This window comes from Hordeum vulgare, chromosome 7H, assembly GCF_904849725.1.
Source record: "Hordeum vulgare subsp. vulgare chromosome 7H, MorexV3_pseudomolecules_assembly, whole genome shotgun sequence".
Classification (NCBI taxonomy): Eukaryota; Viridiplantae; Streptophyta; class Magnoliopsida; order Poales; family Poaceae; genus Hordeum; species Hordeum vulgare.
In genome coordinates this window covers 481655179-481943536 of record NC_058524.1, presented here as the reverse complement: position 1 = coordinate 481943536, position 288358 = coordinate 481655179, and the positions used below count along the sequence as shown (strand labels likewise).

The following is a 288358-nucleotide window of genomic DNA, read 5'->3' as shown; positions in this document are numbered from 1 at the left end:
GGGAGATTCACATCCCCATTGAGGTAACCTAGTGACTATTCGGAAATTCTCCGTCTTCTTTTGCGATTCGAAAAAGTTTGTCAAGGAGACTTGATCAACCTCATTGACAGATTTCTTTCGATGACCATGAGATGGATGAATGGAGGAGTCACAAACCTCTATTCCAAGCTTTCACCTTTGGTTGCTTGGAAGAAAAATGATAGATTTAGTTTAGTTTTCCTGGTTATCTGTCTTAGCGTCCCGTAGAAAAGTACCCCAAAAATAAAAGTTCTCCGAACGTCCTGAAAATCAAGCATGTTTTTTCTGGAATTTTTGAAAAATAATGAGACGAAGAGCTAGTGAGGGGGCTGCACTAGTGGGCCACAAGCGCTGGAGGCGTGGGCACCCGCTGGCCGCACCTACCAGGCTTGTGGGGCCCACGTGCACCCCCTCCACTCATTCTAGCTCCCATCTGCTTCTCCTACCTATAGAAAAAATCGTTTCGCAGCTCAAACCCGTGTTCTTGCTCTTCTTGCTGCGATTTTCGATCTCCTTGCTCAAAGCACCATTCTCCGAACTGTTTTGGGGAAATTGCTCCTTGGTATGTGACTCCTCCATTGGTCCAATTAGTTTTTGCTCTAGTACCTTATACATCGCGTATTTTTGCTGCCTTGGTGACCGTGTTCTTGAGCTTTGCATGCTAATTTTAGCTGGTCCCAAGTAGTTTTCATGCGTGATATGGCTTCTATGCACTTGTGGGAGTAGTTTCTATGAGTTTCGTTGGGCCTTATTCAATTTCCCTTAGAGTCACTAAAATTTTAGAAATTTTCAGAGATAGAAAAGGGAAAAGACGAGGAGGTTCTTAAGAGGCTCTTCAATCCGTGACCCCAAGGATGATGGAAGTGAGAAGAAGAAACCCAAGTATCCGGTCCCTCGAGTTGCAGAGGTTCGAGCGTGCAAGTGGCCAAGCGATGTGTTCTTACGCGTCGTCGGACTTTATGAGGACTTCTATTACTCGGTGGAGAACGCAGGCCTTACCGCCTTCGTTGAATATAAGTGTCCGCAATACCTCCTCTTCACTAATATCTTCGTACAAAGCTTCAACTTCTATCCAAGGGAGAATCCTCCTATGGTTGAGTTCAAATTATATGATATCCCCCAGCGCATGTCACTCTAGGATTTTTGCAATGTTTGCAGATTACCTTTTGTTGGGTATATTCATGAACCTCGTCCACGAGACTTGGAAGCTTTCATCGATACTATTGCTGTAGGAGAAGAGAGAGGAGTGTCTTGCGCTAGAGCTGCTAGCATACATTTTCCCGTGCTTCGGTACTTCACATTATTCGTGGGAAAATGTTTGATTGGCTGTGGGAAAGCTGGGTCCCTTAGCTCCCCAGATCTTGCGGTCTTGCGCGAAGCCCTTTATAATGACAAAACTTATAGCTTGGGCGCTATAGTAGCTCAACGGTTGAACACGAACCGTTCTAAAGGCGTTGTCTATGGAGGTATCTATGCTACTCGTCTTGCTAGACATTTTGAGATACCTATTAGACTAGACGAGGAAGAAGAGATTCTTCTTCCCGAGAGATATCTAGATTATGATAGCATGGTTCGCCATGACTGTCTGGATAGAGATATAAATAGAAGGATGAATGATAACCTGGTATTTAGTCAGGGTACTCATGAGACTATTACTTTTCCTGCTCCCTATTTGTTCAATCTCCATACAGGCATGTACATTATTATGCCCTTGGACATCTACGCATATTGGGGCATAGCCCAACCACAGGTGCTCGTGCCCGAGCCACCAGTCAAGTACCAGACGCCAGTTTATCAGTGGGAGCCAGAGGATCTCACACAGCAGAGGTACCGTGAGTACACTCCGGAGTACCCCAGAGCTGGTTATTTCCCTCCTTGGGAGTAGACCAACTTAGGCCAAAAGCCTAAGGTTGGGGGAGTACGTGTTTCTCACCGACTTTATATTCTTGCTTGTGCTTTCACTTTGTTAGTTGGTGTTCACACTTTGCCATTGTATCATGCATGCTAGTTTATTTTTTTTCTCGTTTTCTTTTCATGTGTTTGTCTAGTTTGAGAAAACCCAAAAAGATTTTCTTGTTCTTCTTTTGCTTGTTGGGAGCTTTCCCGTGTAAATAGTTTTCTTTTTCTTTGGGTCAAGGTAGAAGACCATGGTTACAATGTTTAGTGGCTCTCGCATGCATATCTGCTTATCTGTCAAAGATCCATATTACTTTGTCTTCTCCTTTGTGTTTGCATGCAGATTACAGCTTAGTCCAATGCACGAGCACTCTTATTATTGTTCACATCGTTCGGTCATGCAAGTGAAAGGCAATAATGACGATATATGATGAAGTGACTGAGCCTGGAAAAGCTGGTATGAACTCGATCTATTTTGTTTTTGTAAATATGACTACCTCATCGTTCCTAGTTCAGCTTTGTTGTGAGAGAAACATGTTTGCAATGACAACTTGGAGATCATAGTTTCTGATGCCATGCTTAATTAGCGAGGAGCTTATAATGGTTCGTCTTGGATGCCAACATGAATTTTGAGATGACTGCGCTGTAGTATGATAGGATGGTATCCTCCTTTGAATGATTCAAGTGCCTTGACTTGGCGCATGTTTACGCATGTAGTTGAAACAGAATCAACATAGCCTCTATGATATTCATGTTCATGGTGATTTATGTCCTACTCATGCTTGCACCCAATGATAGTTAATCTCAATGCATTTTGATGACTGTTGTCGCTCTCTAGTTGGTCGCTTCCCGGTCCTTTGCTAGCCTTTACTTGTACTAAGCGGGAATACTGCTTGTGCATCCACTTCAATAAACCCAAAGTTGTTCCATATGAGTCCACCATACCTACCTATATGCGGTATCTACCTGCCGTTCCAAGTAAATTTGCATGTGCCACTCTCTAAATCTTCAATAAATAATCTGTTTTGCATGCCCGAACCGCTCATGTGGTGACAGGGGGCTATCAGTATCTTCCATGCTAGGCGTGTTATCCGCGATATGTGTTTATTCACTATCATTCACGAGAAAGGGGCCGGTAATTGGAATGCCCAGTTCCATGATCAAATCGAAAAGTTAATTGCAAACAAAACTCCCCCTGGATTGATGTTGGTATGGACGGCACCCGAGTATTCGGCTAGTCGTGGAGTGTGATTGATCGGTGGTGGGGGAGTCAAAACTTTACTTCTTTGTTTGGGAACCGCCTATAGCATGTGTAGCGTGGAAGATGGTGAACACTCTTGGTCATTGCGTTGACAATGAAAGCATGCCACCCAAAATTATTATCTCTGTTATAAAATCTTGAGCTCTGGCACCTCTGCAAATCAATGCTTCCCTGTGCGAAGGGCCTGTCTATTTATGTTCCTGTTGGGTCATCCTCTTCTTATAAAAGAACCAATTAGAGAGAACCTCTGTCATTTTTATGCTTTGCTTTTGACTGATATTGAGTATGACTGTGACTGGATCTTCTTTGCCATGAATTACAATGTTTAGTCAGCTCTTGGTCTTTGAAGGTGCTCTGCATTTATGTTTTGCGGTCTCAGAAAGAGCTAGCGAGACACCATCTATTCGTACTTCTTCATGATTGTTTTGATTGAAGTGTTGACGTTTGAAACTTATTATTATTTGCTCGCTAGTTGATTATGCCATCGATATGAGTTTACCGTGAGACCTAGATGTCATTTGCTTATGTGGTTAGCTTGTGATCTTGCTGAAATTCTGGATATGAGTTAGACATAGTTGCAACAACAAGATCAAACAGAGTTCGTAAAAGTTTTTATTTTGTCTCTTTCAGTTTTTCAACTGAATTGCTTGAGGACAAGCAAGGTTTTAAGCTTGGGGGAGTTTCAGGTTTCAACTGGATCTTCTTTGCCATGAATTTGCATGATTTGAATGGAACTAACCCGGACTAATGTTGTTTTCACTAGAATTGCCATGATGTTGTTTTTGCACAGAAATAAAAGTTCTCGGAATGGCCTGAAAATTTACGGAGAATTTTTGTGGAATATATTAAAAATACTGGCGCAAGAATCACCAGGGGAAGTGGAGCGTGGAGCCCACAAGCCCACTAGTCACGCCCCCCTGGCCGTGCCTGGCAGGCTTGTGGGCCCCACAAAACTCCACCGCCTCCAATCTCAGCTCTATTTAGCCTCTTTCGCCCAGAAAAAAAATCAAGGAGAAGACTTCATCGCGTTTTACGATACGGAGGCGCTGCCACCTCCTGTTCTTCCTCTGGAGCGCAGATCTAGAGTCCGTTCTGGGCTCCAGAGAGGGGAGATCGTTGCCATCGTCATCATCAACCTTCCTTCATTGCCAATTCCATGATGCTCTTCACCGTTCATGAGTAATCTCATCGTAGGCTTGCTGGACGGTGATGGGTTGGATGAGATCTATCATGAAATCGAGTTAGTTTTGACGGGGATTAATCCCTAGTATCCACTATGTTCTGAGATTGATGTTGCTACTACTTTGCCATGCTTAATGCTTTTCACTCGGGCCCGAGTGCCATGATTTCAGATCTGAACCTATTATGTTGTCGCCAATATATGTGTGTTCTTGATCCTATCTTGCAAGTTGTAGTCACCTACTATGTGTTATGACCTGGCAACCCCGGAGTAACAATAGCCGGAACCACTCCCGGAGATGACCATAGTATGAGGAGTTCATGTATTCACCAAGTATTAATGCATTGGTCTGGTTCTTTATTAAAAGGAGAACCTTAATATCCCGTAGTTTCCATTAGGACCCCGCTGCCACGGGAGGGATGGACAATAGATGTCATGCAAGTTCTTTTCCCTCAGCACATATGACTACATATGGAATACATGCCTACATTACATTGACGAACTGGAGCTAGTTACATATCTCTCTATGTTATAACTGTTGCATGATGAATAGCATCTGGCATAATCATCCATTACCGATCCAATGCGTACGAGTTTTTCCTACTTGTCCTTGCTACGTTACTTTGCTGCTACTGCTGCTACTGTTACTCTGTTGCTAGTGCTGTTACTTTGCTGCTACTGGTTACCGTTGCTACTGTTGCTATCACACTACTTTGCTACTGATACTTTGCTGCAGATACTAAGTCTTTCAGGTGTGGTTGAATTGACAACTCAAGTGCTAATGCTTGAGAATATTCTTTGGCTTCCCCTTGAATCGAATCAATTAATTTGGGTTGAATACTCTACCCTCGAAAACTGTTGCAATACCCTATACTTGTGGGTTATGACATACCTACCCCCTTTTCAAGGTACTCAAATGTTCCAGAAGGTCTCTCTTATGTGGTCTTCCGGCGTAATCACTTGAATAATATTAGTTTCAAATTTAAAGGGCGTAGGTGATATGTAATGTTTAATTCTTTTCCCATTTAACACTCTCGGATTTATGCCTTCAACATTATTGATCTAGATAGCACCGAAGCGATGAAACTCTTCGATGACATAAGGTCCTTCCCATTTGGAGAGAAGCTTACATGCAAAGAATCTGAAACAAGAATTTTACAAAATAACTAGGTCTCCTACATTGAATTCCCATATTTGGATTCTTTTTTCATGACATCTTTCAACATTTTATTTAAAAAACTTGGCATTTTCATAAGCTTGTGTCCTCCATTCATCTAATGAGCTAATCAAATAACCTCTTATCACTCAAGAGGTGCAATAACTGCAAATGACATAGTTAAATTCTTTAATTGCCCGATAAGCTTTATATTCGCAGTCAAGAGGTGAATGAGGCCATTAACAATTCCATAGGATTTTTATTAACAATTCTATAAGGCCATTAAGCATCATCAAATTACTAAGATAAATTATTTCAATATCTATTAACAGTCTTTTGAAAGATTAATTTTATTTCTAGGTTACTTAATTAAACCCGACCCCTAAACTCAGGGAGATAAGGTGATGCAATTCTATCGTTAACATAATATTTAGCTAGAAGTTTATAGAATGCACCATGAATAAAATGTGAACCACCATCAGTCATTAAATATCCAGGGACTCCAAACCTTGGGAAAGTAACATCTTTAAGTATTTTTTTGCATCAGTGTTGTGATAAACACTACTAGTTGGAATAGCTTCTACCACTTAGTAACGTAATCAACATCAACGACAATATGAGTATACCCATCAGAGGAAGGAAATGGTCCCATATAATAAAAACCTCAAACATCAAATGATTTAATAGCAAGTGAATAATTCATAGGCATTTCCTGACATCTACCAATGTTACCAATTCTTTGACATTCATCACAAGAGACGATATACGCACGAGCATCTTTGAAAAGAGTAGGCCAATAAAAGCGTCACTGTATACCTTGTGTGAAGTTATGTCACAAGCGTGGTGCCCTCCGTAGGCCTCGGAATGACACTTCCATAGGATGTGTTCATATGCATGCTTAGGTACACAACACCTAATAAGAACATCTACTCCTTCTTTATAAAGATGTGGGTCATCCCAAAAGTAATGTCTTAAATCATAGAAGAACTTTTTTCTTTTGTTGATAGGTGAAACTAGGTGGTATATGTTTAGCAGCAATATAATTAGCATAATCTGCATACCAAGGAGTGATATGAGAAGCATTTGTAACAACTAGTTGCTCATCAAAAAAATTATCATCAATAGGCAGTGGGTCATCAAGAACATTTTCCATTCTAGAAAAATTATCTACTATCGGGTTTTCAACTCCCTTCCTATCAACAATATGCAAATCAAACTATTGAAGTAAAAGCACCCACCTAATCAGTCTGGGCTTAGAAGCCTTATTTTCCATAAGGTATTTAATAGGAGCCTGATCAGTGTGAATAGTAACTTTGGAATCAACAATATAAGGTGTAAGCTTATCACATGCAAACCCAACTGCAAAAAATTCCTTCTCAGTAATAGCATAATTTCTTTTGACACCTTCTAGATTTTTACTAGCATAATGGATAATATTCAATTTCTTGTCTACTCTTTGCCCTAGAACAACACCAATGACATAATCACTAGCATCACACATAATTTCAAATGGTAAATACCAATCAGGTGGTTGAACAATAGGTGCAAAAATTAAGGCTTTCTTATGTATTTCAAAGGCTTCTACACAATCCTCATCAAAAACAAATGGAATATCCTTTTGAAGAAGATTAGTTAATGGCAAAGAAATCTTCAATGAATCGCCTATACAAACCAACAGGACCAAGAAAGCTTCTTATACCTTTAACATATTTCGGACATGGCATATTCTCTATTGCATCAACTTTAGTTTTGTCCACCTCAATACCTCGTTCGGGAATTTTATGCCCAAGTAGTATACCTTCATTCACCATAAAGTGGCACTTCTCCCAAGTCAAGACAAGGTTAGTTTCTTTGCATATCTGCAAAACTCAATCAAGGTTTGCTTAAGCAGTCATAAATAGCAGTCTTGTAAATGAAAAAATCATCCATAAATACCTCAACAATCTTTTCGCATAAGTTAGAGAATATAGTATTCATACATCTTTGAAAGGTAGCAGGTGCATTGCATAAACCAAAAGGCCTACGTCTACAAGTATAGGTTCCAAAGGGGCAAGTAAAACTAGTTTTCTCCTGGTCTTCTTTTGACACGGGTATTTGAGAAAAACCAGAATATCCATCAAGGAAGCAAAAGTGTGTGTGCTTACACAATATTTCTAACATTTGATCAATAAAAGGCAACGAGAAATGATCTTTTCTAGTAACTTTGTTTAATTTCCTAAAATCAATTACCATCCTATAACTAGTTACTATTCTTTGTGGGATACGTTCAATTTTATCATTAGGAACAACGATTATACCTCCTTCCTTAGAAACACAATGAACATGACTTATGCATCTTCTATCAGCAATAGGATAAATTATACCTACCTCTAGAAGCTTTAGTATTTCAGTTCTTACCACTTCCTTCATTTTAGGTTTCAAGCGGCGTTGATGATCAACTAGAGATGTAGCATCCGGTTTATTAATCTAGTGCTGACATAGAGTGGGACTAATGCCCATAAGATCATCTAGAGTATATCCAATAGAAGCTCTGTGCTTCCTCAGGGTTTCAAGTAATCCCTTTTCTTCATGCTCTGAAAGGTTAGCACTAATAATAATATGTTATATTTTCTTTTCATCTAGATAAGCACATTTCAAAGTATCACGTAATTCTTTAGCTCAAATACGATACCTCCCTTAGGTGGGCGAGGATTTCACTAAATACTAACATGCAGATTGTGCTGAAGAATATTGTCCAGAGAATATTTTCATCTGTTTCATTTATCTCATTCTCATATGTATATCATTCTCATGGTCTAGCAGATATTGTTCTAATGGATCAGTAGGAGGTACAACAATAGAAGCAAGACCAATTATTTCATCCTTAGTAGATAATTCTTTCTCAAGTGGTTGTCTACCCAACATAGAGAAATTAAATTCATGAAACTGATCACCAAAGTTTACATTAACCTTCTCCTTAACGCAAGTAATTCAGGTTTAGCGGTATTCAAGAAAGACCTACCAAATATAATGGAACAAAAACTATCTTGTTTTGAACAAAGTACTAAGAAATCAGTGGGGTACTTTATTTTTTCCACACGATACTTCAACATCTCTAACAATCCTAAGTGGTGAAATAGTAATATCAATATCTTCAATCTCAAAGGGTTCTATATCATTCATAATTTCTTGATATAAGGTAAAAGGCATATCACTAACACTAGCACCCATGTGACACAAACCATGATAGAAATAACCCCCAATCTTAATAGAAACGATAGGCATGCCAACAACTAGTTTATTTTTATCTAACTCATCGTGCTTGTTTCTAACGGGTTTGCAATTCCAGCAGCTTCATCACAGAAGTAAATAACCTGACCGTCAATATTATCAACTAGGAGATCTTTAACTTTATCAATATTATGTTCTACATTGATTTGTTCAGAAGGTTTAGTTGTCCTAATATGGCTTTTGTTAACCACAGTTGCAGCTTTAGCATGTTCCTTAATCCTAACAGGAAAATATGGTTTCTCAATATAAGTAGTAGGCACAATTGGATCAACATGGTAAACAATTGTTTCTTCCTTAACTTTAATAGGTCCCTCTAATAATTTTTCAATAGGGGGTGAGATTTAAACCACTTATCCGTAGGGAGATCAATATGAGTAGAAAATGATTCACAGAAAGAAGCTACTATCTGACACTCAAGCCCATATTTATTGCTAAACTATGAAAAATATCAGTTTCCACAAAAGATTTAACACAATCAAACTCAAGCTTTGTACTTCAATATTTACCTTTTTCGAGTTCCCAATATTCATAGTTGTGTTCAATTCTTTCCAAAAGACCCCATTTCAATTAGAGAGTTCTCTTCATGTAGGAATAAGTGGAAGAAGAATTGAGTGTGAATTGATCATCACGAGACAGACGAGCATACAAGTTTTGTATAATCATTTCTCTTGAGAACTCAAGATTGGGACAAGTGTGCATCATTGATTTAAGTCCCCCAAACTTGATAGATGATTTCCCCTTCATGAGGCCAGAAACTGTATATATAGTTCGGGTATGATGAACTAGATTCATAGGATAAAACTTCTGATGAAATTCCAGCTTCAAGTGATTTCAGTCCCATGATCCAATATCGTCTAATAGCACATACCAAATTAATGATTTTCCTCCAAATATAAAAGTAAGACTTCTTCTTGAATTAGTCCTCAAATAAACCCACAAGCTTAAATAATCCACAAATCACATCTACATATATCAAGTGGTAATCAGGATGAGTTGTATCGTCTCCTGCATAAGGATTAGCTTGCAGTTTTTCTATTATACCCGAAGGAATCTCATAATAAATATTTTCAGAAACATCAGAAGCTTGAGGGGAAACTTTTTCCACTTCTGATCGGTGTGAAAATACCCTAAACACGCCCTTCAAAGGATTACTATCCATAATAACAAGCAACAGTAAATTTAAGCACGTACCAAAAATGTTACCTTACCAAATTCCACTCACGAGAGGTGCTTCACTCCCCGAAAACGGTGCCAGAAAAGAGTCTTAATGACCCATAGTTATAGGGGATCAATCGTAGTCCTTCCGATAAGTAAGAGTGTCGAACCCTATGAGGAGTAGAAGGAAATGATAAGCAATTTTCAACAAGGTATGCTCTCAAGTGTTGTGAGTAACAACAATAGATAGTTTTGTAGCAAGATAATTCATAACAAGTGACAAGTAACAAAAGTACCAAGGTGCATGTATATAGACCAATCCCATTTGTAGCAAAGTACACGCCAAAAAGTACTCTTATATAAAGCAAAGCAGTCCCGAGAACTGATGGGAATTTCTACTTAGTCATGTTCATCATGTTATGTTGATTCACGTTTGTTACTTTGATAATTTGATATGTGGGTGGACCGGTGCTTAGGTTCTCTTCTTACTTGAAAAATAAAGCTACTTATGATTGCCCCCTCTCGCAAGCGTCCGCAAGTACGAAGAAGAATTAAGATAAATCTAACCATAACATGAAACGTGTGGATCCAAATCAGCCCCTTATGAAATAACGCATAAACTAGGGTTTAAGCTTCTGTCACTCTAGCAACCCATCATCTACTTATTATTCCACAATGCCTTCCCTTAGGCCCAAGTATGGTGAAGTGTCATGTAGTCGATGTTCACATGACACCACTAAAGGAAGAAACAACATCCATATCGTCAAAATGTTGAAGGAATACCAACTTCACATGATTACTTATAATAGGACTTCTCCCATGTCCTCGGGAACAAAAGTAACCACTCACAAATCAGAACCATGTTCAAGATCATAGTTGTGATAATTATGAATAAGGATCTGAACATATTATGTTCGACCAAGTAACCAACTAGCATCAACTAGAATACGCAATCAACACTACAAGTAACCCACATGTACCAATCTGAGGTTTTGAGACAAAGATTGATACAAGGGATGAACTAGAGTTTGATATGAGATGCGTTGGTGTGGATGTTGATGAAGACTAATCCTCCCATGAAGGAGGAAGCGTTGGTGATGCCGATAGCTTTGAATTACCCCCCCCCCCCCCCCGAAGGGAAGTTTCCCTGGAAAAATCAGTCTACCGGAGAGAACAAGGGCCTCTGCCCAGGTTTCCGCCTCGAGATAGCGGTGCTTCGTCACGAAAGTATCTTCTTATTCTTTTTCTATGTCAAAGCCCAACTTATAGCAGTAGAGGGAGGCCGAAGCACCTAGGAGGTGGCCCCAAGCCATGAGGTCGCGTCTAGGGGGTGTGGGTGTGCCCTGTTGGCTTGGCGCCAACAGGTGGACCTCTCTAGTATATTGTTTATCCATAAATTCATATATATTACACCAAAATTCCTCATGAATTTTCAAGTCATTTGGAGTCTGGTGAATTTTCACCTTTTTTTTGGTTTTCAAGTCCGGAATTCTAGTTTGCGACAATTTCCCTCTTTGTGACGTACCTTGCAAATTTAGAGAGAAAATGCATAAGAATTGCATCCTAAAGTGTAATAATGTCCAAAATCTTATAAATACTAAGAAGAAATCATCATGAAAAATGGACATATTAGTGGGCGAGCCTCATGCCTTGTGGGCCCTCATGGCTCTGTGTGACGTAATTCCACCTCCATAATTCTCTAATATAGGGAAACCAACAGAGGACCAACCAAAGAACTTTTTCCTTTGCCACAAGTTTCTGTTCCGAGGGAGGTCTTCTGGAGACCCATTCTGATGCCTTGCCGGAGGGAGAATCGATCAGGGAGGCCATCTACATTAACCTTGTCGCCTCCATGATGATGTGTGGTAGTCCATCATGACCCACAAGTATAGGCGATCAATCGTAGTCCTTTTGATAAGTAAGAGTGTCAAACCCAACGAGGAGGAGAAGGATCTGACAAGTGGTTTTCAGCAAGGAAGTATCTACAAGCACTGAAATTATCTGTAACAAGTAGTTGTGTGGTGAGATGATTCATAGCAAGCAACAAGTAACAAAAGTAGCAACGGTGCAACAAAGTGATCCAATCCCTTTTGTAGCAAGGGACAAGCCTGGACAAAATCTTATAGGAGGAAAAACTCTTGCAAGCATCCCACTTATCATTAACCCCTCTTGCAAGCATCCACAACTACGGAAGAAGAATTAAAACAAAGTCTAACCATAGCATTAAACTAGTGGATCCAAATCAGCCCCTTACGAAGCAACGCATAAACTAGGGTTTAAGCTTCTGTCACTCTAGCAACCCCTCATCTACTTACTACTTCCCAATGCCTTCCTCTAGGCCCAAATAATGGTGAAGTGTTATGTAGTTGACATTCACATAACACCACTAGAGGAAAAACAACATACATCACATCCAAATATCGAACGAATACTAAATTCACATGACTACTATTAGCATGACTTATCCCATGTCCCGAGGAACAAAAGTAACTACTCACAAAGCATAATCATATTCATGACCAGACAGGTAGTGAGTAGCATCAAGGATCTGAACATAAACTCTTCCACCAAATAATCCAACTAGAATCAACTACAAAGAGTAATTAACACTACTAGCAACCTTACAAGTACCAATCGGAGTTGCGAGACGGAGATTGGTTACAAGTGATGAACTAGGGTTTGGAGATGAGATGGTGCTGATGAAGATGTTGATGGTGATGAGTCCCCTCCGATGAGAGGAGTGTTGGTGATGACGATGGTGACGATTTCCCCCTCCGGGAGGGAAGTTTCCCCGGTAGGATCGTCCTGCCGAAGCTCTAGATTGGTTCTACTCAAGTTCCGCCTCGTGCCGGTGACGAATCCTCGAAAAAGCCTCCTCCTGATTTTATTCCGGACGAAACCCTTCATATAGAAGAAGAAGGGGGCCAGAGGCCAGCTGGGTGCCCACAAGCCCCCTAAGAACGACCAGGGGGGTGGCCGCGCCTAGCAGGCTTGTGGCCAGATGCTGGCACCCCTGTGGCGCTTCTTCGGCCCAGTATTTTTTATAAATCCAGAAGAAATCATCGTTGATTTTTATGGCGTTTGGGTTTGCGCACAATAGGTATCTCAAACTTGCTCCAATTTCAGGCGAGAATTCCAGCTACCCGTATTCTCCCTCTTCATGTAAACCTTGCAAAATAAGAGAGAAAAGGCATAAGTATTGTACCATGAAGTGAAATAACAGCCCAAGAAGCGATAAATATCAACAGGAAAATATGATGCAAAATGGACGTATCAACTCCCCCAAGCTTAGACCTCGCTTGTCCTCAAGCGAAAGCCTAGCGCAATAAATATGTCCACATGTTTAGGGAGAGAGGTGTCGACAAAACAAGATACGAACATGCATGCATCATGATCATGATCAGAACAACAATACAAACATATAATCTCTCATGCTAAAGTGATAATTCCTTCACAAAGTAAAGCATGGATCAAGAACCTTACCGAGAAGTAACAACCGATAGCCTTTAGTCATTGAAGCAATTGCAATTTATCACAACATCAGAAAGAGTCAAACAAGAGCTTGTAAAGCAAATCCACATACTCAATCATCTTTTCATTCTCTACAATTGCTACAACTCATGTGGTACCCATGAGATCAAAGATTCAGCTGGACACAGAGAAAGATAGGTTCTTATAGTTTCGCCTCCCAACCTCTTACCTCAAGGGTAATGTCAACAATAATAATTCATGAATGCTTACCTCCAAGTTGACATATGAATATAGATCTTTCCCTAGCATATGACGTTAGCCAAGACAAAGATGAAACAAGGAATTGGTGAAGATTACCATGACTCTTTCAAGGGAAAAAAAGTAATGATACAAGATATGCCCTTCGCAGACGGAAGCAGAGGTTGTCATGCGCTTTTGAGGTTTGGATGCGTGTCCTCTTAGTGCGGAGGAACGTCACTTTATATTCCCTCCTGTGATCAAGAACTTTATTATGCAGTTTGTCGCTTTTATGTCTTCCTCATCACAGGTTCGTACAAAGCTTATTTTCCACACACTAATAGGTCATACATATTAGGGAGCAATTTTTATTGCTTGCACCGATGACAACTTACTTGAGGGATCTTATTCAATCCATAGGTAGGTATGGTGGACTCTCATGGCAAAACTGGGTTGAAGGTTTATGGATGCACAAGTAGTATCTCTACTTGGTGCGGGAGTTTTGGCTAATATGAGGTGGAAGAAATAGACACGTGCTAAGGGATCTTTAATCATATAACATTGTTCGGAACCACGCAAACACAATTCCTTATGTTGTCTTCCTTGTCCAACATCTACTTCTAGGCATGCAATAGTTTAGTGAGTGTTCACAATCATAGATGGTGTCAAAGATGATGTATTTATATGTGAACCTCTCCTTGCTTATCACTTCCTATTAATTGCAACAATGACCAAGGTCTACGTTCGTCTACCCTCAATAAGTTTCAATCATCATTTTTTATGTGAAGCCATCACTTCCCATAAGATCATTACATGATCTTTCATGCTTTCGATCTTTTCTCACTCTTTTGATCATGGCATGAGGCAAAGCCCTTCAAGTAAGACACTCTTTATTATATGACTCATGAGATCGAATACATCGGGGGTGACACAAAGAAAAACTCAAGACTAAAACACTAAGACTTTTAATCTACTAGAGAAAGAGAAAAACTGAAAAGGAAAACTAAAAAAAGGTAAAGGCAAAAGATGTGATGGTGATACGATACTGGGGCAACTCCCCCAAGCTTGGCACAAGCCAAGGGGATTTCCCATACCCATGTTTAGTTGTCTTCCTTTGGAGGTGATGGTGGTGGAGTTATTGCAATCTTTGATTCCAAGAGGGCCATCAATCTTTGATTTATACCTTGGAGATCTGTGATATGTTTCTCCAGCAAAACAACTTCACGAGTGAGATAAGTATTGCGAGCACGAGTTGTTTCACAAAACCTCAAGAGTTCAATGAAGGATGGAGACAGTAGGTGGAGGTAGGGTTGGAGGAAATCCACTTCTTCAACTTCTTCCTTGTTGAGCACAGCTTGCACTTCATCCCATGCCTGATTCTTCTCCTTAGTTTTGCCCTTGGATTCTTTAGGTAGCCTTTCCTTGGCCTCCATTCTTTTTAGATCAGCATTTACTTCTCCATAGGCTTGAGGGAGATTGTTCTCCCCCACAGATTCCTGGGACGACATCTTGACCTAGATCTGCGGCAGAAAATAGGCTCGAAACAAAAATAGAGGAAATCTGCGTGATATGAGGGTCATACCTTACAGGAGAATATATATTGATTTTTTCCAGACCAGAAGGAGTACTTCGCACGAAAACGGAGTCGAGGAGGCGCACGAGGTGGCTAGAAGCCCCCAGGTGGGCTAGGGGTGGGCCCGCGCCTGGCAGGCTTGTCGCCTCCTCGCACGCTTTCCGGACTACTTCCAATTTTTGTATATTTTCAAATATTCCAAAACGGAGAAAATTTCGTACTGGAAAAGTTTTGGACTCTATTTTCTTACCGAATGACATACCTCTTCGTTTTCGGAGTCTGAAACAGGCTAATAAATGTCCCTTACCTATTGTTCCGGAGTTATGGTATTGATGATATTGCTTTCAACATTCATCGGAGTACCTGAGATATAATGCTTGATTCTCTGCCCATTTACAACTCTCGGACAATTACCTCCCGTGTTGTTGATCTTGATAGAACCGGAACGATATACTTCCTCAACAACATAGGGACCTTCCCATTTAGAGAGAAGCTCGCCTGCAAAGATTCTCAAACGAGAGTTATATAGCAAGACATAATCACCTACATTGAACTCACGCTTTTGTATCCTCTTATCATGCCACCTCTTAACCTTCTCTTTGAACAACTTGGCATTCTCATATGCCTAAGTCTACCATTCATCAAGCGAGCTAATGTCAAATAACCTCTTCTCACCAGCAAGTTTGAAATCAAAGTTGAGCTCATTGATTGCCCAATAAGCTTTATGCTCTAGCTTAAGAGGTAGATGACATGCTTTACCATACACCATTTTGTACGGAGACTTGCCCATGGGATTCTTATAGGTAGTTCTATAAGCCCACAGTGCATCATCGAGCTTCTTAGACCAATTCTTTGTAGACCTGTTGACAGTCTTTTGCAGAATTAGTTTAATCTCTCTGTTGCTTAGCTCTACTCGACGACTGGACTGAGCGTGATAGGGAGACGCAATTCTATGGTTGACATCGTACTTAGGAAGCGTTTTACGGAAAGCACCATGAATGAAATGTGAACCACCGTCGGTCATTAGATATCTAGGGACTCAAAATCTAGGGAAAATAACTTCTTTAAGCATCCTGATAGAAGTGTTGTGATCAACACTACTAGTGGGGATAGCTTCTACCTACTTAGTGACGTAATCAACAATAACTAGGATGTGAGTATACCCGTTGGATTTTGGAAAAGATCCCATATAATGAAAGCCCCAGACATCAAATGGTTCGATGACAGGTGAATAGTTCATAGGCATTTCCTGACGTTTACTAATATTACCTATTCTTTGACATTCGTCACAAGACAATACAAACTTACGTGCATCCTTGAAGAGAGTGGGCCAATAGAAACCTGATTGCAATACCTTGTGTGCAGTTCTATCTCCCGCATGGTGTCCTCCGTAGTCCTCGTAGTGACACTTCTGTAGGATCTGTCCCTGTTCATGTTCAGGTACACAACGTCTAATAAGACCATCTACTCCTTCCATATAAAGGTGAGGATCATCCCAAAAGCAATGTCTCAAGTCAAAGAATAATTTCTTCTTTTGCTGGTATGTGAAACTAGGTGGTATATATTTGGCAACGATATAGTTTGCATAATCAGCATACCACGGTGCACTAGGTGAAGCATTGATGACATTCAGTTGCTCATCGAGAAAGCTATCATCAATAGGTTGTGGGTCATCAAGAATGTTCTCCAACCTAGACAAGTTATCTGCTACAGGGTTATCAGCACCCTTCCTGTCGACAACATGCAAATCAAATTCTTGTAGCAAGAGAACCCATCTGTTAAGTCTAGGTTTAGCGTCCTTCTTCTCTATGAGGTACTTAATAGCAGCGTGATCAGTGTGAATAGTGACTTTGGAATCAACTATGTAAGACCTGAACTTTTCACATGCAAACACGACTGCTAAAAATTCCTTTTCCGTAGTGGCATAGTTTCTCTGGGCACTGTCTAGAGTTTTACTAGCATAGTGAATGACATTCAACTTCTTATCAACTCTTTGCCCTAGGACAGCACCAACAGCATAATCACTAGCATCACACATGAACTCTAAAGGTAAGTTCCAATCAGGTGGTTGAACAATAGGTGCGGTTATCAAAGCCCTCTTAAGTCTTTCGAAGGCTTCCTCACAATCATCGTCCAAAACAAAAGGAATATCCTTTTGCAAGAGATTGGTAAGAGGCCTAGAAATCTTAGAGAAGTCTTTAATGAACCTTCTATAGAAACCAACATGACCAAGGAAACTTCGTATACCTTTGATATCTATGGGGTATGGCATTTTCTCGATTTCATCAACCTTAGCCTTATCGACTTCAATACCTCTTTCAGAAATTTTATGTCCTAAGACAATGCCTTCATTAACCAAAAAGTGGCACTTCTCCCATTTCAAGACAAGATTGGTATCTTTACATCTCTGCAAAGACTCAATCGAGGTTGCTGAGGCAATCATCAAAAGAAGACCCGTAAACGGAGAAGTTATTCATGAAGTCCTCAACAATGTTTTCACAAAAGTCAGAGAATATAGCCATCATACATCTTTGAAAGGTGGCAGGTGCATTACATAAGCCAAAAGGCATACGTCTATAAGCAAAGGTACCGAAAGGGCAGGTGAAAGTGGTTTTCTCCTGATCAGATTGTGCAACTAGTATTTGGGAGAAACCAGAATAACCGTCTAGAAAGCAGATGTGTGTGTGTCTAGACGGTCTTTCTAGCATTTGGTCGATAAAAGGCAGAGGGTAATGATCTTTCCTAGTGGCTTTATTCAATTTCCTCAAATCGATCACCATCCCATAGCCAGTAATAATCCTCTGTGGGATCAATTCATCCTTATCATTAGGGACAACGGTAATGCCTCCCTTCTTAGGGAGACAATGCACCGGACTCACCCAATCGCTATGAGCAACAGGATAGATGATACCCACTTCCAGGAGCTTTAGTATTTCTTTTCTTACTACTTCTTTCGTCTTAGGATTTAATCTCCTTTGATGATCAGCAACTGGTTTGAAATCAGGATCAGTTTTAATCTTGTGCTGGCATAGAGTGGGACTAATGCCCTTAAGATAATGAAGAGTATATCCGATAGCAGCACGGTGCTTTCTCGGAGTTTTTAGTAACTTCTTTTCTTCATTCTCTGAGAGGCTAGCACTAATTATGACAGGATATATCTCTTTTTCATCAAGATAAGCATACTTAAGAGTATCAGGCAACTGTTTAAGCTCGAACACAGGATCACCCTTTGGTGGGGGTGGATCCCCAAGCAGTTCAACATGCAAGTTATTCTTAAGGATAGGATATTGTTCAAAGAAAATTCTATCTATTTCATCCCTTTCATCCATATGCATATCATTTTCATGCTCAAGCAAGTATTGCTCTAAGCGATCAGTAGGAGTCACGTCAATAGAAGCTAAGGCAATAGTTTCATCCCTACTAGGCAACTCCTTTTCATGAGGTTGTCTACCAAACTTGGAGAAATTGAACACGTGTGACACACCTTCAAAGCCAACAGTGACAATTTGCTTCTCACAATCAATATGAGCATTGACAGTATTGAGAAAAGGTCTACCAAATATGATGGGACAGAAGCTATCTTGTGCAGTAGCAAGAACGAGGAAATCAGCAAGATACTTGGTTTTACCACACAAGACTTCAACATCCCTAACAATTCCCGCAGGGCAGATAGTATCTCTATTGGCAAGCTGAATAGTGACATCAATGGGTTCTATCTCAACAGGTGCAATCTCGTCTTTAATTTCATCGTATAAGGATTGAGGTATTGCACTAACACTAGCACCCACGTCATATAAACCATGATAGCAATGATCTCCTATCTTAACAGAAACAACAGGCGTGCCAACAACATGCCTATGTTTGTCTCTAGCATGAGGTTTAGAAATTCTAGCAGCATCTTCACATAAGTGAATATTATGTCCCTCAACATCGTCGGACAGAAGATCTTTGATAATAGCAATGCTAGGTTCAACTCTAATTTACTCAGGGGGTGTAGGTGTTCTAATGTAGCCCCTACGTATCATAGTTGAAGCTTTATAATGATGCTTTGTCCTAACACGGAAAGGTGGTTTCTCAATGTAAGCACTCGGAACAATAGGATCATTATAGGCAATGACTTTCTCTTCAACTAGAGTGGGTTTAACTACATTGACTTCTAAAGGAGGATGATATTTAAACCACTTCTCTTTGGGGAGATCAATATGAGCAGCAAAGGATTCACATAGTGAAGCTACTATCTCAGAGTCAAGTCCATACTTAGCGCTAAAGTCACAAAAAGTATTTGTTTCAACAAAGGATTTAACGCAATCAAACTTGAAATTCATACCTGACTCCTTACCTTCTTCAAGCTCCCAATCTTCAGAGTTGCGTTTAATTCTCTCCAATAAATTCCATTTGAAGTCAATATCTCTCTTCATAGAAGAACCGGTACAAGAAGTGTCAAGCATGGTGCGATCATCATGAGAAATCCGAGCATAAAAGTTCTGAATGATAATTTCTCTCGAGAGCTCATGATTGGGGCATGAATATAACATTGATTTAAGCCTCCCCCAAGCTTGAGCGATGCTTTCTCTGTCACGAGGAAAAAAATTATAATACATAATTTCGATCACGATGTACTAAATGCATAGGATAAAACTTTTGATGAAATTCCAATTTCAACCGATTGTAGTCCCATGATACAGTATCATCACATAGCCTATACCATGTCAACGCCTTATCCTTCAAAGATAAAGGAAAGACCTTCTTCTTGACCTCATCCTCGGGCAAACCTGCAAGCTTAAATAAACCAAAAACTTCATCTACATAGATTAGATGCAAGTCTGGATGTGATGTTCCATCTCCTGTAAAAGGATTAGCCAGCAGTTTCTCAAGCATACCCAAAGGAAATTCAAACCAAATATTTTCAGTAGATGCAGCAGGTTGAGGAGAAACTCTTTGTGCTTCCGTTCGAGATGAAGATACCCCGAACAAGCCCCTCAAAGGATTAGTATCCATAGTGACAAGTGACAATAAATTTCAGCACACTATATGAATGTTTCCTTACCAAGTTACACTTACCAAAGGCGCTTCACTCCCCGACAACGGCGCCAGAAAAGAGTCTTGATGACCCACAAGTATAGGGGATCAATCGTAGTCCTTTCGATAAGTAAGAGTGTCGAACCCAACGAGGAGCAAAATGATCTGACAAGTGGTTTTCAGCAAGGAAGTATCTGCAAGCACTGAAATTATCGGTAACAAGTAGTTGTGTGGTGAGATGATTCGTAGCAAGGAACAAGTAAAAAAAGTAGCAACGGTGCAGAAAAGTGGCCCAATCCCTTTTGTAGCAAGGGACAAGCCTGGACAAAGTCTTATAGGAGGAAAAACGCTCCCGAGGACACACGGGAATTTCTGTCATGCTAGTTTTCATCATGTTCATATGATTCACGTTCGTTACTTTGATAGTTTGATATCTGGGTGGATCGGCACTTGGGTACTGCCCTTACTTGGAAAAGAATCCCACTTATGATTAACCCCTTTCGCAAGCATCCTCAACTACGAAAGAAGAATTAACACAAAGTCTAACCATAGCATTAAACTAGTGGATCCAAATCAGCCCCTTACGAAGCAACACATAAACTAGGGTTTAAGCTTCTGTCACTCTAGCAACCCCTCATCTACTTACTACTTCCCAATGCCTTCCTCTAGGCCCAAATAATTGTGAAGTGTTATGTAGTCGACGTTCACATAACACCACTAGAGGAAAAACAACATACAACACATCAAAATATCGAACGAATACTAAATTCACATGACTACTATTAGCATGACTTATCCCATATCCTCAGGAACAAAAGTAACTACTCACAAAGCATAATCATATTCATGATTAGAGAGGTAATGAATAGCATCAAGGATCTGAACATAAACTCTTCCACCAAATAATCCAACTAGCATCAACTACAAAGAGTAATTAACACTACTAGCAACCTTAGAAGTACCAATCGGAGTCGCGAGACAAAGATTGGTTACAAGTGATGAACTAGGGTTTGGAGATGAGATGGTGCTGATGAAGATGTTGACACTGACGAGTCCCCTCCGATGAGAGGAGTGTTGGTGATGATGATGGCAACGATTTCCCCCTCCGGGAGGGAAGTTTCCCCGACAGGATCGTCCTGCCGGAGCTCTAGATTGGTTCTGCTCAAGTTCCGCCTCGTGGCGGCGGAGAATCCTCGAAAAAGCCTCCTGCTGATTTTTTTTGGATGAAACCCTTCATATAGCAGAAGAGGGGGCCAGAGGGCCAGCTGGGTGCCCACAGGCCCTTAGGCGTGGCCAGGGGGGTGGCCGCGCCTAGCAGGTTTGTGGCCACCTACTGGCACCCTTCTGGCGCTTCTTTGGACCAGTATTTTTTATAAATCCAGAAAAAAATAATCGTTGATTTTTACGGCGTTCGGAGTTGCGCAGAATAGGTATCTCAAACTTGCTCCAATTTCAGGCCAGAATTCTAGCTGGCGGCATTCTCCCTCTTCATGTAAACCTTGCAAAATAAGAGAGAAAAGGCATAAGTATTGTACCATGAAGTGAAATAACAGCCCAAGATGCGATAAATATCAACATGAAAACATGATGCAAAATGGACGTGTCAGTCCACCATAGACCTACGGATCCATTGCTAGTGCCTAGATGGCTTCTTATATCTCTTTGATCTTCAATACAAAGTTCTGTGCGATTCCCGTGGTGATCTATCCGGTGTAATCCTCTTTTGCACAATGTTTGCTGGGATCCGATGCATTATGGGTTTATGATCTGATTTTTCATGAAAATCTATTGATTCTTCTCTGAATTATTTTATGCGTGATTGCTATAGCTTCGTATTTCTATCCAATCTATCGGTTTTGTTTGCCAACTAGATTGAGTTATCTTCAGTGGAAGTGGTGCGTTGTCATGGCTTTAATTTTGCGTTGCTCAATATCGCTGATAGAAAGGGAATTGACATGTATTCTATTGCTGCGACTAAGGATAAAACAACATGGTCTAAAAATATTGCTTGTATTATTTTGTCTACATCATGTCTTCTTGCTGCAAGGATTACTCGTGTTTCGTATTTAATACTCTAGATTCATGCTGGATAGAGATTGATGACTGGAGTAATAGTATGAGATGTAGGGAGGATTCGGTCTACTTCTTTGTGGACATGATGCCTATATACATGATCATTGCCGGGACTACTTAACCATATTTACTAAAACCTTTTTTACTTTTCTGCAATTTATGTATTGTTATTTACTTTTATTTATTTCTATTATCTATCTACCAAAATTTAGTCTATGCAAGTAACGATTTCAAGGAGCCTGACAACCCTCATTCCCGCATTGGGTGCAAGTGTTTGATTTTGTGTGTGTGGATGCTGTCGAAGGGGGTTCACATGATTCTCCTATTGGTTCGATAACCTTGGTTATCACTGAGGGAAATACTTATCTCTATTGTGCTGCATCTCCCCTCCTCTTTGTGGAGAATCCCAACGTAGTATACAAGTAGAACAAGAATTTCTAGCGCCCTTGCCGGGGATACATCATCAAATTCTTGTCAGGTTCCTGATGGCCCACAAGTATAGGGGGTCAATCTTAGTCCTTTTAATAAGTAAGAGTGTCGAACCCAACGTGGAGCAGAAGGAAATGATAAGTAGTTTTCAGCAAGGAATTCTCTACAAGTGTTGTAAGTAAAAGTGATAGGTAGTCTTGTAACAAGATAATTTGTAACAAGTGACAAGTAAAAATAGTAGAAAAGTTGCAGCAAGGTAACTAAATCCTTTTTATAGCAAAGGATATGCCTGAAAGTTCTCTTATATAAAGGAAGCACTCTCGAGGACACATGGGACTTTGTGTCTAATCATGTTCATCATATTAAGTTGATTCGTGTTTGCTACTTTGATGATTTGATATTTTGGTGGACCGGTGCTAAGGTGTTGTTCTTACTTGAACTAACAACATACTTATGATTACCACCTCTCGCAAGCATCCACAACTATGAAGAATTAAGAATAATCTAACCATAGCATGAAACATGTGGATCCAAATCAGCCCCTCGTGAAGGAACTTATAAACTAGGGTTTAATATTCGGTCACTCACATAACCCATCATCTATTTTTTTACTCCATAATGACTTCCCTTAGGCCCATAGAATGGTGAAGTGTCATGTAGTCGACCTTCACATGACACCACTAATAGAAGTAACAACATCCATATCATCAAAATATCAAATGAAGACCAACTTTACATGATTACTTATAACAAGACTTCTTGCATGTTCTTAGGAACAATAACTACTACTCACACATCATCAACATGTTCAAGATCAGAGGTGTAATAATAATAATTAAGGATCTGAACATAATATCTTTCAACAAGTAATCCAACGAGCATCAACTATAAGATGTAATCAACACAACTAGTAACCCACATGTACAAATATGAGGTTTTGAGACAAAGATTGAATACACGTGATGAACTAGGGTTGGAGATGAGATGGTGCTGGTGAATATATTAATGGAGATTGCTCCTCTCACGAAGAAGGAAGCGTTGGTGATGATGATGGCTTCGATTTCCCCCTCCCGGATGGGAATTTCCCAGACAGAATCTCTCTACAAGAGAGCAAAAGGGCTTGTGCCCAGTTTTCCACCTCGAGACGGCGACGCTTCGTCCCAAAATATGACTTATGATTTTTATAGGGTAAAACACACCATACAAGAGAATATGGTTGCCAAAGGGCCAACTGGGGCCCCACAAGCCATCAGGGCGCGGCCACGGAGGCACCATGTTGGCTTGTGCCTAGCTGGTGGCCCCTCTTCGATATATTTTTGTCCCAAAAATTCTCAAATATGGGAGAAAACTTATCCATATAGTTTTAGGTCATTTGGAGCAAGTGTTTTTCTGCCTTTTTCTCGGTTTTCTTGTCGAGAATTCTAGTTTCCTGATATTTCCCTATGAGTGATGTACCTTGCATATTTGGAGAGAAAGGGCATACGAATTGTATGATAATAATGGATAATGGATAGGATCAACACATATATCAATAGTAAAAGACATGTGATACGTCTCCAACGGATCAATAATTTTTGATGGTTTCATGCTATTATCTTGTCAAACTTTGGATGTCTTGCATGCCTTTTACTCCCTGCGTCCGGAAATACTTGTCCTAGAAATGTACAAAATGGATGTATCTATAACTAAAATAAGTCTAGATACATCTATTTCTAGGACAAGTATTTCCGGACGGAGGGAGTATATATTTTTTGGGACTAACTTATTAACTCACTATCAAGTGCTAGTTCCTGTTTTTTCCATGTTTTTGACCCCTTTCAAAGGAGATTTTGAAACAGAGTCCAAACGGAAGAAAATCCCCGAAAAGATTTTTTTTGGAACGGAAGAAGATCAGAGAACTTGGGAGCCAAGGCAGGGGAGCCCCAGTGGTCCCACAAGCCCCCACCCTGCAGCTAGGGGGGCCGCGCCATCCAGGCTAGTGGGCCCCCTGGAGGTCCCCTAACCTAGGTCTTTCGCCTATATAATCCCATAAATATCAGAAAAAATCAGGAGATCATCGCAATCGCTTTTTCGCCGCCGCAAGCTTCTCTTTCCGGAAGATCCCATCTGGGGCACGTCCAGGTGCCCTGCCGGAGGGGGGATTCGGACATGGAGGGCTTCTCCATCAACACCATGACCTCTCCGATGATGCGTGAGTAGTTCAGCATAGACCTACGGGTCCATAGCTAGTAGCTAGATGGCTTCTTCTCTCTCTTGGATCTTCAATACAAAGTTCTCCATGATTTTCATGGAGATCTATCCGATGTAATCTTCTTTTGCGGTGTGTTTGTCGAGATCCAATGAATTGTGGATTTATGATCAGATTATCTATGAATCTTATTTGAGTTTCTTCTGATCTCTCTTATGCATGATTTCATATCCTTGTAATTCTCTTCAAGTTGTGGGTTTTGTTTGGCCAACTAGATCTATGATTCCTTCAATGGGAGAAGTGCTTGGTTTTGGGTTCATACCGTGCAGTGACCTCACCCAGTGACAGAAGGGGTAGCGAGGCACACATCGTGTTGTTGCCATCAAGGGTAAAAAGATGGGGTTTACATCATTGGTTTGAGATTATCCCTCTACATCATGTCATCTTGCTTAAAGCGTTACTCTATTCGTCATGAACTCAATACACTAGATGCATGCTGGATAGCGGTCGATGTGTGGAGTAATAGTAGTAGATGCAGAAAGTATCGGTCTACTTATCTCGAACGTGATGCCTATATGCATGATCATTGCCTTAGATATCGTCATGACTCTGCGCGGTTCTATCAATTGCTCGACAGTAATTTGTTCACCCACCGTGATACTTACTATTTTGAGAGCAGCCTCTAGTGAACACTATGGCCCCGAGGGTCTACTGCACACCATAATTTCAGCCTCACACTTTTTACTTCGTTGCACTTTCCGCCTTCAGATCTCACTTCGCAAACAATCTTAAAGGGATTGACAACCCCTTTCAAGCATTGGGTGCAAGCTTGTTTGTGTTTGCGCAGGTACTCTGGACTTGACGAGACCCTCCTTCTGGATCGATACCTTGGTTCTCAAACTGAGGGAAATACTTACTGCTCCTGTGCTGCATCACCCTTTCCTCTTCAAGGGAAGAACCAACGCAAGCCCAACCTCTGTCAACGTGTCAACTTCATGCGTTGTTGTCTCTGGGATAGCAGAAGAATTTCTGGCGCCGTTGCCGGGGAGGAAGATCAAGTCAAGAACTCATCCAAGTAGGTGTCGCAAACTCATCTCTTGCATTTACTTTGTTTTCCAGTTGCCTCTCGTTTTCCTCTCCCCCACTTCACCAATTTGCCTTTTTTGTTCGCCTTTTCGTTCACCCTTTTCGTTGGCCCTTTTTCTCGCCTGCTTTTTGTTTGCTTGTGTGCTTGCTTGCCTGCTAAAGCCCGAATGGCCCCACTAAGGGATTTTGATGCTCGCTTTGCGAAGTTAGAAGAGATTGAAACTAGTGTTAAAGGCTTCATGTCTACACAGTTTGAATATAATAGTTATTTTCGTAGAGAGCTGAAGGAGCAAAATTCTTTTCTAGCTTTTATGAGTAGAGAAGTTGATGATATGGCCGAAGAATTACTTGCACTGAATTCTTAGTTTGCTCGTCTTGAAAAGCTAGTGGGCCAGATTTCTGATAAGAAAGCTACTTTAGTCAATAAAATGGCTGCTAAACCCGAAACTCATGATGAGAATCACGAAGATCTTAAAGTGCTTGGTGTGACTCCCATTGATTCTTTGTTTTCTTGTGCCAAACCTAATGATTATGGGGCTGGATATGAATCCACTTTGGTTGAAAAGTGCCCCAATGATTCGGAGTCCATCTATCTTGATGCTAAAAGCATTAAAAGTGGAGTAGAAGACATTAAAACTTTGAGTAGTAATGAAATTACTACCGTGGATTTCAAGGAATTCAATTATGATAGTTGCTCCTTGATTCAATGCATTTCTTTGATGCAATCCATGTTAAACTCTCCACACGCTTATAGCCAAAACAAAGCCTTTACCGATCATATCGTCGAAGCTATGATAAAACCTCTTGAAGAGAAACTTGAATTGGAAGTCTCTATCCCTAGAAAGCTTCATGATGATTGGGAACCTACCATCAAAATCAAAATAATAAACTATGAGTGCAATGCTTTGTGTGATTTGGGTGCTAGTGTTTCCGCTATTCCAAAGTCTTTATGTGATGTTCTGGGTTTTAATGAGGTTGAAGAGTGTTCTCTTAATTTGCATCTTGCTGATTCTACTGTCAAGAAACCCATGGGAAGGATCAATGATGTTCTTATTGTTGCAAATAGGAACTATGTACCCGTGGATTTCTTTGTGCTTGACATTGATTGCAATCTTGCTTGCCCTATTATTCTTGGTAGACCTTTCCTAAGGACTATCGGTCCTATTATCAATATGAATGAAGGGAATATTAGATTTCAATTTCCTTTAAGGAAGGGCATGGAACACTTTCCTGGAAAGGAAATAAGATTGCCTTATCCATGATGAGGGCCACTTATGGTTTGAGCACCAAAGACGACGATACGTGATTCTATCGCTTCTATGCCTAGCTAAGGGCGTTAAACAATAGCACTTGTTGGGAGGCAACCCAATGAATTTATCTTTTTGTTTCTGTTTTGTTGCGTCCACACTTTCATAATTCTGTTGTGATTGTGTTTTTTGTGTTTCTTTTTGTGTTTGAGCCAAGCAAAGCCTTTATGACTAATCTTGCTGGAAAAAGACAGAAACTTTTCGCTCACGAGATGATTTTTCATTTTTATTCAGAAATAGCTTTTGAGTTGATTCGTTTTGCTGCTGATTTATATGCTTTTTTCCTAGGCCATCGTAATTTTTCAGATTGTCTGAGGTACCAGAAGTATACGAAGTATACAGATTGCTACAGACTGGTCTATTTTTGACAGATTCTGTTTTTGTTGAGTTGGTTGCGTGTTTTTATGAAACTATGGTTAGTATCGGGGGGGGGGGGGGGGGGTACTAGCCATGGAAAAGTGAGAATACAGTAGCCCATCATCAATATAGATATAATTCAAGTTTGCTACAGTACCAAAAGAAGTGGTAGTTTGTTTTCTTGTACTAATGTTATCACAAGTTCCTGTTTTAGTTTTGTGTTGTGAAGTTTTCAAGTTTTGGGTGATGTTCTCATGGACAAAGAGATAAGGGGTGGAAAGATCTCAAGCTTGGGCATGCCCAAGGCATCCTGTTGACCCACAAGTATAGGGGATCAACCGTAGTTCTTTCGATAAGTAAGAGTGTCGAACCCAACGAGGAGCAGAAGGCTCTGATAAACGGATTTCACCAAGGTAATAAGTGCAAGCACTGAAAGTAGCGGTAACAAGTGATGGTGTAGTGAGGTGAAACGTAGCAAGCGAAAAGTAACAAGTCACAAGTAGTAGCAATGGTGCAGCAAGTGGCCCAATCCCTTTTGTAGCAAGGGACAAGCCTGAACAAAGTCTTATAGAAGGAAAAACGCCCCCGAGGACACAAGGGAATTTCTGTCATGCTAGTTTTATCATGTTCATATGATTCACGTTCGTTACTTTGATAGTTTGATATGTGGGTGGACCGGCGCTTGGGTACTGCCCTTACTTGGACAAGAATCCCACTTATGATTAACCTCTCTAGCAAGCATCCGCAACTACAAAAGAAGAATTAAGACAACGTCTAACCATAGCATTAAACTAGTGGATCCAAATCAGCCCCTTACGAAGCAACGCGTAGATTGGGGTTTAAGCTTCTGTCACTCCAGCAACCCATCATCTACTTACTACTCCCCAATGCCTTCCTCCAGGCCCAAATATGGTGAAGTGTTATGTAGTCGACGTTCACATAACACCACTAGAGGAAAAAGAACATACAACATATCAAAATACCGAACGAATATCAAATTCACATGACTATTATCAGCATGACTTATCCCATGTCCTCAGCAACAAAAGTAACTACTCACAAAGCATAATCATAATCAAGATCAGAGGTGTAATGAATAGCATCAAGGATATGAACATAAACTCTTCCACCAAGTAATCCAACTAGCATCAATTACAAAGAGTAATCAACACTACTAGTAACCTTACAAGTACCAATAGGAGTTGTGAGACGGAATTTGGTTACAGGAGATGAACTAGGGATTGGAGAGGAGATGGTGCTGATGAAGATGCCTCCCCTCCGATGAGAGGAGTGTTGGTGATGACGATGGCGACGATTTCCCCCTCCGGGAGGGAAGTTTCCCCGGCAAGATCGTCCTGTCGGAGCTCTAGATTGGATCTGCTCAAGTTCCACCTCGTGGCGGTGGCGAAACCACGAAAAAGCTCTGGAATGATTTTTTTTCTGGACCAAAACCCTTCATATAGCAAAAGAGGGGGGCTAGTGGGCCGTCAGGGAGCCCACAAGACCCCACTCCGCCACCAGTGGGTGGCGGTGGCAGGGCTTGTGGCGCCCTGGCAGCCCCCCTCCGGTAGTTCTTTTGCCCAGTATTTTTTAGATAATCCCAAAAAAATCCTTGTAACTTTTCAGGGCATTTGGAGATGTGCAGAATAGTGGACTAAGATTTGCTCCTTTTCCAGTCCAGAATTCCAGTTGCCTAAATTCTCCCTCTTCAAATAAATCTTGCAAAATAAGAGAAAAAAGGCATAAATATGGTACCACAAAGTAATATAATAGCCCATAAAGCAATAAATATCAACATGAAAGCATGATGCAAAATGGACGTATCAACTCCCCCAAGCTTAGACCTCGCTTGTCCTCAAGCGAAAACCAAGTTCCGTCAACATGTCCACATGTTTAGGGATGAAGGTGTCGATAAAACATAATACGGACATGAGGGCATCATGATCACACATAGAATAGTCATACATCATAAAGATTCTTACGGGAAAGTAAAAATTCCTTCACAAAGCAAAGCATGAAGCAAAAACCATACCGAGAAGTAACCAACAATAATCCATAGTCATTGAAGCAATTGCAATTTATCACAACATCAGAAAGAGTCAAATAAGAGCTTGTAAGGCAAACCCACATACTCAATCATCTGTTTTGTTTTCCACAATTGTTACAACTCACGTGGTAATCATGGTGTCGAAGTTTCAGCTGGACACAGAGGAAGATAGGGGCTTATTGTTTTGCCTCCCAATGGTTTACCTCAAGGGTAAAGTCAACAACAATAAAGCATAAGTACTCAACTCCAAGTTGATATATGAATATAGATCTTTCCCAAGCATGTGACGGTAGCCAACACTAAGGCAAAAATAGGGAATTGGTGAAGGTCACCATGACTCTTACAAGGGCAAAAAGTAAAGGTACAAGATAGGCCATTCGCAGAGGGAAGCAGAGGTTGTCGTGCGCTTTTGAGGTTTGAATGCGTGTCCTCTTAGTGCGGAGGAATGTCACTTTATATTGCCTCCTCTGATAGAGAACTTTATTATGCAGTCTGTCGCTTTTATGTCTTCCTCATCACAGGTTCGTAAAAAGATTATTTTCCACACACTAATAGATCATACATATTAGAGAGCAATTTTTATTGCTTGCACCGATGACAACTTACTTGAAGGATCTTATTCAATCCAATGGTAGGTATGGTGGACTCTCATGGCAAAACTGGGTTGGAGGTTTATGGATGCACAAGTAGTATCTCTACTTGGTGCGGGAGTTTTGGCTAATATGAGGTGGAAGCAATCGTCAAATTCTAAGGGATCTCTAATCATATAACATTGTTTGGAACCAAGCAAACACAATTCATTATGTTGTCTTCCTTGTCCAACATCTACTCCTAAGCATGTAATAGTTTGGTGAGTGCTCACAATTGTAAAAAGTGTCTAAGATGATATATTTATATGTGAACCTCTCTTTCCTAATTACTTCTTATTAATTGCAACAATGACTGAGGTCTGTGTTGATTTATTCTCAACAAGTTTCAATCATCATACGTGTCATAAGTGAAGTTATCACTTTCCATAAGATCGTCTCATGATCTTTCATGCAATCATTCTATTCATACGTTTTATCATGGCACAAAGCAAAGCTCTTGACTAAGATACTCTTTATTATATAGCTCGTAAGCTCGAATACATCGGGGGAGAGACAAAAGCAAAAGACTCAAACTAAAACCTAAAGACTTATTCCTCTAAGAGAAGAAATAAAAACTGAAAAGGAGAGAACTAAAACAAAGGTAAAAGAAAAAGATATAAAGGTGATACGATACCAGGGTAGCTCCCCCAAGCTTGGCAGAAGCTAAGGGGATTGCCCATACCAATGCTTAGTTGTCTTCCTTCGGTGGTGATGGTGGTGGAGTTGTTGAAGTAGTATGATCCTCCGTCTTCCAAGGCATAGGTGCTCCATCATGGCAGGATGAACGAGTCGCCGTAGTCCTCAAATATGCAGCCAACCTTATTGATTTAAATCTGTACTTATACTCAAAGTTTTGGTTCTGCAGGTCATAGATCTGGCCCTAAAGTTGATCAACCCTGTCATAGAGCCTGGAGAGGTGTTTCCCAATACCAATGGCATCCATCTTGTGATTGCTAGTGAACTCCGTGATCATCATGTGGTTGGCGTTGAGTCCACGCTCCACCATCCCTAGGCACTTGAAGATTTGTTGCTCCATTGCTTCGAGCCTCGTCTCCACCCTTCCGGTCTTCTTAGGCCCCTCAACATCACGGATGTGCAACATCCCCTCGCTCATCTTGATAGATTGAGGGTGTTTCAGCACTTCTGTGAGGTAGGGATTGATGACCTTCTCGAAGATCTTGTCCTTAGGAGCGTTTGGGGAAGTCATGATGATCTAGATCTGCCACAGAAACAGGCTCGAAACAAAACAGAGGAAGAATGCGCGATACGGAGATCAAAACCTTCGGGCGAGTATATATTGATTTTATCTGGACCAGAAGGAGTTCTCCGCAAGAAAACGGAGCCCGGGAGGCACACGAGGTGCCCACAAGCTTGCCCTCCGCCACCAGGGGGGTAGGGGCGGTGGCAGGGCTTGTGGCCGCCTCGTGCGCTCTCCGGACTGCCTTTTATTTTTATAATTTTCCAAAAATTCCAAAACGGAGGAAATTTCCTATTGGGAAAGCGTCGGAGTCCAATTTCTTACCAAAGTAGACACCTCTTCGTTTTCAGGGTTTGAAACAGGATGATAAACATCCCTTATATACTCCTCTGGAGTTATGACATTGATGATATTGGTCTCAACATTTATGGGAGTACCAGAGATGTAATGCTTGATTCTTTGCCCATTTACCACTCTAGGAAAATTTCCTTCCGTGTTATTGATTTTGATGGCATCGGAACGATATACTTCCTCGATAACATAGGGACCATCCCATTTAGAGAGAAGCTTGCGTGCAAAGAATCTCAAAGGAGAATTGTATAGTAGGACATAATCACCTACATTGAACTCTCGTTTCTGTATTCGTTTATCATATGCCATCTCTTAACCTTTTCCTTGAACAACTTGGCATTCTCATATGCGTGGGCCCTCTATTCATCTTACGAGCTGATATCAAACAACCGCTTCTCACCGGCAAGTTTGAAATCGAAGTTGAGCTCTTTGATTGCCCAATAAGCTTTGTGTTCCAGCTTAAGAGGTAAATGACAGGCCTTACCGTAAACCATTTTATACGGCGACATGCCCATGGGATTCTTATAAGCAGTCCTATAAGCCCATAGTGCATCGTCAAGTTTGCTAGACCAATTCTTTTGAGATCTATTGATTGTCTTTTGTAGGATCAATTTGATCTCCCTATTACTCAACTCCACTTGACCACTAGACTGAGGATGATAACGAGATGCAACTCTATGGTTGACATCATACTTAGCGAGCATCTTGCGGAAAACACCATGAATGAAGTGTGAACCGCCATCAGTCATCAGATATCTAGGGACTCCAAATCTTGGGAAAATGAATTCATTAAGCATCTTAATAGAGGTGTGGTGATCAACATTTTTAGTGGGGATAGCTTCTACCCACTTAGTGACGTAATCCATAACAACTAAGATGTGAGCGTACCCATTGGAACTCGGGAGGGGTCCCATATAATCAAAGCCCCAGACAAAAAATGGTTCAATGACAAGTGAATAGTTCAAAGGCATTTCCTGACGCTTACTGATATTCCCTATTCTTTGGCATTCGTCACAAGACAAGACAAACTTACGGGCATCCTTGAAGAGAGTGGGCCAATAGAAACCTGATTGCAATACCTTATGGGCAGTTCTATCTCCAGCATGGTGTCCTCCGTAGGCTTCGGAATGACACTTCTGCAAGATCTGTCCCTGTTCATCTTCAGGTACACAACGTCTAATAACACCATCTAGTCCTTCCTTATAAGGTGAGGATCATCCCAAAAGTAGTGTCTCAAATCAAAGAAGAATTTCTTCTTTTGCTGATAGGTGAAACTGGGTGGTATGTATTTGGCTACGATATAATTTGCATAATCAGCATACCACGGTGCACTATGTGAAGTGCGGATGACATTAATTGCTCATAAGGAAAGCTGTCATCAATAGGTAGTGGGTCATCAAGGACATTCTCTCGCCTAGACAAGTTATCTGCTACAGGGTTATCAGAACCCTTTCGGTCAACGACGTGCAAATCATATTCCTGTAGCAGGAGAACCCATCTGATCAGCCTAGGCTTAGCGTCCTTCTTCTCCATGAGTTACTTAATGGCAGCATGATCAGAGTGAATAGTGAATTTGGAGTCAACTATATAAGATCTGAACTTTTCACATGCAAACACAACTGCTAAAAACTCCTTTTCCGTAGTGGCATAGCTTCTTTGGGCACTGTCTAGAGTTTTACTAGCGTAGTGAATGACATTCAATTTCTTGTCAACTCTTTGTCCTAAAATAGCAGCAACAGCATAATCACTAGCATCGCACATGATTTCAAAGGGCAAGTTCCAGTCAGGTCGTTGAACAATAGGTGCGGTTATCAAAGCCTTCTTAAGTATTTCGAAGGCTTCCTCACAATCCTCATCAAAAACAAAAGGAACATCCTTCTGCAAGAGGTTGGTAAGAGGCCTCGAAATCTTAGAGAAGTCTTTAATGAACCTTTTATAGAAACCAGCATGACCTAGGAAACTTCGTATACCTCTGATATCTGTGGGGCAAGGCATTTTCTCAATTGCATCAACCTTAGCCTTATCAACTTCAATGCCTCTTTCAGAGATTTTGTATCCTAAGACGATACCTTCATTAACCATAAAGTGGCACTTCTCCCAATTCAAGATGAGGTTGGTATCTTCGCATCTCTGTAGGACTCGATCAATGTTGCTGAGGCAATCATCAAAGGAAGACCCATAAACGGAGAAGTCATCCATGAAAACCTCGACAATCTTTTCACAAAACTCGGAGAATATAGCCATCAGACATCTTTGAAAGGTGGCAAATGCATTGCATAGGCCAAAAGGCATACGTCTATAAGCAAAGGTATCGAAGGGGCAGGTGAAAGTGGTTTTCTCCCGATTAGATTGTGCAACAGGTATTTTGCGAGAAGCCTGAATAACCGTCTAGAAAGCAGAAGTGTGTGTGTTTTGATAGCCTTTCTAGCATTTGGTCGATAAACGACAAAGGATAATGATCTTTCCTGGTTTCCTTGTTCAGTTTCCGGAAGTCTATCACCATTCTATAGTCGGTAATAATCCTTTGTGGGATTAGTTCATGCATCCTTATCATTAGGAACGACGGTGATACCTCCCTTCTTAGGTAAGCAATCTACTGGACTTACCCAATCACTATGAGCAACAGGATAAATGATTCCTGCTTCCAGAAGCTTTAATATTTCATTTCTAACGACCTCTTTCATCTTAGGATTTAATCTCCTTTGACGATCAGGAACTGGTTTAAAGTCAGGACCGGTTTTAATCTTGTGCTGACATAGAGTAGGACTAATACCCTTAAGATAATCAAGAGTATATCCAATAGCAGCGCGGTGCTTCCTCAGAGTCCTTAGTAACTTCTTCTCTTCGTGCTCTAAGAGGAGAGCACTAATAATGACAGGATATATCTCCTTCTCATCAAGATAGGCATACTTAAGAGTATCAGGCAACTGTTTAAGCTCGAACAGAGGATCACCTTTTGGTGGGGGAGGATCCCCAAGAACTTCAACAGGCAGATTATTCTTGAGAATAGGATATTGTTCTAAGACAATTTTATCTATCTCATCTCTCTCCTCCATATGCATATCATTTTCATGCTCAAGAACATATTGCTCTAAAGGATCCGTAGGAGGTACGGCAATACATGCAAGAGCAATAATTTCATCTCTACCAGACGACTCTCTTTCATGAGGTTGTCTTCCAAACTTGGAGAAGTTAAATTCATGAGACACACCCTCGAAACTAACTGTGACAGTCTGCTTAATGCAATCAATGTGAGCATTGACAGTGTTGAGAAAGGGTCTACCGAATATGATGGGACAAAAGCTATGTTGTGCAGTACCAAGGACGAGGAAATCAGTAGGATACTTCGTCTTACCACACAGGACTTCTACGTCTCTCACAATTCCCAGAGGGCAGATAGTGTCTCTATTAGCTAGCGTAATAGTGACATCAATGGGTTCTAACTCAGCAGGTGCAATCCCATCTTTGATTTCATCATATAGAGAACGGGGTATTGCACTAACACTAGCTCCCATATCACATAAACCATAGTAACAGTGATTTCCTATCTTGACAGAAACAACAGGCAGGCCAACTACAGGTCCGTATTTGTCTTTCGCGTGAGGTTTAGCAATTCTAGCGGAGTCCTCACAGAATTTGATAACATGCCCATCTATGTCTTTGGCTAAGAGATCTTTGATAATAGCAACACTATGTTCAACTCTAATCTCCTCAGGGGGTGCAAGTGGTCTAATGTAACCCCTACGTATCACAGTTGGAGCTTTAGAATAATCCTTTATCCTAGCAGGGTATGGTGGTTTCTCAGTGTAAGCACAAGGAACAACAGGATCACTAAAAGCAATGACTTTATCCTCAACTAGATTGGTTTTGGCGATGTTGCTTTCTATAGGAGGATGATATCTAAACCACCTCTCTTTGGGAAGATCAACATGAGCAGCAAAAGATTCACATAGAGAAGCTACTATCTCAGAGTCAAGTCCATACTTGGCGATAAAATCTCTAAAAGTGTTTGTCTCAACAAAAGATTTAACGCAATCAAACTGGAAATTCATACCTGACTCCTTACATTCCTCCAGCTCCCAATCTTCATAGTTGCGTTTGATTCTCTCCAATAAATTCCACTTGTGGTCAATATCCTTCTTCATAAAAGAACCGGTACAAGAAGTGTCAAGCATGGTACGATCTTCATGAGAAAGCCGAGCATAAAAGTTTTGAGTGATAATTTCTCTCGAGAGCTCATGATTGGGGCATGAATATAGCATTGATTTAAGCCTCCCCAAGCTTGAGCTATGCTTTCCCTGTCACGAGGCCAAAAGTTATAAATAAAGTTCCGATCACGATGTACTAAATGCATAGGATAGAACTTTTGATGAAATTCCAATTTCAACCGATTGTAGCCCCATGATCCAGCATCATCACATAGCCTATACCATGTCAACGCCTTATCCTTCAAAGATAAAGGAAAGACTTTCTTCTTTACCTCATCCTTGGGCAAACCTGCAAGCTTAAATAAACCACAAACTTCATCTACATAGATCAGATGCAAGTCTGGGTGTGAGGATCCATCTCCCGTGAAAGGATTAGCCAGTAGTTTCTCAAGCATAGCCGAAGGAATTTCATAAAAGATATTTTCAGTAGGTACCTCAGGTTGAGGAACAACTCCTCGTGCTTCCGTTCGTGGTGAAGATACCCCGAACAAGCTCCTCAAAGGAACAGTTTCCATAGTGACAAGTGACAATAAATTTCAGCACAATATATAAATGTTTCCTTACCAATTTCCACTTACCAAAGGCGCTTCACTCCCCGGCAACGGCGCCAGAAAAGAGTCTTGATGACCCACAAGTATAGGGGATCAATCGTAGTCCTTTCAATAAGTAAGAGTGTCGAACCCAACGAGGAGCAGAAGGCTCTGATAAACGGATTTCAGCAAGGTAATAACTGCAAGCACTAAAAGTAGCGGTAACAAGTGATGCTGTAGTGAGGTGAAACGTAGCAAGAGAAAAGTAACAAGTAACAAGTAGTAGAAATGGTGCAGCAAGTGGCCCAATCCCTTTTGTAGCAAGGGACAAGCCTGAACAAAGTCTTATAGGAGGAAAAACGCTCCCGAGGACAAACGGGAATTTCTGTCATGCTAGTTTCATCATGTTCATATGATTCGCGTTCGTTACATTGATAGTTTGATATGTGGGTGGACCGGAGCTTGGCTACTGCCCTTACTTGGACAAGCATCCCACTTATGATTAACCTCTCTCGCAAGCATCCACAACTACAAAAGAAGAATTAAGACAATGTCTAACCATAGCATTAAACTAGTGGATCCAAATCAGCCCCTTACGAAGCAACGCGTAGAGTGGGGTTTAAGCTTTTGTCACACCAGCAACCCATCATCTACTTACTACTCCCCAATGCCTTCCTCTAGTCCCAAATATGGTGAAGTGTTATGTAGTCTACGTTCACATAACACCACTAGAGGAAAAACAACATACAGCATATCAAAATACCGAACGAATATCAAATTCACATGACTATTATCAGCATGACTTATCCCATGTCCTCAGGAACAAAAGTAACTACTCACAAAGCATAATCATAATCATTATCAGAGGTTTAATGAATAGCATCAAGGATCTGAACATAAACTCTTCCACCAAGTAATCCAACTAGCATCAACTACAAAGAGTAATCAACACTACTAGTAACCTTACAAGTACCAATCGGAGTCGTGAGACAGAGATTGGTTACAAGAGATGAACTAGGGATTGGAGAGGAGATGGTGCTGATGAAGATGTTCATGAAGATGCCTTCCCTCCGACGAGAGGAGTGTTGGTGATGACGATGGCGACGATTTCCCCCTCCGGGAGGGAAGTTTCCCCAGCAGGATCGTCCTGCCGGAGCTCTAGATTGGATCTGCTCAAGTTCTGCCTCGTGGCGGCGGCGAAACCACGGAAAAGCTTCCGAATGATTTTTTTTCTAGACCAAAACCCTTCATATAGAAAAAGAGGGGGGCTAGTGGGCCGTCAGGGAGCCCACAAGCCCCCACTCCGCCACCAGGGGGTGGCGGTCGCAGGGCTTGTGGCGCCCTGGCAGCCCCCTCCGGTACTTCTTTTTCCCAATATTTTTTATATAACCCCAAAAAAATCCACGTAACTTTGCAGGGCATTTGGAGATGTGCAGAATAGTGGACTATGATTTGCTCCTTTTCCAGTCCAGAATTCCAGCTGCCTGAATTCTCCCTCTTAAAATAAACCTTGCAAAATAAGAGAGAAAAGGCATAAATATGGTACCACAAAGTAATATAACAGCCCATAAAGCAATAAATATCAACATGAAAGCATGATGCAAAATGGACGTATCACATCCCAAGCCAAATTCAAGGACACCAAAAAGCCTAAGCTTGGGGATACCCCGGGAAGGCATCCCCTCTTTCATCTTCAATCCATCGGTAACATTACTTGGAGCTATATTTTTATTCACCACATGATATGTGTTTTGCTTGGAGCGTCTTGTATCTTAGGAGTCTTTTCTTTTTTTTGTGTCACAATCATCCTTGCTGCACACCTTTTTGAGAGAGAGAGAGACATGCACTCATCGTGATTTTGCTAAAATGCTCATAGTGCTTCACTTATATCTTTTGAGCTAGATACTTTTGCTCTTGTGCTTCACTTATATCTTTTGAGCTAGATACTTCTACTCTTGTGCTTCACTTATATATTTAGAGCACGACGGTGCGTGATTTGTTAGTTGGCTTATGCTATGAAAGTAGTCCCAAATGTGCTAGGTACCCAAAGAGGATGCAAAAACCTCCATCTTCGTGTGCATTGAGTAGTAAGAGAAGTTTCGATTCCTCTCAATTAGTTTTGAGACGTGGATTCGGTAATATTAGGAGTTATGTTAGTAGGGTGTTGTAAATCTAGAAATACTTGTCTTGAAGTTAGTGATTCCCTAGCATGCACGTATGGTGAACCACTATGTTAGGAAGTCGGAGCATAATTGATCTATTGATTGTCATCCTTTGTGTTGAGGTCGGGATCGCGCGATGGTTTACACCTACCAACCCTTCCCCTCGGAGTATGCGTTTAGCACTTTGCTTCGATTACTAATAAAAAATTTCGCAACAGGTATGTGAATTCTTCTTGACTAATGTGAGCCCATGGTATAGATGCACTTTCACCTTCCACCATTGCTAGCCTCTCTAGTACCGCGCAATTCTCGCCGGTGCACAAACCCACCAAATTCCTTCCTCAAAACAACCACCATACCTACCTACTATGGCATTTTCATAGCCATTCCGAGATATATTGCCATGCAACTCCCACCGTTCCGTCTCATGACTTGTGCCGTCACTCTCATATTGCCATTGCAAGAGCGTAAGATAGCTAGCGAGATGTTTCAATGTCATACGCCATGCTAGATCGTTGCACATCCCGGTACACTACCGGAGGCATTTCCTATGGAGTCATCATCATTGTGATCTTTGAGCTGTGAGTAAATAAAAGTGTGATGATCATCATTATTAGGGCATTGTCCCATGTGAGGAAATAAAAAAATAGGCCAAAGAGCCCAAAAAAAATAGAGAAAAGAAAAAAAAGAAAAAAAAGAGGCCTAAGAGCGCAATTAAAAAAAGAGAGAAAAAGAGAGAAGGGACAATGCTACTATCTTTTTCCACACATGTGCTTCATGATAGCACCATGTTCTTCATGATTGAGAGCTTCTTGCTTTGTCACTACCATAAGCTAGTGGGAATCTTCATTATATAACTTGGCTTGTATATTCCAATGATGGGCTTCCTCAAAATTGCCCTAGGTCTTCGTGAGCAAGCAAGTTGGATGCACACCAACTACTTTTCCTTTTGAGCTTTCACATATTTTATAGCTCTAGTGCATCTCTTGTATGGCAATCCCTACTCATTCACATTGATATCTATTAATGGGCATCTCCATAGCCTATTGATACGCCGAGTCAATGTGACCATCTCCTCCTTCTTGTCTCACAACCACCACCACACTCTATTCCACCTATAGTGCTATATCCATGGCGCGCGCTCATGTATTGCGTGATAGTTATAAAAAGTTTGAGAAAGTAAGAGTGCGAAAAAAATTACTTGGCCAATTCCGGGGTTGTGCATGATTTACATTAGTTGTGTGAGGATGATGGAGCATAGCAAGACTATATGATTTTGTAGGGATAACTTTCTTTGGCCTTGTTATTTTGAAAGTTCATGATTACTTTGCTAGTTTGCTTGAAGTATTACTGTTCACATGTCAATAGCAAACTATTGTTTTGAATCTTACAGATCTGAACATTCATGTCACGTGAAAGAAGTTGCAAAGGACAACTATGCTAGGTAGCATTCCACATCAAAAATTCATTCTTTATCACTTCGCTACTCAAGGACGATCAGGAGTTAAGCTTGGGGATGCTTGATACGTCTCCAACGTATCTATAATTTTTTATGGTTTCATGCTATTATCTTGTCAAACTTTGGATGTCTTGCATGCCTTTTATATATTTTTTGGGACTAACTTATTAACTTAGTGACAAGTGCGAGTTCCTGTTTTTTCCATGTTTTTGACCCCTTTCACACGAGATTTTGAAACGGAGTCCAAACGGAAGATAATCCCCGAAAAGATTTTTTTTGGAACGGAAGAAGATCGGAGAACATGGGAGCCAAGGCATGGGAGCCCAATGGGGCCCACAATCCCCCACCCCGCGGCCAGGGGGGAGCCATCCAGGCTTGTGGCCCCCCTGGAGGTCCCCTGACCTAGGTCTTTCGCCTATATAATCCCATAAATTCCAGAAAAAATCAGGAGATCATCGCAATCGCTTTTCCGCCGCCGCAAGCTTCTGTCTCCGCAAGATCCCATCTGGGGCACATCCTGGTGCCCTGCCGGAGGGGGGATTCGGACACGGAGGGCTTCTCCATCAACACCATGACCTCTCCGATGATGCGTGAGTAGTTCACCATAGACCTACGGGTCCATAGCTAGTAGCTAGATGGCTTCTTCTCTCTCTTGGATCTTCAATACAAAGTTCTCCATGATCTTCATGGAGATATATCAGATGTAATTTTCTTTTGCGATGTGTTTGTCGAGATCCGATGAATTGTGGATTTATGATAAGATTATCTATGAATCTTATTTGAGTTTCTTCTGATCTCTCTTATGCATGATTTCATATCCTTGTAATTCTCTTCGAGTTGTGGGTTTTGTTTGGCCAACTAGATTTATGATTCTTGCAATGGGAGAAGTGCTTGGTTTTGGGTCATACCATGCGGTGACCTCACCCAGTGACAGAAGGGGTAGCGAGGCACGCATCGTGTTGTTGCCATCAAGGGTAAAAAGATGGGGTTTTCATCATTGGTTTGAGATTATCCCTCTACATCATGTCATCTTGCTTAAGCGTTACTCTGTTCGTCATGAACTCAATACACTAGATGCATGCTGGATAGCAGTCGATGGGTGGAGTAATAGTAGTAGATGCAGAAAATATCGGCTACTTATCTCGGCATGATGCCTATATGCATGATCATTGCCTTAGATATCGTCATGACCTTGCGCGGTTCTATCAATTGCTCGACAGTAATTTGTTCACCCACCATGATACTTGTTATTTTGAGAGAAGCCTCTAGTGAACACTATGGCCCCCAGGGTCTACTCCACACCAAATTTTAAGCCTTACACTTTTTACTTCGTTGCACTTTCCGCCTTCAGATCTCACTTTGCAAACAATCTTGAAGGGATTGACAACCCCTTTGAAGCGTTGGGTGCAAGCTTGTTTGTGTTTGCGCAGGTACTCTGGACTTGACGAGACCCTCCGTCTGGATTGATACCTTGGTTCTCAAACTGAGGGAAATACTTACTTCTCCTGTGCTGCATCACCCTTTCCTCTTCAAGGGAAGAACCAACGCAAGCCTAGCCTCTGTCAACGTGTCAACTTATGGCGCTGTTGTCTGTGGGATAGCAACATGCCCTTCACAGAGGGAAGCAGAGGTTCTCATGCACTCTTAATTTGTTGGATGTGTCAACTCTTAATGCCAAGGAATGTCACTTTATATTGCCGCTTATGATAACAAAATTTATTATGCACTCTATCGCTTTTATTTCTTTGCCATGACAAGATCGTACAAAGCTTATTTCCCTCTGCAATGAAAGATCATACATATTTGGGAGCACTTTTTATAGCTTGATGCACCGATGACAACTTACTTGAAGGATCTTACTCAATCCATAGGTAGGTATTATGGACTCTCATGGCAAAAAACTGGGTTTCAGGGTTATGGATGCACAAGTAGTATCTCTACTTAGTGCAGATTTTTTGGGCTAGCAACGGATCTAAAGCAAGCATCACATGTTGAAGAATCCTAGATCATATAACTTCTATGTGAATATGAACTACCATGATCATTACATTGTCTTCCATGTCCCATATCAACACTTGATCATTATGTAATATTTGATGAAAGCTCACAATCATAAAAGATGTCTAGGATAATGTATTTATATGTGATTCTCCTCTCCTCTATCATAATCTTGCTTATATTGCAACAATGACTAATAATATGTTTGTTTACTATTAACAAGTTTTATCAGTTACACCCTTTTTGTGTGAAGTCATTACTTCTCATGAGATGAGCATATGATCTTTATCTTTCTTTTTATTGCCATGCTACGATGATGGGTGCCCACAGGTATACCACAAAAACTCAACTTATCTTTATTATATAACCCACATACTCGATTACAAGGTTAGGTGGAACTCAAAGCAAAAATTCTAAGCAAAGAAAATCTGAAATTTATTTCTCTAAATCACGAAACAACTAGGATCGAACTAAGAGAGATAGTAATGATGGAAGTGATGGTGATACGATACAAGGACACCTCCCCAAGCTTGAAACGAGCCAAGGGTCCTCCTCGCGTGATGGTGGCGGTGTAGTAGTGGTGTCCTGAGTACTCCAAGGCATAGACACCCCGACATAGAAAGAAAATTTTGTCTTGGGAGTCCTGAAACGAGCAGCGAGGCTCATCTTCTAAAACCATAAAATTCTCGTTTTTGAATTCTCTTGCCATATATTTGATCTTGGAGGAGATCGATCTGATCTTGAAGGTTAGAGAGAATCTCCCCTTGTTCTTTGTGTCTAGGTTGTTTCCCAGATAAAATCCGTGATCATGGAGTGGTTAGCACTCAGACCACGCTCAACTATCCCTTGGCACTTGAAGTTCTCCTGTTCCCCCACTTCAAGCCTGGTCTTCTCACTTCCCTCCTTCTTGGGACCTTGAACATCCCGGATGTGAAGCACCCCCTCAAGCATCTCAATGGCGTGAGGGTGCTTCATCACCTCCAGCAGGTAGGGGTTGATGACCTTCTCAAAGAATCTGTCCTTGGAAGGGCTTGGTGAAGTTATGGCGATCTAAATGTGTCACAAAAATAGCTCGAAACTAGAATAGAGGAAAATCTCGTGATGTGGTGGTCAATACACACGGGAGTATATATAATAAATTTTCCATGTAAGAATACATGCTCGGGAAGAATTCGCACTCTCGGAGGTGCACGAGGGCCCCACAAGCCATCAGGGCGCGGACAGGGGGCTCCCTCTTGGCGTGTGCCTCCCCCGTGGGTCTCCTAGTCCCCGTTTTATTTTTATATTTTTTCTAAACTACCAAAACCAATAAAAATATATTTTTTTGTAATTTTTGGAGTCGGTTAACTTAGTGTACCATGTACCTACCCCTTTTTCAAGTTTCTAGTGTGTTCCAGAAGACTTCCTTTATGTGCTCCTTCGGTGTTATGACTTGGATGCCATTAGTTTCCTCATTAAGGGGTTTAACTGAAATATAATGCTTGATTCTTTGCGCATTCACCACGATCGAGTTTTTACCTTCGAAGTTATTAATTTTCATAGCACCAGAGCGATAAACCTCCTCGACAACATAAGATCCTTCCCATTTGGAGAGGAATTTCCCTGCAAAAAATTTAAAATGAGAATTTTACAAAGGCACTAAGTCTCCTACACTGAATTCTCATTTTTGAATTCTCTTGCCATGCCATCTTTTACCCTATTCTTTATATAACTTAGCATTTTCATAAGCTTGTATCCTCTATTCATCCAGTGTGATAATATCAAATAAGCTCTTCTCACCGGCAAGTTTAAAATCATAATTAAGTTCTTTAATTGCCCAGTAAGCTTTATGTTCTAACTCAAGAGGTAAATGACAAGCTTTTCCATAGACCATTTTATATGGGGACATCCCCATGGGATTCTTATAAGCAGTCCTATAAGCCCACAAAGCATCATCTAGTTTCTTAGACCAATTCTTTCTCGACCTATTGACAATCTTCTATAATATTAATTTTATTTCTAGATTGCTCAGTTCAACTTGACCACTAGATTGACAATGATAAGCTCATGTAATTCTATGGTTAACATCATATTTAGCTAGAAGCTTACGAAAAGCACCATGTATAAAATGTGAACCACCATCAGTCATTAAGTATCTAGGGACACCAAACCTCGGAAACATAATGTCCTTAAGCATTTTAATAGAAGTGTTATGATCAACACTACTAGTTGGAATAGCTTCTACCCACTTAGTAACGTAATCAACATCAACTAGAATATGAGTATATCCATTAGAGGAAGGACAAGGTCACATAAAGTGAAAACCCCACACATCAATGGTCCAATAGCAAGTGAATAGTTCATAGGCATTTCCTGACATTTACCAATATTACCAACTATTTGCCATTCATCATAAGAAAGGACATACTTATGAGCATCTTTAAAAAGAGTAGCTGTCGGGGATATAATCTCAGGATTTAACTCGCCATATGGGGGCGGGTCATGATGCAATGGAGCAATAGAGAGGTGGACCGCAAGAGGACTGTCTCAAGCTATCGTATGGCTCAGAGAACATACAAGGCAAGTGGCGCGAGAAGCTTTCCTAACTTGGGAAGAAAGATAAGGTAGATTTGTAGTAGGACACGAGTATTATTCAACCCAGACTCTGTTGTAAACTTGGGGCCTCAACCTATATATAAAGGAGAACCCTCAAGCCAGAGATATCAAGTAAGAAAACCCTCGAGAGCTAGGTTAGCGATTCCGCACCCTTGTAATCGAGATTCCCATCAATACAGATACAAAGAAGGACATAGGCTTTTACCTCCACTGGAGGGGCCGAACCTGGGAAAATCCGCCTCTCGTTTTCCAATGAACTCCTTCGAGTCGCCACACCACGACGATGGCCTCACCACTAAGTTCGTTCACGAGGACATATGCCGTGACAAAACCACGACAGTTGGCACCCACCATGGGGCAATCACAAGGTGGAGTTGAGTTTTCGAAGGGAGCTCTTCCAGGATTTGAGAGCTACGTAGCGGGTCAGATGACCAAAAGTAAACGCAACAATATCTACATCGATGATTCAAACTCGGGTCCTAATGCCGACTCAATCGAGTACGGGTATCGGGTTGCCTTCGGCAATATTCACATCTTCATCGGTAAGACAAACGAAATAGCGCCTGATCTGGACAACTGCGCCAACCTCGAGGAGCCGGCTCATCACAGACGGAGTAGCATCGACCAAAGCCATGTCACGGAGAAGGATGTCAAGTCACCTTACCATAACAGAGATAGGGATGCTGAAAGCCAAAGTGACAACAAGGGGAAGCATTTCGATCCCGGGTTAGCATTTGCGGCTGCTACCAACGCTCGCTCCAAAACCCAACGGCAGAACGGTCGGACTAAGGACCATCAGAGGTACAAGACACTCGATTTCGAGGCCGCGCTCAAACTTCTTTACCCTAAGCATGGCACTAAGGATAAGCCAGCCAAACATGCATGGGAGTACTATTATATCATGTCGGAATTCCAGAGGAAGGTTCTCGAGAGACACGCCAATACACTTCCGAGTTAGGATTCCCCTAGCAGGTCACATGGGGATTTCAGACAGTCAAGCAGAATTCTACCACGTCTTCACCACCAATGCTTGCAAGAGAGATTCAAAGGTTAAGAGGAGGGCTATAAACATGATCTAGCTGGCGGTTCTAGAGTACCTTCGTTGGTCCGAGCAGCAAATCACTTGGAGTCATCAGGATCATCCACCTCGGGTTGACAATCCTGGAGAGATGGCTTTAGTGGTAGCACCTCAAGTTGGCGGCTATAACCTCTCAAGGGTCCTCATGGACAGAGGAAGTAGCATCAACATACCGTATTATGACACCTTTCGGCAGATGAATCTTCCCGACAATAGTTTGGAAACTTCAACCACCGTTTTCCATAGCACCGTTCCTAGAAAGTCGACATATCTGGTCGAGCGGATCAAGCTTGATGTAGTCCTTGGGGATGAACACAATTATAGGGTTGAGCCCTTGACTTTCGAAGTCGTGAAGATACAAAGCCTTTATCACGCCCTTTTCAAAAGACTCGCTTATGCACGCATCATGGCCCACCCCCTGTTATGTTTACCTCAAGCTCAAGATGCCGAGTCCCAACGGCCCTATCACGGTGAAGGGAAATAGGATGACGACTCAAGAGTATGAAGAAGGGGACAGAACCTATGCGGAGTCAGCTTGCACCACCGAAGAGCTGATGTTTTATAGAGCTAAGGTTCACCCGGCTGATATGAGTCCCCAAGAAGCCAACTATTGAGTCCGAATAGCCTCTAAAGTTTAAGCCGGCCGAAGATACTAAGCAGGTTGACTTTGTCCGAGGCGACTCATCCAAGTAATCCACTATTGGGACCGACTTGGATCCTATATAGGAAAGCGCGCTCATCGAGTTCATCCATGAGAATCAAGACATCTTTGCATGGAAACCTTCTGACATGCGTGGAGTACCGAGGGAACTCATTGAGCAACACCTTAATATGGATCCAAAGATAAAACATGTACGCGAATACATCTGCCACTTTAACAAAGAGATACACAAGGCCATTGGGGAAGAAATATGCCGGCTCCCAGTTGCCGGGTTCATCATTGAAGTATTTCATCCTGAATGGTTGGCTAACCCGATGCTCGTTCTGAAGAAAAATGGCACCTACACATGTGTGTTTATTACACTGACCTCAACAAAGCATGCCCTAAAGAACCTTTTGCCCTCCCGCGCATCGATCAAATAATTGATTCTATGGCAGGTTGTGAGCGGTTGTGCTTTTTAGATGCATATTCAGGCTATCATCAGATTAAAATGACTGAGAATCAGGACAAAACGGCTTTCATAACCCATTTTGGTGCTTTCTGCTATGTTTCTATGCCGTTTGGGCTAAAATGCACAGGGGCGACATACCAGCGATGTGTCCTGAATTGCCTTCACCCACAGATTGAGCGCAATTTTCATGCTTATGTTGATGACATCATGGTAAAGTCTAAGAATAAAAGAAACACTTTTGGATGATCTCAAAGAAACGTTTGATAACCTACGAGTATACCAAATGAAGTTGAACCCGACTAAGTGCGTGTTTGAGGTCCGTGCTGGCAAACTACTGGGTTTCTTAGTTGTAGAAAGAGGTATTGAGGCTAATCCAGACAACATCAAGGCAGTAACTTCACTGGGTACGCCGGCTAAAATAAACCAGGTTCAACGCCTGGTGGGACGTATCGCAACATTGAGCCGATTTATAAGCCGCCTGGGGGAGAAGGCGATACCTCTATATTAGTTGCTAAGAAAAATTGACAATTTTGTTTGGACTGATGCAACCAATGAAACCTTCGAGGCGCTCAAGAAGTAGCTGGCTGAGCCACCAGTTCTAGCCGCCCCGACTCACAAAGAGTATATTCTCCTATACATTGCTGCCAATTCTATGATAGTAAGCATTGGAGTCGTCATCGAACAAAAAGAGGAAGGAAAGGAATATCCATTCCAACAGCCGGTTTATTTCGTCGGTGAGGTTTTGACCTTGTCCAAGCAACGATAACCGCACTGGCTCAAACTCGTTTTCAGGGCCTTGATGGCAAGCCTGAAATTGAAACACTACTTCGAGGATAACCATATCACGGTGGTTTGTTCAGCACCTCTTGGTGACATAATACAAAATCGAGAAGCGACTGGAAGGATTGCTAAGTGGCAATCGAACTTGGTGCACATCAGGTGAAGTATATGCCTCAGATACCTATCAAATCTCAAGCATTGGTAGATTTCATCAACGATTGGATGGAGTTGCAAATACGAGAGGAAAAGCCAAACAATACGTATTGAACCCTACACTTTGATGGGTCCAAACAGTTAGAAGAATCTTGGTCTAGGGTCGTATTAACTTCTCCACGAGGTGACAAATTCTGATATGTTCTAAAACTCATGTTTCCCGGCACCAATAACACGACTGAATACGTGCATGTTTTACATGGGGTAACGATGGCTAAGGAAATGAGCCTTAGCCGGGTATGATGTCCGGGTGACACAAATTTGGTGGCACAACAGGTTTCAGGGACCTCGGATTCCAAAGATTTCTTGATGGCGGCTTACCAACGAGCAGTTACTGAGGTGGAGAGTTACTTTCACGGATTCCAGGTTGACCATATAGATCGCCGTCTTAATGAAGCACTAGACGTCTTATCACGGCTTGGGTCTCAGCTTAAGCCGGTTCCCCTCAATGTTCTTCTAGATGTTCTTCATAATCCCTGAGTGAAATTACCATCTTAAAAGGACTTAGCAATTCCAGATACAGAGTCGCAACTAGTGGTTGTTCTTCATGCGACCCCAGAATGGACGGTGCCATATTTGACGTATCTCACTATAGGAGAGCTCCCGTCCGAGGAGGTGGAGGCTCGCCAAATAGTGTGTCGGTCTAAATCTACGACTGTCATTAAAGGCGAGTTACATCGGTGGAGCAATCCTGATGTGTTCCAGAAATCTGTCTCGCCCCAAGAGGGGCAAGAAATTGCAAGTGAAATCCACGCTGGTGATTGTGGGCATCACGTCGGCTCAAGATCTTTGGTAGCAAAGGCCTTTCTACATGTGTTTTATTGGTTGACGGTTCATGGAGATGAAGAAGATCTTGTGCGCAGATGTGACGGTTGTCAGAAATTTGCACGACAGGCTCACGTACTGGCTCAAGAATTGTGCATGATCCCAATCACGTGTCCGTTCGTGGTCTGGGGGCTCGATATGGTTGGACCATTCAAAATGTCACCAGATAAAAAGACCCACCTCCTAGTGGCGTTTGATAAGTTCACCAAGTAGGTTGAGGCGAAAGCTGTTAGTAACTGTGACGCGGAAACAACAGTAATTGTTTTGAAGAAGCTAATCTAGCGATTTGGATATCCCCACGGTATTATCATAGACAATGGTACCAATTTATCAAAAGGGGCAATGGAACAGTTCTGCCAAAAGGAACACAACCGACTTGATTTGGAAGCTGTGGCGCACCTGCAATCTAACAGGCAAGTTGAAAGGCCGAATCAAGAAATTTTGTGAGGTATTAAACCCCGGCTCATGGTCCTATTGATGCGAACTCCAGGTTGTTGGGTGGAGGAGCTTCCCTCGGTTCTTTGGAGCATTAATACAACTCCAAACAGATCCACTGGATATACGCCTTTCTTCCTGGTCTATGGTGCTTAGGAGGTGCTGCCAAGCGACATTCGGCACGACTCTCCTAGAGACGCCGCCTATGTCGATGCCGACAATGAGCAGACAAGGCAAGATTCTTTCGATGCTTTGAAGGAGGAGCGAGACTTAGCAGTAGCTAGGTCAGCCATATACCAACAAGGCCGACGTCGCTACCATTGCCGCAGGGTTAAAAGCTGGGCCTTTCAGGAGGACAACTTGGTTCTCTAGCTCATCCAAGCTCAAACAGGGATGCATAAACTCTCACCACCCTGGGAAGGACCGTTTATTGTCAGAAAAAATCTCAAAAAAGGCTCATATTACCTGATTGATTTAGGACACGGTAAGAACACCACTGAAGCAGAGACAACCCGGCCTTGGAACATTGCTCACCTACAACATTATTATACATAGAACCACCGGCTCATTATTCTTTGAAAAACTTTGATGATATTTTGAATCTAATAAAGCTCATATTCTAGCGAGAAAATTGAGTATGAGCCTTTGTTATTTACATTACATGGGGGATTATGAGACAAAATAAAATTATCATGATCAATGAGAATTAAGGCCGCTTATCTAGGGACTACCGGTCCCCGAGTTGTTTAGCAGTAATAGCATTGTCTTCCGCAATCATATGCCCGGCCTTTCTATTTATCATTGGTCACTTGGGGACTTCTAACTCATCGAGTTTAGCTTTCTTACCCTCTTGATCGGCAAAGACGCCACAAAATGGTTAAACCTGTCGGTATGCTTTGGTGAGTACGAAGAAGGTGACTCCATGTACTCTTGATTGATCAATCCATTATGAACCCTGAATTAGCAAGGTTAAAACATGGGTATGTCACGTGAGAGACGACATATTTAAAGCAAGGATAAAGCATGGGTTATCATACCTGCTTCACTGAAGCAAGCCTTGAGCTTTGGAAGTTGTTCTATTTTTATTGTGTCTCACTGAGCCGGATTTCTCTCGTTATCATTACTTAAAGTTTTCAGATATGAATATAGTCTCCGTTCAACAAATAAAAGGGGATAAAGACAAGCAATGATGACTCAATTTGAGGAGAAACTCATTCAGAGGATACAAGTTTTTCAAGCTCATATATTTGAAAGATGCACGAAGGCGAGTCAAATATATTACATGGCACTCTAGGCCCAAGTGATGAAATTCAAAGTTTTTACAAAATTTGAGCTTAAGCTTTGTCTTGGTTCATAGCTTGGGACGTCTTTGACTGATCTTCTGCTTGAGGCACCGGCTCTATTATCTGAAGATCATCCAAGTTCCAATTATAGTGGGCCAAGGCTTCGAACTTGGCTTCCTCATTGAAGATTGGCGATGGATCGACATCAGGAGAAAAGAGTCGCTTGTGAGCCTGCGGAATCAGACCAAGTGATTTAAATTGGGGCGGTTGAATTCGAGCATTTTTTGAGTCATATGTAGGATGATAACTCTTCAATGACATGTCACTTACAAGATGACTGGCTGATTTCCAGGTTGCTAAGACTCTTTGACGATAGTCGTCTTCTTCTAGGAATCCTTTCAATATTTCTGCCGGGTCAAGCTCAGATGAGTAAGCCAGAGCACGGCTTAAAGAATTGGTGGCTCCAGCACGGGCAATTGATCTTTTGAGTTCTCCAATCTGTCTTGGGATAGTGGAAACAAAATGCAAGGACATCTTTTATAAGCATGACCTGCTATTTATTCCAAGCAACAACCTTTATAGCACACGAACTCCCGGTATACACCTCCTTAGTCAGAACATACACAACTTTAAGCTTCAACAAGCAATTGTCTTGGAGATTGCATGTACAACAAGCTGCAAAGGAACAAAACACATAAGGTGCCATAATATTAGCCGTTGGCACGAAAAGAGATGAAAAGTTCCACAAGCAGTCACCAAAGATAGCATGAGTCAGCTGGTCGATATGCTTTGTAAACTTTAGAGACAATTTTTAGCTTACTTTCAGCATCGATGGAGCGTTTTTTCAACACGACTTTTTCGTTTACGAAATACACTCTCTCTACCACAAAGCCGGCCTTGATTTTCTCAGTTTGCTCCAAAGATAGACGAAGTTTCTCTTAATGTTCCGCTCGGGCGAGTTGTCCCAGTTCGAGAGCTTTGGTCAAATTTGAGATTTTTGATTAAGCATATTTCAAGTTTTCCTACAGAAAGATTGGATGACAATTATGATAACAAGTCCCAAGTAGATTTCAAACAATATGCTTGGCACTTGGGGGCTAATGCATATCAGTTTGTTTTTAGCATACATAATGAAGCAAGACCCGACTCATCTCAAGAAGGCGAGCCAACCCTTGGGGGGTACAGGTCAAAGTTCAAAATTCCAAATATATTATAAAGATCTTACGCATCTGAAGAAGGTGAGCCGACCCTTAGGGGCTACATGTCAAGTTCAAAGTTTCAAATAAATTATAAAGACCCGACTCATCTAAAGAAGATGAGCCGACCCTTGGGGCTAGAGGAGAATATGTGCATATGAGATGCATATCTTACCTCACACTTCCTTTTTATTGTGTTTACAAGGTCAATTTCCATTTGACACCTTGAAGAGAGACGCTCAAGATAACCAGCGTACAATTATTCAACATCAAGAGGCAGAAACTGAAGTATAGCTTTCCCCTTATAAGATGGGATAGTTTCTTATTTCATGGATTGTTTTGCCAATACGTCAGAAGGCCAAGGAGCAGCATAGTTTGACCCAAGAATAACCACTTCTGCATCATTATCACAAGGGACATCTTTGGAAGGAGGATTAGTGATTGCTGGGTCAGTTTCCACAACTTAAGTGGAAGCAATATTTTCTCAACCTCACGCTGAGGTAGATCAACTGGAATCTCCTGACAATGTTCACCTCGTGCCGCGCGTGCGGAAGCCGCCGTATCTAGATTCTTCGACTAAAGAGTAATAGAAGAGTTGCCAACATTTCGTGTCTTGGCCTTGGCTCTACAAAACAAGAAGGCAGAGTAAAATTTACAAAAAACTTAACAAGCAGGCATATACCACAATAAGAGGGGGAGCTTACCCATGGTTAATAACAAAAGGCGCAACTTCGTGGAGGAAGAGGCGCCATACGAGGGAGATGATTCCTGATAATCCGAGTTAGCAGGATTGAGAGGTTGTTGTAAAAGATCACCCTGTGGACGAGATAGAGTTGGACTCTGTGGCACCCTCTCTTGGAGCTTTTGAGAAGTGGATTTATCAGATATACCGGCTGAGGGGGACTCGTCTTGAAATCCTGAAGTGGTGACAGCCACTCTACTTTTCATCTTGATAGAGGTGACCTTTGGCTTAGTAGCTGGGACCTTCCTTTTCTTATTCCAAAACGAAGAAGCGTGGAAGATTTGGGTAAATTAAAATAAAAGAAAAATATACTCGAAAAATTGGAGAAGATAATGCAAAGGTAATAAGATGATGAGTTAAGATTCTTACTAGAAGCGCCAGGTTGAGAGCATTGAAAGGCTCGAAGCCAACTTGGTCACAAACTGCTTGAGTTTCCCCAAGTAATTTCTTTAGAACTTTATTTACATCATCTTCTATCAAAATTGTTGTTCTATACCTTTGAGGGTCATCCACATGACCGGAATACTTGCACATAAGAGAACTCCGGCGACTCAACAGAAGGGTCATCCAAGATACCCAACAACGGGTCAAATCTACTCCGGCGAGACCCTGATATTTGAGAGTCGCCAATTTTTGAAAGACAAAGGCAAACTTATTATGTTCTTCTTGAGAAATTTGGCCAGGAAGCTCAAAATCCATTGGAAGACGAGTTGGTTTGTAACCCGGTAGGGGAATTTTGTTTTCCGGGGCAGTACTTTTACACTAAAACCAAGTCTTGTTCCACCCTTTAGTATGGCTTGCCAAGGCAACACAAGGGAAAATGCCGTTTCTACATCTTTGAATCGAGATACCACCCAATTCCTGGCTAAGACCGTCCATGCACTCAGTGTGTCAATTCAGATAAACAAATTCTTGGAAAAGTGGAACGGTGGGTTCCATGTGCAAATATACCTCACACAAGACTTGAAGTTGTCAAAGATTTGATACAGAATTAGGTGCCAAGTCTTGTGGATGAAGTGGAGAGAATAAAGTACATCTCGAAAGAATATTGACCCAGGAGGAGAAAAGCCCCTAAAAAGACGATCCACAAAAACCACAACCTGTCCTTCACTAGGTTTCGACCTTGTCTCTCCTTGAGGAACCCGCCATCCAAGTATTTATTTGGAAGACAATAAACCTTGATCTACATACTCCTGAAGCAGTTGTTCCAAAACTTGCGAAGATACCCAATTACAAGTAGAAGTCTTTGACATGATGACATGCTTGGACATTAGTAGCAAAGTTAGAGAAGTCATCCGTGTTATAAGCAAGGATTGAACAATACAAATGGAATAAGCACTATAAGGATAAGCCGGAATCCGAAAGAGAGGGAACTTATTCATATGAGAGGTTAAGATTATATAAAAGTAAAGCTGGTGACCTTGGAGGTGCCCTACCAATGTCAAAGGGTTCCTTTACAAAATTCTATGGAATATAAGGCAAACAAGTTTCACCAAACTTCACAACGACAATAGTTCTAGAAAAGATATGGAAAAGGAAAAAATATTAAGCCTGAAACATGGTAGTGGCAGTTAGTCTGTGTCACAAAGGTCTTGAGAGAGACCAAAACATACTACTGGAAAGGAGAGGTCATCCATGCCCATAATCCTGTTTCAGTGGAAATGAAAGGTTCAAAACATGAGGAAAATAGGAGTGCTGATGAACCGAAAGGAAGAATCCTTGAGATCTTCGATGAACTCGAGGGGTAACTCAGAGAAAGGATCTACAAGGAAATAAAAGTGACATACCTCACCGATCAGTGAAGGTGTCGAAACAGACCGAATAAATCTGGGAAACAATAAGGAATCATAGCAATGCCAGGTGGTTGTTGAAACCAAAACAACAACAATGGTGCGACCAGATGTTCGAGCTAGAGTAAGAAGACGGGGTGAGATGGTAAAAGATAAAAAGAAGGGACTCTGCCCATTTTATAATACCTGAAGGGACAACTGCAAGGCGCGGGAATAGAGGAGTTGCAGTAAAAACATTGACGTGACGACACCTTGATTTTCGGGACAAGGGTGCATGCAGGACGAGTTGTGATGACAATGCAATGGAATTAACTCTAGCGAGTGACGTTAGGAAACGGACAACTAAAGTTACAAGTCGACAGTCGTAGAAATTAGGAAAAACAATAAAAGCAAAGATAGTCGACTCATTTCTTGATCAAAATAGCTTGACGTGAAAGAAGCTCAAGTCAACGTGGGGCCTAATGTCGGGGATGTAATCCCAGGATTAAACTCGCCATATGGGGGCTGTTCAAGATGCAATGGAGCAATAGGGAGGTGGGCTGCTAGAGGACAGTCTCAAGCTACCGTACGACCCAGCACCACAAGACGGCGGGTCGAGAACATGCGAGGCAAGAGACGCGAGAAGCTTTCCTAACTATTGAAGAAAGATAAGGTAGATTTGTAGTAGGACATGTGTATTATTCGACCTGGGGTCTGTTGTAAACTTGGGGCCTCTACCTATGTATAAAGGAGAACCCTCAAGCCAGAGATATCAAGTAAGAAAAACCCTCGATAGCTAGGTTAGCGATTCCACTGCCTTGTAATCGAAATTCCCATCAATAGAGATACAAAGCAGGACTTAGGTTTTTACCTCCATCGGAGGAACCGAACTCGGGTAAATCTGCCTCTCATTTTCTAATCAACTCCTCCGAGTCGCCACACCACGACGATGGCCTCACCACTAAGTCCGTTCACGAGGACATCTGCCGTGACAAAACCACGACAGTAGGCCAATAGAAACCAAATTGTAATACCTTGTGTGCAGTTTTGTCACCCGCATGGTGTCCTCCGTTGGCCTCAGAATGGAACTTCTGTAGAATTTGTTCCTGCTCATGCTCATGTATACAACGTCTAATAACACCGTCTACTTCTTCTTTATAAAGATGTGGGTCATCCCAGAAGTAATGTCTTAAATCAAATAAGAGTTTTTCTTTCTTTTATTGACAGGTGAAGATAGGCGGAATATATTTAACAACAATGTAATTGGCGTAATACGCCTACCAAGGAGTACTACATGAAGTGTTTATAAGAACAAGTTTCTCATCCGGAAAACTATCATCAATAGGTTGTGGGTCATCAAGAACATTTTCCATCCTAGACAAGTTATCCGCTACACGGTTGTCAGCTCCCTTTCTATCAACGATATGAAAATCAAACTCTTGAAGTAAGAGTATCCACCTAATAAGTCTAGGTTTAGCATCTTTCTTTTCCATAAAGTATTTAATAACAACATGATCAGTGTGAATAGTTACTTTAAAATCAACAACGTAAGGCCTAAGCTTATCACATGCAAACACAACTGCTGAAAATGCCTTTGAGCAATGTCTAGGGTCTTACTAGCATAATTAATAACATTCAATTACTTGTTTACTCTTCTCCCTAGAACAACACCAACATCATACTCACTAGTATCACACATAATTTTGAATGGTAGGTCCTTATCAGGTTGTTGGACAATATGTGCTGAAATTAGAGCTTTCTTAAGTATTTCAAAGGCTTGTACACAATCATCCTAAAAAACAAAAGGAACATATTTTTGGAAAAGATTAGTTAGTGGCCTAGAAATCTTTTGAGAAATCTTTAATGAAACAGATATAGAAACCAACATGACCAAGGAAACTTCTTATACCTTTGATACCTTTTAGGCAAGGCATTTTCCCTATCGCATCAACTTTGGCCTTATCCACCTCGATACCGCGTTCAGAAATTTTATACCCAAGCATTATACATTCATTCACCATAAAGTGGCACTTCTCCACATTCAAGACGAGATTAGTTTCTTCACATATCTACAAAACTTGATCAAGGTTGCTCAAGCAATCATCAAAGCAAGTCCTGTAAACGGAAAAATCATCCATGAAAACCTCAATAATCTTTTCACAAAAGTCACAGAATATAGCAATCATATATGTTTGAAAGGTAGGTGGTGCATTGCATAGACCAAAAGGCATACACCTATAAGCATAAGTTCCAAATGGGAAAGTAAAGGTAGTTTTCTCTTGGTCCACTTTTGACACGCGTATTTGAGAGATCTAGAGTATCCATCAAGAAAGCAAAAGTGCGCGCGATTATTTAATCTTTCTAACATTGGATCAATAAAAGGCAAGGGGTAATGATCTTTTATAGTAGCCTTATTCAATTTCCTAAAATAAATTACCATCATATAACCAGTTACTATTGTTTGTGGAATAACTTCATTTTTATCATTAGGAACAACAATTATACCACCTTACTTAGGAACACAATGAACATGAATTACCCATTGATAATCCCCAAGTGCAAGGAATCATCATAGAAATTTCCAAATATGGAAGTGGTAAGTATGGAGTTTCGAACCCACAAGGAGCTAAAGGTAATATCAATATTCTCTCAAGTCCTATCTGCCACCGATACGGCTCTACATACGCCGAATGTTTGCTTCTATCTAGTAACGAGAAATAAAATTGTGGTGTGGGTATAAAGAGGATAGTTCTGCATGATATTGGAGAACTAAAATATGAAAATAGTTGCAACACTAAATAGAGTTCGAATATATTACAGTATATTACAAATAGCAAGTGTGGAATAATGATGGTATGCTGTGCGGAATCATCTTAGGCAATTGATAACAAGATTGGTAATCATTCTTGCAATTTCATATGACGAAGATGCATGAGCTAACATACTTTCCATACTTCGATCATACGAACTTATGATTAGATCTCTAGCAAGCATCCCCAACTACTAGAGATCATTAAGGTAAACCCAACCATAGCATTAAACATCAAGCCCCCTTTCCTATATGCAAATAACTCCCTTACTTCGGTGTAAGCTTCTGTCACTCTAGCCACCCACTATAAGCGAATCATGAACATATTGCAAACCCTACAGCAAGAATTGTCTCATGTGTGCACAACACGAAGGGTACCATAGGACAACACCAACATAAAACATATACTCAAATCAATCAAGATCATCAATCAACCCAAAGGGCAACATAAATCTACTCCAGCATCATAGGATGGCAACACATAATTGTTTTATAATATGTGGCATGAAACACCACGTTCAAATAGGGGATTACAATGGGGTGCGGGAGAGTGGGCTTCCATATATAGATGAGGGAAGGTGATGGAGACGACGATGTTGATGAAGACGATCACCGTGGCGATGGTTTCTCCGACGGCATTCAGGCACCGCCGGAAAAGAGGGGGAGACTGTCTCACCCTAGGCTTCCTCTTCCATGACCTCTCCCCATATATGGAGAGATTCTCCCCTCTTGCCCTTGCCCGCCATGGCCCCCAGAGGGGGGAGAGACCCTCTGAGATTGGATCTCTCTCTCTATTTCTCTCCTGTTTTTGCTACTGTTTTCTCTCCAGACTGGTTTTTTTCGATACAGAGAGTTGCGGCGATGGAGCGGAAGTTATCCTTTTGTTTTTGGAGTTTCTAGTATATATAGGATTTTTAGTGTTGGAATGACGCCAAATGGAGCCACGTTGGCCCCACAAGACATCATGGTGTGGCCGAGGGAGGCGTCATGTTATCTTGTGGCCCATAGGTGGCTCCTCTACGATGGTTCTTTGCTCCACTATTGCTTATTTTCCCAAGAAAAAATATAAAAAAGTTTCGGGCGATTCCAAGAATTTCCATTTTCTGCGCAAAAAACAACACCACGGTAATTTTGCTAAAAAAAGGGTCAGTCCGGGTTAGTTCTAAATAGATCATATGAAGTGCATCAAAACCATATAAAAGTATTCTAAACATAGGTAAACATGACATAATACTTCATAATTTATCGATACATTGAAGACGTATCAGCATCCCCAAGCTTAATTCCTACTCGTCCTCGAGTAGGTAAATGATAAAATAAATAATTTATGAAGTGTGAATGCTAGCATAGTATATAAGTTTGATCAATGAAAATTCCAATCACTTTTTCTAGCATCATCACCAACAACCTTTTCATAAAAAATAATCATGGTTGAGTAGCAATCAGTTCACATGTCATGGTTCAAACAATGCATTCTCGTGAAACTCAACATCATATGTTCTTAGTCACCAAACTATTTCAATGCATCATCAAGTCTAAGTAAGAGCTCCACATAGTGAGTTATCATATAGTCTTCTATGCTTGCTAATACTCCAAGAATATTTTTAGAATGAATAACATCAATCGAACACAGAGAAATATAGGGGCTTAATGTTTTGCCTCCCACCATATTTATCATAAAGATAATTGCAACAATAATGAATCATGATCAAATATATTTGATTGGATATATATGATTGGATCTTTCCCCACCACATGGTGCTTGCCAACTAATAGACTCAGGTTGGAATAAGAAGTTGAGTCAACATGAAAAGTAAGTAACATGAAAGTAAAAGATCGTTCCTTCACATAGGGAAGCAGGGATTTGCAGAGCTGCCACATCTCATTGTTTTAAAACAAAGATGAATATGTAATTTTGGATGGTGTGCCTTTCTTGTCAACGTTACGACAGAGTTTTCACTATCTTCCATGCTAATCACATTATTTGCGGTTCCCAAAAAGAATTGAAATTTTACTCCCCCTCCACCATTCAATCACATTCCATGGCTAGCCGTATCAACGGGTGCCCTCCAAACAGTCAACTTTCTAGGGGGATCTCTTGTTTATTTATTTTTGTATTATGTAGGATTGGGAATCCTTTTTACCAGTCTCTCTCGTGCGATGACAAGTGAATAAACACTCATCTTGAGAATAACTCGCTTAGCATTGAAGATAATGACCGCTCCGTCCCTCCATGAGCGGTGGCACATGCAAATTTACTTGGAATGGCAGTGAAACACCATATATAGGTAGGTACGGTGGACACTAATGGAAGAAACTTGGTTCAAGGATTTGGATGCACAAGTAGTATTTCTACTTAGTATGAAGTTTCGGCTAGCAAAAGGTTCTAAACAAGCACCACATGTTGGAGGATCCATAACAATATAGCTTCTATGCAAATATACACAAACATAACCCTTACGTTGTCTTCCTTGTCCAACAAGAACTCTTTGATAAAGTTTGAAAATAATAATGGGTATTCACAATCATAAAAGATGTCCAAGATAATATATTCGTATGTGAAAGTTTTCTTTCTTATACTACTCATTCATGGATTGCTTGCATGACCAATACTATGGTTGTCAAACTTCAATAGATTTTACTTTCTAAACCAAATGTGAAACTAACACTAATCATAAAGCACATTGATGATTTCAGATTTATGATATTTCATTCATTTATAATTTACTCTTAGAGTATAAGTGAAGCACAAGATCAAACAATCAAACTATTCTCAAAAGATATAAGTGAAGTTCATAGAGCATTCTTCAATGAATATAGAGAGACCAATATCCAAGCTCAAAATATACAAGTGAAGCACATGAAGCATTAAATTACCCAACCAAGGATCATATCATACCGTTATGGTGCATAGAATAAAAGTGAATAGTAAACACACAATATGCTCCAAGAATAGGACATGTGAACGAATGAAAACTTAGGATCAACATTGACTAACCGATAGTTGTTGACGAAGAGAGGAGGGATGCGTAGCATCCCCAAGATTAGATGCTTGAAAATTCTTGCAATATTTACTTCAAGTGCCTTGGTAATACCCAAGCTTAAGCTTTTGTATCCCATTCAACCCTCTCATATCCCGGTTTCACCTAATTTTCAAAACTTTATCCACACAAAACTTGAGAAGAACTCGTGAGATAGGTTAGTACACATAAGAATAAATATACACTTCATTTACTGCCAAGACAAGTTGCGTAATAATTTTCAAACATTAGGTATTGTATACTATCTTTTCCAAAAGTTATATCTACTCATATAAGCCATGAAAACTCTAGGATAAATAGATAACAAAACTATGACAACAATCTGTCCAAACATAACAGTATGTAGTTATTTATTTAGAAAGTGTACTTTGGTATCTCCAAAAATATGAAATTTTAGGACAAGCTAAAGAATTTGTATGTCCGTACAATGTAAAAATGTCAGATACTTCCCACGTTCCAGTAAAATCTCATAATTAAAATAGTACAACAAAAGTTTCTGTTCTTATACAACACACATCACACATGCAATTCAAGCATTCTAAAGGAAATTGTTGGAACCTTATATTGAAAAACTAGATTAAAATAACATTTAACATAGAACAACAAAATAAAATGATGCTCCAAGAAAGACACATATAATGTGATGAATGAAAATATAGCTCAAAGTAAGATATACCGATAGTGTTGAAGACGAAAGAGGGGATGCCTTCAGGGGCATCCCCAAGCTTAGACGCTTGAGTATTCCTTTGTTATTACCTTGGGGGTTCCTTGGGAATCCCCAATCTTAGGTTCTTTCTAATCCTTATTCTCCATATATCGATATCTCACCCAAAACTTGAAAACTTCAATAACATAAAACTAAACAAAAACTTTGTGAGACACATTAGTATAAGCAACATAAAAAAAAACATTAGGTGCTGTTATAAGTTGATTCTTAATTTATTTTAGCATGAGGTGCTGTATTAAAACTTCTCCATGGATTATATCCCCAGATACAATCCACAATATCATCAAAAGAAGCAAAATATGCAAGCAAAAACAGAATCTGTTTACAATAGAACAATCTCGAAAGATACATTTAATTGCCGTAACTGTGTTACTCAAAACATTCTGACAATTTAGGATGGCCTGAATAAGTTTTATATAATTACTTTGTAAAAAATGCATATTAAAAATATGATCGAGTAAATTCAGAGAAATTCGGCACTGGACATCAAGTTTTTGTTTTTGCACCGTATCAATTCTACTCATCACACAAATCATCCCAAATGCTTTACTTGGCACATTATTGAAATAAAAGACACAAAACATGATTAATACAACAGTTTAATCATGTAGACACACAAAAATAGAAAGGATAAGTGTTGGGTAGTCTCCCAACAAGCTCTTTTCTTTAAAGCCTTTTAGCTAGGCATGATAATTTCAATGATGCTCACATAAGGATAGTTGATGAAACATGCAAAAGAGCATCATGAATATTATGACAAGCACATTATTTTTATGGTACAATGGTAAATACAAGTGGATAAAAAATATTATGAGAAAATTCCATGAAAAATTCTACATTGTTTCCATGAGCATGAACACAAGTGTTCAAGGTCTATCCTCACTTCTTCAATGCACAACTTTCCAATCGCTTCTCTTTTAATAGGCAAGTATATTTTTTGTGTTTTTAATTTGTCATTTTTTTGTTTGTTTCACCCACAACTAAAGTAGGAAAACAAAAAACATAAGAAAAACAAAAAAACACAATCTACTTAGTGATAGAAGCAAACAAGCATACACGAAAATATTAACCCCACGATATTGCTCCCCGACAACGGTGCCAGAAAAGAGCTTGATAATCCCCAAGTGCAAGGAATCATCATAGCACTTTCCAAATATGGAAGTGGTAGGTAAGGAGGATCGAACCCAGAAGGAGCTAAAGGTAATATCAATATTCTCTCGAGTCCTATGTGCCACTTATACGACTCTACATACACCGACCGTTTGCTTCTATCTAGTAACGAGAAATAAAACCGTGCTATGGGTGTAAAGAGGATAACTTTGCATGATATTGGAGAACTAAAATATGAAAATAGTTTCTGCACTAAATAGAGTTAGAATATATTACCGTATACTACAAATAGCGAGTGTGGAAAAATAATGGTATGGTGTGCGGAATCATTCTAGAAAATTGATAACAAGATGGGTGATCATTCTTGCAATTTTATATGAGGGAGAGGCATGAGCTAACATACTTTCCATACTTCGATCATATGAAATTATGATTGGGTTTCTAGCAAGCATCTGCAACTACTAGATATCATTAAAGTAAACCCAACCATAGCATTAAACATCAAGCGCCCTTTACTCCCATCCGCAAACAACGCCCTTACTCGGGTGTAAGCTTCTGTCCCTGTAGCCTCCCATTATAAGAGAATCATGAACATATTGCAAACCCTACAAAGAGAATTCCCTAACGTGTGTGCTGCACAAAGGGCACCATAGGATAGTGCCAAAATATAACATACACTCAGATCAATCAAGATCATCAATCAACCCATAGGACAACATAAATCTACTCAAACATTGTAACATCCCGATTCTCAGAATGTTTGAGAAAAAGTTATCCAAAAACCAGGGCGAGAAAATTTCGTTTATTTTATTGCTTGCCAAAACTTAAATTGTGTATTATGATTGACAATTTAATTTGGACTAATGCGAACCTAAATTAAAATTTGAGTTCAATTGTTTTCTTTTTACGGCTTTATTTTCTCTTCTTTGGCATATTAAAATATGCGCCTTTAAATGTTGGTTGATTATTCTTAAATTCGTTTGATCTTTATTCTAGCCTTTATCCGTTTTCTGACCTTCTCTAGAAGAATATACATTTTTTTGCTTCACTCAAAATCTGGGTCAAATTCCTTAGCACAACATCTCTTCTGTTTGTTTCTCCCATAAGTATTTATTTATTTATTTCAGTTTTTTCCAACCGGTGGGCATAGGCCATTATTCTTCCTCTTCTACTAATGCTCTCCCATCTTGGCCTTAGACTATTTCTCTCCACTTATAGCTCATCTGATATGGCCAGCCAAAAAGCTCCATCTCCACGCACGCACGTACATGAAGAGAAACAACCATTTGCAATTACACAGAAGAAACGGCTGGACCTTCTTAAGTTATCTCTCTGTACCTATTCTCTCCACTCCACCATCCAATGGTACAAAAAAAAACTGTTGCCTGTGTTTAATTTCCTCTTTCCACTTGCGTGATCTATCAGCTCCACCTCAAACGGTTCCTCTTCCTTCTCCACCCACGCATACATGCACTCACCTAAAGAGAAAACAAGGGTTCAGCTTTCTTCAAAGAAACGTACAGCCATGAAGGCAACCCCTCCTCCAGTTCTTTTAAATCTCAACCGTTTTCTAACCCGTTAGTATGTATATGTGTGTTTCGACCTCCTCTTCCATTCCCGTAGAAACCATGCGCTCTCCCTTCCCCATTCTCCCATGATTCATCCATGAAGTGCTGCTGCTCCATGGACGTCGGTGCTCGATTACGGCGACTCAAGCCACGCCTATTCGTGTCCTTGCGCCAGAAAACCATCCTCCATGCCGTGAATCCATTCAGAGAAGAAAGAACGTGTTCCATGAATCACACATGAAGAATTTCGCATGTTCGTGTACACTGTTCGTCGAGTTCATCGCTTTGTATCTTCATGCTCGGTTATTCTCTATCCAATTCCTCTTACACACCGTCTCAACATCACGGGTGTTATCTCCTAGACATCATAGTTCCTCCTAGTTTGGCCGTTGGGCGCGACGATGCTATCCATCCCATGAACCGTAGGTCATGGTCCACATTTTTGTTGTTGTTTTGTTTATCGTTTGGTTTTGATCCCAGTAGATGAAGCGCCTTGTGTGGATATAGCAAGCCCGTGGTGGAGTTAGATTATTGGTTTTATATTGTGAACAGTAGGATAGATATGAGCATAGCCGTTTTTTTAATTCAAGAGTCTTTCTAGTTAGGATAATTTTTATGATAGTATGTTATTTCATGTGTTTGTGTTATGCCTAGGAGTGCATGGTTTTTACCTTAGAATTTTAGAAATATCATGTGGTTGATCGATTTATTTGAGCGTACATTTAAATTATTAAGATTAGTCTTCTAGTTTTCATCTAGATAATTGCGTGCATCATGTAGTAGTATTATATGTCCGTGTACTAGTTCTTGTGAAATATTTTCATGTGTAGATATTGATTCAGTGTAACAGATTATCAATGTTCATACATGCTTGATCGGTGTTATTATTTTAATTGATTTGGAGAATGATTTTTAGAAAAGATTGCATGATTGGTTTCCTTATGCCATGTTTTAAATATGTATTCCTGTACATAGTTTAATCTTGCGGCATAGAAAGTTATTACTTCTTCTTATTTATCCTTCAGTGTTTTATTTACCTAGGACAGTAGCTATGCATGCTTAGTGGACTGCTATGTCATATTTGTCGTTACTCAAAGTAGAATGCATGTGTTGGTTGTATGTCTATCACATGTTATATGATTACTAATTATATTGTATGTTCATAAATATGGTTAGCCTTTGCATGGTAGATATACCTGATGATATTTTGCGGTCTCATGTATTTTTATTAAGTGGAGTTCATCCTTGTTTTGTCAACATCATGCCATGTTGTTGTGATTGTATAACTAGAATGTATTGCATGTGTGTATCAACTCACGTCTTGTATGATCCCTAGTTGTATATCTATTTATTTATTAAGTGTAGGTCATACTAGATAGAAATGCATGCCATCATATTATTCGCGTTCTATGATACATGAGCTAGTTGCTTACTTACCTACATGCTCATTACTATTTATGAACGTGCTTATCTGTATTAACTAACATGATAGGGTTGTGTGCTTATTCCATGATTTCGTGTTCTTACATGTCATGACTAGAATGTGAGATTGCATGCTAGTGCCATGCTTGATCTTCATGATAGTGGATATCAACTAAATTATCTCATAGTTACGAGTTGTATTATATTTGTAGCTTAGTGTGGTATCTGATGTGATGATCATCCATGTTTAGATGTTATATTTGTTTACCTTGCTATTGCGTTATTCTATGCTTAGACATCTTTCGTGCCTCATGATGTTTTGTGTGTTATAGTTACCTACTTAGTTCCTCCGTATAGATGTTTGACTTTGTATCATTTTAGTATTATGAGTGTTTAATACTTGTTTCATTAGTTCACCACATGATTGGATAGTTTACCTTTCGTTAGTTGACTTGTTCCTTTCTCATATGCTTACTGTGCTTAGTTTGCCATGTTATTACAAGCATGTGGGTATAATCTTGTTGTTAGTACTTAATTGGATATTTTTTATTTCATAAAGAGCATCTCCTAGTTTAATTATTTCTCATGATCACTTATATGTTTGATGCTTGTGTTATTAGTTAATGCATCTTTATCATATACTCACATGGCTTGCGTGAGATGTGCCTTATTATTAAGTTACCTAATTGGTTCTACCATAGTATTGGTTTATCTTTTGTTCTAGAAAACATTGTTTGTTATGGTTGACGTTTTGTTTTGCTTATAGTTACCACTGTAAATATTTAGATTATATCTAAATATTTATTTGTGGTTAACCTTTACATCTACCATGTTGCGTTGACATTGTGTAGTAAAAATGCATATGTTGATTCCATTCCATGTGTGTTAAACTTCATCGGGTTCATCATGTAGTAGTCCTATATAGTTAACCGAGTTCTGTTGTGGGTAGTACTAATCGAAAATATCGTAGTTTCCATTACAACGTTAGTCTTGACCAACAAACCTTCCTTTGCAGTGTCAACTTAACCGTATCACTTCGTTGAATCCTATATCTCACCTTCGCTATCATGATACCTCATTTTGGAATCTCTATCCGATACATATCTTGCTATTCATCCACTATTATTTTGTTTTGGATGTTATTAGGATTTTTTATTGCTTTGGTATTTATTGTTTCTCTTTTTCTATCGATACGATGTGTAGGGAGTGACGATGTTTGACATGGACACAAACAGGTTATTGAAGAAGAACTCAACAACGAAGGCATGCCTCCTTCTTTGATCAAACTTATCCTATGTTTTATAAATCGCATTGAGTTTTATGTTTACAATATGCATGTTTTTTTAATATTGTAGCTAGCGTGTTCTTTGACACATTACCTTGATCTGCTTGTCGCCTATCCATTTGACACCTGAGTAGAAGTATATTGTATTCCGGTAGAGTAGAAATGCTTAGCCATGCTTATTACCTATAGGTTCTATGTTGAATGACTCTTGAGTCATTGCCACTTGAAACTTATAGCTGAGCTAGCCATTTGGCCTTGGTGAACTTCTCTATCCTCTTCTACTCTGGGTGAAACTTACCATCTGAATACTGGCACGGGCGACAGCTCAATCAAGGATTGAAGGAGCGATTGGCTGCCCAAGGTGAAGGGAGCAATCAGTCATCTGTGCCGCATGAGGCCTAATAAGTCTTGGATTTGAAGATTGTGTAAACAGTACAACCACATGCTATATGGGCACTAGCTTGGTCAAGTAAGCTAGTCAGCCTTAGGTGTTGATGTTGTCATACCGCAGATGGGATAGCCGCCTTGCGAGGAGTAACCTCGGCACAGATGGGGGGACCGGTTTGAGGACGTACTCTCAGTTCCGTGCGCCAAACCCGGTGGGCATGTCACATATTTGGGGGATCTAGTCCAAAGACCTCGTCACAATCTCCCTGCCGGTATACCAAATGGTGTACTACCCAGCGGCCACTTGTGGCATCAAGACGAAATTGTCTCGTGTGGGTAAAGTGTATAACCTCTCTAGAGTGCAAAACTATTCGAATAGCCGTGTCCACGGTCATGGACGACACATGAATCTTTCTTGACATACAGGACCTGTCTTGCTTATTCCCTCTTTGCCCCAATTGTTGGAACCTATGATGAGTGTGAGTTGATCGAGGATCCTCACTTTGATGAAAGTTACTCTGGATATAAACATGTTTTCATCAAAAACTGCTTTTATCCAAATGGTATTGTTTTCAAATAAAATTAGCTTTTATGCAAATGAGCCATATAGCCTTCCTTTGAAGCCCCATGTAGCTATTAGGACCTTCTCCGACGGAGGCATGTTGAGTACGTAATGTACTCATGGCAATACTTTTGTTGACAACAGAGTTATATGAAGATGGAGGTGATGACTACGACTACTATGGCGATCCGTAGGAGTGAGGTCATGTGGACTACATCGACTGCCTGTGGCTGAGATGGAGTCTCTACGCATTGTATTTTCCGCTGTTTTATGATTAAAATAAATGTCATGAGACACTTGTCAATGTATGCCTTGTGGCAATTTGTATTAAAAATAATTTTACGTATTGTGCAATGATACCATTTCGTTGTGTTGTCAACAATGATCCTGGGGTTGACAAATATACACAGGAGGGTCTGGAATTAAATACCGGGTTCTCATAAACATCATAGGTTGGCAACGCATCATTGATTAATAATATGTGGCATGAAACACAATGTTCAAGTAGGGGATTAGAACAGGGTGCAGGAGACTAGATCGCCATAGATAGATGAGGGAAGGTGTAAGATCGAAAGTATGTCTAGAGGGGGGTGATTAGACTACTTGACAATATAATGTTTTTGCCTTTTCCCTATTTTACTTGAGAGGATGTTATGGCAATTATAACAAGTCAAGTACACCATACACATGCAGTTCTAATAGTATAGCAACGGAAAGTAAACATGCAAGTGTAAAGTAGAGGAGTAAGGTAGGGATATCAAACAGATGAGGTTGACACGGCGATTTTTGGCATGGTTCTGATAGGCAGTGCCATCGTACGTCCATGTTGGTGGAGACTTCAACCCACGGAGCGTAACAGCTGCGAGAGTCCACGGAGGGCTCCACCCACAAGGGGTCCACAAAGAAGCGGCCTTGTCTAGTCCACCATGGCTTCCTTTCACACAGGACTAGCCTCACTCACCGTAGATCTTAACGAAGTAGGCTATCTCTTTGCCCTTACAAACATCTTGGTTCAACTCCACAACACGAAGTAGGAGGCTACCAAGCGACACCTAACCAATCTACGAGGTACCACCCTCCAAAAGGTAATAGGTGTGGTAGTTCAATGAACTCCTTGCTCTTGTGCTTCTAAAGATAGTCTCCTCAACACAAATCACTCTTTCACAAAATATGCATGGGTAGGAGAGGTTGCTTTTGTGGAAAGCAGTTTGGGGAGGCTACAGATCAAGTTTCAAATGATTGGATTGTAATATCTTGGTCTCAACACATGAGTAGGTGGTTCTCTCTCAGAAAATGGATCTGGAAATGAAGTTTGTAATCTGGGTGCTTCTCTCACGAATGTGAGGTGGGTGAAGGGGTAAATATAGGCAGCAGCCAAAATCCAACCGGTACACACAAAAGTGCAAACTCGGTGACAACGAAGGGGACAACTCGGTGGTATTGACTAGTACTAAAGGTGTGAACTTTGAATCTCGGTGAGACCGATATATAGAACTCGGTGGCACCGAAGAGGTGACTAACGGTCAGATGACCAAACTCGATGGCATCGATACTCAAACTTGGAAATTCCGATTTTGTGTATCTTGGCAACAAAATGTTGGTCACACTGAACTCGGTAGCACCGATGTGGTTTCGGTTGCACCGATATGGTGGAAATGGCTAGGGTTCTGTGTGAGGTTCAAACTCGGTGGGTCCGAAGTGGAAATCTTGGTTACACCGAATTTGTGAATGTGGAACTTGACAGTGTGGGTATGTGGGAAAAATGTCTGAGTGTTTTGGTGGCTAACTTTGAGTATTTGAGCAATCAGTTCATTTTAGTACCTCACCCCCTTTTAATAGTATTGGCTTTCCTATGGACTCAAAAGTGATTTCTCACAAATATAAAATGAAGAGTCTTATAGCTTGAAGCTGGAGCCAATATTATTCCTTTCTTGCATCCAGGGGTATCTCCGCATAAACCTTAAGCCATAGAATCTTTTAAACTTTTTCTGAAATATACTTGAAGAACACATTAGTCCAATGATGCATATGTTGTGATCAATTATCAAAACCACCCTAGGGAGCAATTGTGCTTTCAATCTCCCCCTTTTTGGTAATTGATGACAACATATAGATCAAAGCTTTGACAAAAGATATAATCAATTATTAGCATCGACGCTTTGAGAAGTATTTGAAAAGCAAGAGCTCCCCCTAAATTTGTGCATTATTTAAAAATTTGCGTTTGAATGCAAATGCACAATCGATTAGGATCATGGGTTACTATTCCATGTCACATACATCTTGGTGGTGCTTAAAAGTAAAAGTAATGCACATGACACCAACAAGATAAGTGAGTGATCATCACAAGTATAGCTAAAAGATGATATAGTAGCATCACACAGGATAAAGCGTATCATCAATCACACAGACAAGATAAAGTCATCCAAAAACCAAAGTTTTTAAAACCAAATAAGAGCAAATAAATTCAAAAGCTCTCTCTCTCACGAAATCTATGATATACATTTCTTCCCCTTTGGCAACAAGTTACCAAAAAGTTCAAAAGTATAGAACTACTCATCTCTGTGGGCAGCTGATGATGGAGTCGATAGAATAGCATCGGCGAAGGCTTCTGCTAAATGTCCTAGAGCTGGAGGAGTTGATACTAAAGGAGCTTAAGCTGGAGCTGGTGCTGAAGGTGCTGAAGCTTGTGCTGAAGATGTCTATCTTGTCTCATGAACAGTTACAACAACTGATCGATGCTAGGTGCTGAACCTTGTGGTAGTGGAAGGAGGAGACTCATCCTCGTCATCATCATCATCTTCATCTTAATCTTCATCCTCTGAGAGTGGAATCTCCATAGAGTCAATTTCATGTTGAAGCTGTCTAGCAATGGTGGTCAACTCAGTTATCTTCATATCCAAGTTGTGGAATTTCGTCTCCACAACTCTCTCAAGACTCTTCCGATTTTGGATAATCTCGTGGATGTTCTTCTCCATGCCTTGAACAGTGCTCACTAGAAATGCCATTTGCTCAGCTTGAGTTGTGAGCTGTGGAACTTGAGGTGGCCTGTTTCTAGCATCTTCATCCTCTGCTACCTCTGCTGTCATTCTTGCTGCAGCTGAGTTGGGATCATTGTCATCCATCACAACCTCATTATCTTCAAATTCAGACTGAAGAGGTAGATGGGGACGATCAAGTTGATATGCATGCTTGCCTAGCTTGGCATTGATGAGCATCTGAATGTACGGTGCATATCCATAGGATCTCTTCTAATCCGCAGCAGTTGTTCGGATAGTCTCAACTATCAAGTCCATCACTTTAAATCTGGTATGGGTATCAAGTAGGTGCAGCAGGTTGATAGAATATCCTCTAATCATATTCTCATCTCCTGAGTTCGGCATGAGAGTGTATCACAATATAGTGTTTGTCGTGAGAATACCAGCTTGCAGAAAATATACTGAACCAAACTTGTGATTGGCCAAGTACTGATGTGGAATGGTCTTGTACATATTGGCCATGGAGTTGTGATTCTTCTTAGCGTCTGCATACACATCTAAATCTGTTTCTTCCTTCTTGGTGACACCAATGATTGCAGCCCATTAAACAATTGTAGCATCATACCTGTGTCCATCGGTTATCCAGACTAAAGATTCATCATAGAGATGAGCAGTCGCATAGAATTGCATTATCATCTCGTCATTCCATGGGGTCATCTCCTTCCCAACGAAATCTTCTATGCCCACTAGCCTGAAGTTCTCTTGAACATGTGGAAAGAAAATTTCATTTTCCTTGATGTATGACGAGTCGACATACCTCATATAATTGACAGTAGGACTCTTGTCATACAAGACATTCTCATAAAAATCTTGTTGTTCCTTGGTGTGAAACCTTGGATCAACAACAGTTCTTCTTCTAACCGCATCTGGATCAATAGCTCTCCACTTTCTTAGTCTAGCATCCTTCCTCTTCTTCATATTTTATGCTACATGATGAGCATCATTGTGGAGTGGAAGGTATGGTCTGAGCTTCCGGAGAACTGAAGCATTGTCATCTTCTTCCTCTTCTGCATCATGGGCACTGGATGCAGGGCCTTTTCTCTTAGCAGCTGCAGGTATATCTTTGGTGGTCTTCTTGGAAGCTACAACCTTCTTTGCTATAGTAGCAGGCTTTGGAGCAGACTTCATTGCATCACCCATCAACTTCTTTTTCTTGCGAGGAACTAAGATATCCTCAGGAGCTTCTTCCTCAACTTCCTCCGGGTCTTCAAACATAGATGTCTTTCTGCCAACAAGATGGATAGTTCTCTTCATCGGCCTCTTCACACGAGCCTTCTTTGCAGGTGCATCCTTAGCAATTGCTTTGCCCTTTTTGGCATAATCAGGTGCTCTCATATCAGCAGCACTAATAGATATCTTCCTGACAACTTTTCTTGGAGGAGCCTTAGGAGGGGCTGAAATTTCTTCTGGCAAAAAGTCTGAGTCTTCCTCATCATAAACTATGTTCCTCCTTTGCCTGGTGGCTGCATTGGGCAAGCCATGAGAACTGGGAGAATTAGGGTGTGAAGCAGTCTTCTGTGGACTAGTGCCAGAGTCTATCTCGACACTCTGCTCCCTGAAGTCATTCTAACAATCATCTGAAACTGACATACTGACACACACGCTCAACAGCAAATAACAGAACCTGTGAAGTGGATATAGGAAAGACAGAATGGATGAGCATCACAAAATTCAGATGTTTTTGAAAATTTGAAGTTTTGAAACTGAGGGTATGATCTTCTGTAGGATCTAAATCGGTGATGTCTGCTAGAACTACGTCGGTATTTCCCCAAAGAGGAAGGGATGATACAGTATAGCGACAGTAGGTATTCCCCTCAGTGATGAGACAAAGGTTATCGAACCAGTAGGAGAACCTCCTCGCACCACATAAACAACATCTGCACACAAATAACAAATACTCGCAACCCGACGTGTTAAATGGGTTGTCAATCCCTTTCGGGTACGTCGCCTCAAGATAGGCAAATAACGTGAGGTAAAAGTGGTAGATAGGATAAATAGATCGCAGAACAATTAAATTGCAGCAAGGTATTTTTGTATTTTTGGTTTAATAGATCTGAAATTAAAAGCAAAGGAAAATAGATCGCAAAGGCAAATATGATGAAAAGAGATACGGGGGCCGTAGGTTTCACTAGTGGCTGCTCTCGAGAAAAATAGCAAACGGTGGGAAAACAATTACTGTTGGGCAATTTATAGAACTTCAAATAATCATGACGATATCGAGGCAATGATCATTATATAGGCATCACGTCCAAGATTAGTAGAACGACTCCTCCCTGCATCCACTACTATTAATCCACACATCGACCGCTATCCAGGATGCATCTAGTGTATTAAGTTCATGAAAAACGGAGTAATGCAATAAGGACGATGACATGATGTAGAAAAGATCTATTTAATTATGTAGAAATAGACCCCATCTTGTTATACTTAATAGCAACGATACATATGTGTCGTTTCCCTTTCTGTCACTGGGATCAAGCATCGTAAGATCGAACCTATCACAAAGCACCTCTTCCCATTGCAAGATAAATAGATCAAGTCGGCCAAACAAAACCCAAATATCGGAGCAGAAATACGAGGCTATAATCAATCACACATATAAGAGATCAAAGAAGACTCAAATAACTTTCATGGATAAAAACATAGATCTGATCATAAACTCAAAGTTCATCGGATCGCAACAAACACACTGCAAAAAGACTTACATCAAATGGATCTCCAAGAGACCATTGTATTGATATTCAAGAGAGAGAGGAAGCCATCTAGCTACAAACTACGGACCCGTAGGTGTACAAAGAACTACTCACGTATCATCGGAGAGGCACCAATGGATACGATGAACCCCTCCATGATGGTGTCTAGATTGGATCTAGTGTTTCTGGACTCTGCGGCAGCTGGAATTGATTTTTGAGCCCCTCCTTAGGATTTCTGGAATATTGGGGTATTTATAGAGCAAAGAGGCGGTGTGGGAGGCCAACGAGGAGGTCACAACCCACCGGGGTGTGCCTGGGCCCCCAGGCATGCCCTGGTGGGTTGTGCTCCCATCGGGGCTCCCCTCAGGTGCGTTCCTGGCCCACTGGATGTCTTCTGTCCCAAAAAATCCACAAAAAGTTTCGCTATGTTTGGACTCCGTTTGGTATTGATTTCCCGCGATGTAAAAAACATGCAGAAAACATCAACTGGCACTGGGCACTATGTCATTAGGTTAGTACCAAAAAATGATATAAAATGATTGTAGAACATCCAAGAATGATAATATAACAGCATTCAACAATCAAATATTATAGATACGTTGGAGACGTATGAGCATCCCCAAGATTAATTCCTGCTCGTCCTCGAGTAGGTAAATGATAAAAACAATTTTTTTGATGTGGAATGCTGCCTAACATGTTCATCACATTCCTTTTCTTTATAGCATGGACGTTTGGACTTTTATATGGTTCAAAGCAATAGTCTACTTTTGATATGAAGACTTTAATACTCAAGCATACCAACAAGCAACCATGTCTTTCAAAATATCAACACTAAAGCAAGTTATACCTAGCCCATTATTCTCAATCATTGATCCATTCATGAAACATACTCGAATATTAGCTACACCCAATGCTCAAATACGATCATAGTGCCCCTTAGTTGGTGCTTTATGAGAGAATATGGAGACTCAAATAAAAATATTTGTGTAAGTAAAAGAAGGGCCCTGCATAGAGGGAAGTAGGAATTTGTAGAGGTGCTAGAGCTCAAAGTGAAAATTGAGAGATAAAAACATTTCGGGAGGCATACTTTTCCCACAAACGAAAACAACATCATAGGCGGTTCCCAAACAGAAAATAAAGTTTCCCTTTTTCCACCATTACTTTCACTTTCCATGGCTTGTCCGTATCCATGGGTGCCCTCCATACCAACACTTTCCAAGGAATTTATAATTTGATAACAAAAAGTAAATTCATTTTTTTTCATTTCAGGACTGGGCATCCCTAATACCTTTGTCGTACTCCCGTGCAATTACAAGTGAATAAACACTCATCACGACAATAATACATCTAGCATGGAAAATATTGGCCGCCCCTCACCGCCTCGTGAGCGGTAGAGCACACAAAAGATAAATTTATGTTGAAAATTAGAGATCGCACATGCAAATTTTCTTAGAACAACATGGAAATACCACATATAGGTAGGTATAGTGGACTCATATGGGAAAACTAGTTCAAAGGGTTTTGGATGCACAAGTAGTGATCATACTTAGTGCAAAATGAAGGCTACAAATAGATTGAGAAGCGACCAACCAAGAAACAAAAAATATTGTACCCAAGCATTAAGCATAAGTAACACCGAATAATGCACCACAAGTAGGACATAAATTTCATTACATAACTACGGACTTTCGTATTTACATAGGGAATCACAAACCTTAACATCAATATTCTTGCTAAAGAACAATTACTCATCAACATGACTCACATATCATATCGTCATATCTCAAGACCATTACTAAGAATCAAGTTTATTTTGTCCAATGATCTTCATGAAAGTTTTTATTATATCCTCCTTGTATATCTATCACTTTGGGACTATTTTCATATGTTGCTTTTGAAAAGCTCTAACAAATTTAAGTGAAGAACATGGGCATAATTTTTCTTTCTCTCAAAATAATCTAAGTAAAACAAGACAGGATTTCTTAATTTTTTTACTAACTCCCAAATAAATCTAAGTGAAACATGAGAGCATTTCTTCAAAAATAATAAAGCACACCGTGCTCAAAAAGATATAAGTGAAGTACTAGAGCAAATCCATGGCTCTAAAAATTTAAGTGAAGCATAGGAGCAAGCATAGCATAATTTTTGGCTCTCTCAAAAAGGTGTGTCTAGCAAGGATTAAAGACTTAAAACAAGAAGAAAAAAAAGTAAAGACTCATATCATACAAGACGCTCCAAGCAAAACTCATAATATGTGACGAATAAAAATATAGTTTCAAGTAAAATACCGATGGTTGTTAGAAGAAAGAGGGGATGCCACTCGGGGGCATCCCCAAGCTTAGTTGCTTGCTACTTCTTCAATATTATCTAGCGGTGCCTCGGGAATCCCCAAGCTTAGCCTTTTGCTAATCCTTATTCCCCCATCCATCGTAAGATTACCCAAAACTTGAAAACTTCAATCACACAAAACTCAACAAAATCTTCGTGAGATCCGTTAGTATAAGAAAGCAAACCACTACAATAAGTACTATTGCAAACCTATTCATATTTTATTTTTGCATTATATATACTGTATTCCAACTTTTGTATGTCAAAAAATCATCAAAGAAAACTATAGAATCATCCAAACAAGCACACAACGCAAAGAAAATAGAATTTGTCAAAAACAGAACAATTTGTAGTAATCTGACTACTTCGAATACTTATGTAACTCCAAGAATTCTGAAAATATAGGAAGACGTGAATAATTTGTTTATTAATCTTCTTAAAAATAATTAACTCAAAATATCTCTTGAGTTAAAAACTAAAAATAATTTCATGAGTGCAAAAGTTTCTATTTTTCAGCAAGATCAAATCAACTTTCACCCAAATCATCCCAAAGGCCTTGATTGGCACAAACACTAATTTAAACCACAAAAACACATCTAACCAGAGGTGTAATTGTGTATTTTATTTAAAACATAAATAAAACCAAAAATAAAAAAGATACAAGTTGGGTTGCCTCCCAAAAAGCGCTATCGTTTTATGCCCCTAGCTAGGCATAACGCATAGGATCTAAGTGTTGTTATCTTTGTTTCTAGATCCATATGATGCCCTCATGATTGATTCATATGGTGGCATAATTATTGTTCTACGGAAGTGTTCCATTCCGTTCCTTAGTGGAAATTGAAATTTAATATTTCCTTCTTTCATATCAATCACGACACCAATAGTGCGTAAAAATGGTCTACCAAGTATAATTGGACAAGATGGATTGCAATCAATATCAAGAACAATAAAATCTATGGGCACACAATTCCTATTTGCAAGAATAAGAACATCATTAATTCTTCTCATAGGCTTTTTAATAGTAGAGTCCGCCAAGTGCAAATTTAAAGAGCATTCTTCAATATTGTTAAGACCAAGCACATCACACAAAGATTTCGGAATTGTAGAAACACTAGCACCCAAGTGAAATAAAGCAAAACACTCATAATTTTTAATCTTGACTTTGATAGTAGGTTCCCACTCATCATGCTATTTTCCAGGAATTGAAACTTCAAATTCCAATTTTGCTTCAAAAGCTTTCATCATAGAATCAACAATATGTTTAGTAAAATCTTTATTTTGTTCATAAGCATGGGGTGAATTTATCATGGATTGCAACAAAGAAATACAATCAACCAAAGAGCAACTATGATAATTAAAGTGTTTGTAATCCAAAATAGTGGGCACATCACTAGTTAAAGTCTTGACCTCTTCAAACCCACTTTTATCAATTTTCTCAACAATATTTTCACCCTCCGAATCATAGGGACACCTTCTAACTAAAGTTGACTCTTCTCGAGTCCCTTTTTCATCAATCTTAATTTTACTAAACAAAGAATCAGATTAAACACCAATCATTTTAAGATCTTCATTTTTATTTTCTAACGAGATTGGTTTGGCAGCCATTTGATTCACTAAAGTAGCTTGTGCATCGGATATTTTTTCCAACAAACTTTCAGCAAAAGCATACTTAGATTGGAGATTGCAAACTTCCCTACTAATATCATCAGGTTGTTTCGTTATAGCCTGTACAAAACAGAGTGTTCCTTAAGTTCATCAGTAAAATACTTATTATGCTCAAATTGTGTAGTCATATATTCCTCAGTGCTTTTCTTGATTTCAAGCAAAATATTTGGGTAAGTAACATCATAATATTTTCTTTGAGGCATCATGACTATGCAAACAAGATTGCACATAAAAATAGATCTGACGAGAAAACAACGAAGAAAAAAGAGGCGAATAAAACGGCAAATTTTTGTGAAGTGGGGGAGAGGAAAACGAGAGGCAAATGGAAAATAATTTAAATTGCTAGGAGATGAGATTTGTGATTAGGAACCTAGTTGATGTTGAAGATCCTCCCCGACAACGGCGCCAGAAATTGGCACGTTGGCGGGAGACTATTTTGACTTGATCTTCCCCGGCAACGGCGCTAGAAATTACTTTTGATGTTTGCTAGAACTACGTCGGTATTTCCGCAAAGAGGAACGGGTGATGCAGTTTAGCAACGATAGGTATTTCCCTCAGTGATGAGACCAAGGTTATCGAACCAGTAGGAGAACTTCTTTGTTGGGGAACGTTGCATGGGAAACAAAAAAAATTCCTACGCGCACGAAGACCTATCATGGTGATGTCCATCTACGAGAGGAGATTTGGATCTACATACCCTTGTAGATCGCACAGTAGGAAGCGTTAAGAAACGCGGTTGATGTAGTGGAACGTCCTCACAAACCTCGATCCGGTGCCCTATTTAAAGTGAATGCGGTTGTCTCGGTACACTACAGATGAGTCCGGAACTTTTCTGGTGACCAAAACAAGACTTCCAATATATCAATCTTTACCTCCGGACCATTCTGAAGCTCCTCGTGACGTCCTGGATCTCATTTAGGACTCCGAACAACTTTAGGTTACCAACACCTATAACTCAACTATATCGAAACGTCACCGAACCGTAAGTCTGCAGACCCTGCGGGTTCGAGAACTATGTAGACATGACCCGAGACACTCCTCGGTCAATATCCTATAGCGGGACCTGGATGCCCATATTGGATCCTACATATTCTTCGAAGATCTTATCGGTTGAACCTCGGTGTCAAGGATTCATATAATCCCGTATGTCATTCCCTTTGTCTTCCGGTATGTTACTTGCCCAAGATTTGATAGTCAGTATCCGCATACCTATTTCAGTCTCGTTACCGGCAAGTCTCTTTACTCGTTCCGTAATACAAGATCCCGTGACTTAAACGTAGTCACATTTCTTGCAAGGCTTGTGTGTGATGTTTTATTACCGAGTGGGCCCCGAGATACCTCTCCGTCACATGGAGTGACAAATCCCAGTCTTGATCCATACTAACTCAACGGACACCTTCGGAGATACATGTAGAGCACCTTTATAGTCACCCAGTTACATTGCGACGTTTTATGCACACAAGGTATTCCTCCGGTGCTAGTGAGTTATATGATCTCATGGTCATAGGAACAAATACTTGACATGCAGAAAACAATAGCAATAAAACGACACGATCAATATGCTACGTTCATAGTTTGGGTCTTGTCCATCACATGATTCTCCTAATGATGTGATCCCGTTATCAAGTGACAACACTTGCCTATGGCTACGAAACCTTGACCATCTTTGATCAACGAACTAGTCAACTAGAGGCTCACTAGGGACACTGTGTTGTCTATGTATCAACACATGTATTTGAGTTTCCAATCAATACAATTCTAGCATGGATAATAAAAGATTATTATGAACATGGAAATATAATAGTAACTAATTTATTATTTCCTCTAGGGCATATTTCCAACACTCTTCACATCACGTAAACAACACCTGCCCACAAATAACTAATACTCGCAACCTTACGTGTTAAAGGGGGTGTCAATCCCTTTCGGGTACGGCGCCTCAAGATAGGCAAATAACGTGAGGTAAAAGTGGTAGATAGGATAAATAGATCGTGGAACAAATAAATTTCAGCAAGGTATTTTGTATTTTTGGTTTAATAGATCTGAATATAAAAGCAATGGAAAATAGATCACAAAGGCAAATATGATGAAAAGAGACACGGGGACCGTAGGTTTCACTAGTAGCTTCTCTCGAGAAAAATAACAAACGGTGGGAAAACAATTACTGTTGGGCAATTGATAGAACTTAAAATAATCATGACGATATCCAGGTAATGATCATTATATAGTCATCACGTCCAAGATTATTAGACTGACTCGTGCCTGCATCTACTACTAATACTCCACACATCGACCACTATCCAACATGCATTTAGTGTCTTAAGTTCATGGAAAAACAGAGTAATGCAATAAGAACGATGACATGATGTAGATAAGATCTATTTATGTAGAAATAGACCCCATCTTGTTATCCTTAATAGCAACAATACATACGTGTCGTTTCCCTTTGTTTCACTCGGATCAAGCACCATAAGATCAAACCCATCACAAAGAACCTCTTCCCATTGCAAGATAAAGAGATCAAGTTGGACAAACAAAACCCAAAAATTGGAGAAGAAATACGAGGCTATATTCAATCATGCATATAAGAGATCAAAGAAGACTCAAATAACTTTCATGGATAAAAACATAGATCTGATCATAAACTCAAAGTTCATCGGATCCGAACAAACACACCGCAGAAAGACTTACATCATATGGATCTCCAAGAGACCATTGTATTGATAATCAAGAGAGAGAGGAAGCCATCTAGCTACTAACTACGGACCCGTAGGTCTACAAAGAACTACCCACGCATCATCGTATAGGCACCAAGGGACATGATCAACCCCTCCGTGATGGTGTCTAGATTGGATCTAGTGTTTCTGAACTCTACGACATCTGGAATTGATTTTCGACCCCCTCCTTAGGCTTTCTGGAATATTGGGGTACTTATAGAGCAAAGAGGTGGCCCGGGAGTCCAACGAGGAGGGCACAACCCACCGGGGCGCGGCTGGGCCCCAAGGCGCGCCCTGGTGGGTTGTGCTCCCATTGGAGATCCCCTCAGGTGCGTTCCTTGCGCACTGGTTGTCTTTTCGCTGCATTTGGACTCTGTATGGTATTGATTTCTTGCGATGTAAAAACATGCAAAAAATGGCAACTAGCACTAGGCACTATGTCAATAGGTTAGTACCAAAAAATGATATAAAATGACTATAAAATGATTGTAAAACATCCAAGAATGATAATATAACAGCATGGAACAATCAAAATTTATAGATACGTTGGATATGTATTGGTCAACAGGTTTCTCGGATAATTTTCAATAGGAGGATGATATTTGAACCTTTTTTCGTTGGGAAGGTTAACATTCGTAGCAAAAGATTCGCAGAAAGTAGCTACTATCTTAGAGTCAAGGCCATATTTGTTGCTAAACTCATGAAAAGGAGAAGTTTACATGAAAGATTTAACACAATCAGAGTTAAGATTTATACCTGACTCTTTACCTTCATCGAGTTCCCAATATTCAACATTGCATTTAATATTTTCCAGAAGATCCCATCTGAATTCAATAGTCTCCTTCATATAGGAACTGACAACACAAACATCAAGTAATGTTTGATCGTCATGTGAAAGTCGAGCATTAAAATTCTGTATAATCAATTCCTTTGAGAGCTCATGGTTGGGTCAAGTGTGCATAATAAATATATGCCTCCCCCAATCTTGAGCAATGCTGAGGCCAATAATTATAAATAAAATTCTAATCATGATGAATTAGATGCGTATGATAAAACATGTGATGAAATTCCAGCTTCAAGCAATTCCAATCCCATGATCCAATATCATCCAATAGCTTATACCACATTAGTGTTTTTCCCTCGAAAGATAAAGGGAAAATTTTGCTTCTTAACTTTTTCACTGGGTAGACCTGAAAGCTTCAAAATCCACAAATCCCATCGACATATATCAAATGGTAATTAGGACGAGTTGAACCTTTATAAGGATTGGCCAACAGTTTCTCCACCATACCCGAAGGAATCTCATAGTAAATAATTTTAGTAGATTCAAAAAGTTGAGGAACAGTTTCCTCAACTTGTGTTCAAGGTGAAGATGCCCTGAACAAGCCACTCAAAGGGTGACCGTTTGTAGTGATAAGCAAGAGTAAGTTTCAGCACGTATCAAAAGTCTTTCCTTACTAATTTACACTTACCAAAGGTGCTTCACTCCCCGGTAATGGTGCCAGAAAAGAGTCTTGATGAGCCACAAGTATAGGGGATAAATAGCAGCTCTTTCAATAAGTAAGAGTGTCGAACCCAATGAGGAGCAGAAGGAAATGATAAGTAGCTTTCAACAAGGAATTCTCTATGAGTGTTGTAAGTAACAACGATAGATAGTTTTTTAGGAATATAATTTGTAGCAAGTGACAAGGAAAAATAGTAGCAAAGGTGCAGCAAGGTAGCACAATACTTTTTGTAGCAACAAACATACCTGAAAGTTCTCTTATATAAAGCAAGCGTTCCTGAGGATACACGACATTTTTTGTCTAGTCATGTTCATCGTATTAAGTTGATTCACGTTTGCTACTTTGGTGATTTGATATGTTGGTGGACTGGTGCTAAGTTGTTGATCTTACTTGAACTAACAACCTACATATGATTACCCCCTCTCACAAGCATTCACAACTATGAAAGAAGAATTAAGAATAATCTAAACATAGCATGAAACATGTGGATCCAAATCAGCCCCTCAGGAAGCAACTCATAAACTTGGGCTCAAGCTTCTGTCATTCTCTCAACCCATCATCTATTTTCTACTCCACAATGACTTCCCTTAGGCCCATAACATGGTGAAGTGTCATGTAGTCGATGTTCTCATGAGACCACTACGAGAAGTAACAACATCCATATCATCAAAAGATTGAACGAATACCAACTTTACATGATTACTTATAACAAGAGTTCTACCATGTCCTTAGGAACAACTATTACTACTCACACATCATCAAAATGTTAAAGATCAGAGGTGTAATAATAATGATTAAGGATCTGAACATAATATCTTCACCAAGTAATTGAATAAGCATCAACTACAAGACAAAATCAACACAACTAGTAACCCACAGGTACCAATCTGAGGTTTTGAGACAAAGATTGACTACACGTGATGAACTAGGTTTGGAGATGAGATGGTGCGGGTGAAGATGTTGATGAAGATTACCAATCAGAGTAAGCATTGGTGATGACGATGGCTTCGATTTCCCCTTCCCAATGGGGAATTCCCGAGGCAGAATCTCTGTGCTGGAAAACAAAAGGGCATCTGCCCAAGTTTTCGCCTTGAGACGGCGCCGCTTCGTCCCGAAAGATGAGTTATGATTTTTCTAAGGTAAAACACACCATATAGGAGAAGATGGTCACCATAGGGCCAGATGGGGCCCCACAAGCCATAAGGACGCGACCAAGGGGGTGCCTTGTAGGCTTTCGCCAAGCTGGAGACCCCACTCCCGTATATTTTGCCCCAGAAATTCTCACATATTCTAGAAAATTGCTTTGTAAAGTTTTAGGTCATTTGGAGAAAGTTGATTTTTCTGTCTTTTTCTTGGTTTCCCGATCTAGAATTATAGTTTCCCGATATTTCCCTCTGAGTGATGTACCTTGCATATTCATAGATAAAGGGTATATGAATTGTATGATAATAATGGATAATGGGCATGATCAACACAATTATCAATAGTAATTCATGATGCAGAATGAATGTATTAGTTCCTTCACACAAATTATCATTCACTTGTTCTACTTTTTATTAGATTTTATATTTCTTGCTTAAAACTATCAAAGACACAAAAATATTTACTTTTGCAAGTTTACTTGTTTTGTTTGCTTATTCACTTTCTTTGCTTGTTAGTTGCTATCATGTGTGAATTTGAAAAGGTTAGTGATGTTCCGCCACTAGTGCGGAACACTTTGATCATCAAGCTTTCCCAAATTATGATAGTACTAAAATAAGTTTTGAGGAAGTTTCTAAAGAAAAACTTGATAACCTTACGGATGATCATCCATCTAAAGAAGAACCCACTTTTATGCAAACAAGGAAATTTTGAATAGGTAGTGGTAATATTATTGGAAAAAGTGTAAGTCAAGATTATTTCACTTGTGCTGGCTTGTTACAACTGATAGGAGGATCCATTCTTGTTATAAGTACTAGTTATCTAAATGTTATTTCCTTCCTTACACTTGAATTGGAGAAACAATTTGTGCACATGCATCCCCGTATACAATTGTTGTTTCTAGAGTTATCTAATATTTATGATGCTTCTACTAAGCGCTTAGCGACAATATTCCTTGTTCATGAGTTCAGTCACATTATACAAGAATCTAGGGAAATATTTGCTTATTATAGAATCAATGCTGAGTCCCCACCTACACAAGGAATTTTGTATGACTTGGAAGAAATCCAAAAATTGAGATCAACAAATTTTGTTGCTTATGATGAGAATCTTAAAAAAAGGTTCCATACATTATTTTGGTTGATAAAATTTTAGAACACAATTATCAATTTTTATAGCAAATCTTAGATTGGATCTTGTACATTATAAAGAATTAAGAAAGTACCTTTATCAAAACTTATATAACGAAGAGTTATCTATCACTTACGAAAAGCCTAAGGAGGAACCTCCTCCTCCTCCTGAAATTGATCTCGTGGATCCTTGTGTGGTGAAATATAGTCCCTTTAATTCTTTTTATTTACCCATTTGGAAACTTGTTGCTGAACAAAGAGAATATGATTTTAGTAAAATGGACAGTTCCCAAGATTCTTGCACTTGATACTATGCATTATGCATAGCTAGGGACATAAAACAATAGCGCTTGTTGGGAGGCAACCCAATAGTTTTCTTAATTATTTTGTTTTACTTTATGTTTTGATGTGTTGACATGATTATTTCTATCGTAATGATAAAGTTTTTTATGTTTCAATTAGTGTTTGTGTCAAGTAAATCCTTTTGGATGATTTGGATGATAGTAGAATTGATCCTGTGCAAAAAGAGAAAATTTTACGTCCATTGCATATTTTTTCATATTTTACTAGAATTTTGTATATTAATATCTACACAATGTTGATATACAAATTTCCCAGGTTGTCCTAGTTTTCAGAATTTTTGGATTGATAAAAGTATGGTTTTTGTACTAATCATTACACACTGTTTTCTAGACAGATTCTTTTTTGCTTGTTTTTATGATGCTATGGATTATATCATGGGGTATAAGTCATGGAGAAGTTAGAATACAGTTACTTATGCAACAAATTAATATGATTACATTTACAACATTTCCTAAATTTATAATTTTCCTATTATACTAATGGATCTCACGAGGTTTCTGTTGAGTTTTGTGTGATGCACTTTTCAAGATTTGGGTGAGACGATGATGGACAAAGGAATAAGAAGCGGAAAGACTCTTAGCTTGGGGATGCCCAAGGCACCCCAAGGTAATATTCCATGAAGTCCCAAGCATCTAAGCTTGGGGATGCTCCACAACGCATCCCCTTTGTCATCTCCATTCTATCGGTATGTCCTTTGGAGCTATATTTTTGTTCATCACATGATATGTGTTTTGCATGGAGTGTCGTGTATAGTTTGAATTTATTATAGTTTGCCACAATCATTGTTTGTTGGTCACTCATATATGAGATAGACACATGTTCATCACAATTTTTTTTGAATACTCTATATGCTTCACTTATAAGTTTTGAGCTAGGCACTTGCTCTACTGCTTCATTTATATCTTTTTGAGTGCGGCGGTGTTCAGATTTTATAGAAAGAATGTAATCCCATGCTTCACTTAATTTTTTTTGAGATTCTAATAAATAGTAATGGTAATATTCATGGGTTATAAGACTAATCCAAAAAGGAGAAGTATTCAAGGAGGATATAATAAAAAAAATCATGTAGCTCACTAAAAATAATCGTGGGTTAACTATATTGATGTAGTAATATGAAATCACATGATTACACGATTATTTATTAGTAGAAATATCGGTATTAAATCATGTTATTACTTACTCATCTAAATATTGGTTATGGCATGGTGATGATGCATGAGCGCTCTTATACCTGATTGAAATCCTATGTGTGAGCGCTATTATATTCCCATGCAACTTCCACCGTTCCGTCACATGACTTATGTGTTCATCATCATATTGCTTTGCATGATCATGTAGTTGACATTGTATTTGTGGCACAACCACTATTCATCATTACCTACATGTTATGCTAGATCACTTCACATCCTCGTACACTACCAAAGGCATTCGTATAGAGTCATCTTATATAGTAGTTTTTCATAGCGAGTTGTAAGTAAATAAAAGTGTGATGATCATCAGTATTAGAGCACTCTACAAGTGAGGAAAGGTTGATGGAGACTGATTCCTCCACAAGTCGGGAGGAGACTCCGGAAGAAAAAAAGATATAAAAGGGAGAAAAAAGGAAAAAAATAAAAAAAAGAGCAAAAGAAAAAAAAGAAAAAAAAGAGAGAAGGGCAGTGCTACTATCTTTTTTCACACTTGTGCTTAGAGGGTTCACCATTATTTTCATATAGAAAGTGTCCCTAGTTGCCATTTTCATATGCTAGTGGGAATTTTTCATTATATAACTTGGATTGTATATTTCGATGACGGGCTTCCTCTAATGCCTGAGATCTTCATGAGAAAGCAAGTTGGATGCACACCGAGTGACCTTTTGTTGAGCTTTCATACACTTATAGGTCTAGTTCATCCGTTGCATGGAAATCCGTACTCCTCTCATTTATATGAGACTAGTTGATATCAATAGTGTGCTGCCCCGCCTAGTTGATGTGAGACTTTCTTTCCACTTGGGCTCCTTTTGATCTGTACCACCATACTTTATTCCACCTATATGCCATATTAATGGTTCACACTCATGTATTAAGTGAGGTTGAAAAAGTTGAAGCATGTTAGAAGTACAATCCAATTGCCTGACTTGACACCAAGGTGCTCAAGATTTATACTTATATGATGAGGACAGAGTCGTGCCATGCTAATATGGTAAAATGAGTAGGGAATAACATACTTTATGGATTGTATATTTTGAATATGAATGTTCATGATTCTTATGTTTAGGAATATTATTATGTTGATATCAATTAGTTCATCATTTATCAAGATCATACCTAAAAGAGATTACATGTCATGTGGAATGTCGCATCAATTGTTTTGTTTTTATCATTTACCTACTCGAGGAGCAGGAGTTAATCTTGGGTATGCTGATACGTCTCCAACAAATCGATAATATTTTAATGTTCCATGCTATTATATTATCAATCTTGGATACTTTATATGATATTATATGTTATTTTATATCAATTTTGGGAACTAACCTATTAACTAGCTCCAAGTGCCACTTGCTATTGTCTGCTTGCTTTTGGTTTTCCACGAAATCAATACCAAACAAAGTCCAAACTCTAAAATACTTTTTGATTGTTTTTGCTGGACAAAAGAGGACCTGGAAGCTTCGGAAGGAGACCAGAAGACACACGAGGATACAACAAGGCAATAGGGCGCGCCCAGGTGGGTAGGCGAGCCTTGATGCCTTCTAGGCCCCTCGTGGCTTGATACGTCTCAAAGTATCTATAATTTTTGATTGTTCCAAGCTACTATGTTATCATTTTGGAACCCTTTTATGCACTTATTTATCAATTTATATTATTTTTGAGAGCTAACCTATTGACTGATATGTCTCGACCGTATCTACAATTTTTGATTGTTCCACGCCAATATTATACATATTTTTGCCAACATTTTATATGATTTATTGGACTAAGATATTGATCCACTGTCAAGTGCCAATTCCTGTTTGTTGCATGTTTTTTGTTTCATAGAATATCCATATCAAACAAAGTCCAAACACGATAGAAATTTATGGATAATTATTTTTGGGAGGTGGAATCAACGTAAACGAAGGCCCACAGCCTTCAATACCCACTAGGGCGCGACCCATACCCCCTAGTATGCCCTACACTCTAGTGGACACACCGTGAGTTGGTTGGGGCTCTTCTTCAGGTGCAAGAAAGATAATTTATTGAAAAAAATCATGTAAGAATTTCATCCTGATCGGAGTTACGGATCTCGAGGAATTTAAGAAATGGTAAATGGTAGAAAACAGGAACGCAAAACAGAAGATAACAGTGGGAGATATCCAATCTCAGAGGTGGTCCCACCCCTCCGCCGCCATGGAGGCCATGTACTAGATGGGAAACTCTCCTCCCATCTAGGGGGAGGCCAAGGAAGAAGAATATGAAGGAGGGGGGCTCTCTCCCTCTCTCTCCCCGTGGCACCGGAGTGCCGCTCGGGCAAGAAGCGTGACATCGATCTACATAAAAAATCTTGGCGCCATCAACACCAACTCCCTCTCCTTCTATTAAGCGGCGTAACTCCTCTTTTCCACTGTAAATATCCACTTAAACATGGTGCTCAATACTACATACTATTTCCAAATGATATGTGGCTATCCTATGATGTCTTAGTAGATTCGTTTTGTCCTATGGGCTAATTGGTGAAATTTCTATGATTGGTTTAATTTTCTTTTGGATGTGTTGGTGTCCTTTGGTGCCCATCATATGAGCGTGTGTGTGGATCACACCATAGGGTTAGTTGTCTGTTGATAAGACTATGCATTGAAGGGCAAGAGTGACAAAATATTTCTTCCTAACATAGAAATTGATCCATACGGGATTGAAGGTGGACCAATATATATATATATTAATGCTATGGTTGGATTTTGCCTTAACAAACATTAGTAGTTGCGGATTCTTGCTAATAGTTCTAATCGTAAGCGCATAGAATTCGAAGTAAAGGATGACATGCTAGAAGTGGCCTCTCCCACATAAAAACTTGCTATCGGTCTAGTAACGTAGTCAATTGCCTAGGTACAAATCATTCTCTTGTGTTACAAAAAGATTGCTACTACACTACTATATTTATTATCTTGCAATTTATTTCTAGTTTGACTCTCGAAAGTACTTCTAGTTCTATTCTTGTTTTAGGTAAAGAAAACATTAACTGTGCGAAGAGTTGTATTCGTGGTTGATAGAACTTGAGGGAATATTTCTTCTACCTTTAGCTCCTCGTTGGGTTTGAAACTCTTATTTATTGAAAAGGGATACAAACGATCCCCTATACTTGTGGGTTATCAAGACCTTTTTCTAGCGCCGTTGCCGGGGTGCAATAGCATGAGGTGAATATTCTCGTGTGTGGTTCTTTGCTTTATCACTAAGTAGTTTTTATTTTGTTCCTATTTTATATCTTTAGTTATGGGTAGGAAACACAAAATATTAAAAAATAGTTGTACCTACCGAACCAATTATTGAAGAACCATCCAAAATCTATCATACTACTAAAGCTTTTTTACTTGGATCATCTTCGATCCCTATGTGCTCGTGCTGAAACCCCAACTAGTTTAGTTGGGGGGAAATAATTAGATGAGCATGCTTATTATGTGCGACACCGCTTATCTCAAAAAGACAAACTTTTATGGCATCATATTAATACTTTGCATTGCTATGCTTGCAATTTATGTGAAATACATGATTTTAATTGTTGTTCTAAAGACCCTAAGAAACACCTTCCCTACCAATGTCAGCTTAGTGATAATGGAATCTTATCTTCTTATGCTAAAGGTGTTTATAGTTATTATGATGTTGAACAAATTGTAGAATTTGTTGCTTTTAAGGGTGCTTATGAAATTGCTTCTTTGATTGAAAAGTATGATGCTACTCTTTACAAATCTGAAATTTTTGACATACTTAAATATTTCTATGAAAAGAATGCTTCTAATGCTTATGTTACACTATATTTTGAGGACTCATTTGCTGTCCAAGAAGATACTAATATTTTGTAGGAGTCTATCAAAGAAGAATTTGATGAAACTGTGAGCTCATTGGATGAAAATGATGACGAGGAAAGTTAATAACAAAAGGAGGAAGAGCGGATTAGCTACTCGTGCCCACCTTATAATGAGAGTAACTCTTCAACTCATACATTGTTTAATTTCCCTTCATTCTTATCGAAGGATGAATGCTATGGTAACTGTTATGATCCCATTGATTCTTTTGAAATATCCCTTTTTGATGAAATTGATGCTTGCTATGCTTGTGGCCAAGATTGCAATACGAATTATGCTTGTGAAGATGAATGTGTTATAGTTCCTTATGTTAAGAATGAAGTTGTTTCTATTGCACCCACACATGATAGTCCTATTATCTTTTTGAATTCTCCAACTACACTATTTCAAAGAAGTTTGCTCTTAATAAGGATTATATTTATGGGTTGTGTTTTACCATTACTCATGATGATTTTGATGGATATAGTATGCATGTGCTTGCTTCTTCTACTTGCAATTATTATGAGGGAGGAACTACATCTCCACCTCTTTATGTTTCCATCACGATAAAATTGCAAGAAACTGCTTACGGTATGTATTGGCCTTTTCTTGATGTGCGTGAATTGTTATTTTATGACATGCAAATGCATAGGAAGAGAGTTAGACTTCGTCATTGCATGATATTTGTTTTTTGTGCTCACTACTAAATTACAAATAATTGTTAATTAAAATTGCCTTTGATATACCTTGTGATCCGGGTGGATCCATTACTTGAGCACTTTATGCCTAGCTTGATGGCTTTAAAGAAATCGCTGCCAGGGAGACAACCCGGAAGTTTTAGAGAGTCATATATTTCTTTTGTGTGCTTTTATAAATTTTTAAAACAAAACATATAGAGGGTAAGCTAAAACTTTTCAAAAAGGAAAGTGAAAGTGAGAAAGACGAACACCGCTGAAGTGGATGACGTCCTTAAACTTTGTTCATGCCCACGGAAACTTTGTGAATCTCGATTATAGAAAAATTTCAACAAAAATAATTATCCCCTTGTACAAATACATTTTACTATTAGAATAATGTGCCAAGATTTTCTAGGATGATTAGATTGCTTGTTGGTATGTACGGTGCAAAAACAAAAACTTAGGTTGTAGTGTGTGAATTAACATTTTTTACTGGAACATCGAAAGTTTCTATTTTTTTACACAGTAATGCTATGCAAATAGTTTATATCTTCCTAAGTTTTCAGAACTTTTGAATTTACAGAAGTATGATCAATGTTCTTATTATTACAGAGTGTCCTATTTTTGTGAGATTCTGTTTTTGATGCATTGTTTTGCTCATTTTGATGAAACTGTCGATTGTATCAGTGGTATAAGACATGTACAAGTTATATTAGAGTAGATATAATTAAAAAACAAAATATGAATGGTTTTGCAACAATACTTAAGCTAGTAATTGTCATTATTATACTAACGGATCTCACGAGTTTTCTGTTAAGTTTTGTGTGGATGAAGTGCTCGAAGATCGAGGAGGTCTTGATAAGAGGAGAAGGAGGAGAGGCAAGATTTCAAGCTTGGTGATGACCAAGGAAACCCAAGTAAATATCCAAGGAGACTCAAGTGTATAATATTGGGTATGCCTCGGAAGGCATCCCATCTTGCTTCAACAAGTATCAATATGTTTTTGTCTTTGTTTCGTTCACGTGATATGCGTAAATCTTGGAGCGTCTTTTATGTTTAGTTTTCACATTTATTTTATGCACCATACTGGTATGAGATAGTCTATCATTGATTTATATAATGCTCATTGCACTTCACTTATATCTTTTGAGTATGGCTTTATAGAATGCGTCATGTGCTTCAACTATATCATTTGAAGTTTGGATTGCCTGTTACTCTACACATAGAAAACCATTATTTAAAGAATGCTCTTTTCTTTCACTTATATTTATTTGAGCATGGTCTTTTGTAGAAAAACTCTCATGCTTCAATCTTACCTATTTAGAGAGTCAAAAGTAATTGGTCATTTACATGGTTAGTCATAAAATCCTACATAAAATTGTAGATAATTGAGTTTGATATGTTTGATTCCCTACAATACTTTTGTGACATTAAGATAGTAACATGTGGGAGAACTAGTTTATGATTGTGGATTAGTAAGAATTTTTAGGTTAAGGTTTGTGATTCCCAAAGCATGCATAGTCTTAGGTTATGCGATGAAGTTGGAGCATAATTTATACTTGAATGAAATCCTTTGCGCTGTTATAATCGGAATCGCATGATGATTAAATCCTCCCAACCTTCTCCCTCGGGGCACACGGGTACTGCTTTGCTTCGAGAGAGCTAATAAAATCTTGCAACAAGTATGTGAGTTCTTTATGACTAATGTGAATCCATGAATTATACACACTCTTACCTTTCCGCAATTTCCTAGCCTCTACGGTACCATGCATTGCCCTTTTTCACATCGAGAGTCGGTGCAAACTTCGCAGGAGCATCCAAACCTCATGATATGATACACTCTATCACACATAGAACTTGTTATATCTTCCACAAAATAGTCACCATACTTACCTATTATGGCATTTCCATAGCGATTCCTTGATATATTGCCATACAACTTCCACCGCTTCCGTTTTGATGACTTGACCATTCATTGTCATATTGCTTTGCATGATCGTAAGATAGCTAGCATGATATTTCCATGGCTTGTCCATTTTTTGATGTCCGTGCTACTCTAGATCATTGCACATCCTCGTACACTGCGAGAGGGATTCATATAGTCATACTTTGTTCTAGGTATCGAGTCGTAATATTGAGTTGTAAGTAAATAGAAGTGTGATGACCATCATTATTCATTATCAGAGCAATGTCCAAGTAAGGAAAGGATGATGGAGACTATGATTCCCCCACAAGTCGGGATGAGACTCCGGACAAAAATAAAAAAAGAGAAAGAAAAAACGAGAAAGAAAGAAAAAAATAAAAAAAAGAGAAAAGCGATAAGGGGCATGCTAATTCCACACTTGTGCTTCAAAGTAGCACCATGTTTTTCATATGGAGAGTCTCCTATCTTGTCACTTTCATATTCTAGTGGGAATTTTTCATTATAGAGTTTTATGCACACCCACTTACTTTTCAGACTGAGCTTTCATACACTTATATCTCTTTTACTTCTCGCATTGATAACTATTGATGGGCATGTCCATAGCCCGTTGATACACCGAGTTGATGCGAGACTTTCTTCTTTAGTTATACCCCTTTGAAACGTACCACCATACTCTATTCCACCTTTATGCTATATCCATGGTTCATTCTCATGTATTGAGTGAGTAATAAAAAGCTGAAGCGCATTAAAAAGTATGATCCAATTGCTGGATTTGACACTAGGTTGATCCTGATTTATACCTTATGCTAGGAAGACCAAGCATGACACGCTATATGATTTTTTAGGGATAACATTCTTCAAGCATTATTATTTTGAAAGTACATACTTGTGTGCTAGTAAACCTAAGTATGGATGTCTTGTTGTCAACTGATAGACTATTGCCTTGAATAATCACTTGTATCATAATATTCATGCCATGATTAGACATTTGTTCAATACTATATTAGGTAAAATTCCACATGAAAAATTATCTTTTTTATCATTTACCTACTCGAGGACTACGAGGAATTAAGCTTGGGGATGCTAATACATCTCCGTCGTATCTATAATTTTTTATTGTTCCATGCCAATATTGTAAAACATTCACATATTTTTGGCAACATTTTGTATGTTTATTGGACTAACATATTGATCCAGTGCCAAGTGTCAGTTCTTATTTGTTGCATGTTTTTGTTTCGCATAATATTCATATCAAACAAAGTGGAAACACGATAATAATCAACGTAAATGGAGGCCCACATCCTCCACTACCCACCAGGGCGCGACCCATACCCCCTCGCATGCCCTGCCCTCTAGTGGCCACACCGTGAGTCGGTTGGGTCTCTTCTTCAGGTGCAAGAAATATAATTTATATAAAAAAATTGTGTAAAAATTTCAGCCCGATTGGAGTTATGGATATCCGGGAATTTAGGAAATGGTGAAGGGCCAGAAAAAGGAACGCAAAACAAAAGATAACAAAGGGAGAGATCCAATCTTGGAGGGGATCCCGCCCCTCAACCACCATGGAGGCCATGGACCAGAGGGAAAACTCTCCTCCCATCTAGGGGAGGCCAAGGAAGTAGAATAAGGAGGGGGTCTCTCTATCGGTTGTGCCGGAATGCCGCCGAGGCAAGGAGCATGACGGTGATCTACATCAACAATCTTGTCATTGTCAATACCAACTCTCTCCCCCTCTATGCAGCGTTGTAACACCTCTTTTCCCGCTGTTCTACCTAAACATGGTGCTCAACATTACATACTATTTCCCAACATGTCTATCCTATGATGTTTGAGTTGATTCGTTTTTTCCTATGGGCCAATTGGTGAAATTGCTATGATTGGTTTAATTTTCTTGTGGATATGTTGTTGTTCTTTGGTGCCCATCATATGATCGTGCGTTTGGATGACACCATAGGCTTAGTTGCATGTTGATAGGACTATGCATTGGAGGGCAAGAGTGATAGAATACTTCTTCCTAACATAGAAAATGATGCATACACGATTGAAGGGGGTGCAATATATATCTTAATGCTATGGTTGGGTTTTGCCTTAATGAACATTAGTAATTGCGGATGCTTGCTAATAGTTCCAATCATAAATGCATAGAATTCCAAGTAAGGGATGACATGCTATCAGTGGCCTCTCTGACATAAAAACTTGCTATCGGTCTAGTAACATAGTCAATTGCCTAGGGACAAATCCTTCTCTCGTGTTACAAAAAACCTTGCTACTACAATACTATATTTATTATCTTGCAATTTAGTTCTAGTTTTATTCTCGCAAAGTACTTCTATTTTTATTCTTGATTTAGGTAAAGCAAACGTTAAGTGTGCGAAAGGTTGTATTTGTGGTCGATGAGGAGCTAAAGGTATTACAAATATTCCCTCAAGTTCTATCGACCACCGATAGAACTCTACGCACACTTAATGTTTGCTTTACCTAAAACAAGAATAAAACAAGAAGTACTTAGTCACTGTAATAGATAGGTTTGCAAGTTCATAAAGAACAAGTAAATAAATGTTAGGTGTTGTTTAGTAGAAATCTTTTTGTCTAATGCAAGAAAAAGATTTCCCACATGCAATTGAATATAACATGATAGATACTTATCATGTGCAATGAGGAAGAGGCATACGCTAACACACTTTTTGTACTTGAGTCATATGCACTTATGATTGGACCTCTAGAAAGCATCCGCAACAACTAGAAATCATTAAGGTAAACCCAACTATAGCATTAAACATCCAGTCCTCTTTACTCCCATATGCGCACAACTTCCTTACTCGGGTGTAAGATTATATCACTCTCGCCACCCACTATAAGCGAATCATGAACATATTGCAAACCGTCCAGCATGTATCCTTCACGTGTGCACCTCACGGAAGGCACCTTAGGACAACACCACATCAACACAAAACTCATATATATAACATCATATCACAATTAACCCATAGGAAAAACGGATCTACTCAAACATCATAGGGTAGCCACATATCATTGGGAAATAACATGTAGTGTTAAGCACCATGTTTAAGTAGATAGTTACAAAAGGAAAAGAGTTTTTACACCGCTGCATAGAGGGGTAGAGAGTTGGTGTTGATGGCGGAAAGATTGTCGTCACGCTCCTTGCCCCGTTGGCACTCCGGAGCCACCGGGAGAGAGGGGGAGAGAGCCCCCTCCTTCTTCTTGTTCCTTGTCCTCCCACTAGATGGGAGGAGAGTTACTCTCTAGTCCAGGGCCTCCATGGCAGCGAGGGGTGGGAGCCCCTCCGAGATTAGATCTGCCTCTCTGTTCTCTTTTGTTTCGCGTTCCTGTTTTATGGCTCTTCACCGTTTCTTAAATTCTAGGAGATCTGTAACTCCGATCGGGCTGAATTTTGCACAATTTTTTTCCATAAATTATATTTCTTTCGCATGCAGTGGAGCCCCAACTGACTCACGGTGTGGACACTAGAGGGAGGGGCGCGTCAGGGGGTATGGGGTCGCGCCCTGGTTGGTAGTGGAGGCTGTGGGCCTCCTTTACGTTGATTCCACCTCCCAAAAATCACAGATATTCCAAAATAATTCTCTGTAAATTTTTATGGCGTTTAGACTTTTTTTCTGTGTATACTTTATGAAACAAAAAATGCAAGAAAAAGGAATTGTCACTTGGCACCGGATCAATATGTTAGTCCAATAAATCATATAAAATCTTGCCAAAATTTTGTGAAAGTTGTATAATATTGGCATGGACCAAGCAAAAATTATAGGTATGATGGAGAAGTATCAGCATCCCCAAGCTTAACTCCTCCTCTTCCTTGAGTAGGTAAATGATAAAAACGATAATTTTTGGTGTGGAATGCTACCTAACATAGTATTGAACAAATGTCTAATCATGGCATGAATATTAAGATACAAGTGATTCAAGACAATAGTCTACCATTTGACAAAAAGACATCCATATTCAGGTTTACTAACAAACAATCTTGTCCTTTCAAAATAACAATGCTAAATAAATCTATCCATACAAAATCATATAGCTTGTCATGCTTGGTCTTCCTAGCATAAGGTCTAAATCATGAGCACCCCGGTGTCAAATCAAGCAATTGGATCGTACTTTTTAATGCGCTTAAATTTTTTATTACTCACTCAATACATGAGCGTGAACCATGGATATAGCATAAATTTGGAATATAATATGGGGGTAGGTTTCAAAGTGGTAAAAGTGAAGAAGAAAGTCTCGCGTCAACTCGGCGTATCAATGGGCTATGGAGATGCCCATCAATAGATATCAATGCAGGGAGTAGGGATTGCCATGTAATGGATCCACTAAGAGTTATAAGTGTATCAGATCTCAATATGAAAACTAAGTGGGTGTGGATCAAACTCTATAATGAAAAATTCCCACTAGTATATGAAAATGACAACATAGGAGACTCTCCATATGAAAAACATGGTGCTACTTTGAAGCACAAGTGTGGAATTAGCATGCCTCTTCCGTCTTTTCTCTCTTTTTTTCTTTTTTATTTCTTTCTCTCTTTTTTTCTTTAATTTTTTCTTTCATTGTTTTCCTTTTGTGCTAGGCTCATTGGGCCTCCCCCATTTTTCATTTCTTGTCCAGAGTCTCATCCCGACTTGTGGGGGAATCATTCTCTCCATCATCCTTTCCTCATTGGGACAATTCTCTAATAATGATGATCAAGACACTTCTATTTACTTACAACTCAATATTACAACTCGATACCTAGAATAGAGTATGGCACTATATGAATGCCTCTGGCAGTGTACTAGGATGTGCAATGATCTAGCGTAGCACGGACATAAAAAACGGACAAGCCATGGAAATATCATGTTAGCTATCTTACGATCATGCGAACCAATAAGAAAATGAATGCTCAAGTCATCAAAAATAAAGCGGCGGAAGTTGCATGGAAATATATCTCGGAATGGCTATGGAAATTAAATAATAGGTTCCTTGAGCATGAACACAAGTGTTCAAGGTCAACCCTCACTTCTCCAATGCATAAACTTCCAGTCGCTTCTCTTTTTGAAAAAGTTTTAAGTTCCCCTCTATATTTTTAAATGGTTTTAAAAGCACTCAACATAAATAAATGACTCTTTGAAACTTCTGGGAGGTCTTTCTTTAAAACCACTAAGCTAGGTATAAAGTGCTCAAGTAATAGATCTGACCGGATCCCAAGGTATATCAAAGGTAATTTTAATTAACGATGGTTTATAATTCAGTACTGAGCACAAACTGATATATATCATGTGAAAACTAATTGTAACTATTTTCCTATGCATTGGCATGTCATAAAAGAACAATTCCTTCACACAAAGTAAAGGCCAATACATAGCATAAGTAGTTTCTAGCAATTTTATCGTATTGGAAACAGATAGAGGTGAAGATTTGGTTCCTCTCTCATAATAATTGCAAGTGGGAGCTTCAATAACATGCATATTACATCCATAACAGTCATCATGTGAAGTGTTAAAACTCAACCCATCCATATAGTCCTTAATAAGGCCAAACTTCTCCGAAATAGTGTAGTTGGGAGAATTCAAAATGATAATAGGACTATCATGTGTGGATGCAATAGCAACAAATTCATTTATTAACATAAGGATTTATAGCAAGTTCATCTTCACAAGCATATTTCATATTGGCATCTTGGACACAAGCATTGCAAGCATGAAGTTCATCAAAAAGGGATATTTCAAATGAATCCAAGGGATCATAGCAATTATCATAGAATTCATCATTCGGTATGTGCGAAGGGAAATTAAACAATGTATGCGTTGAAGAGTTACTATCATTAGAAGGTGGGCACTGGTAGAGAATCCGCTCTTTCTCCTTTTGTTCTTCGCTCTCCTCCTCATCTGTTTCATCTAATGAGCTCATTGTTTCAGCAATTTCTTCTTCCATAGATTCATGCAAAATATTAGTTTATTCCAAGGCAGAAGACATCATGTCAATAAATTCATCAATATGGGCATTTTATTTATAATTCTCTTAGCAATATTTAAGTATGGAAAAAATTTAGATTTGTAAAGAATATCATCATACTTTTCAATCAAAGAAGCAATTTCATAAGCACCCTTAAAAGAAACTAATTCTTCTATTTTTTCCACATCATAGTAATCATATAAACCATTAGCATAAGAAGCTAAGGTTTCATTATCATTAAATTCACATTGAAAGGGAACGTCTGAAGTCTCCATCTCAGAGGAACGAGTATAATCACACCACAAGCATAAATTCCAAGCATACCAACGCAACATTTTAATTTGATCCCATAAGTATTTCCCTTTTTGAGTCAAGCGATAATCACTAAAATACTCACATTGATACAACGTGTATCCTATCATCAAGTTCAATGGGGGATTCTCAGGATTATCAAAGTAGTAGTAAATGTTTTCCACATAACCATCATCGTGGGTTTCACGAGGTTCCCCATCTCCATGAGTAGCAAGTACAACTAATTTTTTTTGGTGTTTCGTGTTCCGTATCCATAACTAAAGATATAAAATAACTAATAACAGAAAATAAAAATTACTTAGTGATAAAGAAAATAAGAATACACGAGAATATTCACCCCACACTATTGCTACCAGGAAATAGAGCCAGAAAAAGGTCTTGATAATCCACAAGTATAGGGTGTCGTTTCTAGATCTTTCTGATAAATAAGAGTGTTGAACACAATGAGGAGATAAAGGTAGATCAAATATTCCCTCAAGTTCTATTGACCATCGATACAACTCTACGCACACTTAACGTTTGCTTTACCTAAAACAAGAATAAAACTAGAAGTACTTAGTAAGTGTAATATATAGGTTTGCAAGATAATAAAGAACAAGTAAATAAAAGTTAGGTGTTGTTTAGTAGAAATCTTTTTGTGTAATCAAGAAAAGATTGTCCATATGCAATTGAATATAACATGATAGATACTTATCATGTGCAATGAGGGAGATGCATATGCCAACACACTTTCTGTACTTGGACCATATGCACTTATGACTGGACCTCTAGCAAGCATCCACAACTACTAAAAATCATTAAGGTAAAGCAAACCATAGCATTAAACATCAAGTCCTCTATACCCCCATACTCCCACAACTCTCTTACTCGGGTGTAGGTTTCTGTCAATCTCACTACCCACTATAAGCGAATCATGAACATATTGCAAACCCTCTAGCGTGTATCCTTCACGCGCGCGCCTCACGGAAGGAACCTTAGGACAACACCATATCCACACACAACTCGTATCAATAATACCATATCACAATTAACCCGTAGGACAAAACAGATCTACTCAAACATCATAGGATAGTCACATATCATTGGGAAATAGTATGTACTATTGAGCACCATGTTTAAGTAGAGAGTTACGATGGGAAAAGAGGTGTTACGCCACTACATATAGGGGAGAGAGTTGGTGTTGATGATGACAAGATTGTTGATGTAGATCGTTGTCACGCTCCTTGCCCCGGCGGCACTCCGGCGCCACCGAGAGAGAGGGAAGAGATCCCTCCTCCTTATTCTTCTTCCTTGGACTCTCCCCTAGATGGGGTGAGAGTTCACCCCTCTTCTCCATGGCCTCCATGGAGACGGATGGGCGGGAGCTCCTCCTAGATTGGATCTCCCTCTTTGTTCTCTTATGTTTTGCGGTCCTGTTTTCTCGCCCTTCACCATTTCTTGAATTCCCGGTGATCCATCACTTTGATCAGCCCAAGGAAGAGCCCCAACCGACTCACGGTGTGACCACTAGAGGGCAAGGCGCGCCAGGGTTATGGGTCGCACCCTGGTGGGTAGTGGAGGCTGTGGGCCTCCATTTACGTTGACTCCACCTCCCAAAAATCACATATATTCAAAAATAATTGTTCGTAAATTTTTATTGTATTTGGATTTTGTTTGATATATATATTATCCGAAACAAAAAACATGCAACAAACAGGAACTAGCACTTGGCACTAGACCAATATGTTAGTCTAATAAATCATATAAAATGTTGCCAAAAATATGGGAAAGTTGTATAATATTAGAATGAAACAATCAAATATTATGGATACGACGAAGACATATCAGGGATCGATCACGGATGGCTTATTCATCAACCTTGTTGCCCTCATGATGATGTGTGAGTAGTTCACGAGAGACCTACGTGTCCATAGCGAGTACCTAGATGTCAATCTCTCTCTCTGACCTCCAATAAAATGATCATCGCATCTTCACTTTGATCCATACGATGTAACTCTTTTATACGGTGTGTTTGTTGGGATCTGATGAATTGTGGGTTTATATTCAGATTATTCATGATAAATATTTGAGTCTCCTCTGATATATAACATGATTATGATGTGCATGATTATGATAGCTTCATAATTATGTCTGATCTATTGAAATAGTTTGGCCAACTAGATTGATATTTATTTAGTGAGAGAGGTGCATTGTAGTAGATTCAACCTGGCAAGTTTCTACAACCCAGTGATAGAACGGTACAAGTAGCGTCTTTGTGTTGCAGCTACTAAGGGTAAACCGATGGGGTTTATTCATATTGGTCGAGTTTACTTTGTCCATCATGTCATCTTACTCCAAGCATTACTTTGTTCGTCATGAACTTAGTACGTAGAGAGGTGATATGTCTACAACGTAACTATAATTTATGAAGTATTCATGCCATGTTTACAATAATTATATATGATTTTGGTATGATTTTATTAGAACTAACCCGGACTGACGCTGTTTTCAGCAGAACTACCATGGTGTCGTTTTTTGTGTAGGAATAAAAGTTCTCGGAATGGGCTGAAAATTTATGGTGATTTTTTATGGACCAAAAGAGACCTCAGAGCACCAGAGCCGGGCAAGGAAGTGGATGAGAAATCCACAAGCCTGCTGGGCGCGACCACCTCCCTAGCTCGCGCCCCCCGGGCCTGTGACTTCCACGGGAACCTTCCAGACGTGGGACTGACGCCACAAATTCCAATAAATACCAAAAACCCCACAAAGAAACCTAGATCGAGAGTTCCACCACCACAAGCATCCAGAGCCACGAAAAACCAATCTTGGCCCTCTCCGTCACCCTACCGGAGGAGGTCACCATCACCGGAGGCCATCTTCATAATTGTTATCATCAACATGGAGGCCAAGGACTAGAGGTAGAACCTGTCCCCACCTTGGGGGAAGGCCATGGAGGAGGAGGTACAAGGGGGAGACCCTCCCCCCTCTCTCTCGGTGGTGTCAGAGTGCCACCGAGGGAACCATCGCCGTGGTGATAATCTTCATCAACATCACCATCTTCATCACCATCCTCATATTCTTTCAGCGGTCCACTCTCCCGCACCTCGCTGTAATACCCTACTTGAACATGGTGCTTTAAGCCACATATTATGATCCAGTGATGTGTTGCCATCCTATGATGTTTTGAGTAGATTACTTTTGTCCTTTGGGTTGATTGATGATCTAGATTGGTGTGACTCGTATATTTATTTTGGTGTTGTCCTATGGTACCTTCCGTGCCGTGCACACGTGAAGGATTCCCGCTGTAGGGTTTGCAATATGTCTATGATTCACTTATGGTGGGTGGCGTGAGTGACAGAAGCACGAACCCGAGTAAGTAGGTTGTTTGCGTATGGTAATAAAGAGTACTTGATATCTTATAATGCTATGGTTGGGTATTTCCTTAATTATCTTTAGTAGTTGCGGATGCTTGCTACAGTTCTAATGATAAGTGCATATGATCCATGTAGAGAAAGTATGTTAGCTTATGCCTCTCCCTCATATAAAATTACAATAATGATTACCGATCTTGTTAACATTTGCCTAGAACAATTTCGCACACCGACCCATCATTGTTCCACACTCACTATTTGTAATATATTCTAACTTTATTATAAAAACACCTATTTTTATATTCTAGTTCTCCGTTATCTTGCAAAGCTATTCTCTCCATACCCACAACGTAGTTTTATTTATCGTTTCTAGTTGGAAGCAAACGTTCGGCGTACGTAGAGTCGTATCATTGGCAGATAGGACTTGAGAGAATATTGAACTTATCTTTAGCTCCATGGGGATTCGACACTCCATACTTATCACTTCCACCTTTGGAAATTGCTACGATGATTCCTTGCACTTGGGGATTATCAAGCTCTTTTCTGGCGCCGTTGCCGGGGAGCAATAGCGTGGGGTTGGTATTCTCTTCTGTGCTTGTTTTCTTTCTTCACTAAGTAGATTTTTTCCCTTTTTTATTTCTTTAGTATTGGGTGAAACAAATAAAAAATTGAATAACGAAAAATACAAAAAGAATTACTTTCCCCTTATGTTGGGTAACGTCGCATGGGAAACAAAAAATTTCCTACGCGCACGAAGATCTATCATGGTGATGTCCATCTACGAGAGGGGATTTCTGATCTACGTACCCTTGTAGATCGCACAGCAGAAGCGTTAGTGAACGCGGTTGATGTAGTGGAACGTCCTCACGTCCCTCGATCCGCCCCGCGAACCGTCCCACGAACCGTTCCGCGATCCGTCCGACGATCTAGTGCCGAACGGACGGCACCTCCGCGATCAGCACACGTACAACTCGACGATGATCTTGGCCGTCTTGATCTAGCAAGATTGACGGAGAGGTAGATGAGTTCTATGGCAGTGTGACGGCGCTACGGAGGTTGGTGGTGATCTAATCTCAGCAGGGCTCCGCCGAAGCTCCGTAGAAACGCGATCTAGAGGTAAAACCGTGGAGGTATGTGGTCGGGCTGCCGTGGCAAAAGTTGTCTCAAATCAGCCCTAATAGCTCCATATATATAGGAGGAGGGGAGGGGAGGCTTGCCTTGAGGCTCAAGGAGCCCCAAGGGCTGCGCCTCCAAGGGAGGAGTCCTCCTCCAATCCTAGTCCAACTAGGATTGGAAGGTGGAGTCCTTCTCTCTCTTCCCACCTCCTTTTTTTATTTTCTCTTTGATTTTCTATCTATGGCGCATAGGGCCTTCTTGGGCTGTCCCACCAGCCCACCAAGGACTGGTGCGCCACCCCCAAGGCCTATGGCTTCCCCGGGGTGGGCTGCCCCCCCGGTGAACACCCGGAACCCATTCGTCATTCCCTGTACATTCCCGGTAATTCCGAAAACTTTCCGGTAATCAAATGAGGTCATCCTATATATCAATCTTCATTTTCGGACCATTCCGGAAACCCTCGTGACGTCCATGATCTCATCCGGGACTCCGAACAACATTCGGTAACCAACCATATAACTCAAATACGCATAAAACAACGTCGAACCTTAAATGTGCAGACCCTGCGGGTTCGAGAACTATGTAGACATGACCCGAGTGACTCCGCGGTCAATATCCAATAGCGGGACCTGGATGCCCATATTGGATCCCACATATTCTACGAAGATCTTATCGTTTGAACATCAGTGTCAGGGATTCATACAATCCCGTATGTCATTCCCTTTGTCCTTCGGTATGTTACTTGCCCGAGATTCAATCGTCAGTATCCGCATACCTATTTCAATCTCGTTTATCGGCAAGTCTCTTTACTCGTTCCGTAATACAAGATCCCACAACTTACACTAAGTTACATTGCTTGCAAGTCTTGTGTGTGATGTTGTATTACTGAGTGGGCCCCAAGGCACCTCTCCGTCACACGGAGTGACAAATCCCAGTCTCGATCCATACGAACTCAACGAACACCTTCGGAGATACCTATAGAGCATCTTTATAGTCACCCAGTTACGTTGCGACGTTTGATACACACAAAGCATTCCTCCGGTGTCAGTGAGTTATATGATCTCATGGTCATAGGAACAAATACTTGACACACAGAAAACAGTAGCAACAAAATGACACGATCAACATGCTATGTCTATTAGTTTGGGTCTAGTCCATCACGTGATTCTCCTAATGACGTGATCCAGTTATCAAGCAACAACACCTTGTACATAGTCAGAAGACCCTGACTATGTTTGATCAACTGGCTAGCCAACTAGAGGCTTGTTAGGGACAGTGTTTTGTCTATGTATCCACACATGTATATAAGTCTTCATTCAATACAATTATAGCATGGCTAATAAACAATTATCTTGATACAGGAATTATAATAATAACTATCTTTATTGTTGCCTCGAGGGCATAATTCCAACACCTTATGCGTAAGAAGTTTTTCAAAAAGAGAAGTGATTGGAAAGTTGTGCATTGAAGAAGTGAGGGTCGACCTTGAACACTTGTGTTCATGCTCATGGAAACAATGTATAATTTTTCTTGGAAGTTTCTAAAAAATAATTATTCCCTTGTATATATCCTTTTTATTATAAAAATAATGTGCCAATATTTGGTTTTAGGACGATTAGATAGCTTGTTTGCTTTGTGCGGTGCAAAAACAGAAACTTTGCCTATAGTGCATGAATTTTCATTTTTTACTGGAACGTCAAAAGTTTGTGAAAGTTTTACACAGTACTGCTATACAAATTTTTTAATATTTACGAAATGTTCGGAATTGTTTCAGTTACAGAAGTATGTTAAGTTTCTAGAATGCTACAGACTGTCCTGTTTTTGACAGATTCTGTTTTCTATGCATTGTTAAGTATTATTTTGGGTAATACTGGGGGGAGTTGACACATCCGTGAATCCCTAATAGAGTATAGCAAGTTTGTGCTCATGTATTCTTCTTTGCATCCAAGTAAATGAAATGAAATCAAAAGCAAAGCAAAGAAAACAAAAGCAAACCCTAGCAACTCTATATTCAAAAGCAATCCAAATTTGGTGGCAAATTAAAGAATCCAAAATGGCTATTAGAAAAGTTCATCATTTCTCATAAATATTGAAAACAAAATATCAGGGGTGAAATATATTTTCAAAATGCTTTTGGATTTTATTTTAAATTTAAAAGTTACTGAAATCAACTATATAATTGATTTCAAATATTCCAAAGTTTCCAAAAATGCTGAAACTTTTATATATGTTTGGAAATATTCCAAATAACATTTCAGCATGTTTCTAACTATTTTAGGAATAGTTTGGAGCCAAAAATAAAACAAAGGCAGAAAGGATTTTACAGAAACAGAAATGAAAAAAAATAAGAAAAAGACTTACCTGTCGCTCACCCCTGGCACAGCCCAGCTCGCCCTGTCATCATCCTCGTGCCAGCGAGAAGCAGGAGGTGGCCGCCGCTCCGTCCGGCGCGGCCACGCACCTACGTACCTGCCTGGCCGCCGCTTCACGATTGCGAGGAGGGGATAAGCCTCCCGCAGCTGTCCCCGAGCTCCTCCTCGCCTCATTCCTCCCCAAGCTCTCTCCTCTCTCGGCCACCATTAGAGCCCGAGCCGAGCTCGATCCCGCCGTCGCTCCAGCCCCTCTCCCTCTCACCTGAGCTGCGCAATAGCATCGCCTTGGTCTCCTAAAGCTCTCCAGCCAGCTTCTCGACGCCGAGAACCCCTGAGACGCCGTGACACCAATGTCTTCAACCTCGGATACTCGGAGCTCGCCGCCGTCATTCTCCCTCCTCAGACCGTCCCCGAGCCCGCTCTCGTCGCCTCTGCACTCCTTGTGAGCTCAGGGTGCTTTCCCCCTCATTTTACCTCTCGATGCCGAGCTCTAGGCCCCGACTCCACCGGAGCCCGACGAGATCCCCCGCGGGACCTCGTTGCCGGTAGCTCTCCGGTGATCGGCTGGTCATTCTGTGGCCACCAGCAGCATCAGTGCACCACGTATATGACGTAGGACCTAAGCCCTGACCCTCCTAGACTCTGGATCAATGATCCCGATGGTGCCCGAACTCCGGCAGCCGCTGAGCTCGTCGCCGGCGTCATCTCCGGCCATCTTAGCCCCCGTTCTTTGCAAAAATGGATCTGCGGTCGAGAGGCCGATCGTCTGGTGCCTTCCTCCTTGTGTTTGGTCATCAGAATAGAAAACCTGAAGCTCCCTACCGTCTCTGTGGTCGCCGGAGCTCATCGCCGGCGAGTTCCACCTTGCCGCCGGTGGACCTGAGATCCCAGAGTCAATGACATGTGGGTCCAGCCTCAGACTAATTAGGTTTAGTTAAAATAAAAATAAAAGTTATATTAAACGTTAAATAGCCACTGACATGTGGGTCCAGCTCTGTTAAATAGCTAATTAAGGTTAAACTTAATCTAAAACTGGCCAGAGTCACTGACTAGTGGGTCCCACTGGTCAGGTTTGACTTTCAACGGCCAGCTAACCTGCTGATGTCATGCTAATGCAATAAGTCCAATTCTGGTTTTAATATAATTCCAGAATAACTGTAGAACTTTGGAAATTCACAGAAATTTGATTATAACTCCAAATCAGACAAATAATACATGCAAATTGATCAGAAAAATTCAATGAACACAATGGTGCTACTTTTATGCATGAAAAACAAAGTTATGAAACAACATCAGGTCAAATCAATTAAATGATTAAGATAAATATGTCATTTCAAATAATATTTGAATTTGGATTTCAAACCAGATGCAAACTAAGGTTTCACCAACCACATTGAAACATATCACCCTTCATTTCATGTCATGTTCATGCATCATGATTGTTGCATATGATTGTTATTAATTGTATGTTGTTATTCGGTAGGCCCTGCCCCTCCGGATACTACTGGTTATCCGACTGACGGATATCACCCCTCTACTAAGCAACAAGGCAAGCAACAATTTTGATCATCCCGATAAATCCCATGTTCTCGCTCCTGCTCTTATATATTGCATTAGGTCAAAATGCTTCAAATGCCGTTATCACGTTAGTTGAACCCATTCCTTTGCATGACCTGTCTTTGTCACAGTAATTAGCTAAACCTTGCAACCTAGCATACCTGGTAGATACTTGAGCCATGATGTGTCTTATCCTGCTATGCATGCTATGCTTAGAGTTGTGTTTGGTCTGTCATCTGGGTGATGAACACGATCGTGAGAATGTGTTCAGTTAATAAGGTTGTGTGTTGAACCTGATTTGGTAAAGGTACCGGTGAAAGGCTATGTATGAGTTCATGGCGGGTTGTTTCATTGGAACCGTCCTTAGGAACTGAGTTCCGTGTATGTAATCCAAGACGAGATACTACCACATGCTGGGCCCTGAAATATGACCCCGCTCGACTTACTAATCGCCTAGTATTTGGTCCAGGAGTCGCAAGTAGTTTCTGGTGTTTATGGTCATGTGATACGTCTCAAACGTATCTATAATTTTTGATGGTTTCACGCTGTTATCTTGTCAACTTTGGATGTTTTGTTTACCTTTTATATCTTTTTTTGGGACTAACTTATTAACTCAGTGCTAAGTGCCAGTTCCTGTTTTTTCTCTGTTTTCGAATCTTTTCAGATCTGATTTTAGAACGGAGTCCAAACGGAATAAAATCCCCAAAATGATTTTTTCCAGAACGGAAGAATATCGGGCGGCTTGAGGGCCAAGCAAGTGGGCCCACAAGGAGCCCACAAGCCCTATTGCCGCGGCCAGGGGGAGGCCGCGGCAACCAAGCTTGTGGCCTCCCTGGCGCCCCCCTGTCCTAGGTCTTTGGCCTATAAATTTCCTAAAATCCAAAAGAAATCATGGCATCCACGAAAACACTTTTCCGCCGCCGCAAGCTTCCGTTTCCGCGAGATCTCATCTGGAGACCCTTCCCGGTGCCCTGCCGGAGGGGACTTTGGAGTTGGAGGGCTTCTTCATCAACATCATCGCCACTCCAATGACTCGTGAGTAGTTCACTTCAGACCTACGGGTCTGTAGTTAGTAGCTAGATGGCTTCTTCTCTCTCTTGGATCTTCAATACAAAGTTCTCCATGATCTTCATGGAGATCTATCCGATGTAATCTTCTTTGGCGGTGTGTTTGTCGAGATCCGATGAATTGTCGATTTGTGATCAGATTATCTATGATATATATTTGAGTCTTTGTTGATTTCTTATATGCATGATTTGATATCCTTGTAAGTCTCTCCGAGTCTTGGGTTTTGTTTGGCCAACTAGATCTATGATTCTTGCAATGGGAGAAGTGCTTGGTTTTCGGTTCTTATCGTGTGGTGACCTTTCCCAGTGATAGTAGGGGTAGCAAGGCACACATCGTGTAGTTGTCATCAAGGGTAATAAGATGGGCTATGTCGTAGATATGAGGCTGTCCATCTACATCATGTCATCTTTCTTAAGGCGTTACTCTGTTCTTTTGGACTTAATACACTAGATGCATGCTGCATAGCAGTCGACATGTGGAGTAATAGTAGTAGATGCAGAAAGTATCGGTCTACTTGTTTTGGACCTGATGCCTATAGATATAATCATTGCCTTAGATATCGTCACGACTTTGCGCGGTTCTATCAATTGCTCGACAGTAATTCATTCACCCACCGTCTACTTGCTTTCATGAGAGAAGCAACTAGTGAACACTACGGCCCCCGGGTCTATTCACCTATCGTTTCCAATTTTTATTTTACTTTGCTTTATTACTTTGTTGCTTTAAGTTCTCACTTGGCAAACAATCTATAAGGCATTGACAACCCCTTCATAGCGTTGGGAGCAAGCTCTTTGTGTTTGTGGAGGCACTTGTGATACTCCTTCACTGGATCAATACCTTGGTTCTCAAAACTGAGGGAAATACTTACCGCCGCTGTGCTACATCACCCTTTCCGATTCGAGGGAACACCAACGCAAGGCTCCAAGGCCACGGGGGAATCCTTTGCATATTTGCCTAGGAAGTCCCTAAAGGCGTTGCCCTAGCAGAAGGATTCCTGGTGTCGTTGCTGAGGAGAATCAAGACAAGAATAGTCTCCCGTCAGCAAGCTTGTTTTTGGCACCGTTGGAAGGTCTTTTGTTGCAGTAGCAAGAAGAATTTCTGGCGCCGTTGCCGGGGAAGGAGAGATCTATCCAAGTAGGTCTCACAATCTCATCTCTTGCATTTACTTTTTTTGCCAGTTGCCTCTCATTTTCCTCTCCCCCACTTCACATTTGTCGTTTTCACTTGCCTTTCTCCTTTGCCGTTTTCTTTTGCCTTTTTCCTTTTTGCCGTTTTCCTTTGCCGGTTTTCTTGCTTGCTTGTTTGCTTGTTTGTTTGTTGAAGTCATCATGGCTGAAAACACCAAACTTTGCGACTTCTTGAGTACCAATAATAATGATTTTATTAGTACTCCGATTGCTCCCGCCACTAGTGCGGAATCGTATGAAATCAACGCAGCTTTCCTGAATCTTGTTATGAAAGAGAAATTCTCTGGCCTTCCTAGTGAAGATGCAGCTACCCATCTCAATACCTTCATTGAGCTTTGTGATATGCAAAAGAAAAGAGATGTGGATAATGACGTGATTAACTTGAAGCTTTTTTCCTTTCTTGTTGCGAGACCGCGCAAAAAGTTGGTTTTCTTCTTTGCCTAAAAATAGTATCGATTCTTGGGATAAGTGCAAAGATGCTTACATATCCAAGTATTTTCCGCTGGCTAAGATTATCTCCTTACGTAACGATATCATGAATTTCAACCAACTTGATCATGAACACGTTGCACAATCTTGGGAGAGGATGAAGTTAATGATTAGAAATTGTCCCGCTCATGGCTTGAGTTTGTGGATGATTATACAAATCTTTTACGCTGGTTTGAATTTCGCTTCTCGCAATATCTTGGAATCCGCCTCAGGTGGAACGTTCATCGAAATCACGTTAGGAGACGCTACGAAGCACGTAGACAATATCATGACCAACTACTCTCAGTGGCACACTGAAAGGTCACCTGCTAGCAAAAAGGTACACGCTATAGAAGAAATTAACTCGCTTAGTGCTAAGATGGACGAGTTGATGAATTTGGTTGCTAGTAGAAACAATCCTTTAGATCCTAATGACATGCCACTATCATCCTTGATTGAGAGTAGGAACGCTAGTTTGGACGTTAACTTTGTTGGTAGGAACAATTTTGGCAACAACAATGCTTTTAGAGGAAACTATGTTCCTAGGCCTTTCCCTAGTAACTCCTCTAACAATTATGGCAATTCCTTCAACAACACTTATGGAAATGACAACAAATTACCCTCTGATTTAGAGAGTAATATCAAAGAGTGCATCAACTCTCAAAAGATTTTCAATGCGTCCAGAGAGGAAAAACTACTCAAAATTAACGATTTTGCTAAGAGCGTTGATAGGATGTCTTGTGATATTGATGCTTTGAAAGTTAGATGTGCTCCTCCCAAGGTCAACTTGGATGAAACTTTGAAAGCTATGCGTGTCTCCATGAATGAGAGCAAAGAAAGAACCGTCCAAATTCGCGCTAGGCATGAATGGTTTAAAAGGGTGCGTTCTAGTGATGTAAATCACGAAGATCTTAAAGTGCTTGGTGTGTCTCCTATTTAATCTTTGTTTTCGCGTGTCAAATCTATTGATGAAGGGGCTGGATATGAATCCACTTTGGTTGAAAAACGCCCCAATGATTCGGAGTCCACCTATCTTGAGGATAAAGGTGTGGAGAGTGGAGTAGAACAAATCAAAATTTTGGGTAGTAATGAAACTCCCACTTTGGATTTCAAGGAATTCAATTATGATAATTGCTCCTTGTTTGAATGCATCTCTATGATGCAATCCATTGCAAACTCTCCACATGCTTATAGCCAAAGGAAAGCCTTTACCGCGCATATCATAGACGCTATGATGAACTCTCTTGAAGAGAAGCTCGAACTAGAAGTCTCTATACCTAGAAAACTTCATGATGAGTGGGAACCTACTATCAAAATCAAGATCGAAAACTATGAGTGCAATGCTTTGTGTGATTTGGGTGCTTGTGTTTCCGCGATTCCAAAATCTTTATGTGATATTCTTGGTTTTCATGAGATTGAAGAGTGTTCTCTTAATTTGCATCTTGCGGATTCTACTGTCAAGAAACCCATGGGAAGGATCGATGATGTTCTTATTGTTGCAAATAAGAACTATGTACCCGTGGATTTCATTGTACTTGACATAGATTGCAATCCTTCATGTCCCGTTATTCTTGGTAGACCTTTCCTAAGGACTATTGGTGCTATCATCGATATGAAGGAAGGGAGTATTAGATTTCAATTTCCCTAAATAAGGGCATGGAGCACTTTCCTAGAAAGGAAATAAGATTGCCTCATGAATCTATGATGAGCGCTACTTATGGTTTGAGCACCAAAGATGACTATACGTGATCCCATCACCTTTTGCCTAGCTAAGGGCGTTAAACAATAGCGCTTGTTGGGAGGCAACCCAACGAATCTATCCTTTTTCTTTCTGTTTTGTGTTTTCCACACTTTCATAATTCTGTTATGATTGTGTTTTTTGTATTTCTTTTTGCGTTTCTGCCAAGAAAAACCATTATGATTAGTCGTGGGGATGATCGTTTGGTCATGCTGGAAAAGACAGAAACTTTCTGCTCACGAAAAGAATTTTCATTTTTTTTATGTAAGAGCTTTTGAGTTGATTCTTTTGTCTCCTGCTACGCAAATTCTTCAGACTATCGTAATTTTTCTGAATATTTTAAGTACCAGAAGTATACGAAGTATACAGATTGCTACAGACTGGTCTGCTGTTAACAGATCTGTTTTTGTTGTGTTGGTTGCTTATTTTCATGAAACTATGGATGTATCGGGGGGTATTAGCCATGGCAGATTGAAAATACAGTAACCCAACATCAACATAAGTAGAATTCTAGTTTGCTACAGTACCTAAGGAAGTGGTGGTTTGCTTTCTTATACTAATGTTATCACGAGTTTCTGTTTAAGTTTCGTGTTGTGAAGTTTTCAAGTTTTGCGTGCAGTTCCTATGGACAAAAGATAAAGAGTGGCAAGAGCTCAAGCTTGGGGATTACCAAGGCACCCCAAGATGATTCAAGGATGCCGTAAAAGCCTAAGCTTGGGGATGCCCCGGGAAGGCATCCCCTCTTTCGTCTTAAATCCATTGGTAACGTTACTTGGGGCTATATTTTTATTCACCACATGTTATGTGTTTTGCTTGGAGCATCGTGTATCGTAGGAGTCTTTTATTTTTGTTGTGTCACAATCATCCTTGCTGCACACCTAGAGAGAGAAACATGCACTCACCGTGATTTTGTCGAGCTTCACTTATATCCTTTGGTTAGACAATTCAGCTCACATGTGCTTCACTTATATCTTTTGAGCTAGTTGATTTTGCTCCATGTGATTCACTTATATATTTGTAGTTGATCTATGCTTTGAAAGTTGTCTCAAAAGGGGTAGTTATCCAAAGGGATACGAAAACTTCCACCTTCATGTGCATTGAATAGTTAGAAAAGTTAGATTCATCTCAACTAGTTTTGAGTTGTGGTTATGGTAATATTTTAGTTATATTAGTGAGGTGTTGTGGATCTAGAAATACTTGTGTTGAAGTTAGTGATTCCTGTAGCATGCACGTATGGTGAACCGCTATGTGATGAAGTCTGAGCATGATTAGTCTATTGATTGTCATCCTTTGTGTGGCGGTCGGGATCGCGCGATGGTTTATACCTACCAACCCTTCCCCTAGGAGTATGCGTTGAATGCTTTGTTTCAATTACTAATAAAACTTTTGCAACAAGTATATGAGTTCTTCATGACTAATGTTGAGTCCATGGTTTAGATGCACTTTCACCTTCCACCATCACTATCTTCTTTAGTGACGTGCAACTTTCGCCGGTGCACAAAATCCACCATTAGCCTCCCTCAAAACAGCCACCATACCTACCTACTATGGCTTTTTCAAAGTCATTCCGATATATATTGCCATGCAACTACCACCATGACTTGTGCCACCACGTCTACATTGACACTGCATGATCGTAAGATAGCTAGCATGATGTTTCCATTAATGTCCATGCCATGCTAGATCATTGTCACGGTACACTACCGAAGGCATTCCATATAGAGTCATCGTTGCTCTAAGTTTTGAGTTGTAAGTGTGATGATCATCATTGATGGACCATTGTCCCATGTGAGGAAATAAAAGAGGCCAAAGATGCCCACCAAAAAAAAGTATAGACCATTTAGGAGCTAACTAAGCTAATTATGTCATTTAGGTGGAACCCTAGCTAACTATAGGTCGTTTCCGAGCTAACTTGGGTAAAATAGGTCATTCCGGAGCAAACTATGCTTATTAAGCCATTTTGGATCTAGCTAGGCTAATTATAGGCCATTTAATACCTAAGCTAGGGCGAATAGGTCATCTTGCAGCTACGTAAGCCTTATTATGTCATTTAGGAGAGAACTTAGCTAACTATAGGTCATTTTTTATTAAATAGGTCATTTTGGAGCTACCTTAGCTAATTATGTCATTTCCTAGGATAATTAGCCAATTTAGCCTTTCTTGGATGAGTCTAAGCTACGTAGAAGAAGAGAAAGAGAAGAAGAAGTAAAAGAAGGAGGAGGAGGAGGGGGAAGAGGAGAAGGAAGAGGAGAAGAAGAAGAAAAGAAGAAGGAGAAGGAGAAGGAGGAAGAAGGAGGAAGAAGGAGAAGGAGGAGCTCCTTCTCCTTCTTCTCCTCCTTCTTCTCCTTCTTCTTATCCTCCTCCTTCTCCTTCTTCTTCTTCTTCTTCTTCTTCTTCTTCTTCTTCCTTCCTCTCATTTTTCCTCTTTCTTCTCCTCTTGTCCCCTCTTCGGGCTAAATTGGCTTAGAATGCCTTTTTGGAGCTAATTATGTCATTTCAAGGATAATTAGCTAAATATAGGTCATGTTTTATTAAATAGATCATTTAGGAGCTAACTAAGCTAATTATGTCATCTACGTGGAACCCTAGCTAACTATAGGTCGTTCCGGAGCTAACTTGGCTCAAATAGGTCATTCTGGAGCAAACTATGCTTATTAAGCCATTTTGGATCTAGCTAGGCTAATTATAGGCCATTTAATACCTAAGTTAGGGGGAATAGGTCATCTTGCAGCTACGTAAGCCTTCTCATGTCATTTAGGAGAGAACTTAGCTAACTATAGGTCATTTTTTTATTAAATAGGCCATTTTGGAGCTAACTGAGCTAATTACATCATTTCGTAGGATAATTAACCAATTTAGCCTTTCTTGGATGAGTCTAAGCTACGTAGAAGAAGAGAAAGAGAAGAAGAAGTAAAAGAAGGAGGAGCAGGAGGAGGAGAAGGAAGAGGAGAAGAAGAAGAAAAGAAGAAGGAGAAGGAGAAGGAGGAACAAGGAGGAAGAAGGAGAAGGAGGAACAAGGAGGAAGAAGGAGAAGGAGGAGCTCCTTCTCCTCCTTCTTCTCCTTCTTCTTATCCTCCTCCTTCTCCTTGTTCTTCTTCTCTTCTTCTTCTTCTTCCTTCCTTTCATTTTTCCTCTTTCTTCTCCTCTTGTCCCCTTCTTCGGGTTAAATTGGCTTAGAATGCCTTTTTGGAGCTAATTATGTCATTTCGAGGATAATTAGCTAACTATAGGTCATGTTTTATTAAATAGACCATTTATGAGCTAACTGAGCTAATTATGTCATCTAGGTGGAACCCTAGCTAACTATAGGTCGTTCCAGAGCTAACTTGGGTAAAATAGGTCATTCCGGAGCAAACTATGCTTATTAAGCCATTTTGGATCTAGTTAGGCTAATTATAGGCCATTTAATACCTTAGTTAGGGGGAATAGGTCATCTTGCAGCTACGTAAGCCTTCTCATGTCATTTAGGAGAGAACTTAGCTAACTATAGGTCATTTTTTTATTAAATAGGCCATTTTGGAGCTAACTGAGCTAATTACATCATTTCGTAGGATAATTAACCAATTTAGCCTTTCTTGGATGAGTCTAAGCTACGTAGAAGAAGAGAAAGAGAAGAAGAAGTAAAAGAAGGAGGAGCAGGAGGAGGAGAAGGAAGAGGAGAAGAAGAAGAAAAGAAGAAGGAGAAGGAGAAGGAGGAAGAAGGAGGAAGAAGGAGAAGGAGGAGCTCCTTATCCTTCTTCTCCTCCTTCTTCTCCTTCTTCTTATCCTCCTTCTTCTCTCTCTTCTTCTTCTCTTCTTCTTCTTCTTCCTTCCTTTTATTTTTCCTATTTCTTCTCCTCTTGTCCCCTTCTTCGGGCTAAATTGGCTTAGAATGCCTTTTTGGAGCTAATTATGTAATTTCGAGGATAATTAGCTAAGTATAGGTCATGTTTTATGAAATAGACCATTTAGGAGCTAACTAAGCTAATTATGTCATCTAGGTGGAACCCTAGCTAACTATAGGTCGTTCCGGAGCTAACTTGGGTAAAATAGGTCATTCCGGAGGAAACTATGCTTATTAAGATATTTTGGATCTAGCTTGGCTAATTGTAGGTCATTTAATACCTAAGTTAGGGGGAATAGGTCATCTTGCATCTACGTAGGCCTTATTATGTCATTTAGGAGAGAACTTAGCTAACTATAGGTCATTTTTTATTAAATAGGTCATTTTGGAGCTAACTAAGCTAATTATGTCATTTCGTAGGATAATTAGCCAATTTAGCCTTTCTTGGATGAGTCTAATTATGTCATTTAGAAGAAGAGGAAGAGAAGAAGAAGTAAAAGAAGGAGGAGGAGGAGGAGGAGGATAAGGATGAGGAGAAGAAGAAGAAAAGAAGAAGGAGAAGGAGAAGGAGGAAGAAGGAGCAAGAAGGAGAAGGAGAGCTCCTTCTCCTTCTTCTCCCACTACTGGAATCAGAGAATTTGCCGTCTGCCTGGTCTTTGCCGTCCGCTGGCTGATGGCAAAGAAGCTCTTTGCTGTCAGCTACCAAAAAATGGATGGCAAAGATCTGACAGATGGCAAAGAAGTGCTTTGCCATGAGTCGCTTCTTTGTCGTCCGCTAGCGGACGACAAAGATGGCCCAGGCAGACGGCAAAGAAAATCGCAGTTGTAGCCATTACATTTGCTATCGGCCGTGTCTTTGCCGTCCGCCAAAAGCCCCTTTGCCGTCTGCCTTGAAGCACGGCGGACGGCAAAGAAATCAACCCCCGGCTGCCCACTAACGGTCCAACCGCCGTGTCTTTGCCGTCCGCCTAAATCCCCTTTGCCGTCTGCCTTGGAGTACGGCGGACGGCAAAGAAATCAACCCCCGGCTGCCCTAACGCTCCAACCCCACCTCGTTGTTTAAAAAAAAAAGAAAAAACCCACCTGCTCGTCGCCCTCCTCCCGCACGCTCCCTCCCTTGCGCCCACCGGCTGTCGATTCCCAGCCCTCCCCACCGGCCGGCGCCTCCCCCACCGGCCGGCGCCTCCCCGCCCTCCACACCGGCCGGCGCCTCCCCGCCCTCCCCACCGTCGCCACCTCCTCCCCTACCGGCCGACGCCTCCCCGCCGTCCCCCACCGGCCGACGCCTCCCCGCCGTCCCCCACCGGCCGGCGCCTCCTCGCCCTCCCCACCGTTGCCACCCCCCTCCCCATCGGCTCCCCCCTGTAGGCCGAACCTCTCCCCTGATCCGGCCACGCCGTCAGGAGCACGAGCAGCCCCCCTGACGCTCCTCCTCGCCCCGGACGCCCTGGAGCCTCGTCGCCCGCACCCTCCTCCGCCGCCTAGCCGGAGCAGCCAGCAAAAACGATGAGATTATTTCCTTGTAAAAACGGTGAGATTATTCTGTATAGGAGAAAATGAAAAAAATGAGTTCGTACTGCTATTTACCATCAATTTGGTAGTAATTCTTGGACACATGACACATCATACCTACACAAAGAAAATATTCTCATGCTAATATCTATTCTCTTTGAATAAATGATACAAAATAAAGGAGGTGACACCTTCGAATATGTAGAAAGGCAGAACGTTGTTATAGAAATTATGCAAATACAAGGTTACGAATGAGTCGAAGAGATCATCTTTGTTCTTAATCACACTAAGAGCATCAACAGTCGGATCCTTCAAATCCTCCTTAAACGTATGAGTAGACCATCTAATCATTGTCCGGTCATAAAAAATCAACCAAGACGGGCCTCTCAAACCGTTCTCCAACGTCCGGGTTGACGGACACCCCCCATTTTCATTCAAATATGGGGCGGATATAGGGGATCCCGGGCACGCCCGTCACGTCGGACTGACAGCTTGGCCCCACGCGGACTCGTCGGGAAACTCGACGGTCCAACAGGCGCCTCGACCTTCAGCGCAGTGTCAACGCCGCGTGGCGCCGCTTCGGAGTCGGGGCCGGCTATTTAAGTCGTCCGACGCCCCCCAGCCTAGCACATCTGCCTCCTCCCTCTCTCCGTCACCACCCGAGCACTTCCCTCTCGGAGCCCGTCAGCCATGCCACCACGCCACTGGCATTACACGGTCCAACACTTTCTCTTCCTCCTAGAGCTGGTCCGAATCCGAAGGGTTGCGGGGCTACCTATGGAATTGGAGGTGGATTTTAAGGAGGGGGAGGAGATGGGGGAGGAACCCAAGGAAGAGACACACACGTCGGAGGAGGAGGCGGCGCCCCAGGTTACAAGGTTAAAACTCATAGGGAAAATTATTTGGCGAGTATTGGGAGCTCATCAGCGGCTGAGATTGAGAATAAAGCATGGGTACCCCGGTGGAGTATCAATGTGTCGTCGAAGCTAAAAAATTGTCTGAAGATTGTGCAAGGAGACAGTTCCAACTTCAGATATGCTACGCCATCGTCATATGTCATCCACCCCAGCTTGTTCTTTCTGTTTGGCAGAGGACAGCTGGAAACATGCATTAATCAACTGCACTACTGCCAGGTGCTTTTGGTCTTTGTCGTTTGAGGACACGGTGGAGCTCATGTGTGAAAATCTGAATTTCAATGCTAAAGCTTGGGTCTTTACAATGCATGAGAAGTTGTCACAAGAGGAGTTTGCGCGCATGATAGTAACTCTTTGGGCTATCTGGAAATCAAGGCGTAAAGCGATTCATGAAGGTATATATGAAAGCCCCATGCAAATCCATAATTTTGTCAATTCCTTCCTGAGGGATTTACAATTACTATCAATGCCAAAGCACCGGATGACTGCTATCCGCATGACCAGGCCATCTATTTGGCAACCTCCCCTGAGTGGATTCGTGAAGATCAATGCTAATGTTGCGGTCTCGAACGGAAACTACGGTTCAGTTGGAGTCACTTGCAGGAGCATGGATGGCACGTTTGAGGGTGCCTCTTCTCTTACTTTCAAGCACATTCTAGACCCACTGGTTTTGGAAGCTCTAGAAATTAGAGGAGCTTTGACGCTTGCGGAGGATTTGTATGTTCATAATATACATGTGGCGTCCGATTGCAAGACAGTTATGGACGAGATCAAGCGGGGTACATGTGCTAATCATGCAACAATAGTTCAAGAGATCATAGAGAGATATAGTTTCTTTACTTCCTGAAATTTTGTCCACGAGTTTAGGAGCTCGAATTTTGAGGCTCACAACCTCCCTAAGTTTGTGTCGTTAGCCCTCCATACCACGTCACATCTCAAAAGATTAGGGGAACATGGTTGGAGCTGGTTTATGTATAAGTAGAGGTCACATCTGAAAGCACGACACAATGGCCCTGTTTGGATGCCACCGCTAGAGCTAGTTTTAGCTAGTTGGAGCTGGAAAGTTTTATAGGTGACCTGGAAAGTTTTATAGGTAACCCCGACCCCCGACAACACTCACCTTCGACCCCCGACCCCCTACCCCGACCCCCGACGCCACTGACCCCCGATCCCCGACGCCGGACGCCACTGACCCTCGACCCTCGACCCCCGACCCCCGACAACACTCACCCTCGACCCCCGACCCCCTACCCCGACCCCCGACGCCACTGACCCCCGACCCCCGACCCCCGACCCCCGACAACACTCACCCTCGACCCCCGACCCCTACCCCGACCCCCGACGCCACTGACCCCCAACCCCCGAGCCCCGACACCTCTTCGGCCTCTTGTTGACCGAAAAGACCCCAATCCCCGACGCCAGTGACCTTCGACCCCCGATGACACTGACCCACATAGTTATGAGTTAGGTCATATAGTTATGTTAATTATAAAAACATCGTATTTGTGTTGATCGGGTGAATTTCAATGTGCAGTTGTTCGACGACCTCCACGTGCGTTGGACGAGCTCCGCCCTTGCGTTTGTTGGTGAGCACAAATGACTTCTCGTCCTACCCCCTTAATTTTCTCTGTCCCGGTCTTCGTGCCGATGAAACTTGCTAGCTATAGGTTTCTTCAATCATGAGTATGCGTGACCAGTATGCGTCTCCCATTCGAAAGGGCGACATCTATAAATATGCATTTCTTTGCATATTTATAACCGCCATCCTTTCGAATTGTCCAACATTATCCATGGACAGCCCGAGTATGTGTAGATTGGGTTTGTTTTCCCGTATGCTGTGCTCCGGATCCGATGCGGAATTTCGTCAGTGCCTCCCCTGTTGTTCTCCGGGTACACATCCTCTTTGCTTATTACCGAGACGTGTATCAAGAGAACAACGGGGAGGTGCTGTCGAAATTCTGCATCGCATCTGGAGCAGAGCGTGGGAAAACGAACCCAGTCTGCACATACTCGGGTGGGATTAGGACCTATCTTTACCTATTAGCGTGTAGGTTGCATGGACGTAATAAAACTGACAAACATGATTAGCATATGAATATAGATGATGAATTATATATTTATTTCTTGTGCCCCCATAGGTAGCTAGGCAACATGAGTGATCGTGCTTGGATGTACACTGGTCACCCTAGTCAGAAAGTCATGACCCATGAATGGTTAACAAAAACCAGGGGTTTGTGAAAGCCGCATTTGCAAATGGCCAGCATAAAACATGGTGCCCCTGTCCCAACTGCGACAACTGGAAAAAGCAGACAGAGTATGAAATGGGTAAACACCTGCAGAAGTGGGGTTTTACGCCTAATTATACGGTGTGGACTTTTCATGGTGAGTCTGACCAACGTGCCAGAGCTGAGCTGATTCGTCGTCGCACCGACGAGCATGGTACCGGGATTGAAGACGTGGTGCAAGACTTTGATGATGCTCGTGATTCGGACGATGAGATGGAGGAATCTGCAAAGGCCTTCTATGAAATGTTGGAGTCTTCAAAACGTCCTCTCCACGAGCAGACTGAGCTTTGTCAGCTGGATGCCATCGCTCAAGTAATGGCTCTGAAGGCTCAATTCAACCTAGGCAGAGAATGCTACGACGCGATGATGACGATATTTGGACGCTTTCTACCCAAAGGCCATGTACTGCCTGCAAACCTGTACCAGTCAGAGAAAATCCTCCGTGTACTTAAGATGTCCTATGAGAATATACATGCCTGTGAGAATGGATGTGCCTTATTTAGGCTTGAGTATGCGGCCTTGAACTATTGCCCCATTTGCAATTCTTCCAGGTATATTGTGGTAGACAACGACATGGGTGAGAAGAATCAGACCAAAATTCCCATTAGTGTTCTTCGATATCTGCCAATCGTACCAAGACTTCAACGTCTTATCATGGTCGAAGAGACGGCCAGACAGATGACATGGCACAAATTGGGCAAAAGAACCGAACTAGATGCGGATGGGAACAAGATGCTGGTACACACTTCAGATGGTTTTGCGTGGAGGCACTTCGATGCATTACATAAGGATAAATCGGAAGATCCAAGGCAACCTAGAGTTGCCATCAGCACAGATGGGTTCAATGTGTATGGTATGACGGCAGCACAATACAGTTGTTGGCCTGTATTTGTCATTCCACTAAATTTGCCGCCCGGAGAGATTATGAAAAGAAAGAACATTTTCCTGACGTTGATAATTCCAGGGCCCAACTATCCGGGGAAGAATATGAATGTGGACATGCAGCCGCTTAAGGATGAGTTGCAAGAAGCCTGGGATAATGGGATCAAGACCTACGACGCGGCTACCAAAACAAATTTCAAAATGCATGTGTGGTACATGTACTCGACGCATGATTATCCGGCGTTTGCGCTATTCGCTGGCTGGTGTGTGCATGGAAGGTTCCCGTGCACCACATGCAAGGCAGCTCTTCAGTTCCGTTGGCTGCAGGCTGGTCGCAAGTATTCTTGCTTCGACATGCATAGACAATTCCTGGATCCTGACCATAAGTTCAGAAAAGACAAGAAGAATTTCATCAAAGGTAGAGTTGTCAAAAACAGTGCACCAGCTGCGTTGACAGGCCAACAGACCCTTGATCAGTTAAACGCTCTCGAGCCCGATCCTTTGCGTCCAGGATACTTCCAAGGGTATAATACGGAACACGCCTGGACTCACAAGTCATGCTTATGGGATCTCCCTTACTTCAAATACCTCCTTTGCCCACACAACATTGACGTGATGCACACTGAAAAGAATATTGCGGAGGCCATTTTTGGTACATTGTTCGGCATAGAGGGGAAGTCAAAAGATAATCCTAAGGCTAGAATCGACCTGGAGGCTCTATGTGATAGACCGTTGCAAAACTTGCGACAACGGAAAGGAAAGCAAAGCATAGCGAAGCCAAAGGCATGGTTCAATCTTGAAAGGCCAGCTATGAGGGAAATGCTATTGTGGGTGAAAATACGGTTGATGTTCCCCGATGGGTATGCTGCGAATCTAAAGAGGGGAGCGAGTCTTGAGAAATTGAAAATATTTGGGCTCAAGAGTCATGATTGGCTCATATGGATTGAGCGGGTAATGCCGGTGATGTTGCGTGGCTTTATCCCTGAGGATGAATGGCTAGTACTGGCAGAGCTGAGCTATTTCTTCCGTTCTCTTTGTGCGAAAGAACTATCGCCTGGCGTGCTAGATGAAATGGAAGAGTTGGCGCCGGAGTTGGTCTGCAAATTAGAAAAGATCTTTCCACCGGGCTTCTTTAATCCAATGCAACATTTGATTTTGCATCTCCCGACCGAGGCAAGAATGGGGGGCCCATTCAAAATCGATGGTGCTAGTCAACTGAGAGGATGCAGAAGACGCTTCGAGCTAAGTGTAAAAATAAACGTAGAATTGAAGCATCGATGGCCGAGGCATTCATTACTGAGGAGGCGGCAAACTTCGTGACAGCACACTACGAAGCCAAAAATCATCATTTGCATAACCCGAAGCCTCGGTACAATGATGGCGATTGAGAAAAAGTTCGATCCAACCTCAGCCTATTCAAAGGTAAGCTCGCACCATCCGGTGCTTCGAAAGGGAAATCGTTGGATGTCGAAGAATGGCGGACCATTTCATTGTATATCTTCACCAACCTAACAGAAGTGCGGCCGTACATCGAGTAAGTTCTTGGTAATTTATTGTTCCGCAACTTCTAATTGCTTTGAACCACTCTTATTCCCGGATATTTGATATAGTCGATACGTCGCCGAATTCTCGGATGGAGCGGTCATCGAAAAGGATTTCGTCGAAGAGTATGAGCTTCTCGCAAAGCATGGAGGCGACTATCCTGGTTTCATCTCTTGGTTCAAACAAAGGGTAATTAATTACCATTAAGGGCCCATTTGACTTATTGGTCTAATTTGCGGCTAATGCATCCATTCTTTCGTATTAAACTTGTAGGCTGATGCAGAGTCTATGGACGCCGAGTTGAGACAAGTCGCTAATGGTTTTGACTATAAGGTCCGTTCATTTGACAAATACAACATCAACGGGTATCACTTTCGTACCTTTGGCAAAGAGCTATCTATGCCCGACCTAAAGACTACAAATTGTTTTGTCTCTGCTATCGGCGAAGGAGACACCGAGTATTATGGAAGGGTTGAAGCAATTTATGAACTTCTATTCTATGGTGAAAACCCACCGACCGTCATAGTCTTCAAATGTTATTGGTTTGAGCCGAGGGAGACTAGAAGGACTCATGAACATATAGGACTAGTCGAAATCAACCAAAACACCCACTTAGATGTTCCCGATGTCTATATTACGGCTCAACAGGCGACACAAGTTTTCTATCTACCGTGGGCCTGCCAAACTGATCCAAATCTCAAAGGTTGGGATGTCGTTTATGAAGTGCCACCACATTTTAGACCACCTACCCTCAATGAAGAGGATTACGAACCTCACATTAACCCAGACACATATGAAGGAGAATTCTTCCAAGAAACACGTATGTCCAAGAAACGTTTCAAGAACCGCTCTACTTCACCCCAGAACATTGAAGTAGACAGCGACAGTGAATCCGTCTTAACCCCTGAGCCCGAAGAGGAAGAGCTGGAAGAAGAAGAGGTTACTGTTGCGGATGACCTGTCACTTCTTGATCGATTACATAATGGTGGCCTTCCACATGTTCTTCTAGATAGTGATGATGATGATGCATTTATTGATGATAGTGATGATCATGATGCATTTATTGACCCCGAAGCATATATAGACGAGGACGATTGTTATTAGTTCATGTCAGGTATTCAACTATTATACTATATATAAATTTTGAGTTCATGTTAGGTATTCAATTTTTATTAGTCATGTTGGTATTTATGTTGTGCTAATTTCATTTACTGTTTGTCATGACAGGTGTTGAAAGATGGTGGGAAAGGGTCGAAAGCATGCCGCGGCTACTTCTTCGTCGGCGGGTGATGGGATGGGTACTTCCATTCCTGCCTCGCCTCTTCGGAGAGTGTTGCTCTCTACTATGCAAGGAGCGGCCCCCGTGAGAGGAGGTCGACCACCCGCGAAGCCGAGAGGCACTAAAGGTACACGTTGTATTCATGTTGGTATTTATGTTGTACTCATGTTGTATGCATATTGGTATTTATATACATTTTATTACTCATGTTGGTATTTATGTTGTACTAAAGGTACACGTGGCCGCGGGAGAGGTAGGGCTACACGGTCTCCGCCACCACCCCAAGCTGATTCACCTGAGCACAGGAGGACTTCTAGGGTGGATTCGTCTGAGGTGGAGGCTACACGGTCTCCGGTTCACGAGCCTCGGGTCGACGAGCCTCAGGTCGACGAGCCTTTGACCCACGAGACTCGTGTCCCAGAGGCTTCCTTCCAGAGGACTGCGGAGCACAGCAGGGATGAGGGTACGTCCCAAGAGACCCAGTGGGATACCTGGCCAGAGCCAACTGGCCATGCTGGTAGCGACGAGGAGCTGGGTGAGGGGGATACCGTCTACCAGCGTGGTAGTTCGGGGCTCCCGCTCGTGCCAGCGACCCCCGAGCAGAGGTGCTCGATTAGGCCAAATGGGGACAAGTAAGTTAATTTACTCTTATTTAACCTTTTGCCTTCGCGTTTTCTCAAATATCTAATGTTTTGGCTTTAGTTTGTCATACTGTAGGGGTTGGATTGTTGCCAAGGGTGTTCGCAAGCCCAACAGCGTCCTCGGTGTTCTTTGCCGTCAAAACTTCCCAGGGTTTGTTATCTTGCCCGGTCGGAAGCGAGAGGTAGGGATGACCTGGGAGCACTACTTGGGTGCCCCGGCCCCGCCGGAGGTGGAGATCGACGGTGTTTTGTGTGACACGAGGGCGGACATGGTGATCCGAAAGTTCTGGGTAATTTCTCTTTCACACAATTATAAATTAACCATAGCTATTTATTGTACTAATCGGTGTTGTCTCGTTTGCATACCTTCTACAGGTGTGAGGAGGGATACGAGGACGACGCGGCAAAAGTTATCGAAACCGAATGTCGCCGCCTACTTCAAAACTTTCGGCACGAGGCTCGGGTGCAGGCTGTTCGAGACTACTATGCCACGCGGCGTATTAGGATTGATAAGGCGAAGTGCCGTGATGCTAAGATGGAGAAGGAGCATTACATGAAGGTAATTACATATTATTAAGGCTTTGTAGTTAGTTTCCTTGATTTGGTTCTTACGCACTCAAATTTCTCTTTATTAACTTAGGTGCCCCCTAGATGGTGTGTGGATAAGATGGATTGTTGGGAGGCCTTGGTGGACCAGTGGTGCTCCGAAACGTGGGAGACCAGCCACAACAACGCCAAGGAGAGGCGTGGCAAAATGGTTGGCGTGCCACACCATCAAGGGAGCGTCAACTTAATCCAATTTGGCGAGAACTGGGCATGTGGTTTGCTTCATGCCTCATGCAATTCATTCTTAATGCTATCTTGAGCCCTTTACCAATACAATTTTCTGCTCTCTCTCTTTTAGGCGCGTCACAATAAGACGGAGGCGCCATAGATGTACGACCTGTATGCGATGGCCCATACTGCCTCGTACAAGAAGGTCAAGGCATTCTCTGAGTCTGACCTCGAGCATCCAGAAAACTTCACCAAGATCTCCTCCCACGACAAGCTCGTGAAGTACAGAGATCACGGGAAGGCGAGGAAAGGGGAGGACTTTAACCCGAGCGAGGGGCCTATTGATCCAGAGCTGGTGATGATAGCTGGCAATGGGAGGCCCCATGGCTCGATCGCCATTGGAGACGGCCTTATACGTTGTCCTAGCACTCTCCGGCAGATAAAGGCACGCCAAACGAGCTCTTGTCCGGAGATAACACGTCGTCCACGGCCAGTCGAGCTCGCCATCGAGGATAGTTTAATGGACTCAACTATCTTTCCGCATTATGTTGTGCGTTGGAACCAATATGATTACATTGCTAACAATGAGTTGTGTTGCAGGCTGCTATTCAGAAAGAGAGAGCGGCAATGCAGGCGGCTATGGCGGAAAAGGATAAGGAAATTAGGGAGCTGGAGGAGAGGACGACTGCATTGGTGGAGGCGGAGAGGGCACGGAATGAAGCGTCTACCAGGGCCATATACGAGCTCTTCGTGGTAAGTTTCTTCTTCATGTTATTTCAAATCTTGCATTTGAATGTCCGTTTCATTAATAAATAAAAAGTTTGACTTGTCGAAACCAAATGTACAGTCTATGTGCGAGAAGAATGGCCAAGTCCCTCCGCCGATGCCAGTCATTAACGTGGCGGGGACGATGAGTTTCATTTTAGTGGAGTGATCTTAAGAGTGTCCTCATGCTAACTACACATTGCAAACGATTTTTGGTGCAGAATATGTCCCGAAACGCATCGCACGACCCTTCTACAGTCGAGCCTTCTCCAGGGCAGCCTTCTCTAGGTGAAACAAGCCAGAGCCACCGTGCTTCACCCTAACTTAGGTATGTTATTTCTAGTGTTTTAATAAAAAATAGCTAGACTTCCATCTAATGACATAATTAGCTTAGTTAGCTCCAAAATAGCTAGACTTCCATCTAATGACATAATTAGCTTAGTTAGCTCCAAAATGGCCTATTTAATGAAAAATGACCTATACTTAACTAATTATCCTCGAAATGACATAATTAGCTCCAAAAAGGCATTCTTAGCCAATTTAGCCCGAAGAAGGGGACAAGAAGAGAAAAAGAGGAAAAATGAAAGGAGGGAAGAGGAAAATGAGGAGAAGAAGGAGGAGAGGGAGGAGGAGAAGAAGAAGGAGAAGAAGGAGAAGAAGGAGGAGAAGGAGAAGGAGCTCCTCCTACTCCTTCTTCTTCCTCCTTCTCCTTCTCCTTCTTCTTCTCCTTCTCCTTCTTCTTTTCTTCTTCTTCTGCTCTTCCTTCTTCTTCTCCTCCTCCTCCTCCTCCTCCTCCTTATTTTACTTCTTCTTCTCTATCTCTTCTTCTAAGTAGCTTAGACTCATCCAAGAAAGGCTAAATTGGCCAATTGTCCTACGAAATGACATAATTAGCTTAGTTAGCTCCAAAATGGCCTATTTAATAAAAAATGACCTATACTTAGCTAATTATCCTCGAAATGACATAATTAGCTCCAAAAAGGCATTCTTAGCCAATTTAGCCCGAAGAAGGGGACAAGAAGAGAAAAAGAGGAAAAATGAAAGGAAGGAAGAGGAAAAAGGAGGAGAAGAAGGAGGAGAGGGAGGAGGAGAAGAAGAAGGAGAAGAAGGAGGAGAAGGAGAAGGAGCTCCTCCTTCCCCTTCTTCTTCCTCCTTCTTCCTCCTTCTCCTTCTCCTTCTTCTTCTCCTTCTCCTTCTTCATTTCTTCTTCTTCTCCTCTTCCTTCTTCTTCTCCTCCTCCTACTTATTTTACTTCTTCTTCTCTATCTCTTCTTCTACGTAGCTTAGACTCATCCAAGAAAGGCTAAATTGGCTAATTATCCTACGAAATGACATAATTAGCTTAGTTAGCTCCAAAATGGCCCATTTAATAAAAAATGACCTATACTTAACTAATTATCCTCGAAATGACATAATTAGCTCCAAAAAGGCATTCTTAGCCAATTTAGCCCGAAGAAGGGGACAAGAAGAGAAAAAGAGGAAAATGAAAGGAAGGAAGAGGAAAAATGAGGAGAAGAAGAAGGAGGAGAGGGAGGAGGAGAAGAAGAAGGAGAAGAAGGAGAAGAAGGAGGAGAAGGAGAAGGAGCTCCTCCTACTCCTTCTTCTTCTCCTTCTTCTCCTTCTTCTTTTCTTCTTCTTCTCCTCTTCCTTCTTCTTCTCCTCCTCCTCCTCCTGCTCCTCCTTATTTTACTTCTTCTTCTCTATCTCTTCTTCTACGTAGCTTAGACTCATCCAAGAAAGGCTAAATTGGCTAATTATCCTACGAAATGACATAATTAGCTTAGTTAGCTCCAAAATGGCCTATTTAATAAAAAATGACCTATACTTAGCTAATTATCCTCGAAATGACATAATTAGCTCCAAAAAGGCATTCTTAGCCAATTTAGCCCGAAGAAGGGGACAAGAAAAGAAAAAGAGGAAAAATGAAAGGAAGGAAGAGGAAAAAGGAGGAGAAGAAGGAGGAGAGGGAGGAAGAGAAGAAGAAGGAGAAGAAGGAGGAGAAGGAGAAGGAGCTCCTCCTTCCCCTTCTTCTTCCTCCTTCTTCCTCCTTCTCCTTCTCCTTCTTCTTCTCCTTCTCCTTCTTCTTTTCTTCTTCTTCTCCTCTTCCTTCTTCTTCGCCTCCTCCTCCTCCTCCTCCTTATTTTACTTCTTCTTCTCTATCTCTTCTTCTACGTAGCTTAGACTTATCCAAGAAAGGCTAAATTGGCTAATTATCCTACGAAATGACATAATTAGCTTAGTTAGCTCCAAAATGGCCTATTTAATAAAAAATGACCTATACTTAGCTAATTATCCTCGAAATGACATAATTAGCTCCAAAAAGGCATTCTTAGCCAATTTAGCCCGAAGAAGGGGACAAGAAGAGAAAAAGAGGAAAAATGAAAGGAAGGAAGAGGAAAAAGGAGGAGAAGAAGGAGGAGAGGGAGGAGGAGAAGAAGAAGGAGAAGAAGGAGGAGAAGGAGAAGGAGCTCCTCCTTCCCCTTCTTCTTCCTCCTTCTTCCTCCTTCTCCTTCTCCTTCTTCTTCTCCTTCTCCTTCTTCATTTCTTCTTCTTCTCCTCTTCCTTCTTCTTCTCCTCCTCCTCCTTATTTTACTTCTTCTTCTCTATCTCTTCTTCTACGTAGCTTAGACTCATCCAAGAAAGGCTAAATTGGCTAATTATCCTACGAAATGACATAATTAGCTTAGTTAGCTCCAAAATGGCCCATTTAATAAAAAATGACCTATACTTAGCTAACTATCCTCGAAATGACATAATTAGCTCCAAAAAGGCATTCTTAGCCAATTTAGCCCGAAGAAGGGGACAAGAAGAGAAAAAGAGGAAAATGAAAGGAAGGAAGAGGAAAAATGAGGAGAAGAAGAAGGAGGAGAGGGAGGAGGAGAAGAAGAAGGAGAAGAAGGAGAAGAAGGAGGAGAAGGAGAAGGAGCTCCTCCTACTCCTTCTTCTTCTCCTTCTTCTCCTTCTTCTTTTCTTCTTCTTCTCCTCTTCCTTCTTCTTCTCCTCCTCCTCCTCCTCCTCCTCCTTATTTTACTTCTTCTTCTCTATCTCTTCTTCTACGTAGCTTAGACTCATCCAAGAAAGGCTAAATTGGCTAATTATCCTACGAAAAGACATAATTAGCTTAGTTAGCTCCAAAATGGCCTACTTAATAAAAAATGACCTATACTTAGCTGATTATCCTCGAAATGACATAATTAGCTCCAAAAAGGCATTCTTAGCCAATTTAGCCCGAAGAAGGGGACAAGAAGAGAAAAAGAGGAAAAATGAAAGGAAGGAAGAGGAAAAAGGAGGACAAGAAGGAGGAGAGGGAGGAAGAGAAGAAGAAGGAGAAGAAGGAGGAGAAGGAGAAGCAGCTCCTCCTTCCCCTTCTTCTTCCTCCTTCTTCCTCCTTCTCCTTCTCCTTCTTCTTTTCTTCTTCTTCTCCTCTTCCTTCTTCTCCTCCTCCTCCTCCTCCTCCTCCTCCTTATTTTACTTCTTCTTCTCTATCTCTTCTTCTACGTAGCTTAGACTTATCCAAGAAAGGCTAAATTGGCTAATTATCCTACGAAATGACATAATTAGCTTAGTTAGCTCCAAAATGGCCTATTTAATAAAAAATGACCTATACTTAGCTAATTATCCTCGAAATGACATAATTAGCTCCAAAAAGGCATTCTTAGCCAATTTAGCCCGAAGAAGGGGACAAGAAGAGAAAAAGAGGAAAAATGAAAGGAAGGAAGAGGAAAAAGGAGGAGAAGAAGGAGGAGAGGGAGGAGGAGAAGAAGAAGGAGAAGAAGGAGGAGAAGGAGAAGGAGCTCCTCCTTCCCCTTCTTCTTCCTCCTTCTTCCTCCTTCTCCTTCTCCTTCTTCTTCTCCTTCTCCTTCTTCATTTCTTCTTCTTCTCCTCTTCCTTCTTCTTCTCCTCCTCCTCCTTATTTTACTTCTTCTTCTCTATCTCTTCTTCTACGTAGCTTAGACTCATCCAAGAAAGGCTAAATTGGCTAATTATCCTACGAAATGACATAATTAGCTTAGTTAGCTCCAAAATGGCCCATTTAATAAAAAATGACCTATACTTAGCTAACTATCCTCGAAATGACATAATTAGCTCCAAAAAGGCATTCTTAGCCAATTTAGCCCGAAGAAGGGGACAAGAAGAGAAAAAGAGGAAAATGAAAGGAAGGAAGAGGAAAAATGAGGAGAAGAAGAAGGAGGAGAGGGAGGAGGAGAAGAAGAAGGAGAAGAAGGAGAAGAAGGAGGAGAAGGAGAAGGAGCTCCTCCTACTCCTTCTTCTTCTCCTTCTTCTCCTTCTTCTTTTCTTCTTCTTCTCCTCTTCCTTCTTCTTCTCCTCCTCCTCCTCCTCCTCCTCCTTATTTTACTTCTTCTTCTCTATCTCTTCTTCTACGTAGCTTAGACTCATCCAAGAAAGGCTAAATTGGCTAATTATCCTACGAAAAGACATAATTAGCTTAGTTAGCTCCAAAATGGCCTACTTAATAAAAAATGACCTATACTTAGCTGATTATCCTCGAAATGACATAATTAGCTCCAAAAAGGCATTCTTAGCCAATTTAGCCCGAAGAAGGGGACAAGAAGAGAAAAAGAGGAAAAATGAAAGGAAGGAAGAGGAAAAAGGAGGACAAGAAGGAGGAGAGGGAGGAAGAGAAGAAGAAGGAGAAGAAGGAGGAGAAGGAGAAGCAGCTCCTCCTTCCCCTTCTTCTTCCTCCTTCTTCCTCCTTCTCCTTCTCCTTCTTCTTTTCTTCTTCTTCTCCTCTTCCTTCTTCTCCTCCTCCTCCTCCTCCTCCTCCTCCTTATTTTACTTCTTCTTCTCTATCTCTTCTTCTACGTAGCTTAGACTTATCCAAGAAAGGCTAAATTGGCTAATTATCCTACGAAATGACATAATTAGCTTAGTTAGCTCCAAAATGGCCTATTTAATAAAAAATGACCTATACTTAGCTAATTATCCTCGAAATGACATAATTAGCTCCAAAAAGGCATTCTTAGCCAATTTAGCCCGAAGAAGGGGACAAGAAGAGAAAAAGAGGAAAAATGAAAGGAAGGAAGAGGAAAAAGGAGGAGAAGAAGGAGGAGAGGGAGGAGGAGAAGAAGAAGGAGAAGAAGGAGGAGAAGGAGAAGGAGCTCCTCCTTCCCCTTCTTCTTCCTCCTTCTTCCTCCTTCTCCTTCTCCTTCTTCTTCTCCTTCTCCTTCTTCATTTCTTCTTCTTCTCCTCTTCCTTCTTCTTCTCCTCCTCCTCCTTATTTTACTTCTTCTTCTCTATCTCTTCTTCTACGTAGCTTAGACTCATCCAAGAAAGGCTAAATTGGCTAATTATCCTACGAAATGACATAATTAGCTTAGTTAGCTCCAAAATGGCCCATTTAATAAAAAATGACCTATACTTAGCTAACTATCCTCGAAATGACATAATTAGCTCCAAAAAGGCATTCTTAGCCAATTTAGCCCGAAGAAGGGGACAAGAAGAGAAAAAGAGGAAAATGAAAGGAAGGAAGAGGAAAAATGAGGAGAAGAAGAAGGAGGAGAGGGAGGAGGAGAAGAAGAAGGAGAAGAAGGAGAAGAAGGAGGAGAAGGAGAAGGAGCTCCTCCTACTCCTTCTTCTTCTCCTTCTTCTCCTTCTTCTTTTCTTCTTCTTCTCCTCTTCCTTCTTCTTCTCCTCCTCCTCCTCCTCCTCCTCCTTATTTTACTTCTTCTTCTCTATCTCTTCTTCTACGTAGCTTAGACTCATCCAAGAAAGGCTAAATTGGCTAATTATCCTACGAAATGACATAATTAGCTTAGTTAGCTCCAAAATGGCCTATTTAATAAAAAATGACCTATACTTAGCTAATTATCCTCGAAATGACATAATTAGCTCCAAAAAGGCATTCTTAGCCAATTTAGCCCGAAGAAGGGGACAAGAAGAGAAAAAGACGAAAAATGAAAGGAAGGAAGAGGAAAAATGAGGAGAAGAAGAAGGAGGAGAGGGAGGAAGAGAAGAAGAAGGAGAAGAAGGAGGAGAAGGAGAAGGAGCTCCTCCTTCCCCTTCTTCTTCCTCCTTCTTCCTCCTTCTCCTTCTCCTTCTTCTTCTCCTTCTCCTTCTTCTTTTCTTCTTCTTCTCCTCTTCCTTCTTCTTCTCCTCCTCCTCCTCCTCCTCCTTATTTTACTTCTTCTTCTCTATCTCTTCTTCTACGTAGCTTAGACTTATCCAAGAAAGGCTAAATTGGCCAATTGTCCTACGAAATGACATAATTAGCTTAGTTACCTCCAAAATGGCCTATTTAATAAAAAATGACCTATACTTAGCTAATTATCCTCGAAATGACATAATTAGCTCCAAAAAGGCATTCTTAGCCAATTTAGCCCGAAGAAGGGGACAAGAAGAGAAAAAGAGGAAAAATGAAAGGAAGGAAGACGAAAAAGGAGGAGAAGAAGGAGGAGAGGGAGGAGGAGAAGAAGAAGGAGAAGAAGGAGGAGAAGGAGAAGGAGCTCCTCCTTCCCCTTCTTCTTCCTCCTTCTTCCTCCTTCTCCTTCTCCTTCTTCTTTTCTTCTTCTTCTCCTCTTCCTTCTTCTCCTCCTCCTCCTCCTCCTCCTCCTCCTTATTTTACTTCTTCTTCTCTATCTCTTCTTCTACGTAGCTTAGACTTATCCAAGAAAGGCTAAATTGGCTAATTATCCTACGAAATGACATAATTAGCTTAGTTAGCTCCAAAATGGCCTATTTAATAAAAAATGACCTATACTTAGCTAATATCCTCGAAATGACATAATTAGCTCCAAAAAGGCATTCTTAGCCAATTTAGCCCGAAGAAGGGGACAAGAAGAGAAAAAGAGGAAAATGAAAGGAAGGAAGAGGAAAAATGAGGAGAAGAAGAAGGAGGAGAGGGAGGAGGAGAAGAAGAAGGAGAAGAAGGAGAAGAAGGAGGAGAAGGAGAAGGAGCTCCTCCTACTCCTTCTTCTTCTCCTTCTTCTCCTTCTTCTTTTCTTCTTCTTCTCCTCTTCCTTCTTCTTCTTCTCCTCCTCCTCCTCCTCCTCCTTATTTTACTTCTTCTTCTCTATCTCTTCTTCTACGTAGCTTAGACTCATCCAAGAAAGGCTAAATTGGCTAATTATCCTACGAAATGACATAATTAGCTTAGTTAGCTCCAAAATGGCCTATTTAATAAAAAATGACCTATACTTAGCTAATTATCCTCGAAATGACATAATTAGCTCCAAAAAGGCATTCTTAGCCAATTTAGCCCGAAGAAGGGGACAAGAAGAGAAAAAGAGGAAAAATGAAAGGAAGGAAGAGGAAAAAGGAGGAGAAGAAGGAGGAGAGGGAGGAAGAGAAGAAGAAGGAGAAGAAGGAGGAGAAGGAGAAGGAGCTCCTCCTTCCCCTTCTTCTTCCTCCTTCTTCCTCCTTCTCCTTCTCCTTCTTCTTCTCCTTCTCCTTCTTCTTTTCTTCTTCTTCTCCTCTTCCTTCTTCTTCTCCTCCTCCTCCTCCTCCTCCTTATTTTACTTCTTCTTCTCTATCTCTTCTTCTACGTAGCTTAGACTTATCCAAGAAAGGCTAAATTGGCTAATTATCCTACGAAATGACATAATTAGCTTAGTTAGCTCCAAAATGGCCTATTTAATAAAAAATGACCTATACTTAGCTAATTATCCTCGAAATGACATAATTAGCTCCAAAAAGGCATTCTTAGCCAATTTAGCCCGAAGAAGGGGACAAGAAGAGAAAAAGAGGAAAAATGAAAGGAAGGAAGAGGAAAAAGGAGGAGAAGAAGGAGGAGAGGGAGGAGGAGAAGAAGAAGGAGAAGAAGGAGGAGAAGGAGAACGAGCTCCTCCTTCCCCTTCTTCTTCCTCCTTCTTCCTCCTTCTCCTTCTCCTTCTTCTTCTCCTTCTCCTTCTTCTTTTCTTCTTCTTCTCTTCTTCCTTCTTCTTCTCCTCCTCCTCCTCCTCCTCCTTATTTTACTTCTTATTCTCTATCTCTTCTTCTACGTAGCTTAGAGTCATCCAAGAAAGGCTAAATTGGCTAATTATCCTACGAAATGACATAATTAGCTTAGTTAGCTCCAAAATGGCCTATTTAATAAAAAATGACCTATACTTAGCTAATTATCCTCGAAATGACATAATTAGCTCCAAAAAGGCATTCTTAGCCAAATTAGCCCGAAGAAGGGGACAAGAAGAGAAAAAGAGGAAAATGAAAGGAAGGAAGAGGAAAAATGAGGAGAAGAAGGAGGAGACGGAGGAGGAGAAGAAGAAGGAGAAGAAGGAGAAGAAGGAGGAGAAGGAGGAGAAGGAGAAGGAGCTGCTCCTACTCCTTCTTCTTCCTCCTTCTCCTTCTCCTTCTTCTTTTCTTCTTCTTCTCCTCTTCCTTCTTCTTCTCCTCCTCCTCCTCCTCCTCCTCCTTATTTTACTTCTTCTTCTCTATCTCTTCTTCTAAGTAGCTTAGACTCATCCAAGAAAGGCTAAATTGGCCAATTGTCCTACGAAATGACATAATTAGCTTAGTTACCTCCAAAATGGCCTATTTAATAAAAAATGACCTATACTTAGCTAATTATCCTCGAAATGACATAATTAGCTCCAAAAAGGCATTCTTAGCCAATTTAGCCCGAAGAAGGGGACAAGAAGAGAAAAAGAGGAAAAATGAAAGGAAGGAAGACGAAAAAGGAGGAGAAGAAGGAGGAGAGGGAGGAGGAGAAGAAGAAGGAGAAGAAGGAGGAGAAGGAGAAGGAGCTCCTCCTTCCCCTTCTTCTTCCTCCTTCTTCCTCCTTCTCCTTCTCCTTCTTCTTTTCTTCTTCTTCTCCTCTTCCTTCTTCTCCTCCTCCTCCTCCTCCTCCTCCTCCTTATTTTACTTCTTCTTCTCTATCTCTTCTTCTACGTAGCTTAGACTTATCCAAGAAAGGCTAAATTGGCTAATTATCCTACGAAATGACATAATTAGCTTAGTTAGCTCCAAAATGGCCTATTTAATAAAAAATGACCTATACTTAGCTAATATCCTCGAAATGACATAATTAGCTCCAAAAAGTCATTCTTAGCCAATTTAGCCCGAAGAAGGGGACAAGAAGACAAAAAGAGGAAAATGAAAGGAAGGAAGAGGAAAAATGAGGAGAAGAAGAAGGAGGAGAGGGAGGAGGAGAAGAAGAAGGAGAAGAAGGAGGAGAAGGAGAAGGAGCTCCTCCTACTCCTTCTTCTGCTCCTTCTTCTCCTTCTTCTTTTCTTCTTCTTCTCCTCTTCCTTCTTCTTCTCCTCCTCCTCCTCCTCCTCCTTATTTTACTTCTTCTTCTCTATCTCTTCTTCTACGTAGCTTAGACTCATCCAAGAAAGGCTAAATTGGCTAATTATCCTACGAAATGACATAATTAGCTTAGTTAGCTCCAAAATGGCCTATTTAATAAAAAATGACCTATACTTAGCTAATTATCCTCGAAATGACATAATTAGCTCCAAAAAGGCATTCTTAGCCAATTTAGCCCGAAGAAGGGGACAAGAAGAGAAAAAGAGGAAAAATGAAAGGAAGGAAGAGGAAAAAGGAGGAGAAGAAGGAGGAGAGGGAGGAAGAGAAGAAGAAGGAGAAGAAGGAGGAGAAGGAGAAGGAGCTCCTCCTTCCCCTTCTTCTTCCTCCTTCTTCCTCCTTCTCCTTCTCCTTCTTCTTCTCCTTCTCCTTCTTCTTTTCTTCTTCTTCTCCTCTTCCTTCTTCTTCTCCTCCTCCTCCTCCTCCTCCTTATTTTACTTCTTCTTCTCTATCTCTTCTTCTACGTAGCTTAGACTTATCCAAGAAAGGCTAAATTGGCTAATTATCCTACGAAATGACATAATTAGCTTAGTTAGCTCCAAAATGGCCTATTTAATAAAAAATGACCTATACTTAGCTAATTATCCTCGAAATGACATAATTAGCTCCAAAAAGGCATTCTTAGCCAATTTAGCCCGAAGAAGGGGACAAGAAGAGAAAAAGAGGAAAAATGAAAGGAAGGAAGAGGAAAAAGGAGGAGAAGAAGGAGGAGAGGGAGGAGGAGAAGAAGAAGGAGAAGAAGGAGGAGAAGGAGAACGAGCTCCTCCTTCCCCTTCTTCTTCCTCCTTCTTCCTCCTTCTCCTTCTCCTTCTTCTTCTCCTTCTCCTTCTTCTTTTCTTCTTCTTCTCCTCTTCCTTCTTCTTCTCCTCCTCCTCCTCCTCCTCCTTATTTTACTTCTTCTTCTCTATCTCTTCTTCTACGTAGCTTAGACTCATCCAAGAAAGGCTAAATTGGCTAATTATCCTACGAAATGACATAATTAGCTTAGTTAGCTCCAAAATGGCCCATTTAATAAAAAATGACCTATACTTAGCTAACTATCCTCGAAATGACATAATTAGCTCCAAAAAGGCATTCTTAGCCAATTTAGCCCGAAGAAGGGGACAAGAAGAGAAAAAGAGGAAAATGAAAGGAAGGAAGAGGAAAAATGAGGAGAAGAAGAAGGAGGAGAGGGAGGAGGAGAAGAAGAAGGAGAAGAAGGAGAAGAAGGAGGAGAAGGAGAAGGAGCTCCTCCTACTCCTTCTTCTTCTCCTTCTTCTCCTTCTTCTTTTCTTCTTCTTCTCCTCTTCCTTCTTCTTCTCCTCCTCCTCCTCCTCCTCCTCCTTATTTTACTTCTTCTTCTCTATCTCTTCTTCTACGTAGCTTAGACTCATCCAAGAAAGGCTAAATTGGCTAATTATCCTACGAAATGACATAATTAGCTTAGTTAGCTCCAAAATGGCCTATTTAATAAAAAATGACCTATACTTAGCTAATTATCCTCGAAATGACATAATTAGCTCCAAAAAGGCATTCTTAGCCAATTTAGCCCGAAGAAGGGGACAAGAAGAGAAAAAGACGAAAAATGAAAGGAAGGAAGAGGAAAAATGAGGAGAAGAAGAAGGAGGAGAGGGAGGAAGAGAAGAAGAAGGAGAAGAAGGAGGAGAAGGAGAAGGAGCTCCTCCTTCCCCTTCTTCTTCCTCCTTCTTCCTCCTTCTCCTTCTCCTTCTTCTTCTCCTTCTCCTTCTTCTTTTCTTCTTCTTCTCCTCTTCCTTCTTCTTCTCCTCCTCCTCCTCCTCCTCCTTATTTTACTTCTTCTTCTCTATCTCTTCTTCTACGTAGCTTAGACTTATCCAAGAAAGGCTAAATTGGCCAATTGTCCTACGAAATGACATAATTAGCTTAGTTACCTCCAAAATGGCCTATTTAATAAAAAATGACCTATACTTAGCTAATTATCCTCGAAATGACATAATTAGCTCCAAAAAGGCATTCTTAGCCAATTTAGCCCGAAGAAGGGGACAAGAAGAGAAAAAGAGGAAAAATGAAAGGAAGGAAGACGAAAAAGGAGGAGAAGAAGGAGGAGAGGGAGGAGGAGAAGAAGAAGGAGAAGAAGGAGGAGAAGGAGAAGGAGCTCCTCCTTCCCCTTCTTCTTCCTCCTTCTTCCTCCTTCTCCTTCTCCTTCTTCTTTTCTTCTTCTTCTCCTCTTCCTTCTTCTCCTCCTCCTCCTCCTCCTCCTCCTCCTTATTTTACTTCTTCTTCTCTATCTCTTCTTCTACGTAGCTTAGACTTATCCAAGAAAGGCTAAATTGGCTAATTATCCTACGAAATGACATAATTAGCTTAGTTAGCTCCAAAATGGCCTATTTAATAAAAAATGACCTATACTTAGCTAATATCCTCGAAATGACATAATTAGCTCCAAAAAGGCATTCTTAGCCAATTTAGCCCGAAGAAGGGGACAAGAAGAGAAAAAGAGGAAAATGAAAGGAAGGAAGAGGAAAAATGAGGAGAAGAAGAAGGAGGAGAGGGAGGAGGAGAAGAAGAAGGAGAAGAAGGAGAAGAAGGAGGAGAAGGAGAAGGAGCTCCTCCTACTCCTTCTTCTTCTCCTTCTTCTCCTTCTTCTTTTCTTCTTCTTCTCCTCTTCCTTCTTCTTCTTCTCCTCCTCCTCCTCCTCCTCCTTATTTTACTTCTTCTTCTCTATCTCTTCTTCTACGTAGCTTAGACTCATCCAAGAAAGGCTAAATTGGCTAATTATCCTACGAAATGACATAATTAGCTTAGTTAGCTCCAAAATGGCCTATTTAATAAAAAATGACCTATACTTAGCTAATTATCCTCGAAATGACATAATTAGCTCCAAAAAGGCATTCTTAGCCAATTTAGCCCGAAGAAGGGGACAAGAAGAGAAAAAGAGGAAAAATGAAAGGAAGGAAGAGGAAAAAGGAGGAGAAGAAGGAGGAGAGGGAGGAAGAGAAGAAGAAGGAGAAGAAGGAGGAGAAGGAGAAGGAGCTCCTCCTTCCCCTTCTTCTTCCTCCTTCTTCCTCCTTCTCCTTCTCCTTCTTCTTCTCCTTCTCCTTCTTCTTTTCTTCTTCTTCTCCTCTTCCTTCTTCTTCTCCTCCTCCTCCTCCTCCTCCTTATTTTACTTCTTCTTCTCTATCTCTTCTTCTACGTAGCTTAGACTTATCCAAGAAAGGCTAAATTGGCTAATTATCCTACGAAATGACATAATTAGCTTAGTTAGCTCCAAAATGGCCTATTTAATAAAAAATGACCTATACTTAGCTAATTATCCTCGAAATGACATAATTAGCTCCAAAAAGGCATTCTTAGCCAATTTAGCCCGAAGAAGGGGACAAGAAGAGAAAAAGAGGAAAAATGAAAGGAAGGAAGAGGAAAAAGGAGGAGAAGAAGGAGGAGAGGGAGGAGGAGAAGAAGAAGGAGAAGAAGGAGGAGAAGGAGAACGAGCTCCTCCTTCCCCTTCTTCTTCCTCCTTCTTCCTCCTTCTCCTTCTCCTTCTTCTTCTCCTTCTCCTTCTTCTTTTCTTCTTCTTCTCTTCTTCCTTCTTCTTCTCCTCCTCCTCCTCCTCCTCCTTATTTTACTTCTTATTCTCTATCTCTTCTTCTACGTAGCTTAGAGTCATCCAAGAAAGGCTAAATTGGCTAATTATCCTACGAAATGACATAATTAGCTTAGTTAGCTCCAAAATGGCCTATTTAATAAAAAATGACCTATACTTAGCTAATTATCCTCGAAATGACATAATTAGCTCCAAAAAGGCATTCTTAGCCAAATTAGCCCGAAGAAGGGGACAAGAAGAGAAAAAGAGGAAAATGAAAGGAAGGAAGAGGAAAAATGAGGAGAAGAAGGAGGAGACGGAGGAGGAGAAGAAGAAGGAGAAGAAGGAGAAGAAGGAGGAGAAGGAGGAGAAGGAGAAGGAGCTGCTCCTACTCCTTCTTCTTCCTCCTTCTCCTTCTCCTTCTTCTTTTCTTCTTCTTCTCCTCTTCCTTCTTCTTCTCCTCCTCCTCCTCCTCCTCCTCCTTATTTTACTTCTTCTTCTCTATCTCTTCTTCTAAGTAGCTTAGACTCATCCAAGAAAGGCTAAATTGGCCAATTGTCCTACGAAATGACATAATTAGCTTAGTTACCTCCAAAATGGCCTATTTAATAAAAAATGACCTATACTTAGCTAATTATCCTCGAAATGACATAATTAGCTCCAAAAAGGCATTCTTAGCCAATTTAGCCCGAAGAAGGGGACAAGAAGAGAAAAAGAGGAAAAATGAAAGGAAGGAAGACGAAAAAGGAGGAGAAGAAGGAGGAGAGGGAGGAGGAGAAGAAGAAGGAGAAGAAGGAGGAGAAGGAGAAGGAGCTCCTCCTTCCCCTTCTTCTTCCTCCTTCTTCCTCCTTCTCCTTCTCCTTCTTCTTTTCTTCTTCTTCTCCTCTTCCTTCTTCTCCTCCTCCTCCTCCTCCTCCTCCTCCTTATTTTACTTCTTCTTCTCTATCTCTTCTTCTACGTAGCTTAGACTTATCCAAGAAAGGCTAAATTGGCTAATTATCCTACGAAATGACATAATTAGCTTAGTTAGCTCCAAAATGGCCTATTTAATAAAAAATGACCTATACTTAGCTAATATCCTCGAAATGACATAATTAGCTCCAAAAAGTCATTCTTAGCCAATTTAGCCCGAAGAAGGGGACAAGAAGACAAAAAGAGGAAAATGAAAGGAAGGAAGAGGAAAAATGAGGAGAAGAAGAAGGAGGAGAGGGAGGAGGAGAAGAAGAAGGAGAAGAAGGAGGAGAAGGAGAAGGAGCTCCTCCTACTCCTTCTTCTGCTCCTTCTTCTCCTTCTTCTTTTCTTCTTCTTCTCCTCTTCCTTCTTCTTCTCCTCCTCCTCCTCCTCCTCCTTATTTTACTTCTTCTTCTCTATCTCTTCTTCTACGTAGCTTAGACTCATCCAAGAAAGGCTAAATTGGCTAATTATCCTACGAAATGACATAATTAGCTTAGTTAGCTCCAAAATGGCCTATTTAATAAAAAATGACCTATACTTAGCTAATTATCCTCGAAATGACATAATTAGCTCCAAAAAGGCATTCTTAGCCAATTTAGCCCGAAGAAGGGGACAAGAAGAGAAAAAGAGGAAAAATGAAAGGAAGGAAGAGGAAAAAGGAGGAGAAGAAGGAGGAGAGGGAGGAAGAGAAGAAGAAGGAGAAGAAGGAGGAGAAGGAGAAGGAGCTCCTCCTTCCCCTTCTTCTTCCTCCTTCTTCCTCCTTCTCCTTCTCCTTCTTCTTCTCCTTCTCCTTCTTCTTTTCTTCTTCTTCTCCTCTTCCTTCTTCTTCTCCTCCTCCTCCTCCTCCTCCTTATTTTACTTCTTCTTCTCTATCTCTTCTTCTACGTAGCTTAGACTTATCCAAGAAAGGCTAAATTGGCTAATTATCCTACGAAATGACATAATTAGCTTAGTTAGCTCCAAAATGGCCTATTTAATAAAAAATGACCTATACTTAGCTAATTATCCTCGAAATGACATAATTAGCTCCAAAAAGGCATTCTTAGCCAATTTAGCCCGAAGAAGGGGACAAGAAGAGAAAAAGAGGAAAAATGAAAGGAAGGAAGAGGAAAAAGGAGGAGAAGAAGGAGGAGAGGGAGGAGGAGAAGAAGAAGGAGAAGAAGGAGGAGAAGGAGAACGAGCTCCTCCTTCCCCTTCTTCTTCCTCCTTCTTCCTCCTTCTCCTTCTCCTTCTTCTTCTCCTTCTCCTTCTTCTTTTCTTCTTCTTCTCCTCTTCCTTCTTCTTCTCCTCCTCCTCCTCCTCCTCCTTATTTTACTTCTTCTTCTCTATCTCTTCTTCTACGTAGCTTAGACTCATCCAAGAAAGGCTAAATTGGCTAATTATCCTACGAAATGACATAATTAGCTTAGTTAGCTCCAAAATGGCCTATTTAATAAAAAATGACCTATACTTAGCTAATATCCTCGAAATGACATAATTAGCTCCAAAAAGGCATTCTTAGACAATTTAGCCCGAAGAAGGGGACAAGAAGAGAAAAAGAGGAAAATGAAAGGAAGGAAGAGGAAAAATGAGGAGAAGAAGAAGGAGGAGAGGGAGGAGGAGAAGAAGAAGGAGAAGAAGGAGAAGAAGGAGGAGAAGGAGAAGGAGCTCCTCCTACTCCTTCTTCTTCTCCTTCTTCTCCTTCTTCTTTTCTTCTTCTTCTCCTCTTCCTTCTTCTTCTCCTCCTCCTCCTCCTCCTCCTCATTATTTTACTTCTTCTTCTCTATCTCTTCTTCTACGTAGCTTAGACTCATCCAAGAAAGGCTAAATTGGCTAATTATCCTACGAAATGACATAATTAGCTTAGTTAGCTCCAAAATGGCCTATTTAATAAAAAATGACCTATACTTAGCTAATTATCCTCGAAATGACATAATTAGCTCCAAAAAGGCATTCTTAGCCAATTTAGCCCGAAGAAGGGGACAAGAAGAGAAAAAGAGGAAAAATGAAAGGAAGGAAGAGGAAAAAGGAGGAGAAGAAGGAGGAGAGGGAGGAAGAGAAGAAGAAGGAGAAGAAGGAGGAGAAGGAGAAGGAGCTCCTCCTTCCCCTTCTTCTTCCTCCTTCTTCCTCCTTCTCCTTCTCCTTCTTCTTCTCCTTCTCCTTCTTCCTTTCTTCTTCTTCTCCTCTTCCTTCTTCTTCTCCTCCTCCTCCTCCTCCTCCTTATTTTACTTCTTCTTCTCTATCTCTTCTTCTACGTAGCTTAGACTTATCCAAGAAAGGCTAAATTGGCTAATTATCCTACGAAATGACATAATTAGCTTAGTTAGCTCCAAAATGGCCTATTTAATAAAAAATGACCTATACTTAGCTAATTATCCTCGAAATGACATAATTAGCTCCAAAAAGGCATTCTTAGCCAATTTAGCCCGAAGAAGGGGACAAGAAGAGAAAAAGAGGAAAAATGAAAGGAAGGAAGAGGAAAAAGGAGGAGAAGAAGGAGGAGAGGGAGGAGGAGAAGAAGAAGGAGAAGAAGGAGGAGAAGGAGAACGAGCTCCTCCTTCCCCTTCTTCTTCCTCCTTCTTCCTCCTTCTCCTTCTCCTTCTTCTTCTCCTTCTCCTTCTTCTTTTCTTCTTCTTCTCCTCTTCCTTCTTCTTCTCCTCCTCCTCCTCCTCCTCCTTATTTTACTTCTTCTTCTCTATCTCTTCTTCTACGTAGCTTAGACTCATCCAAGAAAGGCTAAATTGGCTAATTATCCTACGAAATGACATAATTAGCTTAGTTAGCTCCAAAATGGCCTATTTAATAAAAAATGACCTATACTTAGCTAATTATCCTCGAAATGACATAATTAGCTCCAAAAAGGCATTCTTAGCCAAATTAGCCCGAAGAAGGGGACAAGAAGAGAAAAAGAGGAAAATGAAAGGAAGGAAGAGGAAAAATGAGGAGAAGAAGGAGGAGACGGAGGAGGAGAAGAAGAAGGAGAAGAAGGAGAAGAAGGAGGAGAAGGAGGAGAAGGAGAAGGAGCTCCTCCTACTCCTTCTTCTTCCTCCTCCTCCTTCTCCTTCTTCTTTTCTTCTTCTTCTCCTCTTCATTCTTCTTCTCCTCCTCCTCCTCCTCCTCCTCCTTATTTTACTTCTTCTTCTCTATCTCTTCTTCTAAGTAGCTTAGACTCATCCAAGAAAGGATAAATTGGCCAATTGTCCTACGAAATGACATAATTAGCTTAGTTAGCTCCAAAATGGCCTATTTAATAAAAACTGACCTATACTTAGCTAATTATCCTCGAAATGACATAATTAGCTCCAAAAAGGCATTCTTAGCCAATTTAGCCCGAAGAAGGGGACAAGAAGAGAAAAAGAGGAAAAATGAAAGGAAGGAAGACGAAAAAGGAGGAGAAGAAGGAGGAGAGGGAGGAGGAGAAGAAGAAGGAGAAGAAGGAGGAGAAGGAGAAGGAGCTCCTCCTTCCCCTTCTTCTTCCTCCTTCCTCCTTCTCCTTCTCCTTCTTCTTTTCTTCTTCTTCTCCTCTTCCTTCTTCTCCTCCTCCTCCTCCTCCTCCTCCTCCTTATTTTACTTCTTCTTCTCTATCTCTTCTTCTACGTAGCTTAGACTTATCCAAGAAAGGCTAAATTGGCTAATTATCCTACGAAATGACATAATTAGCTTAGTTAGCTCCAAAATGGCCTATTTAATAAAAAATGACCTATACTTAGCTAATTATCCTCGAAATGACATAATTAGCTCCAAAAAGGCATTCTTAGCCAATTTAGCCCGAAGAAGGGGACAAGAAGAGAAAAAGAGGAAAATGAAAGAAAGGAAGAGGAAAAAGGAGAAGAAGAAGGAGGAGAGGGAGGAGGAGAAGAAGAAGGGTACAAAAGGATAAGAAGAAGAAGGAGAAGAAGGAGAAGAATTAGGAGAAGAGCTCCTTCTCCTTCTTCTTCTCCTTCTTCTCCTTCTTCTTCTCCTTCTTCTCCTTCTTCTTCTCCTCTTCCTTCTCCTTCTCCTCCTCCTCCTCCTCCTCCTTTTTTCTTCTTCTTCTCCTCTTCGTTCTCCTTCTCCTCCTCCTCCTCCTTCTTTTACTTCTTCTTCTCTTTCTCTTCTCCTATAGTTAGCTAGGGTTCCACCTAAATGACATAATTAGCTTAGTTAGCTCCTAAATGGTCTATACTTAGCTAATTTCTCTCTGAAATAACCTATATATACACTACTTCATCTAGTATTATTTTTCTAACTTTCTTATTTGTCATTTTGCAGATTACCTTCACTTCACGGGAAGCTTGGTTGATGGAATGCTTGAAGATGATTTCTTGTACCATGGGTTGTATTGAAACTATTGTAGTATAGGAATATATTAAACTTTGTATGCACGTGGATGAAACTGGTGTAATATATGGTTTGGTACGGATGTAACTTCCATAATATGTATGCACTATGGATGAGAGTTATTTTAATATGGTTATGAGTACGGAAAGAAATTTATTTATGTCAAATATATATATATATATATATCCTGATTATTGTTAAAAATGCTGGATATAACAAAAAATAAATAAAAAAGGGGCTGGTTCCCCTCTTTGCCGTCTGCCCCCACATGGCAAAGGGGGGGAGGCAGACGGCAAAGAGAGAATCTGCCCCCTTTCTCTCCCCTCTTTGCCGTCAGCCCCCACATGGCAAAGGGGGGGAGGCAGACGACAAAGAGAGAATCTGCCCCTATCTCCCCTCTTTGCCGTGTGCCCCCACATGGCAAAGGGGGGGAGGCAGACGGCAAAGAGAGAATCTGCCCCCCTCTCTCCCCTCTTTGCCGTGTGCCCCCACATGGCAAAGGGGGGGAGGCAGACGGCAAAGAGAGAATTTGTCCCCCTCTCTCCCCTCTTTGCCGTCTGCCCCCACATGGCAAAGGGGGGAGGCAAACGGCAAAGAGAGAATCTGCCCCCTCTCTCTCCCCTCTTTGCCGTCTGCCCCCACATGGCAAAGGGGGGAGGCAGACGGCAAAGAGAGGAGGCCTGCCGTTAACACTTAACGGGGACGTTGCAATATATGCCGTCCCACTTATTTTGCCGTCTGCCCCCTCATGGCAAAGATTCTTTGCCGTCCGCTTTGTTAAAGCAGACGGCAAAGAGCCTCTTCACCGGAGTTTTTTTACCATCTACTTTGCCATGAGGGGGCAGACGACAAAGCCTTTGCCGTCCGTGGTTGCCCCCTTTGCCGTCCGCCTTGGCAGACGGCAAATTTCTGAATTTCAGTAGTGTCCTCCTTCTTCTACTTCTTCTTATCCTCCTCCTTCTCCTTCTTCTTCTTCTCCTCTTCTTCTTCTTCCTTCCTTTCATTTTTCCTCTTTCTTCTCCTCTTGTCCCCTTCTTCGGGCTAAATTGGCTTAGAATGCCTTTTTGGCGCTAATTATGTCATTTCGAGGATAATTAGCTAAGTATAGGTCATGTTTTATTAAATAGACCATTTAGGAGCTAACTAAGCTAATTATGTCATCTAGGTGGAACCCTAGCTAACTATACGTCGTTTCGGAGCTAACTTGGGTAAAATAGGTCATTCCATAGATAACTATGCTTATTAAGCCATTTTGGATCTAGCTAGGCTAATTATAGGCCATTTAATACCTAAGTTAGGGGGAATAGGTCATCTTCCAGCTACGTAAGCCTTATTACATCATTTAGGAGAGAACTTAGCTAACTAAAGGTCATTTTTTATTAAATAGGTCATTTTGGAGCTAACTAAGCTAATTATGTCATTTCGTAGGATAATTAGCCAATTTAGCCTTTCTTGGATGAGTCTAAGCTACGCAGAAGAAGAGAAAGAGAAGAAGAAGTAAAAGAAGGAGGAGGAGGAGAAGGAAGAGGAGAAGAAGAAGAAAAGAAGAAGGAGAAGGAGAAGGAGGAAGGCGGAACAAGGAGAAGGAGGAGCTCCTTCTCCTTCTTCTCCTCCTTCTTGTCCTTCTTCTTATCCTCCTCCTTCTCCTTCTTGTTCTTCTCTTCTTGTTCTTCTTCCTTCCATTCATTTGTCCTCTTTCTTCTCCTCTTGTCCCCTTCTTCGGGCTAAATTAGCTTAGAATGCCTTTTTGGAGGTAATTAGGTCATTTCGAGGATAATTAGCTAAGTATAGGTCATGTTTTATTAAATAGACCGTTTAGGAGCTAACTAAGCTAATTATGTCATCTAGGTGGAACCCTAGCTAACTATACGTCGTTCCGGAGCTAACTTGGGTAAAATAGGTCATTCCGGAGCAAACTATGCTTATTAAGCCATTTTGGATCTAGCTAGGCTAATTATAGGCCACTTAATACCTAAGTTAGGGGGAATAGGTCATCTTGCAGCTACGTAAGCCTTATTATGTCATTTAGGAGAGAACTTAGCTAACTAAAGGTCATTTTTTATTAAATAGGTCATTTTGGAGCTAACTAAGGTAATTATGTCATTTCGTAGGATAATTAGCCAATTTAGCCTTTCTTGGATGAGTCTAAGCTACGTAGAAGAAGAGAAAGAGAAGAAGAAGTAAAAGAAGGAGGAGGAGGAGGAGGAGGAGAAGGAAGAGGAGAAGAAGAAGAAAAGAAGAAGGAGAAGGAGAAGGAGGAAAAAGGAGGAAGAAGGAGAAGGAGGAGCTCCTTCTCCTTCTTCTCCTCCTTCTTCTCCTTCTTCTTATCCTCATCCTTCTCCTTCTTCTTCTTCTCTTCTTCTTCTTCTTCGTTCCTTTCATTTTTCCTCTTTCTTCTCCTCTTGTCCCCTTCTTCGGGCTAAATTAGCTTAGAATGCCTTTTTGGAGGTAATTAGGTCATTTCGAGGATAATTAGCTAAGTATAGGTCATGTTTTATTAAATAGACCGTTTAGGAGCTAACTAAGCTAATTATGTCATCTAGGTGGAACCCTAGCTAACTATACGTCGTTCCGGAGCTAACTTGGGTAAAATAGGTCATTCCGGAGCAAACTATGCTTATTAAGCCATTTTGGATCTAGCTAGGCTAATTATAGGCCATTTAATACCTAAGTTAGGGGGAATAGGTCATCTTGCAGCTACGTAAGCCTTATTATGTCATTTAGGAGAGAACTTAGCTAACTAAAGGTCATTTTTTATTAAATAGGTCATTTTGGAGCTAACTAAGGTAATTATGTCATTTCGTAGGATAATTAGCCAATTTAGCCTTTCTTGGATGAGTCTAAGCTACGTAGAAGAAGAGAAAGAGAAGAAGAAGTAAAAGAAGGAGGAGGAGGAGGAGGAGGATAAGGAAGAGGAGAAGAAGAAGAAAAGAAGAAGGAGAAGGAGAAGGAGGAAAAAGGAGGAAGAAGGAGAAGGAGGAGCTCCTTCTCCTTCTTCTCCTCCTTCTTCTCCTTCTTCTTATCCTCATCCTTCTCCTTCTTCTTCTTCTCTTCTTCTTCTTCTTCGTTCCTTTCATTTTTCCTCTTTCTTCTCCTCTTGTCCCCTTCTTCGGGCTAAATTGGCTTAGAATGCCTTTTTGGAGCTAATTATGTCATTTCGAGGATAATTAGCTAAGTATAGGTCATGTTTTATTAAATAGAACATTTAGGAGCTAACTAAGCTAATTATGTCATCTAGGTGGAACCCTAGCTAACTATACGTCGTTTCGGAGCTAAATTGGGTAAAATAGGTCATTCCGGAGCAAACTATGCTTATTAAGCCATTTTGGATCTAGCTAGGCTAATTATAGGCCATTTAATACCTAAGTTAGGGGGAATAGGTCATCTTGTAGCTACGTAAGCCTTATTATGTCATTTAGGAGAGAACTTAGCTAACTATAGGTCATTTTTTTATTAAATAGGCCATTTTGGAGCTAACTAAGCTAATTATGTCATTTCGTAGGATAATTAGCCAATTTAGCCTTTCTTGGATGAGTCTAAGCTACGTAGAAGAAGAGAAAGAGAAGAAGAAGTAAAAGCAGGAGGAGGAGGAGGAAGAGGATGACAAGGAGAAGGAAGAGGAGAAGAAGAAGAAAAGAAGAAGGAGAAGGAGAAGGAGGAAGAAGGAGGAAGAAGGAGAAGGAGGAGCTCCTTCTCCTTCTTCTCCTCCTTCTTCTCCTTCTTCTTATCCTCCTCCTTCTCCTGCTTCTTCTTCTCTTCTTCTTCTTCTTCCTTCCTTTCATTTTTCCTCTTTCTTCTCCTCTTGTCCCCTTCTTCGGGCTAAATTGGCTTAGAATGCCTTTTTGGAGCTAATTATGTCATTTCGAGGATAATTAGCTAAGTATAGGTCATGTTTTATTAAATAGACCATTTAGGATCTAACTAAGCTAATTATGTCATCTAGGTGGAACCCTAGCTAACTATAGGTCGTTTCGGAGCTAACTTGGGTAAAATCGGTCATTCCGGAGCAAACTATGCTTATTAAGCCATTTTGGATCTAGCTAGGCTAATTATATGCCATTTAATACCTAAGTTAGGGGGAATAGGTCATCTTGCAGCTACGTAAGCCTTATTATGTCATTTAGGAGAGAACTTAGCTAACTATAGGTAATTTCTTATTAAATAGGTCATTTTGGAGCTAACTAAGCTAATTATGTCATTTCGTAGGATAATTAGCCAATTTAGCCTTTCTTGGAGCTAACTAAGCTAATTATGTCATTTAGATGGAAGTCTAGCTATTTTTATTAAAGCACTAGAAATAGCGGTGAAGCACGGTGGCTCTGGCTTGTTTCACTTGGAGAAGGCTGTCCTGGAGAAGGCTCGACTGTAGAAGGGTCGTGCGATGCGTTTCGGGAGATATTCTGCACCAAACATCGTTTGCAATGTGTAGTTAGCATGAGGAAACTCTTAAGATCACTGCACTAAAATGAAACTCACCGTCCCCGCCACGTTAATGACCTCCATCAGCGGAGGGACTTGGCCGCTCTTCTCGCACATAGACTGTACATTTGGTTTCGACAAGTCCAACTTTTTATTTATTAATGAAACGGACATTCAAATGCAAGATTTGAAATAACATGAAGAAGAAACTTACCACGAAGAGCTCGTGTATGGCCCTGGTAGACGCATCATTCCGTGCCCTCTCCGCCTCCACCAATGCAGCTGTCCTCTCCTCCAGCTCCCTAATTTCCTTATCCTTCTCCGCCATAGCCGCCTGCATTGCCTCTCTCTCTTTCTGAACAGCAGCCTGCAACACAACTCATTGTTAGCAATGTAATCATATTGGTTCCAACGCACAACATAATGCAGAATGATAGTTGAGCCCATTAAACTAACATCGAAGGCGAGCTCGACTGGCCGTGGACGATGTGTTATCTCCGGACAAGAGCTCGTTTGGCATGCCTTTATCTGCCGAAGAGTGCTAGGACAACGTATAAGGCCATCTCCAATGGCAATCGAGCCATGTGGCCTCCCATTGCCAGCTATCATCACCAGCTCTGGATCAATAGGCCCCTCGCTCGGGTTAAAGTCCTCCCCTTTCCTCGCCTTCCCGTGATCTCTGTACTTCACGAGCTTGTCGTGGGAGGAGATCTTGGTGAAGTTTTCTGGATGCTCGAGGTCAGACTCAGAGAATGCCTTGACCTTCTTGTACGAGGCAGTATGGGCCATTGCATACAAGTCGTACATCTGTGGCGCCTCCGTCTTATTGTGAAGCGCCTAAAAGAGAGAGAGAGGAAAATTGTATTAGTAAAGGGCTCAAGATAGCATTAAGAATGAATTGCATGAGGCATGAAGCAAACCACATACCCAGTTCTCGCCAAATTGGATTGAGTTGACGCTCCCTTGATGGTGTGTCACGCCAACCATTTTGCCACGCCTCTCCTTGGCGTTGTTGTGGCTGGCCTCCCACGTTTCGGAGCACCACTGATGCACCAAGGCCTCACAACAATCCATCTTATCCACACACCATCTCGGGGGCACCTAAGTTAATAAAGAGAAATTTGAGCGTGTAAGAACCAAATCAAGGAAACTAACTACAAAGCCTTAATAATATGTAATTACCTTCATGTAATGCTCCTTCTCCATCTTAGCATCATGGCACTTCGCCTTGTCAATCCTAATACGCCGCGTGGCATAGTAGTCTCGAACAGCCTACACCAGAGCCTCGTGCCGAAAGTTTTGAAGTAGGCGGCGACATTCGGTTTCGATAACTTTTGCCGCGTCCTCCTCGTATCCCTCCTCACACCTGTAGTAGGTCTGCAAACGAGACAACACCGATTAGTACAATAAATAGCTATGGTTGATTTATAATTGTGTGAAGGAGAAATTACCCAAAACTTTCAGCTCACCATGTCCGCCCTCGTGTCGCACAAAACACCGTCGATCTCCACCTTCGGCGGGGCCGGAGCACCCAAGTAGTGCTCCCAGGTCATTCCTACCTCTCGCTCCCGACCGGGCAACGTAACAAACCCTGGGAAGTTTTTACGGCAAAGAACACCAAGGACGCTGTTGGGCTTGCAGACACCCTTGGCAACAATCCAACCCCTACAGTATGACAAATTAAAGCCAAAACATTATATATTTGAGAAAACGCGAAGGCAAAAGGTTAAATAAGAGTAAATTAACTTACTTGTCCCCATTTGGCCTAATCGACCACCTCTGCTCGGGGGTCGCTGGCACGAGCGGGAGCCACGAACTACCACGCTGGTAGACGGTAGCCCCCTCACCCAGCTCCTCGTCGCTACCAGCATCCCACTGGGTCTCTTGGGACATACCCTCATCCCTGCTTTTATCCGGAGTCGCTTGGAAGGAAGCCTCTGGGACACGAGTCTCGTGGGTCGAAGGCTCGTCGACCTGAGGCTCGTCGACCCGAGGCTCGTGAACCGGAGACCGTGTAGCCTCCACCTCAGACGAATCCATCCTAGAAGTCCTGTGCTCAGGTGAATCAGCTTGGGGTGGTGGCGGAGACCGTGTAGCCGCCACCTCAGAAGGCGTGGCAGCCACCGCGCTACCTCTCCCGTGGCCACGTGTACCTTTAGTACAACACAAATACCAACATGAGTAATAAAATGTATATAAATACCAATATGCATACAACATGAGTACAACATAAATACCAACATGAATACAACGTGTACCTTTAGTGCCTCTCGGATTCGCGGGGGGTCGACCTCCTCTCACGGGGGGCGCTCCTTGCATAGTAGAGAGCAACACTCTCCGAAGAGGCGAGGCAGGAATGGAAGTACCCATCCCATCACCCGCCGACGAAGAAGGAGCCGCGGAGTGCTTTTGACCCTTTCCCACCATCTTTCAACACCTGTCATGACAAAGAGTAAATGAAATTAGTACAACATAAATACCAACAGGAGTAATAAAATGTATATAATTTAAGTGTACCATCGTCATAAATACCAACATGACTAATAAAAATTGAACACCTAACATGAACTCAAAATTTATATATAGTATAATAGTTGAATACCTGACATGAACTAATAACAATCGTGCTCGTCTATATATGCTTCGGGGTCAATAAATGCATCATGATCATCACTATCATCAATAAATGCATCATCATCATCACTATCACGAAGAACATGTGGGAGGCCACCATTATGTAATCGGTCAAGAAGTGACAGGTCATCCGCAGCAGTAACCTCTTCTTCTTCCAGCTCTTCCAGTTCGGGCTCAGGGGTTAAGACGGATTCAATGTCGCTGTCTACTTCAATGTTCTGGGGTGAAGTAGAGCAGTTCTTGAAACGTTTCTTGGACATACGTGTTTCTTGGAAGAATTCTCCTTCATATGTGTCTGGGTTAATGTGAGGTTTGTAATCCTCTTCATTGAGGGTAGGTGGTCTAAAATGTGGTGGCACTTCATAAACGACATCCCAACCTTTGAGATTTGGATCAGTTTGGCAAGCCCACGGTAGATAGAAAACTTGTGTCGCCTGTTGAGCCGTAATATAGACATCGGGAGCATCTAAGTGGGTGTTTTGGTTGATTTCGACTAGTCCTATATGTTCATGACTCCTTCAAGTCTCCCTCGGCTCAAACCAATAACATTTGAAGACTACGACGGTCGGTGGGTTTTCACCATAGAATAGAAATTCATAAATTGCTTCAACTCTTCCATAATACTCGGTGTCTCCTTCGCCGATAGCAGAGACAGAACAATTTGTAGTATTTAGGTCGGGCATAGATAGCTCTTTGCCAAAGGTACGAAAGTGATACCCGTTGATGTTGTATTTGTCAAATGAACGAACCTTATAGTGAAAACCATTAGCGACTTGTCTCAACTCGGCGTCCATAGACTCTGCATCAGCCTACAAGTTTATACGAAAGAATGGATGCATTAGCCACAAATTAGACAAAGAAATCAAATGGGCCCTTAATGGTAATTAATTACCCTTTGTTTGAACCAAGAGATGAAACCGGGATAGTCGCCTCCATGCTTTGCGAGAGGCTCATACTCTTCGACAGAATCATTTTCGATGACCGCTCCATCCGAGAATTCGGCGACGTATCGACTATATCAAATATCCGGGAATAAGAGTAGTTCAAAGCAATTAGAAGTTGCGGAACTATAAATTATTGAGAACTTATTCGATGTACGGCCGCACTTCTGCTAGGTTGGTGAAGATATACAATGAAATGGTCCGCCATTCTTCGACATCCAACGATTTCCCTTTCGAAGCACCGGATGGTGCGAGCTTACCTTTGAATAGGCTGAGGTTGGATCGAACTTTTTTTCGATCGCCATCATTGTATTGAGGCTTCGGGTTATGCAAATGATGATTTTTGGCTTCGTAGTGTGCTGTCACGAAGTTTGCCGCCTCCTCAGTAAAGAATGCCTCGGCCATCGATGCTTGAATTCTACGTTTATTTTTACACTTAGCTCGAAGCGTCTTCTGCATCCTCTCAGTTGAGTAGCACAATCGATTTTAAACAGGCCCCCCATTCTTGCCTCGGTCGGGAGATGCAAAATCAAATGTTGCATTGGATTAAAGAAGCCCGGTGGAAAGATCTTTTCTAATTTGTAGATCAACTCCGACGCCAACTCTTCCATTTCATCTAGCACGCCAAGCGATAGTTCTTTCGCACAAAGAGAACGGAAGAAATAGCTCAGCTCTGCCAGTACCAGCCATTCATCCTCAGGGATAAAGCCACACAACATCACCGGAATTACCCGCTCAATCCATATGTGCCAATCATGACTCTTGAGCCCAAATACTCTCAATTTCTCAAGACTCGTTCCCTCTTTAGATTCGCAGCATACCAATCGGGGAACATCAACCGCATTTTCACCCACAATAGCATTTCCCTCGTAGCTGGCCTTTCAAGATTGAACCATGCCTTTGGCTTCGCTATGCTTTGATTTCCTTTCCGTTGTCGCAAGTTTTGCAACGGTCTATCACATAGATCCTCCAGGTCGATTCTAGCCTTAGGATTATCTTTTGACTTCCCCTCTATGCCGAACAATGTACCAAAAATGGCCTCCGCGATATTCTTTTCAGTGTGCATCACGTCAATGTTGTGTGGGCAAAGGAGGTCTTTGAAGTAAGGAAGATCCCATAAGCATGACTTGTGAGTCCAGGCATGTTCCGTATTATACCCTTTGAAGTATCCTGGACGCAAAGGATCAGGCTCGAGAGCGTTTAACTCATCAAGGGTCTGTTGGCCTGTCAAAGCAGCTGGTGCAGTGTTTTTGACAACTCTACCTTTGATGAAATTCTTCTTGTCTTTTCTGAACTTATGTCAGGATCCAGGAATTGTCTATGCATGTCTAAGCAAGAATACTTGCGACCAGCCTGCAGCCAATGGAACTGAAGAGCTGCCTTGCATGTGGTGCACGGGAACCTTCCATGCACACACCAACTAGCGAATAGCACAAACGCCGGATAATCATGTGTCGAGTACATGTACCACACATGCATTTTGAAATTTGTTTTGGTAGCCGCGTCATAGGTCTTGATCCCATTATCCCAGGCTTCTTGCAACTCATCCTTAACCGGCTGCATGTACACATTCATATTCTTCCCCGGATAGTTGGGCCCTGGAATTATCAACGTCAGGAAAAAGTTATTTCTTTTCATAATCTCACCGGGTGGCAAATTTAGTGGAATGAAAAATACAAGCCAACAACTGTATTGTGTTGCCGTCATACCATACACATTGAACCCATCCGTGCTGATGGCAACTCTAGGTTGCCTTGGATCTTCCGATTTATCCTTATGTAATGCATCGAAGTGCCTCCACGCAAAACCATCTGAAGTGTGTACCAGCATCTTGGTCCCATCCGCATCTAGTTCGGTTCTTTTGCCCAATTTGTGCCATGTCATCTGTCTGGCCATCTCTTCGACCATGAAAATACATTGAAGTCTTGGTACGATTGGCAGATACCGAAGAACACTAATGAGGACTTTGGTCTGATTCTTCTCACCCATGCTGTTGTCTACCACAATATACCTGGAAGAATTGCAAATGGGGAAATAGTTCAAGGCCGCATACTCAAGCCTAAATAAGGAACATCCATTCTCACAGGCATGTATCTTCTCATAGGGCATCTTAAGTACACGGAGGATTTTCTTTGACTTGTACAGGTTTGCAGGCAGTACATGGCCTTTGGGTAGAAAGCGTCCAAATATCGTCATCATCGCGTCGTAGCATTCTCTGCCTAGGTTGAATTGAGCCTTAAGATCCATTACTTGCGCGATGGCATCCAGCTGACAAAGCTCAGTCTGCTCGTGGAGAGGATGTTTTGAAGAATCCAACATTTCATAGAAGGCCTTTGCAGATTCCTCCATCTCATCGTCCGAATCCCGAGCATCATCAAAGTCTTGCACCATGTCTTCAATCCCGGTACCATGCTCGTCAATGCAACGACGAATCACCTCAGCTCTGGCACGTTGGTCAGACTCACCATGAAAAGTCCACACCGTATAATTAGGCGTAAAACCCCACTTCTGCAGGTGTTTACCCATTTCAAACTCTGTCTGGTTTTTCCAGTTGTCGCAGTTGGGACAGGGGCACCATGTTTTTTGCTGGCCATTTGCAAATGCGGCTCTCACAAACCCCTGGTTTTTGTTAACCATTCATGGGTCATGTCTTTCTGACTAGGGTGACCAGTGTACATCCAAGCACGATCACTCATGTTGCCTAGCTACCTATGGAGGCACAAGAAATAAATATATAATTCATCATCTATATTCATATGCTAATCATGTTTGTCAGTTTTATTACGTCCATGCAACCTACACGCTAATAGGTAAAGATAGGTCCTAATCCCACCCGAGTATGTGCAGACTGGGTTCGTTTTCCCACGCTTTGCTCCAGATGCGACGCAGAATTTTGGCAGCACCTCCCCGCTGTTCTCCTGATACACGTCTCGGCAATAAGCTTAGAGGATGTGTACACGGAGAACAACAGGGTAGGCACTGACGAAATTCCGCATCGGATCCGGAGCACAGCATACGGGAAAACAAACCCAATCTACACATACTCGGGCTGTCCATGGATAATGTTGGACAATTTGAAAGGATGGCTGTTGTAAATATGCAAATAAATGCATATTTATAGATGTCGCCCTTTCGAACGGGAGACGCATACTGGTCACGCATACTCATGATTGAAGAAACCTATAGCTAGCAAGTTTCATCGGCACGAAGACCGGGACAAAGCAAATTAAGGGGGTAGGAGGAGAAGTCATTTGTGCAAACCAACAAACGCAAGGGGGGAGCTCGTCCAACGCACGTGGAGGTCGTCGAACAACTGCACATTGAAATTCACACAATCAACACAAATACGATGTTTTTATAATTAACATAATCGGAAAATATGTGACCTAACTCATAATTTAAAAAACTATAACCTCATGGGCCTCTCGAAGGCTGAAAAGCACCTTCTCGTTCGAAAGAAGGCAGAAGAGGTGTTGGGGGTCGGGGCTTAGTGGCGTCGGGAGTCAGTGCCATCGAGGGTCGGTGGTGTCGGGTGTCGGTGGCATCGGGGGTCGGGGGGTTAGTGGCGTCGGTTGTGGGGGTCAGTGGCGTCGGGGGTCGAGGGTCAGTGACGTCGGGTGTCAGTGGCGTCGGGGGTCGGGGGTTGGTGGCGTCGAGCGTCGTGGGTCGGGAGTCGTGGGCCGAGGGTCTGGGTCGGGGGTCAGTGACGTTGGGGGTCGAGAGTTAGTGGCGTCGGGGGTTAGTGGCGTTGGGGGTTGGGGGTCGGGGGTCAGTGGCGTCGGGGGTCGATGGTCGGGGGTCAGTGGCGTCGGGCGTCAGGGGTCGAGGGTCCAGGGTCAGTTTCGGGGTGCAGGGGTTGCCTTTTCCTCTTCTTTCTTCTTCTCCTCTCTCCTCGTTTTCTTCTTCTTCTTCTTTTCTTCTTCTTCTTCTTCTTCTTCTTCTTCTTCTTTTTTCTCCTCGTCCTCCCCTCCTCTTTTTCTCCTCCTATTCTTTTTCTTCTTCTTCTTCTTCTTCTTCTTCTTCTTCTTATTTCTCCTCCTCTTCCTCCTCCTCCTCCTCCTCCTCTTCTCCTTCTTCTTCTTCTTCTTCTTCTTCTTCTTCTTCTTCTTCTTTTTTTTTTCTCCTCCTCCTCCTCCTCTTCTGCTTCTTCTTCTTCTTCTTCTCCTTCTTCTTTTCATTCTTCTTCTAATTATTTTCTTCTTTTCCTTTTTTCTTTTTCATTTTTTTCCTTCTGCTTTTCCTCTTTTTTTCTTCTAACCTAACTAACTATCCTAATTAGCCTAATAATCTAACCAAATAAACTAACTAAATTACCCTATATATAATAGAAAACTAACCTAATAAACTAACTAAAGTAATTAACTTTTTTAAAAAGAAAACGACGAAGAACTCACCGCGGTGGACGACGGCAGGGTGCGGCAGCGGCGGCGGTGGACGACGGCAGGGGGGCAGGGGGCACGCGGCAGGGGGCTCGCCGCGGGAAGAGTCTCGCTGCAGGGGTGGGTCGCCGCGGGGGTGGGCTCTCGCGGGGAGGGGCTCGCCGCGGGGGGGGGGGGGGGGGGCTCGCCGCGAGGGGGGGCTCGCCACGGGGGGGGGGGGGCTCTCGCGGGGAGGGGGCGCCGTGGAGAGAGACAGAGCGAGACAGTGGCTAGGGGGAGAGAGAGACAGTGAGGAGGAGGGGGTTAACGGGCGTTATAGGGCGGCCCCTTTGCCGTTTGACCCCAGATGGCAAAGGGCACCATGGCTGATGGCAAAGGCTCCTGGATTTTGGACATGGCAGGCATGGGACCCACCCGTCCTCTTTGCCGTCTGCCCTGGGTCTCTTTGTCGTCCGCTGGCAGACGGCAAAGGGCCGACACATGGCAAATAGTATTTTTTCCATGTGTCATTCCTTTGCCGTCTGCCTTGTGTCAACTGATGGCAAAGAGGTTCTTTGCCGTCAGCCAACAGACGGCAAAGAACTGGCTGACGGCAAAGAACTGGATTCCAGTAGTGACATGAGCGTGAGCCATGGTTTTAGCACTATAAGTGGTGTGGAGTATGGTGGAGGGTGCAAGAAGAACAAGGAGAAGATGGTTACATTAACTAGGCATATCAATGACCTGTGGAGATGCTCATCAATAGATATCAATGTGAATGAGTAGGGATTGCCATACAAATGATGCACTAGAGCTAAGAGTATGTGAAAGCTCTTAAAGAAAACTAGTGGGTGTGCATCCAACTTGCTTGCTCACGAAGACCTAAGGAAAATTTGAGGAAGCCTATCATTGGAATATACAAGCCAAGTTATATAATGAAAATTTCCCACTAGCTATATGGTGGTGACAAAACGAGAGACTCTCAATCATGAAGATCATGGTGCTTAATATGCACAAGTGTGGAAAAGTGGTAGCATTGTCCCTTCTGTCTTTTTCTCTCATTTTTTTGGATGGGCTCTTTGGCAAAAGCTTCAGAAACTGCTAGAGAGAAGCGATGACCTGTTGAATGATGAAATGAATCTTACCCAAATCCTCACTGGAGGTATGAAAAGTCTTTAGTCTAGATTTGATAATCTTCAAGATCGTCATGGCACACTCTTGGCTGATCATGAGAAACTTTCCTATGAATATATTCAACGGAAACTTTATCTTGAGAAGTTGAGGATGTCTCATGCTGATCTTCGAATGGAAAATGATACATTACTTGCTGAACAGATCAGTGCCGCTCAGGTTGAATTCATTCCACCATATCTTAAATGCATCGAAAGTCAAACTATGAATTCTTCACCACAATCATCAAATGCTTCTATTTCTACAAATTCTTCAACTGCTCATGTGGTATCAAATTCCTCACTTGAGGAAACCACAAATGTTACTAACGAAAATGCAGGGCTAAAGGAATTGTATGTGACACGCATGTACAAAAGTCTCAAAGGGCATCAAACCCTTTGCGATGTGCTCAAAAAGCAGATATTGAACAGGAACCCGAGGAAAGAAGGAATTGCTTTTGAAAGGAAACTGAATGTTGATGCATCATACTAGAAACCTGAGTAGTATCCCAAATCCTCATGGGTTGCTGCTAAAGGACCTCATGTTGATCCATCCAATCTAACAGGCTTTGCATGTAAATTATCCTATTCCTCAGATGAGTCATTTGACTCCAACTATATATTTTTCAAAAATCAATCTGGTGAAGTATTTGCTTGATATGTTGGAACTAACTGCGGGAATGGACCACCCTTGAGGAAAATCTTGGTCCCCAAAAGCTATTTGGAAAATCTTCAGGTGAACGTCCTCATGACACCACCCGTGAAGAAACTGAACCCCGGAACAAATTCCTCAGGTGGACCAAAGTCTTCATGAGGATCAAAATTCTCAACTGGTCAAAACTATGCTCGTACTCATGCTAATGCTTCTAATATGCAGGGAAATTACAAGGAATATGAATATGAGCATTACTCCTCAAATCATTATGTTCATAAATCCTCAAAGAACTTCTCTGCGTATTCATTTGACTACTCTAACCCCCTACTATGAAGAGAAGTGCATTAGCTTCAATGCCCCATTTCTCGTATGGTGCTCGCACGATGATGAACTCTTTACCACCCCTTCAGATGTGGGTGATGAAGAAATTGAACTAATCACTTCTGCATGTCAGGTCTCCAGATGAAAATCATCATGTGAAGAATTTGCTGGAGACCCGAGGAAATTGCTTGATTGGACGCAAGCTAATATTGATGAAATGATAACATTTCACACGTCCTAAAATTTACTATTTATGATGAAATTCCTATCTGATGAAATTGATATCATATTCTTCAAGTCTGAAATATATGAGATGGTAAGTTGTACTAATTCATCTGCAGGATGACAAACCCAAGAGTACTGAGTGGGTTCTTGATAGTGCTTGCACACACCACATGACTGGTGACAAAAGCTTGCTGATGAATATGCCACTGACTCCATTACCACTGAAGAAAATTACTTATGCTGACAAAGGTAAAAGTAAGGTATTGGGACTTGGCAAAGTGGCTATTTCCAAGGACACGCACATGGAAAAGTGATGCTTGTCGGATCCCTTGGGTTTAACCTCATGTCAGTCTCAATGCTTTGTGATCTTGATATGGTTGTTATCTTTGGAAAATATAGATGTGTAGTCATCATGGAATCTAACAGATCGAAAGTCTTCGAAGGTGTAAGGAGAGGAGATTTGTACATTGTTGATCTTTTCACACGTCCTCAACCAACCACATGCTTATTAGCAAAACCTCAGAAGGCTGGCAATGGCATCAAATACTTGGTCACGCAGGTATGAGGAATTTGCACACGCTAGCGAAGAAAAGCATGTCATTGGCATCGAATCAGTCAAATTCCTCAAGGACCACCTCTGCGGTGCTTGTGAGTCTGAAAAAAATGACCAGATCCAAACACCCCTCGAAGACCATCATGACTACTACTCGACCGTTTGAATTGCTTCACATGGATCTATTTGGACCTACTCAGTATGCCACTCTAACAAATGCATCATCTTTATACGACTTTGTCATAGTTGATGATTATTCTAGATATACTTGGGTGCATATCATTCTGTATAAAACTGAAGTGCAGGAAGTCTTCAAACGATTTTCCTCAAGGGCCTCGACGAACTTCGACATCAAGATCAAACACATCGGGAGTGATAATGGGATAGAATTCAAAAACACTGGTCTTGATGATTATCTTTATGAACTTGGTATTACTCACGAATTGTCTGCTCCTTATACTCCTCAATAGAATGGTGTCGTCGAAAGAAAGAACAGGACTCTGGTTGAGATGGCACGAACCATGCTTGAAGAATATGAGACTCCTCGTCGTTTCTGGCCTGAAGCAATCAACACTGCTTGCCATATCATCAACAGGGTATATCTTCACAAATTCCTCAACAAAACTTCATATGAACTCCTCACTGACAAGAAAAATGTAAGTTATTTCAAAGTCTTCGGTGCAAAATGTTGGATTAGAGATCCTCACCATAGCTCAAAATTTGCACCTAAAGCACATGAGGGTTTTATGCTCGGTTACGGAAAGCACTCGCACACCTACAGAGTCTTCAACAACTATCACAACAAGGTTGTTGAAACTGTAGATGTGCGGTTCGATGAAACTAATGGCTCGCAAAGAGAGCAATTGCCTCCTAAACCAGATAAATTATCTCCTGAAGAAGCAATCAAGTTCAAAGCTACTGAAGACATTGTTCCTACTGAGGAAATTGCTGAAGAAATCATTCCCAGCACTGATGAAAATCAAGAATATGCTTGTGAGGAAATTGCTCCAGAACAAATTCCTCTGCCCAGACGAAATCCTCAACCACCTCATCCGAGGATTGCAAATGAAGTAGAACTTGACAAAATCCTCGATGATATCAACGCGCGAGGTCCTCTCACTCGCTCAAAAGCTTCACACTTAGTTACATTTTGTGGGCATTCTTCTTTTATGTCTATCACAGAACCTTCAAAAGTTGATGAGGCCTTCATGGAACCTGAGTGGATTCAAGCCATGCAAGATGAACTTCTCCAATTCAAGCTAAATGACGTGTGGGAAGTCGTCAAATGACCAGATCCTCGAAAGCACAATATCATCGGCACCAAGTGGATTTTCCGAAACAAGCAAGATGAGGATGGTCAAGTGGTGAGGAATAAGGCCTGACTTGTAGCCCAAAGCTACACATAGGTTGAAGGAATTGATTTCGATGCAACTATTGCACCTATTGCTAGACTTGAAGCTATTCGAATAATACTTGCTTATGCTAATCATCGTAACATTACTTTATATCAAATGGATGTGAAAAGGGCATTCCTCAATGGTAAGCTTGAGGAAGAAGTATATGTTGCTCAGCCCCCAGGTTTTGAGGATCCGAAGAATCCAGACAAAGTCTTCAGACTCAAAAAGGCACTCTATGGCCTCAAGCAAGCCCCTCGGGCGTGGTATGATACATTGAAGGAATTCCTCATGAAGAAAGGCTTCAAACCTGGTTCACTCGATCCAACTCTTTTCACAAAATCCTATGACAATGAACTATTTGTGTGCCAAATATATGTCGATGACATCATATTTGGGCGTACTGACAAACGTTACAGTGAGGAATTTTCTTATATGATGAGTGAAGAATATCAGATGTCTATGGTGGGGGAGCTGAAATTCTTCTTAGGTCTTCAAATTCATCAACAACGCAATGGCATCTTCATATCACAGGAGAAATACCTCAAGGATGTTCTGAGGAAATTCGACATGCATGAATGCAAAGGCGCCAAGACTCCCATGCCAACCAATGGCCACCTCTACACTGACGAAAATGGTAAAGATTTTGATCAACATGTATATCGCTCGATGATTGGCTCTTTATTGTATCTATGTGCATCTAGGCCGGATATAATGCTTAGTGTTTGCATGTGTGCTCATTTTCAAGCAAAACCGAAGGAATCACACCATAAGGCTATGAAGCATATTCTTCGATACTTACCTCACACACCAACACTAGGATTATGGTACCCCAAGGGCTCAAATCTTCATCTCGTGGGATATTCTGATTCTGACTATGCTGATGACCGTGTGGATCGCAAGTCAACTTCTGGTACTTGTCATTTCCTCGGCAGATCATTTGTTTGCTGGTCCTCAAAGAAGCAGAACTATGTTTCTCTATCCACTACCGAAGCTGAGTACATTGCTGCTAGATCCTGCTGTGCTCAATTACTATGGATGAAGCAAACCCTCAAGGACTACGACATCAACATGAAGAATGTGCCTCTCTACTATGACAATGAGAGTGCAATCAAGATTGCATACAATCCAGTACAACACTCCAAGACTAAGCACATCTAGATGCACCATCATTTTCTCCAGGACCATTTCCTCAAGGGCAATATCATCATCGACCATGTGAAGACTGACGATCAACTAGCAGATATTTTCACTAAGCCCTTGGATGAGAAAAGGTTTTGCAAGTTGAGGTGTGAACTAAATATCTTAGAGCCTTCAAATGTTTTGTGAAAACATGCACACATCCTAAAACTTATGGAAAATTGATGACTTAGATGTGCAACACACGAAGAATCGGTTTTCTTCAATCAATGAAGAATATCACTCTTAGTGTGAGGAAATCAATGAAGAATTTGGTTCTCACGGCCCTACGATAATTGTACGCGGCGCTTGAAATCATCATTCTTATAGGGTGGGTCACGCCACCACCCAACTTTGAAAACCTTCAAGCTGCTTTTTCTTCAAAGTTGAAATTCATCAACCTGACGATTTGTCACAAAATCCTCAAGTTTTTCAAAATCTTCAAAACACTTGATGATTTTCATTTGCCTGGATATATATAGACTGAGATTTTCAAAGTCCTCAACAGCATTCACTTATAGCTATTTATTCAATTTGATATTTCATCTAAGTGAATGTGATCGGACCCTACTCCCTACTATGCTATACTCAACCCACTCTATTCAATTCTTCATATGCGTTCTACTTGAAACTTTGTTCAAAATCCTCACTGTGTCCTTGTCAGCTCAGGATTTTGCAATGAAATCCTCAAGTCTTCAAAAATGAATTTTGTGACGTTACACAATGTTGGGGAACGTCGCATGGGAAACAAAAAAAATTCTTACACGCACGAAGACCTATCATGGTGATGATCATCTAGGAGAGGGAGATTGGATCTACGTACCCTCGTAGATCGCTAAGCGGAAGCGTATATAACGCGGTTGATGTAGTGGAACGTTTCCGCGATTTAGATGGCTGTAGTCGTAATATCTCATCACGATCTGCCCCGCTGTAGCGACCCGACTCAAGACGAGTCAAGCCTGTGGTGTTTCCGTACCAACCCAAGATCATGCTGGTACACACACAGTACATAATGTCTATATTCAAGAGTTCAATCACACAGCTTTATTACTCGAAATCGCACAAAAAGTACTTTATTACAATAAAGGATTACAATAAAGTGGTTGAAGGCCATCTCATGAGATATCTAATGAAGACTAGCGGAAGCATCAGGTAGACGAGTCCAACCGACTCCAAGGGCATGTCGCTGAGCGTAGAACGTAGCCTCACTCCTGGTCGTAAAAGTACTCTGCAACATGATACGTTGCAGCCGTGTAGGTCAGCATATTGAATATGCCGGCAAGTCATCAAAGAGAGGAGTAAAATAATAATCAACTATCTCTACATGCATATTTGGCCGGTGGGGCTAAGTTTTGCATAAAGCCAGTTTTATCCTACAACAAAAGGGGTCGGAAGCAAAATATTACTACATTGTTTGTTGTTAACGAGATGGTTCCGCCAACCAATTCTCGTACCCAAAAAGTTGTTAACACCCACATTATTATTAAGTTGTGTCGAGAGTTCAGGGGAAATTCAATGCCTTCGGCTCAAGTTGTCCATGACCGTGGACACGGCTAATCGATTAGGTTGGGCACTCTGCAAAGTTTTGCACACGTTCCCCACAAGATTTGATCGCCTCCGGGTTTGTCCTCGCACTTCAGGGTGTTTGAAGACCGGATGATCAAAACATGGTCTTTCAACGGGTCCCTCTGAATCCCTGTCGGTGCCCATCCATTCCTACCGTTCGTCTACATCTGCTAGCACCGCCTGTCCAGAGTCGCCGCGTTGTCCAACCAAGCTAGAGCCCATAATAACTTGTGGCTGTGCAGGTAAGCCTTGAGTCTTGAAGTCTCCGTCCGTCTCTTCGAGCCTGGGTGAAGCTTTCCGCAGGATGACATGGCCTCTCCAGCATCCCGGGCATCCACTGGGTTCTCCAGGGAGCCGATCAACCGTCCTTCACCCAGAGTTGCATTGCGTCCGAGGTCTTGAAAATCTTGTCTTAGCCGGTCTTGATTATTATATCAACCTCGCATCACTCGTGGTATACACTCAACCGATAACCCGTCTACTCAAGCATAGCATTAAGAAATTGTCGTCCCGGGGCCAAGTATCGGGGTTGTTGTGTGTCTCCCACATGATACTACAACTTATTCTAAAGTTTCCAAGTACCTAGGCAGCATGCAATATTGGGCAAAGAAAGGTGATCTACCATGCATCGAAAACATAGGTAAAATAACATGATCAAAATGACTTGCCTTGATGATAGTTGTCTTGCTCGAGCGCTTCTAAGTAACACGCTTTGCACTCCGGATGATCTACCGGTGCAAACACAAAACACACCATAAGCACTTCAACCATGCAACAAGTACAAATAACATCACATGCAAGGAATTGCTAAAGTCTAAGCAAGGGAGTTCAACACGTGCCGGTAGGGCAGAAACTTGTTTCTGTTGAAAACACCAGTAAAAATACTTTAAATTTTTTGAAACTTCTACCACAGTAAGAGTTTATCACTAGGAAGCAGTAGCAAGAAGAATCAACTCAAAATCATTCTTCAAACTCCTGGAATAAGCAAAATAAGGTTTAAACTAAATCTGCTCTAACTTATATTTGAAAATTTCAAACATAGACAAATTTTATGTTTTCAAAAACTACAGGAAATTTGGCAGCTACTGGAGAAAGAATCAATGTCATTGGACTTCGGGATAAAACGTTGTGGCCAAAACAAAATTGAAACTTTCTGTTTTTGTAAACAGGCAGAAAAAACTGAAGATAACTAGTACTAAAAAGAGGGGTATACGTGGCAAGCTACTGTTGGCTGGGAGGGGTGTTTGCTGCAGCGTTTTTAGAAAACGGCCTCTAACAAAAGCTACTGGCTAAAACATAAGTGAAAAATAAAACCGTTGGTTTTCTAAACTAAACCGAAGAGGTACTAGAGATCTAATCTACACCCTACAGCTAAGATCCAACGGCTAAGAAGAAAACAAAAGAAAGACAGAGAGGGGGGGGCTACCTTGCTGGCTGGCAGTAGCTCCGACGAGGTCACGTCGCCGGCGAGGGGGGAGGGGGCTCCGGGGCGGTGGAGAGTAGGGCGGCGGCGGCGGGGCAGTCCTCCTCCTCGGGGAGGCGCTCGGGGGGAGAGGGGGCTTGGGGGGCGCTCTAGGAGGCGGGCCGAAGGTGGGCAGCCTTGCTGCTCCGGCGAGCGGCGGCAGCGGTGCTTCGCGCGGCGGCTCGGCGTGGAAAAGGTGGGAACGGGGTCGGCGAGGCGCTGGGGTTTATATAGGCTAGGAGGAGGGTGGAAGAAGGAAGGAGTAGAGGTGGCAGTGGGGAAGAAATCCCGTGTTTCCTGGGGAGGGCTCGGCTCGGGCACGGGTAAGGTAGGAGAGGGAGGTAGGAGAAGGAAGGTGACCGCTGGCGGGAGAGGCTCGGGCGGTGGGGCCCTTGGGCAGAGAGAGGGGGCGGGGATGGAAGGCTCGGTCGGCCGGCCCGTAGGGGATTTGTTCCCCTGGCGGTGGGGATCGGCCCACGGCCTAAACTGCGCTGGGGCGTCGGCGGTTACCAAAAGAAAATCTTTCCTAATACTAATTTTTTTCCGAATCAGAAAATAAAAACGAATAAAAGGAAAGTAAATCAAAATATTAATATAGGGTATTATATACCAAAAAAATCAGAAAAATATTCTCTTCCCGAATAACATTTTTCCAAAGCAAAAATAAAAACTTTAAAAAATGTTTTTTTTCTTCAGAAATTCCCAATTTGCTTTATTTCTTTTTGCAATTATTTTTGCAAAAGAACTTTGGGTTTTCTTGGCTCAAATATTTCAGAAGTTTGCCCGCACGGTGGAGGGTCATTTTCCTCCTCTCTCTCTCTTGCGTGCAAGAGAGTATTTTTCTCCGGGCTTTTCTCGCGCGAAAAAGAAAGAAATGCAAATCAAAAAGACGAAAGAAAATCACGAGCTAAATTTTATTTCAATCAACATGCATAGATGCTTAGCTAAGCGACGTTGAAGTCCCGGCTCTAAGCCATACAAGACTGCACATTGAACTACTGAGTAGTCCTCCTTACGTGTTAACCAAGCGTTCTTAACATCTTGGTTTGCCGTAGCGGGTCGTTCATCTCCTAGCGCAGCATCAAGCACTACAAGAAATATGCTCATACATGATGTTTTTAAGACGTCGTTGATGAATTCGTCATAAATCTATGACGATTTCATCCGAGATTGTCGTAAATCGTTTGAGTGGATCAAATCTACATATAAATTACGACGATGTGAGTCAAAAACATCGTAACCGCATAAGATGAGATCGTCATAACTTTTACGACGATTATAAAAATGTCGTAACATGTTCTAACTATGTTGACATGTTACTCGTGGGTCCATTCTATCCCACCTCATCCATGTATTAAACTGTTTTTATATCATTTTTCTGTTGGACTATTTTTTTCATCTTACTTTTATATTGGACTGATATTTTATCCTTCATGCTTGCTAATGGGTTGGTTTATGGTTTGTCATAATATTTTATATTATACATAATATATGGTCTAATATTTTTTAAATGAGTTATTACATTTTTATAACAAAGATTTGGTAGGTTCTTTATAAAAAACCTATTATCTCGCACTTTAAAAATAAAAAATTGTTTTTTGTGTAAACAAAATGTAAAATCTCTTTGACAACGTTGTTTGTCATACCAACATACACACATGTGGACAATATTGGGTCATTATAACAAACTATAAGAGGATAAAATATTAGAAAAACAAAAAAACAAAAAAATATATAAACTTAATTCTAATTGGTGGAATCTGCTATGGCATGGATGATAACGTGTCAAACATTCATCCATCCGTCCATCCAACCCACCGGCATCAAACCCCAGGCTTCGCTCCTCACGTACCAGCACCACCTCCTTTGCTCTGTGACTCTGTCTTCCTCCTCCCCTGAATCCCAGATCCACCCAACCAGCCGGCGGCGGCCAACCCCCACCGATGACCTACCAGCCTTCGACCTCTGCCCCACTCCCGGCACACCCAACCCTCTCCTCTCCCCAGCCGCCGAGTCCAACCTCCACATCTCTAACCCGCACCCGAAACCCTAGCTCGTGCACATGGCGACGAGGCCAGCCCGCCGCCGCCACCAACGAGGAGGAGGAGCGAGATGCCCGACCTGCCGTGCGACAGGGACGTGGTGTGCATGTGTGCCGTGCGGCGGCGCCCCCGGAGGTGGAGCTGCTGCGGTGCGCGACCTGCGCGACGCCTTGGCGCTCCCCGTGCCTCTCGAAGCCCCCCGCGCTCACCAATGCGGCCGGCTGGGCCTGCCCCGACTGCGGCGGCGAGGGCGCGTCCCACTCGTCCGCCCCGGCGCCTGCCCCCACCGCGGCCCCCGGGGGCGCCGGTGGCGGGAGCGGCCTCCTCGCCACCATCCGTGAGATCGAGGCCGACGCCACCCTCTCCGAGCAGGACAAGGTGCGGCGCCGCCAGGAGCTGCTCGACGGGAAGAGCGCCGCCGCCGGCGGTGGGGACGACGGCGACAACGAGGAACAGGACGAAGACGACGAGGACAGCGCGCTCGAGATCGGCGGCAAGAACTTCTGCTGCGTCTTCTGCATGAAGCTCCCCGAGCGCCCCGTCACCGTGAGCACTGCTCAATACCCCATCCACTCCCGTGTTCTCCGCCGTCAGTTTTGATCAAATTAATAAATGCCCATGACTAAATCCATCCTCGCTCTGCTGCTGCTTGTATAATCACAGGCTTGCGCTGGTTGAATCCTGCATCATGTGGTTGGTATTGCTGGCCAGTCCGAACATGGTGCTCAGTCAGTAGCGCTCTCAGGTGGTTACATAGACGATGAGGACCATGGGGAGTTGTTCCTGTATACTGGAAGGTATGATGCTGCATACTTGGAAGTTTCTTGTATATCCACTTGCTATCTTTGTACAATTGTGTCTGATCCTACATATGAGCACTTAATCATATAAGTAATTTGTAGTGGCAGTGGAGGAAGAGATCTAAGTGGGAACAAGCGAACAAACAAGGAGCAATCTTCTGATCAGAAATTCGATAAGATGAATGCTAATCTACGTCTTAGTTGCCAGAAGGGCTACCCTGTCACTCAGTTCTTGGGGGCGCGGGGCGGCAACAGCGTGCAGTTCACCGAGTTCATCCAGAACAACCTCCACCTCTACCAGTTCCGCAACAACATGCCGCTCAGCACGGCCGCCACCGCCAAGTTCACCCGCGGCAAGCTCGCCACCGCCCTCCGCAAGGTGCCGATCCAGCCCCGATTTCCCTTCTACTCACTAGCGTTGTCCCGTGGATTGTCCATGGGTAGTGTCCCAGTGAGGGGCTAGGATTTGCTATCCCCACTTTATCATAGGCGATAGCTCTGTCTTACACCGGTTCCGTCTCCTTAGGGTTTGTAAATTCTGTTGTAGGCCTGTTGTTCTGCTGGGTATGTGATTGGGGATTGCTGGCGACTTAAATGGGGTCTTATGCCTTACTAGTGTGTAGCCTTGTAGGTTTTCTTATTCGTATTTACAGTTTGTTGATGAATGTATTGTGTAGCCTTGTAGGTTTTCTTATTCGTATTTACAGTTTGTTGATGAATGTTGTCTGTTATTTGTTTGTCAAACATTTTTTGGATAAGTTCGATGTCTGTTCAGGGCCGGGCAACAATTTGGGGCCCAGAATTTCTAATTAACGTTGCATAACTTTGCTGAAAAATCCAGCCCATCAGTAGGACATCAGAACATGCGTAGCACACACACGAGGCACTGGGTGTTGTCTCCCACAAAGAAACTGTACGCACACGTTCTGCTAAAAGAAAATATCTGAATGCACGAGAGGCGTTTGCTCATGAGGCGCTCGCTGCCCAGGATGAACGCGAGGCGCTCTCATTGTCGATCCTGCAGGCAACAGGTGCCAGTTCGATTCGTCTCCCCTTGTGTATCTTGTCATTCTGCCAAGCGCTAGCAGCTCCTCTCCGCCGATCAGCCCTTGGATAGCCGCTACTCTCCGTTTATCAACCAATCGCTTAGGGCATCGACAGTTCGTCTCCTCTTGATCGGAAGGTGACTACGTGGTCTACCTAATCGTTAAACGGGTGGTGCATCTCCTAGCGCAGCATCAAGAAGGACATAATCCTTCTTCCCAGCTTGTAGGATCAACTTAATATTATGAGCCTAGTCCACAAAGTTGCTTCCATCATCTTTCAACTTAGCTTTCTCTAGGAACGTATTAAAACTCAGGGTGACTGTCACGTGAGCCATGATCTACAACACAAATATATTCAAAGTAGACTTAGACTATGTTCAAGATAATTAGAGTTTAACTTAATCAAATTACTTTCTAAACTCCCACTCAAAAAGTACATCTCTCTAGTCATTTGAGTGGTTCATGACCCACTTACACTAGCTCAAGTCCGATCATCATGTGAGTTGAGTATAGTTTCAGTGGTAAGCATCCCTATGCTAATCAGATCAACTATATGACTCATGATCGACCTTTCGGTCTCATGTGTTCCGAGGCCATGTCTGCACATGCTAGGCTCTACAAGCTTAACCCGAGTGTTCTGCGTGTGGAACTGTTTTGCACCCGTTGTATGTGAACGTTGAGTCTATCACACCCGATCATCATGTGGTGTCTCGAAACGACGAACTGTAGCAATGGTGCACTGTCGGGGAGAACACAATTTCGTCTTGAAATTTTAGTGAGAGATCACCTCATAATGCTACCGTCGTTCTAAGCAAAATAAGGTGCATAAAAGGATTAACATCACATGCAATTCATAAGTGACATGATATGGCCATCATCCCGTGCTCCTTGATCTCCATCACCAAAGCACCGGCACGATCTTCTTGTCACCGGCGCCAAACCATGATCTCCATCAACGTGTCGCCATCGGGGTTGTCGTGCTACTCATGCTATTACTACTGAAGCTACATCCTAGCAAAATAGTAAACGCATCTGCAAGCACAAACGTTAGTTTAAAGACAACCCTATGGATCCTGCCGGTTGCCGTACCATCGACGTGCAAGTCGATATTATCTATTACAACATGATCATCTCATACATCCAATATATCACATCACATCGTTGGCCATATCACATCACAAGCATACCCTGCAAAAACAAGTTAGACGTCCTCTAATTTGTTGTTGCATGTTTTACGTGGTGACCATGGGTATCTAGTAGGATCGCATCTTACTTACGCAAACACCACAACGGAGATATATGAATTGCTATTTAACCTTATCCAAGGACCTCCTCGGTCAAATCTGATTCAACTAAAGTTGGAGAAACCGACACTTGCCAGTCATCTTGGAGCAACAGAGTTACTCGTAGCGATGAAACCAGTCTCTCGTAAGCGTACGAGTAATGTCGGTCGAAGCCGCTTCAATCCAACAATACCGCGGAATAAAGAAAAGACTAAGGAGGGCAGCAAGATGTACATCACCGCCCACAAAAACTTTTGTGTTCTACTTGAGATTACATCTATGCATGAACCTAGCTCATGATGCCACTGTTGGGGAACGTCGCATGGGAAACAAAAAATTTCCTACGCGCACGAAGACCTATCATGGTGATGTCCATCTATGAGAGGGGATTTCCGATCTACGTACCCTTGTAGATCGCACAGCAGAAGCGTTAGTGAACGCGGTTGATGTAGTGGAACGTCCTCACGTCCCTCGATCCGCCCCGCGAACCGTCCCACGAACCGTATCGTGATCCGTCCCACGATCTAGTGCCGAACGGACGGCACCTCCGCGTTCAGCACACGTACAACTCGACGATGATCTCGGCCTTCTTGATCCAGCAAGAGAGACAGAGAGGTAGAGGAGTTCTCCGGCAGCGTGACGGTGCTCCGGAGGTTGGTGGTGATCTAATCTCAGCAGGGCTCCGCCCGAGCTCCACAGAAACGTGATCTAGAGGTAAAACCGTGGAGATATGTGGTCGGGCTGCCTTGGAAAAGTTGTCTCAAATCAGCCCTAATTGCTCCATATATATAGGAGGAGGGAGGGAGGCTTGCCTTGAGGCTCAAGGAGCCCCAAGGGCTGCGCCACCAAGGGAGGAGGAGTCCTCCTCCAATCCTAGTCCAACTAGGATTGGAAAGTGGAGTCCTTCTCTCCTTTCCGACCTCTTTTTTTTCTTTTCTCTTTGATTTTCTATCTATGGCGCATAGGGACTTCTTGGGCTCTCCCACCAGCCCACCAAGGGCTGGTGCACCACCCCCAAGGCCTATGGGCTTCCCCGGGGTGGGTTGCCCCCCCGGCGAACACCCGGAACCCATTCGTCATTCCCGGTAACTCCGAAAACCTTCCGGTAATGAAATGAGGTCATCCTATATATCAATCTTCGTTTCCGGACCATTCCAGAAACCCTCGTGACATCTGTGATCTCATCGGGACTCCGAACAACATTCGGTAACCAACCATATAACTCAAATACGCATAAAACAACGTCGAACCTTAAGTGTGCAGACCCTGCGGGTTCGAGAACTATGTAGACATGACCCGAGTGACTCCTCGATCAATATCCAATAGCGGGACCTGGATGCCCATATTGGATCCCACATATTCTACGAATATCTTATCGTTTGAACCTCAGTGCCAAGGATTCATATAATCCCGTATGTCATTCCCTTTGTCCTTCGGTATGTTACATGCCCGAGATTCGATCGTCAGTATCCGCATACCTATTTCAATCTCGTTTACCAGCAAGTCTCTTTACTCGTTCCGTAATACAAGATCCCGCAACTTACACTAAGTCATATTGCTTGCAAGGCTTATGTGTGATGTTGTATTACCGAGTGGGCCCCGAGATACCTCTCCGTCACACGGAGTGACAAATCCCAGTCTCGATCCATACTAACTCAACGAACACCTTCGGAGATACCTGTAGAGCATCTTTATAGTCACCCAGTTACGTTGCGACGTTTGATACACACAAAGCATTCCTCCGGTGTTAGTGAATTATATGATCTCATGGTCATAGGAACAAACACTTGACACGCAGAAAACAGTAGCAACAAAATGACACGATCAACATGCTACGTCTATTAGTTTGGGTCTAGTCCATCACATGATTCTCCTAATGACGTGATCTAGTTATCAAGCAACAACACCTTGTACATAATCAGAAGACCCTGACTATCTTTGATCAACTGGCTAGCCAACTAGAGGCTTGCTAGGGACAGTGTTTTGTCTATGTATCCACACATGTATATAAGTCTTCATTCAATACAATTATAGCATGGATAATAAACGATTATCTTCATACAGGAATTATAATAATAACTATATCTATTATTGCCTCTAGGGCACAATTCCAACAGGACATACGCAATCTCCCCTCCTCATATTTGCTAGCCTCTCCACTACCGCACATAGCCCGTTATCACCTCGAGGATTGGTGCAATTTTCGCTGGTGCATCCAAACCCCATTAAATGAGGCGCTTTGTTGCACATAAGCCTTATTATATCATCCTCAAAACAGCCACCATACCTACCTATTATGGTATTTCCATAGCCATTACGAGATATATTGCCATGCAAATTCCATCGTCACTTCACATGACTAGTTCGTTCATCACCATATTGCTTTGCATGAGCATATATAGCTGACATGGTATTTGTGGCAAAGCCTCCATTCATAATAGTATTTTTTGCAAACACACAATTATCAAATGTTGAATACATGTCACGCTAAGATCATTGCACATCCTGGTACACTGCGAGAGGCATTCATATTTGAGTCATGTTGCTTCGTGGTCCATCATATCGAGTTATCCATGAGTTGTAAGTAAATAAAAGTGTGATGATCATCATTATTAGAGCATTGTCCTAGTGAGGAAATAAAGATGGGAGAGGCCAAATTAGCCCACCATATATAAAAAATGAATGAGAGAAAAATAGAGAAGAGACTTTGCTACTATCCTTTACCACACTTGTGCCTCAAAGTGGCACCATGTTCATCAAATCATCATGTTATATCATTCATATGCTAGTGGGAATCAATTTTTTATAAACTTGGCTTGAATATTCAGATAACGGGCTTCCTCAAATGCCCGAGGTCTTCATGAGTAAGCAAGTTGGATCCACACCCACCTAGCTTCAGTGGAGCTTTCATACACTTATAGCTCTAGTTCATCATTTGTATGGCAATACCTACTCCATGTGTCAATATCTATCGGTGGGCATCTCCATATCCCGTTGGTATGCCTAGTTGATACGAGACTATCTTCTCCACTTTTCAACCCATTTGTAACCTACCACCTTATTCTATTCGACCTTTATGCCATGTCTAATGGTTCATGCTCAAGTATTATGTGAAGAATAAAAAGTTGATCCATATTGGAAAGGTACGACCCAGTTGCGTGACTTGGGCACTGTGGTGCTTGACATTTTTAGTTATGTGGTGAATATGGACCCATGCCTTGCTATATAATGAAGATGGAAAGGGTTGAAACAATCATTGAGGATCGTACACTTTGAAAAATTAATTGTTTTGCTGCTTATACTTATAAATATTGCAATGTTAATATTTGGTAATGCATCATTTCTCAAAGATCATATATGCACAAGATTGCATCATGGATAGCAAGTCACGTTAAAAATGTTGTTTTTATCATTTACCTACTCCAGGACGAGCACATATGTTAAGATTGGGGATTGGGGATAGGATGTCACATCATGCATAACATGTCACATCAAAAATTCTATTAAGATTGGGGATGCTTGATACGTCTCCAACGTATCTATAATTTTTTATTGTTCCATGTTATTATGTTATCATTTTAGAACACTTTTTATGCACTTATATACCAATTTATATTATTTTTGAGCACTAACCTATTGACCCAGTGCCCCGTGCGAGCTGCTGTTTTCTGCGTGCTTTTCCACATTTCAGGTCCCCGTACAAACGAAGTCCAATTAATCTGAATTTTTTTGTGAATATTTTCTCGGAAAAAACAAGACCATGGAGCATCGGAAGAAGACCGGAGGGCGCATGAGCCCCCCCCCCACAAGGCAACAGGGTGCGGCCTGGGGGGCCGGCTGGTTTGTGGGCCCCTCATGGCTCTTCTGACTTTGTTCTCTGGCCTATTAAATCTCATCTACACTAAAACATTTGAGGGAGGTCCCGAAACACTTTTTACGCCACTACAAGTCTCTTTTTCGATGGGTGGCCATCTAGAGCTCCATTCTGGCACTCTGCCGGAGGGGGTATCGATCATGGAGGGATTCTTCATCAACCTTGCTGCCTTCATGATGATGTGTGAGTAGTTCCCCATAGACCTACAAGTAGGAGCCTATTTCTCTCTTCATGCCATGCCACCATAATCGTTCTCGAAGGTCTTGATACATCTTGGTACCACCGGGATGGATGGAGTATGGCGTGTCATGGGATTCTTGGAGGAACAAGTCCTTGAGTTCGGCCTTTTTGGGCACGCATAAGCGTTTGCCGTACCACACCACTCCTTGATCATCAACCGAGAATCCTGGGGACTTGCCTTCCCGTATCGTCCTCTTGAGGCCTTCAATACTCTTGTGTCCCTTCTGGGCTTCCTTGTTATCATCAGCTAGAGTCGGTCTGGCTTCGAGGTTGGCCAGGTATCCTGGTTCGACTAACTCCAGCCCGAAGCTTTCCATCTCTTCATACAAGGTGGGTAACCTTTCCTTGAGCATGACGTTCAAGGTGCCGGCCTTCCGGCTGAAATCATCGGCTACCACGTTTGCCTTACCGGGGTGGTACTGAATGCTGAGGTCGTAATCCTTGATTAACTCAAGCCATCTTCGTTGCCTCATATTCAGCTCCCTTTGGGTGAAGATATATTTCAGACTCTTGTGGTCCGTGTATATTTCACATCGCTTCCCCAGAAGGTAATGTCGCCATGTCTTCAAGGCATGCACTATGGCTGCTAACTCGAGATCATGGGTGGCGTAGTTCTCCTCATGCGGATGCAGTTGCCGTGACAAGTACGCCATGACTCTGTCATCTTGCATTAAGACTCCACCGAGTCCGGTTCTAGAGGCATCACAGTAAATCACAAACTCCTTGTTGATGTCCGGGGTAGCTAGTAACAGGGCGCTAGTCAGTCTTTTGTTCAACTCTGGGAAGCTCGCTTCACACGCTGGTGTCCACTCGAACTTCCGGCCTTTCTTCAAAAGCTAAGTCATAGGTCGAGCGATGCTGGAGAATCCCTCTACGAACTTGCGGTAGTATCCCGCGAGCCCGAGGAAACTCCTGACATCCTTCACGTCTCTCAGCGATTCCCAGTTGGTCACTGTGGTAATCTTGGATCGATCTACTGCCAATCCGCTTGTCGTCATGATATGACCCAAAAATCCAACCTCGTTCAGCCAGAATTGGCACTTGCTGAACTTGGCATACAGTTGGTGCTCTCGAAGCTTTCCCAGAACAATCCTCAAGTGTTGTTCGTGCTCTTCTTCGGATTATTAGAAGATTAGTATGTCATCAATGAATATGACGACAAACTTATCCAAATACTCCATGAAGACCTTGTTCATGAGGTACATGAAGTAAGCTGGGGCGTTTGTCAATCCGAAGGGCATGACTATGCACTCATAGAGACCGTATCGGGTCACGAATGCAGTCTTGGGTATGTCCTCGGGTAGAATCTTCATCTGGTAATACCCGGATCGAAGATGGATCTTGGAGAATACCTTAGCTCCATCTAACTGGTCACAGAGGTCTTCTATCTTGGGGACTGGGTACTTGTTATTGATTGTGACTTCGTTGAGAGATCGGTAATCGACGCAGAGTCGAATGGTACCATCCTTCTTTGATACAAATAGAACAGTTGATCCCCACGGTGATGCACTCGGACGAATGAATCCTTGCCTGAGTTGCTCATCTAGTTGTTTCTTCAGCTCTGTTAGCTCCTCGGATCCCATCCTGTAAGGCTTCTTATAAATAGGCCTTGACCCGGGCATGAGCTCGATGATGAACTCGATCAAGCTCGTCAGGGGGCATTCCAGGTAGCTCGTCAGAAAAGACGTCCGGGTACTTACAGACTACACGCACTTGGTCGAGGTCTACCTCGGATAAGCTGTTGATTCGAGGTACTTGAGCTGATACCGGCTCAGAGACATACTTCAGTTTGACCCCTTGGTCGCTTGTCATGGTAATGGCCCTGTTGGCACAGTCCAAGAGACTCTCGTGCTTGGCCAGCCAATCCATGCCGAGAATTACTTCTAAGCCTTGCGTCTTTGTGTTGCTTTTATGAACGGTAAAACGATGGGGTTTATTAATATTGGTTGAGTTTACTTTGTCTACATCATGTAATCTTACTCCAAGTATTACTCCGTTCGTCATGAACTTAATACAAGGAGAGGCAAGCGTAGAAGCGCTCTTGAAGTGAAGTAGTAGTAATAGGGGCAGGCAGGAGTCGACCTATTTGTTTATGGACGTGTGATGACGAGATGATGTATATACTTCTCGCACCTTGTTGGTTACCCCAAGTGAAAGGTTGAGATGTAGTCAGCAACAAGTTTTCCCTCACACAAAGACTGTAAGGTTTATCGAACCAAGAGGACTCCTAGGACCAACAAGTAGGTGTCTCATGTCCTGGTCAGCAGAACACGTGGACCTCCACACACAACAAATAACTTTTCTCCCAACGAGTACACAGAGGTTGTCAATCTCTCCGGCCTTGTAGTTTGCAAAGGATAAAAACACAAGCGGGAAAAGTGATAGTGATTGCAACGGAGAAGTAAATGAAAGCGGTAAATGATGGAGGTGTAAACAATGGTGGTGATATGGACCGGAGTCACATGATGTTCACTAGTGATGTCTCTCTCCCAAAAGATGATAAACAAATATGCTTGTGTAAAAAAATCACAGTTGGGCAATAGATAGAATTATGAACGCACCGCAATGCTAACTATGCTACTTGATAGTTAGAGGTTCAATAGTAATGGGCAGTACGCTAAGACAAGTGGACTGTTTATTCATCAACATCTACTTACTAATCATCCACCTTGAGATATCTATCCAGAACATCTCACTAGTATTAAGTTGCGAGCCCCACCCAAAGTGTAAACTCAATCAACGGACAATTGCATTAACGAACTATGCGTAAGGTAAACAATACTTTGCAAGCATGGTCAGAAGCACCGTTGTTTTCTCCCTGGTGGCAACATCACATCCCCTAGTCTCATGTTTCTGTCACTCAAGCTAGACATCGAGGGGCATGAACCCACAATCATGCATAATGCGCCCTCTTGGAGTTACAATCTACTGGGTGCACTGAGTTAGTAGGTTATTCCAAATATGTGTAAACTGATATAAAAGTGTAGCAAAACATATAACAATGTCACCCAAAAGATCATGGAACAAGCAGAAATTATAGATACGTTTGGGACGTATCAACGTGATGCCTATATTACATGATCATTTCCGTGAAAATCGCATAACTATCCGCTCGTCTATTAATTTCCCAACGGTAATTTGTTTGCCCACCGTGTGCTCTTTTTATGAGAGATGCCATTAGGGATAACTATGATCCGTGGGTCTATTCACAACATGTTGCTAAATCCTCCAATACCTTGTTGCCATTTCTTTGCTTTTTATTTTATTTTGCATTTTACAATTATCTTCACACATCATTCACTTGCAAATAAGGATACCAAGGGGATTAACAACCCTCTTGCCTGTGTTGGGTGCAAGCTGTTTGTTCCTTTGTGTGCAGCCGCTGAAGACGGCTGTGATTGATATTCCTATTTGTTCGATAAACCGTGGTTTCAGAACTGAGGGAAATTCTTACCCACTTTGTGATGTGATAACCCGTTCCTCTTAACGGAAAACCCAACGTAGATCACGAGTATCATGACTCTGTTCACCTAATTCCACCTCCATAAATTCTCTAAAAATGGGAAACCAATATAGAGCGACCCAAAACACTTTTTGCACCACAACAAGTTTCTGTTCCGACGGGGGGCCATCTAGAGACCTTTTCCGGTGTCCTGCCGGAGGGGAATCAATCACGGAGGCCATCTACATCAGCCTTGCTTCCTCCGTTATGATGAGTGAGTTGTTCATCACAGACCTACAGGTCCATAGCTAGTAACAAAATGGCTTTTTCTATCTCATTGATCTAGAATACAAGGTTCACCGCGATTCGCGCGGTGATCTATCTGATGTAATCCTCTTTTGTGGTGTTTTTGTTGGGATCCGATGAATTGTGGGTTTATGGTCAGATTATCCATGAATATATATTGAGTATTTTATAAATACTTTTATTCATGATTGATTTATCTTCAGTGGGATTGGTGCATTGTGATGGGTTCAATCTTGTGTTTCTCCATCCAAGTGACAGAACGAGACATGGCACGTATTGTATTGCTTCCATCAAGGATAAAACGACGGAGTGTGAACATATTGGTTGTCTTACTTTGTCTACATCATGTCATCTTGCTCCAAGTATTACTCTGTTTCATAATTAATACTCTACATGTATGCTGGAGAGCAGTCGTTGAGTGGAGTAAAAGTAGTAGATGCAGGAGGAGTCGGTCTACTTTTTTATGGATGTGATGCCTATATACATTATCATTCTCATGACTAATATGTTCTCACTATGTGCTATTTTGTCAATTTACCAACAATAATTTGTTTACCCACCGTATGCTATGTTCGAGAGAGAAGCCACTAGCAAAAACTATGCCCCATGTCTACTTAAACATATTTGCTTTGCGGCAATTTATTTACTGTTATTTATTTTTATTTATTTCTATTATGTATCTAGCAATATTTAATCCTTGCAAGTAATGAGTTTAATGGGCTTGACAACCCTCTTGCCCGTGTTGGGTGCAATTGTTTGGTCTGTGTTTGTAGGTGCTATTGAAGTGGTTTTGCGTGATTCTCTTACTTGTTCGATAACCTTGGTCCTCACTAAGTAAAATACTTATCTCTACTATGCTGCATCTCCCCTTCTCTTCGAGAAAAATCCCAACATAGTTTACAAGTAGCAGCGAGGCCTGTGGCACCCCGGCTCAGAGTGGCCGGTTTACCATGCATTGCCAACCCATGGATCATATCTTGTGGCAACACACAACAAATTGGTATGGAAATACAACCTCTTTATTGATTCTTTAGCGGATACATGTGTTCAGGATTACATAAAGGGGCGAGGCCCAGCAGCACACGAAGTGTGGCTAAACAATATGTACATTATTTAGTAGACACACATGGGCTTCTTGATGATCACGACACGACTACTTGGTAATTGAAAGACGACGTAGCCGAACTCCATCTCACGGGGACATTATTGTGACACGGCCTAGACTGTGATGATGCAACTCAGACTCCAAATACGGCTTCTCCTTAAACTGGCATGACACGGGAGGTAAGTACTTTGAATGTACTCACGAGCTCACAACAAACAATACAATAATTACAATTAATGATATGACATTTAAGTAGGTTATATTCAAGATATGACAGAGTACTCATGAAGTTCAAGTGATAGCAACATAGGTTCTCTCTTACCAGCATGGTTACCGTGTAACCATATCCATCATCTTACCAAAGTGATCATCTCCAGATCACAAAATAAACCATCTCATTGCTCACATCAAACCATACAACATGTACCATGATTATATTATTAGTGTGCAAGTTGATTATTTTTTTTGATCCATGACTCCCCGTTGATTTGTGTTGGTTTCCCTCCAAGCTTAAAGGGTGATGTAGCACATCGACGGTAAGTATTTCCCACAGTTATGAAACCAAGGTATCAATCCAGTAGAAAGATCCACACGACTATCTAAGCGATACCTCCACACAAATAACAAACCCTCGCAACCCAATGCAAGTAGGGGTTGTCAATCCCTCGCGGGTAAAGTAAAAGGATAGATTGATAGATGCAAATAAAATGATGGCAAACAAAATGCAGCAAGGTGTTTTTTAATAATATACATATGAAAATAAAATTGAAACGGGAATAGCAAAGTAGATATTGCAAATAGATGATGTGAAATAGACCTGGGGGCCGTTGATTTCACTAGTGGCTTCTCTCCAGAAAATAGCAAACGATGGCTGGACAAATTACTATTGGGCAATTGATATAACAGCAAATAATTATGATGATATCCAAGACAATTGTGGGGACCCCGACTGGTAAGTCGAGATCGCCGTGCCCAGTGATCCCAAGGATCAATGCTCACTGAACACAGATACTGAATAATAGAGTCTTACATCCAAATACCGAATATTACATCAAATGACCGAAGGGTCAGGTTCACAAACAGGGCCTAAGGCCAAATAAAACGGGTATAACGGGTAGCGGAAACTCATAAGGGCTAAGCGGGTGCCCATGCCATCAAGCCTACACCGACAAGCATTCTGACTTGGAAGCGTCCTAGATCGCAAGTCCGTCTCCGAAGACGTACTCATCGCCAAACTCCGGTCCTTCCTTGTCTGGTCAATAATATAACCAGTGGCAAGCCAATGAGTACTTTGAATGTACTCGCAAATAGCCCATGATATGAACAATGAAAGTGAAGGATAAAAGTATCATGCATTTTCTAGTATAACTCATCTGGGTGGAATGATCATGAATACGCATGAAGTTAAAGAATTACTTTTGAAGAACAGGTTACAAATATCAACATATCTGCTAAGGGCTGAACCATCCGAGTTCGCCCTATATGCCAAGTCACCGAACTTGGTCATATTATTATTTCCGTAACAACACCTTTTTAACACCACACACACACTCACTCACACTTGGTTTATGCGGAAACACTGGACGTAGTTTAAGCAGGATTACCCAACTATCCTTTACCATGGACACGGCTATTCGAATAGTTTGACACTCTGCAGAGGTAGTACGCTGGACCCACGAGATCCGGGAAACTTCCGTGTCATCCACAACTCGCGGTATATCACATATACCCGAGGTAAGTACCCGATCATTATCTTTCCCCTGACGATACTAGACAAAGAGGTTCGCTCGATTGGTACCTAGCCCACATGTTGTATGTCTTACGAGCATCGACTCTGGACAGTATCAACCATGCGGGGACCAACGGTGTGCTTGGAACTCGTATAATGGCATAGTCGTCCTACCTGGCACGACCCCATCACGAGAGTGACGACAATCACTCCCTCCACTAGTAATGTGGATCTTTGCTAGTACCGACCAGAGTAATCAACAAAGCCCCATCCCATAAAGGGGTAACGTGGTCGTACTAGTAAGGTTGGGACGGTCGACACATCATAAATCTAATCCCATTTCCGAAACCATACTCACACAAAACACCGGTGCACCACTTCACCAAAAGTGACCACCGACTCATCATCACCCTCGGGCATCAGTGGCAGCCGACGGGGTTTTCATAAACCTTTGATTTAACTCATCATCATGCTCATGCAATGGTTCTCTAACTCTAGTAGTCAACATGACAGTAGCATGATCCTCATAGATGGTAGGATCAAGCTCATCATGCTTGTGCTCCGAGGAGCCATATGTATAACATCACCATCATGCAAGTGCTTCGAAGAAGCCTTCGGTACCATCACACCAATGATGAACCGGCACTGTGATCACATGCAACGGAAAAGTACTTGCTATTCTAGCATGCTTCTATTAATATGCTTAAGTCATGGTCAAAGGGCTGCTTGCCTTGGTCAGCTAGGTATCCGGGGTCTTCGAGGTCTTCTACTACGAATCCTTCGTCACTCGGTAATTCTATCGTCGAGAATAGAATAAATAAGAAATAGCTCCCACAAAAACAGATCACAAACCACTTTTGAAAATGTTGCAAAACTTCGTTAAATTCAGGTTGTTACTTTGAAAAATATCTTCTCTTAGTTTTTACTAGCTAAGCATTTTTAATAATTACTAAACAGGGGCAAACTATTGCTTTTGATGCCTTTATATTATTATAAAACAGATTGTGTTTTTGAAAAATGTCAACAATGGCAGGATCAAATACTATTCGTTTTTAAAAAATATTAGTGGAAGAATTATATTTTCCCACTGGGTAGTTATTTTTACAAAAATCCTTTTAGTCTCTGTTTTAAAAATAAAAGAAAAAGGCCAAAGCCTGGCCTGGGAAGCAGGCCGGCCCAGCCAGCCAGCAGGCTGCCAGGCGCGCGTGCGCCAGGTTTGAACCTGACGTGCGGGCCCCTGGGGTCAGCGGCTGTGGCTGCGCGCGGGGAAGCTCCAGGACGCCGACAGGTGGAGCCCATCTGTTGGGTTCTTCCCCTACCTCCAGCCAGGGAGGAGGAGATGAACTCCGACGAGGCTACCATCGTCCATGGGCCTAGCTAAGGGCAGGAATGGGTTCAGCGTGCCTGCGCCTACGTGTAGGTGGTTGGGACAGCGCCGGAGAGGCTCGGAGTCGCCGGCGATGAGGTGACCGCGGCGGAGGGGTTTCGTGACGTGGTTGAACTGGTAGCTAGGGGCACGGAATCGCTCGGGGCAGTTGGAGGAAAGGTTCCTGGTGTCGAGGGGAGTGCTCTGGTGGGTCGAGTGTTGCAGGAGCCGGCGTGTAGCCGCAGATCGACCAGAGCTCCGAGGCGGAGGGGCCTCGGTCGATCTCGAGCACCGATGCTCTGCGAGCTCGATTGGGTGGCTAGGGGGGAGCTAGTGGTCGTGCAGAGGCTGCTGGAGGGGTGCTGAGGTGCCGGGGAGGCCTATTTATAGGCTCGTGACGGTGAGCCGACTCGGTGCGCCGGTGACACACCGTGGCGCGCGTGCGTGCATAGTGGGGAGCTCGCTGCGAAACCACGGTCTCCGGACATGGTTTGGGACACTCTGAAGCATCGGCCGCAGAGGGAGAAGGCGTGGGGTCGAGCTACAGAGTCTGTGCATGCTCGGCCGAGTCGAGTGCGCGCGGGCACGCGTCGCCCGAGCTCTAGCGCGGGAGAGGAGGGTCCCTGGCGGCTGCTTTACACAGAGGGGTTGTCGGGGGAGGTCTTGGACACTTCGGGGGAGGTTGGAACCGTCCGGGAGCGTCGTCCCCTTCTCGGCTGCTCCCTGTAGCGCGCCCAGAGTGCAGTTTTAGCATGCCTAGGCAAGTTGGCGCGCTTTGGGGCACTTTAGACGTGTCCCTCATGTCCTGGGTGTTGCTGGGAGTGTTTCTAGCCGTTGTGTGCCAGTGAGAGCACTGGCTGGTCAAGGGGGACAGGTTTCGTAAGTATTGTCAGCCCTTATCTGTGGCACAAATTGAAGTTCTTGTCACTTGTGCTTTAAACTAGGGAGGGGCCAGTTGACTCGGCGTTTAGGTTGATCTGAGGCACTAATACACCAAGTTTGAGGCTCTGACATTGGGTAAAACAGTGGCTAGGTGGGTTTTTACCTTACTGTCAGAAGGTGTTCGACAGTGGTTTGGAGTGCTTCCACTCCACCACTGGAACTGCAACTTAACAAGTTTTGTCTTGGGGTTAAAGTAGGGGTTTCCACCAATTTTGAACTCCATTGAACAAGTTTAGCTTTATAAACTTGAAAATGCATCAAAGTGGCCAGATTTGTCCTCTCGAAAGGGAGTGTTACTAAACAGAGTCTAGCAAATCTCATTTTTGGTGTGGAGTCCTCATTTGAGGTGCCAAACACCCCTACAAAGTTTCAGCCCCATTGGACAACCTTTGCTATGTAGAGTTGTTCCAACTCTATTCTGAACAGAGAGGGTTTTAGGCTCATTTGGTAACCTTCCCCACTTTGGATCAAGGTTAGATTTTATGTGGGCACCAAATATGGCTAGGGGAGGCTCCTATAATTTAATGGGATTTTATTTAGAATATTTCCTTTGGAAATATCTAAAAAGGTTAAAGCAGACAGGAATGGTTTCTAGGGTTTTACTCAAATAATTATAATATAAAATAGGGTTGAAAATCTTATATATGGAAAAATATATGTCCTTCTGAGTTTCCATGATTTTACTCAGAATTTTCTAAGGCAGAGAAGCATTTTTCCTTGTGGGAATATCATTCCTGGCCTTAGAAACAGACATGTATTTAAAATAGAAAAATAATGTTTTAAATCATTAAATAATGTTTTTGGCAAATAATAATAGTATTTGAGCTCAGATCACCTACTTTGGTTGGGAGTGCTACTAGGCATCATGATGTAGTAGTGTAACCCAAGCAAGGTATGGGTGATCTTATGTCAAAGAAAAGAGTTTTGGAAATTCATTTTAAAAATAAATAAATTTATCATGGGTTTTGGATCATCAAGCAAACAAGCATACATTCATACAAGGCATTCATATTATTCACAACATCATTAGAAAAAGTTTTAACAAGCCCTGATTTTTGCAACTTAAAACATTGGTGGTGAAAAACAGGGTGTGACAGACCTATCCCTCTTACAAGAATCTCGTCCCCGAGATTCCTAAGCTAGGCGTTAAATAGCTCTAGAAATTCTGATCGAAGATAGTCTTCACATTCCCATGTTGCTTCTGCTTCGATGTGGTTGCTCCACTGAACCTTGAAATACTTGATGGTGCGGCTTCTTGTGCAACGCTCTGCTTCATCCAGAATGCGAATCGGCTTCTCCCGATAGGTAAGGTCCGGTTGAAGGTCAACAGCTTGGTGGTCAATGTCCTTGCAAGGATCGGAACGGTTCGGCACTTGTAAGCACTTCCGGAATTGTGACACATGGAACACGTTGTGCACACCCGAAAGTTCTGGGGGTAGCTCCAGCTGATAAGCCACTTCCCTGCGCCTTGCCGCGATCTTGAAGGGTTCAATAAACCTTGGGGCTAGCTTCCCCTTGACGTGGAAACGCTTGGTTCCCTTGAGAGGCGTAACGTTCAGGTACACCTGGTCTCCGGGAACGAACTCCACATCCTTGTAGTGGGAGTCCGCATAGCTCTTCTGTCGTGACTTAGCTGCCTTCAGGTTTTCTTTGACAAGCTGCACCTTTCTTTCCACTTCCTGCAGCGCTTCTGGACCCAAAACTAGCCCTTCTCCGGTTTCGGACCAATTGAGTGGGGTGCGGCACTTTCGCCCATATAGCACCTCAAATGGGGCCATTTGAAGACTGGACTGGTAGCTGTTGTTGTATGAGAACTCAGCAAACGGCAGATAGTCTTCCCATTTGGCACCATGAGCCAAGACACACGCGCGGAGCATATCCTCGAGTATCTGTTTTACCCTCTCGGTCTGTCCGCCCGTCTGCGGGTGGAAAGCCGTGCTAAAAGAGAGCTTCGTTCCGAGAGCTTCTTGAAAATTCTTCCAGAATCTTGAGGTGAACTGCTTGCCGTGGTCAGACACGATCTCCTTAGGAACTCCATGGAGGCTAACGATGCGCTCAATGTAGAGGCTAGCCAACTTGTCGCCCCCGTAGGTGGTGTTGACCGGAATGAAATGAGACACCTTAGTTAAATGGTCGACGATGACCCATATGGAGTCATGACCCCTGCTTGATCGGGGTAGTCCAGTGATGAAGTCCATGCCGACCTTGTCCCATTTCCATTCTGGCACTTGAAGAGGTTGTAGCAGCCCAGTAGGTCGGTGATGCTCACCCTTGACCCGCTGCCATACATCGCACTTAGCGACGTAGGAGCCTATTTCTCTCTTCATGCCATGCCACCAGAATCGTTCTCGGAGGTCTTGATACATCTTGGTACCACCGGGATGGATGGAGTATGGCGTGCCATGGGACTCTTGCAGGATCAAGTCCTTGAGTTCGGCCTTTTTGGGCACGCATAAGCGTTTCCCGTACCACACCACTCCTTGATCATCAACCGAGAACCCTGGGGCCTTGCTTTCCCGTATCTTCCTCTTGAGGCCTTCAATACTCTTGTGTCCCTTCTGGGCTTCCTTGATAACATCAGCTAGAGTCGGTTTGCCTTCGAGGTTGGCCACGTATCCTGGTACGACTAAATCCAGCCCGAAGCTTTCCATCTCTTCATACAAGGCGGGTAACCTTTCCTTGAGCATGACGTTCAAGGTGCCGCCCTTCCGGCTTAAAGCATCGGCTACCACGTTTGCCTTACCGGGGTGGTACTGAATGCTGAGGTCGTAATCCTTGATTAACTCAAGCCATCTTCGTTGCCTCATATTCAGCTCCCTTTGGGTGAAGATATATTTCAGACTCTTGTGGTCCGTGTATATTTCACATCGCTTCCAAGAAAGTAATGTCGCCATGTCTTCAAGGCATGCACTACGGCTGCAAACTCGAGATCATGGGTGGCGTAGTTATCCTCATGCGGACGCAGTTGCCGTGACAAGTACGCCATGACTCTGCCATCTTGCATTAAGACTCCACCGAGTCCGGTTCTAGAGGCATCACAGTAAATCACAAACTCCTTGTTGATGGCCGGGGTAGCTAGTAACAGGGCGCTAGTCAGTCTTTTGTTCAACTCTGGGAAGCTCGCTTCACACGCTGGTGTCCACTCGAACTTCCGGCCTTTCTTCAAAAGCTAAGTCATAGTTCGAGCGATGCTGGAGAATCCCTCTACGAACTTGCGGTAGTATCCCGCGAGCCCGAGGAAACTCCTGACATCCTTCACGTCTCTCAGCGATTCCCAGTTGGTCACTGTGGTAATCTTGGATCGATCTACTACCAATCCGCTTGCCGTCATGATATGACCCAAAAATCCAACCTCGTTCAGCCAGAATTGGCACTTGCTGAACTTGGCATACAGTTGGTGCTCTCGAAGCTTTCCTAGAACAATCCTCAAGTGTTGTTCATGCTCTTCTTCGGATTTTGAGAAGATTAGTATGTCATCAATGAATACGACGACAAACTTATCCAAATACTCCATGAAGACCTTGTTCATGAGGTACATGAAGTAAGCTGGGGCGTTTGTCAATCCGAAGGGCATGACTGTGCACTCATAGAGACCGTATCGGGTCACGAATGCAGTCTTGGGTTTGTCCTCGGGTAGAATCTTCATCTGGTAATACCCGGATCGAAGACCGATCTTGGAGAATACCTTAGCTCCATCTAACTGGTCACACAGGTCTTCTATCTTGGGGACTGGGTACTTGTTATTGATTGTGACTTCGTTGAGAGAACGGTAATCCACGCAGAGTCGAATGGTACCATCCTTCTTTGATACAAATAGAACAGGTGATCCCCAAGGTGATGCACTCGGACGAATGAATCCTTTCCTGAGTTGCTCATCCAGCTGTTTCTTCAGCTCTGATAGCTCCTCGGATCCCATCCTGTAAGGCGTCTTATAAATAGGCCTTGACCCGGGCATGAGCTCGATGATGAACTCGATGTCTCAGTCAGGGGGCATTCTAGGTAGCTCGTCAGGAAAGACGTCCGGGTACTTACAGACTACATGCACTTGGTCGAGTTCTACCTCGGATAAGCTGTTGATTCGAGGTACTTGAGCTGATATCGGCTCAGAGACATACTTCACTTTGACCCCTTGGTCGCTTGTCATGGTAATGGCCCTGTTGGCACAGTCCAAGAGACTCTCGTGCTTGGCCAGCCAATCCATGCCGAGAATTACTTCTAAGCCTTGCGTCTTTGTGTTGCTTTTACTAACGGTAAAACGATGGGGTTTATTAATATTGGTTGAGTTTACTTTGTCTACATCATGTCATCTTACTCCAAGTATTACTCCGTTCGTCATGAACTTAATACAAGGAGAGGCAAGCATAGAAGCGCTCTTGAAGTGAAGTAGTAGTAATAGGGGCAGGCAGGAGTCGACCTATTTGTTTATGGACGTGTGATGACGAGATGATGTATATACTTCTCGCACCTCGTTGGTTACCCCAAGTGAAAGGTTGAGATGTAGTCAGCAACAAGTTTTCCCTCACACAAAGACTGTAAGGTTTATCGAACGAAGAGGACTCCTAGGACCAACAAGTAGGTGTCTCATGTCCTGGTCAGCAGAACACGTGGACCTCCACACACAACAAATAACTTTGCTCCCAACGAGTACACAGAGGTTGTCAATATCTCCAGCCTTGTAGTTTGCAAAGGATAAAAACACAAGCGGGAAAAGTGATAGTGATTGCAACGGAAAAGTAAATGAAAGCGGTAAATGATGGAGGTGTAAACAATGGTGGTGATATGGACCGGAGTCACATGATGTTCACTAGTGATGTCTCTCTCCCAAAAGACGATAAACAACTATGCTTGGGTAAAAAAATCACAGTTGGGCAATTGACAGAATTATGAACGCACCGCAATGCTAACTATGCTACTTGATAGTTAGAGGTTCAATAGTAATGGGCAGTACGCCAAGACAAGTGGACTGTTTATTCATCAGCATCTACTTACTAATCATCCACCTTGAGATATCTATCCATAACATCTCACTGGTATTAAGTTGCGAGCCCCACCCAAAGTGTAAACTCAAACAACGGACAACTGCATTAACGAACTATGCGTAAGGTAAACAATACTTTGCAAGCATGGTCAGAAGCACCGTCGTTTTCTCCCTGGTGGCAACATCACATCCCCTAGTCTCATGTTTCTGTCACTCAAGCTAGACATCGAGGGGCATGAACCCACAATCATGCATAATGCGCCCTCTTGGAGTTACAATCTACTGGGTGCACTGAGTTAGTAGGTTATTCCAAATATGTGTAAAATGATATAAAAGTGTAGTAAAACATATAACAATGTCACCCAAAAGATCATGGAACAAGCAGAAATTATAGATACGTTTGGGACGTATCAACGTGATGCCTATATTACATGATCATTGCCGTGAAAATCATATAACTATTCGCTCGTCTATCAATTTCCCAACGGTAATTTGTTTGCCCACCGTGTGCTCTTTTTATGAGAGATGCCATTAGGGATAACTATGATCCGTGGGTCTATTCACAACATGTTGCTAAATCCTCCAATACCTTGCTGCCATTTCTTTGCTTTTTATTTTATTTTGCATTTTACAATTATATTCACACATCATTCACTTGCAAATAAGGAGACCAAGGGGATTAACAACCCTCTTGCCTGTGTTGGGTGCAAGCTGTTTGTTCTTTTGTGTGCAGCCGCTGAAGACGGCTGTGGTTGATATTCCTATTTGTTCGATAAACCATGGTTTCAGAACTGAGGGAAATTCTTACCCTCTTTGTGCTGTGATAACCCTTTCCTCTTAACAGAAAACCCAACGCACATCATGAGTATCATGGCTCTGTTCAGCTAATTCCACCTCCATAAATTCTCTAAAAACGGGAAACCAATATAGAGCCACCCAAAACACTTTTTGCGCCACAACAAGTTTCTGCTCCAATGGGAGCCCATCTAGAGACCTTTTCCGGTGTCCTGCCGAAGGGGGAATCAATCACGGAGGCCATCTACATCAGCCTTGCTTCCTTCGTTATGATGAGTGAGTTGTTCATCACAGACCTACAGGTCCATAGCTAGTAACAAAATGGCTTTTTCTATCTCTTTGATCTAGAATACAAGGTTCACCGCGATTCGCGCGTTAATCTATCTGATGTAATCCTATTTTGTGGTGTTTTTGTTGGGATCCGATGAATTGTGGGTTTATGGTCAGATTATCCATGAATATATATTGAGTATTTTCTAAATCCTTTTATGCATGATTGTTATAGCTTTGTATTTCTCTCTGATCTATCAGTTTGGTTTGGCCAACTAGATTGATTTATCTTCAGTGGGATTGGTGCATTGTGATGGGTTCAATCTTGTGTTTCTCCATCCAAGTGACAGAATGGGACATGGCACGTATTGTATTGCTTCCATTAAGGATAAAACGACGGAGTCTGAACATATCGGTTGTCTTACTTTGTCTACATCATGTCATCTTTCTCCAAGTATTACTCTGTTTCATAATTAATACTCTACATGTATGCTGGAGAGCAGTCATTGAGTGGAGTAACAATAGTAGATGCAGGAGGAGTTGGTCTACTTTTTTATTGACGTGATGCCTATATACATTATCATTCTCATGACTAATATGTTCTCACTATGTGCTATTTTGTCAATTGACCAACAATAATTTGTTTACCCACCGTATGCTATGTTCGAGAGAGAAGCCACTAGCAAAAACTATGCCCCAAGTCTACTTAAACATATTTGCTTTGCGGCAATTTATTTAATGTTATTTTTTTTATTTATTTCTATTATGTATCTAGCAATATTTAATCCTTGCAAGTAATGAGTTTAATGGGCTTGACAACCCTCTTGCCCGTGTTGGGTGCAATTGTTTGGTCTGTGTTTGTAGGTGCTATTGAAGTGGTTTTGCGTGATTCTCTTACCCGTTCGATAACCTTGGTCCTCACTAAGTAAAATACTTATCTCTACTATGCTGCATCTCCCCTTCTCTTCGAGAAAAATCCCAACATAGTTTACAAGTAGCAGCGAGGCCTGTGGCACCCCGGCTCAGAGTGGCCGGTTTACCATGCATTGCCAACCCATGGATCATATCTTGTGGCAACACACAACAAATTGGTATGGAAATACAACCTCTTTATTGATTCTTTAGCGGATACATGTGTTCAGGATTACATAAAGGGGCGAGGCCCAGCAGCACACGAAGTGTGGCTAAACAATATGTACATTATTTAGTAGACACACATGGGCTTCTTGATGATCACGACACGACTACTTGGTAATTGAAAGACGACGTAGCCGAACTCCATCTCACGGGGACATTATTGTGACACGGCCTAGACTGTGATGATGCAACTCAGACTCCAAATACGGCTTCTCCTTAAACTGGCATGACACGGGAGGTAAGTACTTTGAATGTACTCACGAGCTCACAACAAACAATACAATAATTACAATTAATGATATGACATTTAAGTAGGTTATATTCAAGATATGACAGAGTACTCATGAAGTTCAAGTGATAGCAACATAGGTTCTCTCTTTCCAGCATGGTTACCATGTAACCAGATCCATCATCTTACCAAAGTGATCATCTCCAGATCACAAAATAAACCATCTCATTGCTCACAACAAACCATACAACATGTACCATGATTATATTATTAGTGTGCAAGTTGATTATTTTTGTTGATCCATGACTCCCCGTTGATTTGTGTTGGTTTCCCTCCAAGCTTAAAGGGTGATGTAGCACATCGACGGCAAGTATTTCCCACAGTTATGAAACCAAGGTATCAATCCAGTAGAAAGATCCACACAACTATCTAAGCGATACATCCACACAAATAACAAACCCTCGCAACCCAATGCAAGTAGGGGTTGTCAATCCCTCGTGGGTAAAGTAAAATGATAGATTGATAGATGCAAATAAAATGATGGCAAACAAAATGCAGCAAGGTGTTTTTTAATAGTATACATATGAAAATAAAATTGAAACGCGAATAGCAAAGTAGATATTGCAAATAGATGATGTGAAATAGACCTGGGGGCCGTTGATTTCACTAGTGGCTTCTCTCGAGAAAATAGCAAACGATGGTTGGACAAATTACTATTGGGCAATTGATATAACAAAAAATAATTATGATGATATCCAAGACAATTGTGGGGACCCCGACTGGTAAGTCGAGATCGCCGTGCCCAGTGATCCCAAGGATCAATGCTCACTGAACACAGATACTGAATAATAGAGTCTTACATCCAAATACCGAATATTACATCAAGTGACCGAAGGGTCAGGTTCACAAACAGGGCCTAAGGCCAAATAAAACGGGTACAACGGGTAGCGGAAACTCATAAGGGCTAAGCGAGTGCCCATGCCATTAAGCCTACACCGACAAGCATTCTGACTTGGAAGCGTCCTAGATCGCAAGTCCGTCTCCGAAGACGTACTCATCGCCAAACTCCGGTCCTTCCTTGTCTGGTCAATAATATAACCAGTGGCAAGCCAATGAGTACTTTGAATGTACTCGCAAATAGCCCATGATATGAACAATGAAAGTGAAGGATGACAGTATCATGCATTTTCTAGTATAACTCATCTGGGTGGAATGATCATGAATATGCATCAAGTTAAAGAATTAGTTTTGAAGAACAGGTTACAAATATCAACATATCTGCTAAGGGCTGAACCATCCGAGTTCACCCTATATGCCAAGCCACCGAACTTGGTCATATTATTATTTCCGTAACAACACCTTTTTAACACCACACACACACTCACTCACACTTGGTTTATGTGGAAACGCTGGACGTGGTTTAAGCAGGATTACCCAACTGTCCTTTACCATGGACACGGCTATTCGAATAGTTTGACACTCTGCAGAGGTAGTACGCTGGACCAACGAGATCCGGGAAACTTCCGTGTCATTCACAACTCGCGGAATATCACATATACCCGAGGTAAGTACCCGATCATTATCTTTCCCCTGACGATACTAGACAAAGAGGTCCACTCGATTGGTACCGAGCCCACATGTTGTATGTCTTACGAGCTTCGACTCTGGACAGTATTAACCATGCGGGGACCAACGGTGTGCTTGGATCTCGTATAATGGCATAGTCATCCTACCTGGCACGACCCCATCACGAGAGTGACGACAATCACTCCCTCCACTAGTAATGTGGCTCTTTGCTAGTACCGACCAGAGTAATAAACAAAGCCCCATCCAATAAATGGGTAATGTGGTCGTACTGGTAAGGTTGGGACGGTCCACACATCATAAATCTAATCCAATTTCCGAAACCATACTCACACAAAACACCGGTGCACCACTTCACCAAAAGTGACCACCAACTCATCATCACCCTCGGGCATCAGTGGCACCCGACGGGGTTTTCATAAACCTGTGATTTGACTCATCATCACGCTCATGCAATGGTTCTCTAACTCTACTAGTCAACATGACAGTAGCATGATCCTCATAGATGGTAGGATCAAGCTCATCATGCTTGTGCTCCGAGGAGCCATATGTATAACATCACCATCATGCAAGTGCTTCGAAGAAGCCTTCGGTACCATCACACCAATGATGAATCGGCACTGTGATCACATGCAACGGAAAAGTACTTGCTATTCTAGCATGCATCTATTAATATGCTTAAGTCAAGGTCAAAGGGCTGCTTGCCTTGGTCAGCTAGGTATCCGGGGTCTTCGAGGTCTTCCACTCCGAATCCTTCGTCACTCGGTAATTCTATCATCGAGAATAGAATAAATAAGAAATAGCTCACACAAAAACAGATCACAAACCACTTTTGAAAATGATGCAAAACTTCGTTAAATTCAGGTTGTTACTTTGAAAAATATCTTCTCTTAGTTTTTACTAGCTAAGCATTTTTAATAATTACTAAACAGGGGCAAACTATTGCTTTTAATGCCTTTATATTATTATAAAACAGATTGTGTTTTTGAAAAATGTCAACAATGGCAGAATCAAATACTACTCGTTTTTAAAAAATATTAGTGGAACAATTATATTTTTCCACTGGGTAGTTATTTTTACAAAAATCCTTTTAGTCTCTGTTTTAAAAATAAAAGAAAAAGGCCAAAGCCTGGCCTGGGAAGCAGGCCGGCCCAGCCAGCCAGCAGGCTGCCAGGCACGCGTGCGCCAGGTTTGAACCTGACGTGCGGGCCCCTGGGGTCAGCGGCTGTGGCTGCGCGCGGGGAAGCTCCAGGACGCCGACAGGTGGAGCCCACCTGTTGGGTTCTTCCCCTACCTCCAGCCAGGGAGGAGAAGATGAACTCCGGTGAGGCTACCGTCGTCCATGGGCCTAGCTAAGGGCAGGAATGGGCTAAGCGTGCCTCCGCCTACGTGCAGGTGGTTGGGACAGCGCCCGAGAGGCTCGGAGTCGCCGGCGATGAGGTGGTCGCGGCGGAGGGGTTTCGTGACGTGGTTGAACTGGTAGCTAGGGGCACGGAATCGCTCGGGGCAGTTGGGGGAAAGGTTCCTGGTGTCGAGGGGAGTGCTCTGGTGGGTTGAGTGTTGCAGGAGCCAGCGTGTAGCCGGAGATCGACCAGAGCTCCGAGGCGGAGGGGCCTCGGTCGATCTCGAGCACCAATACTCTGCGAGCTCGATTGGGTGGCTAGGGGGGAGCTAGTGGTCGTGCAGAGGCTGCTGGAGGGGTGCTGAGGTGCCGGGGAGGCCTATTTATAGGCTCGTGACGGTGAGCCGACTCGGTGCGCCGGTGACACACCGTGGCGCGCGTGCGTGCATAGTGGGGAGCTCGCTGCGAAACCACGGTCTCCGGACATGGTTTGGGACGCTCTGAAGCATCGGCCGCAGAGGGAGAAGGCGTGGGGTCGAGCTACAGAGTCTGTGCATGCTCGGCCGAGTCGAGTGCGCGCGGGCACGCGTCGCCCGAGCTCTAGCGCGGGAGAGGAGGGTCCCTGGCGGCTGCTTTACACAGAGGGGTTGTCGGGCGAGGTCTTGGACACTTCGGGGGAGGTTGGAACCGTCCGGGAGCGTCGTCCCCTTCTCGGCTGCTCCCTGTAGCGCGCCAGAGCGCGGTGTTGGCATGCCTAGGCATGTTGGCGCGCTCTGGGGCACTTTAGACATGTCCCTCATGTCCTGGGTGTTGCTGGGAGTGTTTCTAGCCGTTGTGTGCCAGTGAGAGCACTGGCTGGTCAAGGGAGACAGGTTTCATAAGTGTTGTCAGCCCTGATCTGTGGCACAAATTGAAGTTCTTATCACTTGTGCGTTAAACTAGGGAGGGGCCAGTTCACTCGGAGTTTAGGTTGATCTGAGGCACTAATACACCAAGTTTGAGGCTCTGACATTGGGTAAAACAGTGGGTAGGTGGGTTTTTACCTTACTGTCAGAAGGTATTCGACAGTGGTTTGGAGTGATTCCACTCCACCACTGGAACTGCAACTTAACAAGTTTGGTCTTGGGGTTAAAGTAGGGGTTTCCACCCATTTTGAACTCCATTGAACAAGTATAGCTTTGTAAACTTGAAAATGCATCAAAGTGGCCAGATCTGTCCTCTCCAAAGGGAGTGTTACTAAACGGAGTCTAGCAAATCTCATTTTTGGTGTGGAGTCCTCATTTTAGGTGCCAAACACCCCTGCAAAGTTTCAGCCCCATTGGACAACCTTTTCTATGTAGAGTTGTTCCAACTCTATTCTGAACAGAGAGGGTTTTAGGCTCATTTGGTAACCTTCCCCACTTTGGATCAAGGTGAGATTTTATGTGGGCGCCAAATATGGCTTGGGGAGGCTCCTATAATTTAATGGGATTTTATTTAGAATATTTCCGTTGGAAATATCTAAAAAGTTTAAAGCAGACAGGAATGGTTTCTAGGGTTTTACTCAAATAATTATAATATAAAATAGGGTTGAAAATCTTATATATGGAGAAATATATGTCCTTCTGAGTTTCCATAATTTTACTCAGAATTTTCTAAGGCAGAGAAGCATTTTTCCTTGTGGGAATATCATTCCTGGCCTTAGAAAAAGACATGTATTTAAAATAGAAAAACAATGTTTTAAATCATTAAATAATGTTTTTGGCAAATAATAATAGTATTTGAGCTCAGATCACCAACTTTGGTTGGGAGTGCTACTAGGCATCATGATCTAGTAGTGTAACCCAAGCAAGGTAGAGGAGATCTGATGTCAAAGAAAAGAGTTTTGGAAATTCATTTTAAAAATAAATAAATTTATCATGGGTTTTGGATCATCAAGCAAACAAGCATACATTCATACAAGGCATTCATAGCATTCACAACATCATTAGAAAAAGTTTTAACAAGACCTGATTTTTGCAACTTAAAACATTGGTGGTGAAAAACAGGGTGTGACAGACCTATCCCTCTTACAAGAATCTCGTCCCCGAGATTCCTAAGCTAGGCGTTAAATAGCTCTAGAAATTCTGATCGAAGATAGTCTTCACGTTCCCATGTTGCTTCTGCTTCGGTGTGGTTGCTCCACTGAACCTTGAAATACTTGATGGTGCGGCTTCTGGTGCAACGCTCTGCTTCATCCAGAATGTGAATCGGCTTCTCGCGATAAGTAAGGTCCGGTTGAAGGTCAACGGCTTGGTGGTCAATGTCCTTGCAAGGATCGGAACGGTTCGACACTTGTAAGCACTTCCGGAGTTGTGACACGTGGAACACGTTGTGCACACCCGAAAGTTCTGGGGGTAGCTCCAGCTGATAAGCCACTTCCCCGCGCCTTGCCGCGATCTTGAAGGGTCCAATAAACCTTGGGGCTAGCTTCGCCTTGACGTGGAAACGTTTGGTTCCCTTGAGAGGCGTAACGTAAAGGTACACCTGGTCTCTGGGAACGAACTCCACATCCTTGCGGTGGGAGTCCGCATAGCTCTTCTGTCATGACTTAGCTGCCTTCAGGTTTTCTTAGACAAGCTACACCTTTCTTTCCACTTCCTACAGCGCTTCTGGCCCAAAAACTAGCCCTTCTCCGGTTTTGGACCAATTGAGTGGGGTGCGGCACTTTCGCCCATATAGCACCTCGAATGGGGCCATTTGAAGACTGGACTGGTAGCTGTTGTTGTATGAGAACTCAGCAAACGGCAGACAGTCTTCCCATTTGGCACCATGAGCCAAGACACACGCGCGGAGCATGTCCTCGAGTATCTGTTTTACCCTCTCGGTTTGTCCGTCCGTCTGCGGGTGGAAAGTCGTGCTGAAAGAGAGCTTGGTTTCGAGAGCTTCTTGAAACTTCTTCCAGAATCTTGAGGTGAACTGCTTGTCGTGGTCAGACACGATGTCCTTAGGAACTCCATGGAGGCTAACGATGCGCTCAATGTAGAGGCTAGCCAACTTGTCGCCCCCGTAGGTGGTGTTGACCGGAATGAAATGAGACACCTTAGTTAAATGGTCGACGATGACCCATATGGAGTCATGACCCCTGCTTGATCGGGGTAGTCCGGTGATGAAGTCCATGCCAACCTTGTCCCATTTCCATTCTGGCACTTGAAGAGGTTGTAGCAGCCCAGCAGGTCACTGATGCTTACTCTTGACCCGCTGGCATACATCGCACTTAGCGACGTAGGAGACTATTTCTCTCTTCATGCCATGCCACCAGAATCGTTCTCGGAGGTCTTGATACATCTTGGTACCACCGGGATGGCTGGAGTATGGCGTGTCATGGGACTCTTGCAGGATCATGTCCTTGAGTTCGGCCTTTTTGGGCACGCATAAGCGTTTCCCGTACCACACCAGTCCTTGATCATCAACCGAGAACCCTGGGGCCTTGCCTTCCCGTATCTTCCTCTTGAGGCCTTCAATACTCTTGTGTCCCTTCTGGGCTTCCTTGATATCATCAGCTAGAGTCGGTCTGACTTTGAGGTTGGCCAGGTATCCTGGTTCGACTAACTCCAGCCCGAAGCTTTCCATCTCTTCATACAAGGCGGGTAACCTTTCCTTGAGCATGACGTTCAAGGTGCTGGCCTTCCGGCTTAAAGCATCGGCTACCACGTTTGCCTTACCGGGGTGGTACTGAATGCTGAGGTCGTAATCCTTGATTAACTCAAGCCATCTTCGTTGCCTCATATTCAGCTCCCTTTGGGTGAAGATATATTTCAGACTCTTGTGGTCCGTGTATATTTCACATCGCTTCCCAGAAGGTAATGTCGCCATGTCTTCAAGGCATGCACTACGGCTGCTAACTCGAGATCATGGGTGGCGTAGTTCTCCTCATGCGGACGCAGTTGCCGTGACAAGTACGCCATGACTCTGCCATCTTGCATTAAGACTCCACCGAGTCCGGTTCTAGAGGCATCACAGTAAATCACAAACTCCTTGTTGATGTCCCGGCTAGCTAGTAACAGGGCGGTAGTCAGTCTTTTGTTCAACTCTGGGAAGCTCGCTTCACACGCTGGTGTCCACTCGAACTTCCGGCCTTTCTTGAAAAGCTAAGTCATAGGTCGAGCGATACTGGAGAATCCCTCTACGAACATGCGGTAGTATCCCGCGAGCCCGAGGAAACTCCTGACATCCTTCACGTCTCTCAGCGATTCCCAGTTGGTCACTTTGGTAATCTTGGATCGATCTACTGCCAATCCGCTTGCCGTCATGATATGACCCAAAAATCCAACCTCGTTCAGCCAGAATTGGCACTTGCTGAACTTGGCATACAGTTGGTGCTCTCGAAGCTTTCCCAGAACAATCCTCAAGTGTTGTTCATGCGCTTCTTCGGATTTTGAGAAGATTAGTATGTCATCAATGAATACGACGACAAACTTATCCAAATACTCCATGAAGATCTTGTTCATCAGGTACATGAAGTAAGCTGGGGCGTTTGTCAATCCGAAGGGCATGACTGTGCACTCATGGAGACCGTATTGGGTCACGAATGCAGTCTTGCGTATGTCCTCGGGTAGAATCTTCATCTGGTAATACCAGGATCGAAGATCGATCTTGGAGAATACCTTAGCTCCATCTAACTGGTCACACAGGTCTGCTATCTTGGGGAGTGGGTACTTGTTGTTGATTGTGAATTCGTTGAGAGAACGGTAATCCACGCAGAGTCGAATGGTACCATCCTTCTTTGATACAAATAGAACAGGTGATCCCCGAGGTGATGCACTCGGAGGAATGAATCCTTTCCTCAGTTGCTCATCCAGCTGTTTCTTCAGCTCTGTTAGCTCCTCGGATCCCATCCTTTAAGGCTTCTTATAAATAGGCCTTGACCCGGGCATGAGCTCGATGATGAACTCAATGTCTCAGTCACGGGGCATTCCAGGTAGCTCGTCAGGAAAGATGTCCAGGTACTTACAGACTACAGGAACTTGGTCGAGGTCTACCTCGGATAAGCTGTTGATTCGAGGTACTTGAGCTGATACCGGCTCAGAGACATACTTCACTTTGACCCCTTGGTCGCTTGTCATGGTAATGGCCCTGTTGGCACAGTCCAAGAGACTCTCGTGCTTGGCCAGCCAATCCATGCCGAGAATTACTTCTAAGCCTTGCGACTTAAGCACAATGAGGTCTACCAAGAAGCTTGTCCCATTGATAACTATCTCGACCCTTCTACACCCTAGATTGGTCCTCAACACTGCTCCCAGGGTTTGAATTGTCATCTGTCTGCGAAGCAGAGTGGGTTTTAAACCACACTTCTCCGCAAACCTTTGAGTAACAAAAGAATGCGAAGCACCACAATCAAACAACACTGTAGCTGGGGTGGAGTTGACGAGGAAGGTACCCAGAATGCAGTCCTGGTCTTCCTGCACCTTTTCGGCGGTGATGTGGTTGATCCGCCCCCTGCCGTTGAACTACTGATTGCGGGGAACCTGGTTTCTTCCTGGTGCTCCTTGACCTGGGTTGGGTGCATTGGGACGCGGTGCATCGGGCTTCTTGTTGGGACCTGCCTGGAATAGTGTCTGGTTTGTCCACACCCAAAACAGGTGACCTGACCCAGAGGGTTGGTCTTGACTCCACTGTTATTCGGCGGGTTGGAAACTGGCTTGGTGTTGACTTGAGGCTGATAATTCTGACGGAATACCGGGGTCTTGTACTACTGCTACTGATAGTTGGGCCTCGCAGGTGCTGACTGCCATGGTCTCGGTCTTGCATTAGTGGGTCCTACAGTGCCTATCAGCTTGCGCTTCCGGGTGTCGTCCATTGCACGACGCTTGTCTTCCAGCATAAGTGCCTTGTTAACCAGGTCGCTCAAGGTCTTGCAGTCGCAAACTACCAACTGGTATTGCAGGGACTGCTGCAACCCTTCCATGAAGCGTTCCACCTTAGCAGTCTCGGTGTTAACATCCTCAGGGGCATACCTCGACAACAGGTTAAACTTCTGCAAATATTCCTTAACAGTTCCACTGCCCTGCCTCAAGGCTCGGAATTCCCGCTTCTTGATGGTCATCATTCTTGGCAGAATATGAGCCGCGCGGAATCCTTCCTTGAACATTGCCCAGGTGATGACTTGCCCAGCTCGCATGATCTGGAAACCATCCCACCAAGCCCTGGCGGTGCCTCCGAGACAGTGAGAGGCATAAAGGACCTTCTCACATTCATCGGTGCACTTGACCAGCACAAGGAGGTCTTCAATAGTGCGAATCCAGTTATCAGAATCCAATGGTTCAGTCGTCTCTTTGAATATGGGAGGCGTAGTCCGCATAAACTCGGAGAGAGTAGAGCGGCCATTGCCATTCCCGTTCTTTGGCGGGTGGTTCACTAGGACTTGAGCCAGCTGCTGAATAGCGGCATTGTTGTCTTGACGCTCCTCGATAAGAGCATGAAGGAACTGAGCCATAGTCGAGGTCTCGGGAGGAGGTGGCGGAGGAACATTGCCAGGCTGCTCATGGTGATCTCCAGCGTGAGCTTCTCCTTCGGTTCCCTGCGGCTGACCTGAGGAGGCAGTGTCGGGGTTGCCGAAGGTGCTGTTGTGGGTTGCGTTCACCATCCTGTCATGGAAACAGATAGGTCAATATTCCACCTTGCTTGAAACCACAAGGGTTTGCTCTAGTAACAGGGGGGGGGTCCAAATGTGTGCTAGTGTGAGTTTTTGAAACCTAAATCCTGGAAACGGAATTTGCATTCATTGAAAACAAGTGACGTAGTCGCGTACAGGCTGCATAAGGCAGGATGCGGCTTACATCATACACACTCATAATTTCAAAGATCGGATACATGGATTCCCTACGCTTAGGGGTACTCCTAGTTGCCTACGCTGAAATCCTACGTGGTGGACTGCTCGGTCTCATAGGTGGGTTCGGCAGGATCTTCGTCTTCGTCGGTGTCTTCTTCCTTCAAAGGAGTGGAAGAAAGAAGCAGTACATCACGGTGCCTCTTAGGTGAGGCGGCAAAGAGCTCAGTATACTCTTCTGCTGTCAGGCGGCGACTCTGAAGAGGGACAGCCCGGATCGGTAGCACACCACCACTGGTAGCTACACCGGCCCTTCCTTCAGGTGCGCCTGCTTTCTTCACCTTGCGATTCTTCGTCTTCTCGGTGTGAAGTAGGCCCTTGACTTGGTGCAGTTCTTGGCGAAGCTTCGTTGATTCCTTAACCAGAAGGTGCATCAGGGTGTCGGATGAGAGACTAAAGTAGGTCTGAAACCTTAATGGCATCCCGTCCTCAGACAGTGGGGTGAGCGTCCAACTCCCATCCACTCCTTCCTTAAGAAAAGGTAGGTGATGAGTAGCGGGCTCATCAGCCATCTCAGGGAGGATATCGCGGAGACGCACGGGCGCCTCTCGTGCGGCTGTCTCCACTGCCAGCATCAGTTCCCCCATTTGTGGTCCTTCAAAGAACCAACTAGACTGGGAGTCATTAGCCTTCATTATCACATCCATGTGATATTCCTTGGTGTCGGCATTGACCCAGTGCTCGTGGTAGAGGAAGATGGGCGTGCGGCATACGTGGCACTTCTCGAGACTATCCACTAGGAGTAGGGGAAAGCCGGTGTCCAGAAACGTCTCAGGTACGGCGGCCATCTACAAGATATAGGAGATAGAGAATCAGAAGGTTTTAGGTGCAAAATCATGTAAGGCTGGTGTACGAATCGTTTTCGGCTAACGTCCATGCTACCTAAGGCTTCCTATGGCCAGGAGGGCTCTGATACCAGTTCTGTGGGGACCCCGACTGGTAAGTCGAGATCGCCGTGCCCAGTGATCCCAAGGATCAATGCTCACTGAACACAGATACTGAATAATAGAGTCTTACATCCAAATACCGAATATTACGTCAAATGACCGAAAGGTCAGGTTCACAAACAGGGCCTAAGGCCAAATAAAACGGGTACAACGGGTAGCGGAAACTCATAAGGGCTAAGCGGGTGACCATGCCATCAAGCCTACACCGACAGGCATTCTGACTTGGAAGCGTCCTAGATCGCAGGTCCGTCTCCGAAGACGTACTCATCGCCAAACTCCGGTCCTTCCTTGTCTGGTCAATAATATAACCAGTGGCAAGCCAATGAGTACTTTGAATGTACTCACAAACAACCCGTGATATGAACAATGAAAGTGAAGGATAACAATATCATGCATTTTCTAGTATAACTCATCTGGGTGGAATGATCATGAATATGCATCAAGTTAAAGAATTACTTTTGAAGAACAGGTTACAGATATCAACATATCTGCTAAGGGCTGAACCATCTGAGTTCACCCTATATGCCAAGTCACAGAACTTGGTCATATTATTATTTCCATAACAACACCATTTTAACACCACACACACACTCACTCACACTTGGTTTATGCGGAAACGCTGGACGTAGTTTAAGCAGGATTACCCGATTGTCCTTGACCTTGGAGATGGCTATTCGAATAGTTTGACACTCTGCAGAGGTAGTACGCTGGACCCACGAGATCCGAGAAACTTCCGTGTCATCCACGACTCGCGGTATATCACATATACCCGAGGTAAGTACCCGATCATTATCTTTCCCCTAACGATAATTGACAAAGAGGTCCACTCGATTAGTACCCAGCCCACATGTTGTACGTCTTACGAGCACCGACTCTGGACAGTATCAACCATGCGGGGACCAACGGTGTGCCCGGAACTCATAATAGTGGCATAGTCGTCCTACCTGGCATGACCCCATCACGAGAGTGACGACAATCACTCCCGCCACTAGTAATGTGGCTCTTTGCTAGTGCCGACCAGAGTAATCAACAAAGTCCCATCCCATAAAGGGGTAATGTGGTCGTACTAGTAAGGTTGGGACGGTCGACACATCATAAATCTAATCCCATTTCCGAAACCATACTCACACAAAACACCGTTGCACCACTTCACCAAAAGTGACCACCAACTCATCATCACCCTCGGGCATTAGTGGCATCCGACGGGGTTTTCACAAACCTTTGATTTAACTCATCATCATGCTCATGCAATGGTTCTCTAACTCTACTAGTCAAAATGATAGTAGCATGATCCTCATAGATGGTAGGATCAAGCTCATCATGCTTGTGCTCCGAGGAGCCATATGTATAACATCACCATCATGCAAGTGCTTCGAAGAAGCCTTCGGTACCATCACACCAACGATGAACCGGCACTGTGATCACATGCAACAGAAAAGTACTTGCTATTCTAGCATGCATCAATTCATATGCTTAATTCATGGTCAAAGGGCTGCTTGCCTTGGTCAGCTAGGTATCCGGGGTCTTCGAGGTCTTCCGCTCCGAATCCTTCATCACTCGGTAATTCTATCGTCGAGAATAGAATAAATAAGAAATAGCTCACACAAAAACAGATCACAAACCACTTTTGAAAATGTTGCAAAACTTGGTTAAATTCAGGTTGTTACTTTGAAAAATATCTTCTCTTAGTTTTTACTAGCTAAGCATTTTTAATAATTACTAAACAGGGGCAAACTATTGCTTTTAATGCCTTTATATTATTATAAAATAGATTCTGTTTTTGAAAAATGTCAACAATGGCAGAAGCAAATACTACTCATTTTGAGAAAAATATCAGTGGAAGAATTATATTTTTCCATTGGGTAGTTATTTTTACAAAAATCCTTTTAGTATCTGTTTTAAAAATAAAAGAAAAAGGCCAAAGCCTGGCCTGGGAAGCAGGCCGGCCCAGCCAACCAGTAGGCTGCAAGGCACGCGCGCGCGAGGTTTGAACCTGACGTGCGGGCCCCTAGGGTCAGCGGCTGTGGCTGCGCGCAGGGCAGCTCCACGACGCCGATAGGTGGAGCCCACCTTTCGGGTTCTTCCCCTACCTCCGGCCAGGGAGGAGGAGATGAACTCCGGCGACGCTACCGTCGTCCATGGGCCTAGCTAAGGGCAGGAATGGGTTCAGCGTGCCTCCGCCTACCTGCAGGTGGTCGGGACAGCGCCGGAGAGGCTCGGAGTCACCGGCGATGAGGTGGTCGCAGCGGAGGGGTTTCGGGACGTGGTTGAACTGGTAGCTAGGGGCACGGAATCGCTCGGGGCAATTGGGGGAAAGGTTCCTGGTGTCGAGGGGAGTGCTCTGGTGGGTCGAGTGTCGGACGAGCCGGCGTGGAGTCGGAGATCGACTGGAGCTCCGAGGCGGAGGGGCGTCGGTCGATCTCGATCACCGGGGCTCTACGAGCTCGATTGGGTGGCTAGGGGGGAGCTAGTAGTCGTGCAGAGGTTGCTGGAGGGGTGCTGAGGTGCCGGGGAGGCCTATTTATAGGCTCTCGACGGTGAGGCGAGTCGGTGCGCCGGTGACTCACCGTGGGGCGCGTGCGTGCATGGTGGGGAGCTGGTTGCGAAACCACGGTCCCGGACGTGGTTTGGGACGCTCTGAAGCATCGGGCGTAGAGAGAGAAGGCGTGGGGTCGAGCTGCATCGTCTGTGCATGCTTCTCCGAGTCGGGTGCGCGCGGGCATGCGTCTCCTGAGCTCTAGCGCGGGGGAGGAGGGTCCCTGGCGGCTGCTTTACACAAAGGGGTTGTCGGGGGAGGTCTTGGACACTTCGGGGGAGGATGGAACCGGCCGGGAGCGTCGTCCCCTTCTCGGCTGCTCCCTCTAGCGCGCCTAGAGCGCAGTTTTGGCATGCCACGGCATGCTGGCGCGCTCTGGGGCACTTTAGACGTGTCCCTCATGTCTTGGGTGTTGCTGGGAGGGTTTCTAGCCGTTGTGTGCTAGTGAGAGCACTGGCTGGTCAAGGGTGACATGTTTCATTAGTGTTGTCAGCCCTGATCTGTGGCACAAATTGAAGTTATTGTCACTTGTCCTTTGAACTAGGGAGGGGCTAGTTGACTGGGTGTTTAGGTTCATCTCAGGCACTAATACACCAAGTTTGAGGCTCTGACATTGGGTAAAACAGTGGCTAGGTGGGTTTTTACCTTACTGTCACAAGGTGTTCGACAGTGGTTTGGGGTGCTTCCACTCCACCACTGGAACTGCAACTCAACAGGTTTGGTCTTCGGGTTAAAGTAGGGGTTTCCACCAATTTTGAGCTCCATTGAACAAGTTTAGCTTTGTAAACTTGAAAATGCATCAAAGTGGCCAGATCTGTCCTCTCCAAAGGGAGTTTGACTAAACAGAGTCTAGCAAATCTCATTTTTGGTGTGGAGTCCACATTTGAGGTGCCAAACACCCCTATAAGTTTCAGCCCCATTGGACAAATTTTGCTATGTAGAGTTGTTCCAACTCTATTCTGGACACAAAGGGTTTTAGGCTCATTTGGTAACCTTCCCCACCTTGGATCAAGGTGAGATTTTATGTGGGCACCAAATATGGCTTGGGAGGCTCCTGTAATTTAATCGGATTTTATTTAGAATATTTCCTTTGGAAATATCTAAAAAGGTTAAAACGGACAAGAATGGTTTCCACGGTTTCACTCAAATAATTATAATAAAAAATAGGGTTGAAAATCTTATATATGGAAAATATATGTCCTTCTGAGTTTCCATGATTTTACTCAGAATTTTCTAAGGGAGAGAAGCATTTTTCCTTGTGGGAATATCATTCCTGGCCTTAGAAAGAGACATGTATTTAAAATAGAAAAATATTGTTTGAAATTATTAAAAAATGTTTTTGGCAAATAATAATAGTATTTGAGCTCAGATCACCAACTTTGGTTGGGAGTGCTAGTAGGCATCATGAGCTAGTAGTGTAACCCAAGCAAGGTAGAGGTGATCTGATGTCAAAGAAAAGAGTTTTGGAAATTCATTTTAAAAATAAATAAATTTATCATGGGTTTTGGATCATCAAGCAAACAAGCATACATTCATACAAGGCATTCATAGCATTCACAACATCATTAGAAAAAGTTTTAACAAGCCCTGATTTTTGCAACTTAAAACATTGGTCGTGAAAAACAGGGTGTGACAACAATGATCATGTATATATGCATCACATCCAAGACAAGTAGGCCGACTTTTGCGTGCATCTAATTCTATTACTCCACACATCGACCGCTATCCAACATGCATCGAGTGTATTAAGTTCATGGAGAAACTGAGTAATGCGTTAAGAATGATGACATGATGTAGACATGATCTATTCATGTAGGATTAGACCCCATTGTTTTATCCTTAATAGAAACGATACATGCGTGTCATGTCTCTTTCTGTCACTGAGATTGAGCACCGCAAGATCGAACCCATCACAAAGCACCTCTTCCCATTGCAAGATAAAAGATCAAGTTGGCCACACGGAAACCAAATATTGGAGAAGAAATACGAGGATATAATAATAAAGAATGGATATAATTTTGTTGATCTGATCATAAACTCACAATTCATAAGATCCCAACAAACACACCGAAAAGAATGAGTTACATCAAATGGATCTCCAAGAGACCATTGTATTGAGAAGCAAAACGAGAGAGAGAGAGATCCATCTAGCTACTACCTACTGACCCGTAGGTGTGATATGAACTACTCACACATCATCGGGGGAGCATCAATGAGGATGGTGAACCCCTTCGTGATCGTGTTCCTCTCCGGAATAGGCACTATATTGGATTTCGTGGCTTCTAAAACTTGGGATGGCTTAATTTTTTTCCGTTGACTCCTCATGTTTTTTGGAATATTGGGGTTATTTATAGAGCTTAGAGGTGGTTGAGGAGGTGCGTGAGGCCCCCACTAGCCACCAGGTCGCGCCCTGGTGCCTAGTGGGTTGTCTGGGTCTCCTCTAGTAATAATCATTGGTCCTCATGTTTCCTTCTGATCCAAAAACATCTCCAAAAAGTTTCGTGGCATTTGGACTTCATCTGCTATTGATTTTCTGTGAAGGAAAAAGTAGCAAAAAACAGCAACTGGCACTGGGCACTATGTGAATAGGTTAGTCCCAAAAAATGATATAAAGTTGTTAGAAAATGATCATAAAACATCCAATAATGATAATATAACAATATTGAATAATTAAAATTTATAGATACGCTTGAGACGTATTATCATCCACAAGCTTAATTATTTCTCATTGTCGGGACCCCGATCCTAAGCCATAGGAATCTAGCCTGTAACACATCGCATCCCTTTGCGGTCTCACGCACGGTTAACTCCTCGGCTGCAGCCTTACCTTAGCCGGGACCGTTTGCGTCTTTTGACTCACGTATGCAATAGTGTTGCTAGCATTCCAATGTCAAAGAACCCGGATCGACATGTCTAGTCATAAACCAAAGTGGCAGTTCCGCACAAGGGCAGGCATACATGACCCAACAAAGCAGGTGTCGGTCATCAGCGAATGTAGACGAGTCGTAGCAAGCTACAAGGACTCCATTACATCGCGTGACATTTCCCCAAAGAGGACAGACACAACAGCTAAGAAGGACACATGCCGGTCAACCAATGTATCCGGAGCAGTAGCGAACTACCAAGGCTCGTTGGATCACAAAGGGGCATTTCCTTGTAAGGAGTGCTACTAAAGTTCACGACTAGGAAATCGAACCCCATACATATCAAGCATGACACACGTACGCATGGCATACCAATATGTATAGATACATCGATGGCATCACAACATAACCATAAACATACAAGCTTTATTTAAGAGGCTCGGAAGAACCACACACATAATATTACACATTAAGGGTCTCACGACCCATAATAGCAGTCATTAAGTTACAAGCCAGCGGAAGAGTTATAAACTGTCTGAGTACAGACAGGGCAAATAGAAGGCACATGGCCTGACTATACTACAGATCCAACGTAGGGCCAGATCTTAGCTGGGACACCAGCTACTCGTCGTCGTCGATGTCTACGAAGAACCCTCCATTAGGGTCATTAGCAACCTCTGCAACATTTATTAAGCAAACATGAGTACGAAGGTAGTCAGCAAGACTTTAGGAGAACTAACTACTCATGCAAGGTATCAAAAGGTATTGTGGGGTTTCATGCGGAAAGCCAGCATTTGACTCGTGGCTAGACAACTTGCATTTTTAAATAATTTTGACAACTTGATTTCTCGCACACGAGTCCATTAACACCACAACAATACACTATCGTGGAGTCATTCCGTCTCCATACGGAAATGCCGTCCACGACACTCACGCTTATCTTGGCAATTTTATGAGTAGCCATTGAAGTTATCTATGAACAACATATGTCTCCAAGTAGTCCATATCCGCGGACGTGGCTATTCGAATAGATCATAACCCTGCAGGGGTGTACTTCGTCACATATGCTCTCGCCACTTATCGCCATGTGCACGTCATGCACCTCGGCAACCTTCAAGCGGAAGCCCAGCGAGGGAGTCGGCCACGACCGTTAACCGCACTAGTACCTAGTCCAGGTTTATCGCCTATCTGAGAGTAACCCGTACGGAAGTTCGGCCGAGGTTTCCGCCACGGCCTCAAACGATGTGCGCAGGGTTCCCAAGCCCACCATCCGGGTGCCACTTGGTACACCGTGCCACTGCCTACCGCATCACGGTCCACCTCTCAGGTCAGCACCATGCACGGCCTCCAGCATTACTATAAACGCCAGAAACTACTTGCAACTCCTGGACCGAGTACTACACGATTAATAGGCCGAGCAGGGTCATATTTCAGGGCCCAGCATGTGGTAGTATCTAGTCTTGGATTACATACACGGAACTCAGTTCATAAGGACGTTTCCAATGAAACAACCCGCCATGTACTCCTACACAGCCTTTCACCGGTACCTTTACCAAATCAAGTTCAACACACAACCTTTGCTCACCGAACACATTCCACATTTCTTTTCATCTCCCAGATGACAGACCATACACAACTCTAAGCATAGCATGCATAGCAGGATAAGGCACATCATAGCTCAAGCAACTACCAGGTATGCTAGGTTGCAAGGTTCGGCTATTTACTGTGACAAGGTTAGGTTATGCAAAGGAAGTGGGTTCAACTAACGTGGCAAAAACAGTTGAAGCATTTGATCCTAATGCAATAAATAAGTGCAGGAGCAAGAACATGGGAATTATCAGGATGATCAAAGGGGTTTCTTGCCTTGTTGCTCAGAGGAGGAACGATATCCGTCAGACGGATATTCGGTGGAATTCGGGGGTGCGGAGCCTACCGAAAAGAATGGTAACATTCAACAACAATCATATGCAATCAAAATGATGCATGAGCATGGCATGAGAATGCAAAGTGATAAGTTATTATTTTCAACATGTATTAGGTTTAGAGTTGATTTGAATCACATTCGAATAGCAATTCAAACGGGGTATTCTCGGATACCGGTTTAATTGATTCGACCTGATGCTCAGATCAACTTGATGTTAGCTTGCATGAGATGTCATGTTATGGTACTGATTTGTATCTAGGACAGTGTGTGATCATGGCAATCATAATGAAATTTGAATATTTTCCAAATTCCATTTAAAAAGTAAATATAAGAATTGAATTATTCCTTATTCTACATGTTAGGGTTCTGTAACATTTTCAAACATGAATGAAAATAGCATATTCAGATTCCTTGAATTTTTCTGATACTTTTTCATATATAAATTATTTTCATTGGAGTTACAGATTAATTTCTATGAATTTTTGGAGTTTTAAACATTTCTGGAATTATTTTTATACTGGAAATTCTCTTTATTGCATCAGACTGACGTCAGCAGGTCAGCCGACCTGTTCAGGTCAAACCTGACAGGGGGGCCCCACTGGTCAGCCCCTCTGGGACTAATCCCGCACTGACCAGTCCTAATTGAGGTTTGACTTGGCCTTGGGCCCACTTGTCAGCGAGTGATTAAGCCCTGAGCTGCTGGGTTAGCTTTGCCACGTCGACCCCACCGGAGCATGGCCGGCGGCGACCAGGCCCGCGGCGGAGGGCTCGCTGGAGGCGACCTAAACGGCGCTGCACAGCACCAAAACGAACGCGGTTTGCAGCTACGACACGCTGGCGAAGTGGCCGATCTGGCAGGGGCATCAGGGGAGGCTAGGGTCGCCGGGAGAGGCGCAGGCGACGAGCCAGAGCGGCGGCCGAAGCTCCGCCTTCTACGAGCGATGGCTCTAGGGCACGGGGAGGGAAGCTGAGGGGCTCATCACGCTCCTGGAGGCTCTAGGAGCTCGAATCCTAGCTCGAGCACGTGGATCGGACACCACAGCGACGGCGGCGACATGGCCGGCGGCGAGGAGCTCTCGGCCTTGGTGGGGAACTAGGCTACGATGCACGGGAGAGCGTGGGGCGAGAGGGGAAACGACGACGAGCTCACGGCGGTTCCGATGGTGCTGTTGAGGGGCTCGGGGATGCGCCGGAGGTAGCGAATCGACGGGAGAGGTCCGGCGGGCGGAGGTGGAAGACGATGGCGTTGGGGGCGATGCAGAGCTCGGGGAAGCTTCGGCTTCTGCAGAGATGACCAGGGCGACGAGGCGGAGCTAACAGACTACTCGGAGGAGGGTTTCCATGGCTAGAGGTGCTGCGGCTCGAGCTCGAGCTCGGCTCCAATGGCGGCAGCAGGAGGGAGGGCAAGATCCGAGAGGAGAGGAAGAACGGTGCTGGGGAATGGATAGAGGAGACCCTGGGGAGCTTATCCCCGGCCTTGCCAGCGCGAGGCGGCGGCCAGGCAGGCGGACAGGTGCGTGGCCGCGCCGGAGGAGGTGGCGGCCACCTCCTGCTCCTACTGGCGCGAGGGAGGGGACGAGCGAGGGAGATGGGCCGGGCCAGGCTAGGCGACAGGTAAGGGTTTCCCATTTTTTTCTGTTTTTGTTTTTCTGTTTTGCTAACTATTGTTTTGCTATTTATTTCAGCTCCAAAACAAAAAGTAAAAACTATTTTAGACCTCCTGAAATATTGTTATAATGTTCCCAACCAATTCCAAAGTTTTCAACATTTTTGGAAATTTATAGTTTCTGATTTCAAATTTAAAGTTTGAAACCAGTGGCTTTTTGCATTAGTTTAAAAAGCTTAAAGTGTCAAGAAAATAGTTTTCTCCAATGCTCATTTACTTTCATGATTTAACAGAAGGTTTGAACATTTCTTGAGGCCATTTTGGGTTCATTGATTTTAGCTAGTTTGAGAATTTCTTTATTTAAAGTAGTGGCTAGGGTTTTTCAGTTTTTCCTTTGCCACTTTCTTGTTCTTGTTGAAAATTCTTAGATGCAAATGTAAAGAAGACATGAGCACAAGGCTATCTTGCTTAAGGGTTAGGGATGTGACACTCGTCCTCGAGTAGGTAAATGATAAAAACATAATTTTTGATGTGGAATGCTACATAACATGTTCATCATATTCATTTCTTTCTAGCATGGACATATGGGCTTGTAGATGATGCAAAGAAATAGTCTATAATTTGACATGAAAACTTCAATACTCAAGCATATCAACAAGCAACCAAGTCTTTCAAAATATAAATGCTCAAGAACGATATCTGTAGCCCATCATGCTCCATCATTGATCCATTCATGCAACACACCCAAATATTAGCTACATTCAATGCTTTTTGTATCAACAAAAACAACTAAGAGTTTCCAATATCTCCCATGCTAAACAAATCATAGGCGGTTCCCAAACTGAAAATAAACTTTATTCCTTTTCCACCATTCTTTCACATTCGATGGCTAGCCGCATCCACGGGTACCGTCCATACCAACACTTTCTAAGGAATTTATTATTTAACAACATAAAATAAATTTTCTTTGCATTTTGGGACTTGGCATCCCTATTACAGCCGTACTCTCGTGCAATTACAAGTGAATAAACACTCATCTTGATAATAACCTATTTAACATGGAAGATACCAGCCACCCCTCGCCACTTCATGAGCGGTACGTGCACACAAAGCAGAGACTTATTTTGAACAATAGAGTTGGCACTTGCAAATTTACTTAGAACATCGTTGAAATACTGCATATAGGTAGGTAAGGTGGACTCATTTGGCACAACTTTGGGTTTAGGATTTGGATGCACAAGCAGTATTCCCGCTTAGTACAAGTGAAGGCTAGCAAATAGATTGAGAAGCGCCCAACCAAGGAACGAAAACCATCAAAAACAAACAGGAAACATAACTAACACCGAGTAATGCAACACAAGTAGGATCTAATTTCATAGCATAATTATTGACTACATGTGCATGCATAGGGAATCACAACCCTTAAAGCCAATATTCATATCGCAATACTATTGCAAAGAATCAAGTTTAACATCCAATGATCTTCATGAAAGTTTTTATTATATCCTTCCTAGATATCTATCACTTTGGGACTAATTTCATTTAAAGCAAATTTCCATTGCAAATAACAAGCTCTCAAACAAATATAAGAGAAGAACGAGAGCACAAGTTTCTTTAAAATTTTCAAATCTCAAAATTATATAAGTGAAGCATCAGAGGATTTCTCCAAAATTTCTACTACTCCCAAAATAATCTAAGTGAAGCATGAGAGAAAATTTCTTCAAAATAATAGCACCACCGTGCTCAAAAAGATATAAGTGAAGCGCTATAGCAATTCCATGGCTCTGAAAAATTTAAGTGAAGCATAACGAGCGATTCTAACAAATCATAGCATAATTTGGCTCTCTCAAATGGGTGTGCCCTGCAAGATTTATTATGAAAAACTAACCAGCAAAGCAAGCAAAGATCCATATAATACAAGATGCTCCAAGAAAAATGATGATACGTGGCGAATAAAAATATAGCTCCAAGTAAAATTACCGATGGTTGTTAGAAGAAACTGGGGATGCCTTCCGGGGCATTCCCAAGCTTAATTGCAAGGTACTCTTTGTCTATTACCTTGGGGTTCCATGGGGAAACCCCATTCTTAGGCTTTTATCACTCATTATTTCTTCGTCCATTGTGATCTCACCCAAAACTTGAAAACTTCCATCACACAAAACTCAACAAAACTTTTGTGAGATCTGTTAGTATAAGAAAACCAATCTTTGTTTTAGGTATTGTTGAACACCTATTCCAATTTTGTTTTTGAATTATACCTAATGTATTCTAACTTTACCATCTCTTATACTCCCAGATACAAACTATAGAATAATAAAAATAAGCACACAACACAAAGAAAACATAATCTGTCAAAAACAGAACGGTGTGTAAAGATTTGACTTTTACCGATACTTCTGTAACTCTAAAAATTCTGAAAAATTAGGACAATGTATGGAATTTGCATATCAATCTTGTGTAAACAAATCAAATACTTTTGGCTCTTTTGTGATTTTATAATTTTTTCAACTGGATGCAAAAGTTTCTGTTTCCCAACACGATCAAAGAAGCTATTACCACACATGATCCTAAAGACTTTACTTAGCACAAACACTAAATTAAACATAAAAAACACAATCATAACAATAAAATAATTGTGCAAACACTCAAGAATATAAAGCAAAAGTGAAAAATATATTTTATTCATTGGGTTACCTCCCATCAAGTGCTATCATTTTACGCCCCTAACTAGTCATAAATCATAGATTTCAAGTATTGTCATCTTCAGTTTTTGCTATCTTTGTAAAAACTTTCTCAAACCTGGGTGGCTCTTTACATTTTCCAATATTCTCAGGAAAGGAGACCATCTTAAGATCCAAAATATCCAACCACTTATTAGACAAAGTAATCAAAGTATTCATGCGACTGAGGTTTCCACTGATATATTTAAGAGGTTCATAACATTTTTGAATTCATTTTTTTCCTGTAGATCACCCAATTTGTCCAATATTTGAGATCCTTATTGTCTAAAAGTAAATCTCTTTTAGAGTATATCCCCTCTATTATTTCATAAGCAGCATTAGCCTCAATCTCAACAAAATTTCCTTTAGCGGCAAAATCTAGAAGTTGTTTGTAATTAACGTTTAATCCTATTTAAAAATTGTAGAGCAAAATCTTTGCATCTCCTTTTAAATTGTAAACACGATAAGATTCCATTAACCTATACCAAGCATCTTTCAAATTTTCTCCTTGTCTCTGTTTGAAGTACAAGACTTCAAAATCTGGCGACAAAGAAAATGACGAACGGAAAGAAGGCAAATCAAAAGGAAAATTTTGTGAAGTGGGGGAGAAGAAAATGGGAGGCAAATGTCAAATAATGTAATTGCAAGGAGATGATATTCTGTATGTAGGAACCTGATAGATCTTGACTTGATCTTCCCTGGCAACGGCGCCCCAAATTTTGATTCCCTGATTTGCGTTGCTTTCCCTCCAAGTTTAAAGGGTGATGTGGCACAGTGACATCAAGTATTTCTCTCAGTTATGAAACCAAGGTATCAATCCAGTAAGAAGATCCACACGACTATCTAAGCAATACCTGCACAGAAATAACAAATCTCGCAGCCCAACACGTGTAGGGGTTGTCAATCCCTCGTGGGTAAAGTAAAAGGATAGATTGATAGATGCAAGTAAAGTGATAGAAAATAAAACACATCAAGGTATTTTTTGGTTGTTTTGATAATGCAAATCTGAAAATCAAAGGGCAAATAAAATGGAAAAGTGAATAGAAAAGTAGAGATTGCAAATAGATGACGTGAAATAGACCCATGCGACGTAGGTTTCACTAGTGGCTTATGTCGAGAAAATAGAGAATGGTGGGTAAACAAATTACTATTGGGAAATTTATAGAAGAAAAAATAGTCATGACGGTATCCAAGAAAATGATCATGCATATAAGCATCACATACAAGACAAGCAGACCGACTTCTGCCTGCATCTACTTCTATTACTCCACACATCGACCTCTATCCAATATGCATCTAGTGTATTAACTTCATGGAGAAACGAAGAAATGCTTTAAGAACAATGACATGATGTAGACAAGATCTATTCATGTAGGAATAGACACCATCATTTTATCCTTAATAGCAATGATACATGCGTGTAATGTCTCTTTCTTTCATTGAGATTGAGCACCACAAGATCAAACCTATCACAAAGCGACTTTTCCCATTTGAAGATAGAAGATCAAGTTGGAAAAACAAAAACGAAATATTGGAAAATAAATAAAAGGCTATAGTAATCAAGAATGGATATAATTTTATAGATCTGATCATAAACTAATTGATCGGATCCCAACAAACACACCGCAAAAGAATGATTCACATAAAATGGATCTCAAACAGACCATTTTATTGAGAAGGAAAAAAGAGAGAGAGTGCCATCTAGCTACTGCCTAAGGACCCATAGGTCTGATATGAACTACTCATGCATCATCAGAGGAGCACCAATGAGGATGAAGAACCCCTCCGTGACTGTGTTCCTATCCGAAACAAGCTCTAGATTGGATTTCATGGCTTGTGGAACTTCCAGCGGCTGAAACAATTTTTGTCTACTCCTCTAGGTTTTCTAGAATATTGGGGTTTTTGTAGAGCAAAAAGGCAATGGAGGAGGTGCCCGAGGCCCCCACTAGTCACCAGGTCGCGCCTAGGGCCCTCAGAGCGCCATGGTGCCTAGTGGGCTGCACGGGCCTCCTGTGGTGATCATCCTTGGTCCTCAAGTTTCCTTTTGGTCCAAAAAATCTACAAAAAGTTTCATGGCATTTGGACTTCATCTGGTATTGATTTCATGCGAATCATAAAATAGCAAAAAACAACAACTCGCACTGGGCATTATGTCACTAGATTAGTCCCAAAAAATGATATGAAGTTGCTATAAAATGATCATAATACACCCAAGAATGATAATATAACAGCACGGAACAATCAAAAATTATAAATACGTAGGAGACGTGTCAATCCATGGTGTGCCCTAGTATCAAGTGTGTCCATGAATGAGGACGCGACTATCGATAGATTATACATACTTTGTAGAGGTTAGTATACTGTACCCACACTACGGAACCCCATGGCCACTCGTTCCCATTCGGGTGGATCAATGGCATTCTAACAAAACAAATCTACTACATGACACTCTCCTAGCCACTCTGACTAACTCCCCTTTGAGCTAAGTCATGGGTGGACCCGGATGCCACTCTGGACATCACCTGGCCACCGTCGTGGAAAAACAAAATAGCCCCAAACGTGGACAATATTACGAAAACAACTATGGGCACACAAGGCTATACTTGCCTACCGGGCCAAGGTAGTGCAAGCACATAACCTTCCCTCGTTGGAGGCACCGGCGAGAGGCCTGTTAGCACACCGAATAAGGTCCTTCCCATAATGGGAAATGTGGTTGCACTGGGAAGCTCGATACAGTGGCACCATGACTCGATCAACAACATGTTCAAGTTGTATTATTAACATTTTATTCTGAAACAAAACTTTATTCGAGCCGTAGTATGTCATGAAAATGCCATGCAATGCAAATTCACCAACTTGACTAAATGACATTGCTAACATAAGTAATCTTATGATGAAACTACTATCCTACATAAACTTAACCCAGCGACCATCTTACTCCTATCATACTATCATGATTATCATGAAATTTTAGTTAGCATAAGTGATGCAAATTTTAATTGAATATATGCCATATATTAATTCCAGTTCAAGCAAAAAATCATAGTCATTGCAAGTCATCCAAGAAAATGTCTGTGATGGCTTGCCTTAGTTCAGAGGAGGGTAACAACACTCCTGGTCCTCTTCAAGGCAAGTTGAACCTGCTGAAAATACAAAAATGCAAAAAGACAAAATCTCAAATTTTGCATGCTGACAAAGGAGCTTAATACAGAACTATTTCAAAAATATTTATCTCATATGGACTTATGGTTTAGGAATTAGAGCTGGTCAAAGTTGCAGTCGAAATAAATGAATTAATCATAAAATAAGAAATTATAGAGAGGGCCACGTCGAAGTTGTATTTTCAAAATGCGCCTCCACTTATACCGCTTCGGGAGCGAGGGGAGAGACTGACAGGCGGGGCCTTCCTGTCAGGTTTATAAGAGAGAGAGGGGGCCAACAGGGATGGCTACTTGGTAAACGATTAATCTCTAGCGAGGGGGCACGAGTGCCGATGGTGAGGAGGACAATGGACGCAACTCTTCACGATGATCAAGTACGTACCAAGAAGTCGTGTAGAGATGGACGGATGGCACCACAATGTTCTTCTCCAGAGACGACGGACGGCGGAGCTCCTCGGAGTTGATGATTCCGGCTAGGTTGTGGGGGTCCAGCAGCTCCATCATGCTCAAGGGAAGATCACAAGCACGCGTGAGGGCTTGGAGAAGGGAAGAGGGCATCGGACCGAGCTCTCATCAGGAGGGGATCTTCCCGGCCTTGGCGCGGTGCTGCTCTAGATGATTTGAGGCCACATGACGAGAGTGGGGTGGCTAGAATGGCTTGGGGGGTGTCCTATTTATAGCCGAGGACACAGCAAAGCTCTCGACCGTCAGTGAGCTTTATGGTTCGGCGAGAGACGACGAGGGGGGCTCAGACGGATGGGAGTTCTCAGGTTAGATCCTCCTAGCATAGTGATAACGCCAGGCCAAGCACAGGACACGCGGGTGAGACGAATCGATCATGCAGTCACTGTTGCCCCTGCTCCGCCGTGTCCGCATTTGCTGAGCTTGTCATCGGTGTCAGGCGGCAACACAGAGAGGTGGGGAGGATCGAGACAAAGTAACAAGAGCTTGAAGATACGCTAGGGTATCACGAGGCATGCTCACACGCGAGACAAGACTTTGGTCCTTGTGTAGAGCCGCAAACTGCTGTCGAACATCTTTGTGCCACAAGGTCACCGCGTGCACTAGCACTATGTGCGTCGGGGCTGCCAGACCATGTCTAGGCTCAAAGTCCATTCAAGGGCAGACCCATTCGTGGTCTTGGTTCATCCCCAGACTGCTTGGACATGAAATGTGCTAGCTCGCAAGGTTTTGGACAGAAAATGTAGCAACTTAGATCAAAAAATCTAGAGAGGGCTAGGAGTTGAAACTTGGAGGCCAAGCCTTGGGTTGGAAGGTAGCCGTGCTAGAAATTTTTTAGATCAAATGGATCAATAAAAAGTGCACTTCCTTCAAAAAGTGACCTTTCTTTCCAGAATAGAAAATATTTTATTGAACCAAAATTCTCCACATGACCATGGGATAATTTTGCATAAAATGGTGAGGCATGACGTGAAGAATTCCCCAGAATTTATTCAGATTTTTTTCCGCAAGAAAAATGAGAGTTTCTTTGGATCATGAGAGAGAAATACTCATTTTCCGGGAGAAAATGAATATTATTTTTAAAATAAAAATATTTAAATTGCAATACCATGGGAGAGATAATGTCTCAAGATGGTTTGAGGGAACTAGGATTTACTTGGGTGAAAATCAAAAGATTGCCCAAGTGGAAATCCCCATGAGATGATTCAAAAACCTATTTTCTAATCAAATATTCAATAAAAATAAAATAAAAGAAAGGGGCAAAACCAAGGTGTCAAAACCCCCCCTTAGGATGAATCTCGTCCTCAAGATTTGGTTGCTCGAGAAACATTTCAGGGTATGCGGTCCTTCAAAAGTCCTCTCTTTCCCAGGTAGCTTCTTCCTCGGTATGGTGTTCCCATTGTACCTCGTAAAACTTGATTGACTTACTACGGGTGACTCTTTCCTTCTCATCCAATATTCGGAATGGTTTCTCTTCATAAGTCAGATCCTAAGCAAGCTCTATGTCGGTCACTTGAGTCTGTTGCTCTCGCGGTGAGACACATTTTCTCAGTTGCGACATGTGGAAGACATCATGTAGGTAGGACAACGCGGGTGGAAGTTCAAGTTGGTAGGCCACTGCACTAACTCTGGACAAGATAGGAAAGGGTCCAATATACCTTGGTGCAAGCTTCCCACGAGTGTAAAATCTTCTGACTCCCTTCATGGGTGTGACTCAGAGATAGGCATACTTGCCTCGTTCAAAGCTGACATGCCGGTGTTGGGAATCATGGTAACTCTTCTATCGGGATTTTTCCACATGAAGTGTATCACGAATTTCTCTTACTGGCTTCTGTGCTTCTAGAATTAGGTCAGACCCAAAGATGCGGCCATCTCCTGTCTGACACCAATTTAGAGGAGTACGACACTTTCGTCCATACAAGGCTTTATATGGTGACATCTTGAGGCTGGTCTGATAACTATTTTTGTAAGAAAACTCCGCATAAAGCAAACTATCTTACCACTTGGGCCCTTGAGCGAGTTTGCATGCTCGGAGCATGCCTTCCAGTATCTAATTCACTCGTTCAGTCTGACCGTCCATTTGGGGATGATAAGATGTATTGCACTTCAGAGCGGTTCCCAAAGCTTGATGAAAGCGTGACCAGAATGCTGAGGTAAAAAGTGATCCTTGGTCGGAGGTGATGGTTCTTGGAACTTCATGCAAGATGACAATTCTGGACACATATAATTGAGCAAGTTGGTCTGCTCGGTACGTTGTCCTAATTGGAATGAAATGGGCGACCTTAGTCAGCATGTCCACCATGACCATACTACATTATTTCCTCGAGGAGTTTTGGGGAGTCCCGTGATGAAATCCATGCCATGTCATCCCATTTCCACTTTGGAATGGGTAGTGGTTGAAGCAGTCCAGCGGGTTTCCAATGTCCCGACATTACCGTGTTGCATATGTCACAGCACATGACAAAATATGCAATATCCTTCTTCATGCCATCCCATCAAAATGCTTACTTTAGGTCTTCGTACATTTTGGTCCCACCAGGATGGATAGATTATGATGACTCATGTGTATCCTTCAATATCTTTTGCCTTAGGTCTCTGGTGGCGTGTATACAAATTACTCCTCAAAATCTCAGAGTACCTTGATCATCTAACAGGAAATCTGGAGTTCTTCCGGCTTGCACTCGAGCGACATACCGTTGCAATATCTGGTCCTCTGCTTGGGCATTCTGGACCTCTTCTTCAAGGGTGGGGGTGATCTCTAGCATAGCGATGTAGTCGACATCAACAATAGTCAGCTTGACTTGGGCTATCTCCTCTTGTAGCTCGGGAGGCAAAGCTTCTATTAATGCGTTTAATTTCGGTGGTTGGCAGCTGAGGGCATCGGCAACCACATTAGCTTTACCCGGATGGTAATTGATACCAAGGTCGTAGTCTTTGACCAACTCAAGCAATCTTCTTTGCTGGAGATTCAAATCTGGCTGCGTGAATATGTACTTGAGGCTTTTGTCATCGGTGAAGATTTGGCATTGCTTACCGATGAGGTAATACCTCCAGATTTTTAAGGCATGCACAACAGCCGCTAACTCCAAGTCATGAGTAGGGTAGTTTTCTTCATGAGATGGTAGTTTCCTGGATGCATAAGCCACGACTTTGCTGTCTTGCATGAGCACGTATCCTATACCTCCTCGGGATGCGTCACAATATACGTCGAAGTTCTGATAAATATCAGGACGCGTCAATATGGGTGCTGAAGTTAAGCGAGACTTCAATTCATTAAAGCTCTGCTCGCACTTCTCGGACAATAATTTTTTTGATCCTTCTTGAGCATCTCAGTCATTGGTTTCACAATGTTGGAGAAACCATCAATTAATCGATGGTTATAACCAGCAAGTCCCAGAAAACTTTGGATCTCGGTCATAGTCGTGGGTGCTTCCCATTTAGCACATCCTTGACTTTTCTTCGGCCAACTACTATTCCGCCAGCTCACAGGATATGCCCGAAAATCCTACTTGCTTGATCCAAAACTCACATTTGCTGAATTTTGCATACAGTTGGTGATCTTGGAGCCTTTGCAACACTGCCCAGATCGATGTTGTTTATGCCCTTCTTCTCCTTTGGAATATATGAGAATGTCGTCGATGAAGACCACCACGAACTTGTCCAAGAACTCCATGAACACCTTGTTCATCATATGCATAAAGAATACTAGGGCATTTTGTTGGGGATCATAGTAATAATTCAAAACATTTCCAACTCACACCAAGAACATCTAAGAGAAACCAGCAACGAGTGGGGAATAGCATCTTCATACCGTTAAAGATCGCAAAGCGGAAGCGTTACTATGAACGCGGTTGATGGAGTCGTACTCACGGCGATCCGATCCAAAAACCAAACGTCCGGTGTCTCCGCATTCAACACACCTACAGCCCGGGGACTTCTCCTCCTTCTAGATCCAACAAGGAGGGAGGATAAGTTGAGGGAGAACTCCGGCACACGACGACTAGGTGGCGATGGAGTTTGTGGCTCTCCGGCAGGGCTTCGCCAAGCACCGCGGAGGAGGAGAGGTGGAGAGGTAGGGTTGCATCGAGGGAGATCAAATAAAGTGTGTGCAGCCCTCCCAAGTCCTCACTATATATAGGAGGGAGGGAGAGGGGGTGCACCACCCCTAGGGAAACCCTAGGAGGTGCGGCAGCCCTAGGAGGAGGAGTGGGTGGCGGCCTAGGGGGTGGCTTTCCACGCAAGGCACCCACCACGCCCTAGGGTTTGGCCTCCTTACGCCTTGGGCCTCCTCCCTTGCTCGCACCAGCCCACCAGGGGTTGTTTCCCTTCTTCTTTCAGCCCATGTAGCCCTCCTGGACAGGTGGACCTTCCCGCTGGATCCCCGGTACACGTTCGGTGGTCCCAGTACAATACTGATATACAGGTGGAACTTCCTATATATAGATATTTACCTCCGGACCATTCCCGAACTCCTCGTGACGTCCGGGATCTCATCCGGGACTCCTAATAACCTTCGGTAACCACATATACTATTCTCATAACAACTCTAGCATCACCGAACCTTAAGTGTGTAGACCCTACGGGTTTGGGAAACATGCAAACATGACCGGGACATCTCTCCGGCCAATAACCAACAGCGGGGTCTGGATGTCCATGTTGGTTCCCACATGTTCCACGATGATCTCATCGAATGAACCACGATGTCGAGGATTCACTCAATCCCGTATGCAATTCCCTTTGTTGGCCGGTATGACACTGGCCCGAGATTCGATTGTCGATATCCCTATACCTTGTTCAATCTCGTTACTGGCAAGTCTATTTACTCGTTCTGTAACACATCATCCCTTGGCTAACTCCTTAGTCACATTGAGCTCGTTATGATGATGCATTACCGAGTGGGCCCAGAGATACCTCTCCGTCACACGGAGCGACAAATCCCAATCTCGATTCATACCAACCCAACAGATACTTTCGAAGATACCTGTAGTTCACTTTTATAATCACATAGTTACGTTGCGATTTTTGATACACCCAAAGCACTCCTACGGTATCTGGGAGTTGCACAATCTCATGGTCTAAGGAACTGATACTTGACATTATAAAAGCTCCAGCAGACAAACTACATGATCTTGTGCTAAGCTTAGGATTGGGTCTTGTCCATCACATCATTCTCCTAATGATGTGATCCCGTTATCAATGACATCCAATGTCCATGATCAGGAAACCATAACCATCTATTGATCAATGAGCTAGCCAACTAGAGGCTCACTAGGGACATGTTGTGGTCTATGTATTCACACATGTATTACGGTTTTCGGTTAATACAATTATAGCATGAATAATAGACAATTTTCATGAACAAGGAAATATAATAATAACCAATTTATTATTGCCTCGAGTGCATATTTCCAACAGTCTGCCACTTGCACTGGAGTCAATAATCTAGTTCACGTCACTATATGATTGTAATGAATCTAACACCCATACAGTTCTGGGGCTTGATCATGTCTTGCTTGTGAGAGAGGCCTTAGTCAATGGGTCTGAACCTTTCATATCCATTAGTGCTTTACAAATCTCTGTGTCATCCTATAGATGCATCTACCGCGCGCCATTTGGAACCATTCCAAATGACTGCTCCACTATACGAATCCGGTTTACTACTTAGATTCATCCGGATTAGTGACAAAGCTTGCATCGTCGTAATCCTTTACGACGAACTCTTTTACCACCTCCATAATCGAGAAAAAATTCCTTTGTCCACTAGTTACTAAGCATAACTTTGATCGTTGTCTAGTGATCCATTCCTGGATCACTCTTGTACCCCTTGACCGACTCACGGCAAGGCACACTTCAAGTGTGGTACACAACATAACATACTATAGAGCCTATGGCTAATGCATAGGGGACGACCTTCGTCCTTTCTCTCTCTTCTGCCATGGCCAGGTTTTGAGTCCTATGCAACATTCACACCTTATAACATAGCCAAGATACCTATCTTTGCCGATCTATTTTGAACTCCTTCCAAATCTTGTCATGGTATGTGTTCATTGAAAGTACTATCAAGCGTTTTGATCTATCTTTATAGATGTTGATGCTCAATGTTCATGTATCTCAATCCAGGTTTTTTCCTTTGAAATCACTTTTGAAATAACCCTATATGCTTTCCAAAAATTCTACATCATTTCCGATCAACTCATCAGAAATTCTATAGTGCTCCCACTCACTTCTTTGGAAATAAAAGTTTGTCATAAACTTTTTATAAAAACCAAAATCTTTGATCTCCTTATGAAAGCGTATATTCTAGCTCTCAGATGCTTGCTCCAGTCCTTAGAAGGATTGCTGGGGCTTTGCATACTCGTTAGCATCCTTTAGGATCGACAAAACCTTCTGGTTGTATCACATACAACCTTTCCTCAAGGAAACCATCGAGGACACAATATTTTAACATCCAATCTGCAATATTTCATAAATGATGCGACAACTTCTAACATAATTCCAACCAACTTTCAGCATCGCTACGAGTGAGAAAGTCTCATCGTAGTCAACTCTTTGAACTTGTCGGAAACATCTTTGCGACAAGTCAAGCTTTCTTAATTGTGACTTTTCACCATCATCGCCTGTCTACAGTCTTACGACCATAAAGTAGTTCTTCCAAAGTCTAAACTTTGTTTTCATACATGGATCCTCTCTCGGATTTCATGGCCTCGAGTCATTTGTCGGAATCCGGGCCCACCATCGCTTCTCCATAGCTTGTAGGTTCATTGTTGTCTAGCAACATGACCTCCAAGACAGGATTACCGTACCACTCTGGAGTAGTACACGTCCTTGTCGACCTATGTGGTTTGGTAGTGACTTGATATGAAGCTTCATGATCACTATCATCAGCTTCCATTTCAATTGCTGTAGGCGCCGCAGGAACAACTTCCTGCGCCATCTACACATTGGTTGAAGTGATGGTTCAATAACCTCATCAAGTTTGCACCATCCTCCCACTCAATTCTTTTGAGAGAAACTTTTCCTCAAGAAAGGACCCGTTTCTAGAAACAAACACTTTGCTTCCGGATCTGAGATAGGAGGTATACCCAACTATTTTGGGTGTCCTATGAAGATGCAATTATCCGCTTTGGGTTTGATCTTATGAGGCCGAAACTCTTTCACATAAGCATCGCACCCCCAAACTTTTTAGAAACGACAGCTTAGGTTTCTCCAAACCATAGTTCATGTGGTGTCATCTCAATGAAATTACATGGTGCCCTAATTAAAGTGAATGTGGTTGTCTCTAATGCCTAACCCAAAAACAATACTTGTTATTTGATAAGAGACATCATAGTATGCACCACATCTAATAGGGTGCGGCTATGACGTTCGGACACACCATCACACTATGGTGTTCCAGGTGGCGTTAGTTGTGAAACAATTTCCACAATGTCTTAATTGTGTACCAAACTCGCAACTCAGATATTCATCTCTATGATCATATCGTAGACATTTTATCCTGTTGTCATGATGTTCTTCAACTTCACTCTAAAATTACTTGAACCTTTCAATAATTCAGACTTGTGTTTCATCAAGTAAGTATACTAGTATCTACTGAAATCATCTGTGAAGTAAGAACATAATGATATCCACTGCATACCTCAGCACTCATTGGACTACACACATCAAAATGTATTACTTCCAACAAGTTACTTTCTTGTTCTGTCTCACTCGAAAACGAGGTCTCAAGCCATCTTGCCCATGTGGTATAATTTGCATGTCTCAAGTGATTCAAAATCAAGTGAGTCCAAACGATCCAACTGCATGGAGTTTCTTCATGCATTTATACCAATAGACATGATTCTCATGTTTCAAACTTTTCAAAAACGAGTGAGTCCAAAGATCCATTAGCATGGAGCTTCTTCATGTGTTTTATACCTATATGAGTCAAATGGTAGTGCCACAAGTAGGTGGTACTATCATTACTACTTTATATCTTTTGGCATCAATATTATGAACATGTGTATCACTACGATCGAGATTCAATAAACCATTCATTTTAGGTGCAAGACCATTGAAGGTATTATTCAAATAAATAGAGTAACCATTATTGTCTTTAAATGAATAACCATATTGCGATAAACACAATCCAATCATGTCTATGCTCAACGCAAACACCAAATAACATTTATTTAGGTTTAACACTAATCTTGATGGTAGAGGGAGCGTGCGATGTTTGATCACATCAACCTTGGAATCATTTCCAACACACATCGTCACCTCGCCTTTAGCTAGTCTCCGTTTATTTCGTAGCTTTTATTTCGGGTTACTAACACTTAGCAACTGAACCGGTATCTAATACCCTGGTGCTACTAGGAGTACTTGCTCAAGTAGACATCAATATCATGTATATCCAATATACTTTTGTCGACTTTGCCAGCCTTCTCATCTACCAAGTATCTAGGGTAGTTCCTCTTTAGTGTCTGTTCCCCTCATTACAGAAGCACTTAGTCTCGGGTTTGGGTTCAACCTTGGGTCTCTTCACTAGAGCAGCAACTGGTTTGATATTTCATGAAGTATCCCTTCTTTCCCTTTCCCTTCTTGAAACTAGTGGTTTTACTAACCATCAACAATTGATGCTCCCTTTTGATTTCTACTTTCGCGGTGTCAAACTTCATGAATAGCTTAAGGATCATCACATCCAACCCTGATATGTTATAGTTCATCACGAAGCTCTAGTAGCTTGGTGGCAATGACTTTGGAGAACCACCACTATCTCTTCTGGAAGATCAACTCCCACTTGATTCAAGCGGTTGTAGCACTAAGACAATCTGAGCACATGCTTAACGATTAAGCTTCTCTCCCTTACTTTGTAGATAAATAATCTTGTCAGAGGTCACATACCTCTCAACAAGGGCATGAGCATGAAATCCAAATTTCATCTCTTGGAACATCTCATATGTTCCGTGACGTTCAAAACATCTTTAGCGCCTTAATTCTAAGTCGTTCAAGCATTATGCACTGAACTATCATGTATTTATCAAAAACGTGTGTGTCAGATGTTCGCAACATGCACAGACGACGCTTGGGGTTCAACACACCGAGCGGTGCATTAAGGACATAAGCCTTCTGCGTAGCAATGAGGACAATCCTCAGTTAACGAACCCTGTACGCATAATTGCTACTATTATCTTCCAACTAAGTTTTCTCTAGGAACATATCAAAAAACAGTTGAGCTATAGCGCAAGCTACAACATAATTTGCAGAGACCTTTTGACTATGTTCATGATAATTCAGCTACTAGAAAAAAGGTTGTTAGTGGCGCACCTATTTTGGCTATTAATGGCGCACTATAGGTGCGCCACTATTATCACGCCACTACTAATAAATAGTAATGGCGCACGCCTAGTGCGCCACTGTTAATCTACATAATAGTGGCGCACCACCTGGTGCGCCATTACTATCCCAACAAAGTGCACCACTAAAGTGCAATATGGTGTGCCACTAAAGTGCAATATGGTGTGCCACTACTATGAATATTAGGAATTATTTTTTTTGCTTTTCTGATATTTGCACAGGTTACAAAATACATTACATCACAGAATATAAACAGCACAACATATAAACAACAGATTTATCAAATAGAATAGAAGATTAGTCTCCGAATACAATTCATCATATTAGTCTCCGAATTCAAAATATTGAACAAAGTTAGAACATTACAAGTCTCGAGACCGCGAGTAGCGAGTTTGTCTTCACATTACAAGTTGATATCTAAACTACCATCACATAGAAGAGGGTTGCGGTCACGATGAGCATCATCGCGATGAAACTGATCTTCATCCGGTTCCTCCTCCGCTCCCTCCTCTCTCCCGCTAGATAGCATGTGTATCTAGCTTCCGCCTCAACCCTAGTGGTGTACCCTTTGTAACTATTACCACTGAAACGGTGAACCTGTCACCAACACTCCTCCCAGTCGTCGTAGACTCCGGGAACCTCACCCTTGTACACGACATACGACGACATCTCTATGCACTAGACAAACAAAACGTTAGTAGCAATTCACAGATAATATATAAGAAATATATAAGTATCCATACGTATAAACTGAGATAGATAATACACTAACATGCAATCTTGTGCTAAGCTTAGGATTGGGTCTTGTCCATCACATCATTCTCCTGATGATGTGATCCCGTTATCTATAACATGCAATGTCCAGGATGAAAAAACCATGACCATCTATTGATCAACGAGCTAGCCAACTAGAGGCTCACTAGGGACATGTTGTGGTCTATGTACTCACACATGTATTACGGTTTCCGGTTAATACAATTATAGCATGACTAATAGACAATTATCATGAACAAGGAAATATAATAATAACCAATTTATTATTGCCTCTAGGGCATATTTCAACACATTTGTGAGGCCAAAGGACATGTCAATATATTCATATAGACCATAATGAGTGGTGAATGCCATCTTGGGAATATCATCCTTCTTGATCTTAAGTTTATGGTACTCGGCTCTCAAATTGATCTTTGAGAATATCTAAGCTCCATTCAGCTGATCAAGCAAATCATCAATTCAGGGAAGTGGATATTTTTCCTTGATAGTGACATCATTAAGCTGATGGTACTCCAGACACATACAAAGGATACAATCCTTATTTTCCATGAATATTGCTGGTGATCCCCATTGTGTGGAGCTAGGGCAAATATATCCCTTCTTGAGCATCTCATCAAGTTTCTTTTCACCTCCACTAGTTCGGACAAATGCATTCTGTAATATTTCTTGCATATAGGTGCTAATCCGGGAACGAGGTCAATAGCAAACTCGACTTCCCGATCTGGTGGCATTCCTGGTAGTTCTTCAGGGAATACATCTGGGAACTCAGTGACTACTAGGATTAACTCCATAACGGAGGCTACTGCGGTAAATGTTGGGGATATTACCCGTTGTATGACCCGCCTTATTGGGCCGGGTCAGGTTCATGGCGACTCAACATTCATGATTCAAAGATAGGCTTAGACCCAGGATGTGGAAGGTGTGAGGTGATTTCCACCAGAGAGTCCGCCAAGCCCAAGAGCCCAGGTGGCGACTCAAGGCCCAAGAAGAGGAAGACTCGCCGGACAGCTTCCTTGCTTGAGAGACACGGCGACTTAGAGATATGTAAGTCCATGTCTTATGATGTGGCCTGGACTCTTGTAAACCTAGGGCCTCAACCTGTATATAAATTCGAGTCTCTAGGGTAGAAAGATCAAGTTACAATCCATCAAGAGCTGGATCAGGCGAGTTACACACCCTTGTAATCGATTCCACCATCAATATACGCAAAGCAGGACATAGGCTTTTACCTCCATCGGAGGGGTCGAACCTGGGTAAACTCGAGTCTCGTTTCTGCTTAACCCCTTTGAGTCGCCACCAAGGTGTGATGGCTCCATCTCTAAGTCCGTTCACGAGGACATCTGTCATGAAAAAACAACAACAGTTGGCGCCCACCATGGGGCCACCGCACGGTGGAATTGAGTTCTCAAAGGGAGCCCTTCCGGGGTTTGGGAGCTACGCGGTCGGCCGCATGACTAAGAGCCTCCGCGGGAAGTACTACATCGACAACTCTCATTGGGGCCAGACGCTGATTCAATTGAGTCTGGATATCAGGTCCCCTTCGGCAAGATCCACGTCTTCATTAGCAAGTTTGGGGTTCCCGTACCTGAGCTAGACATCTGCACCGACATCGTTGAGCCAGCTCGGTTCGCCCAACCCGCAAAATGTCAGATCAGGCCGCGCCACGTTTTTGTTGGTTTCATGCAGGGGGTTGACCTACCGGATGAGCCAGTGGTTGAGGAGAAGACCCCTGTCAACTCAGACGATGAGTCATCCATGGGCGATACAGATTCAATATATCCCCACCATGAAGGGAGGCTTGGGGGTCTTCCCGAAGCGGCGGCTCCTGAGGATTCCTAGGCACCTCAGTGTTAGGTCGCCATCTACATGGCAGGGGCAGTGGCCGCTCGGCCGACCGCGGCGGATAACAATGGAGCCAGTGGGTCGGGGAAGACTATGGCTCAGGCCATGGAGGATCCAGTGGCGGAGATGTCTAAACTCACGGCGGCCGCCGTGACCGCGGAGAACCAAGAGAGGTTAACGTCGAACTGGCAAAGCTGAGGGAGGAGATGACCAAGATCCAGCGCGAGATCGAAGTCGAGGCCACCTGGATGGCGAGCCAGCAGGCCCAGATCACCGCGGAGACAGAACGCCTAAGGGTTCAAGGATGGCGGCTTGAACGCCAAGAGCGCACTTCGATGTGGTCCACCAGAGGAGGAATCGTAATCGTCTACCGGCCGATCTAAACCCTACCCGACTCTTCGACAACCCACATACCCCTAGGATGGAACCTAACCCACCATGCTGAGTCACTCATCAGGTTGAGCTAGCTCATCCGCCGCCCAATTCACAGTCGCCTTGGCCGACGCCGGCATAGCCGCCATGCTTTTAGACGCCGCAGGGTCACTTTTCTAATCCCGTCGACAATGTGCTGACCACAACCTGCATCTTAGAGTCTCTTCCCATCCACGGAAACTCTATAACTGATGTGGAAGCGAGGAACGCCATTGAGATGTTAAAAATGCAGTGGTCCAACAGGCACAGTACTCGTATAGTCGTGATCGACTACACTCTACGCCTCACGCAAGTCATACCCGGATTTGCCATGTCAACTCGCCTGCAGTGTCCAACGGTGAGCAGCATAGACATCTGAAGATCAACCCGCCTGGGTTACCAGCTACACATACCCATGACCTTGTGGATGCAGTGCGAGCCGCCCGTCTAGCTGAGGCGGCCACAATGGCGGGTCAAGGCTATCAGGGTTATGTGGCACCCCCTAGCGCATGGCGAGTCCGGGGCAGGAACATAGGGATTCCCTGTTTATCACCTGCCCTCCGCAATGAGCGTATGCCCAAGGTCTTGAAGGGCCCGCGCAAAGTTCCCAACTACACACCTGACCTTGAGCCAGGAGCATGGGTTGAGAGTTACGAGCTTGCGACGGACATGCTCGACGTTAGCGATGCAGTGTGTTCCAAGTACTTCACAATGATTCTCAAAGGGACGGCACACACTTTCCTGAAGAATTTGCCGCCCAACTCCATCAACACCTGAGCCGAGCTAAAGGAGCGTTTTGTCAAGAACATCAGAGGAACTTGCAAGCGTCCAATGACTATTGTCGACTTACATCACTGTGTCCAACGCTCAGATGAGTCGACCCATCATTGGACACGGCGGGTTCCAGAGATAATCCATTCATCGGATGGCATCACGGCGGCTCATGCTTTGCTGATTTTGGAGAAAAACTACCACTTCCAGCCCTTGGTGTTGAAACTTGGGCGACTCAAGTGGAAAGTGGAGGATATGGGCGAGTTGATGGACACTCTAACTAGATACGCCGAGTCAGACAGTACCAAAGAACCCAGAGAGGACGACGACAAAGTCAGCGACGCTTGGAAGGGAGAGTCATCCAAAGGCCATTCTCAGGCCCAGGGACGTAACAACAATAACTCTGGGAACCAAGGGAATAAAAGGCAGCTGGAAGGCATTACTGATTTCGTTGCCAATACTAAAACCGGGACCAGGAATCAGCATCATAAGAAAGGTGGGCAGTGGGGCTTTGATGTCTACTATGCAATCTTCTCCTTGTAGACGTTGTTGGGCCTCCAAGTGCAGAGGTTCGTAGGACAGTCGCAATTTTGCCTCAAGTGGGTGACCTAAGGTTTATCAATCCGTGGGAGGTGTAGGATGAAGATGGTCTCTCTCAAGCAACCCTGCAACCAAATAACAAAGAGTCTCTTGTGTCCCCAACACACCCAATACAATGGTAAGTTGTATAGGTGCACTAGTTCGGCGAAGAGATGGTGATACAAATGCAATATGGATGGTAGATACAGGTTTTTGTAATCTGAAATTACAAAAACAGCAAGGTAACTAATAGTAAAAGTGAGCACGAACGGTATTGCAATGCGTGGAAACAAGGCCTAGGGTTCATACTTTCACTAGTGAAGTTCTCTCAACAATGATAACATAATTGGATCATATAACTATCCCTCAACGTGCAACAAAGAGTCACTCCAAAGTAACTAATAGCGGAGAACAAACGAAGAGATTATTGTCGGGTACGAAACCACCACAAAGTTATTCTTTCTGATCGATCTATTCAAGAGTCCGTAGTAAAATAACACGAAGCTATTCTTTCCGTTCAATCCATCATAGAGTTTGTACTAGAATAACACCTTAAGACGCATATCAACCAAGACCCTAATGTCACCTAGATACTCCATTGTAACCTCAAGTATTCATGGGCATGATTATACGATATGCATCACACAATCTTAGAATCATCTATTCAACCAACACATGCCCCAAAGTTTCTACCGGAGAGTCAAAACGTGTGCCAACCCATATGCATAGGTTCCCGATGTCACGAAACCCGCAAGTTGATCACCAAAACATGCATCAAGTAATCACATGAATATCCCATTGTCACCATAGATAGACACGTGCAAGACATACATCAAGTGTTCTTAAAGACTCAATCCGATAAGGTAACTCCAAAGGGAAAACTCAATTCATTACAAGAAGGGAGATGGGGAACAACATCATAAGATCCAAATATAGTAGCAAAGCCCGCGGTACATCGAGATCAAGATATCTCAAGAACACGAGAGAGAGATCAAACACATAGCTACTGGTACATATCCTCAGCCCCGAGGGAGAACTACTCCCTCCTCGTCATGGAGATCGCCGGGATGATGAAGATGGTCACGAGAGATGGATTCCCCCTCCGGCAGGGTGCAGAAAAGGGCTCCAGATTGGTTTTTGGTGGCTACACAGGCTTGCGGCAGCGGAACTCCCGATCTAGGTTTCTTTTTGGGGGTTTCTGAATTTATAGGAATTTATGGCGGTGGAATTACGTCGGTTGGGCCCACGAGGAGGTCACAAGCCTGGTAGGTGTGGCCTAGGGGGGTGGGGGCGCCTCCTGGGATTGTGACTCCCTCGTGGCTCTTCTGGCCTTCTTCCAAAGCTTCGGGGGTCTCTTTTGTTCCAAAAAAATCATCGCGAAAGTTTTATTCCATTTGGACTCCGTCTTAAAAAGGGTCAAAAACACGGAAAAAACAGAAACTGGCACTTGGCACTGAGTTAATAGGTTAGTCCCAAAAAGATATAAAATAGCATATTCATGCATATAAAACATCCAAAGTTGACAAGATAATAGCATGGAATGATAAAAAATGATAGATACGTTGGAGACGTATCAAGCATCCCCAAGCTTAACTCCTGCTCGTCCTTGAGTGGGAAGTGATAAAGACCGAATTTTTGATGTGGAATGCTACCTAACATATTTGTCCTTTGTAACTTTTTTCTTGTGGCATGAATGTTCAGATCCATAAGATTCAAAACAATAGTTTACTATTGACATGAAAACAATAATACTTCAAGCATACTAGCAAAGTAATCATGAACTTTTGAAATAACAAGGCCAAAGAAAGTTATCCCTACAAAATCATATAGTCTGGTTATGCTCCATCATCCCCACACAACGAATCTAAGTCATGCACAACCCCGGTATTGGCCAAGTAATTGTTTTCGCACTCTTACTTTCTCAAACCTTTTCAACTCTCACGCAATACATGAGCGTGAGCCATGGATATAGCACTATAGGTGGAATAGAGTGTGGTGGAGGTTATGAGGCAAAAAGGAGGAGATGGTCACATTGACTCGGCATATCAATGGGCTATGGAGATGCCCATCAATAGATATCTATGTGAATGAGTAGGGATTGCCAAGCAACGGATGCACAAGAGCTATAAGTGTGTGAAAGCTCAAAAGGTAAACTAGTGGGTACGCACCCAACTTGCTTGCTCACGAAGACCTAGGGCAATTTTGAGGAAGCCCATCATTGGAATATACAAGCCAAGTTATATAATGAAAATTCCCACTAGTATATGGAAGTGTCAAAACAAGAGACTCTCTATCATGAAGAACATGGTGCTATTTTGAAGCACAAGTGTGGAAAAGGATAGTAGCATTGTCCCTTCTCTCTTTTTCTCTCATTTTTTTGTTTGGGCTCTTTGGCCTCTTTTCATTTATTTATTTTTGGTGGGCATCTTTGGCCTCTTTTTTTTATTTCCTCACATGGGACAATGCTCTAATAATGATGATCATCACACTTTTATTTACTCACAACTCAATACTTAGAGCAATGATGACTCTATAGGAAATGCCTCCGGCAGTGTCCCGGGATGTGCAACGATCTAGCTTAGCGTATGACGTTGAAACATCTCACTAGCTATCTTATGATCATGCAATGGCAATATGAAAGTGAAGGCACATGTCATGAGACGGAACAGTGGGAGTTGCATGGCAATATATCTCAGAATGGCTATGAAAATGCCATAATAGGTAGGTATGGTGGCTGTTTTGAGCAAGGTATATGGTGGGTTTGTGCACCGACGAAAGTTGCGCGGCACTAGAGAGGCTAGCAATGGTGGAAGGTGAAAGTGCATCTATACCATGGACTCACATTAGTCATGAAGAACTCATATACTTATTGCGAAAGTTTTTATTAGTAATCGAAACAAAGTGCTAAACGCATACTCCTAGGTGAAGGGTTGGTAGGTGTTAACCCTCGCGCGATCCCGACTGCCACACAAAGGATGAAAATCAATAAATCAATTATGCTCCGACTTCCTAACATAGCGGTTCACCATACATGCATGCTACGGGAATCACTAACTTCAACACAAGTATTTCTAGATTCACAACACCCTACTAACATGACTCTAATATTACCATATCCATATCTCAAAACTAATTGTGAGGAATCAAACTTCTCTTACTAATCAATGCACTTTAATATGGAAGTTTTTATTATATCCTCTTTGGATGCCTATCATATTTAGGAATAATTTCATAGCACACGCCAATTACCATGTTGTTTAAGAGTCTCAAAATGATATAACTGAAGCATGAGAGTAAAAGACAAACTACTCCAAAAGATATAATTAAGTGAAGATCAATGAGTAGTTGAATAATTATTTGGCTATGTGAAGACTCTCCCATCTAAGAATTTCATATCCTAAGTACCTTATTCAAACAAAATAAAATGACGCTCCAAGCAAAACACATATCATGTGGTGACAAAAAAAATAGCCGCAAGTAAAGTTACCGATGGATTGAAGACGAAAGAGGGGATGCCTTCCCGGGGCATCCCCAAGATTAGGCTTTTTGGTGTCCTTGAATATGGCTTTGGGGTGCCTTGGGAATCCCCAAGATTAGGCTCTTGCCACTGCTTGTTCCGTTGTCCATCCGAATTTTACCCAAAACTTGAAAACTTCACAACACAAAACTTAACGGAACTTCGTGAGATGGGTTAGTATGATAACGAGCAAATCAATCACTTGGGTACTGTCAAAACAAGACTCATAATTATTTTGACACCATTCCTACTGTATCTTATCATTTCTGCAATTTATATCACTTAATATAATCTATGGAAACACTAAAACAAGCAAACTATGCATTGAAAACAGAATCTGTCAAAAACAGAACAGTCTGTAATGATCTGAATGCTAACCATACTTCTGCACTCCCAAAAATTCTGAAAAACTTTGACAGTTAGGGAATCTGTATATCAATCAGAAGAAAAAAGAATAAACCTAAAATCACTCTCTGGATAGAAATTATAAATGATTAGTGAGTGCAAAGTTTCTGTCTTCTTCAGCATGATGAAACAACTATCACCCAAACTAATCATAAAGGCTTTACTTGGCACTTTATTGAAACTAAGGCAATAAAATATGATTCTTAATCATGTGAATACACAAAAACAGTAAGGATACATATTTGGTTGTCTCCCAACAAGCACTTTTCTTTAAGGCCTTTCAAGCTAGGCATGATGATTTCAATGATGCTCACATAGAAGATAAGAATTGAAACATAATGGGAGCATCATGAAGCATATGACTAACACATTTAATTATAATCCACTTCCTATGCATAGGGATTTTGTGAACAAACAACTTATTGGAGCAAGAATCATCTAGCATAGGAAGGCAAAACAAGCATAGCTTCAAAAATTTCAACACATAAAGGGGAAACTTGATATTATTGCAATACGTAGAAGCATATGATCCTCTCTCATAATAATTTTCAGTAGCATCATGAATGAATTCAACAATATAACCAGCACCTACAACATTCTTTTCATGATCTACAAGCATAGAAATTTTACTACTCTCCACATAAGGAAAATTATTCTCATCAATAGTAGTGGGAGTATCGTAAAAGACTTGAACACTACGAATTGTTTCCACATAAAAAGAGTAATGTTCAGTAAGAGGGTACTCATAATTGTGACAAGTTTTATTATCATTCTTCTTTATAGCATAAGTATTGATACGTCCATTTTTCATCATGCTTTCATGTTGATATTTATCGCTTTATGGACCGTTATTATACTTTGTGGAACCATACTTATGCCTTTTCTCTCTTATTTTGCAAGGTTTATTTGAAGAGGGAGAATACCGACAACTGGAATTCTGGACTGGAAAAGGAGCAAGTCTGAGTCCTCTATTCTGTGCAACTCCAAATGCCCTGAAAATCAACGTGGAATTTTTTGGGAGTATATAAAAAATACTGGGTGAAAGAAGTGTCAGAGGGGAGCTGCCAGGGGCCCACAAGCCTGGTTGCCGCAGCCTACCCCCCTGGCCACGGCAAAAGGGCTTGTGGGCACCCTGGTGGCCCACTGCCCCCCCTCTTTTGCTATATGAAGGGTTTCGTCCGAGAAAAAATCAAGGTGGACCTATTTCGTGGATTCGCCGCCGCCACGAGGCGGAACTTGAGCAGAACTAATCTAGGGCTCCGGCAGGACGATCCTGCCGGGGAAACTTCCCTCCCAGAGGGGGAAATCGTCTCCTTCGTCATCACCAACCCTCCTCTCATCGGAGGGTAGTCATCTCCATCAACATCTTCATCAGCACCATCTCCGCTCCAAACCCTAGTTCATCTCTTGTAACCAATCTTCGTCTCGCGACTCCGATTGGTACTTGTAAGGTTGCTAGTAGTGTTGATTACTCTTTGTAGTTGATGCTAGTTGGATTACTTGGTGGAAGAGTTTATGTTAAGATCCTTGATGCTACTCATTACACCTCTGATCATGATTATGATTATTCTTTGTGAGTAGTTACTTTTCTTCCTGAGGACATGGGATAAGTCATGCTAATAATAGTCATGTGAATTTAGTATTCGTTCGGTATTTTGATATGTTGTATGTTGTTTTTCCTCTAGTGGTGTTATGTGAACGTCGACTACATAACACTTCACCATATTTGGGCCTAGAGGAAGGCATTGGGCAGTAGTAAGTAGATGATGGGTTGCTAGAGTGACAGAAGCGTAAACCCCAGTGTATGCGTTGCTTCGTAAGGGGCTGATTTGGATCCACTAGTTTAATGCTATGGTTAGACGTTGTCTTAATTCTTGTTTCAGAGTTGCGTATGCTTGCGAGAGGGGTTAATCATAAGTGGGATTCTTGTCCAAGTAAGGGCAGTACCCAAGCGCCGGTCCACCCACATATCAAACTATCAAAGTAATGAACGCGAATCATATGAACATGATGAAACTAGCATGATAGAAATTCCCGTGTGTCCTCAGGAGCGTTTTTCCTCTTATAAGACTTTGCTCAGGCTTGTCCCTTGCTACAAAAGGGATTGGGACACTTTACTGCACCGTTCCTACTACTTGTCACTTGTTACTTTTCTCTTGCTACGTTTCACCTCACTACACCATCACTTGTTACCCCTACTTTCAGTGCTTGTAGTTATTACCTTGCTGAAAACCGTTTATCAGAGTCTTCTTCTCCTCGTTGGGTTCGACACTCTTACTTATCGAAAGGACTACGATTGATCCCCTATAATTGTGGGTCATCATGACTCTTTTCTGGCTCCGTTGTCGGGGAGGGAAGCGCCTTTGTTAAGTGGAATTTGGTAAAGAAACATTTATATACTGTGCTGAAATTTATTGTCACTTGTCACTATGGAAACTGTTCCTTTGAGGAATTTGTTCGGTGTATCTTCACCACGAACGGAAGCATGAGGAGTTGTTCCTCAACTTGAGGTACCTACTGAAAATATCTTTTATGAAATTCCTTCGGGTATGCTTGAGAAACTGCTGGCTAGTCCTTTTACAGGAGATGGATCTTCACATCCAGACTTGCATCTAATCTATGTAGATGAAGTTTGTGGTTTATTTAAGTTTGCAGGTTTGCCCGAGGATGGGGTAAAGAAGAAAGTCTTTCCTTTATCTTTGAAGGATAAGGCATTGACATGGTATAGGCTATGTGATGACAATGGATCATGAGACTCCAATCGGTTGAAATTGGAATTTCTTCAAAAGTTTTATCCTATGCATTTAGTACATCGTGATCGGAATTATATTTATAACTTTTGGCCTCGTCACAGGGAAAGCATAGCTCAAGCTTGGGGGAGGCTTAAATAAATGCTATATTCATGCCCCAATCATGAGCTCTCGAAAGAAATTATCACTCAAAGTTTTTATGCTCGGCTTTCTCATGAAGATCATACCATGCTTGACATTTCTTGTACCGGTTCTTTTATGAAGAAGGATATTTGACCACAAGTGGAATTTATTGGAAAGAATCAAACGTAACTCTGAAGATTGGGAGCTTGAAGAAGGTAAGGAGTCAGGTATGAATTTCCAGTTTGATTGCGTTAAATCTTTTGTTGAAACAAACACTTCTCGAGATTTTAGCGCTAAGTATGGACTTGACTGTGAGATAGTAGCTTCTCTATGTGAATCTTTTGCTGCTCATGTTGATCTTCCCAAAGAGAAGTGGTTTAAGTGTCATCCTCCTGTAGAAGTCAACATAGTTAAACACAATCTAGTTGAAGAGGAAGTCATTGCCTTTAGTGATCCTATTGTTCCTTGTGCCTACACTAAGAAACCACCTTACCCTGCTAGGAAAAAGGATTATTCTAAAGCTCCAACTGTGATACGTAGGGGTTACATTAGACCACTTGCACCCCCTGAGGAAATTAGAGTTGAACCTAGTGTTGCTATTATCAAAGATCTCTTAGCCGAAGACATAGACGGGCATGTTATCAAATTGTGTGAGGACTCCGCTAGAATTGCTAAACCTCACACGAAAGACAAATACGGACCTGTAGTAGGCATGCCCGTCGTTTCTGTCAAGATAGGAGATCACTCTTATCATGGTTTATGTGATATGGGTGCTAGTGTTAGTGCAATACCCCGGTCCCTATATGATGAAATCAAAGATGAGATTGCACCTGCTGAGTTAGAACCCATTGATGTCACTATTACGCTAGCTAATAGAGACACTATCTGCCCTGTGGTAATTGTGAGAGACGTAGAAGTCCTGTGTGGTAAGATGAAGTATCCTACTGATTTCCTCCTCCTTGCTACTGGACAAGATAGCTTTTGTCCCATCATATTTGGTAGACCCTTTCTCAACACTGTCAATGCTCACATTGATTGCATTAAACAGAATGTCACTTTTAGTTTCGAGGGTGTGTCTCATGAATTTAACTTCTCCAAGTTTCGAAGACAACCCCATGAAAAAGAGTCGTCTAGTAGGGATAAAATCATTGCTCTTGCCTCTATTGCCGTACCTCCTACGGATCCTTTAGAGCAATATCTGCTTGAGCATGAAAATGATATGCATATGCATGAAAGAGATGAGATAGATAAAATTGTTTTAGAACGATATCCTATTCTCAAGAATAATCTTCCTGTTGAACTGCTTGGGGATCCTCCCCCCAAAGGGTGATCCTGTGTTCGAGCTAAAACAATTACCAGATACTCTTAAGTATGCCTATCTTGATTAGAAGGAGATATATCCTGTTATTATTAGTGCTCACCTCTCGAATCACGAAGAGAAGAAGTTATTAAAAACTTTTAGGAAGCACCATGCTGCTATTGGATATACTCTTGATGATCCTAAGGGTATTAGTACCACTCTATGTCAGCACCAGATTAAAACCGATCCTGATTCTAAGGCAGTTGCTGATCATCAACGGAGATTAAATCCGAGGATGGAAGAGGTCGTGAGAAAAGAAATATTAAATCTTCTCGAAGCAGGAATCATTTATCCTGTTGCTCATAGTGATTGGGTAAGTCTAGTACATTGCGTACCTAAGAAGGGAGGTATCTCCGTTGTTCCTAATGATAAGAATGAACTAATCCCACAAAGGATTATTACTGGCTATAGGATGGTGATAGACTTCCAGAAAGTGAACAAGGCAACCAGGATAGACCATTATCCTTTGCCGTTTATCGACCAAATGCTAGAAAGGCTATCTAAACACACACTTCCGCTTTCTAGACGGTTATTCAGGTTTCTCGCAAATACATGTTGCATAATCTGATCAGGAGAAAACCACTTTCACCTGCCCCTTCGGTACCTTTGCTTATAGACGTATGCCTTTTGGCTTGTGCAATGCACCTGCCACCTTTCAAAGATGTATGATGGCTATATACTCTAACTTTTGTGAAAAGATTGTTGAGGTTTTCATGGATGATTTCTCCATTTACGGTTCTTCCTTTGACGATTGCCTCAGCAACCTTGATCGAGTCTTACGGAGATGCAAAGATACCAACCTCGTCTTGAACTCGGAGAAGTGCCACTTCATGGTTAATGAAGGCATCATCTTAGGACACAAAATCTCTGAGAAAGGCATTGAATTTGATAAGGCTAAGGTAGATGCAATTGAGAAAATGCCTTGCCTCACAGATATCAGAGGTATACGAAGTTTCCTAGGTCATGCTGGTTTCTATAGAAGGTTCATTAAAGACTTCTCAAAGATTTCTAGGCCTCTTACCAACCTCTTGCAGAAGGATGTTCCTTTTGTTTTTGATGAGGATTGTGAGGAAGCTTTCAAAATACTTAAGAAGGCCATGATAACCGCACCTATTGTTCAACCACCTGATTGGAATTTGCCCTTTGAAATCATGTGTGATGCTAGTGATTATGTTGTTGGTGTTGTTCTAGGACAAAGAGTTGACAAGAAGTTGAATGTCATTCACTACGCTAGTAAAACTCTAGACAGTGCCCAAAGAAACTATGCCACTACGGAGGAGGAGTTTTTAGCAGTCGTGTTTGCATGTGAAAAGTTCAGATCTTATATAGTTGACTCCAAAGTCACTATTCACTCTGATTATGCTGCTATTAAGTACCTTATGGAGAAGAAGGATGCTAAGCCTAGGCTAATCAGATGGGTTCTCCTGCTAGAGGAATTTGATTTGCACGTTATTGACCGAAAGGGTGCTGATAACCCTGTAGCAGATAACTTGTCTAGGCTAGAGAATGTCCTTGATGGCCCATGACCTATTGATGACAGCTTTCCTGATGAGCAATTGAATGTCATCCGCACTTCACATAGTGCACCATGGTATGCTGATTACGCAAACTATATCATAGCCAAACACATACCACCCAGTTTCACCTACCAGCAAAAGAAGAAATTCTTCTTTTATTGAGACACTACTTTTTGGATGATCCTCACCTTTATAAGGAAGGATTAGATGGTGTTATTAGACATTGTGTGCCTGAACATGAAGAGGGACAGATCCTGCAGAAGTGTCATTCCGAAGCCTACGGAGGACACCATGCTAGAGACATAACTGCTCATAAGGTATTATAATCAGGTTTCTATTGGCCCACTCTATTCAAGGATGCCCGTAAGTTTGTCTTGTCTTGTGACGAATGCCAAAGAATAGGGAATATCAGTAAGCGTCAGGAAATGCCTATGAACTATTCACTTGTCATTGAACCATTTGATGTCTGGGGCTTTGATTATATGGGACTTTTCCCGAGTTCCAATGGGTATACTCACATCTTAGTTGCTTTTGATTATGTCACTAAGTCGGTAGAAGCTATCCCCACTAGAAATGCTGATCACCACACCTCTATTAAGATGCTTAAAGAAGTCATTTTCCCAAGATTTGGAGTCCCTAGATATCTGATGACTGATGGCGGTTCACACTTCATTCATGGTGTTTTCCGCAAGATGCTCGCTAAGTATGATGTCAACCATAGAGTGGCATCTCCTTATCATCCTCAGTCTAGTGGTCAAGTGGAGTTGAGTAATAGGGAGATCAAATTGATCTTACAAAAGACCGTCAATAGATCTCGAAAAAATTGGTCTAACAAACTTGACGATGCAGTATGGGCTTATAGGGCTGCTTATAAGAATCCCATGGGCATGTCGCCGTATAAAATGGTTTACGGTAAGGCCTGTCATTTACCTCTTGAGCTGGAACACAAAGCTTATTGGGCAATCAAAGAGCTCAACTTCGATTTCAAACTTGCCGATGAGAAGCGGTTGTTTGATATCAGCTCATTAGATGAATGGATGGCCGAGGCATATGACAATGCCAAGTTTTTCAAGGAAAAGTTTAAGAGATGGCACGATAAAAGAATACAAAAACGAGAGTTCAATGTATGAGATTATGTCGTACTATACAATTCTCGCTTAAGATTCTTCGCAGGCAAGCTTCTCTCTAAATGGGAAGGTCCCTATGTTGTCGAGGAAGTATATCGTTCCGGTGCCATCAAAATCAATAACACGGAAGGTAATTTTCCTAGAGTGGTAAATGGGCAAAGAATCAAGCATTACATCCCTGGTACTCCAATAAATGTTGAGATCCATATCATCAATATCATAACTCCTGAGGAGTACATAAGGGATGTTTATCAGCCTGTTTCAGACCCTGAAAACGAAGAGGAATGTGTTTTGGTAAGTAATTGGACTCCAAAACTTTTCCAATAGAAAATTTTCTCCATTTTGGAATTTATGGAAAATTAGAAAAATAGAAATCACTTCGGAGAGCGCACGAGGCGGCCACAAGCTTGGTTGCCGCGGCCTCCCCCCTGGCCGCAACAACAGGGCTTGTGGGCACCTCCTGTGCCTCCCGGACTCCATTTTCTTACGGAGCACTCCTTCTCGTCTAGAAAAAAATCATTATATATACGCCTGAGGGTTTTGATCTCTGTATCGTGCAGTTTTCCTCTGTTTTCGTTTCGAGCCTGTTTCTGTTGCAGATCTAGATCGTCATGACTTCCCCAAAAGTTCCTAAGGACAAGATCTTCGAGAAGGTCATCAATCCCAACGTCACGGAAGTATTGCAGCACCCCCAATCTATCGAGATGAGCAAGGGGATGTTGCACATCCGTGATGTTGAGGGGCCTAAGAAGACCGGAAACATGGAGACGAGGCTCGAAGCAATGGAGCAACAAGTCTTCAAGTGCCAAGGGATGGTGGAGCGTGGACTCAACGCCAACCACATGATGATCACGGAGTTCACCAAAAATCACAAGATGGATGCCATTGACATTGGGAAGCACCTCTCTAGGCTCTATAATAGGGTTGATCAACTCGAGGGTCAGATCTATGACCTGCAGAACAAAAACTGTGAGTATGAGTATAGATTTAAATCAATACGGTTGGCTGCAGATTTGAGGATTCCCGCGACTCGTTCATCCTCCAATGATGGAGCACCTATGCCTTGGAAGACGGAGATTCAAACTCATGTTGCAAGTTCACCACCATCACCACCAAAGGAAGACAACTAAGCATTCGTATGGGCAACTCCCTTGGCTTTTGCCAAGCTTGGGGGAGTTGCCCTGGTATCGTATCACCTTTATATCTTTTACTTTTACCTTTGTTTTACTTCTTTCCTTTTCAGTTTTTATTTCTTCTCTTGGTGGAATAAGTCTTCAGTGTTTAGTTTGACTCTTTTGCCTTGTGTCTCCCCCGATGTATTCGAGCTTGCGAGCTATATAATAAACAGTATCTCAGTCAAGGGCTTTGTTTTGTGCCGTGATCAAAAGTATGAAAATAAGGAAAGTGATAGCTTCACATATAACAAGTATGATGATTGAAACTTGTTGAGAGTAGACCAACATAGACCTCAGTCATTGCTGCAATTAATAATAAGTAATAAGGAAAGAGAGGTTCACATATAAATATATCATCTTAGACACCTTCTATAATTGTGAGCACTCACCAAAGTATTACATGCTTAGAAGTAGATGTTGGACAAGGAAGACAACATAATGAATTGTGTTTGCTTGGTTCCAAACAATGTTATATGATTAGAGATCCCTTAGCATGTGACGATTGCTTCCACCTCATATTAGCCAAAACTCCTGCACCAAGTAGAGATACTACTTGTGCATCCATAAACCTTCAACCCAGTTTTGCCATGAGTGTCCACCATACCTACCTATGGATTGATTAAGATCCCTCAAGTAAGTTGTCATCGGTGCAAGCAATAAAAATTGCTCTCTAATATGTATGATCTATTAGTGTGTGGAAAATAAGCTTTGTATGAGCCTGTGATGAGGAAGACATAAAAGAGACAGACTGCATAATAAAGTTCTTTATCACAGGAGGCAATATAAAGTGACGTTCCAACGCACTAAGAGGACACGCATCCAAACCTCAAAAGCGCATGACAACCTCTGCTTCCCTCTGCGAAGGGCCTATCTTGTACCTTTACTTTTTGCCTTTGTAAGAGTCATGGTGATCTTCACCAATTCCTTATTTAGCCTTTTTCTTGGTGAACGTCATATGCTTGGGAAAGATCTATATTCATTTATCAACTTGGAGCTGAGTACTTATGCTTTATTATTGTTGACTTTACCCTTGAGGTAAATGGTTGGGAGGCAAAATTATAAGCCCCTATCTTTCTCTGTGTTCGACTGAAACTTTGATATCACGAGTACCACGTGAGTTGTAACAATTGTGGAAAACAAAAGAGATGATTGAGTATGTGGATTTGCCTTACAAGCTCTTATTTGACTCTTTCTGATGTTATGATAAATTGCAATTGCTTCAATGACTATGGACTGTTGTTGGCTACTTCTCGGTAAGGTTTTTGTTTCATACTTGGCTTTGTGAAGGAATTGTTACTTCCCCATAAGAATATCTATGTTGTATTGTTGTTCTATGTGTGATCATGATGCCCTCATGTCCGTATTATGTTTTATCGACACCTTCATCCCTAAACATGTGGACATGTTTTGGGTCTTTGTTTTCGCTTGAGGCCAAGCGAGGTCTAAGCTTGGGGGAGTTGATACGTCCATTTTGCATCATGCTTTCATGTTGATATTTATCGCTTTATGGAATGTTATTATACTTTGTGGTACCATAATTATGCCTTTTCTCTCTTATTTTGCAAGGTTTATTTGAAGAGGGAGAATACCGACAACTGGAATTGTGGACTGGAAAAGGAGCAAGTCTGAGTCCTCTATTCCACGCAACTCCAAATGCCTTGAAAACAACGTGGAATTTTTTGGGAATATATAAAAAATACTGGGCGAAAGAAGTGTCAGAGGGGAACTGCTAGGGGCCCACAAGCCTGGTTCTCGTGGCCTACCCCCCTGGCCGCGGCAACAGAGCTTGCGGGTACCCTGGTAGCCCAGTGTCCCCCCTCTTTTGCTATATGAAGGGTTTCGTCCAAGAAAAAATCAAGGTGGAGCTTTTTCGTGGATTCGCCGCCGCCACGAGGCGGAACTTGAGGAGAACCAATCTAGGGCTCCAACAGGGATCCTATCGGGGAAACTTCCCTCCTCGAGGGGGAAATCGTCGCCCTCGTCATCACCAACACTCCTCTCGTCGGAGAGGAGTCATCTCCATCAACATCTTCATCAGGACCATCTCCTCTCCAAACCCTAGTTCATCTCTTGTAACCAATCTTCGTCTCGCGACTCCGATTGGTACTTGTAAGGTTTCTAGTAGTGTTGATTACTCTTTGTAGTTGATGCTAGTTGGATTACTTGGTGGAAGAGTTTATGTTCAGATCGTTGATGCTACTCATTACACCTCTGATCATGATTATGATTATGCTTTGTGAGTATTTACTTTTGTTCCTAACGACATGGGATAAGTCATGCTAATAATAGTCATGTGAATTTGGTATTCGTTCGGTATTTTGATATGCTTTATGTTGTTTTTCCTCCAGTGGTGTTATGTGAACGTCGACTACATAACATATCACAATATTTGGGCCTAGAGGAAGGCATTGGGGAGTAGTAAGTAGATGATGGGTTGCTAGAGTGACAGAATCTTAAACCCGAGTCTATGCGTTGCTTCGTAAGGGGCTGATTTGGATCCACTAGTTTAATGCTATGGTTATACGTTGTCTTAATTCTTGTTTCGTAGTTGCAGATGCTTGCGAGAGGGGTTAATCATAAGTAGGATGCTTGTCCAAGTAAGGGCAGTACCCAAGCGCCGGTCCACCCACATATCAAAATATTAAAGTAACGAACGCGAATCATATGAACATTATGAAACTAGCATGACAGAAATTCCCGTGTTTCCTCGGGAGCGTTTTTCCTCTTATAAGACTTTGCTCAGGCTTGTCCCTTGCTACAAAAGGGATTGAGACACTTTGCTGCACCATTGCTACTACTTGTCAATTGTTACTTTTCGCTTGCTACGTTTCACCTCACTACACCATCACTTGTTACCGCTACTTTCAGTGCTTGCAGTTATTACCTTGCTGAAAACCGTTTATCACAGCCTTCTTCTCCTCGTTGGGTTCGACACTCTTACTTATCGAAAGGACTACGATTGATCCCCTATACTTGTGGGTCATCAAGTATCATCACAATAATCATCATAGATAGGGGGCATGCTTTCATCATAATAATTTGGATCATTCAAAGTGGGGGAACTAAAAAGATCATCTTCATCAAACATAGCATCCCCAAGCTTGTGGCTTTGCATATGATTAGCATCATGGGTATTCAAAGAATTCATACTAACAACATTGCAATCATGCTCAACATTCACATATTTTATGCCAAGCATTCTATGTAATTCTTCTTTTAGCACTTGAGCACAATTTTCCTTCCCATCATTTTCACGAAAGATATTAAAAAGATGAAGCATATAAGGCAACCTTAACTCCATTTTTTTGTAGTTTTATTTTATAGAGTAAACTAGTGATAAAACAAGAAACTAAAAGATTCGATTGCAAGATCTAAAGATATACCTTCAAGCGCTAACCTCCCCGGCAACGACGCCCGAAAAGAGCTTCGTTGACGGGAGGTGAGTGCCGCTTACCTAGCCTCCCCGGCAACGGCGTTAGAAAAGAGCTTCGTTCACGGGAGGTGAGTGGCGCTGACCTAGCGTCCCCGGCAACGGCGCCAGAAAAGAGCTTGACGTCTACTACGCAACCTTCTCCTTGTAGACGTAGTTGGCACTCCAAGTGCAGAGGTTTGTAGGACAGTAGCAATTTTCCCTCTAGTGGGTGACCTAAGGTTTATCAATCCGTGGGAGGCGTAGGATGAAGATGGTGTCTCTCAAGCAACCCTGCAACCAAATAACAAAGGGTCTCTTGTGTCCCCAACACACCCAATACAATGGTAAGTTGTATAGGTGCACTAGTTCGGCGAAGAGATGGTGATACAAATGCAATATGGATGGTAGATACAGGTTTTTCTAATCTGAAATTACAAAAACAGCAAGGTAACTAATAGTAAAAGTGAGCACGAACGGTATTGCAATGCATGGAAACAAGGCCTAGGGTTCGTACTTTCACTAGTGAAGTTCTATCAACAATTATAACATAATTGGATCATATAACTATCCCTCAACGTGCAACAAAGAGTCACTCCAAAGTAACTAATAGCGGAGAACAATCGAAGAGATTATTGTCGGGAACGAAACCACCACAAAGTTATTCTTTCTGATCGATCTATTCAAGAGTCTGTAGTAAAATAACACGAAGCTATTATTTCCGTTCAATCGATCATAGATTTCGTACTAGAATAACACCTTAAGACACATATCAACCAAGACCCTAATGTCACCTAGATACTCCATTGTCACCTCAAGTATCCATGGGCATGATTATACGATATGCATCACACAATCTTAGAATCATCTATTTAACCAACACATAGAACTTCAAAGAGTGCCCCGAAGTTTCTACCGGAGAGTCAAAACGTGTGCCAACCCATATGCATAGGTTACCGATGTCACGAAACCCGCAAGTTGATCACCAAAACATACATCAAGTACTCACATGAATATCCCATTGTCACCAGACATAGACACGTGCAAGACATACATCAAGTGTTCTTAAAGACTCAATACGATAAGGTAACTCCAAAGGGAAAACTCATTTCATTACAAGAAGGGAGAGGGGGAAGAACATCATAAGATCCAACTATAGTAGCAAAGCCCGTGGTACATCAAGATCAAGACATCTGAAGTACACGAGAGAGAGAGATCAAACACATAGCTACTAGTACATACCCTCAGCCCCGAGGGAGAACTACTCCATCCTCGTCATGTAGATCGTCGGGATGATGAAAATGGCCACCGAAGATGGATTCCCCCTCCGGCAGGGGGCCGGAACGGGCTCTAGATTGGTTTTTGGTGGCTACAGAGGCTTGCGGCGGCGGAACTCCCGATCTAGGTTTCTTTTTGGGGGTTTCTGAATTTATGGTGGTGGAATTACGTCGGTTGGGCCCACGAGGAGGTCACAAGCCTGGTAGGTGCGGCCTAGGGGGTGGGGGCGCCTCCTTTGCTTGTGACTCCCTCGTGGCTCTTCTGTCTTTCTTCCAAAGCTTCGGGGGTCTCTTTGGTCCAAAATAAATCATCGCAAAAGTTTTATTCCATTTGGATTCCGTCTGAAAAAGGGTCAAAAACACGGAAAAACATAAACTGGCACTTGGCACTGAGTTAATAGGTTAGTCCCAAAAAAGATATAAAATAGCATATTCATGCATATAAAACATCCAAAGTTGACAAGATAATAGCATGGAACGATCAAAAATTATAGATACATTGGAGATGTATCAGGCTTCAGTGGCAATAGACCACGTAACTATGAGGAGATGCTCAAGGGTCCCTGTCCACAGCATAGCACAGCGGAAGGTCCATCCACTCATTCTTGGGAAAACTGTTTTGTGATGTAGTAGTTTCGTGCCGAGGCACTCAAGAACAACCAAGGAGGGAGTAGTGGTGGACAAACGGATCAATATGGTTTGGCGGCTCACACGGGAATCCATTTGGCGACTTTCGCAACCCTGGTCCATAGGGAGGGTCACACTCCAATGTTGGGCAGTACCCAGTCCAGAGTAACCAGCAATATAAGTCTCAGGGTGGATTTCAGCAGCAGCTTCACACGGGCGGCTCTCAGCAGCAGAATGACAACAACGGTTTCCAAAACAACCCCATGCAGTTGAATAGCGGGCAATATCACATGTTTACCACTAACGCTTGCAAGAGGGGCAAGAAGGTTAAGCAGAGAGCCCTCGGCATAGCTGAGTCGGCGCTTCCTAGGTATCTCAACTGGTGTGAGTAACCTGTTACATGGAGTAGGGAGGACCACCCACCCTTGGTTGATAACCCTCGCGACTAGGCATTGGTTCTGGCACCACGGGTGGCAGGCTATACCCTATCCAAAGTCCTCATGGACGGTGGCAGTAGTATCGACATCCTATACGATGACACTTTCCAGAGAATGTTCTCTGAAGGCGACTTGATGCCTTCCTCCACGGTCTTCCACGACATCGTCCCGGGTAAGTCGGCATATCTTGTTGGGCGGATTAAACTCAATGTGGCTTTTTGCACCGAGTCTAACTACAGGAGCGAGTCTCTCATGTTCGAGGTGGTCAAGATCAAGAGCCCTTGTCATGAACTTTTTGGTCGGCCGGCTTACTCCCGCTTCATGGCCCCGCCGTGTAATGTCTACCTTAAGCACAAGATGCCAGGCCCTAGAGGAACCATCACGATAAATTGTAACATCCCAAAATTATAAATTTTGGAATGTTAATATAATTATTATTAGATTGTTTGTTGGTTGCCTGAGTGATTGAAACTTGTGTGAAATTTGAAACTTTTCGAAACTTTTGAATGAGAGGGAATAAAATGACTTTCCCCTTCTCTGATGAATTCAAATTCAATCTTTTAAAAGCAAAGAGAGAAGATGACATGACTTCTTCAACTATAAATAATTTGAACGGAGATAATTGCATTTGAATTCTTTTGCATTTCTATTCATTTTCTTCGTGCAAGAAATGCCGGGAAATACATTCTAGAGAGGAGGAACATGACCCTCAAACCCACGGGCATTTTTAAAGTTATTTGAACCCTCAAACTTAGAGGGTCATTTGAAAATTATTTGCAAAAGAAAATAAACCTTTTAGGCAATTTTGTGAAAATAATTTTTTCTGAAGTTTTTATTTTTGCCGTGGAAAAATGCCCATCATCTATATTTTATTTTTCTGATAATTTTAGTATATAGAAACTCTTTATTCCGAATTGATTTGAATTCCCTTTTATCGTTTTAGTTTCCTAGTTTTAAAAATAGGAAAGAAATCGTTTTTATTAGGAAACTCCAGGTGGCCCATTAAGACTTTCCTATTCTGGCCCAACAGAGATCATCTTCTTCCTCTATTCTCTTCTTCACGTCAGAGGAACTTGCCTTCCATGGACAGAGGATCTCCACCTCCGAGATTCGCGAAGCACCTTCCCTCCCAGCGCCTCCCGTCACCTCTATAAGAACCCCCATGGCCTCCTCGTTCCATTCCCGTTGAAACCACCCCCTCTCCTCGCCTCTAGCTCGCGCGCCACCTCGCCGGAGTTGGTCACCTGAGAGCTCGCCAGGAACTCCACCACCTCGCCCCTGCATCTTCCCCTCGCCCCGGCCGAGCCCTCCCCACCCCTGCCGCGCCTCCCCACCACTCGGGCCCCTCCTTCACCACCTCGCCCCCTCCCTGCATCTCCTCCCCATCCACACGAAACTCCTGCCAGGAGCCATACCACCAGCAGCTTCCACCTCGCCCCCCCTGCAGCTCTCCCTCCACCTCGCCTCCCCCCCTCCGTGGAGCTCCACCGCCCCCTGCCACACCACCCCTCGCCGGCCGCTACCCCACCCAACCGGAGCTCACCCCGACCCCAGCAACCTCGGCCACCATAGCCAGCACGGGGGCAACTCCCAGCCACGGTAAGGCCCCCTCTTTCTTTCTTTTTTTACTTGTTTTGTTTTTTTTGTTTTAGCCCTTAGATCTATATCCCACGGTGTAGATTAGAATAGGATAACCTTTCGGTTTCTAAACAAAAACCGCCGGTTTTTATTCACTTAACTTTTAGCCAGAGAACTTTTCTTATTTAGCGGCCATTCGCTGTTTAGCCTATGCAGCAAATACCCTTAGCCAATCAGTGGGCGCCACGTGTCTGTAGCAATTATTCCCTTTTTCTGTCTAGTTCCAAAAACAGCAAAGTTTCTGTTTTGTTTTGGCCATAACTTTTGATCCCGAAGTCCAATGATAGTGATTCTTTTTCATGTAGCTCACAAATTTCCTGTAGTTTTTAAAAACATATAATTTGTCTATGTTTGAAATTTTCAAATTTAAGTTAAATCAGATTTAGTTTAACCTTGTTTTGCTTATTCCAGGAGTTTAAAAATAGCTTTTAATTTGGTTCTTGTTTCTACTGATCACTAGTGATCTTAGTTACCAGTGGTAAAAATTTCAGATTTGTTTGAGTATTTTAGCGCACTGTTTCTTGTGAAACAATTTCTGTTTCACCTCTTTTAGGATTTCGACTAATTCCTTTTCTATTTTTGTTTTAAAATATTTTCTTTATTATTCCAGGAGGATTATTGTTTTTTTTATGTTAGTTAAACAGTAGTTTTGCAACAAGTTTTTATTTTATTTTTATTTGTTTTCATGAAATCAATTCTAGTTCCTTAGTAACTTGCAATTGGTTTCTCCACTGTTTCAAATCCCGTTTGGGAATACTTTCAAAAAGTTTTGTGAAAAACACTTTATTTTATCTTAGTTAAATTTTTATATTAGTTCCTTGTTATTATTTTCTGTTAGACAAAAACTATTTAGTGTTTGACGTAGTAGAAGATTCTCTAGTCTTATTTGAAGTTTCCTTCGGATTCCTATTCGATCTCTCTTTTGTTTTGATTGCTAGAATGATTGCTAGTATGAGTGCTTATGTGAATGATATGTTTGTTATATAGATTTCATCGGAGAGTGACGAGTAGTCTATCAAGTTATTTCTCGAGAAATTCTTCTTCGTCAACATCAACAGGCAAGTCACTTTGATCATACTATCACCTATGTTTTATGCATCGTAGTTCTACCATCCTATGCCCAAATTGCATGCTGCTTAGGTACTTGGAAATTTTAGTATAGATTGTAGTATCATGTGGTAGGCACACAACAACCCCCGATACTTGGCCCCGGGACGACAAATTTCATATTGCTATGCTTGAGTAGACGGGAATTCGGTTGCGTGCATAACACGAGTCATGCGAGGTTGATTAAATAATCAAGACCGGTTAAGACAAGATTTTCAAGACCTCGGACGCAATGCAACTCTGGGTGAAGGACGGTTGATCGGCTCCCTGGAGAACCCAGTGGATGACCACGGATGCTGGAGAGGCCATGACATCCTGCGGAAAGCTTCACCCAGGCTCAAAGAGACGGACGGATATTTTCAAGACCCAAGGCTTACCTGCACATCCACAAGTCATTATGGGCTCTAGCTTGGTTGGACAACGCGGCGACTCTGGATAGGCGGTGCTAGCAGATGTAGAAGAACGGTAGGATTGGATGGGTACCGACAGGGATTCAGAGGGGACCCGTTGAAAGACCATGTTTTGATCATCCGGTCTTCAAACACCCTGAAGTGCGAGGACATACACGGAGGCGATCAAATCTTGTGGGGAACGTGTGCAAAACTCTGCAGAGTACTCAAACCTAATCGATTAGCCGTGTCCACGGTCATGGACAACTTGAGCCAAAGGAACTGAAGTTATCTGGATTTCTCAACACCATTAAATATATTTGATGAGGGTAATTATTGACAACTCGGGTACGAGAACTGGTTGGCGGAACCATCTCGTTAACAACCAACAATGTAGTAACATTTTGCTTTTAGGCCCCTCTTGATGTAGGAGAAAACATGCTTTTCGCTAAAATCTTATAGCCCCACCTGCCATATATGCATATAGTATAGATGATTACATTTCACCCCTCTCTTATGTGACTTGCCGGCATATTCAATATGCTGACCTACACGGCTGAAACGTCTTATGTTGCAGATATTTTTTTCGACGAGTAAGAGTACGATTCGGGGTTACGGTCTACACTCAACTTGCCGTTGTTGTTTATTGGGACTCCACTCCCTTGACCGCTTCCGCTGAGATAATTAAGGTATATATCAGTTTTACGCTTTTTACATGTGATTGCACTTTGATATATACACTGATGTACTGTGTGTGCCAGTATACTGATCCAGGGATGGCATAGATACACACAGGCTTGACTCGTCTTGAGTCGGGTCGCTACAGAAATGGTATCAGAGCACATGTTGACTGTAGGACGTGATCCTAGAAACTGGAAATTTCTTAGGATAGGATCTCTCTAAAAAATCTTCAATAACACCTTTTACTTCTCATCTCTTCTGATTTCATCAAACGTTCTCTCTCACCTCAAATAGTTAGATAATGCCCTTTCCCCTTTGACCACGTGAAGGATCAATCGACTCCCGCTTCAAAGTAAAGAGGATTTCATCATGCAGTTGAAGCTACACCAATTGAAGACTCTCAAGACCCGAAGAACTCGAAGACCCCGAAACGTTCCAATGTTTATTAGAAGTCCAAACCACAATTATATACCCACGTTAGTTACGATGATTTGTGAGCCGTCATTGGTGTGTGTTTTCCGACGGCCACAAGTAAAACCTATTCTCAAAAATATTGTTTGTATTGTGTGTATCTCCCTCCCTCTCTTACCCGTCTCATCCCCAAAACCTTAACCCTACCAGATGGAGTATGAAGCTGGACTTGTAGTCTCTGGACCAATGACCCAGCTGGAGGCTGATATATGGATTCAAAACATGGAGAACCACTTCGGGAGCAACTTGATCTCAAGGAAGTATGAAGTGGAACACGCTCTTCAGTACTTTACACAAAGTGCTGCAATCTGGTGGAAAATGCATCATGCCATACAAGGATTTAGTGGAGCAGAAACCTGGGACGAATTCAAGAAGACTCTATTAAGATCCCGTCTTATTCAGAAGTGCTATGATAATCCGAAGAAGAAGACTTGTGCATGCAAGATCTGTGGAGAAATAGGACACACCCAGGAGGAACACAAGGATGATTGCACTCATTGTGAAGAAAATCACCCAGCTGAGGAATGCCCAACTAGTCAGGTGACTTGTTTCTTGTGTGAAGGAACCACCCACTACCCAGCCCAGTGTCACATCTACCCCAAGAATGCCTGAAACCCACAGACCCCTGGACTAATAAGGATCAAGTACTATATTTTTGGAGAAGGAAACTTTTATCAGCAAACGTTTTCTTAGTAGCATACGAAAACCCGAGAGTTGTGAAGATACGATAGATGTTTTGTTGAGCTTGAAGAACCAATGGATTATCCGAACTTCATTCATGGACAAGAGATATTCTGCAATGCTTGTGAGGATGCCCAAGTGTTAGAATACGAGATTCACTAAGCCTTATACAAGGTAATGATTTCAGTGCGACATGGCTTGGCCACCATGGCGACTTACTATTATCATTCTCTTGCTATTCGGAATGGTAAATCTGAGAGACTTACCCATAGTGAGAGACGATGTTCCTTGAAGCTTTTGTGGTATGATGAAAGCCCATGTACATGGCACTTGTTGTCACGCGTAGTAAATTTTACGATGAGAATGAAACCAAGACTCCTCTCTCTGCAGGATAACCACAAATGGTATACCACCATGAGAACCATCGATATGTTATTTAGAATGGTCACGAGACTTGTCACTTAAGAAGACCCAGTAACGGAAGAAGCTTATATCAACAGAGGAACCCTCGATTTTGATGGAAACATTATGAATATAACGGGAGAGCATCACCAAAGGATTTAGTATGAAGACTGTGCGATGTCAGTTGCCAAAACCCCAGAGGATCGTTAAAGAATTTTGAGGGACCAGTATCTCTCATTTTAAGTGTGGTAGCATCCCACCTTGCCGGAGATTGGATATGTTAGAAGACCCCCAAACCCTAACCTTTCTTTCTAGCCTCTTCGAATCTCGAGGACGAGATTCATTTTAAGTGTGGTAGTTTGTAACGTCCCAAAATTATAAATTTTGGAATGTTAATATAATTATTATTAGATTGTTTGTTGGTTGCCTGAGTGATTGAAACTTGTGTGAAATTTGAAACTTTTCGGAACTTTTGAATGAGAGGGAATAAAATGACTTTCCCCTTCTCCGATGAATTCAAATTCAATCTTTTAAAAGCAAAGACAGAAGATGACATGACTTCTTCAACTATAAATAATTTGAACGGAGATAATTGCATTTGAATTCTTTTGCATTTCTATTCGTTTTCTTCGTGCAAGAAATGCCGGGAAATACATTCTAGAGAGGAGGAACATGACCCTCAAACCCACGGGCATTTTGAAAGTTATTTGAACCCTCAAACTTAGAGGGTCATTTGAAAATTATTTGCAAAAGAAAATAAACCTTTTAGGCAATTTTGTGAAAATAATTTTTTTTGAAGTTTTTATTTTTGCCGTGGAAAAATGCCCATCATCTATATTTTATTTTTCTGATAATTTTAGTATATAGAAACTCTTTATTCCAAATTGATTTGAATTCCCTTTTATCGTTTTAGTTTCCTAGTTTTAAAAATAGGAAAGAAATTGTTTTTATTAGGAAACTCCAGGTGGCCCATTAAGACTTTCCTATTCTGGCCCAACACAGATCATCTTCTTCCTCTATTCTCTTCTTCACGTCACAGGAACTTGCCTTCCATGGACAGAGGATCTCCACCTCCGAGATTCGCGAAGCACCTTCCCTCCCAGCGCCTCCCGTCGCCTCTATAAGAACCCCCATGGCCTCCTCGTTCCATTCCCGTTGAAACCACCCCCTCTCCTCGCCTCTAGCTCGCGCGCCACCTCGCCGGAGTTGGTCACCAGAGAGCTCGCCAGGAACTCCACCACCTCGCCCCTGCATCTTCCCCTCGCCCCTGCCGAGCCCTCCCCACCCCTGTCGCGCCTCCCCACCACTCGGGCCCCTCCTTCACCACCTCGCCCCCCTCCCTGCATCTCCTCCCCATCCCCACGAAACTCCTGCCAGGAGCCATACCACCAGCAGCTTCCACCTCGCCCCCCCTGCAGCCGTCGCTCCACCTCGCCTCCCTCCCCTCCGTGGAGCTCCACCGCCCCCCTGCCACCCCACCCCTCGTCGGCCCGTACCCCACCCCACCGGAGCTCACCCCGACCCCAGCCACCTCGGCCACCATAGCCAGCACGGGGGCAACTCCCAGCCACGGTAAGGCCCCCTCTTTCTTTCTTTTTTTTTACTTGTTTTGTTTTTTTTTTGTTTTAGCCCTTAGATCTATATCCCACGGTGTAGATTAGAATAGGATAACCTTTCGGTTTCTAAACAAAAACCGCCGGTTTTTATTCACTTAACTTTTAGCCAGAGAACTTTTCTTATTTAGCGGCCATTCGTTGTTTAGCCTATGCAGCAAACACCCTTAGCCAATCAGTGGGCGCCACGTGTCTGTAGCAATTATTCCCTTTTTCTGTCCAGTTCCAAAAACAGCGAAGTTTCTGTTTTGTTTTGGCCATAACTTTTGATCCCGAAGTCCAATGATAGTGATTCTTTTTCCAGTAGCTCACAAATTTCCTGTAGTTTTTAAAAACATATAATTTGTCTATGTTTGAAATTTTCAAATTTAAGTTAGATCAGATTTAGTGTAAAACTTGTTTTGCTTATTCCAGGAGTTTAAAAATAGCTTTTAATTTGATTCTTTTTGCTACTGGTCACTAGTGACCTTAGTTACCAGTGGTAAAAATTTCAGATTTGTTTGAGTATCTTAGATCACTGTTTCTTGTGAAACAATTTCTGTTTGACCTCTTTTAGGATTTCGACTAATTCCTTTTTTATTTTTGTTTTAAAATATTTTCTTTATTATTTCAGAAGGATTATTGTTTTGTTTATGTTAGTTAAACAGTAGTTTTGCAACAAGTTTTTATTTTATTTTTATTTGTTTTCATGAAATCAATTCTAGTTCCTTAGTAACTTGCAATTGGTTTGTCCACTGTGTCAAATCCCGTTTGGGAATACTTTCAAAAAGTTTTGTGAAAAATACTTTATTTTATCTTAGTTAAATTTTTATCTTAGTTCCTTGTTATTATTTTCTGTTAGAAAAAAACTATTTAGTGTTTGACGTAGTAGAAGATTCTCTAGTATTATTTGAAGTTTCCTTCGGATTCCTATTCGCTCTATCTTTTGTTTTGATTGCTAGAATGATTGCTAGTATGAGTGCTTATGTGAATGATATGTTTGTTATATAGATTTCATCGGAGAGTGACGAGTAGTCTATCAAGTTATTTCTCGAGAAATTCTTCTTCGTCAACATCAACAGGCAAGTCACTTTGATCATACTATCACCTATGGTTTATGCATCGTAGTTCTACCATCCTATGCCCAAATTGCATGCTGCTTAGGTACTTGGAAATTTTAGTATAGATTGTAGTATCATGTGGTAGGCACACAACAACCCTGATACTTGGCCCCGGGACGACAAATTTCATATTTCTATGCTTGAGTAGACGGGAATTCGGTTGAGCGCATAACACGAGTGATGCGAGGTTGATTAAATAATCAAGACCGGTTAAGACAAGATTTTTAAGACCTCGGACGCAATGCAACTCTGGGTGAAGGACGGTTGATCGGCTCCCTAGAGAATCCAGTGGATGATCCGGGATGCTGGAGAGGCCATGACATCCTGCGGAAAGCTTCACCCATGCTCAAAGAGACGGACGGATATTTTCAAGACCCAAGGCTTACCTGCACAGCCACAAGTCATTATGGGCTCTTGGTTGGTTGGACAACGCGGCGACTCTGGACAGGCGGTGCTAGCAGATGTAGAAGAACGGTAGGATTGGATGGGCACCGACATGGATTCAGAGGGACCCGTTCAAAGACCATGTTTTGATCATCCGGTCTTCAAACACCCTGAAGTGCGAGGACATACACGGAGGCGATCAAATCTTGTGGGGAACGTGTGCAAAACTCTGCAGAGTACTCAAACCTAATCGATTAGCCGTGTCCACGGTCATGGACAACTTGAGCCAAAGGAACTGAAGTTATCTGGATTTCTCAACACCATTAAATATATTTGATGAGGGTAATTATTGACAACTCGGGTACGAGAACTGGTTGGCGGAACCATCTCGTTAACAACCAACAATGTAGTAACATTTTGCTTTTAGGCCCCTCTTGTTGTAGGAGAAAACTTGCTTTTCGCTAAAATCTTATAGCCCCACCTGCCATATATGCATATAGTATAGATGATTACATTTCACCCCTCTCTTATGTGACTTGCCGGCATATTCAATATGCTGACCTACACTGCTGCAACGTCTTATGTTGCAGATATTTTTTTCGACGAGTAAGAGTACGATTCGGGGTTACGGTCTACATTCAACTTGCCGTTGGTGTTTATTGGGACTCCACTCCCTTGACCGCTTCCGCTGAGATAATTAAGGTATATATCAGTTTTACGCTTTTTACATGTGATTGCACTTTGATATATACATTGATGTACTGTGTGTGCCAGCATACTGATCCAGGGATGGCACGGATACACAGAGGCTTGACTCGTCTTGAGTCGGGTCGCTACATAAATGGAGATCGGAAGATAGCTTAGGAGTGTGAAGAAGGAGATGCTGCTTACGCTGAGTCGGCTTGCGCTGTTGAGGAACTCAAGTTTCATTAGGCCAATGTTGACCCGGCACACATAACTCCACGCATGAAGCCCACAATCGATTCAGAGCCGCCCCTCAAGTTTAAACCTACAGATGATACCAAGCAGGTTGATTTCACGCCTGGCGACTCTTCCAAGCAATTCACTATTGGGACGCGTCTGGTTCCCAAATAGGAAAGCGTGCTCATCGAATTCATCCGTGAGAATCAGGACATTTTTGCATAGCAGACTTCTGACATGCCATGCGTACAAAGAGAGTTCGCACCACCTTAATATAGATCCCAAGATGAAGCCGGTTAGGCAGTACCTTCGTCGTTTCAACAAGGAGAGGCGCAAGGCAATCGGGGAAGAGGTAGCCCGGCTCTTAGCTGCTGGGTTCATTGTGGAAGTTTTTCATCCAGAGTGGTTGGCCAATCCAGTCTTGTTCCTCAATAATAATGGAACTTTTCGCATGTGCATTGACCACACCGACCTTAACAAGGCCTGCCCGAAGGACCCTTTCGCTCTCCCTCGTATTGATCAAATCATTTGAATCTACGACGGGTTGCGAACGGCTGTGTTTTTTGGATGCATACCCAGGTTATCACCAGATCAAGATGGCTCTGGAGGATCAAGGAAGATGACCTTCATAACTCCTTTTGGTGCTTTTTTCTATGTCTCCATGCCATTTGGGCTTCAGAGTGCAGGGGCGATTTATCAGCGCTGTATCCGGAATTGTCTGCACAATCAGATCAGGCGCAACGATCATGCCTATGTTGATGAGATAGTGGTGAAATCCCATAAGAAGAAGTCACTTCTAGAGGATCTCAAACAGATGTTTGATAGTTTGCGTGTGTATCAGATGAAGCTTAACCCGACCAAGTGCATTTTCGGTGTCCCTGCAGGGAAGTTATTGCGCTTCTTGGTGTTAGAGCGAGGTATTGAGGCCAACCTGGATAAGATTAAGGCGATTACTTCCCTTGGAAAGCCGGCTAATGTTAACCAGGTCCAGCATATGGCAGGTCATATCGCAGCTTTGAGTCGCTTCATAAGACACCTTGGCGAGAAGGCCATCCCTCTTTATCAGCTGCTCAAGAAAACAGACCGTTTTGTGTGGATAGACGCGGCCGACAAAGCCTTTGAGGCCCTGAAGAAGCAATTAGCTGAGCCGCCTGTTTTAGCCGCCCCCACCGACAAAGAGCCTACGGTCCTGTACATTGCTGGTAACTTTAAAGAAGTAAGCGTGATAGTGGTTGTCGAACGCAAGTTAGAAGGGCAGGAGTATCCGGTCCACAGGCATGTGTACTTTGTCAGTGAAGTCTTGACCCTCTCCAAACAGCGTTATCCACACTGGCAGAAGTTGGTTTTCGGGATATTCATGGCGAGTCAGAAGCTGAAGCACTACTTCCAGGAGCATCCGATCACGATGGTTAGTTCCGCGCGAGTTGGCGATATCACACAAAACCGTGGAGTGACCGGGCGGATTGCTATGTGGGCTATTGAGCTTGGTCCTCACCACGTAATTATATGCCTCACACGGCCATCAAGTCTCGGGCCTTAGTTGATTTCACCAACGATTGGACCGAGTTGCAAATTCCAGAAGACATACATGATCATATATATCGGACTATCCACTTTGATGGATCCTGGCAGTTGGAAGGCTCTCGGGATGGCATGGTACTGACCTCCCCGCAAGGTGACAAGTTTGCTACGTCCTACAGCCCATGTTTCCATGTACTAACAATGCAGCGGAGTACGATGCTTTGCTCCATGGGCTTAGGATCGCCAAAGACATGAACCTCAGCCAAGTTAGATGCGTGGGAAACTCGGATCTGGTGGCGCAACAAGTTTTCGGAACGTGGGATTCCAGGGACCTGTTGATGGCGGCTTACAGACGTGCTGTATCAGATGTGGCGGGTCAATTCCATGGTTATCAAGTTGATCATATCGATCGCCAGCTCAACGAGGCAGCTGACGCTCTTTCTCGACTCGGTTCACAGCGTAAGCCGGTTCCCCCCAATGTATTTTTGGATATCTTGCATAATCCGTCAGTGAAGTTGCCCTTTGAGGAGGATATAGCGGTCACTGACCCCGAATCTCAACTTGTGGCGGCTCTTCGTGCCACTCCGGATTTGGCGGTCCCTTACATGGCTTCTTTGGCACGGGGCGAGTTACCCATTGAGGAGTTGCTCGCTCGCCAAATTATCCGGCGATGCAAGTCCATGGTCATACATAAGGGCGAGTTGCACAAGCGAAGCACTTGTGGAATTTTTCAAAGATGCGTCTCGCCTGAAGAGGGACGTGCGATCCTTAATGGGATTCACGCTGGCGACTGTGGTCATCACGCCGGGTCACAATCTTTGGTACCAAAAGCATTTAGACATGGATTCTATTGGTTGACGGCGCACGCAGATGCCGAGGACACAGTACGCAGGTGTGATGGGTGTCAGAAATTGGGGCGTCAGATGCATGTGCCGGCTCAAGAGTTGCGGATGATCCCAATTACTTGGCCTTTTGCAGTCTGGGGGCTTGACATGGTTGGTTCTTTCAAGATGTCTTCCAACAAAACGACTCATCTACTAGTGGCGGTTAACAAATTTACCAAGTGGGTTGAAGCAGAGCCAGTTAGCAGTTGCGATGCAGACACGTCCGTGAAGTTCCTTAAGAAGTCAACCTTTTGCTTTGGGTATCCTCGTAATATCATCACTCATAATGGTAATAATTTATCCAAAGGCGCCATGCAAGATTTTTGTGAAAGGGAGCACATCCGACTTGATGTCTCTGCAGTTGCACGTCCCCAATCCAATGGACAGGTAGAAAGAGCGAATCAAGAAATCTTGCATGGGATCAAACCCCGACTCATGGTTCCTCTGGAGCGCACTCCGGGTTGCTGGGTTGAAGAGCTTCCTTCAGTACTTTGGAGAAAAAGCACTACCCCCAACAGGTCCACTGGTTACACGCCCTTTTTCTTGGTCTACGGACCTAAGGCCGTCTTACTAAGTGACATCAGGCATGACTCGCCACGAGTTGCCACTTATGTTGAGGAGGACGACGAGCTGGCGCGTCAAGATTCTTTGGATGTTTTGGAGGAGTAACATGACATAGCCGTAGCACGGTCGATGATTTACCAGTAAGATCTGCGACACTATCATAGCCGCATCGTCAGAAGCCAGGTCTTTTAGTAGCTTGACTTAGTGCTTCAATTGATTCAAGATCATAATGGTATGCACAAGTTATCACCTCCATGGGAAGGACCTTTTGTCATCAGCAAAAGTCTTCATAATGGTTCTTACTACCTAGTGGACCTTCGTCCAGATAGGCCAACAACACAGGTAGAAACAACTTGGTCGTGGAACATTGCACACTTGCGTCCTTATTATACTTAGAGCCATTAGCTCCTTATCATTGTACATAGCTTAGTTCTTGTACTCTTTTTATATATATAACAATAAAGCCGACGCCCACGAAATTCGGGGTCTCTGCCGTATCATCTTCTTGAAATCATGAGTCTTTATTGTTTCACAAGCCGCCCAAGCATGGGCACTATCAGTATCAAAGAGCATAAGTCGCCATGCTGCACTTATTTCAAAGCTGGATATTGGTAAGCCAAAGAGGACCAAAATTGCCACGTTGCACGGTTCAAACATGGGAGTCTTATATGATTTTTAGAATTAAGCCGGTTTACTTGGGGGCTACTAGTTCCCAAGTCGTTTTATAGTAAGAGCGTAAATGCTTCAACAATCGTATGTTCGACTTTTCCCTAATCATAGGTCACTTGGGGGATTCTACTCACTGAGTTCAACCTGAATACCCTCTTGGCTAGCGAAAAATTAATGCATTACAATGGTTATACTGGAATGTATGTTTGGCGACTCGCCCTATGGTCCCAAGTACTCTTGCCGATCAATCCAGTTTTGGACCCTGAACTTGCCTTGGTTAAAAATGAAGGGTGCTTGTGGGAGCCGGCATATGGAAAATAGACAAACCATGGGTTCACTAAACCTGCTTCACTGAAGCTTGACTCACGCCTGCTCAGCCAGTCTAAACAACTAAGGCTGTTGCAAAAGCCTCTCTAGGGTAGCACTAGAACCTTGAAAGCTCGTCCTATCCTCCCGCGACTCCTTGAGCCGCCAAACTTTATGACTACAAACGTATCTTTCTGGTACAGTTAGTGTTTTTAAGACTCAAGATTACTCGCCACTTCTCATTGAGACGGCTCATTATTCTTCTCTGATCACATGACGCATAATTACTTTGATGAAGACATAACAAAACGCCTCGTAAGACGGCTCATATTCTCAAAGGGGTGAGACTTCAGAGTCAACAAAGGAACAGTGCAAAACAATACTATTTTCATCTCTAACCTATTACATGGCTCAGAAGGCCACCAAATTTTACATTACCCGGAATTGGATCTTCTGGGTCAATCTCCATGGGCAGTCTTCAAGTAACACCTTGTTCAAGCCGCCTCCAGGTTATCCTACATCGAGCCTTCTCCGTCTTGGATCTATAAGTCGCCCATTGTACAATTGCAATTGGTTAAGGCGTGGAACTCAGCCTCGTCGGTCAAGATGGTGGATGGGTCAACATCAGAGTCAAAAAGGTGCTTACGGCGCTGCAGAGTCGGAACTTGTTGGGAATCGTAGTAAATTCAAAAAAAATCATGCGCCATACAAGGATCTATCTATGGAGAAACCAGCAACGAGAGAGGTTGTAGAGCATCTTCATACCTTTGAAGATCGCTAAGCGGAAGTGTTGCTATGAACACGGTTGATGGAGTCGTACTCGCAGCGATTCAGAGAACGGTGGATTCCAATCTATGTGCCGAACTACAACACCTCCGCGTTCTACACACGTGCATCCCGGTGACGTCTCCTGCACCTTGATACAACAAGGAGGAGGGAGAGGTTGAGGGAGAGAGCTCCAGCAGCACCACGGCGTGGCGGTGGTAGAGCTACGTGGTTCTCCGGTAGAGCTTCACTAATCTGAGCGCAGGACGAGGAGAGAGAGGTGTAGGGCTGCGTGGGAAGAGGAAGAAATCATGTCTCCAAAAGCAAAAAACCACCACTATATATAGGGGAGAGGGAGGAGGTGCCCACCCTTAGGGTTCCCACCCATAAGGGGTGCGGCAGCCCCATCTAGGGCAGAGGGCAGTGGCCAGGGCAGGGAGAGGAGGGGTGGCGCACCCAGATGGGCCTTGGGCCCCTCCTGCGCCTAGGGTTTTCCCCCTTCCTCCCTTGTTGTGCCTTGGGCCTAGGTGGGAGGCGCACCAGCCCACTCTGAGCTGGTTCCCTTCCACCTTTTGGCCCATGCTAGCGTTTGGGGCTAGTGGCCTGATACTTCTCCAACGTATCTATAATTTTTGATGGTTCCATGCTATTATCTTGTCAAACTTTGGATGTTTTGTATGCCTTTTATATCTTTTTTGGGACTAACTTATATACTCAGTGCCAAGTGCCAGTTCCTATTTTTTCCATGTTTTTGACCCTTTTTAGAGGAGCATTTTAAACGGTGTCCAAACGGAATAAAACTTCCGAAAAGATTTTTCCGGAACAGAAGATTGATACGTCCATTTTGCATCATGCTTTCATGTTGATATTTATCGCTTTATGGGCTGTTATATTACCTTGTGGTACCCTACTTATGCCTTTTATCTCTTATTTTGCAAGGTTTATTTGAAGAGGGAGAATACCGGCAGCTGGAATTCTGGACTAGAAAAGGAGCAAGTCTGAGTCCTCTATTCTGCACAACTCCAAATGCCCTGAAAATCAAGTGGAATTTTTTGGGAATATATAAAAAATACTGGGGGAAAGAAGTACTAGAGGGGAGCTACCAGGGGCCCACAAGCCTGGTAGCCGCCACCCCCCTAGTGGCGGCTACAGGGCTTGTGGGCTCCCTGACGGCCAACTGGCCCCCTCTTTTGCTATATGAAGGGTTTCGTTCTAGAAAAAAATCAAGGAGGAGCTTTTTCGTGGTTTCGCCGCCGCCACGAGGCAGAACTTGAGGGGATCCAATCTAGAGCTCTGGGAGGACGATCCTGGCAGGGAAACTTCGATCCCGGAGGGGGAAATCGTCGCCATCGTCATCACCAACACTCCTCTCATCGGAGGGGAGTCATCTCCATCAACATCTTCATCAGCACCATCTCCTCTCCAATCCCTAGTTCATCTCTTGTAACCAATCTCCGTCTTGCGACTCCGATTGGTACTTGTAAGGTTGCTAGTAGCGTTGATTACTCTTTGTAGTTGATGCTAGTTGGATTACTTGGTGGAAGAGTTTATGTTCAGATCCTTGATGCTATTCATTACACCTCTGATCATGATTATGATTATGCTTTGTGAGTAGTTACTTTTGTTCCTGAGGACATGGGATAAGTCATGCTGATAATAGTCATGTGAATTTGGTATTCGTTCGGTATTTTGATATGATGTATGTTGTATTTTCCTCTAGTGGTCTTATGTGAACGTCGACTACATAACACTTCACCATATTTGGGCCTAGAGGAAGGCTTTGGGGAGTAGTAAGTAAATGATGGGTTGCTAGAGTGACAGAAGCTTAAACCCCAGTATATGCATTGCTTCGTAAGGGGCTGATTTGGATCCACTAGTTTAAGACTATGGTTAGACATTGTCTTAATTCTTCTTTCGTAGTTGTGTATGCTTGCGAGAGGGTTTAATCATAAGTGGGATGCTTGTCCAAGTAAGGGCAGTACCCAAGCGCCGGTCCACCCACATATCAAACTATCAAAGTAACGAACGCGAATCACATGAACATGATGAAACTAGCATGACAGAAATTCTCGTGTGTCCTCGGGAGCGTTTTTCCTCCTATAAGACTTTGTTCAGGCTTGTCCCTTGCTACAAAAGGGATTGGGCCACTTGCTGCACCATTGCTACTACATGTTACTAGTTACTTTTCGCTTGCTATGTTTCACCTTGCTACACCATCACTTGTTACCGCTACTGTCAGTGCTTGCAGTTATTACCTTGCTGAAAACTGTTTATCAGAGCCTTCCGCTCCTCGTTGGGTTCGACACTCTTACTTATCGAAAGGACTACGATTGATCCCTGCTACTGCAACAAAAGACCTTCCAACGGCGCCAGAAACAAGCGTGTTGACGGGAGACTATTCTTGTCTTGATACTCCTCAGCAACGGCACTAGGAATCTTTCTGCTACGGCTACGCCTTTAGGGACTTCCTTGGCAAATATGCAAAGGATTCCCCCGTGGCCTTGGAGCCTTGCCTTGGTGTTCCCTCGAAGCGGAAAGGGTGATGTAGCACAGCGACGGTAAGTATTTCCCTCAGTTTTGAGAACCAAGGTATCGATCCAGTGAAGGATTGTCAAAAGTACCTGCACAAACACAAAGAACTTGCACCCAATGCTATGAAGGGGTTGTCAATCCCTTATAGATTGTTTGCCAAGTGAGAACTGAAAGCAAAAAGAAACAAAGCAAAGTAAAAGCGAAAGTTGAAACGATATGTGTGAATAGACCCGGGGGCCGTTGTGTTCACTAGTGGCTTCTCTCATGAAAGGAAGTAGACGGTGGGTGAACGAATTACTGTCGAGCAAATGATAGAACCGCGCAAAGTCGTGACGTTATCTAAGGCAATGATTATATCTATAAGCATCACGTCCAAAACAAGTAGACCGATACTTTCTGCATCTACTACTATTACTCCACACGTCGACCGCTATCCAGCATGCATCTAGTGTATTAAGTCCAAAAGAACAGAGTAACGCCTTAAGCAAGATGACATGATGTAGATGGACAATCTCATATCTACGATAAAAGCCCATCTTGTTACCCTTGATGGCAACAACATGATGCGTGCCTTGATGTCCCTTCTGTCATTGGGAAAGGTCACCACACGGTATGAACCCAAAACTAACCACTTCTCCCATTGCAAGAATCATACTTCTATTTGGCCAAACAAAACCGAAGACTCAGAGAGACTTACAAGGATATCAAATCATGCATATAAGAAATCAGCAAAGACTCAAATATATATCATAGATAATCTGATCAAAAATCCACAATTCATCGGGTCTCCGCAAACACACCGCCAAAGAGGATTACATCGGATAGATCTCCATGAAGATCATGGAGAACTTTGTATTGAAGATCCAAGAGAGAGAAGAAGCCATCTAGCTACTAACTACGGACCCATAGGTTTGAAGTGAACTACTCACGACTCATTGGAGGGGCGATGATGTTGATGTAGAAGCCCTCCAACTCCAAAGTCCCCTCCGGCAGGGCACCGGGAAGGGTCTCCAGATCAGATCTCGCGGAAACGAAAGCTTGCGGCGGCGGAAATGTGTTTTCGTGGATTTCCCTATTTCTTTCTGTATTTTAGGGAATATATAGGCGAAGGAGCTAGGTCAGGGGGGCGCCAGGGAGGCCACAATCCTGGTAGCTGCCACCCCCCTGGTGGCGGCTACAGGGCTTGTGGGCCCCATGTGGCTCTCCTACCTTGGCCCTCAAGTCCCCTGATCTTCTTCCGTTCTGGAAAAATTTATTTCGGGGATTTTATTCCGTTTGGACTTCATTCCAAAATCAGATCTGAAAAGAGTCAAAAACACAGAAAAAACAGGAACTGGCACTTGGCAATGAATTAATAAGTTAGTCCCAAAAACGATATAAAAGGTACATAAAACATCCAAAGATGACAAGATAACAGCATGAAACCATCAAAAATTACAGATACGTTTGAGACGTATCAAGCATCCCCAAGCTTAACTCCTCCTCGTCCTCGAGTAGGGAAGTGATAAAGAATGAATTTTTGATGCTTTCATGCTACCTAGCATAGATGTCCTTTGTAACTCCTCTTATGTGACGTGAATGTTCAGAGCCATTAGATTCAAAACAATAGTTTGTTATTGACGTGGAAACAATAATACTTCAAGCAAACTAGCAAGGTAATCATGAACTTTCAAAATAACAAGGCCAAAAGAAAGTTATCCCTACAAAAGCATATAGTGGCTATGCTCTATCATCCTTGCACAACAAATTTAAATCATGCACAACCCCGGTATTGGCCAAGTAATTGTTTTCACACCTTTACTTTCTCAAACCTTTTCAACTCTCACGCAATACATGAGCATGAGCCATGGTTTTAGCACTATAAGTGGTGTGGAGTGTGGTGGAGGTTGCAAGACACACAAGGAGAAGATGGTCACATTAACTAGGCATATCAATGAGCTGTGGAGATGCTCATCAATAGATATCAATGTGAATGAGTAGGGATTGCCATACAAATGATGCACTAGAGCTAAGAGTAAGTGAAAGCTCTTAAAGAAAACTAGTGGGTGTGCATCCAACTTGCTTGCTCACGAAGACCTAAGGCAAATTTGAGGAAGCCTATCATTGGAATATACAAGCCAAGTTATATAATGAAAATTTCCCACTAGTTATATGGTGGTGACAAAACGAGAGACTCTCAATCCTGAAGATCATGGTGCTTAATAAGCACAAGTGTGGAAGGATAGTAGCATTGTCCCTTCTCTCTTTTTCTCTCATTTTTTTTGGTGGGCTCTTTGGCCTCTTTTTGTTTTCTTTTTTTTCTTGGTGGGCATCTTTGGCCTCTTTTTGTATATGGGCTTCGCTGGCCTCTTTTATCTCCTCACATGGGACAATGCTCCATCAATGATGATCATCACACTTACAACTCAAAACTTAGAGCAACGATGACTCTATATGGAATGCCTTCGGTAGTGTACCGTGACAATGATCTAGCATGGCATGGACATTAATGGAAACATCATGATAGCTATCTTACGATCATGCAATGGCAATGTAGACATGGTGGCACATGTCATGGTGGTAGTTGCATGGAAATATATCTCGGAATGACTTTGAAAAAGCCATAGTAGGTAGGTATGGTGGCTGTTTTGAGGGAGGCTACTGGTGGGTTTTGTGCACCGGCGAAAGTTGCACGGTACTAAGAAGATAGTGATGGTGGAAAGTGAAAGTGCATCAAAACCATGGACTCAACATTAATCATGAAGAACTCATATACTTGTTTCAAAAGTTTTAGTAGTAATCGAAACAAAGCATTCAACACATACTCCTTGGGGAAGGGTTGGTAGGTATAAACCATCGCGCGATCCCTACCGCCACACAAAGGATGACAATCAGTAGACTAATCATGCTCAGACTTCATCACATAGCAGTTCACCATACGTGCATGCTACGGGAATCACTAACTTCAACACAAGTATTTCTAGATCCACAACACCTTACTAGCATAACTTCAATATTACCAGAACCACAACTCAAAACTAATTGAGATGAATCAAACTTCTCTAACTATTCATTGCACATGAAGGTGGAAGTTTTCATATCCCTTTGGATAACTACCCCTTTTGAGACTACTTTCATATCATATATCAACTACCAAGCCACACACCGACATGCTCTAAAAGATACAAGTGAAGCACATAGAGCAAAATCAACTAGCTCAAAACATATAAGTGAAGCACATGTGAGCTGAATTGTCTACCAAAGGATAGAAGTGAAGCTTGACAAAATCACGGTAAGTGCATGTATCTCTCTCTAGGTGTGCAGCAAGGATGATTGTGACACAACAAAAATAAAAGACTCCTACGATACAAGACGCTCCAAGCAAAACACATAACATGTGGTGAATAAAAATATAGCCCCAAGTAACGTTACCGATGAATTGAAGACGAAAGAGGGGATGCCTTCCAGGGGCATCCCCAAGCTTAGGATTTTACGACATCCATGAATCAACTTGGGGTGCCTTGGGCATCCCCAAGCTTGAGCTCTTGCCACTCTTTATCTCTTTGTCCATAAGAACTTCACCCAAAACTTGAAAACTTCACAACACGGAACTTAAACAGAAACTCGTGATAACATTAGTATAAGAAAGCAAACCACCACTTCCTTAGGTACTGTAGCAAACTTAAATTCTACTTTTGTTGATGTTGGGTTACTGTATTTTCAATCTTCCATGGCTAATAGCCCCCGATACTATCCATAGTTTCATCAAAATAAGCAACCAACTCAACAAAAACAGAATCTGTTAACAGCAGACCAGTCTGTAGCAATCTGTATATTCCGTATACTTCTTGTACTTCCAAAATTCTGAAAAATTAGGAAAGTCTGAAGAATTTGCGTAGCAATGATAATCAAAAAGAATCAACTCAAAATATCTTACAGAAAAAAAAAAATTCTTTTCGTGAGCAGAAAGTTTCTGTCTTTTCCAGCATGACCAAACGATCATCCCCAAGACTAATCATAACGGTTTTGCTTGGCACAAACGCAAAAAGAAACACAAAAAACACAATCATAACAGAATTATGAAATTGTGGAAAACACAAAATAGAAAGGAAAAGGATAAATTCATTGGGTTGCCTCCCAACAAGCGCTATTGTTTAACGCCCTTAGCTAGGCATTGATAGTTCAATGATGCTCACACAAAAGACAAGAATTGACGCACAACGAGAGCATCATGAAGCATGTGAAAATCACATCTAAGTCTAACATAGGTCCTATGCATAGGCATTTTATAGGAAAATAGATTGTCAAGACAACCAATAGTTGCCATATGCAAGGAAGAAGAAAGAGACAATAGCAATCTCCACATAACGAGAGGTAATTTGGTAACATGAAAGTTTCTACCACAATATTTTCCTCTCTCGTAGAAATTACATGTGGGATCATATTCGAATTAAACAATGTAACTATTACATAGGATATTCTTTTCATGATCCACATGCATGCAAAGTTGACGCTCTTCAAAAATAGCGGGATTATCATCAACTAAAGTCATGACTTCTCCAAACCCACTTTCAATATTATTGCAAATATCATAATCATCATGACGCTTGAACAAATTTTCAAGATCATAAGAAAGATCATCACCCCAATCATGATTATTGCAACAAGTAGTGGACAAAGAAAAACTAGCATCCCCAAGCTTAGGGTTTTGCATATTTTTAGCATGATTGTCACTAATAGAATTTATAGTGAAATCATTGCAATCATGCTTTTCATTCAAGGAGCCCTCGTGAATCACTTGATGAATTTCTTCATTACGATTTTTAGATTCACGCATCTCAAGCAAAACTCCATAGAAAAAGTCAAGTGCACTCAACTTACTAGCAATTGGATCAACATAGTTGGATTTCTTAAAGAGATTAGCAAGTGGATGAGGATCCATATCACTAGATTTTCAGCAAGCGAAGATGCAAGCATATTGAAGGAATATGGCACACAAGCGAACAGAAAGCAAGCGAGAGAAAAGGGCGAACGAAAAAGGCAAACAAACAAAAAAGGCAAACGAAAAAGGCAAAGGAGAAAGGCAAATGAAAATGGCAAATGTGAAGTGAGGGAGAGGAAAACGACAGGCAACTGGCAAAAAAGTAAATGCAAGAGATGAGTTTGTGACACCTACTTGGGTAGATCTTGACATTATCTCTCCTCGGCAAGCGATCCTCCTCCCCGGCAACGGCGCCAGAAATACTTCTTCTACTGCAACAAAAGACCTTCCAACGGCGCCAGAAACAAGCATGCTGACGAGAGACTATTCTTGTCTCGATACTCCTCAGCAATGGCACCAGGAACCTTTCTGCTACAGCTACACCTTTAGGGACTTCCTTGGCAAATATGAAAAGGATTCCCCCGTGGCCTTGGAGCCTTGCGTTGGTGTTCCCTCAAAGCGAAAAGGGTGATGTAGCACAGCAGCGGTAAGTATTTCCCTCAGTTTTGAGAACCAAGGTATCGATCCAGTGAAGGATTGTCACAAGTACCTGCACAAACACAAAGAGCTTGCACCCAACGCTATGAAGGGGTTGTCAATCCCTTATAGATTGTTTTCCAAGTGAGAACTGAAAGAAAAAGGAAAAAAGCAAAGTAAAAGCGAAAGTGGAAACGATAGGTGTGAATAGACCCGGGGGCCGTAGTGTTCACTAGTGGCTTCTCTCATGAAAGCAAGTAGACGGTGGGTGAACGAATTACTGTCGAGAATTTGATAGAACCGTGCAAAGTCGTGACGTTAACTAAGGCAATGATTATATCTATAGGCATCACATCCAAAACAAGTAGACCGATACTTTCTGCATCTACTACTATTACTCCACACGTCGACCGCTATCCAGCATGCATCTAGTGTATTAAGTCCAAAAGAACAGAGTAACGCCTTAAGCAAGATGACATGATGTAGATGGACAACCTCATATCTACGATAAACGCCCATATTGTTACCCTTGATGGCAACAACACGATGCATGCCTTGCTGCCCCTTCTGTCACTGGGAAAAGTCACCACACGGTATGAACCCAAAACCAAGCACTTCTCCCATTGCAAGAATCATAGATCTAGTTGGCCAAACAAAACCCAAGACTCGGAGAGACTTACAAGGATATCAAATCATGCATATAAGAAAACAACAAAGACTCAAATATATATCATAGATAATCTGATCACAAATCCACAATTCATCGGATCTCAACAAACACACCGCCAAAGAGGATTACATCGGATAGATCTGCATGAAGATCATGGAGAACTTTGTATTGAATATCCAAGAGAGAGAAGAATCCATCTAGCTACTAACTACAGACCCGTAGGTATGAAGTGAACTACTAACGAGTCATTGGAGGGGCGATGATGTTGATGTAGAAGCCCTCCAACTTCAAAGTCCCCTCCGGCAGGGCACCGGGAAGGGTCTATAGATGAGATCTCATGGAAACGCAAGCTTGCGGCGGCGGAAAAGTGTTTTCGTGGATTCCCCTATTTCTTTCTGTATTTTAGGGAATATATAGGCGAAGGAGGTAGGTCAGGGGGGCGCCAGGGAGGCCACAAGCCTGGTAGCCGCCGCCCCCAACTCGTGGCGGCTACAGGGCTTGTGGGCCCCCTGTGGCTCTCCTGCCTTGGACCTCAAGTCCGCTCATCTTCTTCCGTTCTGGAAAAAATTATTTCGGGGATTTTATTCCGTTTGGACTCCGTTCCAAAATCAGATCTGAAAAGAGTCAAAAACACAGAAAAAACAGGAACTGGCACTGAATTAATAAGTTAGTCCCAAAAAAGATATAAAAGGTACATAAAACATCCAAAGATGACAAGATAACATCATGAAACCATGAAAAATTATAGATACGTTTGAGACGTATCAATCCCCTATACTTGTGGGTCATTAAGACTCTTTTCTGGCACCGTTGCCGGGGAGTGAAGCGCGTTTGGTAAGTAGAATTTGGTAAGGAAACATATATATACCGTGCTGAAATTTATTGTCACTTGTCACTATGGAAACTATTCCTTTGAGGAATTTGTTCGGGGTATCTTCACCACGAACGGAAACACGAGGAGTTGTTCCTCAACCTGAGGTACCTACTGAAAATATATTTTATGAAATTCCTTTGGGTATGGTTGAGAAACTGCTGGCTAATCCTTTTACAGGAGATGGATCTTCACATCCAGACTTGCATCTGATCTATGTAGATGAAGTTTGCGGTTTATTTAAGCTTGCAGGTTTGCCCGAGGATGAGGTAAAGAAGAAAGTCTTTCCTTTATCTTTGAAGGATAAGGCATTGACATGGTATAGGTTATGTGATGATACTGGATCATGGGACTACAATGTGTTGAAATTGGAATTTCATCAAAAGTTCTATCCTATGCATTTAGTACATCGTGATCGGAATTATATTTATAACTTTTGGCCTCGTGACAGGCAAAGCATAGCTCAAGCTTGGGGGAGGCTTAAATCAATGTTATATTCATGCCCCAATCATGACCTCTCGAGATAAATTATCACTCAAAACTTTTATGCTCGGCTTTCTCATGAAGATCGTACCATGCTTGACACTTCTTGTACCGGTTCTTTTATGAAGAAGGGTATTGACCACAAGTGGAATTTATTGGAAAGAATCAAACGTAACTCTGAATATTGGGAGCTGGAAGAAGGTAAGTAGTCAGGTATGAATTTCCAGTTTGATTGCGTTAAATCTTTTGTTGAAACGAACACTTCTAGAGATTTTAGCACTAAGTATGGACTTGACTCTGAGATAGTAGCTTCTCTATGTGAATCTTTTGCTGGTCATGTTGATCTTCCCAAATTGAAGTGGTTTAAATATCATCCCCCTATAGAAGTCAACATAGCTAAACCCAATCTAGTTGAGGAGAAAGTCATTGCTTTTAGTGATCCTGTTGTTCCTTGTGCCTACGCTGAGAAACCACCTTACCCTGCTAGGAAAAAGGATTATTCTAAAGCTCCAACTGTGATACGTAGGGGTTACATTAGACCACTTGCACCCCCTAAGGAAATTAGAGTTGAACCTAGTGTTTCTATTATCAAAGATCTCTTAGCCGAAGACATAGACGGGCATGTTATCAAATTCTGTGAGCTAGAATTGCTAAACCTCATGCGAAAGACAAATACGGACCTCTAGTTGGCCTGTCCGTTGTTTTTGTCAAGGTAGGAGATCACTGTTACCATGGTTTATATGATATGGGTGCTAGTGTTAGTGCAATACCCCGTTCCCTATATGATGAAATCAAAGATGAGATTAAACCTACTGAGTTAGAACCCATTGATGTCACTATTACGCTAGCTAATAGAGACACTATCTGCCCTTTGGTAATTGTGAGAGACGTAGAAGTCCTGTGTGGTAAGACGAAGTATCCTACTGATTTCCTCATCCTTGCTACTGCACAAGATAGCTTTTGTCCCATCATATTCAGTAGACCCTTTCTCAACACTGTCAATGCTCACATTGATTGCATTAAGCAGACTGTCACTGTTAGTTTCGAGGGTGTGTCTCATGAATTTAAGTTCTCCAAGTTTGGAAGACAACCCCATGAAAAAGAGTCGTCTGGTAGGGATGAAATCATTGCTCTTGCCTCCATTGTCGTACCTCCTACGGATCCTTTAGAGCAATATCTTCTTGAGCATGAAAATGATATGCATATGGATGAAAGAGATGAGATAGATAAAATTGTCTTAGAGCAATATCCTATTCTCAAGAATAATCTGCCTGTTGAACTGCTTGGGGATCCTCCCCCATTGAAGGGAGATCCTGTGTTTGAGCTTAAACAGTTACCAGATACTCTTAAGTATGCCTATCTTGATGAGAAGGAGATATATCCCGTTATTATTAGTGCTCACCTCTCGAATCACGAAGAAAAAAGATACTAAAAACTTTGAGGAAGCATCGTGCGGCTATTGGATATACTCTTGATGATCTTAAGGGTATTAGTCCCACTCTATGTCAGCACAAGATTAAAACAGACCCTGATTCGAAACCAGTTGCTGATCATCAAAGGAGATTAAATCCTAAGATGAAAGAGGTTGTGAGAAAAGAAATATTAAAGCTTCTGGAAGCAGGAATCATTTATCTTGTTGCTCATAGTGATTGGGTAAGTCTAGTACATTGCGTACCCAAGAAGGGAGGTATCACCATCGTTCCTAATGATAAGAATGAATTAATCCCACAAAGGATTATTACTGGCTATAGGATGGTGATAGACTTCCGGAAACTAAACAAGGCAACCAGGAAAGACCATTATCCTTTGCCGTTTATCGACCAAATGCTAGAAAGGCTATCCAAACACACACACTGCTGCTTTCTAGACGGTTATTCAGGTTTCTCGCAAATACCTGTTGCACAATCTGATTAGGAGAAAACCACTTTCACCTGCCCCTTCGGTACCTTTGCTTATAGACGTATGCCTTTTGGCTTATGCAATGCACCTGCCACCTTTCAAAGATGTATGATGGCTATATTCTCTGACTTTTGTGAAAAGATTGTCGAGGTTTTCATGGATGACTTCTCCGTTTACGGGTCTTCCTTTGATGATTGCCCCAGCAACCTTGATGGAGTCTTACAGAGATGCAAAGATACCAACCTCGTCTTGAATTGGGAGAAGTGCCACTTTATGGTTAATGAAGGCATAGTCTTAGGACACAAAATTTCTGAAAGAGGCATTGAAGTTGATAAGGCTAAGGTTGATGCAATTGAGAAAATGCCTTGCCCCATAGATATCAGAGGTATACGAAGTTTCCTAGGTCGTGCTGGTTTCTATAGAAGGTTCATTAAAGACTTCTCTAAGATTTCTAGGCCTCTTACCAACCTCTTGCAGAAGGATGTTCCTTTTCTTTTTGATGAGGATTGGGAGGAAAACTTCGAAATACTTAAGAAGGCCTTGATAACCGCACCTATTGTTCCACCACCTGACTGGAACTTGCCCTTTTAAATCATGTGAGATGCTAGTGATTATGTTGTTGGTGTTGTTCTAGGACAAAGAGTTGACAAATAGTTGAATGTTATTCACTACGCTAGTAAAACTCTAGACAGTGCCCAAAGAAACTACGCCACTATGGAAAAGGAGTTTTTAGTAGTCGTGTTTGCATGTGAAAAGTTCAGATCTTATATAGATGACTCCAAAGTCACTATTCACTCTGATCATGCTGCTATTAAGTACCTTATGGAGAAGAAGGACGCTAAGCCTAGGCTAATCAGATGGGTTGTCCTGCTACAGGAATTTGATTTGCACGTTGTTGACTGAAAGGGTGCTGATAACCCTGTAGCAAATAACTTGTCCAGGCTAGAGAATGTCCTTGATGACCCAAGAGCTATTGATGACAACTTTCCTGATGAGCAATTAAATGTCATCCATACTTGACATAGTGCACCGTGGTATGCTGATTACGCAAATTATATCGTAGCCAAATACATACCACCCAGTTTCACCTACCAGCAAAAGAAGAAATTCTTCTTCGATTTGAGACACTACTTTTGGGATGATCCTCACCTTTATAAGGAAGGAGTAGATGGTGTTATTAGACATTGTATGCTTGAACATGAACAGGGACAGATCCTGCAGAAGTGTCATTCCGAAGCCTACGGAGGACACCATGCTGGAGATAGAACTGCTCATAAGGTATTGCAATCAGGTTTCTATTGGCCCACTCTCTTCAAGGATGCCTGTAAGTTTGTCTTGTCTGGTGATGAATGCCAAAGAATAGGGAACATCAGTAAACGTAAAGAAATGCCTATGAACTATTCACTTGTCATTGAACCATTTGATGTCTGGGGCTTTGATTATATGGGACCCTTCCCAAGTTCCAATGGGTACACTCACATCTTAGTTGTTGTGGATTACACCACTAAGTGGGTAGAAGCTATCCCCACTAGAAATGTTGATCACCACACCTCTATTATGATGCTTAAAGAAGTCATTTTCACAAGATTTGGAGTCCCTAGATAACTGATGATTGATGGCGGTTCACACTTCATTCATGGTGTTTTCCGCAAGATGCTTGCTAAGTACGATGTCAACCATAGAGTTGCATCTCCTTATCATCCTCAGTCTAGTGGTCAAGTGGAGTTGAGTAATAGGCAGATCAAATTGATCTTACAAAAGACCGTCAATAGATCTCGAAAGAATTGGTCTAGCAAACTTGACGATGCACTATGGGCTTATAGGGCTGCTTATAAGAATCGCATGGGCATGTCGCCGTATAAAATGGTTTACGGTAAGGCCTGTCATTTACCCCTTTAGCTGGAACACAAAGCTTATTGGGCAATCAAAGAGCTCAACTTTGATTTCAAACTTGCCGGTGAGAAGCGGTTGTTTGATATCAGCTCATTAGATGAATGGAGGGCCCAGGCATATGAGAATGGCAAGTTGTTCAAGGAAAAGGTTAAGAGATGGCACGATAAAAGAATACAGAAACGAGAGTTCAATGTAGGTGATTATGTCCTTCTATACAATTCTCGTCTAAGATTCTGCGCACGCAAGCTTCTCTCTAAATGGGAAGGTCCTTACGTTGTCGAGGAAGTATATCGTTCCGATGCCATCAAAATCAATAACACGGAAGGAAATTTTCCTAGAGTGGTAAATGGGCAAAGAATCAAGCATTACCTCTCTGGTACTCCCATAAATGTTGAGACCAATATCATCAATATCATAACTCCAGAGGAGTACATTAGGGATGTTTATCAGCCTGTTTGTGACCCTGAAAACGAAGAGGTATCTATTTCGGTAAGTAATTGGACTCCGAAGCTTTTCCAATAGGAAATTTCCTCCGTTTTGGAATTTTTGGAAAATTAGAAAATTAAAAAGCAGTCAGAAGAGCGCATGAGGCGGCCACAAGCTTGGTAGCGGCCACCCCCCTGGCGGCGGCTATAGGGCTTGTGGGCACCTCGTGTGCCTCCCGGACTCTGTTTTCTTGCAGAGCACTCCTTCTGGTCCAAAAAAATCATTATATATACGCCCGAGGGTTTTGATCTCTGTATCGCGCAGTTTTCCTGTGTTTTCGTTTCAAGCCTGTTTTTGTGGCAGATCTAGATCGTCATGACTTCCCCAAACGCTCCTAAGGACAAGATCTTCGAGAAGGTCATCAATCCCTATCTCACGGAAGTGCTGAAACACCCTCAATCTATCAAGATGAGCGAGGGGATGTTGCACATCCGTGATGTTGAGGGGCCTAAGAAGACCGGAAACATGGAGACGAGGCTTAAAGCAATGGAGCAACAATTCTTCAAGTGCCAAGGGATGTTGGAGTGTGGACTCAACGCCAACCACATGATGATCACGGAGTTCACCAGCAATCACAAGATGGATGCCATTGACATTGGGAAGCACCTCTCCAGGCTCTATGACAAGGTTGATCAACTTCAGGGCCAAATCTATGACCTGCAGAACTAAAACTGTGAGTATGATTATATATTTAAATCAATAAGGTTGGCTGCAGATTTGAGGATTCCGGTGACTTGTTCATCCTGCCAGATGGAGCACCTATGCCTTGGAAGACGGAGCATCAGACTACTCCAACAACTCCACCACCATCACCACCAAAGGAAGACAACTAAGCATTGGTGTTGGGGATATTATCCGTTGGGTAACCCGCCCTAGTTGGGCCGGGTCACAAAGGCTGGCGACTGATCTCCAAGTGGTTCTGGCCTTGGCCTAGTAAGGCCGAAAGTCGTATGATGGTTCAGGGCCTTCGGAGGAGTCCCTAGTAGAGGAGGTCTCCAAATCTTGGAAAGATGGCGACTTAGAGATCTGAAGAGTCACAAGTTGTGAAAAGGAAAGGACCCTTGTAAACCTTAAGGACTCGACCTGTATATAAAGGCGAGTCCCAGGGAAGGAGAGGGCAGGTTAGAAATCATCGAGTGCTAGGTCAGGCGAGTTACGCCCTCCTTGTAATCGAAACATCATGAATACAAACACAAAGAAGGACGTAGGCCTTTACCTCCTCACGAGGGGCCGAACCTGGGTAAATCTCTGTCTCCCTCCCACATAACCCCTTTGAGTCGCCACCAAGGTGCGATGGCTCCAACACTAAGTCCTTTCACGAGGACATCTGCCGTGACAAAACCACGGCAGTTGGCGCCCACCGTGGGGCCTGCGCACGGTGGAGTTGAGTTCTCAAAGGGAGCCCTACCAGCGTTTGGGAGCTACGCAACGGGGCTCATGACTCGGAGCCGCCGCGGGAAGTACTACATCAACAACTTGCTATGGGGGCCCGAGGTGGATTCGATCGAATCTGGTTACAGGGTCCCCTTCGACAAGATCAACGTCTTCATTGGCATGATTGGATCGCCCGTGCCTGAGCCGGACACCTCCTCAAACATCGTCGAGCCGGCCAGGTACGTCCGCCCGGTCGTGACGCCAAACCTAACCCGTCCGGTCTTTGTTGGATTCACGCAGGGATCTGAGGAGCCAGAACACTCAGCAACCCAGGAAACCACGCCGGTCAACACTGATGACGAATCGTCCATGGGCGATTCAGATTCAATCCAGTCTCTACACGGGGGCTTCCTTGGGGGCTTGTCACTGGCCATGGACCCCGAAGTTCTTGATCGGACTCGCCGTCAGATCGCCGTTTACATGGCAGGGGCGACTCAACCCTCGCCAAACCCGGCAGGCGGAGATGGAACTGGCGAGACGTCTAGAAACCCGATCGCGATTTTGGTGGAGTTAGCAGCGGAAATAACAAGGCTCATGGCGACCCGCATCACACCGGAAAACCAGGAGACGGTAAACACGGAACTGACGAAGCTAAGAGAAGGGGTGTCAAAGGCTCAGCGGGACGCCGAGGTGGAGTCCGCCAGGATCGAGACCCGACATGCTCAAATTACCGCTGAGATAGCTCGCTTGAATACCGACAACTGGCGGCTCGAAAGGCACCAACGCGCATCTAACTCCGCCCATCAGCGGAGGCACCAGGGTCACTTGCCCCCTGATCTCAACCCGACCCGCGTGTTCGACACTCCACGAACTCCTGGGGCAGGAGCTGCCCCGGGGGGAGGGCCAGGCCAGCCACCGAACCCGCCGTTTCAGCCAGCTGTGGATCGCGTTCCCCGATTCCAAACACCTCAAGGTCACTTTTCCAACCCGGTGGACAACTCCTTGCCGAAACTCGCCATTTGGAATCCCTTCCGATTCGTGGCAACACTCCAGCCGAGATAGAGGCGAGGAACGCCATTGAGATGTTGAAGACGGCGGTGGTTCAAAATGCCCAGTTCTCACACAGCCTAGATCGGCTGCATTCCACTCCCCAGGCAAGCCGCACCAGGAGTCGGCCAGAGGACCAGCCCGCTATAACTAGAGGATCGCGGACCTTTCCCCAGGTCAACTCGCCTGATCATCGAGACCCGCTAGGTCGGGATCACCCGGACACCCAAGTCGCCCCAGCGCCTCTTGTTGGTTGCGGCAGACAAGTGGGGGTGCCGTGCTGGGCCCCCGCCCTTCACAACGAGCGAATGCCCAAGGATTTTAAAGGGCCAAGAAAGGTGCCTAACTACACTCCGGACCTTGAGCCTGCATCGTGGGTCGAGAGTTATGAAATCGCCATGGACATGCTCGATGTAAGCGAAGCAGTTTGCGCCAGATACTTCACAATGATGCTCGAAGGGACGGCGCGTACTTGGTTAAAGAAATTGCCCCCCAACTCCATCCAGACTTGGGCTGAATTGAAAGAGCGTTTCGTCAAAAACTTCCAAGGAACCTGCAAACGTCCGATGACAATAGTCGATCTACAGCACTGCATTCAACGCCCGGATGAGTCGGACAACCACTGGTCGCGGCAGGTCGCGGAAATCATTCACTCGTCGGACGGTATTACGGCGGCTCAGGCTGTGCTGATGCTTGAGCAGAATTGCCACTACGAGCCCTTGGTACAGAAGTTGGGGAGACTCAAGCGAAAGGTCCAAGACATGGGGGAGCTAATGGACACCCTCACTAGGTACGCTAAGGCGGACGACACCAAAGATCCCGACGAGGATGGTGGTAAAGCTAACTCGCCAAGGAAGGGCGAGTCATCCAAAAATCATACCCGGTTCCTGGGACGTGCCCGCCATAATCAGGGAGCGAATGGAAAGAGAAGGCAGCAGGAAGAGTCTTCGGACTTTGTCGCCAACACCAACACCAATAATGGCAACCAGCGTCAGAAAAAGAATAGGGGTTACAGTGGCAAAAAGTGCGCAACTCTAATGAGATACTCAAGGGCCCCTGCCCACACCACGCCATGGCAGACGGACCGGCGACTCATTCTTGGGAGGACTGTTACGTGATGCGGGAGTTTCGGGCGGAGGCGATCAAAAAAGGGCAAAGTGGTGACCCGGACCAACGGCAGGAACAATTCGGCGCACCTAATCAACGCCAGAACCCCTTCGGCGGTTTCCCCGAACCCGGGGCTCAGGGTGGCTCGCAGCCAAGCGGTGGCCAGTATCCGGTGCATCACCAGCGACGCTATAACCCTCCTGGAGTATTTCAGCAACCACCCCCACAAGGGGCTTCGCAGGGGCAGGACGACAATGGCGTCTTCCGCAATAATCCCAAGCAGTTAAGCAATGGGTAGTACCATGTTTTCACCACCAATGCTTGCAGGCGTGATAAAAAGGTGAGTCACCGAGCGTACAGTGTATCTGAGCCGCCACTCCCTAGATACCTCAACTGGTCCGAGCAGACTATATCATGGAGTAGGGAGGATCACCCGCCAAGAGTTGACAATCCTGGCGACTTAGCGTTGGTCGTGGCTCCCCATGTTGGAGGATATACTTTGTCGAAGGTACTGATGGATGGTGGCAGCAACATCAACATATTATACTTCGACACCTTCCAAAGGATGAACCTGTTGGAGAAAGATTTGATGCCCTCAACCACGGTATTCCACAGGATTGTCCCAGGTAAATTGGCATATCCCATAGGCCGAGTTAGGCTCACGGTTGCGTTTGGAACAGCGTCTAATTACACGAGTGAGTCGCTTATGTTTGAGGTGGTCAAGTTAAAGAGCCCCTATAATGCGTTGTTTGGGCGACCGGCTTACGCCCGGTTCATGGCTCGCCCCTGCTATGTATACCTTAAACTCAAGATGCCTGGTCCGAAAGGCCCATCACGGTTGATGGCGATAGGAGGATTGCAAGGGAGTGTGAAGAAGGGGATGCGAAGAGCTGAAATATCACCAGGCCAATGTTGATCCGGCTGATATGTCACCTTTAAAGAAGCCAACGACAGACGCTGAGCCGCCCCTCAAGTTCAAACCAACAGATGACACTAAGACAGTGGATTTCGTCCCTGGCAACTCAACCAAGCAGTTCACTATTGGGACGGGTCTGGATCCCAAATAGGAAAGCGCGCTCATCGAATTCATCCGTGAGAATCGGGACATTTTCGCATGGAAACCTTCTGACATGCCTGGTGTGCCGAGAGAATTCGCTGAGCACCATCTTAATGTTGACCCAAAAGCAAAACCTATTTAGCAATATCTTCGTAGGTTCAATGAGGAACGACGCAAGGCAATCGGGGAGAAGTTTCCCGTCTCTTGGCTGCCGGATTCATCGTAGAGGTCTTCCACCCCAAATGGTTGGCTAACCCGGTCCTGGTGCTCAAGAAGAACGGTACCTTCCGTATGTGCATTGATTACACGGATCTTAACGGAGCTTGTCCAAAGGATCCTTTCGCTCTTCCCCGCATCGATCAAATTATTGATTCAGTGGCGGGATGCGAACGTTTGTGCTTCTTTGACGCTTATTCCGGATATCACCAAATCAAGATGGCCGTGGAAGATCAGGAGAAAACAGCCTTCATAACCCCCTTTGGGGCTTTTTGCTATGTGTCCATGCCATTCGGACTCAAGAGTGCAGGGGCGACTTATCAGCGCTGCATCCAAAATTGCCTCCGTGGCCAAATCAGACGCAACGTCCATGCCTATGTTGATGACATTGTGGTTAAAACTCACAGGAAGGAAACACTGCTGGGAGATCTCAGGGAAACTTTTGATAATCTGCGGGTATACCAGATGAAGCTTAATCCCACCAAGTGTGTCTTTGGTGTTCCTACAGGGAAATTATTGGGCTTTTTTGCTGTCTGAGCATAGCATTGAAGCTAACCCGGACAAGATCGAGGCGGTTACTTCCCTTGGGAAACCAGCGAATATTAATCAAGTCCAACGGATGGCGGGTCGTATTGCGGCTTTAAGTCGTTTCATAAGCCGTCTGGGAGAAAAAGCTATTCCCCTTTATCAATTGCTTAGGAAATCTGACCATTTTGTTTGGAGAGACGAAGCCAATGAAGCCTTTGAAGCCTTAAAACGGCATCTGGTCAACCAGCCGGTCTTGGCTGCCCCGATTGAGAAAGAGCCCATGCTTTTATATATTGCGGCAAACTCCAAAGCGGTGACTGTGGTGGTGGTCGTCGAAAGGAAGGAGGAAGGGAAGGAATATCCTATGTAGCGCCCGATGTATTTTATCAGCGAGGTGCTAACTCTTTCCAAGCAGCGATACCCACACAGGCAGAAATTAGTTTATGGGGTCTTTATGGCATGTCGGAAGCTCAAACATTATTTCCAAGAGCATCCCATCATTGTGGTTAGCTCCGCTCCCCTTGGGGACATCATCCAGAATCGGGAGGCAACAGGGCGAATCGCCAGGTGGGCGATCGAACTTGGGCCGCACCACATGCGATACACCCCTCGCACGGCTATGAAGTCTCCGGCCTTGGTTGATTTCGTCAATGATTGGACCGAGTTACAGATCCCGGAGGACAGGCCTGACCTTACATACTGGACTATTTATTTTGACAGATCTAGACAGGTGGAAGGCTAGGGGGCTGGCCTGGTGCTGATATCGCCTCAAGGAGGCAAATTCTGCTATGTCCTTCAACTCATGTTTCCATGTATCAACAATGCAGCGGTATACGAAGCTTTGCTTCATGGCTTATGACTCGCGCCAGATGAACCTTACACTGGTCAGATGTTTTGGCGATTTTGATTTGGTGGCTCAACAAGTTTCAGGTACTTGGGATTCTCGGGACCCCTTGATGGCGGCTTACAGGAGGGCTGTGTCCGATGTGGCGGGTCATTTCCATGGCTATCAGGTCGATCACATCGGCCGGCGCCTTAACAAAGCAGCTGATGCCCTTTCACGTCTCGGTTCCGAGCGTAAGCCGGTTCCCCCCAATGTTTTTCTGGATACTCTGCATAATCTTTGCGTAAGGTTGCCCTCGGGGGAAGAGTTGGCAATACCAGATCCTGAGTCCCAGTTCGTGGCGGCTCTCCATGTTATGCCGGATTGGGTTCTTCCGTATCTGGCCTATCTCGCCCGAGGCGAGTTACCTACGGATGAAGTGTTGGCTCGTAAAATCGTTCGGCGAAGCAAATCCATGGTGATCATCAATGGCGAATTATATAAACGAAGCACTTCCGGGGTTTTCCAAAGATGTGTTTCCTCCGAAGAAGGGTGCATAATTTTAAATGACATTCATTCCGGAGATTGTGGTCATCACGCCGGGTCACGCTCCTTGGTTTCAAAAGCGTTCCGTCATGGTTTTTATGGTTGACGGCCCATGCAGATGTAGAGGAGATAGTTCGTCGATGTGATGGATGCCAGCGTTACGGGCGACAGGCCCACGTGCCGGCTCAAGAACTAAGGATGATACCCATCACTTGGCCTTTCGCGGTCTGGGGGTTAGACATGGTTGGCCCCTTCAAGATGTCGTCCAACAAGAAAACTCATTTGCTGGTGGCGGTTGATAAGTTCACCAAGTGGGTTGAAGCAGAGCCTGTTGGAACTTGCGATGCGGAGACAGCGGTCAAATTCTTGAAAATATTGATCTTCCGGTTCGGATATCCACACAGCATCATTACTGATAATGGCACTAATCTGTCTCAAGGAGCGATGCAGGAGTTTTGCCATCGTGAGCACATCCGGCTTGATGTTTCTGCGGTTGTTCACCCACAATCTAATGGACAGGCGGAGCGGGTGAATCAGGAAGTTTTACGGGGAATCAAACCCCGACTCATGGTTCCCTTGGAACGTACCCTGGGGTGTTGGGTTGAGGAGTTGCCTTCAGTACTATGGAGCATCCGGACCACCCCGAACCGTTCTACGGGTTTTACTCCTTTCTTTCTGGTCTATGGAGCAGAAGCCGTTCTTCCCACTGACATAAGGCATGACTTGCCTAGACTCGCCGCTTATGTGGAACAGGACAATGAGCTAGCGCGTTAGGACTCTTTGGACGCCTTGGAGGAAGCACGTGATTTGGCTGTAGCCCGATCGGCCATTTATCAGCAGGACTTACGGCGTTATCACATCCGCCAGGTCAAGAGCCAAACTTTTCAGGAGGGCGACTTAGTGCTTCGACTGATACAAGATCGTAATGGCATGCATAAGTTATCACCGCCATGGGAAGGACCGTTCGTCGTGAGCAAAAACCTTCGCAACGGGTCCTACTATCTGGTGGATCTACGGCCTGATCGGCCGACCACGGAGGCTGAGTCAACTCGCCCCTAGAACATAGCCCACTTACGGCCTTACTACACTTGAGCTATTAGCTCTACGTTTTGTAAGTTTTTTCATTTCTTATAAAGCAATAAAATTAACGCCTCCCGACTTGGGGGCTTTCGTGCTAATTCATCTTATTGAAAGGCATGGATCTTTATTGCTTCATCAACAAGTCGCCCAAGCATGGACGCTATCCATACCAAAGAGCTTAAGTCGCCACGATGCGCTTATTACAAAACTGGGTATCGATAAGCCAAAGAGGATCGAAGTCGCCATAAGCGTGTGATTCAAACATAGGCGCCTTATATGATTCTGTGGATTAGGCCGGCTTACTTGAGGACAGTTTGTTCTCAAGTCGTTTTGTGGTAATAGCGTATACACTTCTACAATCCTATGACGGTCTTTCCCTTAATCATAGGACACTTGGGGGCTTCCTCTCACTGAGATCAGCCTTACTACCCATTTGGCCTGCGAAAAATTACCGCATTACAAATGGTTATACTGGACTGTGTGTTGCCCGAATTGCCATATGGACCCGTGAACTCTTGGCGAGTTATTCCACTCATGGACCCTGAACTCGCATGGTTAAAACATGTTTGGTACCGGCAAGCGCCTCACATGGAAAATAGAGAAACCATTGGTTCATTAAACCCGCTTCAGTGAAGCTTGACTCGTGCCTGATCAGCCGGTCTAAATACTTGAGTTTTTGATACAAAAGTCTCCCCCGGGTAGCACTTGAGTTTATTTAACTCGTCCTAGCCTGTCGCGACCTGATGAGCCGACGAAATTGCTATTTTTTACCTTCTTGGCACTGCCACAAGGTCTATTAGTACGTGAGCTTTTAGTACAAAAGTCTCCCTTGGGTAGCACTTGAGTTTATTTAACTCGTCCTATCCTGTCGCGACCTGATGAGCCGACGAAATTGCTATTTTTTACCTTCCTGGCACTGCCACAAGGTTTTTTAGACTTTTTTGTGACTCGCCACAAATATCTTGGGCCGATTGTTATTTATTATCATCCATTACTCACTGAGATGGTTTGATATATGTTTTCAAGCTTAAACAGGTTGATGATCAAAATCATTCTAGCCATGGCGGGTCAAGCATCATAAAAATACCTCAACGGCGGATCAAGCATTTTAAAACGCCTTAAGGGCGACATAAGGATTTTACAAGATATCACAGAAGCAGTTTAATCTCTAAAAAGACTTATTACATGGCTCTCATGGACAAAGCTATGAAGTTTTATTCTGCGAATGTCCTTGGATCAGCCTGCTGCGAGCTTTGGCCGACTTCAATTTGCAAGTCGCCCAATACCCAGTTACATTTGGATAACGCGGCGAACTCATCTTCATCGTTCAGCACTGATGAAAGATCCACCTCCAAGTCAAAAGGATTCTTGGGTCGAAGCTGGTCGTTACAAATGTTGGCGAGTTAACTTTCTTGTTCTTGTTGTCATAGGCGGCTTGGTATTTTGATAAATCCAAGCTTGCAGCAAGCTGAGTCGCCGCCAGACGGGATTCTTTGACAACACGCTGGTAGTCTTCTTCAGCAAATTCTGACCCGTCATCCTTGAGCTGGGGAAAGCCCGCCGCTGCTTCTTCTGGATTTATTTCTGGAGCTTACGCCAAACACCGACTCAGCGTAGTCAGTGCTCCTTTTCGGGTGGCTGACCGAGTTAGCTCGCCAATTTGAGCTGGAAGAGTAGATAAGCAGCCAAGCATCTTCTTTATTAATGTTATGGGTTCCTTGGCGCCCATCACTTCTTTCACGGTCAGCACACTTCCGGTATACAGTTGCTCTGTCAACGTGTAAATTGCCTTCAGCATCAGGATACAATCATCCTGAAGATTGGCGGCTCTCGGACCTGTGTAAGAGGTAATGATAGTCAGCGATTTATAGAAAGCTATTTATTTACAAAGTGCAAGGTCAAGGGTTGGTTTTTACCAAATACAGCTTGCGCCATGTTGGAGATATGTCGCTTTAAGCCGGACAGCTCTTGTTGCCCAGTGTCCAATTTGGCTTCAGCTTTTCCTGCTCGCTTTATTAAGGCATCTTGATCAGCTTGAGCCCTTTTTAAGTCGGCTTTTAGCTTCTCCATCTCAGATAAGATCAGTTGACTATTCTCTTCTGATTTTGCCCGGGCATCCTGCTGATCGGTCAAACTTTTCTTCAAGTCGCCAAATGCTGATTCAGTTTGGATAAATGATTCCTGTCGAAATATATAGTCAAGGGGCAAGTCTCAGAATTATTGCAAGCAACATCCCTGACACTTGGGGGCTAATGTATAATTTTTAGAAAAAATTATACAGTATCAAGACCCGGCTCATCTTTTTATAGATGACCCGACCCTTGAGGTTTACAGGTCGAAAGTTTTTCTTCAATTATCAAGACCCGACTCATCTTTTTACAGATGACCCGGCCCTTGGGGTTACTGGTCGAAAGTTTTTTCTTCAAGTATCAAGACCCGGTTCATCTTTTTACAGATGACCCGGCCCTTGGGGTTACAGGTCGAAAGATTCATTCTTACTATCAAGACCCGGCTCATCTTTTTACAGATGACCCGGCCCTTGGGGGTTACAGGTCAAAAGTTTTTTCTTCAAGTATCAAGATCCGGTTCATCTTTTTAAAGATGACCCGACCCTTGGGGTTACAGGTCGACAGATTCATTCTTACTATCAAGACCCGGCTCATCTTTTTACTGATGACCCGGCCCTTGGGGGTTAATGAGGATAATACAGTGCGCAATAAGACGTACCTCATGTTTGTTCTTCAGCAATCGAAGCAGACTTTTCTCCATCTCATAACTCGCCTCCAGGCGACTTGCAAAGCCAGAGCAAAGTTCTTTGAATTTGAGATTCTCATACTAGGAGAGTTTAGCCTTGGAAAGTTCATGCTCAAAAACAGGTTGAGCTGATGATGATACATGCTTTGATAAAACCGATGTGGCCGGCTTAGAGAAGCGAGTACCAGTGATAACTACAGCGTCTGGGTCTTCTGCTGTTTTCAATGGACTTGGCAGGTTAGGCGCTTCCATGGTTTCCTTGGGCGAGCTGGGGAGATCCACTTGATCTTCAGGCTTGTCTTGGTCCGGGTTATCCTGGATCGGCGCCGATTTTTCAATAGGCTCCGAAGCTGTAATGGAAGTTGACCCGCCAGTCTTCCTTTTCTTCTCTTGGGCCCTAAAAGCAGAAGGGGATGCGTTTAAAGGAATGGATATTACTATCATGAGACAAAAGGTAAATGTTGTCAAAGGCTTACCCAGGGACACGGATCATCGGTGGAAGTGTCGACATCACTGTGTTGCCGGATGTGGGAGGAGAACTCTGTAAAGATAAGTACTTCAAAAATGTGAGCGAGTTACAAACACGATCCAAAAGGCTATGAAGAAGTGTTATTAAAAAGATACCACATTTTTTCTTTTCTTAGTTCTTGTTGGTAACCCGGACACCAAGTCTCCAGAATGACTCCGAGTTTTCCGATTTGAGGCATGTTGCGCCTTCTTCACAAGGTAATTTGGATCCAAACAAGCATTTGGGTGTGAGAAGGGAACTTTCCCACAAATTCGCATGGCCGGCTTAGGTGGAGGAGAAGATGGCTCGGAGGAAACAGAAATTACCTCTATGGAGTCTTCCTGGTTTTCATTTTCTTCATTGTACACAAAGAGTTATAGAGACGTAAATATAAAACTGTCAACAATGAATGGCGAGTTAAAAGAGGATGGATTTTTACCTCTGAAAGTACATCGCCGACTTGGGATTCATCAACGTCAGATGGCTCAGTGACAGCGGCTTTGCCTTTGCCCTTGGACTTCTTCTTTGGGGGCGGCCTCGCTTGCTTCATGGCCGACTTTTGTGGCCTCTTGGACCAGAATTTATCACCTTTCTGAAATGACATATTTTATAAGAGGTCATAGTTCAAGTAAGACGAAAGGAATAAAAACAAGTGGCGGGTTAAGTTATTTACCTTTGGTGCCGGGTTGATCTTGCAGAACGGCTTAAGACCTATTTGGCCGCATTTTGCCGCGGGTTCGCCGGTCAACTTCTTGATGATGGTTACAATATCACTCTCTGTTAGAGCCGTGTGGAAGTAGCACTGAGGGTGATCCAGGGTGTCGTCAAAATCACACATTAACCTGTCCCAGCGACTTAAGGGGAGGATACGCCATTCAACCCAGCAGCGGATCAAGTCAACCCCAGTAAGGCCGTTGTTTGTTAGAGATCTTAACTCGGACAGTACTGGGATAAAGTCTGACTCCTCTTCTTCGGTGAGCTTTTCTAGGAGTTTGAAATTTGTTGGAAGGCGATCTTCCCTATAATCGAGAAACTTGTTCTCGCCCTCAGGCGAATTCTCCCGGCAGTAAAACCAAGACTCGCCCCAGCCTTTGGGATGGCTTGGCATGGCGGGTGACGGGAATGAGCTATCCCTACGGCGTTGAACATTGACACCTCTAAGCTCCAAGCTAGGACCATTGTGAAAGTCTGTTTGGCAATTCAGATGGAAGAAGTACCAGAATAAAGGAACTAAGGGTTCCATCCGCAAGTAAGCCTCACAAAACACTTGGAACTGGCATAAATTGCTTATCGAGTTCGGCCCTAAATCCTAGAGGCGGACATTCATAAAGGTCATGGCATCTCTAAGGAATTTCGATCCGGGCGGCTTAAAGCCCGGTTCCAGGTGTTCAACAAAAACAACTATCTCCCCTTCCTTCGGTTTGGGGACTTCTTCTCCTAACCCGGTACGCCAACCGATAACTTCTTGAGGGTCCAGATTCCCCGTTTTTACATAGTCGTTAAGTATAGTATCATTGACCTCGGTTGGGAGCCAATCACTTTTGAAAAAAGTGCCCATGCTACAAACGGATAAAATTACGGGTAAATCGACACGCCAAGCATCTACTAAAAATGGTGAAACAAGTTCATTTGACTCGCCAAACAATTTTCCTGATGGCTGAGGGAGTTTTTTGACCCACCGAGGAAGGTCCGGGTCAGGCTGCTAGGGCGACTTATGAAACTTTCACTACTTAAAGGAGAGGTGTATCAGAGCTTCAGTAGTATTTGCCAAGATGGTGAAGTATGAGATTATAAACAAATTTCACTCGACAAGCGATAGATTATGGATCTACTGGACAGACAGAAATGAATGCGAAAAAGGTCTGGATAAAACGGCTTGTGACTAAAGTGGGAACAGTACTGTTGATCTGGTGAAACCTTTTCTAAGTATGCAAATCAAGGCCGAACAACTAAAGGTATGGAAAGACATTGTTGTACTCGCTATCATCACCGCCAACTAATCAGGAACTACGAAGCCGTTCGAGATATACCAAGAACACACTAGGCATGAACCTCGAAAAACTTGGATCTGCCTT

General features: G+C 42.7%; 1 pseudogene; it reads left to right on the top strand.

Annotated features, from left to right (window-relative positions):
• The first annotated feature begins 165977 nt into the window (after positions 1 to 165977).
• On the top strand, positions 165978 to 166516 carry LOC123412740 (annotated as a pseudogene).
• The last annotated feature ends 121842 nt before the right edge of the window (positions 166517 to 288358 follow it).